Raw genomic sequence first — 288,358 nt, 5'->3', positions numbered from 1 at the left:
CCATGAAATCTTGTTTAAAAACAATTTATGGCACAGACGTCATCTTGTGTCTGACTGCGAAGAGATGATTGAAAGCATGCCCTGGCATCGCATTTGAGTACATGCCATCACTATATCACAGGGCTATGGAAATACAAGAATAACACTGGACAAAATAAACAAAAAGTACACTTTATATGGTACGGTTAATAGAAAGAGCCAGCAATTCACTTTAAGGCTGAAGTTAATTTTCCATTTCTGACATATTGATTTTAATCTGTGTTTTTTTTTTATTAACCGGAGGGAACTTGTCAAAAAACACCAAATTATTTGGAAAACATAAGACTACAACACCAGAGTACTTCTTCATTCCCTAGCTAGTAACCCCCATATTTCCTATCCTTCATAAACTTCTATATTTAACCCAAGACAGCTAACAATCAAAAAAGCCTCACAGTCCTGGGGCTATGCTGTGTGTGCTGGGGCTGGCCAGACAAAGACCTGGAGAGTTATTCCCTTTCGCAGGAGGGAGAGGAGACCAGTGCCAAGGGTTTATTGAAGGAGCATACCAAGCAAATAGGACAGGAGGAAGAAGCACAACTCTGCCCCCCCCCAGCCAAGCAGGTGTCAGCCAGGAGCATAAAGAGGCATTCACTCTGGACCTGGCCTCCCTCTCGCACTACACGGGCAGTCACATCACAGAAACCTTTGCCTACAGCACTGACAGAGATTCATCTCCCCAGTAAGATACTGTACTTTAATCAATCATACTACAGAGACAGCAGAGTGTGGTGTTACTGTAGGTTATTTACTCATCCAAATATGCATGCAAGTTGAGGCAATGTAATAATCGACATGATTTTGCTCCTAGGTCAGACATGTACAATATTATTGGAGTAGATGGCCAGCTAGATAGACACTGGCTCATAGTAATAGGTGGCTTTTCTTTGTATCATTTTCAAGGATGAACCTCTTTAGGCGAGATCCCCCTTATAACCGCCAAGGGCTAAAGCACTTGCTCGATGCAGGACTCATTCCAAATCCAATCGTATTTGTAACATGCACCGAATACAACAGGTGTAGACCTTACCGTGAAACGCTTACTTACAAGCCCTAAACCAACAATGCAGTTCAAGAAATAGAGTTGAGAAAATATTTACTAAATAAACTAAAGTCAAAAAATAAAATATCAAAAAGTAACATAACAACGAGGCTATATACAGGGGTACCGGTACCGAGTCAATGTGCTGCACAAATTTCCATTACACATTCTATGAAGCCTCTCTAAAATAGTTGCTGTTTGGCACTACCATTTTCCCAGGAATGGACTTACCATTAAGCAATAGCTACAGAAGTATACAAAAAATGATGATACAGAGTTAGATTCACGTCAGTGTAGGATTCACACAGGCTATTCAGCACAGTATCCAGCAATGAGAAAGTAAGCTAAATAAATGGAGTCTATACAAAACGTAGCATAAGTTGCAAAGCAAGATGCAATGCAGTGCAGTGATCCTTTAAGAACAACAAAAACGACAGCTTACATTTGAACACCACCGCAGAAGATTCAGGTATCTTCCCAATTAAGTAGCATAGTTGTGTTTGGGGGTAACTTGAAAAGAACTATGGCCTATCACTCACAGCCCACACTCTCCCAATGCATTGTGGAAAAGTGAGCAAAGAAATCTACTATATTTAGAGCCAAAACAAGTATAAATAACATCCTGGCATTTAAGCCATATTCCATTTTCTAAATGTTGCATACTATTAAACATTCTATTTTCGCACACTGAGAATGCATCATTGCATTGTTTCCCACTATTGATTGATTTCGGTAAAGCATCCCCATTACTAATTGATCAGCTGACCACAAGGGTGCGTTCTCAGCCCTCCACTGTACTCCCTGTTCACCCATGACTGCGTGGCAATGCATGCTTCCAACTCAATCATCAAGTTTGCAGACACTAATACAGTGGCAGGCCTGATTACCAACAACGACGAGACGGCCTACATGGAGGAGGTGAGGGCCCTCAGTGTGGTGTCAGGAAAATAACCGTCGCTCAACATCAACAAAACAAAGGAGATGACCGTGGACTACAGGAAACAGAGGGAGCACACTCCCCCATCCACAGGACAGTAGTGGAGAAGATGGATTGTTCCTCGGCGTACACATTACGGACAAAATGAAATGGTCCACCTACACAGACAGCGTGGTGAAGGCGCAACAGAGCTTCTTCAACCTCAGGAGGCTGAAGTACTTTGGCTTGTCATCTAAAACACTCACCAACTTTTACAGATGCACAATCGAGAGCATCCGGTCGGGCTGCATCAACCCCCGGTACGGCAACTGCACCGCCCGCAACCGCAGGGCTCTCCAGAGGGCAATGTAGTCTGCACGACCCATCACCAGGGGCAAACTACCTGCCCTCCAGGACACCTACAGCACCCGATGTCACAGGAAGGCCCAAAATACAGACACGACAACCACCCGAGCCACTGCCTGTTCACCCCGCTATCATCCAGAAGGCGAGGTCAGTACAGGTGCATCAAAGCTGGGACCGAGAGACTGAAAAACAGCTTCTATCTCAAGGCCATCAGACTGTTTTTAAGCAGCCATCACTAATAGAGTGGCTGCTGCCAATATACAGACTCAAATCTCTTGTAACTTTTATAAATGTAATAAATGGATTTAATAAAAGGTATCACTAGTCACTTTAAATAAAGGCACTTTAATGTTTACATATCCTACATTACTCATCTCCTGTATATACTGTATTCTATACCATCTACTGCATCTTGCCTATGCCGCACGCCATCGCTCATCCATATATTTATATGTACATATTCTAGTCATCCCTTTACATTTGTGTTTATACGGTAGTTGTGAATTTGTTAGATATTACTGCATAGTCAGAACTAGAAGCACAAGTATTTCACTACACTCACATATGCTAACCATGTACGTGATCAATAAAATGTATTAACTGTCACCTTCCCCATTCAACATTCACAGTACTTCAACATAGCTGTCGCCAAGTAGGCCACGCATGGGAGATCACACTGAGCATTAGGGTTCTCTTTTCTATCTCAATTAGAACTTCCTCACAGCCCAGGCTGAAAGACCATTCTAACGCGAATCAAGTACTCTCATTATTACCCGGACACTGAGATGCAGCCATAACGTTCCCACTGAACAGCATATAGCCTAACAAAATCAAAACAGAGTAAATAGAATATTTAGAAAATCAGGGATGATACAAGACAGCTGCATCAATGGAATAAATATTAATAGAATCACCTTGACAAAGTGGAACATAGAAGGCCTATGTGGGATGAGATATCGTCGGGTCAGAAATGGCAGCTGAACACTGACAGATGCCTTGACAGGAGCTAGGCATTGTTTTGTCAAATCTAGCAGACTTAGGATCCATGGTAGCCAAGACTCCAGGATATTGTCACTCACTGCTAGATATATGGCAAACAACAAAAACAATAATTTTGCTGATGGGTCCTTTGAGGCATTATTAATGTAGCACATGTTTATCTATTAAATAAATAGACAGCACTCGAGTTGAACCAATAACATCCATCCATTGTTGGTTGCATACGAGTGCTCTAATCCATGTGTAGAACTTGTGACAAACACAAACTATTATTTCCATGCATTGAGTAGTGACGTTGCACATAGTGGGTCCGAAATGATTGACACCCTTGATAAAGATGAGCAATAATGACTGTATAAAATATTTCAAACACTGAGCTACATTCAACGCAAAAAAAAAGAAAAGGGGATTATATTATCCAAATTGCTCAGATATTGTTTAACAAAAAAATAAACAAATCTAATAAAGTTAGGGGTCAAAATTGACACCTAAATATTTGTTTAAGTAGTCAAAAGTTCCGTATTTGGTTTCCTAGCACGCAATGACTACATCCAGCTTGTGACTCCACAAACATGTTGGATGCATTTGCAGTTCGTTTCGGTTGCGTTTCAGAATTAAGCAATGGCCCCAAGACATGCTAACCTCCCATGTTATTGGAAATGGAGGGAGGTTAGAATGTCTTGGTGCCATTGCTTAATTTGAGCCAGATCCTGCACCTCTCTGTTTTGGACTGCTTTGTTCCGGCACCCATTTGGTACCTCAAGTCATGAACAATTATTTGAACTTTTCACAGAATAGATCAAAGTTCATTAGAGTTGCCTCAACATTTTTTTTTGTAAGTGCAGAATTAACAAAAGGTAAAAAAGTAGATTTTCAGCCCGAGCCTAAGTTGATTTGCGTTGGGCCAGCCTGGGTTTATGGTCTGCGCAACATTGTAACCTGTTGGAGACCAAAGCGTGTCTGTGTGAGAAACGTGCCAGTATCTCACATAACTAGAATGAGATTCACTTTCTATGATCGCTCTCTGCTCTGATAGACATGAGCCTGCAACTCATCTCGCCAGTGTTGCACTTCATTTATTTCCTGATAAAATGATGGCCGCGCGAAGGGTTCTGAAGGAACAGAAGCACCCCTTATGAATTGAAATAAAGCGCATTCTGAAAATATTTAGACCCCTTGACTTTTTCCACATTGTTACATTACAGGCTATTCTAAAATTGATATTTTTTTTTTATTCCCCCCAATCAATCTACACACAATACCCCATAATGGCAAAGCAAAAACAGGTTTAGACACTTTTGCAAAAGTATTACAATTAAAAACATTTACATAAGTATTCATATGCTTTACTCTGTACTTTTTTGAAGCACCTATGGCAACAATTAGACTTGAGTCTTCTTGGGTATGTCACTACAAGCTTGGCACATCTGTATTTGGGGAGTTTCTCCCATTCTTCTCTGCAGATCTGTCAAGCGCTGTCAGGTTGGATGGGGGGGCGTCAATTGCATAGCTATTTTCAGGTCTCTCCAGAGATGTTCGATTGGGTTGAAGTCCGGGCTCTGACTGGCCCACTCAAGGACATTCAGAGACATGTCCCGAAGCCACTCTTGCGTTGTCTTGGCTGTGTACTTCGGGTCGTTGTCCTGTTGGAAGTTAAACCTTTCTCCCAGTCTGAGGTCCTGAGCAGCTTTTCATCAAGGATCTCCCTATACTTTGCTCCGTTCATCTTTCCCTCGATCCTGACTAGTCTCCCAGTTCCTGCCGCTGAAAAACATCCCCACAGCATGATGCTACCACCCCCATGCTTCACCCCCATGCTTCACCGTAGGGATGGTGCCAGGTTTCCTCAGACCAGAGTCTTGTTTCTCATGGTCAGAGTCCTTTAGTTACAAGCGGGCTGTCATGTGCCTTTTACTGAGGAGTGGCTTCCGTCTGGCCACTCTACCATAAAGACCTAATTGGTGGAGTGCTGCAGAGATGGGTGTCCTTCTGGAATGCTCTCCCATCTCCACATAGGAACTCAGGAGCTCTGTCAGAGTGACCATCAGGTTCTCGGTAACCTCCCTGACCAAGGTCCTTGGTTCTCCCACTGATTGCTCAGTTTACTCAGGCGGCCAGCTCTAGGATGAGTCTCGCTGGTTCAAAACTTCATCCATTTAAGAATGATGGACGGCACCATGTTCTTGGGGACCTTCAATGCTGTAGACATTTTTGGGTACCCTTCCCCAGATCTGTGCCTCGACACAATCCTGTCTCGCAGCTCGACAGACAATTCCTTCGACCTCATGGCTTGGTTTTTGCTCTGACATGCTCTGTCAACTGTGAGACCTTACATAGACAGGTGTGTGCCTTTCCAAATCATCTCAAATCAATTGAATTTACCACAGGTGGACTACAATTAAGTTGTAGAACCATCAAGGATGATCAATGGAAACAAGATGCACCTGAGCTCAATTTCGAGTCTCATAGCAAAGGGACTGAATAATAACGTAAATAAAGTATCTTATTTTTAATAAATGTGCTCACATTTCTAAAGAACTATTTTTAAATTGGGTATTGTGTGTAGATTGATGAGGAAATGTGTTATTTAATACATTTTAGAATAAGGGTGTAACAAAAAATTTGGAAAAAGGTAAGGGGTCTGAATACTTTCCAAATGCACCATACATTTGCAAAACACCACAAGAAGGCTTATAATTTATCCACAAAGGATCAATAGCTTATTTTTTAAAATAGCCTAGTTGTGGATTGTAGCCCAATAACAAGGAATAGCCTACAGTCGGGAATGTGCAGCAAATCTGTCAATGAAAAAACAGCACTAAGACAAACAGGCCTTTCACAATATTTCAAATACAATCGAGAGAAAACACAGGTTGGAAAGCAAATGGCTCCTGCTGAAAATAGAACACTATGCTGTAGGCTACCAAAATATTTGATAAACTTCTAAATATTGTTTTACAAAAGAGAGAAAGGCTTTTGGCATGAGCTCATCAGCCATCACCATCGAGCATCATTGGGTGAGCCAGTTAAACTGTAAAGCATTTTTTTAGGACTATAATTTTGTTATAATGTAGCCTTCAATATCTGTTTCCACACATCGGCTATTGATGGAGTACAGACAAGGTCATTTCTATTCATCTCAGATTTTCAGTTTCTGTGTTAAAGTAGCCTGCCATTTTGATCATTTGTGCAGTATTAAAAAAGATTCAGACAAAGTCTCTAGTCATGTAAAATGAAGTAAAATTGCATGAAACACATTCATAAAAAGGCCACATTTTTCCCAGAACCTAGGCTACAAAAAAATAAAAAGTGCCTCTACTCTACTGCTCTATGACACTAGCAAATGCGATGACATGTTAAACACTGTTTGGGGGTTTGATCTTAGGCCCTCTAACATTCTCAATCATTATTCATGATTCAAAATGATCTGTAATTATGGTAGCATCCACATTACGATAGAAGTGTTTAGGAACATTTATTACAATAAAAAATAAAATTACAACACATGATATCATTCATTTCTATTGGGCACAAAATCTGAAACAACCAAAACAAACTGCAAATGCATACAAAAAGTTAGTAGAGTCACAAGCTTGATGTAGTCATTGTGTGCTAAGAATATAGGACAAAATACTAAACTTGCAAATGCTTTATTTATAAAACATATTCCGGGGTATAAATCATTTTGAAGCCTACCATTGATTTGTTTTTGATCTTGTTAAAAGAAAATCTATTTCTCTGAGCTATTGTATTCGTATAAAACAATGTCCCCATTTGTTTTAGCATATAATGTAGCTCAGTATTTGAATTATTTATTTTATATCATTATTACTCATCTTTATTAACGGTGTCAATTTCAGACTCCACTGTATATAAATCTGAGAATCTGAATTTTTTTTAAATGCCACTGAGAGCAACAGCTCTCCAGAGCACGACCTTGTGATTGACTGCAGAAGCTATTTATATTCATTCATACAACACTGCATGGCCAATAAATGTCTATTCCATCCAACTGAATCGCTTTTCTCTACAGCAGTAATATCAACAGAATTGAACACATCAAATGCCTCTGTGGCAATACGCATGCATTTCATTATATTAGACCTATCAATGTTCATAAAGGGTGTTCAGGCCTCAAGAGGAGAGCCACATAAGAGGGAATCAACCCCCTCACAAATAATTCGAGCAGCAACTCGCAAGTGCCCCCTTTTCCATACTGGGTAATTACAAGAGAAGAAATTAGACACCGTGGATACCCACTCACTCACTCACTCAATAAGGAAAAACAAAAGCAGAGGGAAATGATTGACAGTTCAATCCACAGCAGCAAAAAATAAATTAAATAACACATTAATGTGTTACATCTTGGAAAAACTGAGGTCCTAAGGCATCTCAAAAATATCATGGCAGGTGTCCTATGTGGCGAATATGACATATCCTGCTGCTCATCTTTCATAAAGTCAATACCAACATCATGCCATAAAATATGTTATTGTTAAATAAGATGATTGATTACGCCTATCAACTTTACATTATTATCCATCTAATAAATATTCAAAGTTTACCACCACATTTGTTACTATAAATAAAGTCACTTCGCTGTATTTTGCATTGTCAAAGGTTAGCATAAATACATTATTATTATTTAGAATTATTGCAAAGATGGAACAGGCAACTGCCAAAATAAAGTTAACATGAGTAAATACGGGAAACAAAGTATATTGAAAGCAGGTGCTTCCACACAGGTGTGGTTCATGAATGAATTGATATCCCACGCTTAGGGTCACCTTTAAAAATGCCTAGTCGCCCATTATTTTGGCTACCATGGTTAAAGAGATCAGTGATAATTTCACTAATTGGTCTTTTGACCAATTAGATCAGCTCTGATAAATGTGTGATTAGTCAAAAGAGCAATTAGTGGAAAAAGATCTGAATTCAGCTGCCCGTGTAAACGCAGCCAAATGAGCAATGGGGATTTAAAGGTTGTGCATCTGTCACCAGCTCAACGCTTATGGGAGATTCTGGAGCAGGGCCCGAGATACCATCAACAAAACAAATAGTTATGCAATTTGTCGTGGTAGAATGGTGACCCCATCCCGCCAATAGAGTTCCAAACACTTGTAGAATATATGCCAAGGCGCATTGAAGCTGTTCTGGCGACTCGTGGTGGCCCAACGCCCTATTAAGACACTATGTTTGCAGTTACCTGTAGGTAGTCTATTGTTGGTGCCACGGGCAGACTGAGGCACTTAACTTTTCCACAATAGATGACTTGTGTGCTCTTATATATGCAGAATCATGAGGCAGTGAACTACATATCTTTTTTTGTAGGTTATATTCATTAAACATACGACATGGGTTTGCATGATATATGAAACAGAACTGTCACTCAAGGGGACAAAGCTGTAGCCAACGTTACTCTATTGCAATCTATAGATGTCGTTAGGCTACTCATAATTTGTTCATCGAATGTATTTTACATAAAATATAAATTTTACTAGTCTACAATTGAGTGCCATCAAATTACACCAACTCAGTAAAAAAAAAAAAACACTGGCACACAAATCCTTCCATGACCATTGCAAAGCGTTTGCGTAGCCTACGACTACGTAGGAATAATAATTGTTTGTTCGGCTGATAAAATGAAAATACTCGTATCAAATTGACGTTTTCTATTTAACCAAAAATCATTATAGCACATTGATACGTTACATTGTAACGGCTCTTACCTTCTCGCTTCCACTGGAGTTTAGGGATAACACGCAGGAGCAGGGTAAACTTAGCGATGCAATCACCAGATGGTTCCTCGCGTTGATGAAATCACCTGACACTTCTATTCTTCTTCTCCGTCTTTGAATTGCACCTCAAATAACGTCGACAACACTTAATATACATTTATAACCAATCCGAATAATGATTTCTTCCCTTTTCAATATTATTTGTAGCAAACGAGAGGGCTACAGTTATTCTCGTACGGTGCCCGAGAATAATACTGTGTAGTCAGTGATTTGCTTAGCCAATACTTATTTGCTCAATATCTGGAGGGTAAGAGGGAACAAATCAACATAACCTGTGGTGAAATGTTTCCTTCCTTTAAAAAAAAATCTGTCCATTATTTATTTAATAGGAATTAAGACGAGTTAGTCTATTGGTAAATAGCCTGTCCCCCTCTCCATTTAAAGCCCGAAACAAAAATCAATGTGAAAAGTCGCAAACTTTCAATATCCTAGCGTAGCAAATGGTATACCTTTGATTGCAATAATTGCCTGGCAAAACTGATATTCTATCAAATAACAAACAGCGTCAGTACAACAAAACTATCAGAACAAACGTCAATTGAATCCCGCCCCTATCGCGGGGCCTTCGAGGAAATATTTATTTTGATTGGGTGAACGTACTTAGTATCTCCAACGTGGTTGGTTTAAAATCCGTCTATCTTTGTCATGTCAGCGGTAAATTCAAATATGCGGCCATTTATACTAAGCTTCCTACTTTGACCAAATGAACTCACCTGAACATGATCAAATTCAGAATGTGTATGTATGAAGGTAGGCCTTGGCTACCATAGACATCCGATGTTGTAGGCTATATTAAGTAAACACACGACATGGAACAAAGTCGAGTTCGCTAGAGGCGTGTATGGATGGTTTAGGCCTATGCTCAGCTCCTCATGGGGGATGGTCCTATAACAGCATGACAACACATTGACCACCATAGTCCCTGTGCCCAAGAACACAAAGGTAACCTGCCTAAATGACTATAGACCCATAGCACTCACATCTGTAGCCATGAAGTGCTTTGAAAGGCTGGTCATGGATCACATCAACACCATCATCCCAGAAACCCTAGACCCACAACCGTTTGCATACCGCTCTATCACATCCACAGATTATGCAATACCTATTGCACTCCACACTGCCCTTTCCCACCTGGACAAAAGGAACACCTACATGAGAAGGCTGTTCATTGACTGCAGCTCAGCGTTCAACGCTATAGTGCCCTCCAAGCTCATCACTAAGCTAAGGATCCTGTGACTGAACACCTCCCTCTGTCAATGGATCCTGGACCCCCAGGTGGTGGGGATAGGCAACAACACATCTGCCACGCTGACCCTCAACATGGGGGCCCATCAGGGGTGCGTTCTCAGTCCACTAATGTACTCGCTGTTCACCCACGACTGCGTGGCCGTGCACGACTCAAACCCCATAATTAAGTTTTGAGACAACACGACGGTGGTAGGCCAGATCACCAACGACGATGAGACAGCCTATAGGGAAGTAGTGAGAGACCTGGCAGTGTGGTCTCAGGACAACAACCTCTCCCGGAAAGCTGGCAAGACAAAGGAGTATATTGTGGACTACAGGAAACGGAGGGCCAAGCACGCCCCAATTCACAGAGACTGGGCTGTATTAGAGCGCGTTGAGCTTCAAGTTCCTCTGTGTCCACATCACTAAGGACCTATCACAGTCCAAACACACCAACACAGTCATGAAGAGGGCACAACACCTCTTCCCCCTCAGGAGGGTGAAAAGATTTTGGCATTGGCCCTCAGTTCCTTAAGAAGTTCCACAGCTGCACCATTGAGAGCATCTTGACTGGCTGCATCATCACTTGGTATGGCAACTGCTCGGCATTTGACCGCAAGGCACTATAGAGGGTAGTGCGTATGGCCCAGTACATCACTGGGGCTGAGCTTCCTGCCATCCAGGACCTCTATACCAGGTCGTATCAGAGGAAGGCCCCCAAAAAATGCACTTTTACCCCTACCCACATGTACATACTGTATTACCTCAACTACCTCGTACCCCTGCACATTGACTCGGTACTGGTACTCCTTGTATATAACCTTTTTTGTTGTTACTATTCCCTTTTTTTGGTGGAAATATTTGTCTTATTTTTTAACTTTGCACTGTTGGGAATGGGCTCGTAAGTATGCATTTCACTGTAAAGTCTACACATGTTGTATTAGGCACATGTAACCAATAACATTTGCTTTGATCTCAGTAAGTCCTACTCAGTTATGACTCTGAAACATCCTACAGTAGGCCTAGGTCTAACAGTGCTTTCAAGAATTCACAAAACTATGACAAAAACAATGACAATACTTTTAAAGGAGGGTGGTTTCAATTAACTGCTTGGCCCCCAAAGCCTCTCCAAACACATGGAACCTTCTCAGTAGCCTATAATCAATCAACCATGCACCATTTATTCTCTAACAGACTGCATGGTTCTCGACAGAGCACCTACTGACCTTCATCTTGTGTACAAAGCTCTTATTTGCAGACAGGGCTTTGGTTTGCGGTGACACTGATGGTTTCTTATACCGTGTTCAAAACAACTGGGAACTATGAAAAATACAAGGTCAAATCACGACGTCAGTGACGTTCAGGTCGGAAAGTCGGAGCTCTAGAAAGAGGCCTGAGTTCCTGAGTTGGATGATCCAGTCAGAGCTAGTTTTTTCCCAATTTCCCAGTGGTTTTGAACGCACTGAAGTCGGAAGTCAGAGATTTCAGAGCTTTCAATGGCTTCTATGGTTGTGGCTAGATGGAGTACAGCTATGGACAGAAGTTACTTTACGTAGCAGGTTAGGAGAATTAGGTTAAGGTTAGGAAAAGGGTTCGAGTTATCTCAAATTCTACAGTTGTCCCCGATGCAACTAGATGGTGCTGTACCCCATATTTACATTTACATTTAAGTCATTTAGCAGACGCTCTTATCCAGAGCGACTTACAAATTGGTGCATTCACCTAATGACATCCAGTGGAACAGCCACTTTACAATAGTGCATCTACATCTTTTAAGGGGGGGGGGGGGGGCAGAAGGATTGCTTTATCCTATCCTAGGTATTCCTTGAAGAGGTGGGGTTTCAGGTGTCTCCGGAAGGTGGTGATTGACTCCGCTGTCCTGGCGTCGTGAGGGAGTTTGTTCCACCATTGGGGTGCCAGAGCAGCGAACAGTTTTGACTGGGCTGAGCGGGAACTGTACTTCCTCAGTGGTAGGGAGGCGAGCAGGCCAGAGGTGGATGAACGCAGTGCCCTTGTTTGGGTGTAGGGCCTGATCAGAGCCTGAAGGTACTGAGGTGCCGTTCCCCTCACAGCTCCGTAGGCAAGCACCATGGTCTTGTAGCGGATGCGAGCTTCAACTGGAAGCCAGTGGAGAGAGCGGAGGAGCGGGGTGACGTGAGAGAACTTGGGAAGGTTGAACACCAGACGGGCTGCGGCGTTCTGGATGAGTTGTAGGGGTTTGATGGCACAGGCAGGGAGCCCAGCCAACAGCGAGTTGCAGTAATCCAGACGGGAGATGACAAGTGCCTGGATTAGGACCTGTGCCGCTTCCTGTGTGAGGCAGGGTCGTACTCTGCGGATGTTGTAGAGCATGAACCTACAGGAACGGGCCACCGCCTTGATGTTAGTTGAGAACGACAGGGTGTTGTCCAGGATCACGCCAAGGTTCTTAGCGCTCTGGGAGGAGGACACAATGGAGTTGTCAACCGTGATGGCGAGATCATGGAACGGGCAGTCCTTCCCCGGGAGGAAGAGCAGCTCCGTCTTGCCGAGGTTCAGCTTGAGGTGGTGATCCGTCATCCACACTGATATGTCTGCCAGACATGCAGAGATGCGATTCGCCACCTGGTCATCAGAAGGGGGAAAGGAGAAGATTAGTTGTGTGTCGTCTGCATAGCAATGATAGGAAAGACCATGTGAGGTTATGACAGAGCCAAGTGACTTGGTGTATAGCGAGAATAGGAGAGGGCCTAGAACAGAGCCCTGGGGGACACCAGTGGTGAGAGCGCGTGGTGAGGAGACAGATTCTCGCCACGCCACCTGGTAGGAGCGACCTGTCAGGTAGGACGCAATCCAAGCGTGGGCCGCGCCGGAGATGCCCAGCTCGGAGAGGGTGGAGAGGAGGATCTGATGGTTCACAGTATCGAAGGCAGCCGATAGGTCTAGAAGGATGAGAGCAGAGGAAAGAGAGTTAGCTTTAGCAGTGCGGAGCGCCTCCGTGATACAGAGAAGAGCAGTCTCAGTTGAGTGACTAGTCTTGAAACCTGACTGATTTGGATCAAGAAGGTCATTCTGAGAGAGATAGCAGGAGAGCTGGCCAAGGACGGCACGTTCAAGAGTTTTGGAGAGAAAAGAAAGAAGGGATACTGGTCTGTAGTTGTTGACATCGGAGGGATCGAGTGTAGGTTTTTTCAGAAGGGGTGCAACTCTCGCTCTCTTGAAGACGGAAGGGACGTAGCCAGCGGTCAGGGATGAGTTGATGAGCGAGGTGAGGTAAGGGAGAAGGTCTCCGGAAATGGTCTGGAGAAGAGAGGAGGGGATAGGGTCAAGCGGGCAGGTTGTTGGGCGGCCGGCCGTCACAAGACGCGAGATTTCATCTGGAGAGAGGGGAGAGAAAGAGGTCAAAGCACAGGGTAGGGCAGTGTGAGCAGAACCAGCGGTGGCGTTTGACTTAGCAAACGAGGATCGGATGTCGTCGACCTTCTTTTCAAAATGGTTGACGAAGTCGTCTGCAGAGAGGGAGGAGGGGGGGGGGGAGGGGGAGGAGGATTCAGGAGGGAGGAGAAGGTGGCAAAGAGCTTCCTAGGGTTAGAGGCAGATGCTTGGAATTTAGAGTGGTAGAAAGTGGCTTTAGCAGCAGAGACAGAAGAGGAAAATGTAGAGAGGAGGGAGTGAAAGGATGCCAGGTCCGCAGGGAGGCGAGTTTTCCTCCATTTCCGCTCGGCTGCCCGGAGCCCTGTTCTGTGAGCTCGCAATGAGTCGTCGAGCCACGGAGCGGGAGGGGAGGACCGAGCCGGCCTGGAGGATAGGGGACATAGAGAGTCAAAGGATGCAGAAAGGGAGGAGAGGAGGGTTGAGGAGGCAGAATCAGGAGATAGGTTGGAGAAGGTTTGGGCAGAGGGAAGAGATGATAGGATGGAAGAGGAGAGAGTAGCGGGGGAGAGAGAGCGAAGGTTGGGACGGCGCGATACCATCCGAGTAGGGGCAGTGTGGGAAGTGTTGGACGAGAGCGAGAGGGAAAAGGATACAAGGTAGTGGTCGGAGACTTGGAGGGGAGTTGCAATGAGGTTAGTGGAAGAACAGCATCTAGTAAAGATGAGGTCAAGCGTATTGCCTGCCTTGTGAGTAGGGGGGGAAGGTGAGAGGGTGAGGTCAAAAGAGGAGAGGAGTGGAAAGAAGGAGGCAGAGAGGAATGAGTCAAAGGTAGACATGGGGAGGTTAAAGTCACCCAGAACTGTGAGAGGTGAGCCGTCCTCAGGAAAGGAGCTTATCAAGGCATCAAGCTCATTGATGAACTCTCCAAGGGAACCTGGAGGGCGATAAATGATAAGGATGTTAAGCTTGAAAGGGCTGGTAACTGTGACAGCATGGAATTCAAAGGAGGCGATAGACAGATGGGTAAGGGGAGAAAGAGAGAATGACCACTTGGGAGAGATGAGGATCCCGGTGCCACCACCCCGCTGACCAGAAGCTCTCGGGGTGTGCGAGAACACGTGGGCAGACGAAGAGAGAGCAGTAGGAGTAGCAGTGTTATCTGTGGTGAGCCATGTTTCCGTCAGTGCCAAGAAGTCGAGGGACTGGAGGGACGCATAGGCTGAGATGAGCTCTGCCTTGTTGGCCGCGGATCGGCAGTTCCAGAGGCTACCGGAGACCTGGAACTCCACGTGGGTCGTGCGGGCTGGGACCACCAGGTTAGGGTGGGCGCGGCCACGCGGTGTGAGGCGTTTGTATGGTCTGTGCAGAGAGGAGAGAACAGGGATAGACAGACACATATTTGACAGGCTACAGAAGAGGCTACGCTAAAGCAAAGGAGATTAGAATGACAAGTGGGCTACACGTCTCGAATGTTCAGAAAGTTAAGCTTACGTAGCAAAAAATCAATAAAATTACAAATCTTATTGACTAAAATGATATAGTACTGCTGGCTGGTGAAGTAGCCTGGCTAGCAGTAGCTGCGTTGTTGAAAGTGAAGCTGGCTAGGTGACCTCGACAGTTTCTCTAAATTTCTCTAAACTACACAATTATCATGGATACAAGGACAGCAAAGACAACTAGCTAACACTACGCTAATCAAGTCGTTCCGTTGTAATGTAAGTTTCTACAGTGCTGCTATTCGGTAGAAGTTGGCTAGCTAGCAGTGTTAGCTAGCAGTGTTGGCTAGGTAGGAGGACAGCAGCGCGGCAGGCGAAACTAGCTGGCTAGCTAACCGATAATTACTCAAAGTTACACAATTATCTTAGATACAAAGCTAGCAAAGAAAACTATGTAGCTAGCTAACACTACACAAAACAAGTCGTTCCGTTGTATTGTAATCGTTTCTACAATGCTCTTCGGTGGCAAGCTGGCTAGCTAGCAGTGTTGGCTACGTTGCGTTAATTTCGAACGAAAATAGCTCGCTAGCGAACCTCAATAACGACGCAATTATGTTTGATAAAAGACGGCTATGTAGCTAGCTAAGATCAAACAAATCAAACCGTTGTACTGTAATGAAAATGAAAATCAGACCGTTGTACTATAATGAAATGTAATGAAAAGTTATACTACTATTCGGTAGACGGTGGACGTTTGCTAGCTGCTGGCAGATAGCAGTGGACAACGAGACGACGAAATACGATAATTACGCAGTTATCTTTGATACACAGACGGCTATGTAGCGGCTATGTAGCTAGTTAAGAAGAAATTGCTAAGGTTGGACAAATTAAGTCGTTGTACTATAATGAAATGTAATGAAAAGTTATAGAAGTTATACTACCTGCAGAGCTACAACTGAGCTAAGAGGGAGGCTGGCACACAACTGTAGAAGCCATCAGTTCCTGGGAAACCATCCTTATCACCACAGGTGTGCTTTTATACCAGAGATGAAGAGGAAGCGAGACATCCCACTAGCTAATTTTTTCTGTTTCATTGGACATTTACATCAGAGGAGGCTGGTGCGGGGAGCTATTGGAGGACGGGCTCAATGTAATGGCTGGAAGGGAATTGATGGAACAGTATCAAACCATTATTATGACATGTAAACATCTTAATCTGCGTTCTAGTGGTGTATTTGATCTGCACGTGTGCCAGCCTCCCTCTTATGCAGAGTGAAGTGAGTTTGGAAAAACTGAAAGTATGCATCTTAGAAATAGTTTTCACGTCCAAACTGTATATGTCCGTACTCAAATAGGCTTAGCAAAAATAACACGTGGTAGAAAGTTTATTTTGTCTGGTGATTTTATACATTTATTTGAGTCTCATCAGGTAGCTTGATTTCAGATGTGTCCATCTAAAACAGGATTTTTAGGTAAACTGATTTCTTGTAAAGCATTTAAACGTTTTAAATTAACTATTAAATTCATTTGACTATCCACCCAAGTTTTCAAGATATATAACTTTTGAAATACAGCATCATATGATGCAAAATACATCATATGGGGCTGATTTCTGACAAGCAACACATTTTGGGACTATGTCAACAATGGACTAATGAAACAAATGCCAAAATATAGTTTTTGGGTGCAGTTTACCTTTACTTTTAAGTAAACAGGAACTGGCCAATTTTTTCTCCAAATGTAAACGACTGCGTGAACTCTTAATTTATCCATTATCTTTGTTTATACCTTTTTACATGTTTCCCACTAATTGTGTCCCCATAGGTAACACTGACCAAAACGACTAAATTGTACCTACCCAGTTACACATGCATTGCCAAAAAATACTAATATCAACTAATTGAAATGGTCTATCAACTAATCGAAATGATAAAACTGACATTAACTTTCCAAATTATGATATGAGAAATCTGCACATTCTCCTCGGGGTTATGCCACGTTCACATCTTGGCGGAGTGCTGAGGGAATGCAAAAACCATTGACCAATGCCGATATGAATTGACAGCCGAAACCGCGGCAATGTTTGTTGCCATTTTCAGTGGTGCGTGACTTCAGATCGTTAAAAACACCTGGGTGGTCAGAACTCGGATGCTCGGATTTCCGACTGCAGTGTGTTCAAACAACTGGGAATGTACGAGGTCAAATTATGACGTCAGCGAAATTCAGGTCGGAAAGTCGGGGCTCTAGAAAGAGGCCCGAGTTCCCGAGTTGGATGACCATTCAAAACGATTATGCCCAGTCGGAGTTCGTATTTTTCCCAGTTCCCAGTTTGTTTGAACGTGGCATTAGCGAGATAACGTAACCTAACGTCGCCTACAGGTGTGATCGGGGACTTCGATTGGAGAAGTTGTTTCTGCCTGTCTTCATACTGTACAAACAAATACTAGTTGGATGAGCGTTCAAGTGCATTTTCCCCATTGATTTTACACGTTTTTCCCGTCATATTTACATGTTCCCGACATGACATGAACGCAACATTAGTATCGGCGAATCACAGTGTGTGTTGCTCGATGGTCGCCATCAGAGTGGTTGCACCCGATTTACGCCCGGGCCATTCTGGAACCATCCACGGGGCGAGCGGAGTTCTCATTCGTCCAGTGACATTGAACTGAAAGTTCCGGTCTAGCCTACTGCCAAACTAAATCAAATGCACCCTACACATGCGAATACGTTTTTTTATTTTTTATTAGCCAACGGAATGAATTGATCTTCAGAAGCAAGTGTAACAGTGAGTACATTTTACTTTACTCAAAGTAGTTAACCAGGCAGGTTAATTGTAATATATTCTTATTTTGTATTGTGTTGCATAACAGGCCGGTAGCAAAGAGTTGTCACTTGCCTGTTTTGTCCTTGTTGTGACAGCTATCTACTGCAAGACTGCTGCTTTTAGCTAGCTGGCTAGTTTGCTAACTCGCTGCAATCTGTGTTTGATCAAAGTTGTTGACTAAAGGTAACATTATAAGCAAGAGGCTATAATGGGCATTTTGTTGTCTTGGTTCTCAGATTGGACATTTTTGCTCACTATTGCTATAGCTAGCTAGCGTTAGATTTCTAATCATTGTAACGTTAGTCAGCTAGCTTAACCAGAGATATTAGAGAAAGGATTGGTTTAACAAGCTAACCTTAATGTTGTTTTCAACTAGAAATAATAAGTTACTTGCTAGCTATGTGTTTTGCTTCTCTAGGCCACTTCATAATAAATAACTATTAGTTGAAGCAGGTGTAGTGCTGGGTAGGAACAAAAGCCTACACACACTTTAGTGGTCACCGGGTGCTGACCTCATGTGACAGAGTTTTTTTTTTAAGAATTTGCTGATCAGGGCTTGACATTAACTTTTTGAGCTATTGAAAAAAAAATTTTTTTTTAACTTGTCCAAAAGCTCAAGTCACTTGTTGTTGTCCCCCCCCCAAAATTTTTTTTTCATATATATATATATGTGTGTGTGTGTGTAGTCCAAACTCAATTTTTACATCATTGTGTGATGCAAGGAGTTACTTTACAAAATAAAATGCATCACTATCTTTCATTCCCATAGATAATCAGACACAAATGTAGGCTACACTCTTCCTATGTCTCAAAATACAACTCTGGAGGATGGTTGGCCACCCTTGGGGGTGGATTTAATGTGTAGAACTTTCCAACAGGAATCTGTTAAAAAAAAACGTAGTAAATAACAAGGTTGCCAACAAACAACGCATACAAAGTTGTATAGCGGCAGAACAAGATACCGGGTAGGGAGTGGGCTATTTAATTATGTTTTATACTCAATACGTTTATTCTGAAAATGTCTGTCCTCACTCTGGTAGCCTATAGACAAACATTAAGAATAAGTGGGCCTCCCGAGTGGTGCAGTGGTCTAGCTGTGCCACTAGAGATCCTGGTTCGAGTCCAGGCTCTGGCGCAGCCAGCTGGATGTACTTGTCCAATCTCGCTCTAGAGACTCCTGTGGCAGGCCGGGCACAGTGCACGCTGACACGGTTGCCAGGTGTATAGTGTTTCATCTGACACATTGGTGCAGCTGGCTTCCAGGTTAAGTGGGCATTGTGTCAAGAAGCAGTGCGGCTTGGCTGTGTTTCGGAGGACGCACGGCTCTCGACCTTCGCCTCTCCCGAGTCCGTACGGGAGTTGCAGTGACGGGACAAGACTGCAACTACCAATTGGATACCATGAAATTGGGAGAAAAAGGGATACAAATAAATAAATAAGCTACGTGGTGAGTTGATGCCTATTCGGCAGCTAGTAAGCTAGGTGAATTGATCAGACTACTTTGTATGCGTTGTTTGTTGGCTAACTTGTACTTTACAAAGTTGTTGGAACGTTACACAAATTATACCCACCCCACCTATAAAATATTGCAACATTACAATTAGCCTACAACCAAATCATTTTTTGTGTCTTTATTAAATAATTCCCTCCCAGGGCTCTAAATTAAGGGCGTCCTCTCATTATTATGAAAAATTTGTATATGGTTTAAAACGGACTCTGGGACAACAGATCCAAAATTCATACAATCACTGCACATATTAGATTTTTTTTTAAATCAATGAGGCTGATGCAACAGATCACACCGTTTAGCTTATAATGTTGATCAAGTTTTATTTCTTCGTATTATAAGCTCAACAATGCGCAATGTTTCCAAAATGAATTTAGGAGAAAACAACACTTCTCAAAAGCGCACTGCACGCACAAGCTGTTTAATGTGACAGAGATTCAAATATATTTTAGAAATTTAGAAAGAGGGAGAACTAAAGATGCCGTGACTAACATGAGTTACTAGTATGATTAGAATTATGCCTTTGGCTGCTGGACAATAAAATAATGTTGTTTTGAAAACCAATAGAATATGAGGAAAATGCTTGTTTCAATGGCATATTAAGTGTTTATAAAATAATTCCCTCAACATTTCTATGGCCCGTATTTTGGCTAGGCTACTTTAAATCACAGTAAGACATGCTAAATAAAATGTCCAGGTTTTAAACAAATACGTTTTTACGGTTAAATATATAGTTAAATGCTGACCATCGCCGCTCAAATTCAAGGTGGGTGATGTGCGGTGCACAACAGGCAGTGTTCTTCACACTCCGGTCTTGTGACCATGAACAAACCGTGCCTCAAGGATGTTGACAGAATCAAGCCTTTAGACTTTACTGTTAATTCTCCCATTATATTCGTCAAACATAACTGGTGTTTAGCCTATATTTATGTAATTAAAAGTCTCATTAAAGTTTGGCTACATTTTTATGGTACCTCCCACATGTCAGCACGGTTTGGACATGAGGCTGTATGCATATCGCCTACGCTTTGACACCTTTTTATTCATGTAGGCCTACATGAAAAAAATATTTAAATATTATTCCAAAGTTTGCCTCTGATGCAATTCTGATCGGAGTAATTGTTTGATATTGTGATTTATTTTTTACTTTTTCAGGACAAGTGTTAGGTCAAAGTCCATTGTTTCGCATCATTTGACCTATCCAATCACTTCTCTATCAGATTACAATAAAGTGTGTGGACACAAATGTGGGCTTGTCAACAATATTGCTGTCCTGTATTGAATATTTCAGGATTAGCCTACCACTTGGAGGAGGTTAGGAGTTTAGCATACATGTAGCTACAGAATTGTTAGCTTGTGTAAAAATATGGCAGTCATTTTTCAACTAACCTTTACGTAGCGAGAACATTACTACCGCTCAACTTGGAAGTTACCAGTGTCTTCTCATCTCCCATCGCTAGTTGCAAGAGGAATGTAAGAATTTAGAAAATGCTCCATTAATTAAATGAAATACATTTTTTGCTCCATGAGGTAATCCAACAGAGTGTACGCCGCCATATTGTCTATTTCAGATCTTCCTCATTGCTCAGGTCAGGTTGGTGTTGGAGCGAAAATGTATTTAATTTATTAACCGAGCATTTTCTTATTCTTCCGTTCCACCTGCAACTAGTGATGGTATACAAAGACACCGGTAGCTTGTTGAGAGGAAGTAACGTTCTTGTTATGTAAAGGTGTAAAGCTGTAACGGATATGGAACATTCTCATATCATGTGACGTTTCTGTAGCTAGGGCTTGGCACAGCTGTGGCAGGTGAAATTGCTTCCTGCACAATCCTGTATGATATTTAGTTTGTCTCCTTTGTAAATTGAACCTAGGCCATGCCACAGTGTTGAGTAGTCTTGTCACACATAAGAAGTCAATTGCAGCAATTCCCCCTCGCACCTTTTCTCACTTTACTGCTTTTCTCACTATACTATAATTTTCTTCCAGCTCTTGTCAACATGTCCAAGTTTTGAAATTGACCGTGCCCAGTGTAAGAGAGCGTCCCCCACCCCTAACACCCACATGTGTATCATCTTCTTCAAGTTCGACCCTCGGCCTGCATCCAAAAATGCCTACAGGTAAGGACTCTTCTCCTTGCCTCTCTTTAAGTGATAGTGCCCTAGAAGCCGGTGTTTGGAGGATATATTGGCACGGGTGTTGTTAGGCCCGAAACGAAGTTGAGGGTTACAAACATATTCAAATTATGATTGACAAATTTTCATGAACTTTATTTTGATGAATTTATTTATACTATTTCATCCTTCCACAAGATATAGTCCCGACACAAATCTAGGGTTGGTACCCAAGCCGGCTGGTCGTTCGTTCTATTGGTTCGGTTGCCAGAGACGCGACCCAGTTGTTTGTTTTAAATGTTCCATTGCCATACTGGCTGACAAAGTTTTTATCCCTTGCTTGCTAACTAGCCAACTCCAGCTAACTTAGTCACGTCAAACAGTGCAGACTGATTAACAACAAAGTAGCTGCATTTACATTTGTTTAAGCTGCTTTCAAGTGACATTTATTTGGATACATCCATAACAAGGAGCTAATGAGGCACGATTTCGCCTGGCATAGAAAATGTGCTCTCTCGCTAGGACACTGTTGTTCAGAGGAGTTAGCCAACACAACTTCAAACTGAAGCTTGAAAGATTGCAAACTAGCTGCACTTTGTTTCGTTTAACTTTTTTTCAATTGACATTTCTATGTATATATCCATAAAATTATGCCAGCTGATTCACGATTTCGACTGGCTGAGAAATGCCTGCCGGAGAAGAAGGCAGACGTTTTACGGTCCCCCAGCCGATTTGTGTTTTTTTGTTGTTGTTTATTTGCATTGTTTGTGACTTATTTTTTAAACTTATTTTGTACATAATGTTGCCGCTACCGTCTCTTATGACCGAAAATAACTTCTAGACGTCAGGACTGCTATTACTCACCACGGACTAGCAGAATTATATATATTTTTCTTTCATTACTCTGATGAGCCCGACGCAAAGGATATACTGCTTCCTCGGGAACAGGTCCTGATACCCGTGATCTGCGTGAAGAGGAGGCCATTCTGCCTCCTGATAATTCGTAGGCAATCAAATAAACCCGCACTTCCGTCCATTCTGCTAGCAAACATGCAGTCTTTGGAGAATAAAATTGACGAGTTCCGCGGAAGATTAAGCTACCAACAGGACTTTAAAAACTGTAAAATGTTATGCTTCACGGAGTCGTGGCTGAACAACGACAATATCAACATACAGTTGGCTGTTTACACGATGTACCGGCAGGATAGAACAGCGGCGTCTGGTATGACAAGGGGCGGTGGACTATGTATTTTTGTAAATGACAGCTGGTGCACGATATCTAAGGAAGTCTCGAGCTATTGCTCGCCTGAGGTAGAGTATCTCATGATAAGCTGTAGACCACACTACCTACCAAGAATTTTCATCTTTATTCTTCGTAGCTATTTACATACCACCGCACTGGCACTAACACAGCATTGAATGAGCTGTATTCCGCCATAAGCAAACAAGAAAACGCTCATCGAGGCGGCGCTCCTAGTAGCTGGGGACTTTTATGCAGGGAAACTTAAATCCATTTACCAAAATTCTATCAGCATGTTAAATGTGCAACCAGAGGAAAAATAAATTTGGACCACCTATACTCCACACACAGAGACTCATTCAAAGCTCTCTCTCGCCCTCCATTTGGCAAATCTGACCATAATTCTATCCTGATTCCAAAAGGCACTACAGAGGGTAGTGCGTATGGCCCAGTACGTCACCGGGGCCAAGTTTCCTGCCATCCAGGACCTCTATACCAGGCGGTGTCAGAGGAAGGCCGGAAAAATTGTCCACGACTCCAGCCACCCTAGTCAGACTGTTCTCTCTAATACTGCACAGCAAGCGGTACCTGAGTGCCAAGTCTAGGTCCTAGAGGCTTCTAAACAATTTCTACCCCCAAGCCATAAGACTCCTGAACATCTAGTCAAATGGCTACCCAGACTATTTGCAGTGCCCCCCCCCCCCCCCCACTCACTCCCTTTTTACACCACTGCTACCCTCTTTTGTCATCTATGCATAGTCACTTTAATAACTCTACCTACATGTACATACTACCTAAACTAACCTGTGACCCCGCACACTGACTCTGTATCGGTACCGCCCTGTATATAGTATCAATATTGTTATTTTACTGCTGCTCTTTAATTACTTCTTATCTCTTATTCTTGTCCATATATATTTTTTAAATGCATTGTTGGTTAGGGGCTAGTAAGTAAGCATTTCACTGTAAGGTCTACACCTGTTGTATTCGGCGAATGTGACTAATAAAATTTGATTTGTTTTTGATTTGATTCCTCTCTCTCGTCCCCTACACATTCATTACTATGGGACAGTTGGAGATCGAATTTGAATACTGAAACAATGTTGCAAGCGTCAGAGACAGACAGTAAGGTTTATACAAATCTCCGCTGTTGAAAACTAAATGTTAGTCTAAAAGAAATGGGTGATAGTGTCTCGATGCTTTTTATAGTGGAGATCAAGTTTATAAATTGCCTGGCTGGGCTGATGAGACAGTGGATTGCTCAGTCAGATGGAACAGAGTAGATAGGCATTTTAACATCATAGATTTAGCCGGTGGTAACTTGTGGAATAGTCACCAGCTGGAATGCGCTTTTAACCAACCAGCATTCAGGATTAGACCCACCCGTTGTATAAATTACCACACTTTTTTTCATATAGCCTAGTCTGGACTGCTCTCATTTTAGGTCATAACTTTAGGCCTATATTCAGACGGTGGTTTAAAAAGATGTACACCTCCAGATATTGAGCTCAAATTGAATTTAAAAAAGGAATCGTAGCGTTGAGTTAGATGCAGGGGACATTCTTCCCATCTCTTGATACACCCCCCCCCCCCCCCCCCCCCAATTATTATTATTATTATACCCTGCTCCCTCGAAGATGCGTTAGGCTAGTGCTGAAGTGTAGCATCTCCAATCTGATGTAGCACCCAAAGCAGAGAAGCGATGATAAGAACCCTAGAGAATCTGTGGTGCTGTTTCACTGGAGGTCTTCAAAGCTAGCCTGAATCCAAATTGAATTGCTCCGTTTCACTTCCCAATTTCAATGAAACGGAACAATTCAGAGCCTTCCATGTGGGTCTAAAAGCTCTGCGGAACACCATCTAGGGCTACCATCGGCTAACCTTTACTACAGTCACTGCTGATTTATCTCAGTGAATGTCCTTGAAGGCCAGTGGTGAGGAGCAGTCAATGCAATTTAAAGGCCTGTTTCTAATAATCCCTTGGGATCTGTGGAGCTCTCTCTACCTGGCCAGGGTCTATCTCTGCCTTTGCCTTAGGCTAGGGCAATCTCCCAGAGGCAATCGCAGTGGAGGTGTGTTAACAATGACTCACTTTGGACCCACAGGATACGTGTAACTTATAGGCCTCGTATCCTTGTGGTTGAATTAGTGCATGTAGGCCTAGGTTATGTCAGTGAGGGGAATGGCAAAATAATGCAAGAATGCTAAATTCCTCTTGAGTAACTGGTTTTCTCCCATGCACCCAATGCCCATAACATACCTGCCTGACAACAATGTTCTTTTTTGACTTCCAATTAGGCCTATCTATTGCGTCACCATCATGATTAGTACTTTCCCTTGCGATATAGGAGTATGACTATCATGGATGGGAGGTATCTTGCTGAAATATTACCTTAGCATTCCCATTGACTTTGTCTCAAACGTATACCATTTTTTGTAAGTAAGGAATAATTGACATGAATAAATTGTGTAATCATTCTCTACAATTGCACTCTGCATGGCTGTACCCTGTTGGTTTTCTTGTTGTTTCTTTCCTAGTGATTCCCATAGGCTCAGATGGATAAACCGATGGATGCTCTGCTCTCTCCTGTGTAAAATCATTAGTGCTTGCTTTGTTTCGGGGACAGTGTCGTAGACTCCTGGGCCACACGTGTCACCGCAACCGGCTTTGCATCATTAGCCTTTGAGGCACAGAGGTTGACCCCGATTAGGTCAATTTGTTCTTAAAGAATCCACCTCCCTCTGAACAAGATTCATGGGAGACGCTGTCTGCCGTGAAGGCCCAGAAGAAAGGATACAATTATTACGTATGTCATTATAGTTCAGTGACTCATTTCTGTTCCGTACTCGTACTCCGCGAATAAATGCCTCTCTGTGGAACTATTTAATCCTCATCGCTTTGACCGGTGACCCTGTCATGGCAACTAATACGTCTCAGGTAGTTGGCTTTGACGAGGGACGTAGTGGAAAACAAACATGCGTGGTGCATGTTCTGTGTGTCTAATGAATGCATATCATTATCTGGGAACAGTGTGTATACCTGACTGGATATTGCTGTTATCTCAGGTTAGATACTGTTACAACCAGGGCTCTAAAGTGTGGTCAATTGGGTCACATATGTGACAAAATATTTTTCTGTGTGACCTGCAGTTATAATTTGTGAGCACCAGTGACAACATTTATTTTTAGAATAATTGTTGTAATGACAAGGCTTTGCTGTGCTGTTGTTTCCTGAGCGTAGATTGATTAGTGTCATGCTTGCACCATTGCTAGTGTTTATTTCTAGCACAAACAGTTCAAAAGATCTGACCAATATTAACCAGCGTAATGTTTTTATCTTCCTGTTGAGGATTGGGTTGCCGCATTTTACATTCCTAAACTATGTTGTGGGCCGTTCTAAATCTTTTCGCGGGCCTTTAACCATTTTGTTTTACACTTTGTTCAGTCATGTTTTTTTTTACCTCATTAGCTAGTTGTCTACACAAACGTTACGCTCTTGAAGAGACATTGTACATTTTTCAATGTAATGCATGTTAGTAGGAAAATAGTGCTTTAACATAATGTCGAAACCTAATTAATATTTCACAAATAACTTATTTAAATGTTTTTGTTATTTGTATCAACATTTTTGCTTTTTATAATTAACAAATGTATTTACAGGGTTCTAATATTAATTTCTAGGGGACATTTTTCCCAATGATTGAGACCACTTCGCTCTTGGAAACTTTCAACAGTTTACATGCTGACTAGACCGGTCAGCATGTAACGCGATCAGGACAAGCAGGTTGAAATATGAACCAACTATATTGGGGTACTGGAGCATCAAGTCTAGGACCATAAGGTTTCTTAACAGCTTATACCCCCAAGCCATAAAACTGCTGAACAGCTAACGAAATGGTTACCCGGACTATTTGCATTGTACTCCCCCCCCCCCCACCCACCCCTACCCTTTTGTTTTACGCTGCTGCTACTTGCTGTTTATATTATCTATGCATGGTCACTTTACTCCTACCTACATGTACATATTACCTCAACTAATCTGTACCCCCGCACATAGACTCGGTACTGGTACCCCCTGTACATTGCATCGTTATAGTTATTTTATTGTTGCTCTTTTTTTACTTCAGTTTATTTTTAAAATATTTTTTCTTTAAATCTTAATTTTCTTAACTGCATTGTTGGTTAAGGGCTTGTAAGTAAGCATTTCACGGTAAGGTCTACACCTGTTGTATTCGGCACATGTGATTACTAAAATTTGTTAATTTTGGAGTATTGGCTAGACCAATGATGTACCAAAGACAATCTTATTTTTTTTGTTTTTCTGCCATGCATAATATGCAGTGGGCTATGTATTGTATAACGACACAATCCCCCCAAAATTATATGGGCTAAGGCTCATATATAGGCCTATGCATGAGCTCTAATATGCTTATCGGTGTTTCACGTGCAACATTTGAAATGCTTTGAATTAATCATCACCTTAGAAAGCGCTGTCCATTTCATTGTTTGGCTTTGAAACAACATCCAGTTTCAAGCCATTGTTGAACTTCTTTCTTCAAATTGGTCATCACAGTGAGGTCAAAAAGTGTAGCCTAACTGTGAGTTTTAAAAGCATGATACTGTTTTGATCATGTGATTTTCAATTGAATTTGTATTGATGTCAGAGTGGTTAGAGGGACAATAGAGCCCCGAGTACCAGGCCATTAACAACCTGATGGTGGTTAGGGTACTACCAATACATGTCCAGAGGGCGTAAGAGATTACCGTGACTCAATGGTCACGTGGAATGTGAATGCGATGTGACGGTAATACAGTCACCACAACAGCCCTAGGTATGAATACTTTGAGGGCTCTAATCGAGAGAAGAAAAGAAAAAAAGACAAAGTTAAACACCATTGCTACCAATGCAATTTTAATTTAGAGCCCTGGTTACAACTGTAGGTTATATTATAGGCCAACACATGTTGTATAAATACATTGACCCTACATTGTCTCGTAGAGCCAGAACAAAATAAGTCAAGAGAGACTAAGTTTCACAGGGAACTTAATGGTGTTCCCTGTGACATTCAATATAGGCTACTACTACAAACCTCATCACTTAGGGCCCACAGGTCCCACTGCGAGCCCACCTCTCTCCCAACGCCACAGATCTACGCTGCAGTTGCATATTCGTATAGGGCAGCCAAACTGGGAGGAACAACCCCACAATCGTGTGTGGTGGTGTGTGTGTGTGCATGTGCGTTCGCGCTGGGCTAGCTGATGATTCATTGGACAGTAGCTGAACATTAATGTGAAGTCACTAAGTCATGCACTGTTGCCTTGCTAAAGAAGTGACAGTTGTGCAGTGCTAGTGAAAAGTCGCCAGAGATTAATGTCAAATGCAGCATTAGCTACAGCAGTGATAGTGTGTCAGTGTGATGAGTGGCACATTAAGGCCCATTTGTTATGGGATAACTACTGAAAATTGCAGTAGGTGGGGGTGGTGCTGGCACTGTGTAAGGCCTAGGTTTCACTTTCAGTTAAATGCTCATGTTTAACTTGTGAGCCTCATACCAATCTTTTTCATATAGGCTAGTATAGCCCATGGAACAGTTCCTGTTCACTGAGCTCCTTCCTCCAATGTGTGCTGTCTGACAGGTCTTCTTTTTTAAGACTATTTTCTTTTGATCCTATGGATCCTCATCAAAGGATGTCCTTTCCTTCCCCATCTTCAATATCTTGTTCTCTCTGTTGGAGACACCGTGGGGCGAGCAGCATAGCAGTGGGGATTAAAACACCAGTTCTAACTGCTCGAGTCACTGGCGTCGGCAAACAATTCAAGACCAATTCATTCTCATAATGAGCTAATGTCTATCCAGTCTGTGGAATGGGGAGATGGTCAACTGAGCTGAGTGTGTAAGAGAGCTGATATGGGGGAGAGGAGGGGTGGGGGATCATGTCATTCCTGCTCCCCTTTTGTGTGAGAAATGTACATGGATAGTCTACAATCCTGGCTGAATGTGAGGAGGGATTACTTAAGCCGAAGAATTGGCCTTAACATTAACGTCATTGTCCAAACGTTGGTCTGATTGATTGAGCATTGAAAACTGTGGCCAGACTTGTCGTAATATTTAACGTTGTCGAAATGTTAGTCTGATTTAAGAGAGCTGCCATTGGAGCTGATTTTGGCTTTAGAGGGCTGTCGGGAGAAAGCTGCACATTTATTCTGTCTCCATCCGCTGCACTGGATCAATCTGAAACGTGCACCTCCCCTGGCCTTTAGAAGCCTCAGCCTCTCTCTGACATGGCCCTTTTGGAACTCTGAAGGATGAGAAAATTTGTTTTTTTGCCAGCTGTTGTATTATGGATTTGATGTGATGTTTGCAGTGGGGCGGGGTCTGAAAAAGCCCATCTCTTGTGATCTGTCTATGCACACTGTGCAGCAGTCCAAGCTGGGTGGAGAAAGTCGGCAGGGGTTGTAATGTTATTGCGTTAAGGTAATCAAGTTACATGGAGAGGCAGAGGTATGGTGTGCGTACCAAATTAACCCTATTTCCTATATAGTGCACTACTTTTGACCAGTACCCATGGGCTCTGGTCAAAAGTAGTGCACTATATAGGGAATAGGCTGCCATTTGGGACACACACACGGTGTTGGATAGTGACAGCACATCAGCTTTCTCCTGCTGTTGCAGCTGATGGGGACCGGGGTGCGGTGCCAAACCTTGCCGTACCCGGAGGGGAGGAATAGTGCACACACAGACAATTAGGGAACATGCAACCTCAGTCAGGAGCTCAGCTCAGTCAGGTCTGCAGCAAGGCACTGCACAGCTCTTTATTTTCTCTGTCACACCTCAGGCGTCCGCATGCTTCCCAGCCGAAACAGTTCAGTGTATATATAGAGGTCCTGCATATATTATGACACTCTGTCATTTTTGGGGGAGGGGGGGTTTGTTTTGGACTTCGGTGAGGGTTTTTTCAGCTGTTGGGCACACTTAATTTTTTTCTTATTTTAATTATTTTCAAGTGACAGTCTTTTAAGGGAGTATGCGAGAACACTCGTTTGGCTAGCCAAGTTCGGCTAGGCGCCAGCCTAACTGGAGCATGCTGACGCCTTGATTCACTCATTGGTGCAGAATGCAGCCTGGCAAATGAGCACAGGTTATTTGGGATCTTATTCCGTTTATAATGCACTACTTTTGACCAGAGTGCTATGGGCCCTGGTATAAAGTAGTGAGCTATATATAGGGTGCGATTTGGGCCGCTGAAGACACAGCCAGGGCTCAGTCTCTTCGATATAAGGAGATGCGACCCAAAACATAATAATATGTCAAGATGGATACCACCACTAGGTTATGGCGCTAAAGTACATTACCTTAAGTGGTCTACCATGGTCTCCCTCATAACTCTAGTCCTCTCTCTTTCTCTTTTTCCCTCAGGCTAATTTTGGCTGCAAACAGAGATGAGTTCTACAACAGACCAACCAAAGCTGCAGACTTTTGGGCGAGCAACAGCGAAATCCTCAGCGGTAAGTATCTGCACTTGACGTTGAAGTGGCAGAACCACACTGTGGGGCGACAGAGATCATTTTGGAGAGGAGTCCCTTCTGTTTCCCCTCTGTCTTTCTCTGAGAGCCTTTTATTTCGCCGCAACCCATTTCATTTCAACTCGGCTAGAATGCATTCATGAGCCAGATATTGGTTTCCATGTCAAGAGACAAATAAAATGTGATTTGATCACCTTGGTCTAAACGTTCTCTCCCAGACTCACGGATAGATAGTTTGGAGCCTAGCATAAGGTAACCAGTCCATCCAGTATGCATAATAATACAGTCATCTCTTAACGGTGATTCATATAATTTGTTTAATTTTGGAGTATTGGCTAGACCAATTATGTACCAAAGACAATCTTATCTTTTTTGTTTTTCTGCCATGCATAATATGCAGTAGGCTATGTATTGTATAACGACACAATCCCCCCAAAATTATATGGGCTTAGGCTCATCTATAGGCCTATGCATGAGCTCTAATATGCTTATGGATGTTTCACGTGCAACATTTGAAATGCTTTGAATTAATCATCCCCTTTAGAAAGCGCTGTCCATTTCATTGTTTGGCTTTGAAACAACATCCAGTTTCAACCCATTGTTGAACTTCTTTCTTCAAATTGGTCATCACAGTGAGGTCAAAAGGTGTAGCCTAACTGAGTTTTAAAAGCATGATACTGTTTTGATGATGTGATTTTCAATTGTATTTGTATTGATGTCAGAGTGGTTAGAGGGACAGTAGAGCCCCGAGTACCAGGCCATTAACAACCTGATGGTGGTTAGGGTACTACCAATACATGTCCAGAGGGCGTAAGAGATTACCGTGACTCAATGGTCACGTGGAATTTGACTGCGGTCATGACTGCCGATGTGACGGTAATACTTTTTGAGAGGAATTTGATGCACTGAGTGTCCCAGTCATTCCATTTTTTCATTATTAAGAGCATAGAGCATTGACTGAGAAAAACAAAATGCATTCCTGAGTGTTCAGGCTGTTTAAAAAGTGAACCGGGTGTAAGGCTAAGAAGTGTGATTACAATAAGCTTCCTGTCATAGAGCATTGCTTCTCCTCTGTTTCTGAGTGATTCCTTTCATTTCCTCTCCCTCTCACAGCAGACTAGGAAGTTGTTTTGTTCAACAGCCTCTTTATAGTATTTCTGAGTCAACTATTTATAAAATAAAAAAATAAAATAAATCATTACACAGGCTTGAGTAGCAGCCATTCAACTGATGGCTGATTCTATGTGGTGTGGCAGAAATGAATGAGTGTGGCCAGCGAGGCTCTTATCTGGTGTGTGGGTGGAGGGACGCTGGTTGGCCTCTGGTTGAAGGTGATGGATTATGTTGATGTTCGTTTGAGTGAGTCCACACACGTCAATCTCAGCCTGATCTTACAGCTAAACAATGTGTTGATGTTTTATTGCCAATTTATTCATCTTTGCCTCACAGGGAGAGCAGAGCTGAGGACTTTTGAAACCTTTTTCAAGGACAGCACACCCATAGTAGCACTGACTGTCATCATGTTTGTCTGCTCTACCATCACCCTGGGAGAATAAGCTCTGGGATTCCAGCAGCTCCATCTCTACCTGTCCCCATTGGCTTCAGGCCTTGGCTGGGTTTCCCTGCAGCGGAGTACCTCTCCTCTGTTCCCTGGCTGTCTCAGTGCGCCTGTATTAATGAGGTGGAAGTGTAGGCTTACCATCTTGCCTCTGCACATGCTTCCCTTAGTTACCCCCACTCTCATAGAAACACACACAGCCTATCTCAGTGTTTAAGTGACAGTTTAGGTCAAGATGAACCCCCTGTATCGCATGGCCCTTTGCCTCTAGAAGTTTATTCAACTTTTTGTACAGTATAAGTATTAACATCTTGTTATTCATTCTTCAGTGGGTTCATTTCTTCCAAGTGCAAAATGGTAAGTGACTAGCAAGTCACACTGGTTGTAATAAAGTGATCTATATATCTCTTAACGCTCAACTGCTTGTCGTATTCCCTATGAGTCGTGTAAGTAAGGGCATTGCTTCACTCCGCGTCCAGACAAACAGAATGTATGAGTAGAATTAATCTATTCAGCGTTTTCAGAGTTCCGTGCTCTACATGGTAATGAGGCTCCCATGATGATGAATGCAAGGCAGAGAGGCCTGTCTGTTTCTCAGAAACCCACTGCTAAGCCTTAACTGCAGAAAGTACAGAATCGCCTCTTCCTTTAATGTTTTGGTTTTTATGCACTTCTTGTCAGGAGTAAAACTAGGCAGTCAGCGATGGCTTGGAGGAGGGTGAAACATTTGTTCTTTGTGCTTCTTCTAGAATGAATAGATTTATTATAAGCAAACTCTTGTTTTGAGTGTTGACTGGCAGCATTATTTTCAGCAATACATGATTGTCATTGTTGATTCACAGTGAATATACACTGCTCAAAAAAATAACGGGAACATTTAAACAACACAATGTAACCAAGTCAATCACACTTCTGTGAAATCAAACTGTCCACTTAGGAAGCAACACTGATTGACAATACATTTAACATGCTGTTGTGCAAATGGAATAGACAAACGGTGGAAATTATAGGCAATTAGTAAGACACCTCCAAAAAAGGAATGGTTCTGCAGGTGGTGACCACACACCACTTCTCAGTTCCTATGCTTCCTGGCTGATGTTTTGGTCACTTTTGAATGCTGGCGGTGCTTTCACTCTAGTGGTAGCATGAGACGGAGTCTACAACCCACGCAAGTGGCTCAGGTAGTGCAGTTCATCCAGGATGGCACATCAATGCGCGCTGTGGCAAAAAGGTTTGTTATGTCTGTCAGCGTAGTGTCCAGAGCATGGAGGCGCTACCAGTAGACAGGCCAGTACATCAGGAGATGTGGAGGCGGCCGTAGGAGGGCAACAACCCAGCAGCAGGACCGCTACCTCCGCCTTTGTGCAAGGAGGTACACTGCCAGAGCCCTTCAAAATGACCTCCAGCAGGCCACAAATGACCTCCAGCATGTGTCTGCTCAACTCACCACTTGTATCTACACCAGCCCAGGACCTCCAAATCCGTATTCTTTACCTGTGGGATCGTGTGAGACCAGTCACCCGGACAGCTGATGCAACTGAGGAGTATTTCTGTCTGTAATAAAAGCTCTTTTGAGAAAAAAAAAAACATTTTGATTGGCTGGCTTCCACCCATGGCTGCGCCCCTGCCCAGTCATATGAAATCCATAGATTAGGGCCTAATTTATTTATTTCAATTGACTGTTTTCCTTATATGAACTGTAACTCAGTAAAATTGTTGAAATTATTGCATGTTGCGTTTTATTTTTGTCCTGTATAGCATTCAATCTCACTGGTTGGTTAGGCCTACACATGTTGTTCTATTTTCAGACAGAGGTGTTACAATGGGAAGAAAATTCATGTAGGTGATTTGTGATGGACATGGAGTGTGATGTAATTGTTGTGTGTTGTCAGGGCTGGACCTGGAGGAGGGGAAGGAAGGAGGGTCATGGCTGGGGATCAACAAGAGGGGCAAACTGGCTGCACTGACCAATTACCTGGAGGGAAGGCCCAATCCAGACGCACAAGGAAGAGGTGAGGACCAACTTGGACGAGAATATACCCACTGAGCAGCCCGATATGTACATTTTTAGGAGGCAGTGTATTAATATTCAGTGCATTCAGAAAGTGTTCAGACCACTTCCCTTCTTCCCCATTGTATAACCTTACAGCATTGTTCTAAAATTAATACAATTGATTATTTTCCTCACTAATCTACACACAATACCCCATAACAACAAAGCGAAAACAGGTTTCGGAATTTTTGCAAATGTATTAAATAAATAGCAGAAATACCTTATTTATGTAAGTATTCAGACCCTTTGCTATGAGACTTGAAATTGAGCTCAGGTGCATCCGGTTTCCATTGATCATCCTTGATGTTTCTACAACTTGATTGGAGTACACCTGTGGTAAATTCAATTGATTGGACATTATTTGGAAAGGCACACACCTGTCTATATAGGTCCCGCAGTTGACAGTGCATGTCAGAGCAAAAACCAAGCCATGTGCTCAAACGAATTGTCTGTAGATTGTGTCGAGGCCCAGATCTGGGGAAGAGTACCAAAAAATGTCTGCAGTATTGAAGGTCCCCAAGAGCACAGTGGCCGCCATCATTCTTAAATGGAAGAAGTTTGGAACCACCAAGACTCTTCCTAGAGCTGGCCGCCCGGGCAAACTGAGCAATCAGGGGAGAAGGGCCTTGGTCAGGGAGGTGACTAAGAACCCGATGGTCACTCTGACAGAGCTCCAGAGTTCCTCTGTGGAATGGGAGAACCTTTCCGAAGGACAACCCGTTTCTGAATGTCCTTGAGTGGCCCAGTCAGACCTTGGGCTTGAATCCAGTCAAACATATCTCTGGAGAGACCTGAAAATAGCTGTGCGGTGATGCTCCCCATCCAACCTGACAGAGCTCAAGAGGATCTGCAGAGAAGAATGGGAGAAACTCCCCAAATACAGGTGTGCTAAGCTTGTAGCGTCATATCCAAGAAGACTTGAGGCTGTAATTGCTGCCAAAGGTGCGTCAACAAAGTACTGAGTAAAGGGTCTGAATACTTATGTAAATGTGATATTTCAGTTTTTTATTTGTAATAAAATTGTAAAAATATCTAAACCTGTTTTTGCTTTGTCATTATGGGGTATTGTGTGTAGATTGAAAGAAAAGCAATTCAATCAATTTTAGAATAAGACTAACGTAACATGTGGAAAAACATCAAGGGGTCTGAATACTTTCTGATTGCACTGTAGTGTTAATATTTAATTCCTCAAAAAGCCTTGTTCCTAGAAAGCCGCAGCTAACTTGGAGCTGGAATGGTCGAATGGATGGAAATGAACCGCTTTTTGAAGGATTCATTCACTAGCAATAGCGCCACAGTAAATGAATAGTAGTGTCAGCCAGCCTCCCTCGCCTCCTCTGTTTGCACGCTACAGTGGCTCTCCACAGTCGTTCTGTATCAGAGCTGTCTACTGCCGATGCTCAGCCCCACAAGGGAAACACCTCCTTGTGTAATAGCAGTTTTCAAATTGTTTTATTTTCTTCAAGGCCACATTTCAGGCTTTTTCCTGACACACTTCATTACTGTAGTGCAGGTCCCCCATCTCGGGTAGTAGCCTGTCCTCCTAACCGCTAACTCGCAGTGCTACGTAACATGGACACTATCTCGAATGTCACTCAGTCCAAGACCTATGTTACATATTTTACCTCAAAAATCCTCCACGTAACTGCGTCACAATTTGCTCAATTTATTTTTATTTAACCTTTATTTAACCAAGTTAGTCTTGTTTTCAAAAGAGACCTGGACCAATAAGCGGTGTTGTGTCGATCATATTGGATAGTATAACTAAATGTGTTTGTGGTTACAAAACCAAATAGCCAGCCAACTGATAAATCTACTCTTGCCATGTCCAGGGGGCCTGCCTAACTGGTCTGTAACCTCTCTGAAAGTGTCCATTTAGTGTGAATGTAAGAATAATGTTGGTTCTATGTGTTGTAGGGTTCCTGGTGTCCAATTTCCTGACAGATCAGAGCCAGGACAGCTACTCCTACCTGAAGAGGGTGTCATCTGAGGGACATCTCTACAATGGCTTCAACCTCCTCACCGCTGAGTTCAAGTGAGTCAAGAGTTTGGGCAAACTGATCAGGAGAGGTGTTCTGGGTTTGATGGAGCTCTGAGCAAAACAAAAGACCATGGGATGGGTTGATTTAATATTTTTGGTGAGGTTTGGCCTTACTACTCAATACACACCTTCTGCATTGTTTTTATTTCGTTAAGTGTGCTTGCTGGAAAAAAAGCACAACTTTATTAACTGTTTACAGTTATTATTATTCCGCTGGAACCTTTAGCGCCAAAACCGTTAAAGCCACCGACTCCAAAACAACTTTTAAATGTGAAGACTACCACTGGTCAGTGTGCTTGAAAAAAAAACTTTCTGATACTACTGATACTTTTCACACTACAACCATATTTGCATAAATCCCAATGCATTTCATTGGCCGTAGACTTGAATGGTAAAACTATGCAGTGAACTAGTCTTCAACCGTTTAAGCGAGAAACGCTATGCAAACGTCGGAACTCGCAGGCCAGTCTGGAATAGGTTGCTTGTATACAGCTTTTTGATACCATGTATACTTGTTGAACTATAACCGTTTTAAATGTGCATAAAAGCTCCATAGGCTTGAATAGATTCGCAACTGCTCTTGAACCATTTAAACCTACAAACACCAAACCAACTTTGACATGAACAGACTGACACAACATAGATTCCTTGTCAAAAGATTGTTGATGGTATTTCCGGCAATGGCAAAGCTCTAACAAGACTCGTCTGCTTAGTGTCATTGAACTTTTTACATTTGACACTTTTTAGGTATCTTGATGGTTTACCCGTTCGTCGAAAATGTAATATGTCTCTTTTATCGCCAAAACAAAAGATGCCCAAGCTTTAGCAGACGAGGTGTAGAAATGTGCCCCCCACCCCTTCGGCCTCGGAGGATGCTAGCTCGGACGAAACACCATGATGATTCAGAATGGAGATGGACAAGGGTATAACAAAAATTGTAGAGACACTTTCTGAACGCATAATCAAAATGTATTTGCTGTTTAATCAACTCCATGAAGACCAGAAAGTCACAAAGAGACGACTGACAAAGTTAGAAAAAGACCACGCTGCAATTCTGGACGTCCGCGAGTACGTGGATCAAAAGCACAAGAAGTTGGAAGACGGCATTTCGAAACTTGAGGAGAAATTAGATTCTCACAAATGTCCAAAGGTGCTCAAATTTTAGATTGCAAGGTTTCCCGGAGGCTGTGGAGGGAATAAATGCCATCTCTTTTCTACGGGAATGGATTCCCAAAATCCTGGATCTACCCCCTTCTCTGCTGCCTGAGCAAAGGCAGAGCTCAAGAATGGAGGTGCTGTAATCAGGATGATGTTGATTAAAAAAAAACTAAATTGCCCCTATTCCTATTTCATATTTGAGGGATGATGGTCATCAACTGGTAAAAGTTTTCATTTATTCATCATAGCTTGATGTCTTTTTTCCTGGGGTGCTTGGGTGCGTTTTTGGTCATCACTTTTGCAGCTGCGCGACACAGGTTTCGGGGCACCTTGGGGAATGCCGATTGGTTGACATTTGAGTGTACTGGTAGGCGTGGCTGAGGGTGACCATGAACGCGTCCTGTTTTTTCCAGAGACATGCTCAAATGGGGCTAAATAGTCCTGTCTTTTTTTATTGCCGATGTTTGTTGCTTTGATTCCCACTTTATTTTGTCTCAACTGACATCATTTTCATGTTACGAGGATCCATGCACTATACGTATAATTGAGATTGAACCTAATTTGGGTGATGCTAACAGCAGGTACATCTATTTTAAAGACTAGTGTCTAATGGGTATGGGGTTTTTAACTTTCAGTTCGGGAGGAGGTTGTGTTTGTGGTTGGGAGTTTGGAGTTTGCCAAAAGGCACCTAAAGGACTCTGATGTGGAGAAACAAGATTCTCTGGTCTGATGAAACCAAGAATGAACTCTTTGGCCTGAATGCCAAATGTCATGTCTTGAGGAAACCTGGTACCATCCCTATGGTGAATCATGTTGGTGGCAGCCTCCTGCTGTGGGGATTTTCTTTCAGCGGCAGGGACTGGGAGACTAGTCAGGATCGAGGGAAAGTTGAACGGTGCAAAGTACAGAGATCCTTGAAGAAGACATGCTCGAAAGCGCTCAGGACCTCAGCCTAAGGTGAAGGTTCACCTTCCAACAGGACAACGACCCTAAGCACACAGCCAAGACAACGCAGGAGTCTTTTCGGGCAAGTCTCTGAATGTCCTTGAGTGGCCCAGCCAGAGCCCGAACTTGAACCTTATCGAACATCTCTGGAGAGAACTGAAAATAGCTGTGCGGAGACGCTCCCCCATCCAACCTGACAGAGCTTAAGAGGATCTGCAGAGAAAAATGGGACAAACTCCCCAAATATAGATGTGCCAAGCTTGAAGCGTCATACCCAAGAAGACTCAAGGCTGTAATCGCTGCCAATTTTGCTTCAACAAAGTACTGAGTAAAGGGTTTGAATACTTTTGTAAATGTGTATTTCAGGTTATTTTTAATACATTTGCAAAAATTTCTAATTACCTGTTTTTCCTTTGTCATTATGGAGTATTGTGTGTGTGAGGGGGGGGGGGGACAACAATCAATGTCAGAATAAGGCTGTAATGTAACAAAATGTGGAAAAAGTCAATGGGTCTGAATACTTTCCGAGTGCACTGTATAAGGCTCAAGTAGATTTGTTGGAGAAAAAATGTGAGATCTGGAAAATGAACATAGTATAACATTTGACGACTCAACTCAACAAAAATTTGACTCAAAGCGATTGGAATATAACAACCTGACGACCTATAAAGCAGGAAACACATTTAGGAGAACAAAACAAACCTACTATGAACATGGTGATAAATAAGTAAAGTTGCTTGCTTGGCAGATAAGGCGAGAGGAAGCTAGTAGAGTTATTAGCTCTATTAAGATGTCCAACAACAGTTGTTCAGGGTCCTGAGGCAATTCATCTACTCTTTAGAGAGTTTAATGAAACGCTGTCCAATTCTGAAAGGGATATCCCTGCCACAATGCATGAGTTTTTGAACAAACTCAATTGACAAGCTTTAACTGATGAGGATCGAAAGGGTTTTGGAGAAAGAGATTACATCTGAAGAAATTAGGGAATCCATTTTCAACACTGCTGGGAGAAAATCGCCAGGGTTAGACGGATTTCCTGTTGAACTCTATAGAACATTTTTATCCAAACGAATTCATCCTCTTTGCAATATATTTATTAATGCCATAGAGACAGATAAGATACACTTGAACAAGCACTGACCAATATCTTTATTGAACACTGCATATAAAATTGTTGCTGAACTCATAGCTCTTAGACTAGATAAAGTTCTTCCTGACTTGGTTGATATGGACCAAACCGGGCTTAGTAAGAAACCGCTCTTCTCCTGATTTAATATTAGAATATGATTTAACATAATGCATTATGTAGAGAATGACCAGGAATCTGTAGTGGTGGCTTAATAAGATGCGGAAAAAGCTTTTGACCGCATAGAATGGAACTACTTGTTTAAAGTTTTACGGAGGATGAATATTGGACCTAAAGTATGTCGGTCTGATTTAGATTACTGTACAAATGTACGGTAGCTCAGATCCTGACTAATGGAAATGTATATGGCACCTTTTCAGGATATAAAATAAACCTATCAAATAGTCTAATCATGCCTTAACCGAACATTTATGCAGAACCTGATTTTTAGACCAGCCGTTTTCTTGGAGACGCCAGAAAATGACAGGTCTGGGATTGCAAATTCCTTCTGAAATGAATAAGACCCGTCAACTGAACTATATTCCACTTCTCAGAAAGGTTGGGGAAGAGTTGGATAGATGGCTGGATTTACCAATTGCTCTTATTGTGTTGGTTAATTGTGTAATTATTCTACCTTTTTATAACCTTGGCCTTTCCTATTACCAATATTTTTTTCTTTTCTTCAAACAACTTAATAGGAAGGTCTCTTCATTTCAGTCGAAAGGGAGACCTCCCAGAGTGAAACTCAAAACGTTTTATTCAATCTACACTCAGAAGGAGTGCTTACTCTATCTGACTTCCATTTGTGTTTCTGTTCAAGGCTGTGTGGGTGGGTATGGCAAGATACAACAACAAGTTCACCCTGTTGGAGACAGACAGAGGAAGTGAAGTGTCTTTCCCCTGTTTCATTGGCATCTATACCTTATATTAGCCCACCTAAAGCTTTGATGGGTCTCACAAACGACTTTAATTAAAAACACTAAATATGGAAGTCTGTAAACAGAAGGGCGTATGTATATCTATATATAACAAACATCTTTCTATAATAATTATCCCCATCTTACACAAAGCCCTCAGATGGTATTACAATTTCTTGGTGAAACAAAGGAATTAAAACATTTGGTCATCTGTATAGAGAAGGTGAACTATTATCCTTCCAACAACTGGCATCTCACTTGTAGTTACAGTGCATTCGAAAAGTATTGAGAACCCTTGACTTTTTTCAAGTTTTGATACATTACAGCCTTACACTAAAATGGTTTAAATCGTTTTTTTGCTCATCTACACACAATACGCGATAATGATCGAGTAAAAAACAGGTTTTGGACATTTTTGCAAATTTGAAATAAACTGAAATCAAATTTACATAAGTCCTTCAGGCCCTTTTACGCAGTACTTTGTGGAAGCACCTTTGGCAGTGATTTAAAGCCTTGTGTCTTCTTGGGTATGACACTACAAGCTTGGCACACCTGTGTTTGGGGAGTTTCTCCCATTCTTCTCTGTAGATCCTGTCTGTCAGGTTGGATGGGGAACGTCACTGCACAGCTATTTTCAGGTCTCTCCAGAGATGTTTGATCGGGTTCAAGTCCGGGCTCTGGCTAGGTCCCTCACTTGTCCCGAAGCCACTCCTGCATTGTCTTGGCTGTGTGCTTCGGGTCGTTGTCCTGTTGGAAGGTGAACCTTGGTCCCGGTCTGAGGTCCTGAGCGCTCTGGAGCAGGTTTTCATCAAGGGTCTCTCTGTACTTTGCTCCATTCAACTTTCCCTCAATCCCGACTAGTCTCCCAGTCCCTGCTGCTGAAAAACAACCCCACAGCATGATGCTGCCACCACCATGCTTCACCGTAGGGATGGTGCCAGGTTCCCTCAATCTTGGTTTCATCAGACCAGAGAATCTTGTTTCTCATGGTCAGAGTCCTTTAGTTACAAGCGGGCTGTTATGTGCCTTTTACTGAGGAGTGGCTTCCGTCTGGCCACTCTACCATAAAGACCTGATTGGTGGAGTGCTGCAGAGATGGTTGTCCTTCTGGAAGGTTCCCCCATCTCCACAGAGGAACTGTAGAGCTCTGTCAGAGTGACCATCGGGTTCGGGTTCACCTCCCTGACCAAGACCCTTCTCCCCCAATTGCTCAGTTTGCCCGGGCGACCAGCTCTAGGAAGAGTCTTGGCGGTTCCAAACTTCGTCCATTTAAGAATGACGGAGGCCACTGTGTTCTTGGGGACCTTCAATGCTTTTTGGTACCCTTTCCTTGATCTGTGTCTTGACACAATCCTGTCTCGGACCTCTATGGACAATTCTTCAATGCTGCAGAAATTTGTTGGTACCCTTCTCCATAATCTGTGCCTCGACACAATCCGGCCTTGCAGCTCTACGGATAATTCCTTCGACCTCATGGCTTGGTTTTTGCTCTGACATGCACTGTCAACTGTGGTACTAATATAGACAGATGTGTGCCTTTCTAAATCAGGTCCAATCAATTGAATTTACCATAGCTGGACTCCAATCAAATTGTAGAAACATATCAAGGATGATCAATGGAAACAGGATGCACCGAGCTCAATTTCGAGTCTCATAGCAAAGGGTCTGAATACTTATGTAAATAAGGTAATTATGTTTTGATTTTTAATACATTTGGGAAAATAATCAACCTGTTTTGGCTTTGTCATTCTGGGGTATTGTGGTGTGTGTGTATTGATGAGGGGGGAAAAATAATTTAATCAATTTTAGAATAAGACTGTAATCTAATAAAATATCAAGGGGGCTGAGTACTTTCCAAATACAATGTATATACTTGAAGACAACTACACTAACTAGGTCTAGTCCAGGATATAGCTAGGTCCACACTTTGTAGCTCTGGTCCAGGGCGTACCTAGTAGCTAGCTCTGGTTCAAATACGCAAACATTCTAGGTGGACTAATACTTCAAACTTCGCCATTGTTAGCCAATACAGAGAGCCAGGAGATGCTCTCAACCAATTATCTCCCACAACTCAACCAATCATCTCCCACAATACTTTCCCCTTAGCCCTCCCCTGCGTTCTAGCACACCACAAGCACAGAGCCATGCCTCCCATAGAATTCAATGGTCCCTCCCACCAGTGGCGGTTCTTGCTTGTATGGCTCCCTGGGCGAACCTCCATTCTGCGCTAACTAAGTTTTATTCAGACATTTGGAACAACACAAAGAAATAATCATAACATGTAAAAAATATATACAAAAATGAGACTTATAAATATCAAAATAAAGTATAAAAGACAAATGGAAACAAATGTGTTGATTTGGCACTCGAGCGTCAATACATTACCATCCCATAACACTGTCAACCAAGAGTCAAGACTAAACCAATTCACCTTGGTGGTGTGCAGACTGGTTTTATATTATTCTTAACGATTTCACACAAACCAGGAAAAAATGCAACAACATGTCTGTGAAAATATATATTCACAGTATTATGAATGAATTGTGGTTCTATTTTGTATTATTTCGTAGTGTGACTGATTTTACTAATTGCATTAGTACTGCACGAAGTTAGAGGTGCTCTATTTGATAGATTCCCCCGCTCCCCCTACCTCGGGCTTCCAGTGGGGACATTCAAGACATGCCCACCCAGCTGCAAATCAACCCCTAGTCCAAGGCACATGTAGTTCTCAGAGGATTTTCTACCAAGCCTTTAAGGTTTAGCTATTTCTATATTCCATATTCCTCTTCAGACCCTAGGGCTAGGGGTCGATTTGACATTGGGCATAAGTGTCTGTTACCATGTGTTCTCTCTGTTCCCGTCTCTTGTTGGACTGACTGATGATGAATCAGGGATGATAGTGCCTTATCTCCAGGGTCCATCAGAGGCATGAGCTACAGCCACCTGTTCTCTCTCTTTCTCTCTGTCCCTGTCTCTCTCCAAACACAAAAGAAACCTTGAATTGAAGAAACCGTCATAAGAATTCTGAGAACACCTGTACATTTTCTTCCTTTACCAGTCAGGCTTGTTAGGGCAAGTCAAAAGCTCTAAGAAGTCTTTGACAAAGGTAACCCAGACAATATTTAATGTCGGGGACTTTTTCCCCTCTCTTTCTGTTTTCTCTCACACTCTGCAGCAGACAGTGTGATTTCATTTGATGGCCTTGCGATGTGGACTGGAGAGCAAAAATTCAAGTGTGTCCCTCTGAAACTAAGACCGCTGTCATGAAGGGGGCTCGATAGACATGCCATCGGCATGGCAACAGGGTTTCAGGTCTCATTTTGGAAGTCTCAGGGGAGTTCATGAACAACTTTTCCCACTTCCTGCCAGGGGAAGCAGGGTTTCGAGGGGTCCTGATCAATATCCTGCTGACGTGACCTAGAGCAGGAACGGCACAGTGCGTGAGCAGATCTCTCGTTTTAATCCTCGTCCTCTTCCGTTGTTTCCAGGTATTGTTCTTTCTCCACATCTACACGTTTCTCTCCCCTCTCTCTACATTGTGTGTATTATAGCAGGTAGAGATCTCCGCGGGTTGTGTTCTGTTGTGTGTTAACAGCAGAGCCTTTCAGGAATGCAAATGGCCTCATTAAGACCAGGAGTTATGTACGTGTTATATGTTCCTGCTGCTGCCACCCCTGCGGCAAGAGACTTAACGAAAGGAGACCTCACTGCCACCAGAAATGTGTGTGTACACACACACACTGTGAGATGTCAGCCGAGAGAGAGCAACAAGTAATATGTGTTTCTTTGATGTATGCTCTGGCCTGGCCAATCATCTGGCTCTGAAATCACTCCATCCCTCTCTGTCTGCCTGGACCCATGGGGCGTCCTGTCGACTCACTACAAGATGTATGGATGCTGACAGATAGGACCCTGCGGTACGCAACGGCATAATAAAAACAGACATTGGATGGCAGCTGCTGTGACTGTAATGTATTTGGTTGTAGACCTTTTTTTTTATATATATAAACAGGCTCATTATAGAGCTATTAGTTTTCCCCCTCTGCACAGTGAAACAACAGTGGTGCGTGTTGGTTAGAGACAACCCAGAGGAAATGCTGTCTGCGGCTGCTCTGTTTCCCAATCGATAATTAAGTCTTGTCTCGTGGATACAGAGGAGGCCCTATATTACAATTAGTGGATTTGTCATCCCATCCTTAACCAACATGATGATTTATGATAGGATGGTGATGTGGGACAAGATGTGTGGAGGCCATTTTAAACATCCTCTGTATTCCTTCCTGTTGTATAATGTACAGGCAACTGCCAAAATAAAGCAAACACTTGAGCAAATGAGGGATACAAATAGTGACGTTGTGGTAAAACAAATCGGTGAGGAAATTCTGACCATATATAAAAATGCCCAGTTGCCAAATTTATTTCGGCCACCAGGGCAAGAAGAAGAGATCTGTGACGTTGAAAGAGGGGTCTCAAAGGAGCACAGGGGGTTTAAGTATTAATATCAAACAAATTAGGTAAATTTTTAATTTTTTTATATTAAGACACTTTATGTTGTTGTTTACTTTATTTTGTCCGTTACTGTATATTAGGGCTGTGACGGTCACAACTTTTGGATGACTGTAATTGGCCAGCCAAATGACCACAGTCTCTGTAATAACCGTTCGAATAGCAATTTTTTTTAATTAATGATTTTGAACATTTTCACCTTTTCTCCGCTCCTGACTGCAAGTAGAACTGGCGTTCCCAGTCGAGTCAATGATGGCATAATGGGTGAACTGGTGGTCATTGTGAGCAAACCAGGAAATGTACCCATCAAAATGGGTTGTGATTGGAGGGAGTAATGTTACGACTGAAAGCAGAGCTGCAAACTCTCACGCATTGGTCTTTAGGACACACACTCGTCTCACGGCACGCCTCTTTTAGCTCACGCATTGGAAACGACTTTTATTTGTCTAATTAGTATACAATACCAGGCAGCCATTGTGAGTGTACCCATGAGTTTACCAGTCAAATTGCCAGGGTTAGGGGTTCCAAGCCCATTCTATTCATTGTTTGCGACAACATCTTGCTTGTGTCAGCAGTAATAGAAAAAGTGTATAATTTGTATGTTACTCATCCAACTGAATAGAACTCTAAATGTCTCGACTTCAAGTTTGGCATGATTTATATTATGCCTTCCCTTAATTACGTTGCTTGTTAAACCAGTATTGCTTTTATTAATAATCCATAGCTCTTTCGATGGGTTTGAATACTTTCAATCCAGTTGACGAATTTGCATGCATACGTTTCCCCTCTGACTGAGCCTTGCCTTGGTCGGAGCTAATGATGTACACTGAGTGTACAAAACAATAGGAACACCTGCTATTTCCATGACATCGACTGACCAGGTGAAGCTATGATCCCTTATTGATGTCACTTGTTAAATCCACTTCAATCAGTGTTGATGAAGTGGAAGATACGGGTTAAATTTAGGTTTTTGAAGCCTTGAGACATTTTTGACAATTGAGACATGGATTGTGTATTTGTGCCATTCAGAGGGTGAATGGGCAAGACAAAATATTTAAGTGACTTTTGAATGGGGTATGGTAGTTGATGCCAGGCACACCGGTTTGAGTATGTCAAGAGCTGCAATACTGCTGGGTATTTCACGCTCAACAGTTTCCAGTGTGTATCAAGAAGGGTTCGCCACCCAAAGGACATCAGCCAACTGGACACAACTGTGGGAATTATTAAAGTCAACTTTGGCCAGCATTCCATGCAACGACAAATTGAGGCTGTTCTGAGGTCAAAAGGAAGTATAACTCAATATTAGGAAGGTGTTCAAATCAATCACCTCTCAATTTGAATCGCAAATGCCCTCAAATGATGTTATCAATGGCAGCCAAGCAGCACTCGGTATTGTCATACACCGAGCCATCTTACTTTTCCTGTGCTTCTTTCAACTTTGATCCAATCTTGTGTACATATTTATTCATACAAGTCTGTGTGGTGGTAGAAGATTATCTGTTTAATCTGTCAACTGTCATCTCAAAACATCCAGCCTCACTGAGCCTTCCTAATACCCAGCAGAACTTATATGTTTAAAGTATACATTCTCACCCACTTTTTAGAAAGTGGGTTGTTCGTGTGGTCTGCAACTGTGGTGTAGCTTTTGGCAGGCTTTTCCTTTTTAAAAAGTGTAGCAGCAACTGGTTTCCGTGGTGAATGGTTTATTTCATTTTGATGAGTAACAGTAATGCATATTCTCTTTTGTCCCCCCCCCCAAAACCAGTATGCTTAACCCAGCTACTACAACAACAATCACAACCGGCAGTTGTAGCAGTAGGCCTTTAGTCCCTGGGCTGATCTCTCTGTCTAGCTCAGTGGTTCCCAAACGTTTTATTGTCCCGTACCCCTTCAAACATTCAACCTCCAGCTGCGTACCCCCTCTAGCACCAGGGTCAGCGCACTCTCAAATGTTGTTTTTTTGCCATCATTGTAAGCCTGCCACACACACCCACTATACGATACATTTATTAAACATAAGAATGAGTGTGAGTTTTTGTCACAACCTGGCTCGTAGGAAGTGACAAAGAGCTCTTATAGGACCAGGGCACAAATAATAATTTTGCTCTTTATTTAACCATCTTACATATAAAACCTTATTTGTTCGTCAAAAATGTTGAATAACTCACCACAGGTTAATGAGAAGGTTGCTCTTGAAAGGATGCACATAACTCTGCAATGTTGGGTTGTATTGGAGAGAGTCTGTCTTATAATTTTCCACACAGTCATTGCCTGTATTTAGTTTTCATGCAAGAGAGGGCCAAGAATCCACTCTCACATAGGTACGTGGTTGCAAAGGGCATCAGTGTCTTAACAGTGTGATTTGCCAAGGAAGGATACTCTGAGCGCAGCCCATTCCAGAAATCTGGCAGTGGCTTCTGATTTAAATTCAATTTTCACAGAACCGCTTGTTGCAATTTTGATGAGGCTCTCTTGTTCAGCTATCGGTAAGTGGACTGGAGGCAGGGCATGAAAGGGATAACGAATCCAGTTGTACTCAGGTGCTTCGCTATATCACATTTGACATTGTCCGTAAGCTTGAGTTCATTTGCACACAAAAAATCATGCAATGATGGAAAGACCTGTGGGTTGTCCTTGTTAATGCAGACAGAGAAGAGCTCCAACTTCTTAATCATAGCCTCAATTTTGTCCCGCACATTGCCTATAGTTGCGGAGAGTCCCTGTAATCCTAGATTCAGATCATTCATGCGAGAAAAAACATCACCCAGATAGGCCAGTCGTGTGAGAAACTCGTCATCATGCAAGCGGTCAGACAAGTGAAAATGATGGTCATTAAAGAGAACTTTAAGCTCATCTCTCAATTAAAATGAACTTGTCAATACCTTGCCCCTTGATAACCAGCGCACTCATGTATGTTGTAAAAGCGTTACATGGTCGCTGCCTATATCATTGCATAGTGCAGAAAATACATGAGAGTTCAGGGGCCTTGCTTTAACAAAGTTAACAATTTTCACTGTAGTGTCCAAAACGTATTCGCAACGATACCTCCCAATCCCACTGATGCTTCTCAATGTTCATCAGCCCAATTTCAACAAACCTGAGGCCACTCAGCACAGCAGCAAGGAGCAAAATAAGGCACTTCTTAAAAGCTTCAGAATAATGGACTGCATTTCATTTATAAACATCTACTATCCTGCTGCATATAGTGATTATCATTCTGGCAGCTAGATCTTCAAAGTGCTGTTTCTAAAGCTTCCCAGAACTTTCTTTTCCTGTTGGTAGTTAACGCTGTCCATTGCTAGCAGCCAACTCCCGTGGTTCCTCATCTCAGCCCAAATCTCCCTGCAGCAGAACTGATGAGGTTATCAGAAATACCTCGGAGTCTGAGATATCCACCTGTTGCCTCCGGAGTAAATTTGATGCCCGCCACAGAATGCAAAAGTAGCCATTGTGCTTCGGGGTGAGACTATTGAGCTTAGGCCTCAATCTATCGAAACAGTATTTCACACAGTGTGTTTGTCTGAGTTGGGACTGAGAGTAATCTACATAGCTCCATCTCTTCCCAGCCCAATGAGCCCATAGCATAATCTGGCCACCTTTCTGCAGGGTTGCAGTTTTATATACTATTTAGGAGAGGGATATCAAACCAGAGTCAACTTCAGGCAGCGAAGTTGAAAATATTGTACCCATGGAAGGAAGCTACAAGGCATTGACATGAACAAAAGCAAAAAGATGGTGGTTTATGTCATTACTGTAGTTACGTTGCAGAAAGTTGAATATATTGTTTGGCTTTAATCATCGAAACATTGATATTAATATTTTTGTATGTTTTATTGAATGTTTAAAGCATGCAATATACTTGCAGTGAAGCCGCTCAACAACTACATCACATTAGTCATCTAACAGACTCCCATCCAGAGCGACACACAGAAGCAACCAGGGTCAACGCCCTGCTCAAGGGCACGTTGACAGATCACCCACAAGGTCAAAAACAGGGACCCGAACCAGCGATCCATCAGCCTCCGGCCCAAGCTCTCAACCGCCAGCCCTCAAAGATACCCCTCCACGGTTCCCCAAGAGCTCCCCTCAACCATCATAGAACCCCCCCCCCCCCCCCAAGAACATTGCTTTTTTTTTTTTTGAATTCCATTCCCACCCCCAAGACCCCCCTCCCCCCCAATGCACAACCAACCAACAAATTATCAAGAGAGACAAAGAAAAACAAAACAACAAGGACGTCAAGGACAACAAAAATCGTAACAGCAAGGCCAACTGAATATGTTTGAGTGCATGTATGACACTATTTACCTGTGTCCATGTATGTTCACATGTGTGCATTTGAATGAGAGTGTGTGTGCATATGCATGTGTACAAACACCTGCATGGCATCAACCTCAGGCAAACCGGCATTAGCTGTAAAAACATTGTCCCTCGGTGTCATTCAAACTTATTTTTTATACTTTTATCTTTGACTGTCATTCTATCCCCCACCCAGCGCCTCCACTCCCACTTGTCTCCAATTCCACATCCCAGCCCCTCACCTATCTCTGCTGGCCACCCTCTTCGGATTTCTACGTATCATATATCTTTCAACTATGCTGTGATGTTTAACATACAATTTCTATCTAATTGAATCCACAGATTGTGAGTTGAAGATAAATACTTTTACTAAGGGTATTAGTATATTAGTAATTGACTGACCCGGTCTCTCCAGATGTACTATTTCTAGGGTCAATTTTAGATCAATGTTATGTATTTTTAGCCATTCCTGAACCTGAGACCAGAAACGGGCTACTAGAGGGCAATACCAAAATAAATGGTCTATTGATTCTGTATCCTCACAAAATCTGCAGAGCTTCAATGATTGTATGCCCCAAATATTCAACATTTTGTTGGTGGCAAGAATTCTATATAATAATTTTAGCTGAAAAGCACGAAGTCTTGAATCTTGTGTCGTTTTATTTACAGTTGAAGTCGGAAGTTTACATACACTTTAGCCAAATACATTTAAACTCAGGTTTTCGCAATTCCTGATATTTAATCCTAGTTAAAATTCCCTGTCTTAGGTCAGTTAGGATCACCACTTAATTTTAAGAATGTGTAATGTTATAATAATAGCAGAGAGAATGATTTATTTTAGCTTTAATTTCTTTCATCACATTCCCAGTGGGTCAGAAGTTTACATACACTCAATTAGTATTTGGTAGCATTGCCTTTAAATTGTTTAACTTGGGTCAAATGTTTCGGGTAGCCTTCCACAAGCTTCCCACAATAAGTTGGGTGAATTTTGGCCCATTCCTCCTGACAGAGCTGGTGTAACTGAGTCAGGTTTTGTAAGCCTCCTTGCTCGCACACGCTTGTTCAGTTCTGCCCACAAATGATCTATATTATTGAGGTCAGGGCTTTGTGATGGACAGTCCTATATCTTGACTTTGTTGTCCTTAAGCCATTCTGCCACAACGTTGGAAGTATGCTTGGGGTCATTGTCCATTTGGAAGACCCATATGTGACCAAGCTTTAACTTCCTAACTGATGTCTTGAGATGTTGCTTCAATATGTCCACATAATTTTCCTTTCTCATGATGCCATCAATTTTGTGAAGTGCACCAGTCCCTCCTGCAGCAAAGCACCTCCACAACATGATGCTGCCACCCCCGTGCTTCACGGTTGGGATGATGTTCTTTGGCTTGCAAGCCTCCCCCTTTTTCCTCCAAACATAACGATGGTCATTATGGCCAAACAGTTCTATTTTTGTTTCATCAGACCAGAGGACATTTCTCCAAAAAGTACGATCTTTGTCCCCATGTGCAGTTGCAAACCATAGTCTGGCTTTTTTATGGTGTTTTTGGAGCAGTGGCTTCTTCGTTGCTGAGCAGCCTTTCTGGTTATGTCGATATAGGACTTGTTTTACTGTGAATATAGACACCTTTGTACCTGTTTCCTTCAGCATCTTCACAAGGTCCTTTGCTGTTGTTCTGGGATTGATTTGCACTTTTCGCACCAAAGTACGTTCACCTCTAGGAGACACAACACGTCTCCTTCCTGAGCGGTATGATGGCTGCGTGGTCCCATGGTGTTTATACTTGCGTACTATTGTTTGTACAGATGAAAGTGGCACCTTCAGGCAATGATGAACCAGACTTGTGGAGGTCTACAATTTTTTTTTCTGAGATCTTGACTGATTTCTTCTAATTTTCCCATGATGTCAAGCAAAGAGGCACTGAGTTTGAAGGTAGGCCTTGAAATACATCCACAGGTACACCTCCAATAGGCTAATTGACATCATTTGAGTCAATCAGAAGCTTCTAAAGCCATGACATAATTTTCTGGAATTTTCCAAGCTGTTTAAAGGCACAGTCAACTTAGTGTGTGTAAACTTCTGTCCCACTAGAATTGTGATACAGTGAATTATAAGTGAAATAATCTGTCTATAAACAATTGTTGGAAAAATGACTTGTGTCATGCACAAAGTAGATGTCCTACCTGACTTGCCAAAACTATAATTGGTTAAAAAGAAATTTGTGGAGTGTTTGAAAAACGTGTTTTAATGACTCCAATCTAAGTGTATGTAAACATCCAACTTCAACTGTATAAACTCATACACCCTGTACCATGGAATCGGTACATCAAAAATCTCTTTCCAACTATTTTGCAATCTGTATGGCACAGCTGTCAATATCCTCCTGGTCCTCAAATGAAACTGGTATACTTTCCTATTTATGCTATTTTTATTTCAGCCGCCAACTTTATATTGGGCAGACAGACCAGTTCCCTGCCTCCTCCAGCTGCCGCCATCTCCATTTTTGGGATAATGCTGTAATCAATTGTTTGTACTCTTGGATTGAGCGGACCTTCCCGTACAATTCTGAGAACTCCATGAAATACATAACTACCATTCTAATTTATAATATGATTTACAAACTAAATACAGGTATTTTTTTCAACCAGCACGATTGTGTTCAGCCATAATATTTGTTATATCTTTTCATGGGGATGAAATTGAAATTCTAGCCAGCTCTGCAATGCTTTTTTCAAAGTTTCTATTTTTTTCAAACAAGCATCATTTTCAATTAATCGAAAATGAGACATGGCAATCTGCACAAAAGGCAAAAAAGGCAATTTTTTAAAAATGGATGAGCTTTTCTTAGTATCTACTTGAGCCATTCAAGGTTCAAATAAAACTTTTTAAAAAGTGAAGCTTTTAGAGAGGTTTAGTGCTTTTATATTTAATAATCTCAACCCACCCAATTCATTATATAGATAGGCACGCTTTATTTTTTTCTGGTTTATCGTCCCAGATAAAGCTAAATATTTTTTGCTCGTATTATTTGAAAAACAAATCATCAGGAGTAGGCACAGACATAAGTGAGTAAACTGAGATGTCAAAGAGTTAATCGGTGTAATTGTCCCATAAATAGTTGCAGGATCTTGTCTATTTTTACAAGTTTCTATTGAAATTCATTGTGGAGGTGCTCATTTATATATTTTGTGATATGAATACCAAGTATGTCTACTTCACCGTCAGCCCATTTTATAGGTAGACTGGAGGGTAATGTATATATTTTTTTTTAAAGATCAATACGTAATATTGTACACTAAACATTTCTGGACTAAAACCTAATTATGATATCTAGATCTTCAATTAAACATTGCAGGGGTCTAGCTTGCGGACTTAATATAAAACTTGAGTCATCCTCATGCATTTTTTTTTTTCGCTATAAATAGCAGACTTGGCTTCTTAGATGTTTCATGATGTACTATTATTTCTATTAGTTGTTGTCGTATATTATCTCCAATGTATCGTTCATGTAAAAACCTGTCTGATCAGGATGGACAATAGCTGGTAAAACCTTTTTAATTCTGAGTGCTATGCATTTTGCATCGCAACATTGAAGTGTAAGAGGCCCTCAGTTTTTTAGACTGGATCTTTATATTTGCCATCTGGGTCTTGTTTTAATAATAGTGATATCAGACCTTCCTGCTGAGTACCTGACGGACTACCATTTCTATAGGAGTAGTTAAAACAAAGTAGCAATGGCACTTCGGGTATATATATAAAAAAAAAAGGCTTGATATACCTCTACTGGTATGCCATCAATCCATGGGGTTTTGATATTCTTTGGTTTGAAGATGGTGTAATGTTCACAAAATTGCATTCATATTGTCATTTTCCCCCAGTGTTTTTACTAACACACTGGCCTACTTAAATTCCTCTGCCCAAGGACATTTACACCGTATGAGAAACAGTAACACCAACAGAGAGAGAACCTTGGCCTATTCTTTTCCCAGCTTAATTGCTTACTGTGGCATAAACAAATGTACTATCTCGGACAGCAGACAGGCAAATTAGCTTGTAATTAATTGTAAGAGATAAACATTTAGCGGACAGCGGAACCCCTTATGTCAGACAAAATTGATTCTGTCAGTCCCTCTGTCCGCGGCTATTTGCAGATGTTATTATCAAACGAGTCTCAATCTCACGACAGGAAAGTAATCTGCTCTCCTCTTATACACTACATGACCAACTGCTCGTCGATCATCTCATTCCAAAATCATGGGCATTAATATGGAGTTGGTCCCCCCCTTTGCTGCTATAACAGCATCTACTCTTCTGGTAAGGCTTTCCACTAGATGTTGGAACATTGCTGCGGGGACTTGCTTCCATTCAGCCACGAGCATTAGTGTGACCGGGCACTGATGCTGGGCGATTAGGTCTGGCTCACAGTCAGCATTCCAATTCATCCCAAAGGTGTTCGATGGGGTTGAGGTCAGGGCTCTGTACAGGCCAGTCAATTTCTTCCACACCGATCTCGACAAACCATTTCTGTATGGACCTCATTTTGTGCACGGGGGCATTGTCATGCTGAAACAGGAAAGGGCCTTCCCCAAACTGTTGCCACGAAGTTCGAAGCACAGAATTGTCTAGAATGTCAATGTATGCTGTAGCATTGACATTTCCTGTCACTGGAAGTAAGTGTCCAACCACGAACCATAAAAAAACAGCCCCAGACCATTATTTATTATTTACAGTTGGCACGGTGCATTGGAGGAAGGTAGCGTTCTCGTGGCATCCAGCAAACCCAGATTTGTCCATTCGACGGCCAGATGGTGAAACGTGATTCATCACTGCAGAGATCGCGTTTCCACAGCTCCAGAGTCCAATAGCAGCGAGCTTTATACCACTCCAGCCGACGCTAGGCATTGCGTATGGTGATCTTAGGCTTGTGTGCGGCTGCTCATCCATGGAAACCCATTTCATGAAGCTCCCGACCAACCCTTCTTGTGCTGAAGTTGCTTCCAGAGGCTGTTTCTAACTCAGTAGTGAGTGTTGCAACTGAGGACAGACGATTTTTACGTGCTTAAGCACTCTGCGGTCGTGTTCTGTGAGCTTATGTGGCTTACCACTTCGCGTCTGAGCCGTTGTTGCTCCTAGACGTTTACACTTCACAATAACAGCACTTAGATGACCGGGGCAGCTCTTATCGGGCAGAAATTTGACGAACTGACTTGTTGGAAAGGTGGCATCCTATGAGAGTACCACATTGAAAGTCGCTGAGCTCTTCAGTAAGGCCATTCTACTGCCAATGTTTGTCTATGGCATGGCTGTGTTCTCAATTATTTTTTATTTTTTTATATACCTGTCAGCAACGAGTGTGGCTGAAATAGCCAAATCCACTAATTTGAAGGGCTGTCCACATACTTTAGTATCTATAGTGTAGCCAGTGGTGTAACGTACCCAATTGTCGTCATACTTGAGTAAAAGTAAGGATGCCTTAAAAGAAAATGACAAAAGTGACCGTCACCCAGTAAATTACTATTTGAGTAAAAGTGCAAAAGTATTTGGTTTTAAATATACCATTAGTATAAATCACTTAAAATTCCTTATAATTAAGCAGCCCAGATGGCACGATTTTCTTGTTTAAAGTTTACAGATAGCCAGGGGCACACTTCAACAGTCAGACATAATTTACAAACAAAGCAATTTTGTGTTTAGTGAGTCTGCCAGATCAGAGGCAATAGGGATGACCAGGGATGTTCTCTTGATAAGTTTGGGAATTGGACTATTTTCCTGGCCTGCTAAGCATTCAAAATGTAACGAGTACTTTTGGGTGTCAGGGAAAATGTTAAAAGTACATTTTATTTTATTTAGGAATGTAGTCAGTGGGGCGATTTTAGCATGTAAATCTTCGTGTGGCAAAAAAAAAGATGCATGCCAGCAAAGCCACAATACATTAATTGCACTATAACAGTGACAAACGGTGCCCACAAACTGTTGGGACAGCTTTATGTAGGCCCTAATAGCAGAGTCCCAACAGCAGTTCCAACACCTTAAACTGCTACACCTGGCTATCATCAGAGTCTTGTCTGGCAGCTAAACAGTTAATTCAGCAACATTTACTGCCTTTTTAAGATACATAGCTGATATGGCTGACTTGTTTAAACAAATGTGGTTTCTTCTGACAATTGAGATGTACACTCTATGGCATAAGGGAAAGACAAGCGTAAAAGAAGCAATCGTCATTTTGATTAAGACAATGACGGACGTTGTCAATATAACTATTTGAAAAGCACTTTTGAAATGTACAGCAACAGAATTCAGAACATGGGCTGTTCTTACAGTATTCTCCCTGTACACCAAGTCAGAACCATAGGATAAATAACAGGGCCATATAAGCAGACAATGAAAGCTCTTACAATTTTTGATGATTACATTTCTCTAATATAGGCTACATGTGCACGTGCACCACCAAATCAGAACAGTTGGCGAAATTAAGAGGGGTAAATGGACCAAATTATTAGGGTGAGGCAGATGGGCTATTAACAGTTTACTACACAACATACACTTAGTATTACTTTCTTAGCTACAGCATACATATCTCCCTGGCATATTACATTTATGCAGCAGCATACAAGACATTTTTGGACTCTCCTTGTTGTGCTGTGCACACTTCCTTCCAAACCACTCATTGTTGAATGTTTATGGCCGATGGGCATCGACACGTTTTATCTAGAATGTCTCTTCCTTATTTATCTTCATATGACAAGGATTTGCCAGTAGATTGTCGACTTGATTCATGATGACTGATAGCTAAGATTTTGAAAGTATGATGTTGACATGATCAGTCCAATCAAAGCTACTGTACATATAGTGTGATTTGACATTTTATCTGTGGCCAATGACCTTGAGCCTTCTTGGATGGGCACGGATAATATAGAGCTGGCGGGATTTTCCATGCATCGGCAGGACAGAGAACCTACTTCTGGTAAGACGAGTGGCGGGGGAGTGTCTATTTGTCAATAACAGCTGGTGCGCATTGTCTAATGTTAAAGAAGTCTTTCTGCTCGCCTAGGTAGAGTACCTTAGGATAAGGCCTCAGCGTTCAACACCATAGTGCCCACGAAGCTCATCACTAAGCTAAGGACCCTGGGACTAAACACCTCCCTCTGCAACTGGATCCTGGACTTCCTGATGGGCTGCCCCCAGGTGGTGAGGGTAGGCAATAATACATTTGCCACGCTGATCCTCAACACTTGTGCCCCTCAGGGGTGTGTGTTCAGTCCCCTCCTGTACTCCCAGTTCACTCATGACTGCACGGCCAAGCACGACTGCAACACCATCATTAAGTTTGCTGATGACACAACAGTGGTAGGCCTGGTTACCGACAACGATGAGACGGCCTATAGGGAGGTCAGAGACCTGGCAGTGTGGTGCCAGGACAACAACCTCTCCCTCAATGTGATCAAGACAAAGGAGCTGATTGTTGACTACAGGAAAAGGCGGGCCGAACAGGGCCCCATTAACATTGATGGGGCTGTAGTGGAGCGGGTCGAGAGTTTCAAGTTCCTTGGTGTCCACATCACCAACAAACTATCATGGTCCAACCACACCAAGACAGCCGTGAAGAGCGCACAACAACACCTTTTCTCCCTCAGGAGACTGAAAAGATTTGGCATGGGTCTTCAGATCCTCAAAAGGTTCTACAGCTGCACCATCGAGAACATCCTGACCGGTTGCATCACCGCCTCATATGGCAACTGCTTGGCCTCCGACCGCCAGGCACTACAGAGGTTAGTGCATACGGCCCATTACATCACTGGGGCCAAGCTTCCTGCCATCCAGGACCTATATACTAGGCGGTGTCAGAGGAAGGCCCTAAAAATTGTCAGACTCCAGTCACCCAAGCCATAGACTGTTCTCCCTGCTACCACACGGCAAGCGGTACCGAAGTGACCAAGACTAGGACCAAAAGGCTCCTTAACAGCTTCTATCCCCGAGCCATAAGACTGCTGAACAATTAATCAAATGGGTACCCAGACTATTTACATTGACACCCCCCCCCCCTTTTTATTTTTTACGTTAATTTATTTGGTAAATTATTTCTTAAGTCTATTTCTTGAACTGCATTGTTGGTTAAGGGCTTGTAAGTAAGCATTTCACGGTAAGGTCTACACCTGTTGTATTTGGCGCATGTGACACAGTTTGATTTGAAATAGTAAAGTACAGGTACCCCAAAAAATATTTAAGTAATACTTTAAAGTATTTTAAATGAAGTACTTTACACCACTGAGTGTAGCTCTATAGATGGAGCCCGCCTCAGGGATAGAGACCCCCCTACATCAAAGTCTTGATGGTTTTCAGAATTTTGACCCTTGCCACTGACTCTACAGATCACAGCCATAGGTATCTGGATCAATTCTAGCTAGACGTTCTCCACCAGGGGACAAGGAGATTTTGTTGCACCTGTCTCCACATTGACTGATGATGCTACTGATGGCTGTCAGAAACTGACAATGCAATTAATTCACTTAAACACTTTCTTTTTTGGGGGGGGGGTCGTGATTCATTCAGTTTCCTGTACTGCATTTGAAAAGACCATAATGTCAGAGAGATGCCAAATGGAAGTAGGATCTCCTTTTAAGTCAGTACCGGGGACCGGAGAGTTAAACAGTGTAAATTTGCATCAGAGTACTATTTTTTTTTCTTACTTTAAATCTATTTACCATTGTTTTATTTGGCATTTCAATTTGCCTTTACAAATGCAGCGGCTCCATTAATCAGGAAATAGCAAACTGTACAAAGCATTGTTCAAGCATGAAACCGCTGATGATTTAGGATGACCCTCACAATTAAACAACTTTAATCGGTCAACAACTTGATTCCCTCTCTCATTGTGTCCAACGCAGGGCCAAAGAAGACACTGTGTGTTACTATGGAAACAGGGGTAGCGCCGAACCCATCCGTCTAAATCCAGGTCTGTTTTTCTTAATGTGGAATTGCTTGTACTATTGTTCTATATCATTGCACCATACAAGCCATGCTGTTGAATTATAAACCTTTATGTATGCAGGATGGGTTTTGACTATGAGACTATACCTCTGTATGTGAGTGCATGTTTTGGGGGATAACATGAACGTTTGGAGCAACCTCTATTCTCTAGCAATGCTGTATGTGTATGCTCCAGCAGGAATCTATGGTTTGAGTAACTCCCTGTTGGAGACCCCATGGAGGAAGCTGCAGCATGGGAAGAGACTGTTTACCAGCGTAGTGAACCAGACACTGCCTTGTGACAGCCTGGTCCATGATCTGCTCAACGTCCTCAACAACGAGGAGCTGTGAGTTCACCACGCACTCGGTATCAATAATAAAATCAATGTGACATGAAACGCTTCATCAATCAATGTACCTGCACACTCATGATGCTGCACACTGTATCAAAACACTTCACATGAAGACACATTCTTGTACACTGTGTGATGCAGGTTGGCATTTATTGGGATGACTCATGTACTGGAGGCAGCTCTACAGGGTAGTCCCTAGCGGGCACACCCACAAACGATGTAAAGCCAATTTTGAGTTTGCAGCTGGTGGAAATCACTCAGCTCTGCCTCCAGGACAAGATTCATGCCAATAAACATCAACCTGCCAGTGCGGACCCCACACTCTGTAGTTTTAGTTTACATTTTAATGCAATCAATGTGACACAGCGTAATATACAGTACCAGTCAAAAGTTAGAACACCTACTCATTCCATATATATATATATATATTTTTTTTACTATTTTCTACATTGTAGAATAATAATGAAGACGTCAACTATGAAATGACACATATGGAATCATGTAGTAGCCCCAAAAAAGTGTTTAATCTTTTAGGTTCTTAGTTGCCACCCTTTGCCTTGACAGCTTTGCACACTCTTGGCATTCTCTCAACCATCTTCATTAAGTAGTCTCCTGGAATGCATTTCAATGAACAGGTGTGCTTTGTTAAAAGTTAATTTGTGGAATTTCTTTCCTTAAAGCGTTTGAGCCAATCAGTTGTGTTGTGACAAGGTAGGGGTGGTATACCGGAGATAGCCCTAGTTGGTAAAATACCAAGTCCATTTTAGGGCAAGAACAGCTCAAATAGCAAAGAGAAACGACAGTCTATTACTTTAAGACATGAAGGTCAGTCAATACAGAACATTTCAAGAACTTTGAAAGTTTCTTCAGTCGCAAAAACCGGACCGCCACAGGAAAGGAAGACCCAGAATTACCTCTGCTGCAGAGGATAAGTTCATTAGTTACCAGCCTCAGAAATTTCAGCCCAAATAAATGCTTCACAGAGTTCAAGTAAGAGACACAACAACTGTTCAAAGGAGGCTGCGTGAATCAGGCCTTCGTGGTCGAATTGCTGCAAAGAAACCACTACTAGAAAGGACAACAATAATAAGAAGAGACTTGCTTGGGACAAGAAACACGAGCAATGGACATTAGACCAGTGGAAATCCGTCCAAATTTGAGTTTCGGTTCCAACCGCCGTGTCTTTGTGAGACGCAGAGTAGTTGAACGGATGATCTCCACATGTGTGGTTTCCACCGTGAAGCATGGAGGAGGTGGTGTGATGGTGCTTTGCTGGTGACGCTGTCTGTGATTTAGAATTAAAGGCACACTTAACCAGCATGGCTACCAAAGCATTCTGCAGCGATACGCCATCCCATCTGGTTTGCGCTTAGTGGGACTATCAGTTGTTTTTCAACAAGTGCTCAGCATATGTGGGAATTCCTTCAAGACTGTTGGAAAAGCATTCCAGGTGAAGCTGGTTGATAGAATGCCAAGAGTGTGCAAAGATGTCAAGGTAAAGGGTGGCTACTTTGAAGAATCTAAAATATATAACATATATTTTGATGTGTTTAACACTTTTTTTGGTTGCTACATGATTCCATATGTGTTATTTCATAGTTTTGATGCCTTAACTATTATTCTACAATGTAAAAAATAAAGAGAAACCCTTAGGTGTGTTTAACTTTTGACTGGTACTGTATATTAAAACATATACCTGCACAGGGCTCGACATTAATGCTTGTCCTCTTGTCTGGAACAAGTTTTTTTTTTTTTAATGACAGACAAGAAGAATATAGATTTGAGTTGTCTAAATGGACAAGTTAAAGAAATCACACAATCAAAATATCAAACAATTATTCCAATCAGAATTGGATCAGAAGCCGACATTGGAATTTATCCACATAATTAAAAAAGCCTACATGTCAATGTGTGTGCTGACATGAGGGAGGCGCCAGAAAATGTAGCCCAACTTTAATGACTTTTAATTACATAAATATAGGCTAAACGCCCATCATGTTTGACATGTATAATGAAGGATAATTATCATTTTAAGGTTTGATTCTGTCATATTTGAGGCACGGTTCGTTCAGCTCAAATGGTCACAAGACCGGAGAGTAAAGCATAGTGCTTGTTGCACACCGCACATCACCCACCTTGAATCTTAGCGGAGGCGGTCACCATATTGAAGCTACTAAATCCTGAACTTAATTGTTTAAAACCTGGACGTTTTATGTCATTTTATGAAGCATATCTTTTTTCTAAGTTGCCTTGACAAAATAAGACCATAGATATCACTATTGCTAGTAACATATTTGAGAGTAACAAACAAGGACATCTAAATGTCTAAATATGCTCACTCATTATGGGTTTGCGAGTACCACACGTGGACATTCAACATGGCTACGTGAGGTACAAATGTGAACACCCAATATGACTTTGAGAAAGTATAGTCCTGCACACATTACATGAATGTGAAATTGAAAAAAATAAGTACACTGCTTTTGCTGGAATCCTGCTCTTTTATCTCAACTTAATTGCAAAGCTTTTAGTCAGTGAACTTTTGCTCTCCAGACAGCGCATACCTTTCTAACAGCTTTGCCAGCTTCACAATGTACATCATGTTCTTTTTTTGTTACTTTCAGTTCAGTAATAACTTTCTATTCAGTGTACAGTTCTTTCCCCCCCCATTCACCTGATAACATTAAAGTTGTGCAAAAGAGTTATACTTTTACAGTTGGTTCCAATCCAAAAGGAGGTTTGAGTAAGAAGTTGAGAACAGTGTATTTTCTATCGATTCAGTACATTTGGAAAGTATTCAGACCCATTCCATTTTTCCACATTTTGTTGCGTTACAGCCTTATTAAAAAAAAAATTATCCTCAATCTACACACAATACCCCATAATAATAAAGGGAAAACTGATTTTTAGTGTTAGCATATTTATAAAAAATGAAAAACATACCTTATTTACATAAGTATTCAGACCCTTTGCTATGATATTTCCATTGATCGTCCTTGAGATGTTTCTACAATTTGAATGGAGTCCACCTGTGGTAAATTCAATTGATTGGACATGATTTGGAAAGGCAAACACGTGTCTATATAAGGTCCCACAGTTAACAGTGCATGTCATAGCAAAAACCAAGTCATGTGGTCAAAGGAATTGTCTGTAGAGCTCCGAGACAGGATTGTGTCGAGGCACAGATCTGGGGAGGGGTACCAAAAAATGTCAGCAGCATTACTATTTTAGTGTATGTAAACTTCTGACCCACTGGGAATGTGATGAAAGAAATAAAAGCTGAAATCATTCTATCTACTATTATTTGGACATTTCACGTTCTTAAAATAAAGTGGTGATCCTAACTGACCTAAGACACTGAATTTTTACGAGGATTAAATGTCAGGAATTGTGAAACTGAGTTTAAATTTAATTGGCTACGGTGTATGTAAACTTCCGACTTCAACTGTAGATACGTATGTGTGTATGTATATGTAATCCATTTTAGAATAAGGCTGTAACTTAACAAAATGTGGAATAAGTCAAGGGATCTGAATACTTTCCGAATGCACTGTACATCCCTGACTCTTTCTGTTACAAAACTCTTAAGTAAAGAAGGTTTGAGTGAGAACGGATTCTTTCTCTATTCTTCAGGAACACCCCTGACCCTGCCCAGGAGAGCCAGGGTGAAGGGTACAGCAGCCCCATGCTACGGGCCCTGTCCTCTGTGTGTGTTCGCTCCCCGCATTACGGCACAAGGTCAGAGTCCTCCCTGTCCCTGACACCAATTAGCTTGGCCAGAGTCAGAGATACAATATAATAGAGTGGCCTATGTGATAAACCTTGCCAATGTCCCACATAGTGTTGTTATTTAATTCTGTGGTCATGGTCTCACCAATTAGCTCTCCCATTTGTCATGCGGGGCCTGTTCTCAGAGGGGAAGGCTGTGCTGGGGAGGTGTGAGAGCAGGGTCATATTCATAGGGTACACGGGAAAACAAAAACTATTGTTTCTTATTTGACAAATCTATTGTCATATTCATTGGTGCACACTGTAGCAAACGGGAAACGTTTTGTGAACGAAAACGAGTTTCTTATTGGACAAATCCAGGTAGTACCTTTTTTGTTTCAGTCCATTTTGCTCTGTTTGGTGCATAATGAATACGCTCCATACATCATACAGCCCCTTGTGCATATAATCTCATCTATAACCAGCCTGCCCTCTGGCCTCCAGTCATGTGATTGGGGAACTCCAGAATCACAATGAATATGACAATAGATTTACCCATATTTGAAATGCACAAGCCACTCTTGTTTCACCCCTCTATTATGTCTGATGTTTTGTCTTGTTTCAGGACCAATACCATTATCCTAATAGACGCATCAGGGAACGTGACCTTCACAGAGCGCACCATGCTCAACTGTGATGTCAGCCAATGGAGCACAAGCGCTTTCCAGTTCAAAATCCAGAACTGAAGACAGCTAAATGGGGCTATATGGGAATCACACTCTGTGCCTTTCTGCATCCAACCTCCTCCCTATCCCTCCTTCTTCCACAGCAAGCTCTGGCTTCACAATAGTGAAATGAAAATGAAGATTGATTTGCCATTTAAAATGGTGGAGGTGGGAGACAGTCAAATTATGGCACTTTTTTTTTTTAGAGAGATTGTTGCACTTTTCATGTAATTGTCTTTGGGAAATACGTTTTAGCTTGATTTAGACATAGGACAGTGTGAATTATTAAAATCGTACATAATGGGTGCTATTCTTATTTTGTTAATTGGATTAAAATATTATTTTGAGGTGTGTGCTTAAGTGTATTGCCAAAGAACACATGTCATTTAATAAGCAAAGTAAATTATTTACATTTAACATTGCATCTATTTTCTCAACACTGGCTTTGTGGCTTAGTCTGCCTTCTACTAGCCAAGTTTGTTTGTATCTTCAGTTGAAGTGTAAAATGCTAACACTCTTAGAAGCAGCAGCAGCCATCAATATCCTTCTAAAATTCTGTAATAAGAATGACCGGTTTGGTTTCCTAAACTCAAGTCTGGTGTTTAACTTTCCTGTGACAGAATTATTAAGGCATATTGCAACAGCCTGCCTTGTAGAATAATAGTTATCATTTTCACAGATTTTGACTTTGCGACCGAGGTTTGCTTGTTAAATAAAACAGAGGAAAGCACTTCAAATGTTTTTCTAAGTGGTAAACAATGTGTTTTTGTTTATTTTCCTGCCTTGTTCCACATACTGCATAGGAGAGGCATTTCACAGCAAGGAAAACAAACTAAAATGATTATTTTTGTCACTCACATCTGCAGTGTTCAGTCTCTGGTTCTTACCCACTTATTCACATTTGTGAGAGTTACGATGGAGAGTGACTGTTACAAATTGTGTTGATGATGTACCGCCTTCCAATGAGGATCCTTCAGTGGTTTTCTAGGTTTTATGTTACTGACATCCGGTATCCATAGAAGTACAGAAACCTGTTATCCACACCACTGGTGTCTTGATATAAATTGTGAATATAGTACTTTTTAATCTGTATTTATAGAACCATTTTCTGTGTTTGCAGAACACGGGAGTTGTTATAGAACTCCAGCAAAAAAACGACTAGCTGCATGTTGCTTATGAGTGCATTTCACACAACTTTTGGATTATAGTTGGATTTTAAGGCTTTTATGGATGTTCTGCTTGATATAATGTTGGTGTCAGCATCACAAATCAACTGCATTGTACTTCAACCAGTAAAATGGCTCTTTGGCTAGCTTTTCCCTACAGCCTATGTGAATGAGCGTTAGCATTGTAGCTAACAATTGCTGCATCCAAAATATTTATTTGCAAAGATCACAACCAAATATTATTTTAGCGATTGTTAAAGCAAGAATCAAAGCATCATTGTAAGCGTATGAGAACCCCAAAGGGTTATTTTGTTTAGAAGTAATAAAACGATAAATCTAGGCTATGCTGAATTTGCGCAGATGGCCGTCAAGAGTAGCGCGCATCTAATTTATGCGTTACGTCAGTGTCGTATACTGGAAAAGGGTCTATTGCAAATGTCATGTATTCTTTCAAGAATAGATCTCATAAGGCAATTTTATTAGACAATCGTACGTTTATTAACGCAATGTCGTGTATGGTTTATCGCTGAATAAACTGTGGCCAGTGCAACGGTTGTCACAGTTCCTATGTTTAAATATTGATTTATATAATTTGCAGAAACTTTTGAATCTTCAGTAAACACGATGGGTATGTCTGAGTGTTGTTCAGAGGCTCTATGCAGATTAGAAACAGCAGGGTTCTAATTTTAGTAGATTATGCAGATAAAATTGCATACAATGTTTCATGTATTATGATTTATCTCGTTTCACTGATCGCTACTTTGCATACAATGTTACTGGTGAAGACAGTGGGTGAAGATGATTGCCACCCAGCGTCAGTATGTGGCCACTGCAATTCGCAACCCAATTGTGCCTACCGTTCTCATTGGTCAACTGTGATATATTCTAATGTTTGATTGGTCGAATTATTCCCGCAGTGAGGCAAAGGGCTGCCTTTGTCGGTTGTTGATTAGTGTGTCCACGTAGAACTAAATGGTGATTGGACTCTTCATCGCTCAATCTTCAAAATGCCGGTATTGGGGGTGGTGTTTCAGAAGAATTCTGCAGCTGTCTGCAAGATGGCGGAACGGGGAAGGGATCTGTCTGGCCTCGTTAAAAGAATAAAATAATTTATGTTTGCTAGCTAAGGGAAGAACATTTTGTAAATGAAATATAGGTGAGTGATCAAATGTGTTCATTGTTTCTGTGTTTAATATTTAGCCCAGTCATTTTGACACCTAATTGTGTAGCTTAACCGCTTAGCTTCAAGTTTGAGCTAAGCTAGCCAGGTAGCTAAAGTTAGCTAGGCTAGTGCGTAGAAGGACAGTACAAATTGCTCGTTTTTTGAAACCGTTCAGTTTCGACGGTGCCCCATATTGCTAACTATTAGCAAAAGTTTTCGCATTAGATGCCTTTGTAGGGTGAATCCAGTTAACGTTAGCATTCTGCAACCAAGTAAGCATTTTTCTTCCACTGCTCGGCCTGTGGTGCTGGCATTAGTAAGCCATCATAAAAATGCTGCATAATGTGCATAGCTACCTTGGCTACATGTTTTTGCACCGCAATGTTGCTCTCTTGGCATCAATTATTGACTGACATGTCTCTGTTTTTCTAGCTCTGACGGAGGATTTGACAGTGGAGGAGTCGCAGTGCCTAGAACCCGAGTAATATAAGCTGAATGCATTGTGATTTCCAATAATTGAGACAGTGATTCTAAAAAGCTGTCTACATTAATGAAAAGAACAATGTAGTCAGCTTAGCATATTCAACACTGGTACATGATCAACACAGGGAAGTTGTTTTGTTCGAAATCTTGTGCAATGTGCTTCTGCATGCATTTGAGCTAAATACATATAAGAACAGGTTGCAAAAACAGCCAGGGTGACCCATAGAGAATTTATTGTATTTAGTGATTCATAAGACAGTCAACATGGAGATAGATGACATATTACCCCCCTTGCCGTTGGAGCCACCTGATGATTTAAACTCGGAGGGCCTTAATGGTAAAGCGCAGCCTCCACCACCTCCCCTGCAAACGTCCAGTGACGCAGAGGAAATGGACGTTAGCTCTGGTGGTGATGGACAGACACACACCCCAGCAGGGGACCAGGACCTGGGGCTCCTCGCCAAGGGCTCCATAACCTTCAGTAATAACCTGTCAGATGAGGCGGAACCCAACGCACTGTGCCCTAGAACAGCCCGCCATGCGCCCCCTGTCACCAAGTTCCTACCAGAGCTTAAGTTACTACAAGACATTAAGATCAGTGTCAGCGTTGTAGATAGCAGCAGGTGCAAAGATAGGAAGGTGCTGTACACAGGGATCGGTCAGGAGGGTGGTGGTGTAGGGGAGACCAGCTCAGAGGGCCTTAATGGTGAGTTGCATGATGCCGATACAGAGCTAGGGGCTGTTGAGGGTAGCTCAGGACTGGGGAACGGGATGGTCTGTGGCAGTGCAGGGAGGAGAGGGGAAGAGGCAGACCTGGAGAACAAAGTGGAATTTGCGGTCTTGGACGAGCTGGAGGACTTCAGTCAGGACTTCCTGGATACAGAGAATGTGGAGCAGGGGGGTTTCAGGTCTGAGGAAATGGTTCAACCAGAGAATGCTGACGAGGAGAACCTGAATTACTCATATGAGGTACGTAACCAAGGGGCCCTGTCTTTGCCTCTGCAGAGCCTTGTCATTGTCCACTCACTGATCTTTTGTGCCTTGTTCACACTGTAGGGCTGACCCGAAACCAAAATGGCTTGGATATTCTTTTCACATCATCCTTTCCAGCACAGTTCCAGCAACTATGGAAGATGCGTAACAACGATACAGATAATGATTTTTGTGTGGAGAACTTACCGATACTGAAATATCTGCCGTAATTAAAACATACTTTTTTTACACTGGGGAAATGAAAAATAGTTATTTTCCACACTGCATTTTTATAAATTGCCATCCAAACCAGCAATTGTCCAAGAAATATGCTTCAAATGTTGATTTCTTACTTTGTGAAATGAATGACGCATCATGAGAATGGCTGCAAGTGTTCAGATAATCATACGTTATAATATTTGGTATCCTATTTATCGGTGGAATTATTGTCCGATTAATAGTGATAAAAAGCCAATATCAACAGATATCGGTGGACCGCAATAATATCATTCAGGCTCTAGTGACGATGTTACCCCAGTATGGTTTGACTCTGTAATGTGAAAAGGGTAATAGTGTATAGTCATTTTTTGGGTGATATCGGAATAAAATGTCAGCTTGTTCATCGTAGTTTTGATTCTTGATGGAAGCAGCAGAAATTCATTATCTTTTCTACTTGAGATTGAGGTTGACATACACTACCGGTCAAGTTTTAGAACACTTACTCATTCAAGGGTTTTTCTTTATTTTTGCTTTTTACTACATTGTAGAGTAATAGTAAAGACATCAAAACTATTAAATAACACATGTAGTAACCAGAAAAGTATATAACAAATCAAAATATGAGGTTCTTCAAATAGCCACCCATTGCCTTGACAGCTTTGCCTACTATTTGCATTCTCTCAACCAGCTTCATGAGGTCGTCACCTGGAATGCGTTTCAATTAACAGGTGTGCCTTGTTAAAAGTTCATTTGTGGAATTTCTTTCCTTAATGTGTTTGAGGCAACCAAGTGTGTTGTGACAAGGTAGGGGTGGTATACAGAAGATAGCCCTATTTGGTAAAATACCAAGTCTATATTAGGGCAAGAACAGCTCAAAAAAGCAACGAGAAACAACAGTCCAACATTACTTTAAGACACGAAGGTCAGTCAATCGGGAACATTTGCAGCCCAAATAAATGCTTCAGAGTTCAAGTAACAGACATTCAACATCAACTATTCAGAGGAGACTGTGAATCAGGCGCTCATGGTCGAATTGCTGCAAAGAAACCACTACTAAAGCACACCAATAAGAAGTAACTTGCTTGGGCCAAGAAACATGAGCATTAGACCGGTGGAAATCTGTCCTTTTGGTCTGATGAGTTGAGATTTTAGATTTTTGTCTCCAACTGCCTTTGTGAGACGTGGTGTGGGTGAACAGATGATCTCAGCATGTGTTTCCCACCGTAAAGCATGTAGGAGGTGGTGTGGGGGTGCTTTGCTGATGACACTTATTTAGAATTCAACACTTAACCAGCATCCCATCTGGTTTGCGCTTAGTGGGACTATCATTTGTTTTTCAACAGGACAATGACCCAACACACCTCCAGTCTGTGTAAAGGCTAGTTTACCAGGAAGTTTACCAGATGACCTAGCCTCCACAATCATCTGACCTCAACCCCAATTGAGATGTTTTGGGATGAGTTGGTCCGCACAATGAAGGAAAAGCAGCAAACAAGTGCTCAGCATATGCGGGAACACCTTCAAGACTGTTGGATAAGCATTCCTCATGAAGCTCGTTGAGAGAAAGCTTTGCACACTCTTGGCAGTCATCAAGGCAAAGGGTGGCTACTTTGAGGAATCTAAAATATATTTTGTTTGTTCAACTTTTTTTTTTGGTTACTACATGATTCCATCTGTTATTTAATAGTTTTGATGTCTTTCACTATTCTACAATGTAGAAAATAGTACAAATAAAAACCCTTGAATGAGAATGTGTTCTTAACTTATGACCGGTAGTGTAGTTGGTATGCTTGGTGTCTTCAAAAGTTCAACCTGATTTGAATCTCCTCTCATCCACTTTGTTTGTTTCCAAAGCTTTTGTTTGTTATGCATGCCAGATATTGGTTGCAAACATGACTTGAAATTCCCTCTTGTGAAAGTGCTGACAAGATGGCGTAGCCCTAACTGAATGGAGAACATGGCAGGTTCGGGCTGCTGCCACCCCTCGATTCTCCCCCACTCGCTCAACCACAGTCTTTTCCAGGAGGACTTCGACAATGATGTAGATGCTCTGCTGGAGGAGGGCATGCCCGTGCCCAAAAAGATGCGCCTGGCAGAGGGGGCTGCTGAGTATGCAGGGGACAGTGACCACGCGTCGGACGGGGAGGGAGGCGTTCAGCCCATGATGACCAAAATTAAAACAGTTCTGAAGAGTGAGTGGTGGATGCCTGGCGCTGATCTGCCTTTGGTAACGGTGTATCTGAGCCTGACACATATTGATGTTATGCGTTCATATCATATCTTATGAATGCATAACATCACGTTTGTGAGAGGACACTGATTGTGTGCGATGTGTAGTCGTGTCTGTCTGCAGACGTTGTCGTATTGTGTGTGGCGCAGGTGTGTGTGTGTGTTTGACGCTGATGTGTAGTGATGAGTGTGTGTTTCCCAGGTCGTGGGCGTCCACCCACTGAGCCACTACCTGACGGATGGATCATGACATTCCATAACTCTGGCATTCCAGTCTACCTGCACAGAGAGACCAGAGTAGTGACCTGGTCCAGACCTTACTTCCTGGGGACCGGGAGCATCAGGGTAAGACGTGGAAGTGATAAGACCGATGGAAACTGTTGTACATTTGAGTCTTTTAGAGGGTTAGTAACATGTCAGGAACCCCATTGTTGTACACTGAATACTGGTGTAATATTTACATTTTTGGTAGGAATGATCAAACTAAAGGAATAAGGATGAATGTCCATTATTTCTCTATTCTCAAACAACGGTAACAACCTACTTCTAACCAAACCCCTTGTGCCACTGCGTACAGAAACACGACCCTCCCACCAGTAGCATCCCCTGCTTGCACTATAGGAAGATGAAGGATCACGAGGAAAGGCAACAGAACGGAGAGGTGACGCCCAACGCTGTGGTGTCTCCTGTGAAGCCTGGGGAAGAGGCAGACTCCCTGGAGAGACCAGACGAGCCTGACTCCACAGCCCAGGAGGACCCTACCACTGTGGCCCTTGGTCTGAGCCTGGGGGATGGAGAGGTGGAGTTGGAGACAGGCCTGGTCACAGAAGGAACCATAGAAAGGTGTCCTGTCCCACACGGCAAGATGCCCCACTCTTATGAGATGGCCCATGGGGCTCTGGGACAGGTCAGGGCCACGGTGGAGGTGTGTAAAGATGAATCCATAGGTAAGGGTCAACACACTCCATGACGAGCAATTGTCTTGCCAGCAGGTAGTAGTTTTGAATGCCACGGCTGATGTATAGTATGTTTAATATCTTGTGAATGTAGGGGATAATAGTGTGTTGGTTGGTATTTCTAAAAAAAAACAGCTATACACGTCAAGTTTGGTTTCTAAAGCAACAATATAACCGATACCTCTCCCTTATTGAAACCCCGACCAGAAATTGAGGAGTTCCGCAGCTACCTGGAGAAGTGCTTTGACTTTGAACAAGTGACCGTGAAGAAGTTCCGTACCTGGGCAGAGCGCAGGCAGTTCAACAGGGACATGAAGAGGAAGCAGGCTGAGTCTGAGAGACCCATTCTGCCTGCCAACCAGAAGCTCATCACTCTGTCTGTATCAGATACCCCCACCAAGAAAGGTACTGGATGCAGAAGAAGAACCATAGGCTACATCTGAATTGGCACCCTATTCCCAAAAGTAGGACACTATTTCGGGAATAGGGTGTCAACTATTTCAGTGTGGAGTATTGAGCTAATCGCATCAACTCTTTCCCTCTTTATTTTTCTTAGAGTTTGTCATTAATCCAAATGGGAAGTCTGAAGTTTGCATCCTACATGAATATATGCAACGTGTCCTAAAGGTCCGACCTGTTTACAACTTTTTTGAATGTGGTAAGTCCCTATTTTTGTCTCTTCTCCCCGTCCATGATGTTGATTTTCAACTAGCTTGTCCAAGTGACCGTTTTTTCTTAGAACAAAACACATCACCAAAGCACTAACCTGAGAAAGGGCCTTTATGCCGTTTGCACCAAATGAATCCTCTTTTTCCATCTCCTCCAGAGAACCCAAGTGAACCCTTTGGCGCCTCCGTCATTATAGACGGAGTGACATATGGCACGGGAACTGCAAGCAGTAAAAAACTTGCCAAGAATAAAGCTGGTACAGTACTTTCGTCTCATATCACTCTTTGAATTTCTATCCTCTTAAGCAGCTGCAAAGGCTGTCTGTGAACTATAAATAAAAAATAATCAGAAACAGGTTATTTACTGATGTCTCCCCTGTAGCTCGAGCCACACTGGAGATCCTCATCCCTGACTTTGTAAAGCAGACATCTGAGGAGAAGCTTGTAGAAGGGGATGAACTGGAGGTATCCGCCTGCCAATCATTGGAAAGGCCCTTAATTAAATCAATATCTTCTTTTTGTGTTTGGTCTGATAACATGTCTCTTTTATAACATTGTACTTTACTAGCTAGTTGATCATTTGGCTGAATACTAATGTCCATTCATGTGTTCTTGTTTCCTGCAGTATTTTAATCATATCAGTATTGAAGATTCTCGGGTGTACGAACTGACCAATAAAGCAGGCTTACTCTCGCCATATCAGATTCTACACGAGTGCCTTAAGAGGTAAGACTCAAGACATGAGGTGTAAGCATAATCAAAATGCCTAGTTCTGATTAATCTGTTAACCTTGAAATTCAACTCTCTTGTGCCCTGTAGAAACCATGGAATGGGTGACACCAGCATCAAGTTTGAGGTGATCCCAGGGAAGAACCAGAAGAGTGAATATGTGATGACGTGTGGCAAGCACACTGTGCGTGGATGGTGTAAGTTACCCCCACACTGACCCTCCAGTCACCACAGCAAGTCCCAGACCTAACATGCTCCATGCCGCTCTGTGTTAATGTAGTGTAAAAGCTTTGTTTTTTGTCAGAGCCATATATAGAGAATTCAGAATACTTTTACTCTGAACACCATGTTTGCGCCTTTGGGTATCTACACTATATATGGGTAAGAATTTCCCTGCTCAAAGCCGAGCTGTGTTAATGCAGTGTAAATCTAGTTAGCATTACTAATGGCTGCTGCTCTGTATGTATATGTCCTGTTTTCCAGGCAAGAATAAGCGTGTGGGGAAGCAGCTGGCGTCGCAGAAGATCCTACAGATGCTGCACCCCCACGTAAAGAACTGGGGGTCACTGCTCCGCATGTACGGCAGAGAGAGCAGTAAGATGGTGAAGAAGGTAGGTACTACCTGTACACCTCATATACTGTACCTCAGCACAGATGCTCCTCTGCTGTTGGAGGCCCATAGGTCAGTTGGGGTCATATAGACTTTAGCTCATCTGAAGAAAAACTGATTTGATGGCATATGCTGCTTCGCTTTCAACCAGATGTGTGTCTCTCATTTCCATAAACTGATGGCTTTTTTATTTTTTCGCAGGAAAATTCAGACAAGAGTGTGATTGAACTTCAACAGTATGCCAAAAAGAACAGGCCAAATCTTCACATCCTGAACAAACTGCAAGAGGAGATGAAGAAACTGGCTAAGGAGAGGGTAAGTGTTACCTGTAGAGTGTAGGAGCTCCTATTTAGATTCTGGGTCTCTGGTGTAACCTCTGCATTTGGCGTCATCAGGGAGTTTTCTTACTGAAGTGTTCTACGTCTGTCTGATAACCCTGTCAGGTTCCAAAGCTGCACTGACTCCGGTGTTGGACATTGAAGTACCTAGACAGGGAGATCTCTCCCGCTTTCTGACACTCCTGCAATTCTTCTGGTCTTTGCTCCATTTGCGTTACCTCTGCACTGTCGTGTTACTCATATTTCGTATGGTTGCTCCAATTGTACCTTATTTCAGGCGCTGTCATAAATCATGTTTGTATGCAAGTGTGGCCTGGATTATTATCTTGAATTATGTTTTATCGAGGTAAATTCCTCAGTTCGGTGCAGCAGTTCAAACTGTTAGGACAATTTCTGCGGTGTATTCATTAGGCACCAAGTGGTAGAGAATTGACAAAAAGGACTACCTGAATTTGTCCAATTCGAAATACACTGAACCAAAATATATAAACGCAACATGTAAAGTGTTGGTTTGATGAGCTGAAATAAGATCCCTGAAATGTTCCATACGCACAAAAATCTTTTCTCTCATTTTGTGCACAAATTTGTTTACATCCCTTTTAGTGAGCATTTCCACTTTGCCGAGATTATCCATCCACCTGGCAGGTTTAGCATATCAAGAAGCTTATTAAACTGCATGATCATTACACAGTTGCACCTTGTGCTGGGGACAATAAAAGGCCACTCTTAAAGTTGGTTTGCCTATGCCAATGTTGTGAACAGTGTCCCTTGGTGGCGTTGGGGTTATTGAATGTGCAGGCATAAGCTACGGGCAACGAATACAATTGCATTTTATCAATGGTAATTTGAATGCACCGAGATACTGTGAAGAGATCGAGGCCCATTGTCGTGCCATTCTTCCTTCACCTCGTGTTTCAGCATGATAATGCACGGCCCCGTGTCGCAAGGGTCTGTACACAATTCCTGGAAGCTGAAAATGTCCCAGTTCTTCCATGGACTGCATACTCACCAGACATGTCACCCATTTAACATGTTTGGGATGCTCTGGATTGACGTGTACGACAGCGTGTTCCAGTTCCCGCCAACATCCAGCAACTTCGCACAGCCATTGAAGAGGAGTGGGACAACATTCCACAGGCCACAATCAACAGCCTGATCAACTCTATGCGAAGGAGATGTGTTGCTCTGCATGAGGCAAATGGTGGTCACACCAGATACTGATTGGCTTTCTGATCCACGGCCATATCTGTATTCCCAGTCATGTGAAATCCATAGATTAGGGCCTAATGAATGTATTTCAATTGACTGATTTTCTTACAGTATATAAACTGTAATTCAGTTAACCTTTGAAGTTGTTGCATATATATTTGTTCAGTGTAAATTTATTTTTTTCTGGTGCAAAACATTTCGCTACGGTGTGCCCTAATAAATACAACCCTGCTGTCTTTGTTGTGCTTCAGGCGGAAACCAGGAAAAAGCCCAAGATGACCATAATGGAGTCAGCCCAGCCTGGCAGTCAGCCGCTCTGTACTGTTGACGTCTAGGAACTATCACTGCAACCAACCTAACATGGCACTGACCAATGGTAGCCATAGTCACTGTCAGATAAAAAGTCGCGCCATCAATCTATCATCCAATTATGCATCATTGTGAAAGGGCAATACAACACATTTATGTTATAAAGGTGGTCATCTTAGCACTGTTTCTCCAAGCTGTTTGTTATTTGACCCCCCCCCCCCCCCAGGTGTTTATGGTTCATTGTTAGTGGCTCGGGTAAGAATAGGACAAATGCACTAACAGACAGACTGACAGTAGAGTGAGCACCATCTACCTCTTGATGCAATCTCTACGCAGCAGCGCTTCTATAAATTGAACCACAGGGGTTGCAGACAGACCGGTTGAGATGACTTGACATGTATCTATGAACCACAGCAATTTCTGTCAGCCTGTTTACTGTGTAGTAAAGACTGCTGAAAATCACTAGCCCCCCCCCCCCTGTTTTATAGTTGCGATTTAATTTCTAATACACTCCATACTTTTCAGACACACTGAACATTTCAGCAGGTTTCCTTGTATGCTTAAAGCATAGCCTATTCAAAGGGATTCGTTTGCAGTCTCTGCTTTTGCTATTCTGGTACGTTGTGGAAAACCAATTTATATGCTGTTGTAATTTGGATATTGTTGATGTGTATGATTTGGATGGTGATTAGGGTTTTTGAGTACGCTTCGTCTGAAGAATGGCAAGCTTACGTTTTCATTTGCACGTGAAACATTTACCTGTTAAGAGAAGGAAAAAATGCAGTTTTCTGCACAACTCCAGTGAGTCCAGTCATACTTCTTGTTACATGCTCATGTTCTTAGTATGAGAAATGTATTTTGAATTTATTATGGAATAGACATTAAGAGGGACTAATAATTTGAATTGCCTTTGTGTTCTGGATATACAGGATGAAACATATCAATGGACAGCTAAGGCTGGTCTGTCTAGCTAAGATCTTGTTTCCACGTTAGCACTGCAGACAACAAGCACAAGGGCTTGAAGTACTGTAGTCATTGAGGAGATATACAAGATAAAGTTGTTACATATAAGGCGGCCTATACTTTTGGACTTTTCTTTCTGTAATTAGGTGTTAGCCGCTTCATACTTTTTTTTAGACTAATTAAAGCAAAACAATACAACATGCAGACTCTTACTATTTAGCCACTCATTTAAGGACCCATATACAGATGGGAGAACAATTGGCTACATGTTGCCTTAGTTGACCCATTCCATGAAGGGTTCCCATCCCAGAGAACTCACAGGGCCAAAGTCCCCCTTCAAGGGAAATGGATTGACCAAGCCCCTCCTGATACAGCATTTGTTTAGCCAGTTAAGATGTGTCATAACGCGACAAGACATTAATATTGATGTTCTGGAAGAATTGCCTTTAGCATGTACAGATTAATTAAGAATTGTTTTAATGGGTTGGTTGTCTCTAACAAGGTTTGTTTGCCATCATTGTGTGTGTTCTGATCAATCACGTTTTCAAGCATTGTGTAGGATAACTGCAATCCTCTGCATAAGGCAATCTACGGAAATTAAGTCGGCACACTTTACCTCGAACAAAATACGATCATGTCATTATAATTACATCCGATAGCTAAAGAAGCAGTGTGAACCAAAGCTTAAATACAGTCTTATGCATTTTTATAGAATACTGTAGGTTGCTGCATACAATACGTAAATATATATATTACACACACATGAAAGGTTAAAGATGCAATACCTGCTGGAACAAAATATAAACTGATGTGCATTCATTGTGTGAACTATTTGGTTTGTGCGCTTTTCCTGAATGTTTAATGCATCTGATCAGAATTCACCATTGTACATGGGCACAATGCTTTTGTATTGAATGACCCCCGCCCACCTCATATGTGCGTATTCTGTCTTGCCAAGTGTTAGTGTGTAAAGAAAATATGCCTTTTACACTTTTTAGAGTTGTAACAAGTTGTTTGCTAGAGATATTGCTGCCTAGAAAATGAAGTATGTAACAGCGACTTGGGATTGCTGACTTTCAGTGAAATTGGTTTATGCAAATAAAATTGTCATGACTTATGCTGGCTCCTGCTTGAAATGACCCCTGCATGTATTAGTGTCCCCAAATTAACCAGAGCTTGTTTGTGGGGGGTCTTTTTATTTTGTAATTCATACATGCATCAAGACGTCAACCAAGGAGCTATTAAACTGAAATTCACTTTTATCCTGCCCCAAATTGGACTATAAGATATCTACAGAGAACCCACATTAAATAAAAAGCCTTGAGTCAAGTATTCACTCTTATGGCAAGCATAACAACTCACATAGTACGTTGCATGGACTCAATGTGTGCAATAAGTGTTTTGTGTGATTTTGAATGACTACCTTCTCTACCCCACACAATTATCTGTAAGGTTTCAGTGGAGCAGTGAATTTCAAAAAGATTCAACCGCAAAGGGGACCTATTGGTAGATGTGTACGTTTTTAAAAAGCATACATTAAATATCCCTTTGGATGGTGTATTGATACAGGCATTCTTCGTAACTCAGTTGCTGGAGAGGAAGGAAACCGTTCAGGGATTTCACCATGGGAGACAAATTCACCTTTCAGCGGGACAATTACCTAAAACAAGGGCTAATCTACATTGGAGTTTCTTACCAAGATGACATTGAATGTTCCTGGGTGGTCTAGTTAGTTTTCACTTAAATCTGCGGCAAGACTTAAATAGCTGTCAAGCAATGATCAACAACCAACTTGACAGAGCTTGAAGAATTTTCTAAAGAATGTTGTAAGACAAAGCTCGTAAGACTTACCCAGAAAGACCCACAGCTGTAAACGTTGGCAAAGGTGATTCTAACATGTATTGACTCGGGGTTGAATACTTATCTAATCAAAAGTTCCCCCCCCCCCCCCCCCCCTCCCAGAGTATTTTGTGTAGATTGTTGACAGAAAATGACAAATCCAATTTAATCCCACTTGTTAACAAAATGTGGGGAAATGCATTGGTGCCTGGCGACTGGTGCACCTTGACCAATCTGATTATGCCTCTTACCATTGATCTTTGCATTGACCTTGGCGTCCTTCACTGTTTCCTGAAACATCTATCCCAATCACTTTCCTCACCCTCTGCAGGAAACAGAAAGACAGTGTCAACAGAGTAAATGACTTTTCCTTTGTCACACATTACCAGACAGATTAATCCATACAGTTGCTGTAATCAGGGTTGTGGTCGATACCATTTAAATTTCAGTTTACTTCCTGAATTGAAATTTAATTCAACACCAACCCTGCTTGATATGTACAGTTAAGTCGGAAGTTTACATACACTTAGGTTGGAGTCATTAAAACTTGTTTTTCAACCACTCCACAAATGTCTTGTTAACAAACTATAGTTTTGGCAAATCGGTTAGGACAGCTACTTTGTGCATGACAAGTAATTTTTTCAACAATTGTTTATAGACAAATTATTTCACTTATAATTCACTGTATCACAATTCCAGTGGGTCAGAAGTTTACACACACTAAGTTGACTGTGCCTTTAAACAGCTTGGAAAATTCCAGAAAATTGTCATGGCTTTAGAAGCTTCTGATATTCTAATTGACATAATTTGAGTCAATTGGAGGTGTACCTGTGGATGTATTTCAAGACCTACCTTCAAACTCAGTGCCTCTTTGCTTGACATCATGGGAAAATCAAAAGAAATCAGCCAAGACCTCAGAAAAAAATAAATGTTGACCTCCAGAAGTCTGGTTCATCCTTGGGAGCAATTTCCAAACGCCTGAAGGTACCACATTCATCTGTACAAACAATAGTATGCAAGTATAAACACTATAGGACCACGCAGCCGTCATAACTCTTAGGAAGGACACGCGTTCTGTCTCCTAGAGATGAACGTACTTTGGTTTCGAAAAGTGCAAATCAATCCCAGAACAACAGCAAAGGTCCTTGTGAAGATGCTGGAGAAAACAGGTACAAAAGCATCTATATCCACAGTAAAACGAGTCCTACATCGACATACCCTGAAAGGCTGCTCAGCAAGGAAGAAGCTACTGCTCCTAAACAGCCATAAAAAAGCCAGACTACGGTTTGCATATGGGGACAAAGATTGTACTTTTTGGAGAAATGTCCTCTGGTCTGATGAAACAAAAATAGAACTGTTTGGCCATAATGACCATTGTTATGTTTGGAGGAAAAAGGGGGATGCTTGCAAGCTGAAGAACACCATCCCAACTGTGAGAGGGAGGGGGCAGCATCATGTTGTAGGGGTAGGAGGGACTGCAGGAGAGACTGACCTCTGACCTCAATCCTATAGAAAATTTGTGAGCAGAACTGAAAGAGCGTGTGCAAGCAAGGAGGCCTACAAACCTGACTCAGTTGCACCAGCTCTGTCAGGAGGAATGGGCCAAAATCCACCCAACTTATTGTGGGAAGCTTGTGGAAGGCTACCCGAAACGTTTGACCCAAGTTAAACAATTTAAAGGCAATGCTACCAAATACTAATTGAGTGCGTGTAAACTTCTGACCCACTGGGAATGTGATTTTCACATTCTTAATATAAAGTGGTGATCCTAAGACAGGGAATTTTTACTAGGATTAAATGTCAGGAATTGTGAAAAACTCAATTTAAATGTATTTGGCTAAGGTGTATGTAAACTTCCGACTTCAACTGTATGTATGATGCCATGAGTCTTTATTTAAAAGTTAAAAACACATTCTCCCTGCAGCTCTCAATAGCACGGTTTCCCAAACTCAGCCCCCCCAGCAATACACAGCTGATTCAAATAATCAAAGCTTGATAATGAGTTGGTTATTTAAATCAGCTGTGTATTGTTAGGACAAAAACCAAAACATGCAGGACCGAGTTTGGGAAACCCTGCTCTATAGTACCTTATCCAGAGAGATGCCAATGGTTCCTGCTCCGCAGCATGCATACAGCACAGTGCTGTCCTTGTCCAGCTAGGCCCATTCTCCTACAGCTGAGTACAGCACCTCTGCTGCCCCTGTGTTCACCTGCTCAGTGACATATTATACAGCTATAAACTAGAGTAATGCCGTACTTCAGAGACACTAACTTGGATGAGATGCTCTTAAAATGGCTGAGGAAATACAACTTCCTGGAGCTCAATATAATAATGCCAAATGGACTGAAGATGGTGGGTAAAAAGGATGAAGAGTCTACAGCTATGATACATGACATGGGATACTCACCTGGAAAAAATAATAAGGGGGTATCCTGAACTCCAGGCCAAGAAGCTCCTCATGAATACACTCCTCTCCAGCTACCAGCTCACATGGCAAGTCCTCTGGGTTAGGGGATTGCCTTCGTGAACCGAACATTATCTGTCAATCACAACATTCCCATGTGCATTATTGCACCGTTAACTTGTTGTTTTTCTGATGATCTTACCTTTGTCTCGCTGACACAAAGTACAGAGCAGTTACATCACTCTGTCATCCTCGTGAAATACTCTTTCACAGAGGCTCTTCTGGGTATTTGATTTCTGCAGAGTAGAAAAAGGCAAGAGAATCCCTAATAAACAGTTAAATGACTGACAGGATTTGAAAGGAGTCACTACACCTTTTCACATTGTTCAGTTATAGAATCATGCGATAAACACAAGCTTGGGCTATGGTACAGAAATGTACACATTTATGCGTTCTAATCTAAGAATCACTACCATCTGTATTACTTTAGTATGAACCACTTTGAAACCTGGTTTGTGCACCTGCGGGTTAAAGAACACCACCGCCACGGCCTGCTTGGTCCTTGTTGTGGTCCGCACTGTTTGCGACTTCCAATGGACCTCGTATGCCTCAGGCCTATACACGGAGTATGGGGTTGTCCTGTGTAGATAAACAAATAGCATATGATGGGTCAAAAGAAGTAAGAATTGGCTATATACAGCACAAACTGATTTGAGACCACCCGGCAACTGTATTGCTGTGTGCATCTATATTTTGTATTCCTTCTGGTTGCATGCTAAAACCAGTTTGTAGGTCAAATAGCGTATTGGGCAGATCCGATGCCGTGGACAGAATCTTTCACTGAGATGTGACAATGTGTCCTGTGATCAGGGAGGGATCAGTGCGGGACAGAGATGAGGCCTCCCTCTTAGTAAGATGTCTTTAATACCTAATACATTTTTGGAACTCGCAGACCACTCTCTTGGCCTTAGAGGCGACGTGGATGCAGTCTGAGGGTCCCACCACGGCACAGGATCCCCCTTTGTATTTCCCCAGTCTGAAGCATATGCTCTTATCATCTTCTCCATTCGCTCCAATACCAATGACGAACTCACACTTGTTCCTGTATTCAGTCTGCATGATAAGAGTAGGGGAAACAGGATTAGGGTCAAAGTTGTGCCTACCCAGACAGGGAGTGCAGTCAGTGCATGTATTTTGTTAAGACACTAGGTTGTCAAACCCCTTGTTGGTAGCTGAGAGACTCACTCATTCAATAGGATGACCAAAATGTCAGAGTGCATCTGGATTTAATTTCAGCTTCTTGATGTGGTTACAGAAAACCTGTACAGACTGCAACTGCAAAGGTTCATCCCAGGTTGCCAGGTCAGGCAACCACATATAGGCCTAACAGCCTGGGGGTTTCAAAACAACAGCACTCAGAGAGAGGTTCTATAGGAATTTCTAAAGAGCAATTCTACAGTAGGCATTGCACCTGAGATGGACATGGGTGAATGTCTTCCAGAGGGCAACTTCTTCTGAACAAACAGCCAGAGCAGCATCGCTTTGTTGGTGTTGCCCATTTATCTGAACAGAAAAGGGAGGACATAAAAACAACATGATGTACAGTCAGTTTTCCTTTGTTTGGTTTGAGTTACACACTTTTCCTCTTTATCAATTGTTAGTAAAGACATACTCAAATAAAGACATCCAATTGTTCTGTTCATTAGACCAAAGGAAGGACACATTTTACACATACATTATTTCCGCACTGCTTTAGGTATGCACCAAAGAAACCTGAAGCTCTCACAGACCTTACAGAGTTGTTACAGTTAGTGTAGCAAAGTGGCTGTCAAGCAGATTTAGCAAAGCACATTTTTAAAAGCAGGAACTTAATTTAGTACTGAAAAGAAAAATTTACCGACGACATGACTACACATAAAAGCAAACAACCAAGTCACCTTCACTTTTTTCTCTGATGAAGAACATTTGTTTTACGGGCTGCCGTATTGTGGGACACGTACTAATATGAACTTCGACATATACATTGCTCAAAAAAATAAAGGGAACACTTAAACAACACAATGTAACTCCAAGTCAATCACATTTCTGTGAAATCAAACTGTCCACTTAGGAAGCAACACTGATTGACAATAAATTTCACATGCTGTTGTGCAAATGGAATAGACAACAGGTGGAAATTATAGGCAATTAGCAAGACACCCCCAATAAAGGAGTGGTTCTGCAGGTGGTGACCACAGACCACTTCTCAGTTCCTATGCTTCCTGGCTGATGTTTTGGTCACTTTTGAATGCTGGCGGTGCTTTCACTCTAGTGGTAGCATGAGACGGAGTCTACAACCCACACAAGTGGCTCAGGTAGTGCAGCTCATCCAGGATGGCACATCAATGCGAGCTGTGGCAAGAAGGTTTGCTGTGTCTGTCAGCGTAGTGTCCAGAGCATGGAGGCGCTACCAGGAGACAGGCCAGTACATCAGGAGACGTGGAGGAGGCCGTAGGAGGGCAACAACCCAGCAGCAGGACCGCTACCTCCGCCTTTGTGCAAGGAGGAGCAGGAGGAGCACTGCCAGAGCCCTGCAAATGACCTCCAGCAGGCCACAAATGTGCATGTGTCTGCTCAAACGGTCAGAAACAGACTCCATGAGGGTGGTATGAGGGCCCGACGTCCACAGGTGGGGGTTGTGCTTACAGCCCAACACCGTGCAGGACGTTTGGCATTTGCCAGAGAACACCAAGATTGGCAAATTCGCCACTGGCGCCCTGTGCTCTTCACAGATGAAAGCAGGTTCAGACTGAGCACGTGACAGACGTGACAGAGTCTGGAGACGCCGTGGAGAACGTTCTGCTGCCTGCAACATCCTCCAGCATGACCGGTTTGGCGGTGGGTCAGTCATGGTGTGGGGTGGCATTTCTTTGGGGGGCCGCACAGCCCTCCATGTGCTCGCCAGAGGTAGCCTGACTGCCATTCGGTACCGAGATGAGATCCTCAGACCCCTTGTGAGACTATATGCTGGTGCGGTTGACCCTGGGTTCCTCCTAATGCAAGACAATGCTAGACCTCATGTGGCTGGAGTGTGTCAGCAGTTCCTGCAAGAGGAAGGCATTGATGCTATGGACTGGCCCGCCCTTTCCCCAGACCTGAATCCAATTGAGCACATCTGGTACATCATGTCTCGCTCCATCCACCAACGCCACGTTGCACCACAGACTGTCCAGGAGTTGGCGGATGTTTTAGTCCAGGTCTGGGAGGAGATCCCTCAGGAGACCATCCGCCACCTCATCAGGAGCATGCCGAGGTTGTTGTAGGGAGGTCATACAGGCACGTGGAGGCCACACACACTACTGAGCCTCATTTTGACTTGTTTTAAGGACATTACATCAAAGTTGGATCAGCCTGTAGTGTGGTTTTCCACTTTCATTTTGAGTGTGACTCCAAATCCAGACCTCCATGGGTTGATAAATTTGATTTCCATTGATAATTTTTGTGTGATTTTGTTGCCAGTACATTCAACTATGTAAAGAAAAAATTATTTAATAAGAATATTTCATTCATTCAGATCTAGGATGTGTTATTTTAGTGTTCCCTTTATTTTTTGGAGCAGTGTATATATACACATCACTGGATACTTCAACTGAAAATATAGAAGATGCATGTTCTCCATGATTCCTGTTAATTGTGTAATAGTAGGGTGATAATTCTATAAAAATAAAATATTTTTTCTGACACAGGAAGTGAGGAAGCTGCTAGATCCACAAAAAAAGTTAATGGGTTGTTGTTGGAGTTGTCAGGTTGTTTCTAGCTAGTTACCTATCTATCCAATGTTTTAACCACACATGCCACTTTTGAGATATGTAGCAACATTTCACAGTTAACGTTACCATTTTACAACACAGAATGAAATGTCTGCAGTACTCGAGTGTATTGCAATGCAAGTAAATTACCATATTTAATAAAGAAAACAATAATACACCGAGTGTATTCATGTTTCGTAAAATAATAACACACATACCATTATGATATTTGTAGATCATTTAATACACTTTAAAGCCCTTTAAAATAGTGTCGAAGGGGAGGGGGGGGTGATGGGATGGAGGAAACGCAAATGGGACATTTCGACGCGCGAAATCTATAGCACGAAGAGAGAGGAACTCAAGGCGAACGGAGAGTTTGGTTTTGAATCAATCAAACTGAATTCCGTAATCTACAAACATCTACATTAACATGGCAGATCCGAAGGTAAGTTTATGAGTTTTGAACATATTTATGTGACGTGCATTTAATTAAATGTACATTTAATTTAAATTGTGATGTTTTGATTGGCATTCTCAAAGTTTATCTTGCTAGGGTTGTGCCCGGGAAGATAATACCGGCTAGGGATGCTGATTTTTAACAACCTCGTTAAACATCAGTATTGAAGGTCTAAAGTGTAAATTGGTCTCAAAACAATTACTTACTGGCAATGGGCAATCAGTTATACCTTTGTTGTATGTGTCAGAAAAGTGGGTAACTTGATACTTTTGCCGCCCTTTAGATCTACTCCAAAGCTAACTGGCTGGCTAACTAGCCAACTAGCCATCTAGTTAGCTAGCTAACAGAACAATGATCTAAATATTTGATTATGTCTGTGGTATAATCGTGCAACCACTACTTTCAAAATGATCTTTTAAACCCAATATGTATTTGGTTGAGACATCCATGTACAATATTTGGCTTTCAACCTAACTGTATGTTATCCCGACAGTAACGTTAATTGTTAGCCAGCTAACTAACACGTTAGCTAACAGAAGCCAGTTAACTAGCTAGTTAACGTAGCATCTTTTTAAATGGCAATATTGTGGAAGTGTCCTGAGCTTACAATGTTTGTTTGCATTTTATTTAAGAGTGGATAATTGCATATAACTAGCTATATGTCAATGACACGGTGGCTAAACCTATTTTCCATCTCTAGTTAACTAACTTGCTAGCTTGGTACTTTTCTGAATGGCCTAGCTAACGTTAGCTGGCTGGCTTGCTAACACCAGGCCGAAATGAATGTCAACTTTCTCAGTGCGTGTTTACCATTTAGATAGTTGGAAAATAAGTGAACATTGACATGCTGTCTGAGTTATGGCACTGTTAGCTGTATAATCAAGCAGATGACTTCATTAGCTAACGTAACAAGACAACGATTGAAATTACTTGCTAGCCTTGTACGGAGACATGTTGCTAGCCATACAGTTACGTTACTCGGAACGCATGGAGCCTCGCGCCCCTTTCATACATTTTGTTCAGGCAGCTAACGTTAATTAATTAATCTTAAAGCACTATCTAGCAAGATGGCTTGCTGATATTTGTGTCATGGTAGTTTTTTGGTAGCTGACTGCAAATTTGTCTAACTCTATTGTACGAACAGAACTAACGTCAATTATTAGTTTAAATTGGGCCTAGTTGTCCAGCTAACATAAAAGTTATTGTTTTGTGATTTATTGTCCACTTGCTTCACTTTTCTCTTCCTCTCCTCTTGAGCGGCGTTTTTATGTAATGTTAGGCCATATTACCATGTTCTGTAGTAAGTATGAGGCCTTTTATAAACCCATCCAGCAGCAAAGATGCTTAGCTCAGCACCACTAAGTTCAGTTGCCACAGCAAATTGCACACAAAAGATAACCTCGAAGCCTGATCTCTCAAATCCCTCTATTCACCTCCCTCTGCAGTTAGTTGTTGGAGTCTACTGTTTTTACAGTCTAATACATTGACTTGTAAAGTACATTTCACTAACTTGAAACGAGATGGCAATCCAGGGGAAACTAAGAGTCTACTGGGAGGGGGGTTGTACTAAGCTATATGGAATTGCTTTTTAGAAGGTCATACCAAAGATAATTTTGCTATTTGATTTTTCAATATTAAGTGTTTTTGAAGTATCAAACAATATTTGATGAAGAAAATGTATTTGGACTGCTATTATCCCATATAAACGCATTGAATAACAGTCCCCAAAAAATGGCCTAAAAGAAGTTTGTTCTGAAAGTGTCTATCCTATATCTGAGAGCTACAGTACAAGAAAGATCAGTAAACATTTTATTATTATTTTTTACATTTATTTAATTTGTCACTTAACAGGGTTCCCAAGTGGCGCGGCGGTCTAAGGCATTGTATCTAAGTGCTAAAGGTGTCACTACAAACCCTGGTTCGATTCCAGGCTGTATCACAACCCGTCGTGATTGGGAGTCCCATAGGGCGGCGCACAATTGGCCCAGCGTCATCTGGGTTATCGTTTGGCCGGAGTAGGCCGTCATTGTAAATAAGAATTTGTTCTTAACTGACTTGCCTAGTAAAATAAAGGTTCAATAAAAATATACTGAAATCAATTTTTCCGGCTGGTACCGGGGGACCTTCAAAAGTGTCTTGTCAGGCCTGTGGGCATCCTAGAGCTTAACAACAGACATGTTCGTGGGAGTCTCACCTTTACACAGAGGGGTCATGTTAGTGTGTAGCCCAAACTGTTTTCGGACGATACAGACAGAAGTTGCCAGATCAGCTGTACCGACTTCAGTCCCAGGGTCGTAGAGCAAAACTGAGAACGTCATCGTGAGAGTCATCTTTCCGTAGAGGTGTCATAACAGTTTGTAGGCTAAATTGTTCGGACGCTACAGACAATTTTGTGAGAAGACTGATTTTTCGGGATGTCTCATTGTCTGACAAACACTGCTCTTTCACCACTAATGTGGAAGGGTTACATAGGCGGTTGTGGTGGATTGAGATGCATCCGATGCAAAAATATATCTTATGTTTCTGGCCTTTTTTGTTATTATGCTAATTATATTTCAGCCGGGGGCGCAGACGTCTACCTTAGGGGGTTAACGTGTGTGTAAATCTTGTTTCATAGGAAACACCAGAAGAGCAGGAGACCACAACAGACAATGCAGAAGAATCAAACCACGATCCCCATTATGAGCCCATCGTGTCTCTTCCAGAGCAGGATGTGAAGACGCTAGAGGAGGACGAGGAGGAACTGTTCAAAATGTAAGTTGATGCTGAAAGCCTTGAATAGCCTAAATCATTGTGCAATACTTAATTTGTAATTAATTTGGGGCCGAATCTTTATATCGAACTTAACTTCTAAATTAGTTGAATTTTCACTTAGCCATGCACTGTCAATGGGAGACTTAAGTAACTTGTTTTACTAAATTGGAAGTGAGGATTCGCCTCAAGTGTTATGAAACCATCCAGCCCTCTCAGGGCTCTACAGTGTGGAACATTTTACTCTCCTATGCTCCTAAATAGTTTGCTGTGTGACCTGGAATTGTAATGTAGGAGCCCCAATGCACCTAGGAGAAATTATTACCTCAAATGTTTTTCGTGTTACTCTTAAATTTCTTTGTGTGTCTAAATTTTTCAACTTAGGCACACACATGCTCCTTGTTTACAAAAGGTTGGCATAGAGCCATGCCTCTGTCACCCATGTATTGTCACTGATTCCATCCACAGCTTCATCATTCTACCCATATTGTCTCTCCCCTCAGGCGTGCGAAGCTCTACCGTTTTGCGTCTGAGAACGACCCACCAGAGTGGAAGGAGCGCGGCACAGGCGACGTCAAGCTCCTGAAACACAAAGAGAAGGGTACCATCCGCCTATTGATGAGGAGAGACCGGACTTTGAAGATCTGCGCCAATCACAACAGTGAGTCACGGAAGACTCCCTGTCTCAACCAGTAGTGTTTATCACTGCTGTCTAGCGTGTGTGTGTTGGACTGAAACCTTTCCGTTAACCCATGCATGTTGCCTGTCCACCGTATTACCAAAACAAGTCATTGTATAGATGGGACTCTGAGTCGGAGGCCTAATTCCTTTTCATCTTCTGCTCTTTCAGTTTTTCCTGTGATGGAGCTGAAGCCCAACGCTGGCAGCGACAGAGCCTGGGTATGGAACACACTCGCCGACTTCGCTGATGAGCATCCCAAACCTGAACTCCTGGCAATACGTTTCCTCAATGCAGAAAGTGAGCGTGACAACACGTCTATTTTAGTCACTGCGTTTAGCTTTTAACAATTCAGTCTGCTTTCTCATGCAAAAAAGTGTGGCTGGGGTTTAAAATAACTTCTGTCATTTTCAGACGCTCAGAAATTTAAGGTGAAGTTCGATGAATGCAAGGAGGAAGTCAGAAAATCTCAAGATGGATCAGGTTGGTGTACAATTCTTTTTTTCCCACATTCTTTCAGTCAGTATGCAGACAATACTCTGTTCTCTGTTGCTCACTCCAGCCCAGAACTTTTTATGTCTGCTAAATTAACATGCAGAATGTAACAACTCGCTGGCCTACTGTTAGGCTAATGTTGGTATGTTCTGGCACACTTAGAATTGTTTTTTCTGTAATATTAATTACAAAGAACAACCATTGTTGAGCAGGTCACATGTTAATCACTGCCCAGTAGATTAACCTTGCGTAATGTATCGGTGGAACGAGAAGTCTTGCGAAACACTCAAACTGGAATATTCTTAGTCATTGAAATGGCAGACATCCCCAATGCCCTAAAACATGCTCTTAAATCAAGAGGACTGTTACTGTGCACTGTTGATGTGTAGCCACTGTGCTCCTACATCTGCATTGCTTGCTCTTTGATGGTTTCAGGCTGGGTTTCTGTATAAGCACTTTGTGACATCTGCTGATGTAAAAAGGGCTTTCTAAATACGTTTGGTGTGGAGCCTCATCTTGGCCACCGTGACACCACACTGACAAAGAGTTCATGTCTCATCTTTCTGTACTTCTCTGCAGGAGGAAACGTTGACCGTGCAAACAAAGTGGCAGAGAAACTGGAGGCACTATCTGTAAAGGACGACAAGACCAAGGCACCCGAGGAAAAGAAAGAGGAAAAAGCAGAAGAGAAGAAATGAATCCAAGAACTTGCTTTACTGATCTTCAACTTGTCATTTCCCTCTTTTTCTACAATAGACTCTAAAGAAACTGAATTTGGACTCTTGCATATTGATTTATTTAGTTTTTTTTTAATGATTTGTTTGCCTCGAGAGATCGCAAGACCTTGGTGCCACTCTAAAAAAAAGTATCCATTCATTAAAATGTGCCCCTCCCCACCCGCCCTCTTGTTTCCATCATGGAAAACAAGTTGTCTGTACTGCTCATCTGTGTCAACTTGACATACTGTGAAATGAGGCTTGTGATATTGGTAATTCCCACATTGGGTAAGTCTTTCTTTGTTTTTCTGAATGAAGCAAAGTTGGTTTTATAGGGAATAGGACTGCTTGTAAGTGCCACACCTATAATGGGAACAGGCAGAGAGGAGCTGTAATGTCTTGGTATGCATCTCAATATGGAGGCTTCCTCTCCTTTGTCTTTACTGATCTGAATAGAGACAAGGTGGAACCCCTAATATTTCTCACATTTATTACCACAGGTGTACACTTTACAGTGGAATGCTTACTGCCCTTTGCAACGATGCAGAGAGACACATAGCAACCCGAGAGGAATAGAATACACAGAATGAAGCTCTATACAGGGAGTACCAGATCAATGTGCAGGGGTATGATATATTTGAGGTAGTTATGTACATAAAGGCAGGGGAATGTGGTGGATGCTTACCAGGCAGAAGTTTGCTTTCACCTAATCTGCTGTGAGGTTCAGATGAAGGAGAGGAAATTAATGGAGAAAGACACTTTGGACCATTGAGACGTAGCCATAACGTGTTTAACATCGGGTGCATTTTGTGGACTGTAGTCCTTGGATCAGTTATTGACTCGTATCTAAGATGTTCTACTGCAGATTTGATACACATAATTCATCAAATCACAAAGGTGTTTTTTGTTTCATTTTTAGTTGTGGAAGACCGATCACACCAAATCAAAATGTAAGACGATGGTTCATCAGACTTTGGTATAGGCTACAGTACTTCCTGGCTTGGGTTCTCTTCCCGGTGGCTCAAGTCTGTTTTAGGTCATAATACATTCCTTCAAACTGAAACTAAAGCATGTAGAAAATGTATAGTGCAAGAGTAATGATGCGGTATCAGGTGTGCTCACCATCCTAACCTGTACCCACTGAGTTGACCCTGCCCCTTAGGTGCATCGACGTGCCAGTGCATCTGTAAATACATGTACAGGATGGAATGTTGCTTTTCATTTGCACTCAAATGGTTTGAGATGTTTCCTCCACCTTCCAATAAAAGCTCTCAACGACCCTTTTGTCTGTCTATGTTGCAAAGGGTGAGGAATTGCTAAGTGGAAAGAGCAGTAGAGCCAGTCTGGTATGAAAAGTCAAGGCTATCTCAGGCTGCCTTGCAAGATGGTGAGGGTTGAAAGTTTGATACATCTAATGGTACACATTCAGTAAAATATATTAAAATGTTCATCAGTTGGTTACATTTGTTTGATAATCAATGCTTATTCACCAACCTTTCAAGTTCCTCACTGTATCAGTACTGTTGTGACTCGTGAAATGCATTCTAATACATTCCAACTGATGGTGCTGTTGCAGAGAAGGAATATTATTGATTTTACAAAGAACTGACATGTCATTGAACAAATACGTCCATTTTGATCATCATGTGTCCCTGAAACGAATCAACATCAATATACTGAAAAAAATATATAAATGCTACATTTAAAATCATTTTGCTGAGTTACTGTTCATATATGCAAATCAGTCAATTTATATAAATTAACTAGCCCCTAATCTGGATTTCACTGGGCTGGGGCCTGGGCCCACCCACTTGGGAGAAAGGCCCATCCTATCAGAATGAGTTTATTTCAGACAGAAATAATCCAGTTTCATCAGCTGTCTTGATGGCTGGTCTCAGACCATCCCGCAGGTGAAGAAGCTGGATGTGGAGGTCCTGGGCTGGCGTGGTTACACGTGGTCTGCGGTTGTGAGGCCGGTTGGACGTACTGCCAAATTCTCTGAAATGACGGAGGTGGCTTATGGTAGAGAAATTAACATTCAATTCTCTGGCAACAGCTTTGGTGGACATTCCTGCAATCAGTATGCCAATTGCATGCTCCCTCAAAATTTGAGACATCTGTGGCATTGTGTTATGTGATAAAACTGCACATTTTAGAGTGGCCTTTTATTGTCCCCATCACAAGGTGTACCTGTGTAATGATCATGTGGTTTAATCAGCTTCTTGATATGCCACACCTGTCAGGTGGGTGGATTATCTTGGCAAAGGAGAAACACTCACTAACAAGGATGTAAACACATTTGTGCACCACATTTGAGAGAAATAAGCTTTTTGTGCATATGGAACATTTCTGGGCTAATTTATTTCGGCTCATGAAACATGGGACCAACACTTTACATATAATTTTTCAGTATGGTTCATCCTTAGGCTTGACAACATTTTTTAAATTCTAATTCTGTCAAGTGGCAAATATTTCCTTTTAACAAAAATAATTATTAAGCATTTACAGGTAACTGCTAAAATAATGGAAACAAGTAAATTAGGGATACAAAGTATTGAAACGTAACAAAATGTGGAAAAAGTCAAGGGGGTCTGAATACTTTCCGAATGCACCTTACATCTTTCATTTTTCTATTCATATAACAAATGTAAAAAAAAAAAATGCTACATCTGATTATGATAAGCAAGACAAACAACAACAGGTATTCTGCACTAGTCCATATTATTCAGGTGAGGTGACTTGTGTAACGGATGTGAAATGGCTAGCTAGTTAGCGGGTGCGCGCTAGTAGCATTTCAATCAGTTACGTCACTTGCTCTGAGACTTAAGTAGTGTTGCCCCTTGCTTTGCAAGGGCCGGGGCTTTTGTGGAGCGATGGGTAACGACGCTTCATGGGTGACTGTTGATGTGTGCAAAGGGTCCCTGGTTCGCGCCCGTGTCGGGGCGAGGGGACGACGTAAAGTTACTACTGTTACACTTGGTGTAATGTTCATCAGACAAAACACAGGAAAAATTTATAAAATGTCAGTCATCCAAAGGAAGATTAATAATCACTTTCGTCATAAGTGTGTGCTTGAGGGGGATGATTCAAGTATGTATAAACAATGTTGGGTCACCTGCAAGAACCACAGGTGAATTTGAGTTAAATATTTTTATTCCCATAAAACAAGTGATCATCTCAAGATTAAATTGAAACTATTATGAGACAAGTGACCCAATATGTACATTCAACTTAAAATATGTATGGCATAGTAACCTAACTAGCTGCCATTGCCACGTTTAATATATTACAATCAGGGTCTGCTATGGGGTCAGACCAGTTGTTATTAATGTGTAACCTCATATTTTAAGCTTGTGGTCTGCAATTGCACTGATAATATGATAAGATGGAGAATTGGAATGGCATGTGTCACAAACAAGAGCCTAAAATAACATTCCCTGGCACGGGGTATTCTCTTCTGTACTGTCTTCAATGCAAAAAAAAAGAATACTTTTTGCACACACTGTACATAGATTTTTCTGTTGTGTTATTGACTGTACGTTTGTTTAACCCATGTGTAACTCTGTGTTGTTTGTGTCGCACTGCTTTGCTTTATCTTGGACAGGTAAACAAATAAAAATGCGAGGGTCACATCTGCCTGTGTACTCTGTCTGTGATATATTAAAATGTAGCACAAATCTAGCATTTGGGGGCCCTAAGCGAGATCTACATTTTAGTGGCCCCTTCTTTTTAAGCTGCTGCTTATGTGGATTGTGCCTAGAAACAGCACTGTGTGTACAATATATACATGCATTTATTACAGTATATGTAGAATTATGGTACTTTAAGTAAAGTGAGTATCTTGATAAATAGGTACAATTATTTTGGCTTTAAAAATATGTTATTAAAAAGGACTCTACCATCCATAAGTGGGACCATTCAGTCACAAGCATGTTTGGACTTTTTAATGGCAACCTGCAACCTGGCTATCTGTTCTATTCAATCTCAATCAATTCCATCAGATGTATTTGTGCAGTAAACATCATTGTCCTCTTGAAAGGCCACAATGGCAATATAATTGATTAGTTGTGTAGCTGCAAGCAAATAGAATACTTTTCATCCATGTACAGTGTCTTCGGAAAGTATTCAGACCCCTTGACTTTTTCAAAATTATGTTACGTTACAGCCTTATTCTAAAATTGATTAAATAAATAACAAATCCACAGCAATCTACACACAATACCCCATAATGACAAAACAAAAGCAGATTTTAAGACATTTTTACAAATGCATCAAAAATAAAAAACAGAAATACCTTATTTACACAAGTATTCGGACCCTTCGATATGAGACTCGAAATTGAGCTCAGGTGCATCCTGTTTCCATTGATCATCCTTGAGGTGCTTCTACAACTTCATTGGAGTTCACACCTGTTTATATAATGTCCCACAGTTGACAATGCATGTCATAGCAAAAACCAAGTCATGAGGCCGAAGGAATTGTCCATAGAGGTCCGAGACAGGATTGTGTCAAGACACAGATCAAGGAAAGGGTACCAAAAAGCATTGAAGGTCCCCAAGAACACAGTGGCCTCCATCATTCTTAAATGGAAAACGTTTGGAACCACCAAGACTCTTCCTAGAGCTGGCTGCCCGGCCAAACTGAGCAATCGGGGGAGAAGGACCTTGGTCAGGGAGGTGACCAAGAATCCGATGATCACTCTGACAGAGCTCTACAATTCCTCTGTGGAGATGGGAGAACCTTCCAGAAGGACAACCATCTCTTCAGCACTCCACCAATCAGGCCTTTATGGTAGAGCGGCAAGACGGAAGCCACTCTTCTGTAAAAGGCACATGACAGCCCGCTTGGAGTTTACCAAAATGCACCAAAAGACTCTCAGACAATTCTCTGGTCTGATGAAACCAAGATTGAACTCTTTGGTCTGAATGCCAAGCATCACGTCTGGAGGAAACCTGGCACCATCCCTATGGTCAAGCATGGTGGTGGCAGCCTCCTGCTGTGGGGATGTTTTTCAGCAGCAGGGACTGGGAGACTAGTCAGGATCAAGGCAAAGATGAACGGAGCAAAGTACAGGGAGATCCTTGATGAAAACCTGCTCCAGAGAGCTCAGGACCTCAGACTGGGGTGAAGGTTCACCTTCCAATAGGACAACGAACCTAAGCTCATAGCCATGACAATGCAGGAGTGGGTTCGGGACAAGTCTCTGAATGTCCTTGAGTGGGCCAGTCAGAGCCCGGACTTCAACCCAATCGAACATCTCTGGAGAGACCTGAAAATAGCTATGCAATCGACGCTCCCCATCCAACCTGACAAAGCTTGACAGGATCTGCAGAGAAGAATGGGAGAAACTCCCCAAATACAGGTGTGCCAAGCTTGTAGCGATATACTCAAGTCGAGGCTGTAATCGCTGCCAAAGGTGCTTCAACAAGTACTGAGTAAAGGGTCTAAATACTTATGTAAATGTAATATTTCCGTTTTTCTAAAAAACTGTTTATGCTATGTCATTATGGGGTAGTGTGTGTAGTTTGATGATGAAACAAAACAATTTAATCCAATTTAGAGTAAGGCTGTCACTTAACAAAATGTGGAAAAAGTCAAGGGGTCTGAATACTTTCTGAATGCACTGTCTATTCTGTCATTAACACAGAACGGGCAAATGTCCAGGTTACATTTTTCACCTCATGTTCAGACAGCCTTTTACAAACAAGAAAAGAAAGATGCAAAACACTACACTGAACAAAAATATAAACGCAACATGCAACAATTTCAAAGATTTACCTGAGTTACAGTTCATATAAGGAAATCAGTCAATTGAAATAAATAAATTAGGCCCAAATCTACAGATTTCACATGACTGGGAATACAGATATGCATATATTGGTAACAGATACCTTTTAAAAAAGGTAGGGGCATGGATCAGAAAACCAGTCAGTATCTGGCGTGACCACCATTTGCCTCATGCAGCGCGAAACATCTGCTTCACATAGAGTTGACCTGGCTGTTGATTGTGGCCTGTGGAATGTTGTCCCACTCCTCTTCAATGGCTGTGCGAAGTTGCTCTATATTGGCGGGAACTGGAACATGTTGTCGTACACGTCAATCCAGAGCATCCCACACATGCTCAATGGGTGACATGTCTGGTGAGTATGCACGCCATGGAAGAACTGGGACATTTTCAGCATTCAGGAATTGTGTACAGATCCTTGCGTCATGGGGCTGTGCATTGTCATGCTGAAACATGAGGTGATGGCGGCGGATGAATGGCACGACAATGGGCCTCAGGATCTTGTCCCAGTATCTGTGCATTCAAATTGCCATCGATAAAATGCAATTGTGTTCGTTGTCCGTAGCTCATGCCTGCCCAGTTGTGAGGCTGGTTGGACGTACTGCCAAATTCTTTAAAACGACGTTGGAGGTGGCTTATGGGAGAGAAATTAACATAAAATTATCTGGCAACAGGTCTGGTGGACATTCCTGCTGTCAGCATGCCAATTGCACCCTCCCTCAAAACTTGAGATATCTGTGGCATTGTGTTGTGTGACAAAACTGCACATTTTATAATGGCCTTTTATTATTCCCATCACAAGGTGCACCTGTGTAATGATCATGCGGTTTAATCAGCGTCTTGATATGCCAAACCTGTCAGGTGGATGGATTATCTTGAGCTCCCGAGTGCCACAGTGGTCCAAGGCTATGCATCTCAGTGCAAGAGGTGTCACTACAGTCCCTGGTTCAAAACCAGTCTGTATCACATCCAGCTGTGATTGGGAGTCCTTAATGGTGGTGCACAATAGGCCCAGTGTCGTCCGGGGTGGGCCGTCATTGTAAATAAGAATTTGTTCTTAACTGACTTGCCTACTTAAATAAAGGATTACAAAAATCTTGGCAAAGTGGAAATGCTCGCTAACAGGGTTGTAAACAAATTTGTGTATGGAACATTTCTGAGATCTTTTATTTCAGCTCATGAAACATTGGACCAACACTTTACATGTTGCGTTTATCTTTTTTTTCAGTGTACAGTGATTTTTTTTATGAACAAAAATAATAGACCAAATATATCTTATTTCCTTCAGTGAACAAAAAAAAAACAGTCCCATAGTTTTATGTATGACTTTCTGTACGTCTTACGTAATACAATTGTTTTGCTGTACCAAACAGCTGCTGAAAGATGGATTTCTTGTCTTCAGTCTGAAACCTGTTGATGTTCTGGACAGACAGACTGACAGTCAGGATTACCCTGAGCGTTAACAGAGTCAGGGTAAGTAGCCACTTTTTAACCAACATCTGCTTCCTATGGCTTTCATTGCTTCATCATACAGTTTCATCAATAACTTTTTTTACATTGCAAAATACAACAAACTAGTATACCCCCTTCTCTGTATGCCTAATGCTATTTATTATTCACTTAAGTTATAAATTATCAACACAAAAATCCACTCAAATACAAACATCCATTCCAAGCTTGAGCATCTGTATAAAAAGCAAGATGTTGCAAACGTTTTCGAAAGGTTGGGTATATATATAAAAAATTAAATAATAATAATTTTGAAAAACAATGGTGAGTTTTCTTTATTTTATAACACAGCTGAAGAATTCTTTGATTTTCAAGGTTTTTTCACACTTGATTTGAATCATAACAAAACACAATTATACATGGCATTAACATAACTTATTATGGGTAGACCTATTTTACAAAAAACTACTAAGTCACAAAAGTCATAAATTGCCTGTCAGATGTTTTGGCTGTGCATGGCTGACTGCCAAGCTGGTGGGATTTGTACTGAATATGGAGAGGACTGTTTTGACTGGGTGTTCAGAACTGATCACAGACAACAGCCAACACTGTAATATTCAGTAGCACAGGCTTTTGTGTATGTGCTTAGCACTGGTCTGTGTCGGGGGTCACTCTAACATAACATTCAAACTAATAAATAGGATGTTGGACTACATGAACAGTGCATTGGGAAAGTATTTTTCCCTCATCAATCTACACACAATACCCCATAACAACAAAGCAAAAACAGGTTTTTAGAATTTTTTGCTAATTAAAAAAAAAGAAAAAAACTGAAATATTACATTTACGTAAGTATTCAGACCCTTTACTCAGTACTTTGTTGAAGCACCTTTGGCAGCGAATACAGCCTCGAGTCTTCTTGGGGATGATGGAACAAGCTTGGCACACCTGTATTTGGGGTGTTTCTCCCATTCCTCTCTGCATATCCTCTCAAGCTCTGTGTTGTCTTGGTTGTGTACTTAGGGTCGTTCTCCTGTTGGAAGACGAACCTTCACCCCGGTCTGAGGTCCTGTGCGCTCTAGAGCAGGATCTCATCAAGGATCTCGCTGTACTTTGCTCCGTTCATCTTTCCCTCGATCCTGACTAGTCTCCCAGTCCCTGCCGCTGAAAAACGTCCCCACAGCATGATGCTGCCACCACTATGCTTCACCGTAGTAATGGTACCAGGTTTCCTCCAGACGTGACGCTTGGCATTCAGGCCAAAGAGTTCAATTTTGGTTTCATCAGACCAGATAATCTTGTTTCTCATGGTCTGAGAGTCTTTAGGTGCCTTTTGGCAAACTTCAAGTGGACTGCCATATGCCTTTTACTGAGGATTAGCTTCCGTTTGGCCACTCTACCATAAAGGTCTGATTGGTGGAGTGCTGCAGAGATGGTTGTCCTTCTGGAAGGTTCTCCCATCTCCACAGAGGAACTCTGGAGCTCTGTCAGAGCTTTTTTATTCATCTATCTGACCAAGGGCCTTCTCCCCCGTTTGCTCAGTTTGGCCAGGCTGCCAGCCCTATGAAGAGTCTTGGTGGTTCCAAACTTCTTCCATTTAAGAATGATGGAGGCCATTGTGCTCTTGGGGACCTTCAATTCAGCTGAAATGTTTTGGTACACTTCCCCAGATCTGTGCCTCGAGACAATCCTGTCTTGCAGCTCTACGGATAATTCCTTCAACCTCAAGGCTTGGTTTTTGCTTTGGTTTTCACCGTCAACTGTGGGACCTTATATAGACGGGTGTGTGCCTTTTCAAATCATGTCCAATCAAGTGAATTTACCACAGGTGGATTCCAATCAAGTTGTAGAAACATTTTAAGGATGATCAATGGAAACAGGATGCACTTGAGCTCAATTTCGAGTCTCATAGCAAAGGGTCTGAATACTTATGTAAATAAGGTATTTCTGTTTTTTATTTTATTTGAAATGTGCTAACATTTCTAAAAACCTGTTTTCGCTTTGCCATTATGGGGTATTGTGTGTAGACTGATGAGGGAACACATTTATTTTAATCAATTTTAGAATAAGGCTGTAACGTAACAAAATGTGGAAAAGTCAAGGTGTCTGAATACTTTCCGAATGCACTGTATGTTGCTGATAACGTACAGACTGTAGCTTATGGTATACTGTATAGGTAAATACTGGATCTCAGCTAGAGTTTAGATTAATATGCTCCTGTACTGTAAGCCCTAAAACACCTCCTCAAAACTCAGAGGATAAATGTAGAGTTGGAGACATTCAAGACCTGTGTCTCTGAGTGCAACACGGCACCATTGTGTTGTCTTTGGCTCAGAACAGTCAGCCTATTAAAGATTGTATTGATCTAAAACGCACTGGTTTAATGTAATCTTCTCTCTGTTCCGCTCAGTAATGGCCAACATGGTGTTGATGGACCAGACAGACATGGTCATTTGGACAGGATATGTGAAGCACTTTGAATGCCTAAGAGGGATGCTGTATGCTTGAATCCAATGGGGTGCTGCTATATGCATGACTTATTGGTTTGGAGATGGCTATCCATACCACGGCTATTTTAAAGAATGTGACTGAACAAAGATGTGTGACATCAATTGTATGAGTTTGTGTGTCTGGCTGTTAACATCTTGTGGTCTGTGTGGGTGTGTAGTGAGTGTGATGATGACACATAATTAAGCAATAAGGCCCGTGGGGGTGTGGTATACGGCCAATATACCACGGCTAAGGGCGGTACGGCTAAGGGCTGTTCGTATGCACAACGCAACGCAGAGTGCCTGGATACAACCCTTAGCTGTGGTATATTGGCCATTTACCACAAACCCCCAAGGTGCCTTATTGCTATTATAAACTGGTTATCAACGTAATTAGAACAGTAAAAATAAATGTTTTGTCAAATCAGCCAGTCAGCATTCAGGGCTCGATCCACCCAATTTATAACAGCAGATAGACCTCAACTGAGAGACGCCGTAAACAATACATTTAAGATCTGTCTGTCTGATTCAGACTGTTCAGTGATAACCAACACAACAAGCCACAGAATTCAACAACACAACACTCTGTACAAACATCAGCCCTCTTTCGGTTGAAGTTGCTCTTTTCCCACAACACACACTGATCAAGATCCACTCCTCCAGTACACACACAGAGACCGGGGCTGGCCCGGAATGAGCAGAAGTCCTCTGATTGGACAATAATTCCCAATGAGGAAGTGCTCTGCGCCCCTGATTGGTTAATGTCGAATTAAAAAAGGTAAAAGGAATAAGAGAAGCCTCTCTAGCGCGGTCGTGGATGTTGTTGCCATTGGAGGTGGTTGCCATGACAATGCTGCCTTCTCCTTTAAGGTTTGGCGCCCCGGGCCCCAGCCCTCTCACACAGATATCTCATAGGTGGTGCCACCCACCCCGGTCACCTTTTTGACATTACTGTGGCGGCTAGGGCTGAGAGGGTTGCCCTGGGCACTGGAGCTGTTGGGCCCTAGATGGCAGTCCGTTTGCCCATTCACGTTACTTTGCATCATGGCCTCTCTGAATGGGTAGAGAAAAACAAGAGAGGGCATAGTTATTTGAAGTGAGAACTAACTTTGCTTTCTTCTTCTTCCATCTTCTTCCATCTTAATACATGCACATGGATTATAAAACACAGAAAGTGTGTATTGTTCTTGCATGCATGTTCTGGTGGTGTTAGTAGTTGGTGTTGGATGGAAATGACCATGACACTAGTTTGAGTAATGAAACACATGCCAGTGTACCCGCTGGTACTAGCGTAAATCACCATGAGTGTTGTATTCATGACCCCCAAATCTGTATGAAATGTTATGAAATAAGAGCTAAGGTGGGTTGGGTTCAAGCGCGGTTGAGTGGTGCGGTGGACCTCGCAGGGCATGGAGTGGCGACACAGCTACATTTGTGTGGAAGAAAGAGAGTTCTACATTATTATTATGAAATGATTTCTATGGAAGCTGTGCCGTTTCTGCGTTTATGTGTGTCTTTTGTTTCGGTTTTACTCCGTTACCAAACTCTTCCCTTTGGAAATTAGTTTTTAAAAAGAAGTGGGAAGGAAATAGACTGATAGGAAATAGACTGTGTATGAATTGTGGTGTCTTTTCCTGTTAAATAAAATATTATAAAAAAAGAAATAAGGGGTAAACCAATAGGGTGTTGTTAGTGATATTGTAGGTTTGTATGGAGTTTCTGTAGGTGGTGAAAACATGCATAGAGAGACGTAAATATTAATGTTGCCCTCCCAGATGGAAGAGATGGGACAGGAGGGAAATAAGCATGCAAACAGAAGGAAATGAGAGTGGGGTAATGGAACTTTATTTATCCGAAAGACAGATCATTTAGAAAAATACAAAAGTGGACTCCTATTGAAGGCAAAACATTTAAATCCAGTGACATACACAGTACTTCATTTGGATAAAAGGGTATAATATCTCAAAGATACTGTATGTACACAGCACAGGAGGCTGCTGAGGGGATGATAATAATAATAATAATAATAATAACAATAATAATAATAACCACAGGAGGTTGGTGGCACCTTAATTGGCTAGAACGGCTCATAATAATGGCTGGAACGGAGCAAATGGAATGGCATCAAACACCTGGAAACTATGTGTTTGATGTATTTGATACCATTCCATCTACTCCGTTCCAGTCATTACCACGAGCCCGTTCTCCCCAATTAACGTGCCACCAACCTCCTGTGGTATACAGAAGATACATGTTAACACCTAGCCGTAGCTCTCTGAGGCTCATTACTCAGAGAGCTAGGAGGGGGGGGGGGGGGGACTAGAGCCCATACACTGCTAGTTTCTGCCCAGTCAGCCAGCAGGGCTTCCTGTGGAGACTGAGGTCTGTACCCAGCCCCATTTCATGCACCCCAGGAGACGTTAGGAGGATGTTAGGATTCATACCTTGGGCCACCCAGGCGGGGTGAATCTGTCCTCTCCAGGGCATGGATAAAGGAGAGTTTCTGGTGGGTGTAGGAGGGGGATTGGGGCATGGCGGGGGAGTGGTGGGGCTGGTGGGCTGGGGAGCGGTAGGAGGGCTCAGTGTGCAAGGAGCTAGAGGAAGTCCTGGGGGCACGTACCAGAGAGGAGCCACCAGAGGTGCGCAGCACGGGGGTCCGTGGCCCGTAGCTCACCAACCCCATCAGGTTGTCCCTGGAACCTCCATAGGCCGGGGGTGTGGGGCCTTTGGAGCTAGGGCCCCGGGGCCCATCTGGGTAGCAGGCGCTAGGAGGCAGGCCGTAACCTCCAGGGCTGTCAAACATGCCTGAGTCCTGAGCCTGATTATAGGCCTGGGAGTGTCCCCCGTGGTGCAGCAGCAGCTTCTCCTTCTCCTCCATCTCCTTACGCTCCTGGATGGATGCCATGATGGTTTTGGAGAGGTTGTCGTAGCGCACCGGGGACGGGTCCCGGCCCTGGGGGGACTGCGTGCTCATGCTCATCCCTATCCCCCTGGAGCCCAACATGGGGCTGAAGCTAGGGGGGACCTGCTGCCTCTGGCTCTGCAGTTCAGGCCCCCCCACATGGCACATTTTGGTTGGCAGGTAGGGTGTGTGGAAGCCCATAGAGGGCAAACCGGGGTGGGCCATGCACTCTGCCTCTGCGGCTGGGGAAATGCTGGGGTTGAGCAGGCTGTCGTAGGAGAGGCTGCCGTTGCGGTTGGACAGTGTGTTGGGGGAGAAGACGCTCTTGTACGGGGTGGAGGTGACGGTCTCGGGCTGCAGGGTAGGCAGCTGGCCCTTGTCCCTGCGCTGGTGGGCCTGCTTCAGGCTGAGGGAGCGGGAGTTGATGAGGTAGGAGTCCAGCTGCAGTGGGGAGGACTGGAAGGTGCGGTGGAGAGGGGCATTGTGGTAGTCAGGCAGGTCCAGGTTGGGCTCTGAGCGGTAGTCAACGTGGCAACGGCCCTCCTCCAAGATGGCTGACGCCTTACGGTGGTCATCTGGCATTACAATCTGACAAGACAAAACAACACAGAAGTAGCGAGAAATATGACTGGACTATTATTTTGACTAGCCATATTATAATAAAATGTTTTTTATTGCAAATCGTTACAGGCTGTCAACTTCATATGCAGTCACATTCGCAACTGTGCAGGAATACAGTAAAATACTGGGTAAAGTCTGTTTGCGATTACTATCAAATTCAGTAATTTAGTCTGACCGTCTCCCCTGCCGAGTTGTAGTGGACTTTAGGGATGGTGCCGAACGAGGGCCGGTACTTGTACATGGCCGGGGTGGAGGGGTGGGTCTTGCCAGTTAGGGAACGATCTGGAGGGGGAGGACAGAGAGGACAATGTTACTGTGTGAGAGAGAGCCAAACAGTCATCAGATCCCAGCACAACAATCAGCTTGTTGTCTGTTAAAATGATGTAAGTGTAGCGTGGTTCGTTCTGCGTTGTGTAATTCTTAATGAAGACGCTGCCACAACTGATGGTCTGCTCGTTGAAATCTTTTTATTTGCCCTGCACACGAAGAGACAACACACACGTTACCCTTGGTGCAGTCACAGCTATCCGGCACCTTGCTAGCCGAGGGTCAGGCAAAAGAGCGCCAAAAGGAATTAACAGGTGCTGCGTGCACACTCGCTGCACAACAGCATATACAAGTAAAACTATACAGAACATAATTCTGACAAAATAAAAGACATACCTGCACACGAAGAGACAACACACACGTTACCCTTGGTGCAGTCACAGCTATCCGGCACCTGCGCGAGCACATGTACACTCACTCAACCACTGTCACAAGTACTTAGAAGTTACAACAGATACCCCAGTCAGTGAGCTCTGTGAAACTTGTTAACATAAATTCCTACACTGTCCACACTATAACAAACGTATGGTTGCAAAACAGTACATTGTATAACCTTATGACGGTTTTATATTAAACAGTTTCGGAGCCAAGGACAACATACCTTGCTAGCCGAGGGTCAGGCAAAAGAGAATGATAAAGTGGTATGGGGATACAGATAACCCGCGATGGGCCAAACCAAAATATACAAAACTTTTACAATCACTTGTATGTACAATATTGGTATGAAAAAGTGTTTGTACACCAAATAAAAACATTAGCTATGCAGCTGTAATTAAATAAAAAAATACACTGAATTATTATTATTATTACCAGATTATTACCATCCCCTCTTGACCTGGCCTATTTGAATTGGTCCTTGTGTGCAATTTGGTGCGTAATCTAGGGGAACAACATCACACTGCTACATTCACCCCCACTGTTTTACACTAGATTATAGACCCAAAACAAAACACATTACCTCAAAGGTAACAAAGCAAAGAAAGAAAAAAAATTCACACCCACAGGGCGACAGAGTAACCCAGTGTAGTCCCTTAATTCTAGACCCACAAATGGTCGATCAGCTGAAAAGCTATCCCGCGAAGGATTAGGAAAAATAAGGGGTAGCTAATCCCTTATTCAACCGTATACGAAAAATGCCATATACATTTTATGCCGATGGGCTACACACAAAGTTACATGAATTGTCAAATATATTAGACAAACCCACAAATCATTCTAAGACATGCTTAGATTTCCTACATTCCTACAAAAGAAAAGGTAGGCAATATCCTACCGTCACTGAGAAAACAAGAACTGTTTCATTTCCTGTGTAGACATAGTTTGGATTAACCTATCCACTGGCTTAATAAGTCTACCCAGTCTAGTCCGAACACCCTCACCCACAAACCTAGCAGGAATGTCACAGACAGCACTAACCCTGCTCAGAGGTCTAACCTCAGGATGGGGAGTACTACAGATCCGCATCTCCGGAGCCAGCACACTTTCAGTTACCGACTCAACACTAGTAGTGTCAGACGACTGATCAGAATCCTGGTAGATTGTCACAGACCACACTGACGAAGCATCTTCAACCAAGGTAACATCATCCACACTCAATGGAGTTTCGCAATCAGAACTCTTGTAGGCTTCGGGGATATCTCTCTGGTCCACTTCTGCTGAGCACACCTCACTTAAGGGGACTTCATACGGTTGTTCCACCTCACTTCCATCAGCCGGGACTTCACCATCCTCTTGGAGTATCCTCCCAGAAGACTCAGGAAGGCCTGCTACCCAGTGGACAGTCCTGGCGTCACTCCCATCCATTTGGCTGGACATTGCAGACATCTCAGAGATCACGTCACCACTCGATAGAGATCCGTGACCCTCAGGTTCCTCCCACGAAGGTAAAGGCAGAAAGTTGACTGGCATAATCAGGTTCCTATGCACAGTTTTGATGCGTCCAGTGGTAGGGTGTTGGATACGATATGTGTTCAGTGAGCTGTTCTTTGCAACCACTATGTACACCACACTCTCCCAGCGATCAGCCAGTTTCTTCTTGCCCCTCTCCCCCTTGTTAGCAAGTAGAACTCTATCTCCCTTCTGCACCGAGTGACCCTTAGACCGTCTGTTGTAGACCTCGGCTTGTCTCTTTTGTTGCTTACTGGCATGCTGCTGGGCCAATGTCATGGCCTCTCTCAGATCCTCACCCAGAGACTGGACATACTTATCCACATCTACTGTGTCCCCATCCAACAGCACACTTTCAAACATAACATCTACCGGCAACCTAGGGGTGCGTCCGAACATCAAGAAGAAGGGTGGAAACCCAGTAGTCTCATGAACAGTGCAGTTATAGGAGAATGTCAATGTGTTCAACATCTGAGGCCATTTAGCCTTAGACCTAGCTGGCAGAGCTCTAATCATCCCACCCAGTGTGCGATTCAGACGTTCTGCTTGACCGTTACCCATGGGATGATAAGGTGTGGTGTGGGACTTTTCAACACCAGATAACTGAAGTAATTCTGCAATAAGTAAACTCTCGAAGTTTGCACCCCTGTCAGAATGGATGCAATCAGCGAACCCATAAATGCAGAAGAAATTATTCCAGAGAACACGAGCAACAGTCTTAGCAGACTGGTTTGGACATGGATACGCACAGGCCAGCTTAGTAAAGTGATCAGTCACTACTAACACATCAATAGACTTGTTGTTTGAATCTTCGGCAGTCCAGAAATCAATACACACAAGTTCTAAAGGTGCCGTTGTCACAATGGAGACAAGTGGGGCTCTTGCTTCAGGCTCAGGTGCTTTACTCAACACACATCTCTTACAGTGGGCCACATATTCCTTGACATCCTTCTCCATAGATTCCCAGTAAAACCGCTGTCTCGTGAGCCACAATGTGCGCTGCTGACCCTGATGACCAGCATCATCATGAACTCCCTTCAACACAAGGCCTCTCAAAGACACAGGTACGACATACTGGAATATTTTCTTCTTACTCACTGGGTGTTTTGAGACACGATACAGAATCCCTAATCGCGTGGTGAGTTTCCCCCACTGTCTTAGAGTATAAACTGTTTCTTTAGCTTCAAAGACTCGCTCTCTCCTAGATGGGCGCCGGCCTCTATCTACAAAGAACATTACTCTGCTGATGATAGGATCCAGTGACTGGTTATCATACAGCTCCTTGTGTGTAAGGACAGGTAAAGGGCTCTGACCCATGGACATCAACTTCTCAAGGTGCTGCACATGTGAAACGGACCTCACTGTGGCACCATCATCCCATCGGCGATGGGCTTGGAGGACAGCAGACACCTCTTCACAGGAAACCAACCCACTGACATTGTCTCCAGCTCTACTCAACTCACTCCCAGGAGCCATAGACGTTCCACAGCCAGCCTCGGGCTGCTCACAGGAGAGACGGAACATGTCTTGTACATCATCCAGTCGAAGACCTCTGGCTTCCTCCAGCAGGACATCATATGGAATTCTTGTCAGTCGGTGCAGAACTTTGGGGCGGACAAATGGCTCTCTGCTCAAAGCATCAGCAACGACATTCTTGGGCCCTGGTATGTACTGGATATCAAAATCAAAAGGTGCCAGCTTTGCAACCCATCTCTGCTCACATGCATCAAGTCTCGGCTTTGTAAGAATATATTTGAGTGGATTGTTGTCGGTCCACACCGTAAACTTATGCCCTCGCAGCCAATGGCTGAACTTATCATGAATGGCCCATTTCATGGCTAGAAATTCCAGCCGGTGAGCAGGATACTTGGATTGTGCATGATTAAGAGATTTACTAGCAAAAGCTATTGGCCTGGCTATGGCCTTCCCATCTTGCACTTGGGATAGTACCGCTCCCAAACCACTAGTAGATGCATCAACAGAAAGCAAAAATGGCTGAGAAAAATCTGGATGAGCCAGCAGTGCCTGGTCAACTAGTGCTGCTTTCAAAGCTTCAAAAGCGAGTTGACACTCGGCAGTCCAGTCTGCAGCAGTGAGCCTGCGAGAGGGACCAGGCCTCTTTCTGCCCTTGCCTCTCCTAGGCTTCTTCTGACCTGTAGTCAGCTGAAACAATGGCCTAGCAACCATGGAACAATTCTCAATGTAGTGTTGATAGTATACTACCATACCAAGGAAAGAACGGATTTTGCTAGGAGACGGAGTGACACCATCAGCTTCCATCATCTCACTCTCAGTCACATTCAAAATGGTTTGAATCTTAGCAGGATCAGTGGCTACGCCCTCCTGAGAAATGATGTGGCCCAAAAACTTAACAGACCTCCTCAAAAACTTGCACTTAGACGGAGACAGTTTAAGATTGTGCTCCTGCAACCGCTGGAAAACCATCTCAAGTCTCTGCAGACTCTCTTCCTCCGTCTTAGCAAAAACCATCAGATCATCCAAATAGCAAAGGAGACTTAGAAAGTTTTGGTCCCCAAAGATGGTCAGCATCATTCTCATAAACGTAGCCGGGCTGTTGCAAAGGCCCTGAGGTAAACGATTGTACTCGTGCAGACCTAAAGGAGAGGAAAAGGCAGTGTATTTCTTATCCTCTTCATGCAGTGGCACATTGTAGTACCCTGATGTCAAGTCCATTGTGCTGAAGAAGGCATTACCTCCCAGCGCCGCCAGTACATCAGCCTGATGAGGCAGGGGATGAGCATCCTTCACTGTGCGGGCGTTTAACCACCTAAAGTCAGTACATAGACGCAAGTCCCCATTCTTTTTCCATACCAGCACCAATGGTGAGGCATACTCGCTGCTGGATTTTTTGACGATTTCCTTTTCCTCCATATCATCTAGTGTTTCCCTGAGTTTTTGGTAATCAGCTGGAGAAAGCCTACGATAAGGTAATCGAAATGGGCGGTCATCAGTCAGCCGTATGCGATGGCAGAACTCTTTTGCCTCTCCACAATCCAGGCTATGTCTAGAGAACACCGTGTCATACTTCTCAATTAAACCGACAAGTTTGTCTTTCCAGAACTGTGAGACTGGACACTCCTCAACCGACAGGCCTTGAAGTCCAAGATTGCTCAGTGTACTGTTTCCATTAACTACACTGCCATCAACTGAACTCTTGGCTGTAAGACTGCCATGTGAGCTGTCACATTGTGCTTTTGCCACGTTCTGGTAAGCAGCTTTCTGCTTGACATCATCAAAATCCTCCAATGCAATACAAGGGTACACATCTGCCACTTTAGCATTTCGTCTCAGGGTAACTGGCGAAGTTGTTGGATTCACAATCTTCACAGGGAGCCATCCATCCCCCCACAGAGGCGTAACTACTCTCCCTACTAGTATGTGTCGATTCACACAACGAGACGTGCTGGGTTCGACAACAACAGTACTGCCCACAGAGAGTTTTGTCTTTGGGGGTAAGCGGCCCCACACAAGATGCTCACTCATGGGTTGGAGCGTTACTGCCCTCTTCAACTTAATGGTGCCCACTTTATCTGGGATGGAGTCTCCTCTCCATCTCTCCAGATTTGATAGGAGACGCAGGAACTGGCTGTCCTCACACTGTCCAGAGGGACCTGGCGTACCCACCACCTGCCAGTAGCTGTCATTTGATTTGAACTGTCTAATCAGAGACTTCAACACGTTAGTGCCAACAATGAGTTCATCAACCTGCCCATCTACAATCAGCACTGGGACTACATAACTGAAGCCATAAAGCTGTAGTTTCAAGTCACACATGCCCACTGGGCTAGTTTGCGTCCCACCACAACCCACCAGTATGATGTCTGAAGGAGCTAGAAAGTTCCCCTCTACCACTCCTGCCTCCCTCAACCGAGGTACAATATCTGCGCGCAGAGTAGTAGCCATGGACCCACTATCTAACATCCCCTTCAGCTCAACTTTATCCTGTACTAGCACGGTGGTGTAAAACAAACTGTCATTCTGAGAAATTCTCATTGTGTTCTGAAAAATTACTGTGTTGTTCTTGGGTACTGACTCACAAAAATAAGAATAAACAGATTGGATATCATCATCAGTGGAGGAAAAATTAGACTGCCTCACATTGCCCTCCTCAGAATGGAGACTTTCTAGTTTTCCTGAGACCTGCCAGTCTGCCCACATACAGGGCTCTTTCGCTTCCCAGTCTCACTACAGTCAAAGCTCATGTGGCCAGGAGAGAAGCACTTGAAACACAGCTGGTGCATCTGACAGTGAGCTTTGGTCCAGTGATTAGTGCTTCCACAGACAGCGCACTCACGCTCACGTTTGGGGAACTGTTTACGGGGCCCTCTGTTCACAGACTGAGTATTGCTGACAAGAGCCTTCTCTAGCATACTCAAAACCTTCTCTAATGTCCCACCCTCAGATACAGATTGGGCCTGTTCTGGTTCACGGCCACATCGAGAAAAAGATGACACATTAGGTCTGCTCTCAGGATCCACTTCCTCCTGGGGGGAGTCGAAGACAGCAGCCACCTGCTGTGAAAGTTGTGTTCTACATGCTTTACGCTCCCTTAACAGTTCATCCAAACGATCCTGTACCTCACTGGCTGTCCAGTCACGAAGGGGTTTGCATTTGAACACTTGGGCCAACTCTTTATCAGGACAGTTACGTACAAACATGACTGCCAACTCTGAGCACTGATTGGGCAAGGTTCTACCCTCACTTACAAGGTACTGTTCAGCTGCTTCTGCAGCTTTGTTAAGCCTAATCCAGAAATCTAGTGGACCCTCATTAGCATATGGTCTCATTGAATAGAAGTCAGCTAATGGCATACCTGAGTAGACAGTATCCCCAAAGTGTTGCTTGAGAACACTGAACACTGCCTTAACATCTGTGACAACAGGGTTGTTACGCATCCAGACTTTGGTCACATCCCGTGCCCTCCCCATGAGCCTAGACATCACCTCCCCAACATTCTCAGACCCAGTGTAACCCCTCTTCTCTAGGTAGACTCCCATTAGCTCCTCCCACTCCAGGACAGAGTACTTATCTGAGCCATCACCCCTGAAGAAAGGTGGAGCACTAACCTCTGACTTCACAACCAGATTCAGCTTGGACGCATCAATTAAAGTTGACCCACATTGTTGAGGCAGGGGAAACTGCTGGGATTGGTCAGGGGAATGGGCAGGAGAAAGACTTGAAGCCCCAGGCTGCAGTAAACTCGCTCTGATAGATTCTCCTATCTCTGAACCAATCTGCTTAATAAGGTCACTAAGCTGACTCGGTGTCCCATTATTACTGAGGACTGGGGACAATGGTACATCAAGAGACAGAGGTGGGATACCCTGGTCAGGTGGAGTAAACAGCCTACCCCTCCCAGTGCTTGTAAACTCAGGACTAGCAGCCACTCTACTCCCAGGAGCTGACTGTACCAATGGTGTAAATGCATGGACACCCCTCCCTCTACCCACACTAACCACACCAAAATCGCCAGCATAACTCATCTTATGGACTTGAGAGTCTTCCATGGCTCAATAGAGAACTAAACTACAATGTAATTTACTGCATACAAATACAAAAAAAAATGCAATAAACAAATTCCCTCAAAACATGCAAATAAACGCCAATACAATTATCTAGTGAATATGCTACATTCACCTTCACTATTTACAGTATACATTCACTTATAGCAAACCATCAACAAGTGCGCATGCGCGGGTCGCGCATCTCCTCCACATGCACAGCTCCGGTGGTCAGCTTGAGCTAACCAGTCGGCAGGTCGCGGCACCAGTTTGTAGCGTGGTTCGTTCTGCGTTGTGTAATTCTTAATGAAGACGCTGCCACAACTGATGGTCTGCTCGTTGAAATCTTTTTATTTGCCCTGCACACGAAGAGACAACACACACGTTACCCTTGGTGCAGTCACAGCTATCCGGCACCTTGCTAGCCGAGGGTCAGGCAAAAGAGCGCCAAAAGGAATTAACAGGTGCTGCGTGCACACTCGCTGCACAACAGCATATACAAGTAAAACTATACAGAACATAATTCTGACAAAATAAAAGACATACCTGCACACGAAGAGACAACACACACGTTACCCTTGGTGCAGTCACAGCTATCCGGCACCTGCGCGAGCACATGTACACTCACTCAACCACTGTCACAAGTACTTAGAAGTTACAACAGATACCCCAGTCAGTGAGCTCTGTGAAACTTGTTAACATAAATTCCTACACTGTCCACACTATAACAAACGTATGGTTGCAAAACAGTACATTGTATAACCTTATGACGGTTTTATATTAAACAGTTTCGGAGCCAAGGACAACATACCTTGCTAGCCGAGGGTCAGGCAAAAGAGAATGATAAAGTGGTATGGGGATACAGATAACCCGCGATGGGCCAAACCAAAATATACAAAACTTTTACAATCACTTGTATGTACAATATTGGTATGAAAAAGTGTTTGTACACCAAATAAAAACATTAGCTATGCAGCTGTAATTAAATAAAAAAATACACTGAATTATTATTATTATTACCAGATTATTAACATCCCCTCTTGACCTGGCCTATTTGAATTGGTCCTTGTGTGCAATTTGGTGCGTAATCTAGGGGAACAACATCACACTGCTACATAAGCATCCAAATGTATGGTGTTAGAATTGATAGTGCTGTCATCACCAGAGCCTTTCACGGCTCATTATGCTGTGAAAGTCTTTCCCTCAATTCAAGCTAGGATCTTGGAAAGGCAAACTGACGAAATAATAGACTTTCAGCAACTAACAATATACAGACAAAAATCGTTAGAAAACCTCCTTGCATTGAAATCCTTGCTTTTATTTTTTCAGCACAACAGACAGCTGATATGTCCTACCAATGTTTTCAGGTATATCTTGTGGCTCCGGCAGTGATTTTGTCATTGCAAATAATGCAGTAACATAAAACACCACCAAGTGGCAGCAGAGCTACAGTGAGGGGAAAAAACAAACAGGAAGGTCCATACAATGAAACATGACATTCACTGAGTGTACAAAACATAATATCGGGTTGCGGAATGGCACGCATACACAATCCATTTCTCAAAGCTTAAAAATCCTTCTTTAACCCGTCTCCTCCCCTTCATCTACACTGATTGAGGTGGATTTAACAAGTGACATAAATAAGGAGATCATAGCTTTCACCTAGATTCACCTGGTCAGTCTCTGTCATGGAAAGAGCAGGTGTTCCTAACGTTTTGGACACTCAGTGCTGATGTAGCCTTACTACATACCATTGCAGTGCATGGAAAAAAAACTGCAGTGTACAGTATGTCATGTTTTGTAGCATGTTGTACTACAGTACCCACAATGCTCTGTAACTATATCCGGTTTATCTTACTAGATGTGTTCAAATAAAATCAAATAAAATGTTATTTGTCACATGCGCTGAATACAACAGGTGTAATACACCTTACTGTGAAATGCTTACTTACTAGCCCTTAACCAACAATGCAGTTCAAGAAATAGAGTTAAGAAAATATTTTCGAAATAAACTAAAGTAAAAAATAAAATAAAAAGTCATACTTAAAAAAAAAAAGTTGTAATAATAAAAAAAGATTAAAAAAGTGAGTAGCAGCAGTGTAAAAACAAAGGGGTGGGGGGGTCAATGTAAATAGTCCGGGTGGCCATTTGATTAATTGTTCAGCAGTCTTATAGCTTAGGGGTAGAAGCTGTTAAGGAGCCTTTTGGACCTAGACTTGGCGCTTCGGTACCGCTTGCCGTGCGGTAGCAGAGAGAAAAGTCTATGACTTGGGTGACTGGAGTCTTTGACAATTTTTTGGGCCTTCCTCTGACACCGTCTAGAATATAGGTCCTGGATGGCAGGAAGCTTGGCCCCAGTGATGTATTGGGCAGTACGCACTACCCTCTATAGCGCCTTACGGTCAGATGCTGAGCAGTTGCCATACCAGGCGGTGATGCAACCGGTCAGGATGTTCTCGATGGTGCAGCTGTAGAACCTTTTGAGGATCTGGGGACCCATGCCAAATCTTTTCAGTCTTCTGAGGGGAAAAAGGTGTTGTCGTGCCCTCTTCACGACTGTCTTGGTGTGCTTGGACCATGATTAGGTGTGGACACCAAGGAACTTGAAACTCTCAACCTGCTCCACTACAGCCCCGTCGATGTGAATGGGGGCCTGTTCGACCCGGCTTTTCCTGTAGTCCACAATCGTCTCCTTTGTCGTTCTCACATTGAGGGAGAGGTTGTTGTTCCTAAAGCTAACACTGTGGTGTCCCATCTCCTTTTTAATTGAACCTTTATTGAACCTTTATTTAACCTTTATTTAACTAGTCAAGTCGGTTAAGAACAAATCCTTATACAATGGTAACAGAAGCAAGAGGCAAAACTGTCAAACCTTTACTATAGCCCACTCTCAATAGCTTGTTCCCTTAAAAGGTTGATTTAGCACAAAAAAGGCAGTCATTCATATGGACAGGGTCCTACAGATAAATATTCATATTCTTTTCACCTTCTTCTACGGCAGAATTCCACCTAGAATACAGTAACATCGAGAGGGAGTGATTCATGCTGTAATTATCTCCTCACATTACCCTGAACCCATTTCACCCCCCCTTCCCCCCACACTCACAGTCTGGAGCAGATTCACTGAACCAGGCCCGCTCACAACAAATTACACCTAAATTCTCCTCGCTGATGAAGAGCCAGAGTCCTGCCACACTGGAGTTCATTCATCAAGCCCAACTATCTATATAAGTCATCACTCTAGCACTCAAATGAGATGGAGCACTTTTAAGGGGCCAGAGAGAGCCGTTTGGTTCAAAACACCAGAGAGAGAAAGGAAAGAAGGGGAAAGAGAGAAAGCGAGAGAGAGAGGGGGATAGAGAGAGAGAGATACACACAGAAAAAGAGAAAGAGAGGAATGTGATGATTTTGCATAGAGTGCTCATTACGGGCTACTTGCCTTCGCTGGATGTCAGCTGGCTCTTCAGCTGGTTGTAGCGGTCTGCTTTGGGGGGCAGCGGGGGCTGGGTGTCTAGGCCTTTGTCATCCAAGGCCAGGCCATCCAGACTGATCTTGGACTGGAGAGGGGAGAGGACGAAGGGACAAGGGGTTTAATGTGGTCTTGAAAGTCAACAGCAGGTGGAGGAACAGAATGGAGAATAGGTCTAGGGATAGGACTGGGGACAGGGCAGGGTACAGGACAGGGAATAAGGCTAGGAATTAAGTAAAGGCACTGACTAGGAATAGTTCAGTTGAAGAGGACTGGAAAGATGTCTAGGGGAAAGATGGAGAATAGCACTGGGAATAAAACTGTGGATAGAACAGGGCATAAGACTGTTGTGTCTACTGAATGTACTGAATCTTACTTTAGACCGGAGGATACTGGTGTGGATCCCGTTGTCGCTGACCTTGATGCTGATCTGCCTGTCAGAGATGTCTGGTCTGATGAAGGGGGGCTGGATGGAGACAGGGGGCCTCTTCCTGGGGTCCACACCTGTGTACCTGTATAGAGGAGAGGAGAGACAAGAGTTGACTTATCATATGAGAGTTATGTGACAATGACAGAATATGGCAAGACAGCACAAACAGATCTGGGACTCAGGCTATACGGGGGTATTGGGTGCGGCTTCGATGACTGATGACGATTAGAACAAAACTGGTTCATCCCCACCCGGGTATCGTCTCTCTGCGGCTATCTACACTGTTCATTTTAGCAGTGTAATATCTCCCAAAAGGTATTTTTAATCTGGCTGCTGAATATGCGAATATGCGAAAGCGTGTTTGTGCCGTGCTTGATTTCCCCTTCACTGTTGTTCTACAAAGTGATTCAATTCTCCAAGCCATCTGCCTTCCCCCAGGGGTAGCTGGCTTCATCCAGGCAGAACAGAACACACCACACACACACACACACATACGCATACGTACAAAAGCACGTACAAGCGTCTCACTTTGGACATTGTCGCAGTTCTAGCTCAGCAGTCCACTCAGAATGATTACAGCAAAATTGGTACCGTAGCATCCCCCTGGTCGACTTTTTAATGGTCAGTCTGTCCAGCTTCCACCACCACCCACACCCCCTTCACGTAGGAATCCATGTCCTCCTTACCTGGGCACCAAGGGAGCACACAGGACATACTTGATGTTGCCACAGCAACCCTGCGTGAAGGGATTTACTCCTCCGCGGAACTTGCCCGTCACCTGAGGAACAGAATGAGTTGTTAGAGTGAGAGGAAGAGGAGACCCAAGGCCAGAACACACACACACACACACACACACACACACACACACACACACACACACACACACACACACACACACACACACACACACACACACACACACACACACACACACACACACACACACACACACACACACACACACACACCTAGAACTAGCTAGCGGATTTGAGTTGGCAAGTGAAGATGCAATGCTGATATTTTGTCCTGTACGATACATGATATAATGTACTGTATGTGAGTGTGTGTCTGTGTCTCCGTAAGTTGCTCTTGGGCGGGCCCCCTCTCACCTGTTCGTTAGTGGTGCGACCTCTGGCGACAAGGACCATATGGAAGCCTGTCAGGCCCATGACTGGAATGAAGAAGAGCCCTGCTATACACATCACCACCAGACTGGGCACACTCGGTCAAGGCATGCACAACATTTTCTGGACCCATTTTAGCAGCTGCAAACCAACCAGCACTGCCAACAATGGCTGCCACTGAGCCATTCAGACAACCCTTTTAGAGGAACAGGCATTTCTGTACACAACAATCAAACATTTTCATACTCCACCAGCGGGGATGTGATCTTCTGTCAAACCATACAAAATGAGGGGTTCCAGTCTAGTGGTCCATTTTAAATGCTTAGACACACTTTTCCCCAGGCCCTTCAGAACAGAACACAAAAGGCACTAGTTTTGTTATGGGTGAAATAAGACCCGGCTGGCGGCAGTGTGGAAGGATACGTGATGGTAGTGTGCAGCGTGCCCAGCCGCTCCATGTGGTGCAGCACGAACAGTAGGCCGAAGGAGAACACGCCGACCATGTGGATGCTTAGCGACAGCAGGAACAGGAAGAAGTAACGGTAGTTCCTGCGTCCGATGCAGTTGTTCACCCAGGGGCAGTGGTGGTCAAAGTCCTGAGGAGGGACAGAGATATGGATGGGTGTTACACGATGGTCATAGGGCAGAGTGGAGATGAACAAGATCAGACTCTATACTACATGATAAAGCTCTTCAGTGCATTCAAACACTCAACAGAGATGGTTCGATCAGTTCCATCACCTCTGATTGCAAGTCAGATTTCTGAGGTCAGGGATTTTTTACGAAAATCTAATTTAGCTGACTTTGATGTCGTTTTTGGTTGCAGTTGAGTATCTACTGAAGAACACAGCATCGGTGGAAGTGGAAGAAGTGGAAGAAGTTTGGCTGACATATAGTAGGCTACCTCATAACCTTCAGTTCAAAGTCAGATTTGACCCCTTTCATGGAGTGTTAGGCTGTACATGAAAGCGCGAGGCAGAGCCACATCAGTAGGTTACTGGGGGAAGCGACACAGCTGGAGAATGCGACTTCAAATGGGGGAAAAAGTTCTGAAACCAATAGTCTATATTACCGAATACTGCTTGGATATGGTGTAAAACATGATGGAAATCCAATAATGAATAATATTGTTCACAGACAGTTGATTTAAAGGTCTTATCTGTGAAAACATACCAGTCAGTTGAAGTGGTCACAAATAGCAACAAGGCTAACACCACATTGTACTGTGAACAGCTGATTACTGGGCGTTTGAGTGCGTGTGGCTTACCTCCACGCAGTTGTCACACACGCTGCAGTGGGAGCAGCGGGGCGGTCTGTAGAAGTGACAGGTGGCACACCACTTCATCCGGACCTGAATTCCCTTGATCTCCACGTTCTTGTAGAGAGGCGCCCGGAAATCATCGTCCTTGTCCTCGTCCTCCTCCGCTGTGCCGCAGGGAGAACGCACACATCATTAGCAGGAAAGTACACACACACACACACACACACACACACACACACACACACACACACACACACACACACACACACACACACACACACACACACACACACACACACACACACACACACACATAAATCTGATTTATATGATTCCATTTGACAGGGGCAACAGGAGGTAGACTTAAATAAGCTAGCTCCCATGGTTAGCTGTCTGTACAAATGTACATTTTATAGACACAATGCACTTTGTAGCCCACACCTTTGGCATTTAAACAAGGTAGTAAACAGTAATGTTTAAAGCCCAGGAGGCTGGCATTCAGAGAATGACTAAAAATCCCATTCACAACACAACGCTGGTCATTGCACCGCTACGGTCGTTCGGGAAAAGTACCTTTCCACAGGTTTAGTGGATCTATGCACAACTAGTAACTTTAGGCTCAGTGTAATATTTATATTTCTATGTGGATTGTATTGCTCTGGAGAGAGACGGAAAATAACATGTGATGTCTTTCAGTTCATCAAAGAGCCCATTCAACCTTTTACGTTTTAGATGTAAAAGGTAACTGACTGAGAAACTGAATGAAAACATCTCCCCTGCAGGCTGCTCTTTCAAAAACAATCCCCAGCAGACAGATTCATGAGAGGCTTTGTCATCCAATACACAATATAAGGCTTTATATTTCAAGGCTTTATATTCCAGAATAATATCAGCCTTTATATTTGAACTTGGTAGCCACATTCGCTGTACCAGTCAAAAGTTTAGACACACCTACTCATTCAATGGTTTTTCTTTGTTTTTACTATTTTCTACATTGTAGAATAGTAGTGAAGACATCAAAACTATGAAATAACACATATGGAATTATGTAGTAACCAAAAAAGTGTTAAACAAATATATTTTATATTTGAAATTCTTCAAAGTAGATACCCTTTGCCTTGATGACAGCTTTGCACACTCTTGGCATTCTCTCAACCAGCTTCACCTGGAATGCTTTTCCAACAGTCTTGAAGGAGTTCCCACATATGATGAGCACGTGTTGGCTGCTTTTCCTTCACTCTGCGGTCCAACTCATCCCAAACCATCTCAATTGGGGTTGAGGCCGGGTGATTGTGGAGGCCAGGTCATCTGATGCAGCACTCCATCACTCTCCGTCTTGGTCAAATAGAACTTACACAGCCTGGAGGTGTGTTGGGTCATTGTACTGTTGAAAAACAAATGATAGTCCCACTAAGCACAAACCAGATGGGATGGCGTATCGCTGCAGAATGCTGTGGTAGCCATGCTGGTTCAGTGTGCCTTGAATTCTAATTCTAAATCACTGACAGTGTCACCAGCCAAGCACCCCCACATCATCACATCTCTTCCTCCATGCTTCACGGTGGGAACCACACATGCGTAGATCATCTGTTCACTTACTCTGCGTCTCACAAAGACACGGCGGTTGGACTAAAAATCTCCAATTTGGACCCATCAGATCAAAGGACAGATTTTCACCAGTCTAATGTCCATTGCTCGTGTTTCTTGGCCCAAGCAAGTCTCTTCTTCTTGGGCCTCCTGGGTGGGGCAGTGGTCTAGGGCACTGCATCGCAGTGCTAGCTGCGCCACCAGAGTCTCTCGGTTCGCGCCCAGGCTCTGTCGCAGCCGGCCGCGACCGGGAGGTCCGTGGGGCGACGCACAATTGGCCTAGCGTTGTCCGGGTTAGGGAGGGTTTGGCCGGTAGGGATATCCTTGTCTCATCGCGCTCCAGCGACTCCTGTGGCGGGCCGGGCGCAGTGCGCGCTAACCAAGGGAGCCAGGTGCACGGTGTTTCCTCCGACACATTGGTGCGGCTGGCTTCCGGGTTGGAGGCGCGCTGTGTTAAGAAGCAGTGCGGCTTGGTTGGGTTGTGTTTCGGAGGACGCATGGCTTTCGACCTTCGTCTCTCCCGAGCCCGTACGGGAGTTGTAGCGATGAGACAAGACAGAAATTACTAGCGATTGGATACTACGAAAATTGGGGAGAAAAGGGGATACAATTTTTTTTTTTTAAGTCTCTTCTTCTTTCTGGTGTCCTTTAGTTTATTTATTTTATTTTTATTTCACCTTTATTTAACCAGGTAGGCTAGTTGAGAACAAGTTCTCATTTGCAACTGCGACCTGGCCAAGATAAAGCATAGCAGTGTGAACAGACAACAACACAGAGTTACACATGGAGTAAACAATAAACAAGTCAATAACATGGTAGAAAAAAAAGAGAATCTATATACAATGTGTGCAAAAGGCATGAGGTAGGCAATAAATCGAGTAATTACAATTTAGCAGATTAACACTGGAGTGATAAATCATCAGATGATCATGTGCAAGAAGAGATACTGGTGTGCAAAAGAGCAGAAAAGTAAATAAATAAAAGCAGTATGGGGGGTGAGGTAGGTAAATTGGGTGGGTGGTTTACAGATGGACTATGTACAGCTGCAGCGATCGGTTAGCTGCTCGGATAGCAGATTTTTAAAGTTGTTGAGGGAGATAAAAGTCTCCAACTTCAGAGATTTTTGCAATTCGTTCCAGTCGCAGGCAGCAGAGAACTGGAAGGAAAGGCGTCCAAATGAGGTTTTGGCTTTAGGGATGATCAGTGAGATACACCTGCTGGAGCGCGTGCTACGGGTGGGTGTAGCCATCGTGACCAGTGAACTGAGATAAGGCGGCACTTTACCTAATGGTAAACTTTAGTAATGGTTTCTTTGCAGAAATTCGACCATGAAGGCCTGATTCATGCAGTATCCTCCTCTGAACAATTGATGTTGAGTGTCTGTTACTTGAACTCTGTGAAGCATTTATTTGGGCTGCAATTTCTGAGCTGCAGTTAACTCTAATGAACTTATCCTCTGCAGCAGAGGTAACTCTGGGTATTCCTTTCCTGTGGCGGTCCTCATGAGAGCCAGTTTCATCATAGCAATTGATGCTTTTTGTGGCTGCACTTGAAGAAACTTTCAAAGTTCTTGAAATGCTCCGGATTGACTGACCTTCATGACCTCCAATTTGTAAGTCGCTCTGGATAAGAGCGTCTGCTAAATGACTTAAATGTAAATGTAATGTCATGAGGTAATGATGGACTGTTGTTTCTCTTTGCTTATTTGAGCGGTCCTTGACATAATATTGATTGGTCTTTTACCAAATACCAAATACCAAATTTTACCAAATAATCTTCTGTATACCACCCTTACCTTGTCACAACAAAACTGATTGGCTCAAACACATTAAGAAGGAAAGAAACTCCACAAATTAACTTTTAACAAGACACACCTGTTATCTGAAATGCAGTCCAGGTGACTACCTCATGAAGCTGGTTGAGAGAATGCCAAGAGTGTGCAAAGCTGTCATCAAGGAAAAGGGTGGATACTTTGAAGAATCTCCAATATAAAATATATTTAGATTTGTTTAACACTTTTTTGGTTACTACATGATTCCATATGTGTTATTTCATAGTTTTGATGTCTTCCCTATTAATCTACAATGTAGAAAATAGTAAAAATAAAGAAAAGCCCAGGAATGAGTAGGTGTGTCCAAACTTTGGACTGGTACTGTACGTCATACATGATTCACACCAATTAAAGAGAAGGTCACATCGCTCCTAGAAGCAGGAATTTAACTGCAGTTTGTGGAGGCAGAAGGAGTACAATTATCCATGTGGCCACAGGCATCTTACTATAGTGGGCATACGTTTCTCTCTATAACACTCGATCTCTCTCTATAAAACTACTGCTGCTCGCCCCTCCATCTCCATAACAACCACAGTGAGGAGAGACCAGAAGGACACTGTCACTTCAGGGACATAAACAGTAACCTGCCTGTGCCATATGTGCCCTAGTAATTGTTACCTGTTTATGAGGGGAAGAGAATTTCTTAAAGACACGTGCTTATCATTTTACAATCACATTACAACCATCAGGTGTAAATGGACCGCATTCAACGATCATTACTAAACATAGGGGCCAGGCTGTCCTCCAGGAGAACGCATTGGGGACATATAATGTGCCACAGTGCAGATTCTACAGTGAACGACACACACACAGTGTTTCCCTTCCTTTACTGTTATTAACAGCTGACTGACATCAAGTACTGGCAGTCATTTTCCTAAGACGGCAGCGGGTATCTTTAGCCTCGACCAGGGCTTGGTCGCTCAGTCACAGGCCTGTATGTAATGCACAGCCTGGTGCAGAGAGGGCACAGTTATTTTCTCCAACAGGTTGTCTTTTTAAGCTAATGGGTACTGAGAAAACAGATATGAGCAAGAGAGAGAAAAAGAGAGAGAAAAAGAGAGAGAGAAAAAGAGAGAGAGAGAGAAAAAGAGAGAGAGAAAAAGAGACCCATTTATCTCTTACAGACCAATACTGTCAGTGGTAAGGGCACTGACCTCTGGGGAAGACTCCAGGGTCCATGAAGGTAGCCATGCTGAAGTTTGCCAGCACAAAGAGGAAGACGACGCCATTGTAGAGAGGCACAGCGGGGGAGATCGCCTTGGTCAACCAGGGGCACCTGCAGAGGAGAGAGAGAGAGGACAGCCGTTAGGATCCTCCACTCATAGTTCATTCATTATTGACGTACCAAACATGTATGCACACTTGGATGCGCACATATGCACACACACACACACACACACACACACACACACACACACACACACACACACACACACACACACACACACACACACACACACACACACACACACACACACACACACACACACACACACACACACACACACACACACACAAATATATTGTCAAATACCGATACATACTGATAGAGGCATGTAATCAGCCTTTGAAATTAGGGATGGAGGGAGGGGATGCAAATAGGTGACTGCTGCACACCCCTCCCCCTCCTTACCCACCCCATCACCTCTACCACACACACCACCTCACAGAGCCTCACCCACACACAGTCAGCAGTGCAAGCAAGATTTTCAGCATCTTTAATCCCACGCAAATGGGAAAACAGCAAGCCTTGCAAAAAGGCGGACATGGTGTAAAGCTGGAATTGCTTCTTCGCCTCTCGAGATTCAGAAATAATAGCAATGGCATCATCAGCTATGCATGGGACAAATCAGATCTCCTCTCAGCCTCAGCTATGTCAATGAGAGATGATTACACATGAGGACAGGACGATACTGGAGTCCAGAGCTGCGCTATATTACAATGTCTAACATTTCCTGGAATTAGAGAGGAAGTTGCAGACAAATAGACTGGACAGGGAGAAAGACAGACAGTTGGCAGAGGTAGTGTGTTGTTGTTGTGGATGGTACACACAACCTAACATGCTACCTCACTACATCAGGCTCCAAGGTTTTCCAGAAATCATGTTTGAAAGATTGCTGGAATCAGGGGGGAATTAACAGAAAATCTCAGAATCCCCATTACTGGGATTTATGGAAAACCTAGTCCAGGACTAAAACCGAATCACTTAGACATTTTGTGTGTCAAGCTTGACTTTATCCACAGGCTTATTCATCATCACGTACTGGGAAATATGCACAGATACCTGCAACAATGCTGCTTTCAAGAATACCAATTAAGTTTTTTAGCACTGCTCTCATCTTCAATGGATATGTGGGCTGAAATGTCAAGACATTTTATTGACCCAGGAAAGGTCTCTATGCCTCGTCGTTTCTGCAGGGTCTCCCTCTAGAGGCCCACCTGAGCCACAATGCAGAGCCGGTTAACTGTAGTCAGCCATAGACAGAAAGTAAGAAAGAAAGACTGGGTTTTCTGTGGCTGTAAATGAGTGAGTGGTGTTAGTGTACACAAAATGAATAAATTAAATGTCTCCTGGGGGAGGCAGCGGTTTCGAGGAAGCACCCCTCTTCGATCATGCCCGCTCGATCAGCGTTACTGCTTTACACACACAGTGCACAGACACTGTATGTACACATGCGGACACACACACACCAGACACACACACACACACACAGGTACACACAGCAACAAATTCCTGGTATCTGTTCATGGCGATGATCCTCTTTCCTTCCTTGCCTCTCCCTCCCCCCTATGCTCTGTTCAATTATTCAGAGTGGAGGCTGTACTGTAGGTAGGAGAACGGGCTGCTGTGCTAGCAGGCCTGGGGGAGCATGGCCACAGTCACAGTGAGCTCCAGCGCCCAGCGCCCAGCCTCAGCTCTGGGGGAGGGCCAGTCAGCCAGCAACAGGGACCAGAATTACCACCTGTATCAGTGCCCATATGTAGGTAATATCTTCCCACAGCTGCTGTGAGTGTGGTAAAGCAAAGCTATACCATGTGGGGAACACCAAGGAGGGCAGTATAGGGAGAGAGGGAGAGAAAGTCGTATAGGAGTACAGTCCACTGGTCGACCCCTGCCTTGCTTTAACCTAATAATAATAATAATAATAATAATGATTATACATACAGCCTAGAGCTTTACAGTGGTTTAATGTGTGTGACCCAGCTTGGCCTTTGACATAACCCATCGGCAATGGTGTGTGTGTATGTGTGTGTGTGTGTGTGTGTGTGTGTGTGTGTGTGTGTGTGTGTGTGTGTGTGTGTGTGTGTGTGTGTGTGTGTGTGTGTGTGTGTGTGTGTGTGTGTGTGTGTGTGTGTGTGTGTGTGTGTGTGTGTGTGTAAGCACCCGTGTGTGTGAGAGAGTGACCCAGCTCGACATTTAACCCCCGTCCCCCCGTCTGCTATAGAGAAACTAACCGTGGCGGTCCGAGTCAAACACTGTCACAGGGTGAGACAGTACAGCTGTGGCCGGCTGGCTAGCTGGCTGGATGGCCCATGCAGATGCAACCAAGAGTGAAACAATCCAGAGCTTTGTCTGTCAGTGAACTGCGTGAGGATAGAACACAAACAGCAGCCAGGGATGCAGGGGAAAAGATAGGTTAGTCAGCCCCACCAATACTAATGATCTCTCCTCTCACATGACAACACCATACAGTACTTAGCCTACTCACTTCTAACAACATGGGTTCAGTTGGGTGGTAACAGAACATAGATTGACTAAGTTCTACCAAAGTAACTTGGGAGACATAGTCTGGAAGACGTTAGTTTAGCTTCAAATAAATGATCAGGGAAAAGCAACACATTTTAGCAGCTATTCCCCCACCAATAAAATCTCTGGACTATGAATGATGTGTTTTGCCCACAGTGATAATAACAAGGAGAGAGCCAAACCAAGCACAACCATTTCAGCTGAAAGAGCATTTTAAGAGCCCAGGAGCAGACCACACAGTGGGTGGAAAATGTGATTCAGAGACATTTGTTAATTAAGTGGCAACAACGCCAATCACAAGTCTGCTTTACAGTAAACGTAGGCACAATGCTAAAAATAAAGTAACAAATTACACAAGTTGTCAAAAGTTTAAATGAAGTTTTCCCTGCATTGGCGAATAACTGAATCTATTTTACCTTTAACAGGGAGTCCCACTGACACCAATGTCTCTTTGGGCCCTGCATCTTACAATTACACAACAAATTACACATAGGCAATACACCAGAAAGCAATACAAACAGAATACAAAAATACTAAACACACTCATGAAAAAGAATCCCATTCCTCAAAGAGGTCTTCAAATCAACACTGAACTGCCCGAAAGGCACCAATGCATCCAGGTGTAGGGAACTCTGAAGATTGTTCCGTACATGGGTTGCAAAACCAGTCACCCATGATAAAACTAAGTGCACTATGGTAAACTGCATCCAAGGGCTTTAATGAAGTGGCAGCTGCATTCATGTAGATGATGTTGCCATAGTCTAGTACCGAAAGCAGTGTTGGGGAAGCTACTCTGAAAATATAGTTTAAAAAGTTACCAATTACATCATACTGGAAGAAGTTAATAAGTTATCATTTTGTCAATTTGAAATGTCAGACAACAAATTGCTAGGTCAGATAACTTTGGAGTCCTACTTTTACAGAATGTGTACTTTAGCTTATTAAACACAAAAACTATGTTTCAAGTGAGCATTATGCAGGTCTGACGCTCGAAAAAGAATGGAAATGATTGCCTACTTCATCCATATTTGATTTGATTTTTGCTAAGAAAAGTAGTGTTTAGTTCCAGTAGTTAGATACACCACTACATTGAAAAGAAAACAAGTGAAAACACTACCTAGTGTCACGTTCCTGACCTGTTTTCCTTTTTCTTGTATTTATTTAGTTGGTCAGGGCGTGAGTTGGGTGGGTTTGTCTATGTTTGATTTTCTATGTTGGGATGTTTGTGTTCGGCCGGGTATGATTCTCAATCAGAGACAGCTGTCAATCGTTGTCCCTGATTGAGAATCATACTTAGGCAGCCTGGGTTTCACTTGTGTTTTGTGGGTGTTTGTTTCCGTGTCTGTGTTTGTTGCACCACACGGTACTGTATCGGTTTATGCACTTGGTTTATTTGTTTTGTAATTCAGTATTCAGTTTTGTTTTAATAAATCATTATGAACCTTAACCATTCTGCGTATTGGTCCGATCCGTCTTGCCTCTCCTCGTCCGAGGAGGAGGAAGAATATGACGATAGCCGTTACACCTAGATTATAATTTAGTTCAACTACCACCAAACTACTGCAAAACGTAGTTCAATTATAACTTGAACTACATGTATTTCACTATTCCCCAACACTGACCGGAAGGAACGTGGACTGAATGATCTGCTTTCTACTATTTAGTGAGCGGCATGACTTATTTCTATAGAAGCCCATTTTTATTCTCAACTTCTTAGTTAACTTTTTAAAAAGACAGAAATCATTAGTCATTTACAGTCAACCTTGAGGTTTACTCTAATATGGTTAGATGAACTCTTATAGCATTAAATCATTAGTCAGGCTAGAAGCCCACTGCACACTGCTGGTGCCAAAAGTGTTCTAATGTAATGAGTCTGGCTCTAGAACCTGCTCACGTAATTTCAACATCTAGCTTGGTTTTAGGTCATCTGTATATGAAGTGTACAAACAATGATCAAGGGATGAGCACCACACCACACACTCTAGATTCCATCTGCACATATTGGTTTAAATGTGGGAATTCTGACAGCAAGCCATTGCTACATTCAAAGAAAGGCCTGATTCCTCAGAGACCTGCCCATTGTGAGTGTTAATGTACCTCCCAGATCCCCTCTTAAGCCTCACCTTGCTCCAGGAGGGGAACAAGGCCCCTATTGAGGTTTACCAAAGGACACAGTGACATCATCATAAACCTCACTCAGTGTCAGCTTAGGGTCAATATAGATATTCACATTATAGAATCCCCCTACCTCAGCTCAGGGACATATATCACATAATATAACCTAATTTCACTGGCAGACTCCAGTTGATGTTTGTCAGTATCGTTCTTGCCTATTAAGATGGAGACTTTACAATTATAAAATCCTGTCTACTGCAAACTGCAATGTCACCCACCTTTCTAACTGCAATGGAAAACCTGAAAGTCAAAAGTTCTGAGATCTTAGAGTAGTAATTAGCATAAGTACTACAAAAACAACACAAATTCTCATTTATTTATTCACTTTGATGGGTGGTGGCGTGATGCCTGATGGGATTAGTTTGTTGTATGGTAGTCAAGCTCTCTAATGTTCCGTTCAGGCACTACGATATAGATTGGATTCTAGCAAGACATCTATCCCCCACATCCCACAACCATTTGACTACACAAATCTGGTAGTCAGTTCATTTCCATGCTTTAGATTTGAGCGGAAAGCTGCCGGTTTTGAAGCTGCTCTTATCTGCTGGAGTGGTTCTGGGAGGGGGAAATGTATAAGCGCAACGTCTGAAAAACCATCAAAAGGGAACAGCGTGTCAACCTGGAGTGCTTTCTGCATCCTTTCACCTGAAATAGAAACAGAAACAGCGGCAGCCAGGTATGACTTGCTTCCTCATCCCAACCAAACACTGAGGAGGAAACGTTAGACATCTTAACTACATGACTGGCTCTATTGTGACTAGATTTACAAGAAAACTATAATCAAATCACAAAATAATCCTTTGAAAATGTAAATCTAGTTACATCCCCTGCCCATTGTTAGTGAAGGCATTTGAGGGTGGCACCACTCTTGCCTTGGGCAGAGAGAGAAGCGCTGGTGGGGTTATTGCAGGGCTCCACTCTCCAGTTCACTAATTCATCATTTGCAGAGTATGCTGGTCCATTGAGGACACAGAGATGTCTGTCTGTCTGTGGGATTTTTGTGGGATTGTTCTCTCATTAATTAAAGTGTTAGTTAGGGTCGTCCCAGTGGGCCGCAGATGGACACCCTGTGTTCCTCCAGACTGCCCACTGCCCACTTATGTCCTGGGATGGCCAGGCTCAGGCCTCACCACCCTACAATGCCAACCCAGAGGCATAGCCACCCTACCAACCCACAGGGTTAGTGCCTGCTCTGAAAGTGCCAGTGCCATTCATCAATAACATTGCTATAGACCAGGTTCATGTCCAGTGGGGATAAAACTATTTGAAACGGTGAGGTACGACCTGAGCGTGGGGTTGTTCAATTTCAAGGTGTGCAGCACAGCACTGATTTTCATATTTGAATCTTTCTCCTCTAATCAGGAACAGATTCAGACCTGAGCGATCAGATGATTGGACTGACTCTCAGGCCAATAACAAAAATGACCCCTGAATACCCCGGCTACCATAACCTCCTGCAATCTCAATCCCAGCTCTTTCAAATCATCAAATCTCTCCTTTTCATCCTCTTTTCATTTCTCTCGTCTCCACCAACAGATCTTTTCCCATCCAGAGAGAGGGAGAGAGAGTCAGAGACAGAGAGCGAGAGCTTTCGCCTTATTGAAGTCATTTTTTACTAGTAATCAAACTCCCACTAACTCTCAGTGCTTAGATAACTGAAGTTTGTATTTGCCCTATAACTGTGGCCCCCTGAGAGCTCGACTCTGCGTCTATAATGGATGCACACTTCTGAGACACACCAGTCTGTGCTCACACACTTCATTAGTATTCCCCACCTACACCAGCGGCTTGGCTGTCAATGGAGACAGCATAGATGTTAAAACAGCCTTTAATATAAATGGGTGACAACGGGTCAGACAAGAAGCAATTCTGCTGATGGGGAGGCGAGGAGATGAGGCCAGGAGCGGAGTTTGTTTACTTGTAAGTTAGCTAGATACTTGAAGCTCATTATTATGCTTGAAATGGCTTTCAGATGAATATAAATGAATGGAAATGGAGCCATTTGAGATCCTCTGGCCGATTAAACTTCCACTTCAGCCATGTATACTAATGACGGGAGCGAGAGAAAGAGAAAGAAAGAGAGAAAGGGAAAGATAAAAAGAAAGAGTGAGAGGAGTGAGAGCGAGAAGGAGTGAGAGAGATAAAGCGAGAGAGCAAGTGAGAGAGAGAAAGAGAGCAATAGAGAGAGCAAACGAGTGAGAAAGAGAGCCTTGGGTAAAGGCTGCTGTTGCTCTATGACTAAGAAGCTAAAATGAGGAAACCTGTGCTGCTGCCGCAGAGAGCACATTGTATTCCAATGTAAAATAAAAATAAATCACATTTACATTGAGACTAAATAAAATGCTTTGCACTGTTGCTTTTTATGCCCTATATTTGAATATTCATAAGCACCTTTTCATCAACTCTAAAGAAAAACTATTAAGGAATAAGAATTAAGGAAAGAAAATGTAATACTGTGACTTGAGGATATTCAAACTCAAGTGATTCAGTAATGGAATCTTAATAAGCATTTGTGTGGTAAACTGTTATGTGATAACACTAGGGATGGGTATCTCTAGATACACTGGCGTGCGAAAGTATTCTCCCCCGCTCATATTTTTCCTATTTGTTGCCTTACAACCTGGAATTAAAATAGATTTTTTTGATTTACACAACATGCCTACCACTTTGAAGATGAAAAATATTTTTTATTGTGAAACAAACAAGAAACAAGACAAAAAAACTGAAAACTTGAGCGTGCATAACTATTCACCCCCCCAAAGTCAATACTTTGTAGAGCCACCTTTTGCAGCAATTACAGCTGCATGTCTCTTGGGGTATGTCTCTATAAGCTTGGCACATCTTGCCACTGGGATTTTTGCTCATTCTTCAAGGCAAAACTGCTCCAGCTCCTTCAAGTTGGATGGGTCCCGCTGGTGTACAGCAATCTTTAAGTCATACCACTGATTCTCAATTGGATTGAGGTCTGGGCTTTGATTAGGCCATTCCAAGACATTTAAATGTTTCCCCTTAAACCACTCAAGTGTTGCTTTAGCAGTATGCTTAGGGTCATTGTCCTGCTGGAAGGTGAACCTCCGTCCCAGTCTCAAATCTCTAAAAGACAAAATGGTTTCCCTCAAGGATTTCCCTGTATTTAGCGCCATCCATCATTCCTTCAATTCTGACCAGTTTCCTAGTCCCTGCCGATGAAAAACATGGTGTCCTCGGGGTGATGAGAGGTGTTGGGGTTGCGTCAGACATAACGTTTTCCTTAATGCCAAAAAAGCTACATTTTAGTCCCATCTGACCAGAATACCTTCTTCCATATGTTTGGGGAGTCTCCCACATGCCTTTTGGCGAACACCAAACGTGTTTGCTTATTTTTTTCTTTAAGCAATGGCTTTTTTTCTGGCCACTCTTCCATAAAGCCCAGCTCTGTGGAGTGTACGGCTTAAAGTGGTCCTATGGACAGATACTCCAATCTTCGCTGTTGTCACGCCCTGGCCTTAGTATTCTTTGTTTTCTTTATTATTTTAGTTAGGTCAGGGTGTGACATGGGTATTTATGTGGGTTTTGTAGTGTCCAGGGTGATTGTAAGGTTTAGGGGGTTTATTTAGAGTAGTTGGGTTTATGTTTAGTATAGTTGTCTAGCTGTGTCTATGTGGTGTGTAGTTGTCTAGGAAAGTCTATGGTTGCCTGAATGGGTTCCCAATTAGAGACAGCTGGTTTCTGTTGTCTCTGATTGGGAGCCATATTTAAGGTAGCCATAGGCTTTAGTTTGTTGTGGGGAATTGTCTATGTTGAACGTTTGTAGCATGGGTGTGTGCACTACGTTTATAGCTTCACGTTTGTTATTTTGGTAGTTAGTAAGTGTTTTTGTTTCGTTTTGCCTTCTTCTATAATAAAAGAAGATGGCTTATTTTCCACATGCTGCGTTTTGGTCCGTCTCTCCTCCACACGATCGTGACAGCTGTGGAGCTTTGCAGCTCCTACAGGGTTATCTTTGGTCTCTTTGTTGCCTCTCTGATTAATTTCCTCCTTGTCTGGTTTGTGAGTTTTGGCGGGTGGCCCTCTCTTGGCAGGTTTGTTGTGGTGCCATATTCTTTCTATTTTTTAATAATGGATTTAATGATGCTCCGTGGGATGTTCAAAGTTTCATATATTTTTATATAACCCAACCCTGATCTGTACTTCTCCACAACTTTGTCCCTGACCTGTTTAGAGAGCTCCTTGGTCTTCATGGTGCCGCTTGCTTGGTGGTGCCCCTTGCTTAGTGGTGTTGCAGACTCTGGGGCCTTTCAGAACAGGTGTATATGTACTGAGATCATGTGACACTTAGATTACACACAGGTGGACTTTATTTAACTAATTATGTGACTTCTGAAGGTAATTGGTTGCACCAGATCTTAATTAGGGGCTTCATAGCAAAGGGGGTGAAGACATATGCACGCACCACTTTTCAGTTAAATGTTTTTACATTTTTTGAAACAAGTAATTTTTTTCATTTCACTTTTGTTTTGTGTATGTCCATTACATGAAATCCAAATGAAAATCTATTTAAATTACAGGTTGTAATGCTACAAAATATGAAAAACAACAAGGGAGATGAATACTTTTGCAAGGCACTGTAACACGCACATGGGGTGTCATTGTTGGCACTTCAGCTTGATGCAGTTTATAGGGAACATGTTTGCCTTTTCCACAGTGGATGACCTCCTCAACTGTGTGTGTGTGCCTGTATTTGTGTAGGCCTGCTGGGCATGATGAGCATAATGCTAACACTCAGAGGTGGGTGACAGGGCCACACACACCGCGCGGCACAGTGGTCCAATGGGTCTCCACGTCTATAAAGACTGAGTCAGGATGAGTAGGTTGTAAAGCAGCACCAGTATGGGGGAGGATGAGGAGGGTGAAGACAGCACCTTACCTCTGAGCCCCCTACCTACTTCCCTTAATCTTCTCAGCTTCCCCCAGCCAGCCCACAGCCCAATAAGCACCACAAGTGGACTCAGACACAACCAGTCTAGGAGTTACTCACCCCGCATGCACGCATGCACACACACACAGACAGACATTAAGCTAAGGACTCTGGGAATAAACACTGGGACTAAACACTGGGACTAAACACCTCCCTCTGCAACTGGATCCTGGACTTCCTGACGGGCCACCCCCAGGTGGTAAGAGTAGGCAACAACACGTCTGCCACGCTGATCAATAACACTGGGGCCCCTCAGGGGTGTCTACTCAGTCCCCTCCTGTATTCACTGTTCACCCACGACTGCGTGGCCAAACACGACTCCAACACCATCATTCAATTTGCTGACGACACAACAGTGGTAGGCCTGATCACCGACAACGATGAGACGGCCTATAGGGTGGTCAGAGAATTGGCAGTGTGGTGCCAGGATAACAACCTCTCCCTCTATGTGAGCAAATGAAGGAGCTGATCATGGGCTATAGGAAAAGGCGGGCCGAACAGGCCCCCATTAACATCGACGGGGCTGTAGTGGAGCGGGTTTGAGAGTTTCAAGTTCCTTGGTGTCCACATCACCAACGAACTATCACGGTCCAAAACACACCAAGACAGCTGTGAAGAGGGCACGACAAAACCTTTTCCCCCTCAGGAGACTGAAAAGATTTGGCATGGGTCCTCAGATCCTCAAAAGGTTCTACAGCTGCACCATTGTGAGCATTCTGACTGGTTGCATCACCGCCTGGTATGGTAACTGCTCAGCATATGATCATAAGGCGCTACAGAGGGTAGTGCGAACGGCTCAGTACATCACTGGGGCCAAGCTTCCTGCCATCCAAGACCTATATAATAGGCGATGTCAGAGAAAAGCCCATAACACTTCAGTCACCCAAGTAATAGACTATTTTATTTGGTACTGCACGGCAAACAGTACCGGAGGGCCAAGTCTAGTACCAAAAGGCTCCTCAACAGCTTCTACCCCCAAGCCATAAGACTGCTGAACAATTCATAAATTCGCCACCGGACAATTACATTTTTTGTTTGTTTGTTTGTTTGTTACCTATCCGTAGTCACTTCGCCCCCACCTACATGTACAGATTACCTGAACTATCCTGTACTCCCGCACACTGACTCGGTACCGGTGCTCCATGTTTTTAGCCTCGTTATTGTTATTGTTATTGTGATACTTTTAATTATTACTTTTTATTTTAGTCTACTTGGTAAATATTTTCTTCTTCTTGAACTGCACTGTTGGTTAAGGGCTTGTAAGTAAGCATTTCACGCATGTGACAAATAAAGTTTGATTTGATTTGCTTTTGACACGCGCGTACACACACACACCCTTCATGTAGAGAGACATTCCACTGATCCTCCTCTGTAAGACGCCTGTTTCCTTGATGAAATGAAATACACATCCACCTGTATGTAATAAACATGACAATCAATGTCCCTTCTCTTGATGAAAACCATATTCCATTGCCCTGAAGCTAACACACATGCCCATGTTAGACTGCATCTGGTCTAATCTACCTTAGAGGGAATGACCAATGAGGGCATCTGAGGCATGTCCTGTATTTGACCATGGCAACAAGCTGTGTCCCAAATGGCACCCCATGGGCCCTGCACGATATAGGGAAAAGGGTGCAAGGGCCCCGGTCAAAAGTAGTGCACTATCTAGGGAATAGGGTGCCAGTTGGGACGAACACCAAGAAAACCAGAGGTCAATTGGAATAAAGTGAGAGCTTAAGCAGAAGTCACTGTGGCTTAGCTCTGGCTGGTAAATATGTGGAAGTATTTAGACCACAGTAGCAAGGTCAAATAGTCTCACTGCCCTCCCTGCCACAAGTGTGCTGTAACCCCATCTGGGCAGAATGCACCATGGGGGATTCTGCAAATATAGAGACCACCAGCCACACAATTTGGTCCTCTCTCTCGCAATTTGCCTGGCTGACAAATAGGGTGTGAGCCATGCCTGTTGTACATATTTGCGTAGCAGAAGTTGGCTTACCTAGCTTCACATTCCTCACCACTCTTATTCTAAACCCAGACTGCAGGCAGTTGATGGGCCTGCTGCATGTATGGGCCACTGTCAGACCCCTGAGAGTTATATCTGACTAAACCAATGTCCAGATTCCATCAATCTTATCTCTTCACCTTACTCCGAGGCCATCATTTAAATAAAAAAAGTGGAACAAATGAAAACGAATGGCAGAATTCAAGTTGAACCTGTCCTAAGGCTGCCATGTGTACTGGGTCTTTTCCACGTCAAAGTTCTCTTATCTAGTCATCCGGTGCTCAACAAAGTTCCAGAATAGTTTCACTTTCATTAAAATATAATTTTCTGCTGCTTCCATACTCCTACTACTGGGTTGGGTGTGCTGTGCTCTGCAATACTGAGTTCTCCAACCCAGTAGCAGGAGCAGGGAAGCAACTAGAAATTATATTTCAGTGAAAGTGAAACGATTGACTGCTACTCTGTGATGCTGTGACCTTTGGCCCAATGCACCGCCCCCCCTCCTAATGCCACTCTTATCCCTCTAACTCCCCGCCTCCTCTCACACAATCATGACTGTTATGGATTTTATCTCCCATTGACATCTGCGAGCCATTCCGTGCAAGCGAACAAGGTCAGACCAATTCTCCAGCCACATCCTGCAGGAAACTGAGATTGAGCAGGACAGGACTGCCCCTGCAGTATACACTCTCCCATCTCTCATACTGGCCGCTAGCAGTCTGTAGTATACTTAAATACTGTGTTTATGTAGTACAACTGTAGAACAGAGGAGATCAGAATGATCTGTCTCCCTATGATAGGGACAGCATGAGGGAGATGTTAATCAGTGTCTTTCATGCACAAACAAACCACAGTTATGATGAAATCAAATCAAAGTTTATTGGTCGAGTACACAGATTTTGATCGCAAATGCAGCGAAATGCTTGTGTTTCTAGCTCCAACAGTGCAACAATACCTAGCAATTCCAAACAATACACACATAATCTAAAAAGTAAAAATAAATAAATAAAGACATCTCAGAACGAGCAATGTCAGAGTCTGAAATATATATACATTACACGACCAAAAGTATGTGGATACCTGTCGAACATCTCATTCAAAATCATGGGCATTAATGTGGATTTGGTCCCCCCTTCGATGCTATAACAGCCTCCACTCTTCTGGCAAGGCTTTCCACTAGATGTTGGAACATCAATTAGCCTTTTAAAATGATAAACTTGGATTAGCTAACACAACGTGCCATTGGAACACAGAAGTGATGGTTGCTGATAATGGGCCTCTGTAGGCCTATGTAGATATTCCATAGAAAAATCTGCCGATTCCAGCTACAATAGTCATTTACAACATTAACAATGTCTACACTGTATTTCTGATCAATTTGATGTTATTTTAATGGACAAACAATTTGCTTTTCTTTCAAAAACAAGGACATTTCTAAGTGACCTCAAACTTTTGAATGGTAGTATACGCTGCTCCTACTGTTCATTTTCTGCCACTTTATTCCTAGTTATATGTACATATCTACCTAAATTACCTCATACCCCTGCACATCGACTCAGTGCTGCTACCCCTTGTACATAGCCAAGTTACCGTTACTCATTGTGTACTTATTAACACGTGTTTTACTTTTCTATTATTTCTCTATTTTCTTTCTCTCTGCATTGTTGGAAAGGGCCCATTAGTAAGCCTTTCAATGGAAGTCTACACCTGTTGATTACAAAGAATGTGACGAATAACATTTGATTTGATTTAATGAACTGTTCATCAATCAGCTTAATGTATACAAAAGAGGCCGTGGCCTGCTAGCAGGAGCAGCGGCAGACTAACGAAAACACAGGGTGGGGGTTGACACTGTCAGACAGACGAGTGAAGGGTCTACTCTAACGGTAAAAATCACCCATGTTCACTCTTCATCTCTCTCATTTCTCAAGACAGACAGACTTAATCACTCACTCAGAAAAGAAGAGCTCCACTCAGAGGAAGCAGAACCCTGGTCTGCAGATGATACGAGGTAACTGATGGCTGATTCTTTGGCGAGATGAAGGCGTGAACGTTGCGAGGAAGGGCCAAGCTTTAGGACACAGCTCAATGCAATGTAGCTGCAGAGTGAGAGAGAGAGGGATGGAGGAATACACATCCACATTGAGTCACACCTTAAGCTCAGCCAAGCCAAGTGCTCAATACTGGTTTAATATAGGCCTACTCTACAGGATGTATATATTTTTTAAAGGGGGGGTTTATCTTTATTAGATCTTCGTTAGATCTTTATTCCTTTCTAGTGGATTTATCGTGATTTGATATAACAGCGAGGATTACCATATTTCAAAAGACATTTAATGGGAGATGCAAATTTTGCCCAGGAATATGGAATGCAGCCTATGGTATAATTTTAAGTGTTTAACTATATGAAGCTAATAACACCATAATTTCCAGACCTCGTTCTAAACCCCCACCATGTGCCTAGTTAAATAAAGCTTAATTCAAAAAAGTAAAAACGTGGAAGAGATTTAAACCACTAATACCCTCATCGCTCGACCACACTCCCACAATGAAACACTAGATGATGTTCTGACGGTCTCACTACAGCCCTGTAGCGCTGGCCCAATAACCAAACCTAGCCCCTGCCCCCTATCCACATGCCTGGGTTGGGCTGGAGGGAGTGGGCGAGAGATAAAAGAGCCTCCATCCATGGTGGTGTTTTTGTCTTACTTATAAACACATTATACTATGCTATTATATTCAGTTATGTTATGTAGAATACTGTCATTATGTGACCTTGCAGACATTGATTCAGTTTTGATCTAACTTTATTCAAACGTGCACCATTATCCTGAGTAGCCTGTTCTCTACTCGTGGAGAATGCGCAGAACGTGATACGCACAGTTGCAGAAGCTTCACTCAGAAAGAGGCGGAAACAGTCACTCCGAAGGAAGAAATTACTGCTAGAACCTCCGCCCACCAACCCCAGGCCATTCCGTGTTGGCTCTTCATCCATCATGAGTCCTGAGCTAAGGCAGGTGCATTCCCTAACCCTCCCCAAGAGAGACAGACAGTCTCTCTCTCTCTCTCAAGACACACACACATCCAGCCCTGGGGAAGATTACACATGCACACAGACACACAGCGAGAAGGATGGGAGGTATCAAAAGAGATTGGGGATAGCAGCTCTCTGATTTTCTCTGATCATTTTCCTCCACTCTCGTTCCTCTCCACACATATACAGACCTTATTTGCTGAGTACGTGTTACATGCCATTGAAGTAAGGGCCACATTGGGGAACAAAGCAGTCCTTTGACAGAGCGAGCTGCAACAAGACACATCAATGAATCCATTTAGCAATTAAGCCTGGCAGTGTTGGTATGGGAGAGCTCCCAGGACTGCAATGTTCCCTGTTTCCTCAATGGAAATGCAGAGGATAGGAGAAGGGGTTTGTTTGGTGGGAAACAAAAGGGGTGTGTCAATAAACAGAGCTGGCACAGGATGTTCTCTCTCTGTAGTCCAGAACCACACTCAGTTACACTGAGAAATGAAATGACAACACAGATATGACTGCATATTCATAGCGAAAGGGAAAACATTTTTTTTATCAAGGGAGCCCAATTGAAACCAGGGTCTCATTTTCAATGGTGCCCTGATACCATAAAGTAAAATATAAAACACATATAACTTGATACAATAACAAGTAAATTACATTAGAACATCACTAACATTACAGTCCTCATAAACACGTTTGATAGTGAAGTGCTTCAATATGTGACATTTTTTAAGTGTCAATGCGTTAAGTACTGAGTTGCATGTATTGAGTGCATCATCTCTGTCAGAGAGATGGGGGGTGGTGCCCTTGACCATCCAGGGTACCAACAGGACAGAGCTGGATGGGTGGAGTTGACACTCATCTCTCCTACCTGGCCTGGGTCAAGTTCCTGACCAAGCCCCTAAAGAGCCTATCCACTATAGCTCTGTTAATAGGGCCTATATCTGCAAGGCCACATAAACAGTACCAGTCAAAAGTGTGCAAAGCTGTCATCAAGGCAAAGGGTGGCTACTTTCAAGAATCTAACATTTTAAATCTATTTTGATTTGTTTAAACACTTTTTTGGTTACTACATTATTCCATATGTGTTATCTCATAGTTTTGATGTATTCACTTATATTCTACAATGTAGAAAATAGTCCAAATAAAGAAAAACCCTTGAATGAGTAGGTGTGTCCATGCTTTTGACTGGTACTGTATAAACGTGCCGTGTCTGTCTGTTGAAACGTAAGAGGAATGGATTGCACAGAGGAGCATAAATACATGGCGGTGGTGGTGGCAAGAGGAGAAGACATGATACAGCGTTAGCAGTCAGTCCCTACCTCTACTCATTGGCTCTAACCCTTTAAGGTTTGCAGATCTGAACATTCTGGAAAGGTAAAAGCAGGGTAATTGTGGATCTTCAACCATATTGCTTACAACTTACAGACTGCAAACAGTGAAGGGTTAGGGCCAAGAGGAAGTGGTAGGCAGGGAATTGGCAATTACTGGCTGTTTAGTATGGGAGTCAAAGAATGGACTGGCCATGCTTGCCTTTAAAAGCCTGGTTCCTGATTAAAAGGATTACTGTGGATGCCTCTAGATGAAAGACCTGCTTGGGTTTGATAAACACTTGGGTTTTACCATCTGGCCTGCGATTGCCTGCGAGGTGACTTTATTATTCCTCAGACAGGCCAGAGAATAGTGACTCCTAAGGAAATTGTGGAGCAATATGTAGCTAAGGGCCAAGGCTAAGATGCTTAGGGGCCCACCACCACTCTCCAATTCACAATGGCACCCTTTTCCCGATGTAAGGCTCTGGTCAAAACTAGTGCACTGTATAGGGAATAGAGTGCCATTTAGGATGCACCCCGGGAGCTCTGAGGAGAAAGCCCAGCTGTGCTGCAGGATAAACAGTGATGTCAGTTAACAGCAAATTCAATCAGAGGGCCACTGTGCCCGTCAACCAAGCTTTTTACTACAACAAAATCTATGCCTTTAGGAACCAGATCCCTTTATTAAACCGTTGAGTGATGCCTGGGCATGAATACTGCTGAATGTCTGAATGTAATTCAAATGAATGTGCTTGAGTATGTGACAGTGCATCAGAATGAAGACTGATGATCTTCATCAAGATGGCTCTGTGCTTCTCCTTAGAGAGTCAAGTTCCCTGTCATATTCACATGAGAGGAGAATGCATAAATGAATGAATAGACAAGTCAGGAATATGGCAAATGCACAGTTTCATTCCATTGCCCAGCAGTATGGCATATACACCACATGGCAAAAGTACACTACCGTTCAAAAGTTTGGGCTACCTTAGAAATGTCCTGGCAGCTTCATTAATAAATAGTACTCGCATCAACGTCAACAGTGAAGAGGCGACTCCGGGATGCTGGCCTTCTAGGCAGAGTTGTAAAGAAAAAGCCATATCTCAGACAGGCCAATAAAAAGAAAAGATTAAGATGGGCAAAAGAACACAGACACTGGACAGAGGAACTCTGCCTAGAAGGCCAGCAGTCTGGAGATCTTCAGTTTCTTGGCAATTTCTCACATGGAATAGCCTTCATTTCTCAGAACAAGAATAGACTGGCAGGTTTCAGAAGAAAGTTCTTTGTTTCTGGCCATTTTGTGCCTGTAATCGAACCCACAAATGTTGATGCTCCAGATACTCAACTAGTCTAAAGAAGGTCAGTTTCATTGCTACTTTAATCAGAACAACAGTTTTCAGCTGTGCTAACAAAAGTGCAAAAGATTTTCTAATGATCAGTTAGCCTTTTAAATTATAAACTTGGATTAGCTAACACAACGTGCCATTGGAACACAGGAGTGATGGTTGCTGATAATGTCCCTCTGTGCGCCTATGTAGATATTCCATTTAAAAGAATCTGCCGTGTCCAGCTACAATAGTCATTTACAACATTAACAATGTCTACACTGTATTTCTGATCAATTGGATGTTATTTTAATGGATCAAAAATGTGCTTTTCTTTCAAAAACAAGGACATTTCTAAGTGACCCCAAACTTTTGAACGGTAGTGTATGTGGACACCTGCTCGTCAAACATCTCGTTCCAAAATCATGGGCAATAATATGGAGTTGGTCCCCCCTTTGCTGCTATAATAGCCTTCACTCTTCTGGGAGGGCTTTCCACTAGATGTTGGAACATTGCTATGGGGACTTGCTTCCATTCAGCCACAAGAGCATTAGTGAGGCCCATTAGTCCTCCTCCACCAAACTTCACAGTTTACACTAAGCATTCGGGCAGGGAGCGTTCTCCTGGCATCCGCCAAAACCAGATTCGTCCCTCGGACTGCCAGATGGTGAAATGTGATTCATCACTCCATGGCGGCGAGCTTTACACCAATCCAGCCGACGCTTGGCATTGCACATAGAGATCTTAGGCTTGTCAGTCATGGAAAGCCATTTCATGAAGCTCCCGAAGAACAGTTCTTGTGCTGACGTTGCTTCCAGAGGCAGTTTGGAACTCGGTAGTGAGTGTTGCAACTGAGGACAGATGATTTTTACGCACTACGCGCTTCAGCACTTGACGGTCCCATTCTGTGAGCTTGTGTGGCCTACCACTTCGCAGCTGAGCTTTTGTTGCTCCTAGACTTTTCCACTTCACAATAACAGCACATACAGTTGACCAGGTGGGGGAGATATTATTGAAAAATGTATTGGTCCATTATCTTTCATACATACTTTCTATTCGGTTTTAGTCGTTTAAGTTTACACTGGAAACGTTTTATATCCCAAAATGTGATTAACAAAAAATAAATACAGTACCAGTCAAAAGCTTGGACACACCTACTCATTCAAGGGTTTTTCTTTATTTTTTACTATTTTCTACATCGTAGAATAATACTCAAGACATCAAAACGATGAAATAACACATATGGAATCATGTAGTAAGCAAAATGTATTTTGTATATTTGAGATTCTTATAAGTAGCCACCCTTTGCCTTGACGATGGCATTGCACACTCTTGGCATTCTCTCAAACAGTTTCAATAGGTAGTCACCTGGAATGCATTTCAATTAACAGGTGTTCATTTGTTGTTAAAAGTTAAATAGTGGAATTTCTTTCCTTCTTAATACGTTTGAGCCAATCAGTTATATTGTGACAAGGTAGAGTTGGAATACAGAAGATAGCCCTATTTGGTAAAAGACCAAGTCCATATTATGGCAAGAACAGCTCAAATAAGCAAAGAGAAACAACAGTCCATCATTACTTTAAGACATGAAGGTCAGTCAATCCAGAAAATTTCAATAACTTTTAAAGTTTCTATAAGTGCAGTAACGACTTTGATGAGGCCGATGTGAAGGATATACTGCTTCCTCGGGAACAGGCCCCGATCCCCGTGATCTGCGTGAAGACGAGGCAGAGAAAGAGGGGCTGAAGGGCGGGCTGCCTTCTGAGAATTCGTAGGCGATCGAATAAACTCGCGCTTCCCTCCATTCTGCTAGCACACGTGCAATCCTTGGAGAACAAAATTGACGAGTTACGCGGCAGATTAAACTACCAACAGGACTTTAAAAACTGTAACATCTTATGCTTCACAGAGTCGTGGCTGAATGACGACAATATCAACATACAGTTGGCTGGTTATACGATGTACCGGCAGGATAGAACAGCGGTGTCTGGTAAGACAAGGGGCGGCGGACTATGTATTTTTGTAAATAACAGCTGGTGCACGATATCTAAGGAAGTCTCGAGCTATTGCTCGCCTGAGGTAGAGTATCTCATGATAAGCTGTAGACCACACTACCTACCAAGAGAGTTTTCATCTGTAGTCTTCGTAGCTGTTTACATACGACCACACTGGCACTAACACAGCATTGAATGAGCTGTATTCCGCCATAAGCAAACAAGAAAACGCTCACCCAGAAAAAGAACTCTGGACCACCTATACTCTACACACAAAGATGCATACAAAGCTCTCCTTTACATTCCATTTTGCAAATCTGACCATAATTCTATACTCCTGATTCCTGCTTACAAGCAAAAATCAAAGCAGGAAGCACCAGTGACTAGATAAATAAAAAAGTGGTCAGATGAAGAAAATTCTAAGCTACAGGACTGTTTTGCGAGCACATTCTGGAATATGTTCCGGGATTCCTCTGATGGCATTGAGGAGTACAGCACATCAGTCATTGGTTTCATCAATGTGCATCGATGACGTCGTCCCCACAGAGACCGTACGTACATACCCCAACCAGAAGCCATGGATTACAGGCAGCATCCGCACTGAGCTAAAGGCTAGAGCTGCCGCATTCAAGGAGCGGAACTCTAATCCGGAAGCTTATAAGAAATCCCGCTATGCCGTCCAATGAACCATCAAACAGGCAAAGCCTCAATACAGGACTAAGATCGAATCGTACTACACCGGCTCTGACGCTCGTCGGATGTGGCAGGGCTTGCAAAGTAACACGAGCCAACGAGACGAGCTAAACTACTTCTATGCTCGCTTCGAGGCAAATAACACTGAAACATGCATGAGAGCACCAGCTGTTCTGGAAGACTGTGAGATCAATCTCTCCGCAGCTGATGTGAGTAAGACCTTTAAAAAGGTCAACATTCACAAGGCCACAGGGCCAGACGGATTACCAGGACGTGTACTGCGAGCATGTGCTGACCAACGGGTAAGTGTCTTAACTGACATTTTCAACCTCTCCCTGTCCGAGTCTGTAGTACCAACATGTTTTAAGCAGACAACCATAGGGCCTGTGCCCAAGAACACTAAGGTAACCTGCCTAAATGACTACCACCCCGTAGTACCCATGTCTGTAGCCATGAGGAGCTTTGAAAGGATGGTCATGGCTCACATCAACACCATCATCCCAGAAACCCTAGACCCACTCCAAGTTGCATACCGCCCCAACAGATCCACAGATGATGCAATCTCTATTGCACTCCACATTGCCCTTTCCCACCTAGACAAAAGAAACACCTATGTGAGAATGCTATTCATTGACTAAAGCTCAGCGTTCAACACCATAGTGCCCTCAAAGCTCATCAACAAGCTAAGGATCCTGGGACTAAACACCTCCCTCTGCAACTGGATCCTGGACTTCTTGATGGGCCGCCCCCAGGTGGTAAGGGTAGGTAACAACACATCCGCCATGCTGATCCTTAACATGGGGGCCCCTCAGGGGTGCGTGTTCAGGCCCCCCCTGAACTCCCAGTTCAATCATGACTACTAAGCACGACTGCAACACCATCATTAAATTTGCCGATGTCACAACAGTGGTAGGCCTGATCACCAACAATGACAAGACAGCTTATAGGGAGGAGGTCAGAGACCTGGCCTTGTGGTGCCAGGACAACAACAGGATCCCTCAACGTGATCAAGACAAAGGAGAAGATTGTGGACTACAGGAAAAAGAGGACTGAGCATGCCCCCATTCTCATCGACGGGCTGCAGTGGAGTAGGTTGAGAGCTTCAAGTTCCTCTGTGTCCACAGCACCAAACTATCATGGTCCAAACACACCAAGACAGTCGTGAAGAGGGCACGACAAAACCTATTTCCCCTCAAGAGACTGAGAAGATTTGGCATGGGTCCTCAGATCCTCAAAAGGTTCTACAGCTGCACCATCGAGAGCATCCTGACTGGTTGCATCACTGCCTGGTATGGCAACTGCTCGGCCTCCAACCACAAGGCACTACAGAGGGTAGTGCGAACGGCCCAGTACATCACTGGGGCCATGCTTCCTGCCATCCAGGACCTCTATATCAGACGGTGTCAGAGGAAGGCCCTAAAAACTATCAAAGACTCCAGCCACCCTAGTCATAGACTATTCTCTCTGCTACCGCACGACAACGGTACCGGAGCGCCAAGTCTAGGTCCAAGCGTCTTCTAAACAGCTTCTCCCCCCAAGACATAAGACTCCTGAACATTTAGTGAAATAGCTACCCAGACTATTTGCATTGCCCCCCTCCCTACACCACTGCTACTCTCTGTTGTCATCAATGCATAGTCACTTTAACAACTCTGCCTACATGTTCATACTACCTCAACTAACCCGTGACCCCGCACATTAACTCTGTATCAATACCCTCCAGTATATACAGTTGAAGTCGGAAGTTTACATACACTTAGTTTGGAGGCATTCAAACTCGTTTTTCAACCACTCCACAAATTTCTTGTTAACAAACTATAGTTTTGGCAAGTCGGTTAGGACATCTACTTTGAGCATGACACAATTCTTTTTCCAACAAATGTTTACAGACAGATTATTTCACTTATAATTCACTGTATCAAAATTCCAGTGGGTCAGAAGTTTACATACACTAAGTTGACTGTGCCTTTAAACAGCTTGGAAAATTCCAGAAAATTATCTCATTGCTTTAGAAGCTTCTGATAGGCTAATTGACATCATTTGAGTCAAATGGAGGTGCACCTGTGGATGTATTTCAAGGACTACCTTCAAACTCAATGCCTCTTTGCTTGACATCATAGGAAAATCAAAAGAAATCAGCCAAGATCTCAGAAAAAAAATTGTAGACTCCCACAAGTCTGGTTCATCCTTGGGACCAATTTCCAAATGCCTGAAGGTACCACATTCATCTGTTCAAACAATAGTACGCAAGTATAAACACAATGGGACCACGCAGCCGTCATACCGCTCAGGAAGGAGACACGTTCTGTCTCCTAGAGATGAACGTACTTTGGTGCGAAAAGTGCAAATCCATCCCAGAACAACAGCAAAGGACCTTGTGAAGATGCTGGAGGAAACAGGTACAAAGTATCTATATCCACAGTAAAATGAGTCCTATATCGACATAACCTGAAAGGCCGTTCAGCAAGGAAGAAGCCACTGCTCCGAAACCGCCATAAAAAAGCCAGACTACGGTTTGCAACTGCACATGGGGACAAAGATCGTACTTTTTGGAGAAATATCCTCTGGTCTGATGAAACAAAAATAGAACTGTTTGGCCATAATGACCATCGTTATGTTTGGAGGAAAAAGGGGGAGCCTTGCAAGCCGAAGAACACCATCCCAACCGTGAAGCACGGGGGTGGCAGCATCATGTTGTGGGGGATGCTTTGCTGCAGGAGGGACTGGTGCACTTCACAAAATAGATGGCATCACGAGGAAGGAAAATGATGTGGATATATTGAAGCAACATCTCAAGACATCAGTCAGGAAGTTAAAGCTTGGTCGCAAATGGGTCTTCCAATGGACAATGACCCCAAGCATACTTCCAAAGTTGTGGCAAAATGGCTTAAGGACAACAAAGTCAAGGTATTGGAGTGGCCATCACAAAGCCCTGACCTCAATCCCATAGAAAATGTGCGGGCAGAACTGAAAAAGCGTGTGCGAACAAGGAGTCCTACAAACCTGACTCAGTTACACCAGCTCTGTCAGGAGGAATGGGCAAAATTCACCCAACTTATTCCGGGACGCTTGTGGAAGGCTACCCGAAACGTTTGACCCAAGTTAAACAATTTAAAGGCAACGCTACCGAATACTAATTGAGTGTATGTAAACTTCTGACCCACTGGGAATGTGATGAAAGAAATAAAAGCTGAAATAAATCATTCTCTCTTCTATTATTCTGACATTTCACATTCTTAAAATAAAGTGGTGATCCTAACTGACCTAAGACAGGGAATTTTTACTAGGATTAAATGTCAGGAATTTTGAAAAACTGAGTTTAAATGTATTTGGCTAAGGTGTATGTAAACTTCCGACTTCAACTGTAGTCTCGCTATTGTTATTTTACTGTTGCTCTTTAATTACTTGTTACTTTTATCTCTTATTCTTATCCGTATTTTTTGAGACTGCATTGTTGGTTAGGGACTCGTAAGTAAGTATTTCACTGTTGTATTTGGCGCATGTGACTAATAAAATTTGATTTGATTTTAAAAACCATCAATCTCCATGATGAAACTGGCTCTCATGAGTACCGCCACAGGAAAGGAAGACCTAGAGTTACCTCTGCTGCAGATGATAAGTTCATTATAGTTACCAGCCTCAGAAATTGCTGCAAAGAAACCACTACTAAAGGACACCAAAAAGAAGAAGAGACTTGCTAGGGCCAAGGAAATCTGTCCTTTGGTCTGATGAGTCCAAATTGGAGATGTTTGGACTCTGTCGTGTCTGTTTGAGACGCAGAGTAGCTGAACGGATGATCTACACATATGTGACTCACACAGTGAAGCATGGAGGAAGAGGTGTGATGGTGTGGGGGTGCTGTGCTGTGCTGGTGACACTGTCAGTGATTTATTTAGAATTCAAGGCACACTTAACCAGCATGGCTACCACAGCATTCTGCAGCAATACGCCATCCCATCTGGTTTGTGCTTAGTGGGACTATCATTTGTTTTTCAACAGGACAATGACCCAACACACCTCCATTCTGTGTAGGGGCTATTTGACCAAGACGGAGAGTGATGAAGTGCTGCATCTGATGACCTGGCCTCCACAATCACCTGACCTCAACCCAATTGAGATGGTTTGGGATGAGTTGGACCGCAGAGTGAAGGAAAAGTAGCCAACAAATGCTCAGCATACTGTATGTGGGAAATCCTTCAAGACTGTTGGAAAAGCATTCCAGGTGAAGCTGGAATGCCAAGAGTGTGCAAAACTGTCATCAAGGCAAAGGGTGGCTACTTTGAAGAATCTCAAATATAAAATGCATTTTGATTTGTTTAACACTTTTTTGGTTACAACATGATTCCATATGTTTATTTCATAGTGTTGATGTATACAATGTATTCACTATTATTCTATCATGTAGAAAATAATAAAAAATAAAGAAAAACCCTTGAATGAGTAGGTGTGTCCATACTTTGAACTGGTACCGTATATATTGCTTTATTTTATTTTTTGGGCAATGTCATCCCGCGACCCAACTGGACCCCTGCCGCGACCCACAAGTAGATCTCAACCCACAGTTTGTGAACCGCTGGCATATGTCATTTCTTATTTCCCCCTCACAGCAGAGGGTTACAGTGGCTATTTGCCCTTGATGAGAGGTTTGAGAGTCCATGTATTTATTTGCCATGGTTGATGCACTAAGATGTACTACGTGGCCATTAACTGAAGGTTAATGAGAGTAAACAGCAATTGTTGCCATTTAGCTGGAGGACCACTTAGCATGAAAGCAGTGTGAGTGTGTGTTGGAAAAGACAAGCTATAAATATACTTACTGACCCAATTATGGTCTGGTAAAGACAGCAGTGATTTGATTATTGTTACAGAGCCTCCAAATATTCCCCAAAGCAGCAGGGTGTAGTCTGAAACACTCTGACAACAATATGGCTAGTAGAGGGGTGTGTTAAGCCAAGGACAAAGACTATTTAAAGGATACATTTTCTTTTTACAAGCAAATCACTATATTTGATGTAAATGGCATGTTATAGAAGGGTCCAGACACCTTTTTTTGTGATTTCACTTGTCTTTGAGAAACTTACCCCAAACAGCAAATCACTTCCTCATCCTCAATTGTGTAGTATGGGGGCCCTGACTAAACATGAACAAAAGTTCCAAAAACACCCAAATATATCCTTTTAGAAACGGCAAAGCTCTGAGTAAAGTGATGCAGGTCTTTAGATGTTGTACACATGAAATTGTGTCATTCCGAACTTTATGAAATTGTGTCATTCTGAACATTATACGCAATGTTATTTTCCATTTTGTTTTGACTCGAGCAAAACCTGTAGAATGGACAGAGAGGCAACTGACAAAATAGCCCAACAGCTTCCTGTTGATCCCACATTAACAGGCGCTTCTATTTAAAGGATGAAATCCTCTCCAATTCACTCCTGGAATCCCACACCTACCTGTCTCACTCACTACATGCTATACATGTTGCAGCCAGGCCAGAGAAACAATGGCCTTGATATTCCAGGGTTGATTTAGGGTTAGTGGAAAACACCACACAAGCCCCCCGCCGACCCAGTAGGGGAAATCACTTAAGAAACTGTTGCAGCTCTCTCACCACCACCATACAAAACAAACGCCTGTTCTTTCAGTACACGCGTCACGTTAAAGTACAATGGTGATTAGTCTTAGCGCTTCGAGTGACCTCTGGTTTAAGTGGACATGCCTGAATCGGCTTAGAGTGCACAGCACCAGGTTAAGTATGTACTGTGGATATCCAAAGGCAAGAATGGCTGAGTGTTGACACTGACATTCATCAAAGGCAGAAGTACAGAACACTATGTCAGTATTCAGCATTTCTCCCACTCCCTACCATTACCATCTTAACCATGAAAAATGTCCATCCTGCATTATGGTGGCAAGGCTGGTCTTTTCCCATCTGTGTCACCCTCCATTCAGCTTTTCACTGATCCTTACACTGTGAGTGTGGACAATCAAGATTGCCATGGGTCATTGGACTTTTGAGACAAATGAACAGTCATCTTGCTATAGCTCCATTATAGGTTTTGTGAAAATGGAATTTCTTGTTTGTGTCACATATTGTGAAGAAATGTCTCAATGTATATGTAAACGTTATGATGTAAAATGCTTTTGCTACATTATGAGGGAAAACATGCAATTTGCATATGAATTGCAATACTACATAAGCTCATCAAGTGTGCTGATTGCAACTACTGTACAGTACAGTACCATGCAGTGGAGTTAACAGGAGAGAGAGACAGCTTTGTCAGGATTACCTGAACTCAAAGGGAGGCTTTATCAGCCTTATCAGCACTGTCTGTACTTCTACTCTACTTTGTAAGAAAGAAACCAGGAGCGTGTTCCAAATGGCATCCTATTCCCTTTATAGTGCACTACTTTTGACCAAAGCTCTGGTCAAAAGTAGTGCGGTATTTAGGGAATAGGATGCCCTTTGGGATGGACATTATGAGAAAGAAAAGTTATGTTCTGCACTGCTGGGGACTCAGAGTGCTAAGGCTGCTAGTGGAGAGATTTCCTCTTATTCTCGTTTGAGGATGAGGAAACGTCTCAGGCAGGTTCACTAAGAGTGCTAAGGTAAGAGAGAGATGGGGGGGGGGGGGGGGAGATAGAGACAACGTTTACTTTGGGTGTTCCTCTGTTTTATTTTGCCTTTAGGGCTCATGATGAAAAACAGAGAGCTACCGACGCCAACAGAACGCACCAGCACCTGGCAGCACAGCCACTGAGTGACAGGACAATATGGCGTGTAGGTTGGGGCTTTCAGCTTTGACAACCACATGAAGGATTAATTATCCTACCCTTCAAGTGGAGGGTTAGGGTAGTCATGGTAATATTATAGTAAAGGGAAACTTTACTGGGTGCCAGCCAGGGAGAGTTTTAGCGCTTCACTAATTACTATTTTTCCCCAGGCAACACACCAATTTGTCTCCATTTCAACACCACCATGTTTCTCCACTCCATCATATTAGGGGAATGGATAGAACGGCTCTGGGTGCAATTTAAAAAAAACTAAACTGCTGAAAACAATTTCTTACAAGAATGAGAGTGTGGTCCTGATGCGACCTAGAAAATAAATGTGCTTGGCGTAATCCCTTTTCTCTCCTCAGTGTCAGACTGCAGGGAGGACACACAGCGATAAATTATATTTCAACAGTCTCAATTGGTTATGTCATTACCATTGAGAATAAGGTTAACAGCTTCCTCGGGGCTAGTCTGGAGAGTGTGCCATTTTTCCAAGCAGAATGACGACCTTTCAAATTATGAATTTCTTACATACTGCCTGTGTGGTCTTGTCTTTTGTCACGAGCACAATGAGACAGGCATGGGTCACATCAGCTCAACATCTCTCCCAAAAGGTGAGAGGAGCCCAAAGTAAGAGCTCCATCTATGGCTTTCTTAAATGCTGTACATGTTCTACTTCTTTCAACTCAGTCTGCTCCGACATTAACATCAGGATACTCAAAGTGTAAGTACAAATCGTAGCCAATGGATAAACAACCTTGTCCATGATTCTTTAAGCTAGCTGAAGGTTTCCCCATTTTGACTGAAATAGTGCGGAAAACAGACACCTTTTAATAAATAGCATTTTGGAAGAAAACTACGAGTTTACAGTCAACAGCAGGTTGGCATTGATGTCTCTGAGGGGATCCCTTTGAGGCCATGCAGACATTTTATGGGTCTGGGTTCTTATGACTTACCCAGTGATCCAAAAGACTGTTGATGAGAGTGAGATTCAGGCTGTAATGCTACTGTACCCTCTTAGAGCACAGCTGGCAAACAAACACTCAATACTCAGTCCTGAATCACTTTGACACAAACCCTGTAAATGAGTGTCTCCACTGAGACACAGACAGACAGATGGGCAATGATGATGGAACAGAGATGTCTGGCGACATCAGTGAAGTGATCGTCTACCAAGGGAGGAAGACACAGGAGGGTCTGTCATTTCATATGAGGAGAAGTAAGTGGATTTCACATCGACCATCAGATGGGCAGTATCAATGCCATGCACGGAGTGATGGTCTCATAACCACACACAAACCAATGAAGGAAAATAGTAACACAAGAGGAATAAAATACACACGAATGGACCTATATACAGGGAGTACCATTACCAGATCAATGCGCAGGTATTTCAGGTAGATGTGTACATGAAGGCAGGGTAAAGTGACTAGACTTCAGGATATATACTAATAATAATAAGAATAAAGAACAGAGTAGCAGCAGCATATGATGAGTGTTAAAGTGTCTGTGTGTGTGTGCGTGTATGTGTTGGTATGCATGTATATACTGCATAGTATGTGTGCTTGTGTTGTTGGTATGCGTGTTATGTGTGTGTGTGTGTGTGTGTGTGTGTGTGTGTGTGTGTGTGTGTGTGTGTGTGTGTGTGTGTGTGTGTGTGTGTGTGTGTGTGTGTGTGTGTGTGTGTGTGTGTGTGTGTGTGTGTGTGAGTGTGTGTGTGTGTATGCTTATGTAGTGTATGTGAATGTGTGTGGGTTTTGTGTGGAGTGGGGGTGTGTTTATAGTGTGTACATATAGTATTGCGAGTGTGCATAGAGTCAGTGCAAGGTAGGGTCAGTGCAGATAGTCCGGGTAACCATTAATTAACTATTTAGCAGTCTTATGACTTGGGGGTAGAAGCTGTCTTGGAGCCTGTTGGTCCAAGAGACGATATTCCGGTACTGTTTGCAGGACGTTAGCAGAGTGAACAGTCTATAGCTTGGGTGGCTGGAGTCTTCTGCAATGTTTCTGATATCAACTGATATAAAAGTCCTGGATGGCAGAGAGCTCGGCCCCATTGTGTACTGCCTTAGTCAAAATATCCTATAGGATTACAATTTTTCCAATAGAATCATATAGGATTCTCACAATCCTATATGATTTTGTGTCACCTGTATCAGAATCCTATTGGACTACTTTTTTTCCTTTTGGAAATCAAAAGTAATCTGATTAGTCTTGTAGGATTTTGTCACCCCAATCAGAACCCTATTGGAATGTTTTCTTCTAAATTGAACCCAATAAATTATAGTTTGTTCCAGTACAATATAACAACATTAATTACAAAATGTTCATTGATCGGGAACAACAGTTCTATACTAAATTTGTGTTTTAGTCACCTTTATGAAAAGCTATCCCTTTAAGAGGGACTGATTACATAACAGCTAGGGCAGGATTCAGCTCCACCTGTGGCTGTGCAGAGAATCTTTGGTTTCCTAACATTATTATTCTAACTGTTTTATCCTTCACTGTGCGTGAATGCAAGAACTGTGAATACAGTATTTGTTTCTTTATGTATCCTGACAAAGTTGTCAATGATTTAGTCATATTTTCATAATTGTGCAGAATTTTATGCCCTCGTTTTTATGCTAGCTAAGAAACTGCTGTTAGCCACATTTTGACTGTCAGCTGACTAGCTAGCTAGCTAAGTTGTAGCCATTTTTTAAATCTCCTTTTTTGTCACTGTATTGTTATACAGATGAGAAATGTTTATATTGTTTGTTATTGCTAAATATACTATATGTGCCTTATTATAGGCAAGTCAAACTCGTTTTCATGATTTCTGGTAGATCATGGATTCATCCAATTCAGTTGTTATAACCTAATTAAGTAAAAAAAACTACTGGAAATGAATGTTGAAAGTTCCATTTATTTTCCTAAAACAAGTTGACAATTATGCTGTCGCCGCTTCTTGTTGACAATAACTTTTGATAAATAGCCCAATGTCAAAACACCATTTTGAAGTGTCCAAATCAATAATCATTCAATAAACAGTTTATGATATATTGAAAACCTAAACCTAAAACGTACTACCTAGACATACATGTGCCACAATAGTAATAATATTACTTTTATTTTTTTAATAAGTTCCAGGTTTCCTTATTTCCCCTTTTGTTCCTGCTCGTTGTGAGTGTTTAGAATACATGCTATTGGTGTTGGATTAGGGTTGGCTGTTATTTGAGTTATAGTTTGACTCTCAAATGTATGTCTTGGTGTGAGGCCAGTGACTTTTATAGACAGTGCCCTGAATTTTCCCTGACATTTGAGTTTGAAAAGGATAGTCCTAAAACCGCTGGAGTGTATGACAAAGTCAACGGTACAAAACCAATGATATTGATCTGTTTTAAGAAATCGATTTTGTGTCATTGTTATTCAAATAAACGTTTACACTAATAGCAGTAATCTGAGGTAAAAAAAGGATGTGTAATTACCCTCAATTTGATGCAGTGAAAACATGATGTTGTGTAATGTAGTAACATATACTGTCCACATACAGGAAATCTAATATGTAGCTTAATTGGACAGCTAAATATGGCACAGAAACCTGAACATTTATGTTAAACTGCAATCAAGATTAATCAAGACCAGTAAACTGAGGAACAGTCTCTCTCCCGTCTCTCTCCGGAGCACAATCTCCATCTCTTTGCCTACTCATACCAGTGATAATTCCCTGAGGTTCTCAACCTCTTCAACACACCACCACAATATGGAAGTGATTAAATCCTATTAGATTTTGGTACCAGTCCTTTGGACTCCTATGGGATTCTATCCTATAGAATGCTATCTTATATGATCCTTTGGATTCCAATACAAGAACCCAATAGAAAAATCCTATTAGATTTTGGTACCAGTCCTTTTGGACTCCTATGGGATTCTATCCTATAGGATTTTGTCCTATAGGATCCTACAAGATTCCAATTCAAGAATCCAATAGAAAAATCCTAGCAGATTTTGAAACTCTTCTGGGATTTTATACTATAGAATACAATCCTATAGGATCTTACAGGATTCCAATCCAACAGAAAAATAATGCTTTGTGGTCGAGGGTGGTGCATTTGCCATACCAAGCGGTGATGCAGCCAATCAAGATGCTCTCGATGGTGAAGCTGTAAAATGTTTTGAGGATCCAAGGGGCCATGCAAAATCTTTTCAGCCTCCTGAGGGAGAAGAGGCGCTTTCGTACCCTCTTCACAACTGTGCGGGTGTGTGTGGACCATGTTAAGTCCTTAGTGATGTGGACGCCACACACACACACACACACACACACACACACACACACACACACACACACACACACACACACACACACACACACACACACACACACACACACACACACACACACACACACACACACACACACAGGGCTTCAATAGCACATACTGTAGATCAAGACACTGTTCAAGAACTCACAATAGCAATCAAACAAGCATATTTCTATCAACATGTTATTGACCACCCTCCTCATTCAGTATTGTCAGTAAGCTAAAGCGTGAATAAACTCTCCCAAGGCTGCATGAATTGAGGAAATAACCTCTGACAGTGGGAGGAGAGGGATGCAACATTTACATTTAACACTATCTCATATCCCATAACAAAAAGTATTGTATAGCAATGGTGAAACATGTATGTCAAAATATAAAAAACTGTTTAGAGCAGGGATACTCAAGTACTATTTGAGAAGGTCCGGTCACACAAATTTCCTAGGTGGCAAAGGTCCAGATAGATAGTAATTTATCAGCGTACTAACAAACCACCTTGCAACCTATGCGACCTCAAACTGTTCACACCCCTCTTGTTGGTGGATAGAAAATTTAGCAGTTTTAAAGCTAATTTCCCACAATTCTACACATTTTACATGCGGCAGATTTTTTGTTGTTGTTGTTTCAAAGCTAATTTCCTACAATTGTACAACATTTTCAATGTCTTATGTGTGTTTATATAATACCAGGGGTCGAAGCCCGACAGAGTTCCCCCCCCAATTTTTTGTAATATATATTTCTTTGTAGTTGGATCCAGCCTTTGGTCCGCCAGTTGAGTATAGGGGATCTAGAGAATAGCTAGGCTGGTTTGTGTTTCACCAAAGACTGTGTGGCACTAGCCCATGTAACAGTATAACTTTACGGCGTCCCCTCGCCCCGACACGGGCGCGAACCAGGGACCCTCTGCACACATCAACAACGGTCGCCCACGAAGCATCGTTACCCATCGCTCCACAAAGGCCACGGCCCTTGCAGAGCAAGGGGAAACCCTACTTAAGTCTCAGAGCAAGTGACGTAACTGATTGAAATGCTACTAGCGCGTACCCGCTAACTAGCTAGCCATTCATTTCACATCCGTTACACTCACCCCCCTTTCAACCTCCTCCTTTTCCGCAGCAACCAGTGATCCGGGTCACGGCACCAATGTAACAGTATAACTTTACGGCGTCCCCTCGCCCCGACACGGGCGCGAACCAGGGACCCTCTGCACACATCAACAACGGTCGCCCACGAAGCATCGTTACCCATCGCTCCACAAAGGCCACGGCCCTTGCAGAGCAAGGGGAAACCCTACTTAAGTCTCAGAGCAAGTGACGTAACTGATTGAAATGCTACTAGCGCGTACCCGCTAACTAACTAGCCATTCCTTTCACATCCGTTACACCCAGTTGAAGTTCACCCTCAGATGAGCCAACACAATGAGTCTCCGAGTTACGGAACAGTGGTATTATTTGTATATACAGAGAATGGCCCCTCCAGGCACCCTTACCTCTCACAGGTGCTTGATGGGAGGAACTGAACTGGCCGTGGGATTGGCCCGGCCTCACCACACTCTGGTTCTGAGAATCCAACACCAATAGCATGTATTCTAAGCACTCACAATGAGCAGGAACAAAAAGGGAAATAAGGAGAACTGGAACTGTTCAGTGTGCCGTTTTGTCTTTTAAAATGTAGACTTAACATGAACAAAGCTGAATCTACTCATGGTGACTTGTTGAAGCTGAAACACATGAGTCTGTCTGTCCTCCCCATGAACACAGCTGGACGCAACAGGACACAGAGGGCAAGTTACTGATCCTCCAAAGACATCAGCCAGCCAAAACCTCCACTCCACACCGGACTTGGCAGCTAACGCAGGTTACAGCAAAGGGAGGCAGATAGGAGGAATGATGTTTTTTTCCCTTTTCCTCCTCCGTGCATGTTTAATCTGACTACTACCACCATCCTGCTGGCTGGCAGACCATCTGAAAAGTATCTATGCTGGTTAAAATGTTAAATGAATCAATAATCCTGAATTTGAAATATCGCTTCACCTGTGTGAAGCTGAGTCACACAGATTTCTGCACGGACAGCCGACCGAAGGGGAGGATGAAGCTGGAATGCTTAACTTCTCTGTGGTATTACAGCATTCGTTATGACTTGACGACATCACACAAAATATGGCTTTTGCCAAAGTAATGTTGCTATTTATTGGATAGAGAAATGACTAAGAGATTCAATTTTCATTCTCATTTAAGATGATGGCTGCCTGCCAGCTAGAGCATGGAAGGAGAGTTGGGTGCTAGGCAGGCAGTCAGATTTCCCAGTCATTCTGTCTGAAAGAGGCAGAACTTCATGATTAAGGCCCAGCTTGGAAATAAATCTGCTTCATCTGCTTCCACAAGCTGGCCGTGCCTCAACCTGGCCCAGCCTGACTGGAAATAACTTCAGGCACATTGGCAGATAACTAAACTGATTGAATGTCGCTCGGGGTAACAGCATCAGCTAAATGACTAACATGTCATGTAAATGTCCCCCTTTCAGCCCAGGTGCAATTAGTGCATTCGTTTTCTTGTTTATCGTCCCTGTGATGTTCTCCTGTGTTCAGCTGTTTGTTGACAGTGCCTAGGAGTGTACTAGAAGGCTCATTCTGTACATCTACACCGCTGGGGAAATGGAGAGTGTTAATTGTTCCACTGTAATACGCCCTCTCCACTCCTAAACATTAATCATAAAACAAGAGGGAGGACAACATGCAGGTGCCCAACATCGAATATTAGGGCTGGGATTTGCCAGGGACCTCACGATACGATATTATCACTGTACTTAGGTGCCGATACTGTATGTATAGTGCGATTCGATACTGTGATTTTATTGCGTTTCGATGTTCCAAACATATTGCTCACCATATCCCTTCTGCAGAGGGTCAAGAGAAAGCCATGAGAAAACAAGTTTTGGTCAGTCACGGAAAGAAAAGTGTTGAAAACAAATTGTCTCCTTGTTTTAAAAAAATACTGGAGTTTTTGTGCAGCTACAGCCAATTAGCGAAAAATAATGTTGCGATATTGCCAAAACGATACAATTCATCCCTCATCACTATAAAATATGCATGAGGGCAATTTGTTACTCAGTAAAACTGATACAGATAAGCAAGGTTGCGTCCCAAATGGCATCCTATTTCCTTATTTAGTGCACTACTTTTGACTAGGGCCTAAAGCTTCAAACAAGAGGCTTGGATATTGGATGAGTGGTTAGGGAAACTTAAGCAGCATATCCTCAGGGCGTTGGTTTGGAAACCCCCTGGAGGGATGCAACTTGCTCACCAGTCCGTGTCAGAAAACCAGACTAACTAGGGAGGAGAGTTTACACTGTTAACGCATGTTAACGAGAGTTCTCATGAAACCACTCTGAGACAGACTGGGTATTTTAATAAGCCACAATGGCATCCCTCTTTCAGGCAGTCCACCAAGATCCTCCAGAGGCCAGCATATGACCTGCATATTAAAATACAACTCTCTTTGAGTGATACATAAAAACGTATGCTAACAGTTCATGAGTCAGAGAGTATCTAGGCTGTTTTTGTACATCTGCACCTTTTCATCACACAGTCACAGCAGAGCCTGTAGCCATTTCGGTTGAGCCTCGCCCCTCCCTCCAGGTTTGGATTTCAGTCATAAGTGAATGAAGCTCTATTGAACGAGGGACAGGGCCATCTGTTTGCTGCCTGCTTCGGCCCACAGTGGAAACTATTACCGGCCACCAGTAGGTAAGAGAGAGAGAGAGAGCAGTTGGGCTGGGTTAGCACCAGCATGGGAGACCAGGCCTGTATTACCATCACCAGCACCAGTAGCAGCCCTTCAAAACATATAGCCATCTGCATTTCTCACACAGTATAATGAATCCAGTGTTAAGGTGCAGGGAATCAATTTATGGTATTAGCAGTATTAGCACAGTGCTTATGACAACATGAGCTGTGCAGGTAATGAATAGCTTCATGGCTCCAGTGATATCATTTGAGTAAGAGCAGAACAGGCAGCTAGGGTTTTCACTGAGGGTTTTGGCAAAGCACACGAAAATATGCTCCGCCTGTTATATACTCCGTAGGAGTATATAACTGAACCTTTGTCCTCATTGGACATACTGGGAGAATTTCATGTGAAATGTCTGACTGTTCTTGAATGAAATATCTCTGACTTTTTGCAAAAGTATAATTTAGTTAACGGTAAAAAATCTGTTTAATTTAAGTTTATTGAAGGACACTCTGGAGGCTAGTGGATAACAATTTCTCCATTTCTTGTCTTCAGCCTCTCATTCTCTATGCAACCAGATGTGCTGTGAGCTACATTTCAGGAAAGGGAAGGATGTTTATAGAGACCTTTCTCTTTGGTAATAAAAATCTATCCAGGGAGCTGTTATTTTTCACGACGCACCCCAACACCATCACACAACCTCCTCCATGCTTCACGGTGGGAACCACACATGCGAAGATCATCCATTCACCTACTCTGCATCTCACAAAGACAAGGCGTTTGGAACCAAAATCTCAATATCTCCAATTTGGACTCATCAGACCAAAGGACATATTTCCACCGGTCTAATGTTCATTGCTTGTGTTTCTTGGCCCAAGCAAGTCTCTTCTTATTGGTGTCCTTTAGTAGTGGTTTCTTTGCAGCAATTCGACCATGACGGCCTGATTCACGCAGTCTCCTATGAACAGTGGATGTTGAGATGTGTCTGTTACTTGAACTCTGAAGCATTTATTTGGGCTGTCATTTATGATGCTGGTAACTCTAATGAACTTATCCTCTGCAGCAGAGGTAACTCTGGGTATTCCTTTCCTGTGGTGGTCCTTATGAAAGCCAGTTTTATCATAGCTCTTGATGGTTTTCCACAAGTTAACTTTAAAAAAAAAAATATATTTTTTTAAATAAATTTTATCCCATTTTCTCCCCAATTTTCGTGGTATCCAATCGTTAGTAATTACTATCTTGTCTCATCGCTACAACTCTCATACGGGCTCGGGAGAGACGAAGGTCGAAAGCCATGTGTCCTCCGAAGCACAACCCAACCAAGCCGCACTGCTTCTTAACACAGCGCGCCTCCAACCCGGAAGCCAGCCGCACCAATGTGTCGGAGGAAACACCGTGTACCTGGCCCCCTTGGTTAGTGTGCACTGAGACAAGGATATCCCTACCGGCCAAACCCTCCCTAACCCTAACAATTTTTCTTGGGTCACTATAACTATATCTATTTTGCCAATTGGATTGGTCCCCTCTACCACACGGAACCCCACTAATCCACCGTCGGAAACGCACGAGGTGGCTAAAAACAGACCTCCATCCTATGCTAGCTTGCTACCGATGGCCCGGCTAGCTGTCTGAATCGCCGTGACCCCAACCAACCTCACTACTCACTGGACCCTTATGATCACTTGACTAAGCATGTCTATCCTTAATGTCAATATGCCTTGTCCATTGCTGTTCTGGTTAGTGTTTATTGGCTTATGTCACTGTAGAGCCTCTAGCCCTGCTCATTATACCTTATCCAACCTTTCAGTTCCACCACCCACACATGCGATGACATCACCTGGTTTCAATTATGTTTCTAGAGACAATATCTCTCTCATCATCACTCAATACCTAGGTTTACCTCCACTGTATTCACATCCTACCATACCTTTGTCTGTACATTATACCTTGAAGCTATTTTATCGCCCCCAGAAACCTCCTTTTACTCTCTGTTCCGGACGTTCTAGACGACCAATTCTCATAGCTTTTAGCCGTACCCTTATCCTACTCCTCCTCTGTTCCTCTGGTGATGTAGAGGTGAATCCAGACCCTGCAGTGCCAAGCTCCACTCCTATTCCCCAGGCGCTCTCTTTTTATGACTTCTGTAACCGTAATAGCCTTGGTTTCATGCATGTTAACATTAGAAGCCTCCTCCCTAAGTTTGTTTTATTCACTGCTTTAGCACACTCTGCCAACCCGGATGTTCTAGCCGTGTCTGAATCCTGGCTTAGGAAGACCACCAAAAATTCTGAAATCTCCATTCCTAACTACAACATTTTCAGACAAGATAGAACGGCCAAAGGGGGCGGTGTTGCAATCTACTGCAAAGATAGCCTGCAGAGTTCTGTCCTACTATCCAGGTCTGTACCAAGCAATTTGAACTTCTACTTTTAAAAATCCACCTCTCTAAAAACAAGTCTCTCACCGTTGCCGCCTGCTATAGACCACCCTCTGCCCCCAGCTGTGCTCTGGACACCATATGTGAACTGATTGCCCCCCATCTATCTTCAGAGCTCGTGCTGCTAGGCGACCTGGAACATGCTTAACACCCCAGCCATCCTACAATCTAAGCTTGATGCCCTCAATCTCACACAAATGATCAATGAACTTACCAGGTACCACCCCAAAGCCGTAAACACGGGCACCCTCATAGATATCATCCTAACCAACTTGCCCTCTAAATACACCTCTGCTGTTTTCAACCAAAACCCAACACAAAACAGGCTACCTAAATATGGTTCCCAATCAGAGACAATGACTAACACCTGCCTCTGATTGGGAACCATATTTAGGTAGCCTGTTTTGTGTTGGGTTTTTGTGGGTGGTTGTCTTCTGTCTTTGTGTCTATGCACCAGATAGGACTGTTTCGGTTTTTCACATTTATTGTTTTGTAGTTTGTAGTGTTCACGTTTTTGTCATTATTAAAACATGATAAAAACTAACCACGCTGCGCTTTGGTCCGATCCCTGAAATCTGCCGTTACAGAACCACCAACCAAGGACCAAGCAGCGTGGTAAAGGACAGAAGCAGCAGCGGCAAAAGACACAGGATTCATGGACTTGGGAGGAGATTCTGGACGGCAAAGGACCCTGGACTCAGCCAGGGGAATATCGCTGTCCCAGGGCGGAGTTGGGGGGGAACACGGGGAGTGTGGCTAAGCCAGGTAGGAGACCTGAGCCAACTCCCCGTGCTTCCCGTGGAGAGCGTCATACTGGTCAGGCACCGTGTTATGCGTTGGAGCGCATGGTGTCCACAGTACGCGTGCTTAGCCCGGTGCGGTACATTCCAGCTCCTCGTATCGGCCGGGCTAAAGTGGGCATCGAGCCAGGTGCCATGAAGCCGGCTCAACGCATCTGGTTTCCAGTTCGTCTCCTTGGGCCGGTGTACATGGCACCAGCCCTACGCATGGTGTCCCCGGTTCGCCACATTGGCCTGGCTACGGGGATCATTCAACCAGGTAGGGTTAGGCAGGCTCGGTGCTCAAGAGCTCCAGTACGCCTTCACGGTCCGGTCCATCCAGTACCACCAGTGCCAACACCACGCACCAGGCTTCCTGTGCTTCTCCAGAGTCCAGTACGCCCTGTTCCTGCTCCCCGCACTCGTCCAGTGGTGTGTGTACCCAGTCCGGTACCACCAGTTCCGGCACCACGCACCAAGCCTACTGTGCGTCTCCAGAGCCCTATACGTCCTGTTCCTGCTCCCCGCACTAGCCTTGAGGTGCATGTTCCCAGGCCGGTACCACCAGTTCCGGCACCACGCACCAGGCCTACAGTGCGCCTCGGCACGCCTGAGCCGCCCGTCTGTCCAGAGCCAGCCAGAGCTGCTCATCTGTCCTGAGTCGCCAGAGCCGCCCGTCTGTCCTGAGCCGCCAGAGCCGCCAGTCTATCCTGAGCCGCAAGAGCAGCCAGTCTGTCCTGAGCCGCAAGAGCCGCCAGTCTGTCCAGAGCCGCAAGAGCCGCCAGTCTGTCCTGAGCCGCAGGAGCCGCCAGTCTGTCCTGAGCCGCAAGAGCCGCCAGTCTGTCAGGAGCCGCCAGAGCCGCCAGTCAGCCAGGAGCCGCCAGAGCCGCCAGCCAGCCAGGAGCCGCCAGAGCTTCCCCTCAGTCCTGAGCTGCCCCTCAGTCCGGAGCTGCCCCTCAGTCCGGAGCTACCCCTCAGTCCGGAGCTACCCCTCAGTCCGGAGCTGCCCCTCAGTCCAGTGGGGCCATTTAGGTTGGTCGCCGTTCCTAGGAGGCCACGGAAGCGGTTATTGACTATGGTGGAGTGGGGGCCACGTCCAGCGCCAGATCCGCCACCGCAGACAGATGCCCACCCAGACCCTCCCCGATAGGTTCAGGTTTTGCGGCCGGAGTCCGCACCGTGGGGGGGGGGGGGGGGTACTGTCATATTTCTGACCTTATTTCCTTTATTTTCCTTTGTTTTGTCTTTAGTTAGTATGGTCAGGGCGTGAGTTGGGGTGGGCAGTCTATGTTCTGTATTTCTATGTTTAGGTTTGTCATTTGGCCTGATATGGTTCTCAATCAGAGGCAGGTGTTTTTCATTGTCTCTGATTGGGAACCATATTTAGGTAGCCTGTTTTCACTGTTGGTTTGTGGGTGTTTGTTTCCTGTGTCAGTGTTCGTGCCACACGGGACTGTTTCGGTTAGGTTACTTTGTTATTATCTATTGTGTCTTGTTCAGTTGATTATATTAAAACATGGACACTTACAAACAGTATGTTTGTTTTACTCCATGTGTAACTCTGTGTTGTTGTATGTGTCAAGCTGCTTTGCTTTATCTTGGTCGCAATTGTAAATGAGAACTTGTTCTCAACTTGCCTGCCTGGTTAAATAAAGGTGAAATAAATAAAATGAAAATAAAAAAATGTACTCTGCCAAAACAGTGCACAGTTAGTCTCTCACACTTCTAGATAACTTGAAACAGTCTAACCAAGTCTTGTGTCTAGAAGCCTCCTAGGCTAGATAGTGCTAGATAATGGCTGGTGTGCGACTGTGGCAAAGTTGGTTTGACATTGGATAGCCTATCTCTGGGGCTAGTTAAGGACCGTCAATAAATTATACAATGTAAATAGGACAATATTATCATGTTGCACATATTTTGTCTCTTTCAATGTTTTTAATATTTGTATATGAATTTATAAACATTTTAGTTGATTTGAGGTTATGTCAATGAAATTTTGTATTTTTATATTGTCCCATGTACATTGTGTAATTTACTGATGGTCCCCAACTAGCCCCACAGGGATATCGAATGTCAAACCAAATTGAGCATGGGCATTACAATGCCAGCTGTGGGCAGGATTGAAATAAACCCAAGGAAAACTGTTAAAGTACCCTGCATTCCGTTTTGGACGAGTCTAACTTTATGACCAAAATTATCCTATTTACAGTACATTTTGACACAAGAATAAATGTTTCTGACTCATATCGATACCATAGTTGCTCTTTAAATATTTAGTGCTGTCCCTCCTCTTAGTGTTGGGGAGAGAAAGGGGCAAAATGCTTTTAACAGAATCTGCAAGATGATTCCAGTGCAGCTCAGAAAAGCAGGTCTCAGAGAGAGAGAGCATGTTCTATTTTAGACTCCCTGACACGGCCATTAAACAACATGTAACTCACATCTCAGCCAAGACCCTCTATGCCCTCCCATTTGGCTTGTCTTTAGTGTGGTGTGTTTCTTCCTCCATCTGTCTCTCCTGTCCCTTTGGCCCTGTAATGTCCTCCCAGTGCACCAGGGCACCATTTCTCTCTCTTCCTCTCCAATTCAATTCAAGGGGCTTTATTGGGATGGGACACATATGTTAACATTGGCAAAGCAAGTGAAGTAGATAAGTGAAATAAACAATAAAAAGGAATGATGGAAATAGAAGGGCCAATGAGGAAAGCCTAAAGTTTGGGCAGAGACACCAGCTGCAGTCCCCAGCCACCTAGTCAGCTGTTTCTCCTGGAATTCAAAAGCTGCTCTGTCGCCTGGCAACAACTATTTATGGAATCCATTTAAATGTCGTCTTCAATTTCATACAAACTTCTCTTGTCATTCAATTTCAAACATCAATTAAGCCAATCGCAGCAAACAATTAATCAATTCATTCCTATTGTCTGATCATTTATAATAATCGCACTCTGATACAATTGAACCATAATTGAAACCTGGGTGGCTCAAATATGGTCTCGACACAGCGCGTTGTACCATTCTGGGTATGAATCATCAATCACTGTACTGTTCTTTTTTTTAATCTCTGAAACTCAGCATCACTGACAAAACCAGACAAGATCCTTATCACTGACAAAAAATCCTATGTTTCTTAAATGCTTCTAACTAGTGAGTGACGTATGGTCTATGTTGGCAAAGCCAAACTGCAGGCATAGGATGTACTAAATGCCATTCTCAGCCAGTGAAGTGCATAATAAACTGTGCTACTAGGGCATCATGCTGGCCTTGGAACCAAGCCAGCCAGAGGGCTACAATTAACCGGTGACTTCAGCTTGTAATATGTGAAAATGGAATCCGTTAATCATGAGGAAAGACAGAAGAAGAGAGGAACAAAAGAGCACACTGGTAAGAACGGACTGTTTCTGTGGTTAGTTATTAAAAGAGATACACACAAACACTCTCAAGCACACACATACACGCACACACACACAAAACATGGCAGAGTTTTCCATGGTTTTAGTTAGTAGACCTTTAATATACAGTCCCATAGGCTTTCACTCTGCTTCCTCCATACTAATCCCATTCTCAGTTAAGGGGGTCACCCTATGGACCAGCTGCCTGGCCAGCCAATCAGTGGAGAGACAACACAAAATGGAGGGAGAGAGAAGCACAATCACTGGGCTCAATAATACACTATATATACAAAAGTATGTGGACACCCATTCAAACTACTACTTTAGCCACATCCGTTGCTGACAGGTGTAGAAAATTGAGCACACAGCCATGTAATCTCCATAGACAAACATTGGCAGTAGAATGGCCTTACCGAAAAGGTCAGTGACTTTCAACGTGGCACCGTCATAAGATGCCACCTTTCCAACAAGTCAGTTCGTCAAATTTCTGCCCTGCTAGAGCAGATCCGGTCAAGTGCAAGTGCTATTATTGTGAAGTGGAAACATCTAGGAGCGACAACGGCTCAGCTGAGAAGTGGCAGACCACACAAGCTCACAGAATGGGACCGCCAAGTGCTGAAGCACGTATAGCGTAAAAATTGTCTATCCTCCTTTGCAACACTAAACTAACTAAACTGCCTCTGGAAGCAACGCCAGTACAATAACTGTTCGTCGGGAGCTTCTTGAAATGGGTTTCCATGGCCGAGCAGCCGCACATAAGCCTGAGATCACCATTCGCAATGCCAAGCGTCTGCTGGAGTGGTGTAAAGCTCACCGCCATTGGACTCCGAAGCAGTGGAAACATTCTCTGGAGTGATCTGGACGTGATCTGGACCATCTGGACGTCTGACAGACAAATCTGTGTTTGGCGGATGCCAGGAGAACGCTACCTGCCCCAATGCACATTGCCAACTGCAAATTTTGGTGGAGGAGGAATAATGGTCTGGGGCTGTTTTTCATGGTTCAGGCTAGGCCCCTTAGTTCCAGTGAAGGGAAATCTTAACGCTACAGCACAAAATTACATTCTAGACGATTCTGTGCTTTATACTTTGTGGTAACAGTTTGGGGAAGCCCTTTCCTGTTTCAACATTACAATGCCCCGTGCACAAAGCAAGATCTATAAAGAAATGATTTGTCAAGATCAGTGTGGAAGTACTTGACTGGCCTGCACAGAGCCCTGACCTCAACCCCATTGAACACCTTTGGGATGAATTGGAACGCCGACTGCGAGCCAAGCCTAATCGCCCAACATCAGTGCCCGACCTCACTAATGCTCTTGTGGCTGAATAGAAGAAAGTCCCCGCAGCAATGTTCCTGCATCTAGTGGAAAGCCTTCCCAGAAGAGTGGCGGCTGTTATAGCAGCAAAGGGGGACCAACTCCATATTAACGCCCGTGATTTTGGAATGAGACGTTTGACGAGCAGGTGTCCACATACTTATGGTCATGTCGTGTATGTGGAGCTCTCGCTCTACAGTTTGAATTGATGTGTAGCTGCACAGCCCCAACACCCAGGGATTACCCAGAGAAAACTAGGCCTTTAGTTCACAGTCACCTTGCAATGACTTCACTGTTCACTCCCATTTATAGCACCGAGAGGTCACACTAATACTCATTTATACACACATTCAGTCACACTCACCCAACAACAATGATGACAATATTAAAACTTTACCTTGGCCTAACCCATCATTGTGTGTGTGGACTGTTGGAGTTCAATTTGTGTTGTAAACCTGCTGGGCATGTGTATGTTTGGGCAGTTTTTTTCTTGCGTCTCACAGAGAGAGTGAGGAAGAAAGAACGGTACCCTAAACCTTTGTGTTGAAACGGCTGAGTTTGAAGTTCACACTGCAGCTGAATGGACAGATGGCGGTGTGTGTCTTGTCTTCACACTGCTGACACAAGCTTTCGCTCTGTCTCAATGCTCACCTCGGTCCCTCAGGGCCTACCTAGTAAAATAGGCCTGACATGGCCTTTAACCAGCACCACCATTCAATGCATTACTCTATTTCTAGACTGGTGACAGGTAAGATAATTGCTTGCAGTGCATTTTTTCCCAGCGTTACTTCACAAATGTTTGCAATTTAATGGATAAAAGCCATGTGGCTAAAATCCAACACTAGCAGACGTGATGTGGTGGTGTTCTACAATGGTCCCTGATGGGAAATACAACCTGCATCTTAGGTGCCGTCATGCACACATTACACACTCCAGGACAATACAGCCCCGGGCGAGATCGGAAGAGCAACTCTTCAGTATGTTCATACAATTCTACAAGCTTGTTAAAAAGTGCACAACTTTGTCTTCACAAACAGAAGAAACCCATCATGTCTTCGGTGGATGATATTGACTTGTAAAGCTAGGAGTTTAAGAGGAGGGCTTTAGTTTTTGTTCTTTTGTTGTTCAAGTATTTCAAGCTGAAAATCACATCACAGGCAGACAGTCACTTTTTGAAAACATCATAACTCCCATGTGGGGAGTGAATGCTAGAGTCTTCTGTTGTGGTATCACCAAGTCTTCTGCAACACAACACCACGTATTTGAGTGAAGTCTGTGTCACACAACAACACCACCCTTTCCACACTCCACACTGCCCTTTCCCATCTGGACAAAAGGAACAACTACGTGAGAATGCTGTTCATTGACTACAGCTCAGCGTTCAACACCATAGTGCCCTCCAAGATCATCCCTAAGCTAAGGACCCTGGGAATAAACACATGCCTCTGTAACTGGATCCTGGACTTCCTGACGGGCCGCCACCAGGGGGTGAGGGTAGGGAACCACACATCCAACCACGCTGACCCTCAATATGGGGGCCCTCAGGGCTGCGTGCTCAGTCCCCTCCTGTACTCCCTGTTCACCCATGACTGCGTGGTCGCGCACGACTCCAACACCATCATTGAATTTGCCGCCGACACGACTGTGGTAGGCCTGATCACCGACGACGATGAGACAACCTACAGGGAGGAGGTCAGAGACCTGGCAGTGTGGTGCCAGGATAACAACCTCTCCCAGAACGTCAGCAAGACAAAGGAGCTGATCATGGACTACAGGAAATGGAGGGCCCAGCACGCCTCCATCCACATGGACAGAGCTGTAGTGGAGCAGGTTGAGAGCTCCTTGGTGTCCACATCACTAAGGAATTAACATGCTCCACACACCAACACAGTCGTGAAGAGGGCACGGCAACACATCTTCCCCCTCAGAAGGCTGAAAAGATTTGGCATGGGCCCTCAGATGCTCAAAAAGTTCTACAGCTGCACCATTAAGAGCATCTTGACTGGCTGCATCACCGCTTGGTACGCAACTGCTTGGCATCCCACCGCAAGTCTCTACAGAGGGTAGTGCGTATGGCCCAGTAAGGCCCTAAAAATTGTCAAAGACTCCAGACATCCAAGTCATAGACTGTTCTCTCTGCTACCGCACAGCAAGCGGTACCGTGGGACCAAGTCTGGAACCAACAGGACCCTGAACAGCTCCTACCGCCAAGCCATAAAACTGCTAAATAGTTCGTCCGGGTAGCTATTGGTTAACTATTTAACTATCTGCATTGACCCATTTTACAATTACTCTTGACTCATCACATATGCTGCAGTTAATGTTTATTATCTATCCCGTTGCCTAGTCACTTTATCCCTGCCTATATCTACCTACTGTATCTCCTCAATTACCTCGTACCACTGCATATCGACTCGGTACTGGTACCCCGTGTACATAGCCAAGTTATCGTTGCTCATTGTGTATTTATTCCTTGTGTTATTATTTTCTGTTTTTCTCTCTGCTTTGTTGAGAAGGGCCCATAAGTAAGCATGTCACTGTTAGTCTACACCTGTTGTTTACGAATGTCATTTATTTCAGAGAGGTTCGCTGCAACACACAACAACACATCACCTATTTTGGTCCCAGACAGACAGGCAGCTGTCTGGGGAACAGAGCAGGGACCGAGAGTCACTCAGAGACTCATTTTACATGCCAGCACACACAATGACATCCCTGGCTTTGGATCAGCCTTACTAAAGACCTTGATTGGTTGATTAGTGACCTCCCTTGCTTTAACACCTCGTTCCAGGCTCAGGGCGTTAAGGGAGCCATTACATGTTAAGTGGCTGTAAAAACATCCTTACCGAAAGATGGTTCAAATCATTTCACCACAAGATGCTCCATTTCATAAGTGATATGTTGAACTCTGATTGTGCTTTTGAAGAAACCACTTCAGCCTGATGGAGGGTGCAGGAAAGGAAACCGAAACGGAAAGCAACAGAGTCAAATCTAGCTTACATATTTTGTGGGCTGTGAGACAGAATGTATGGTTTCAGCAAACCACTGCCTCTCAGTTCTCAGCATAGGTATGCCCTTACCGGTCTCCGGTTCCTCCTCCTGTCACTGTTATTCCAGTGAGAGATCAGAATGAATAGAGGCATAACCAGAGCTGTGTGTATGTGCCGATCCAGGACTGTGTGTATTCATAGCCAGGACTATGCGTGTATTCATAGCCAGGACTGTATGTATTCATAGCCAGGACTGACTGTGCATGTATTCATAGAAAGTGCTGTGTGTGTGTGTGTGTGTGTGTGTGTGTGTGTGTGTGTGTGTGTGTGTGTGTGTGTGTGTGTGTGTGTGTGTGTGTGTGTGTGTGTGTGTGTGTGTGTGTGTGTGTGTGTGTGTGTGTGTGTGTGTGTGTGTGTATGCTCATACGTGTGTGTGTTAACCTGGCAGCACCACAGAAACATATGACGAGCCTTTCCAAAGCAGCCAGAGCTCAGGAGGCTCCTCTTCTCTCCTCTGTATTGTAACATAGGGACCAACCCAGGCCCTGCCATCCATCCTGCCAGCAGCTGTATTATACAGGCTTCATTACATGGGTACTGGCACAATCACAACAGCAGAGCAGCACTAAGACTCTCCACTCCCTCTCATACTCAAATAATTAGAGGAAAAAATAAGACTTACAGCTCTAACGAAGAAACAGGATTGTGATACAGCCTGGAAATCTCCATGGTACTGTAACTCCCTGCGATCTCACAGCTTCTCAAGAGATGCCACTATGATCCATCTAACTACCAGAGACCCATCAGCTGAAGGTAACTAACTCATGCATGTCAACATCAGAAGCCTCCTGCCTAAGTTTGCCTTACTCACCGCTTTAGCACACTCTGCCAACCCTGATGTCCTTGCCGTGTCTGAATCCTGGCTTAGGAAGGCCACCAAAAACTCTGAGATTTCCATACCCAACTATAACACTTTCCGTCAAGATAGAACTGCCAAAGGGGGAGGAGTTGCAATCTACTGCAGAGATAGCCTGCAAAGTTCTGTCATACTTTCCAAGTCTATGCCCAAACAGTTTGAACTTCTAATTTTAAAAATTAATCTCTCCAGAAATAAGTCTCTCACTGTTGCCGCCTGCTACCGACCCCCCTCAGCTCCCAGCTGTGCCCTGGACACCATCTGTGAATTGATCGCTCCCCATCTAGCTTCAGAGTTTGTTCTGTTAGGTGACCTAAACTGGGATATGCTTAACACCCCGGCAGTCCTACAATCTAAGCTTGATGCCCTCAATCTCACACAAATCATCAAGGAACCCACCAGGTACAACCCCAAATCCGTAAACATGGGCACCCTAATAGACATTATCCTGACCAACTTGCCCTCCAAATACACCTCTGCTGTCTTCAATCAAGATCTCAGCGATCACTGCCTCATTGCCTGTATCCGCCACGGGTCCACGGTCAAACGACCACCCCTCATCACTGTCAAACGCTCCCTGAAACACTTCTGCGAGCAGGCCTTTCTAATCGACCTGGCCCGGGTACCCTGGAAGGATATTGACCTCATCCCGTCAGTTGAGGATGCCTGGTCATTCTTTAAAAGTTACTTCCTCACCATATTAGACAAGCATGCTCCGTTCAAAAAATGCAGAACCAAGAACAGATATAGCCCTTGGTTCACTCCAGACCTGACTGCCCTCGACCAGCACAAAAACATCCTGTGGCGAACTGCGATAGCATCGAAGAGCCCCCGTGATATGCAACTGTTCAGGGAAGTCAGGAACCAATACACGCAGTCAGTCAGGAAAGCAAAGGCCAGCTTTTTCAAGCAGAAATTTGCATCCTGTAGCTCTAACTCCAAAAAGTTCTGGGATACTGTAAAGTCCATGGAAAACAAGAGCACCTCCTCCCAGCTGCCCACTGCACTGAGGCTAGATAACACGGTCACCACTGATAAGTCCGTGATAATCGAAAACTTCAACAAACATTTCTCAATGGCTGGCCATGCCTTCCACCTGGCGACTCCAACCTTGGCCAGCAGCCCCGCCCGGCCCGCTGCTACTCGCCCAAGCGTCCCCAGCTTCTCCTTTACTCATATCCAGATAGCAGATGTTCTGAAAGAGCTGGAAAACCTGGACCCATACAAATCAGCTGGGCTTGACAATCTGGACCCCCTATTTCTGAAACTGTCCGCCGCCATTGTCGCACCCACCATTACCAGCCTGTTCAACCTCTCCTTCATATCATCTAAGATCCCCAAGGATTGGAAAGCTGCCGCTGTCATTCCCCTCTTCAAAGGGGGAGACACCCTGGACCCAAACTGTTACAGACCTATATCCATCCTGCCCTGCCTAGCTAAGGTCTTCGAAAGCCAAGTCAAAAAACAGATCACTGACCGTCTCGAATCCCACCGTACCTTCTCCGCTGTGCAATCCGGTTTCCGAGCCGGTCACGGGTGCACCTCAGCCACGCTCAAGGTACTAAACGATATCATAACCGCCATCGATAAAAGACATTACTGTGCAGCCGTCTTCATCGACCTGGCCAAGGCTTTCGACTCTGTCAATCACCATATTCTTATCGGCAGACTCAATAGCCTCGGTTTTTCTAATGACTGCCTTGCCTGGTTCACCAACTACTTTGCAGACAGAGTTCAGTGTGTCAAATCGGAGGGCATGTTGTCCGGTCCTCTGGCAGTCTCTATGGGGGTACCACAGGGTTCAATTCTCGGGCCGACTCTTTTCTCTGTATACATCAATGATGTTGCTCTTGCTGCGGGCGATTCCCTGATCCACCTCTACGCAGACGACACCATTCTGTATACTTCCGGACCTTCCCTGGACACTGTGCTATCTAACCTCCAAATGAGCTTCAATGCCATACAACACTCCTTCCGTGGCCTCCAACTGCTCTTAAATGCTAGTAAAACCAAATGCATGCTTTTCAACCGTTCGCTGCCTGCACCCGCACGCCCGACTAGCATCACCACCCTGGACGGTTCGGACCTAGAATATGTGGACATCTATAAGTACCTAGGTGTCTGGCTAGACTGCAAACTCTCCTTCCAGACTCATATCAAACATCTCCAATCCAAAATCAAATCTAGAGTCGGTTTTCTATTCCGGAACAAAGCCTCCTTCACTCACGCCGCCAAACTTACCCTAGTAAAACTGACTATCCTACTGATCCTCGACTTCGGCGATGTCATCTACAAAATAGCTTCCAATACTCTACTTAGCAAACTGGATGCAGTTTATCACAGTGCCATCCGTTTTGTTACTAAAGCACCTTATACGACCCACCACTGCGACCTGTATGCCCTAGTCGGCTGGCCCTCGCTACATGTTCGTCGTCAGACCCACTGGCTCCAGGTCATCTACAAGGCTATGCTAGGTAAAGTGCCGCCTTATCTCAGTTCACTGGTCACGATGGCTACACCCACCCGTAGCACGCGCTCCAGCAGGTGCATCTCACTGATCATCCCTAAAGCCAAAACCTCATTTGGACGCCTTTCCTTCCAGTTCTCTGCTGCCTGCGACTGGAACGAATTGCAAAAATCTCTGAAGTTGGAGACTTTTATCTCCCTCAACAACTTTAAAAATCTGCTATCCGAGCAGCTAACCGATCGCTGCAGCTGTACATAGTCCATCTGTAAACTACCCACCCAATTTACCTACCTCACCCCCATACTGCTTTTATTTATTTACTTTTCTGCTCTTTTGCACACCAGTATCTCTTCTTGCACATGATCATCTGATGATTTATCACTCCAGTGTTAATCTGCTAAATTGTAATTATTCGATTTATTGCCTACCTCATGCCTTTTGCACACATTGTATATAGATTCTCTTTTTTCTACCATGTTATTGACTTGCTTATTGTTTACTCCATGTGTAACTCTGTGTTGTTGTCTGCTCACACTGCTATGCTTTATCTTGGCCAGGTCGCAGTTGCAAATGAGAACTTGTTCTCAACTAGCCTACCTGGTTAAATAAAGGTGAAATAAAATAAAAAATAAATAAATAAAAAAGTAGACCGCAGGAAGAGTAGCTGCCACTTTTGCAAAAGCTAATGGGGAACCAAATAAAATCCTAAATCCTAAGAGATTCACATGCAGTACACCAGTTTCAATGGCCACTAACATATTGTAAAGTAGCTGCAATATGACACAGCTTAGCTATGTCAGTAAGATTTGAGTCAAGCCTGTAAGCATGCCGTGTCAAGCATGCATTTTCCAGTCAAATGTGTATGCACTCTGTAGTAGACCTGAGCACACTGTCATTTGTAGCATTTACAAAGTACTCGTGTTACTTATTAACTCCTAACGAAATCTTGCTTCGCTGATGCACATGACTTCATCTAAACTCAGGGATTCATTTTGCTTCAGTCCCCTAATAGCATCAAAGTGATCCATCTGGCTGGGACAGACAGAGCACCCCGAGCCCCTTGCCAGCGCGCCTGTCAGAGGAAGAGCTGAGTCAGAGAGAAGAGTGTTGTGTTGTGCTCCGTCTGCAGTGAGAGATAGCAGCAGCACACCCGCCATGCACAGGTGTCATCCGACGAGTCCCTTTCCCACACTAAGCCCTGCTCCATCTGTCTCATTCATAGCCAGTGGAGCTGGGAGCAGGGCCGTAGGAGCAGGTTGAGGCTAGGGGGCGAGCCCCAAATGGCACCCTGTTCCTTATGTAGTGCACTACTTTTGACCAGGGACCATGGGGAGCAATTTGGGATACAACCTAGGAGTCAGTGTGTCGAGGGACACCAGGTGTTCACACCGTATGCACCGACAACGCAGTGGGAATACTTCATGAGAGCACGGCAACAACTTCCTGACCTCACCTGGTGGTAGATACTGTACTGTAGGGGTAGGCTACCCACTGTCATTCATACTCAATTCAATTGATACTTTTCTTGAACCCAATCTGCCATAAAGTCTATACAAAAATGTCCTAACATTGACATAACAGTTGTTGTTTACATTCATGTTAAGGTCATTGGGGTTAACTGGCTTTACACACCGTCTTCACTACTTAAACTGGTTGGGTAAACTAGTTGGTTAACAATGTACCTTGCCAGTTAGCTAGCGGACCTAAACAATGGTTCATGTCAGGATAATGTTCATGCAATAAGGTGGCGTCAGCTGTCATGAATGTTTATGGCTCCCGTTGTCATTGTCACGACTCCGTTATAATTCACGACCTTATGACAAAGCGGTGAAGAAAAGTGTAACAAAACATTGGGACAACAGCTGAGAGTTACGTGTTTGCAGACCTCTTATAGGCGAAGTGAACATTCACTTGTCTTCTGAACAAAGTATGGTAGGAAGGCATTTAAGTGGAGAGAGAGAGAGTAGTCAGAACTGTTTACACAGATCTGGCCAGGGTCAGTGAGGCGAGCTCTTGAGTTTGTACACAGCAGTGACGTGCAGTCCGGATAGACAAGATAGACAATGTTTACCCTGTGATAATCTAATTAAAAAAAGCTGTTATGAAAAGCCCCCCGCCCCAAAATATATATATCAGGGTTGCAAACTATTCGGATGAAATGTGTCTATATATTGGTCTTTTAGTGCCAACTATTGGCTGTACCTGTGGATGCTACATCGGTCAATGTCTAAGCTGAGTTGAGCAGTGTATCATTTTGTCAGATGATATGAAATATGCCGCCATTGGAGGCTATTGCTTCTGTATCTTTGCTATATTGGTATTTACATTTGGTTAAAAAAAACGTGTCCATTTTCAGTTAATAGTTGTTGGAGCCATCTGTTGTATGGTGAACTTGGGCTTTATCAAGGAATATTTGTAAGTAAATCTGGCTTTCATAATAGCCAGTGCCTACCCAGCCACCAACCTCACCATACGTCACTGGTAAACAGAGAGATGATAAAAATATCCTCTGGATGTGGTGTGGAAATCAATTCTGGCTACCAGCCAGCTTAGTGAGCAACTACTGCTACTGGTACTGCTAGCCAGCCAGCCTGCCTCTCGTAACCTTGCAGTGTGTTAAAGCCACAATCTGACATTTCAACAGTCTGACCCTGCCACACCATTCATGGAAATGACCTTAAATGACCATTTGCATAATGCTACACATGTTTTAAGACCGGTACAAGAATGTTCTAGGGCAGTGCGGGGACTCAGGGGAGGGTAGAAACTGTATTGTCAGAGGGAAACAATAACTCTGGTGTGTAAGTGTAGGTGTGAGTGAGAGTGAGAGAGAAATGCAGAGAATGAGAGAGAGGGAAACAGAGACGGAGAGTGAGAGAAACAGAGAGAGGGATGGAAAGTTGGGCACGGCTTGAAGCGGTTGGTCGGACCTGACTGAGTGGCCGATTTACATCTGCCAGGCGGCCTTTTAGCTCTATTAAACGTTTCAATGAGAGAGCGGCCATGCACAAGTTATGAGGAGAGTAAAAATAGGCTTCCCTCAGTCACCACTTAGCCCGGCAATCTGGAGGGCAGCTTATGAATGAACCGAGAAGGTGTTTGAATGGCAGCCCTTGTCACTGGCTCACTGAGCCCTAATAGGCGTCACAGAAGGGTTTCCATAAGCCCTGGGTTCAAAACTATAGCTTGGCTTGATTGAGCTTGTCTGGCGAAATTGAACCAATAGAATAGTTGCAAAACGTCACCCATATGGCACCCCAAGCAGACTAAAGCAAACAGTAAAATCCTTTGAAAGATTTGAAAGAGTATTTGAACCCAGGCTTGGTTTCCACAGAAGACTGGGGACTATTGAGTAGGTACTAAACATGCTTATCTGCTGGATCAGGGGTCTGGATATAGGGCAGATAAAGACATAACATAGCAGCTCCTTTGTTCCACATTAACACACCTGTGTTGGTCTGGGGGCCGTTTACAGGCCTGCTGGGTTGTGCTCTCTAACAACATCCTTAGACCTGCCTTGTTAACTGCTGCTTTACTCTGTAGTCTAACCAAACGTTCTGACATGGCATAAGGGTGTGTGTTGAGGCAGGGAGGTTAGCTGTTGTTGGATTAGGAGAGCAGCCAGAGACCGCTCTCTCACATTTAACTTAATAAGATGAGCTCATGTGGGGTCCCTGATCAGCATGAAGACAAATGGCTCAGGCTCTAGCTTGGAGGGGTGAAGTGGCTCCTCGGGGCCAAGGGGAATGTCACGGACAAGTGCGGCCTGCCCATCTTTGTGCCCTCCGACATTCCTCTTTCGTTCTTCCCTCACTACCTCCCTCCGTCCCTCCCTCCTTTGAAACCACCAACAGACAACTCAAAGGCAGATTGAGATCTGGATGGGAGCATTGCACACTGAGTCTGAAATATCTTGTCCAATATCTTGTCCATACAAAATGTACAGGAGATAGTCAACAGGTTATTAATTTATTCAGAACACCAGACACTATAACAGGAAGTTCCCCAACTGAGTCAATTCAATTTCTCAGCCTACTGCCTTACTTGAATATGAACAGAAGAGGTGGTATTATTATAAGAGATGTTAGAGGCTGATCCAGTGAGTATTCAGGAGCGGATGACGATGCAGTTTTCACAGTTAAGTCCCCAACTGTCTATCAAAACGCAATTAGCTCACACCTCGTGTATAATCTATGAGGCGGCCGATCAATATCTGCATTCATTCTGACTGAGCTTCATTAGGTGCACCACAAGGCATCCCCCCCAGACAGACAGACAGGGGCATGAAGAATTTCAGCAGCAAAAGGCAGATTCCCGTCCTGACATTCCTCTCATGCAGGCTAGCTATCCCCTCAAGGCTGCAAACACCATAAAGCAGGGAAGAAAGGCCCTCCATTTTAACACCGAGCTGCCTGGGAGGCAGAGTGGATTCATAACACTGCTGGTGTGTGACTGCTCTGTCTAACCCGTAGGCTAACTCACACTGTGTTCCCACCCTTCGAGCAAAGCAGCAGCCATTATAGCACTAATGACAACACAGTTTACTTGTGCTGAAAAGGTCACAGAGGAAGTATTGTACTTTCCCTACAGCCACGGCTGATATTACTCCTGCATCTGTTTAATCGTTTCATTAAAGCATTTAAATCTCATTAGAGATTTTTTTTTTTAAATAATACAAATTATTAAGACACTTGTCATACCTGTGTCACTTAAAATGCCACGATCATATATGATTCATTAGCCTACATGTTCAATATTATAAAACGAAAAAAAGACGTAGTTACAGCTATGGGTATGGAAATGTTATTTATCTATGTCATTGTGTGAGTCTTTTTGCCACCTCTCACAACAGCACAGCACACCGCCTTGAGAACTGTGCCAAGGTGCTGTAATGCCGTGCCAAGCAAGGAGGTGGATGTGAGGTCAGGACGGAGGGGACACAGGGCCCAGTGGAGCAGGTCAGTTACCTGGACAAGTAAGCAAAGCTCCAGTAGCTGAATCACTCCACCACTCTGAGGGATCACAGTGCCTCTAATCCAGTGTAACTCAACCTTTTTTGAAATGCTCATGTCCTGCTTATGAATGTGTTATGTATGATTTATGAATGCCTTATAAAGTCCTTATGTAGGTACTCTTCAAATTAAATGTTACCCCTTCTTTATACCTGGGAAGCAAAATTGCTCCTGTTCCAAGGCCTGACAAGCTATTGTCCTTTCTTCTTGGAGGACCACTTACATAAAACTAGCAGGTTGAGAGAGAGTGCTAATCCACAGAGCCAGGTTAGGGGGCCTTGCCTCGTCTACTGTCCCCAGCTGCCAGCAGACAACTCAGCTGGAGGTCCTGTCATGCCAGCGGTCTCCTGTACCCACATCTCCCGGTCTCCCATACCGGGAAAGGGAGATCTGCTTAGATGGAGTCCCACCTGCCCACTAGACACATCAACACAACCCCTTATGTAAATAAGGTATTTCTGTTTTTTTTTACTTGTTATAAATTTGTAAACATTTCTAAAAACCTATATTTGCTTTGTCATTATGGGATATTGTGTATAGATTGATAAGGGAAAAAATGTATTTAATCAATTTTAGAATAAGGCTGTAACGTAAAAAAAATGTGGAAAAAGTCAAGGGTTCTGAATAGTTTCCGAATACACCGTACATTTAAGGATTTATAACAGTACCTGGTGGGTTCTAGGAATCATTTAGTTCCTTATTGGTTAATGTCTCTGGAGGACTACTGTGCTGACTGAAGTCTCTCCAAGACACCACATCATTACCTCTGTCAATCACTTAAGCCCAAGTTAAGCTTAAGCTAATTGCTCAGCTGCTTCGTCTAGCAGCTAGCATGAACTAGTACATAAATCAGCAAAGCCAATGGCTATGTCCGGAATGGCACCTTATTTCCTATATAGTGCACTACTTTTGACCAGAGATCTATGGGAACTGGTCAAAAAAAGCACACTAGGAAGTAAGGTGTTATTTCAGACACAGCAAGTGTCTTTCCATCAGGTCCCCGCGTGGAGGAGTTAGGGCTGGTTCAGGAAGTGTTTTATTTTCATCAGAGGCAGCCGCAATGCAGTAGCAACAACTCCTGACCCGAGACACACAGAAACGTTAAATACTGCCGAGCCATCCGTAAAAACATCAAACCATCAAACACGACAGCTAGGCAACTCTGCCCTGAATACAAAAGTACGATCAAACGCTAAAGAAGGCGTAACCTAGGCCTCATTTTAAAACATTCTGCACACATTCTCAGCTGCGCATTCTAAAATCTGTGATAACCTGGGTATTAGCGAATAGCGCTGAAATATGCTGAGGGATGGGGGACAGCAGAAAAGCCTAGTCGGAGATAAGCAGCACAACCCTAGATGATTTCATTACCGAGGAGGAAGAGAGAGATTGTCAAGGGGAGGATAAACCCAGAGGTAACTATCTGAGAGGCTTTGAACTGCTGAACACTTGCCAGAGGAATCCAATCTCTGAGAAGAATTGCCCTGTCATGAAACGGAATACAGTACTTCAAATGCAGGAGGTGTTTTAACATGAAGTTACAAAAGCACTAAAGAAGAAACCACAAAATGATTTCCGTCCTGAAAAAGGCACAGCTAAGACCTAACCTCTTTCTTTTACACCGAAGCATCAGGGAAAGCCAGAGGGAACAAATTGTTTCTTCCCTCTCAAACACAATGTACAATGCTTCTATTTAGATGGAGAATCCATTTGAGAGGAGAGAGAGTAGTACTTACTACTCATCCTATCTGAAGTGCTCCAGCAGGCAGCACAATGATAGTAGGGCTGGTCCAAAATAGAAACCTATTCCCTATTTTGTACACACTACTTTTGACCAGGTTCCATAGAGCTCTGGTAAAAAGTAGTGCACTATATAGGGAATAGGGTGCCATTCGGGATGTGACCTACATACCCGCAGCCTCTCGTCCCAGCCAAGATAAACTCAACATGACTGTAGCGTCCCTCTGATTCATTCAGACCATGCTAGCTGGATATCTCATGGAGATTACAAGTCAATTCCAGGAGAGGCTCTGCTCACTCTGAGGAATGCGAGCTGACACTAACCGACACTAACCGACACACAATGCACTGACACGGTATGAGATGAAGACAGGGCTTCTCTTGCATACTTGCAGAATGTTTACTACAATAACCTATTTGACATACGCATGTGGTGTGGTCTCACTTTCTACTAAGTGGTATGACATGTATGTATTAAATGTGCAATTACACAAACCACAGGTATCAGAAGTACTACACTGCAACTACACTGTAATTATGCTGTACATGCCCGTGTAAATGCTTTAAGTGTCATATGTATAATGTAAAGGGACAGGGTAAAGCAGATTGTTTTAGGCATGTGTGAAAGAGAGCAGGAGAGCGAGCCTGATATAGAAATATAGACGATGAAAGGCAGTGAGAGAGACACTGAACAAATATTGACCATCCACTTGAATGTCTACTCAGTCCATGGGTAAGCGCTGCTTTCGATGCAAACTCACAGCCATGGCAGTGGTTTAACACAGCACAGCACTGCAGCTGCACTCAATGAAACACATGCATGCAGGCATTCCCAAGGTATCTTGATCTTCATCTACACTCCTTCCTTCTAAATCCTGAACACCTCTCTGAGACGTATGGTTGCAAGGGGCATTGAGAGAAGAGGATCCATAGCACCCTCAGCCCCAGTGAATAAAGTTGTGATTCATACTGGATACACTGGCCTGCCATACCCTCCCCTCTCGTTGTGGGCTATTTACACTGAGACCCAGTGCTGTGTTAGGGGGTTAGTGGGGGTGTGGATGATGGTTCGTTTGGATGGTGATCGTTCGATGGGAACAATTCTATGCTAAAACCATTCTACACTAAAATCATTCTGTTTAAAACCGTTCTATGAGACCAGCTGGCTTTGGCAGACTCACTAATTGACACAGCGTTTAAATCAGGACTTTCGAAAATTACCCTACTGCTGAGAATGCACATGGGGAACAAGCCACAGATGGGCAGGGACAAATAACACTTGCTGGCTGTGGCCCCGTGGCTGCCTTTTCTGTTCGCCTACAATGATCACAGTCACAGAATTAGCATCGAAACCAACCATGATGACCAAGACAGCGATACAAGCATTCTATTAATTCAGTGGCTAACTTAGCTCCCATCCCTCAGTATGGTAGCCTACAGTCTGGACTTTGTAGTGCAGCTGGTGTGTCAGGATACAGACTGACAGACACCATTCACAGCCCCCTACACCACAGGGCTGACAAAATAGGAAGTGGAGGCAGACTCTGCCACTTGCAAAACTGACAGACAAGTTCCAGCACAGCACAGCCCATCCCCATGCCCTGGCCAGATGTGTTATTTTAGTGAGGTCACACAGAGAGAGAAGTAGCAGGACAAACAGAAAACATCCTTGGTCTAGATGAGATAAAACAGAACTGATAGACTCCTCTCTAGACCATTCCGCCCATCCTGAAAACACAAAGCAGGGCAGATATCTGCAGACTTCCAAACACACACTATCAGAAAGCCCCTGCATCAACTAGATAATAATTAATGGCTAGAATAAACCGAGCCTTAACACATTAATGAGTAAATAGTTATTACTAACCAAGTAGGCATGTCGTCAGTGAGTCAATAATGGTAGATGAGATGGAGTATGAGTACTATCATTTCATACAGGAACTGACACAAATGCAGTAAAAATTTAAAAAAATACTAGCTCACAACATAATTTCCTGTTCTTTCTGTTGAGAAGTGTCACAGTTTCGGAATAACGGCTCCCTGCCATGGGTTGTGCTGGGATACAATTCAGATTCTAGAGAATTCTACACAGCTTCACCCAGCTAAGGAAAACATTTCCCCCAGAAGGAAATACATGGCTAAGCATTGTCTGGACATTTTACCACGAGGGGAGTTTAATGAAAAAAAGTTTTAGACTAAAGTTTCTGTAAAATCGGCTGGCCAACGACCTCTCACAAAACTTCCTCTATTAAAAACACAACTTTAGTATTTCTATTAATCATGACTGACACTGGAGTTTAAATAAAAATAACATTTTGTATGCTGTAATTAGGGGTTAATACAGTATCATTCAGGCTCTAAAAACCATTAGAACTGCTGTCAAATTAGATAGAGATTATAGTCCCACTTGGCAGGCGACACCACTCAACATGCAGCCCACTAGCCGTTTTCAGCTTAAACTGAGGAGAATCAATTTGGTCACCAATTACAGTGTACTGCAGTATTATAAGCATTGTCTGGTCACCAAAGACTTTGCATAAGAGTCAACTACTGTAAATTGAGTCCAGATGATAGTAAACTGTTACTGAATTCACTGAAAATAATATTCCTGTTATCATAGGGTTAGATAATAAATAAACCCAGCAAAAAACCACAAGGTATTTTCAGGTAAGAATAATGAGTGCTCCTTCAACTCAGGTCTTCACAGTCAAATCATGCATTTGCATGGGGCTCTCGCATTGCACCCAGTCTATTCAAACTAAGTCAGGTAGGAAACAAATAGATGAATGCAGACTGCTGTTTCAGCACTCATTCACTGCAGACTATAGCAGCCCAAATGAAACACTATTCCCTATGTACTGCAATACTTTTGACCAGGGCACGTAGGGCCCATAGGGCTCACTATAGGGAATGGGATGTCATTTGGGACACAGACGTAGTGTAATCTTTTCCAGTGTCTTCTGCTGTCAGCTGGGTGTGCTTCCGTTCTAAAGCCGGCCACAGAGAATGATGAATACTGACGAGTCACACAGAGAGTGATGAATACTGATGAGTCATACAGCGAGTGGTAAATACTGACGAGTCACACAGAGAGTGGTAAATATTGACGAGTCACGCAGAGAGTGGTAAATACTGACGAGTCACACAGAGAGTGATGAATACTGACGAGTCACACAGAGAGTGATGAATACTGACGAGTCACACAGAAAGAGCTACACGTCTTACTTATCTCACGAGGAGACTACGGAAGCCACATTAAGGGCACAGAGAACCAGCGTGTCAATGAGAAGCATTTAAAGAATCTATTAAATAAAGATCCAATATCATAAACATTTGATCACATGGATTCTCTATCCCATTAGCCTGACCCGCAGGTTCCTCATAATCTCCTGGTAATAATAAGGTTCGACCCCTGTTCGCACTAGGCAGAGAGACAAAACAGGGAGAGAATGAGAATTCCTTCCACAGGAGCACTTTAAAACGAAATCCTCCAAGCAGGTTTGCACATTGCAAGGGCATCTTTCACTCTGCAAAAAAAAAGCTTCAAAATAATAACAGGTCCTTTAAACGATCATCAATGGCGCTAATATATCTATTCTGTGAGTGTGTATGGAGTGGACAGACAACATCTCAATCTCAGTGTAGGTAATATTAGGCAGGTCATTTCTTGTGCATTTTAATACAGAATGTACACTCGATATTTGATCTTTCCATTCGTCAACCGTCTAAGGTCTGTCTGGCTAAAGCTATGGGAAAGTATAAGAGCTCCTCAGTACTACTACAAAGGCCAAGTCTAAAGCTAAACAGAAAGCCTGGAGTGGAGAGGCTGGCCCTTGGATCTCTGGCTTCAAAGCCTCATGACCACTCACATTTATGTCACTCTGCTCGTTACAGATGAGTGAGCACCGCAACTCTTATTGATGTGCCCATCTCTGGGGCCTTCAAACGATGGACTTGCATGAAAATGGCCAAAGATATGAAAAGGCAACACGCCCATAACACCCCACTCGATCGGCCTATCCATCTCTTTCTCCCTGTGTGCGTCTATGGCTCTCTGGAGTAGTCTTGAGATGTAGGCTACACTCCTCTAACTACACACGTCTCCTTTTCTAACTCGGAGGCAGACGCAGCTGGACTCCAGGTCTTCTTTCTGTCTCTGTCAAACGGCCCCTCTAGCACGAGGTGTCAGAGGCAGAGCTCTGTTTCAACTTATTCCCGGTCAGTGATGGCCTCCCCCCCTGCCAAAACGGAGAAGAGAGGGGGGGGAACAGGGTGGAGACGCCCAGGGAGAGAGAGCGGCTGAAGGTCTAAATCATTCCCACATGTTCTCAGGAGGAGTAGTTTCCACCACCAGCCTCCCTCACTGGGGTGGAAGGTGGGCAGTAGGGGGGGGGGGGGGAGCAGACACCATGTACTCCCAGTCCCAAGCACCTCACTTCCCATTCTGCAAACATTGCTACATTGAGCTGCTCTGACTACATACAGGTGGTTCCATTTAGCCAAGCCATGGCATCACAGGGTACAATTTATTTTTGGCAAGCCAAGCTCAGAAAAAGTTTTACGGCAAATTGAAAGACATTTAAGAAAAGTTCTGAGGTAGGAATAAGTTTCAAACTTCGAAGGCAGAAAATCGCTCTCCCTAGACTCGAGACGCATAAAGGATTATGACAAAATAAAATAACCCCCCTAGAAATGGAACAGAAGCAAATCAGTGAGCCATCAAATCATTTCAAAGTCCAATAAGGCTCAGATCAAAACCTATTCAACAGTTCAAAACAATAACAATTCAGATAAAATGAAAATCTAAAATGATACACGTAAAGCTCTGCTGCTATCCAATCAACAACAGTTATACATCCCAGTGCTGTCAAACCAAAGCACTTTGTCAGACACAGGATTACAGAACCTTTTCCCTCATTACACCCCCTTACACACAGCCAACCACATAAACGGTCCATTTCAAAGGCCTGCCTGCCACAGCTAATATGAATCATAAATTGCATTTTAATAACAACCTGTGCATGGCCGTGGTTATTGTTGTGGAGGGCAGGCTGTGCGTTGGTATGAGGCTGTGGTTTTCCAGGCAGGAAGAGGCTGCTTTGTTCACTCAGGATGCCAGACAAAACCAGGGAAGCATGATCTTAACCTAGTTGTGAGGGAGTGACAGAAGGCTAGGATGGAATCAGATTAGATGACCCAGGCTTTTATTTGCCCGCCTCATTCACTTGTCAATATCAATGTAGGGTGAAGACGTAAGGCATGCTTGTCCGTGTGGCCGGTTGGGTCCAGTGATGCGGTATGAAGAAGTGGCTGGTCCAACACATTTATCTGAGGGGAATCAACAGCTGGACAAGCCATGGTTATGAAGGAGAGGACAGGGATCTGATTTATAGCTGTACCCTGCCATGGCAGATAATGACTGAAATATTACCCTCCTTGTAAGAGAGTGTAAAGGCGCCCGCATGCTGCCCAGACGAAACAGCTTGGAAGAGTTTATGCATATATTATGAAGACATTTTGTGATGTTTTTTTTGTTTGTGACTTTGGTAAGTCTATTTTACGGTTGTTCAGGCACACAACCTTTTTTCTTGAGGCAAGCTGAAGTCTGTAGCCGAAGTCTACGCCTCTTAGTCTGTGATTGGTCAACAGTAGGGATTCTTCAGTAAAGTCTTTGTTGTCATTCACTGAGAGACGACTCGTTTTCATGCACATTTTGTCATTTAGAAATACTGCACCAAACATCTTAGTTAGATGTAAAATTGCGTGACTAAGATCTCCACGGCAAAAACGGCAAAATCAATAACATGTTTCTTGAGTTATCTTAGATTAATTCAGATCAATATCTCTAAATGGACAAACAGTACTATTGCCGTTTTTTTCTCATTTTTCAAGCTAAAGTATTTTAAAGGCGTATGCGAGCACATTGGGTTCGCCTAGCCGACTTTGGCTATCTGTCCGGCCGGACTGAAGCATGCTGATGCCTTAAGAGAAGGTGAGGCAGGAAGACAGGGGGAGGCTGGGGGATAACTCCATTATGGGTTAATAAAAATGTTAACAGTGTCATTTGGGATTCCCTTGGTGAGCGTTCCTTTTTATTATATCAAAACTTCGGGCCTGAATTATACATTTGATCTCATTACTGTCACTTAGCCTGCGGCAAAAAATATAGGAGCAATGAAAGCCAGATTTAAACGTATCCATCGTGGAGTGTGAATGTGTAAACCCCCATCGGGGAGACAGAGTTAGTCACCACACTGTCTATTGTTTGAAATAAGTATTTGGCGTTTTGTTGTACTGGTGCCATTTCTCTACCTTCAACAGGCTTTCAGTGTTCTTTGTGTTTGTCAGTTTCACTACAGACCCAAACAAAACAACACAGTACACAATAATCTACCCTAGATGGTATCAAATAAAATATACAGTGCCTTCAGAAAGTATTCACAGCCCTTGACTTTTTTCACATTTTGTTGTGTTACAAAATGGGATTAAAATGTATTTAATTGTAATTTTATGTTAGCGATCTACACACAATAATCTGTAATGTCAGTGGAAGAAAAATTATAACATTTGTAAAGAAAATCATGAAAAATTAAACACTAATATACAGTATCCTGATTAGATAAGTACTCAACCCCTGAGTCAATACATGTTAGAATCACCTTAGGTAGTGAGTACAGCTGTGAGTTTTTCTGGGTAAGTCTCTAAGAGCTTTCCACACTTAGATTGTTCAACATTTGCCGATTATTCTTTTCACAATTCTTCAGGCTCTGTCAGATTGGCTGTGGATCATTGCTAGACAACCATTTTCAGGTCTTGTCATAGATTTTCAAGCAGATTTAAGTCAAAACTGTAACTTTGTCACATTCACTATCTTCCTGGTAAGCAACTTCAGTGTAGATTTGGCCAGGTTACTGTCCTGCTGAAAGGCGAATTCATCTCTGGTGGAAAGCAGACTGAACCTGAAAAACTCCCCCAGTCCTCAACAATTACAAGCATACTCATAACATGATACAGCCACCACTATGCTTGGAAATATAGAGAGTTGTACTCAGTAATGTGTTGTATTGGATTTGCCCCAAACATAACACTTTGTATTCAGGACAATTTTTTGGCAGTATTACTTTAGTGCCTTGTTTCAAACAGAATGCATGATTGGGAATATTTTTGATTGTGCACAGGCTTCCTTTTCACTCTGTTAATTAGGTTAGTATTGTGGAGTAACTACAATGCTGTTGAGCCATCCTCAGTTTTCTCCTACCACAGCCATTAAACTGTTTTATGACAGCCAGTAACTGTTTTAAAGTCACGATTGGCCTCATGGTGAAATCCCTGAGCGGTTTCCTTCCACTCCAGCAACCGAGTTAGGAACGACGCCTGTACTTAGTAGTGACTGGGTGTATAGATGCACCATTTAAAAGGGTAATTAATAACTTTACTATGCTCAAAGAGACATTCAATGTCTGTTTTTCTACCAATAGGTGCCCTTCTTTGCAAAGCATTGGAAAACTTCCCTGGTCTTTGTGGTTGAATCTGTGTTTGAAATTCACTGCTCGACTGAGGGACCTTACAGATCATTTTATGTGTGGGGTACCTGGAGTCATTCAAAAAACACTATTATTGCACGCAGATTGAGTCCATGCAACTTATTATGTGACTTGTTAAGCACATTTTTTACTCCTGAATTTATCTAGGCTTGCCATAACAAAGGGGTTGGATGCTTATTCACTCAAGACATTTTTCATTTTTTATTAATTTGTAAACATTCCGAAAAACATGATTCCACTTTGACATTATGGGGTGTTCTCTGGCCAGTGACCAAAAAACCTAAATGGGATCAATTCTAAATGCAGGCTGTAACACAACAAAATGTGTCAAGGGGTATGAATAGTTTTTGAAGCCACTGTACATTAAATTAAGTTACAGGCCTACCTCATTGAAACTTTGTTCAAAACGATTTAAAAGAAAATATCAGCAGTTGAATCTGGGACTCAAGATACCACCGTCATCCTTTTGTGTTGAATTGAATCCCTCAATTATGGTCAGTGGAGTCCATACACAACCCATACATAGCAAATGTATGTCAGTGTAACCCATACATAGCATTAAAGCATATATTACCCATACATAGCATTAAACCACACATTACTAATACATAGTATTAAACCATACATTACTCATACACAGAATTAAACCATACATTCCTCATACATAGCATTAAACCATACATTACTCATACATAGCATTACACCATATATTAACGATACATAGCAAGTGTATGTCAGTGTAACCATACATACTATTAAACCATACATTAACCATATAGAACATGGGAAAGTGGAAACAGAACAGATCTACAGTAGATAGATTGCGGAGGGGAATGGTCAGTGTTACAGGGGTTATGTAAACCTTTACCTAGAATGGAACTCTATGGTTTCTGTGTATGCTGCCAAATGGGATGAGTGTATTCAGCCCCAAGACATTTGATAATGAGGAATTACAGTTCATCCTATCTTACAAGAGGCTACATTATGTTCAACATTATATAGTTTGGTTTCATGATTAATATTCAATTTCAAGATTTAGATTTGGTCCCTAAGCCATCAAGCAACTAGACTTTTCCTTTCAAAGTACAGACATGTTGTAGCCTACAGACATGTTTATAAGTTCCTGGTACATTTTTAACTGTAATAGAAAGAAATAGTGTAGTGCAAAAGAGTGGGGTTGAAGTCTCAAATAAACTACCATGCAGTCATAAGATCCACAAGGGAGCCTACACTCATGATAAATAATGCAGTACACACAATTAAAACAATTATTTGACATTTTATTGAAAGGGAAGGGAGTAGTCATCCCTTCCTTGTTCATGATGTTATACAGTACATAACTGCAAGGAGCCCTTTGAGAGTGACACCAGCACAACCCTGCAACCAAGTGAATGAATCTACAAGATCTCTCCTTGACCTAAAGTAGCTGCTCATATTATTATTATTTTTAAACATAGCATTCCCAGTCCTGCTAAATGCCTTATCCTCAGTAATACCAAAAGCTCCATTTGTCCCCCTGAAAACCAGCGATCAGACAGTTGTGCAGCGATTTTTATGAATCACTTTAGGCTGTGAATGCCTATTTTGGTCTTGTTGTTTTCAGTGAGATAATCAGCATCTATCCTCTATATGACACAGAAAACTAAAGCGTTCCCTATCCTATCCTTGACGTTGGTTCAATTATTTGAATTTCATTTCGTTCGTTGTTCCTTCTTCTGTGAACTCAATGCACACATTGCACAGTTTCTCTAGAAATAAATCAGATTCGGCCTGAATTGTGCGATGTATTAGGGATTTGTAGTTTCCAACAGGCATATGCTCTACATAGTTTAGCGCATAAAACATTGTAATTACCTACAATGACCATAATCCATTGCCCATCTACTTATCCGGTCTGTGTTTCTTTTATGCCTGCTACTGAAGAGAGAAGAATGAGCAATCGTGAGCGTCGCTAGGTATCTCTACCTGAAAATACATGATCTAAGTGATTGATAGTTGGTATTCAGCAGTCATAAAAGTATGCCTTATTAAAGATGTAGAACTACAAAAGTGTGATTTTTGTCAGACAACATAGGCAGCAGCTCAATAGAGATGCGATGATGACTTGGAATTAAATAATAAAGTCATCAAATAAAACTAATGTAATATACACAACAACTGAAAGATGTTATTAAAGTAAAGTAATGTGAATAAATGATGTTTAATAAGTGATAAGCAGTAATGGGCAGTCACTACCATCATGGGTATTAATTGTTTATTCTGTGTTACAAGCATTCAACCCACATAATTTATAGTGTATTTAATGTTACAAAAATGATCAAAACCAACATCGAAAACTGATTATTTTTCAAATAAAAAGTACTAATTGCTCAGTACTACCCATCAGACAAGGGTCCAGGTGTCATCGGCAGAAATATACCAAACCTATTATCTCATTATCTTTATCTCTGCATGAAGAAGGAGAGCTCTGAATAGTCCATAATACCCCTCTTTTCACAATGCAGGCAGAAGCATTTACAAACTAAGTAGGGTGGTGACAGGATAGAATCGCTGTAGGGGAGGGAAGGAGGGAGGGAGAGAATCTGAACTACTGATATCCTAATATAGAGGATCGAACATTGGAATCGACACAAACAACATGATCATAGCGATTTAGCAAACCAGACAGACAACCTTAATGGCATAACCTAATCAGATTTATATCCACCATATCAAACAAACACTTCTGATATCACCATTATCAAATATCACTATGTCAATACTATATCACCTATATCAAAACAATCAATGTAGATTAACAAATGATTAAACTAACATCAAATTCACAGAGCCCTTACAATCAAACACATTAGCAAAGGGAAGTGGGGATTGGAGGGTGACTAGGCTCTCATGGTATCTAACACACAGTACTGAAAGGCACCAATGAATAAGATAGCATCAGTGATACAGAACCACCAACTAAAGAGAGGACAGCAGCAGCTGCATAATCACACCCAATGTGTGTCCCAAATGGCACACTATTCCCCAGTGCACTACTTTTGACCAGGGCCTACAGGGTTCTAGTCGAAAGTAGTGCACTATGTATGAAAAAAAAAGAGGGCCATTTGGGACGTCGCCACAGTCCGGATGTGGATTAAGATCAATGGGGGATGCACATTTAATTACTCTCCTAAAAGTTCAATTAATGTGGTAGAGAAGAGATTACCACAACGTTTTAAAACACCACAGCCAGAGGGCACATCGAGCCCTGGATGCTAGGCATTAATCCATTCCTCACCACTACCACACCATCATGTTGGGGTGAGTAAATATGAGATTAACGATACCCCCCGTCCACTCTATTATATCCTAAAACATTGTTATACACATGAAAAGAACTGTGAGACATTAGCCAATCTTTTCTGCAATGTCCAAACTAGCATACTGGTTAGAATGAAGCAATGAATTGTGCATTCTACGTGGTGTGCTAGTATGGACATCGGAACGAACATAGCCCCTGATTGCACCTACCATCAGAACAATAGTGGTTCAAGAGGAAAAGCCTACTGCACCGAGCGTCTCATTTAAATGAACATGTTGTAAATGAGGAAACAGATGTGGAAGTTTAAGATTAGATTTCTCTCTGTCCACTTTGCTCCGGCTCCCATGCCAAGCTGTGCGTACATGAATCTCTGGGAGATAGTTTGGCTCTAAACACAAACAGCAACCTCTTCTGTAATTTATTGCCATAACAACTGCCGCATAGTCAATTGATAGTTTCCAGAAATCCTTCTCACCCCTTCTTAAATGTGGGATATTGGTATTGACAGGAAATGATAACAGTAAGCCTCTGCATTTTTCTCAATGGCAGGTAGCAAATGTATAGAGCATGTGGAAAGCCTTCACAAAGTGCTTGTTTGTTTACATCAGCAAACAGTCCAATGTTATACCACCTCTTGTTTCTGCAGAAACACCAGAAGCTGGACCTGTGTAGAGGTATCAGGGGACCTTGGTCACATGGCATTATGAGCCTTACGTGAATGAGTGAATGATATTGTGGTCGTGAAGGACAGACATACTGTAAATCCACTGACAGAGACGCCAGGCACAGCAGTAACAGTAACACTGTGCCAGCACTGAGCTGGCACTCATACTATTCACACAGTGCCTCTTCCTCCATGCCTGATATGACATTAGTGTGGAGACCTGGCAATCACTTGGTCCACAATGACTCACATAGGTTGCTGTCTCACAGCTCTCTAAACACAGCACATGTGTGGCTTCATCTATTGGATCTACTGTGGTGTGTTTTGTTGTGTTGGGGTGCATTGTGGAATGTTGTGGTGCATTGTGGAATGTTGTGGTGCATTGAGGAGCATTGTGGTGCATTGAGGAGCATTGTGGTGTATTGAGGAGCATTGTGGTGTATTGAGGAGCATTGTGGTGTATTGAGGAGCATTGTGGTGTATTGTGTAGCATATGTTCCCCCCATCAATGTTAGAGCGGATATGCACAGTAATTCTACCCCAGGGGGTTCCATTATACACAACCCAATCCTATGGACGTTTAGCTGCATGTGGAATCAAAGAGCAGAGGAACGGGGTAAAATCCTAATCCTTACCCTCTCTACCCATCTGTTGGGGGTCAATGTTTGGCCCATCTATCTAGCCCTGACCACAGCTTGACTGGAACCCCTGCTGCAATAGAGAAGCTGGGCAGTAAAACCAAGAGGTCTGGAAGATTGGAGAGGGACCTGAGACTAGCTTCCTGCTGCCCTGTATCAGCTACTGTGGTACCAAAGCACACAAGCACATCAGGACTACACCATTAGACTACCACTTTGTCTTACTATGTGTCTATGCAAAGCCTCTTACAGCCAGGGAGGAACCCATTTAGAACTGGAGTGGTTGTTGACGCTACAATCCAGATAGCTGGGCAACAGGGAAAGCCAACTTCATGTTTCCTTTGATCGAAACCATTAACCCCCAGTACAAAAGCCATGCTACACACTCAGACTTCCTCTAGTCTATACTGTCCTGAATAGCTCAGTCTGGGCAAAGTTTGCAAACATTTTGTAACAATGTGCGCTGAGAGTTTGGAAGCAAGTACAGGAAGTGAGTTTTTAATAAATAAACAGCACAGAAAACAAGGAACACACTGACATGAAAACAGAGTCAATAACACCGGAGGAAAGAACCAAGGAGAGTGACAGATATAGGGAAGGTAATCAAGGAGTTGATGGAGTCCAGGTGAGTGTCATGAGGCGCTGGTGTGCTTGACGATGGTGACAGGTGTGCATAATAATCAGCAGCCTGGGGACCTAGAGGCCGGAGAGGGAGTATACGTGACACATTTACACTTTGTGTTGCTGTTGTTTGGGTTGCTGTTGTTGTTTTTTTAAAGAGAGATGATTTTTGATTTGTCTGTTAATAATTACATGCACAAGTTTCCTCCGACACATTGGTGCGGCTGGCTTCCGGGTTGGAGGCGCGCTGTGCGGCTTGGTTGGGTTGTGTTTCGGAGGACGCATGGCTTTCTCCCGAGTCCGTATGGGAGTTGTAGCGATGAGACAAGATTGGATACCACGAAAATTGGGGAGAAAAAGGGGTAAAACATTTTTAAAAAATTTAAAAATTTAAATTTAAATTTAAAAAAAGAACAAATTCTTATTTTCAATGACAGCCTAGTAACTGCCTTGTTCTGGGAAAGAACGACAGATTTTTACCTTGTCAGCTCGGGGATTCGATCTTGCAACCTTTCGGTTACTAGTCCAACACTCCAACCTGCCGCCCCAGGTAGCCTAGCTCCTCCTATGATCTAACAATATAATGCTTATCTTTATCAAAAATATTCTGATCGAAAAATAACGAATTAGCCTCCTTCTGCACACCTACATTGTATATCTCTATAGCAGATGCAGTAGCCTATCTGACAAGAGTAAAGAAATAGATGTTGGTGTCGTAGCATGCCACCGGCATATCTCTATCTCTCCCACTCTCTCTGGGGCTACGCTTATAGCCTCTCTTCCTTTACGTGTGTTTAAATATGAATATCATACAGTGGCCTAAGCCTATAGGCCTATCCATTCATGCAATGCCCTAATGCATTTAGTGCTCAAATCTCTGACAGCTGAACCATGAGATCATACCAGTTCAGTCAAACCACTAGTCCCCATAAGCAAATAGACTCTTAAGTGCAGATTCAAATGTACAGCAGGCCTAGGCTGTACTTGAAAGTTTACAATCAGATTGCCTGCCTATATGTCAATAAATGATGCACTTGAAAGTAGATCACAGGGTCAATCAGGAATGCAATAAATAACCATATGTAAAAAAAAAAAACGAATCTGGGTGGAAAAAATAACCTTCAGAAAAACATCACTCGCTGTAAACCACACACATTTCCATAATGAAGGTGCAGTGGTAGAGCTCTAACCACTAAAATCTTCAGAGCGCACATATGCACTTGCCCGTTATACATGAAGCACTTTGATGTAGGAACCGAGGGCGAATCAGCATTTCTAATCAATATTGGACACACCCATATTCAAAGTAGCCTATCAGTTGCAACGATATAACAATTCACCGCTGTGTTACTTGTTTGCTGTGCCTGAAGAACTAAAGACGGGGCAACTAACTGGCAAGTATGGCGGCCTACGGCTACACAGTAACCTATAGCCGCTATCTGCCTACCTCCTAGACTACTTCAAGCTTGAGTTGGCTGTCCAACTATAAAGTTTATTCTAGAAAAAAATGCATTTGGAAAACAAATATAAAGTAAATGTAATATAGAAGTTTCTGCCATAATGCTTCGACACACCCAGCCTAACAAGACTACCAAAACGAGTCGAAGATCAATAATAGCTGTAGGCTATGCAGTGCACAGTCCACATTTATAAAACCATTCATAATAGCATAAAGATCCGACCCGGAAAAGCGGTCTAAAATCCTGCAACAAAAACTTCTAACAGCAATAGTCATTGGTTACCACCATATCGTCGGACCTATGCTACTGATCCGAATAGGAAACTCTTTATTGTGTGTAAGGCATTACCAGAAGGATAGCCTATAAGACTTACTAAACAATTAAAACTTACGTAAAAACGAAGAATAAGGTGGTGGATCCCACAAGAAGAGTGGCAGCAGTAGATACCGGGATGTATTTGGTGGGTTTAAATCTCTTTCCAACGCTGTTGGGCATTCTGTAATTTCCACATTCCTCAATTATTTATTCCAATTGGAGATAGGTTACATATGTCAAGATCCAGTCTGCAATATCTATAATGAACGATTCAGCCAATCCGTATTTACTACTGTTAAACGCACACAGATCCAAATATAGACAGGCAGAAAATACAGCGCTCCAAAAGCTTGGAAATCCACTACTTTTCTGCTAGCAGCACTAACGATGTCACTTTACTATGGTAATGAGGAAACCTTCAAAAATAAAAGTCCGCATTTCAACATATTGCAAGGTGGATAACTTGGGATGCCCCTGGATGCCACCCAAGTCTAAAATATATATAAAAAAAAAAAGGCTATTATACAATGAGATTGTAGTAACATAATCCAATGTTTCCGTTCCAGTTGCATTTATGATTAGTGAGGAGCATACCCAGAGAGCAATAGAGCAGTTACCAAATACAGTATAGAGTAAAGAAAGGGATATGTGTGGCAGCAACATAGTACCTGTACAAATGAATGATAGTGATAGGTCCATAGCACTGCTACATTGCTGCATCCAGGGAGCACTTTGCTGCCTGAAGAGTTGAATCGTGTTTTAGCTGACAGATACAAAAATAATTTTAACCTCTGTATGCAAATAAACAAAATCATCCACTGGATTTCATCGACCCACTTCTATCTTGTCTTCAATGGGTAGACGAGTATTTGAGACAAAGTTTGAAAATAGTGAAAGGAGAGGCTACTCCATAACATCTATAACATCTAGTGTACTCCATAACATCTAGTGTGTCATACCAGTATGTAAAAGTAATTTAATGCAACAAGCTGGTCAACTCTGTAGACAAGAGTACAGTAAGAAGGAATACAGGTACCGGATGGGCATGAATTCCACAAATCTTGCTGACATTTGTGACATTGTTGATGTTTGCATTGTTCTTGGTAGCAGACATAATTCCACATTAGTAAGCAGCTCTATTAACAAAATCAAGAAACTAACACAAACATTAGACCTAAAAACTGACCCAGGATATCCATTGATGAGCACCATTTGCTGATGAATTTGAAGGTGATATACAGTGAACGCCAAAAGTATTGGGACAGTGACAAATGTGTTACTATTTTGGCTCTGTACTCCAAGCACATTGAGGTGATACAATGACTAAGAGATTTAAAGTGCAGACTTATTTTGAGTGTATTTTCATCCATATCAGGTGAACCGTTCTTGTACATAGTCCCCGCATTTTAGGGGACCAAAAGTATTGGGACAAATTCACTTATTTCTGAAGTAAAAAGTGAAGTATTTGGTTATAATGTTTCTAAACACTTCTACAGTAATGCGGATTCTACCATGATTATGGATAATCCTGAATTAATCGTGAATAATGAATATAATACCCTCCTCAACAGCAAAAAAATGCTAACCTCCCCTGTTATTGTAATGGTGAGGGGTATGTTTGCGTGTCTAACTTTCTCACATATTCATGATTCATTCAGGATTATCTGTAATCATAGTAGCATCCACATTCATGTAGAATTGTTTAGAAACATATTCTATTCTTATTTACAGTAAAAGTGACTCCAAAATGACACAATACATGATTTACCATTCATTTTTATTGGGCACAAAACAATCTGAAACACAACCAAAACACAAAGCAAATGCATTCAACAAATTTGTAGTCACAAGCTTGCTGTAGTCGTGGCGTGCTATGAATATGGGACCCAAAACTTGTTACTACTTTAATACTGAAGTGAATTTGTCCCAATACGTTTGGTCCCCTAAAACGGGGGGACTATGTACAAAAAGTGCTGTAATTTCTCAACGGTTCACCCGATATAGATGAAAAGACCCTCAAATTAAAGCTGACAGTCTGCACTTTTACCGCAGTCATCATATAATTTCAAGTCAAAACAAAAAATGTGTCACTGTCCCAATACTTCTGGAGTTCACTGTCCAGTATATAGTGAAAAAGTAAACTCTCCTTTCTTTGAATGCTTTGACAAAATACGGAAACAAACCTTTGAACGCATTGATAGAGCACAATGCACTGAGAGAAACCTGTACTGTTCATAAAAACTGTTAGACAAGCCTTTTTTAAACTTTTTTCTGGTAATTCCTATTGGGTCTATTTTGGTCTAATTCCTATTTGGTCTGACTTACTCACACGAGATTTAAAGAGATTTTCATCAACGTATATAAAAGTACTGCTAAACAAGAAAAACACAGATATCAGTGAGGAAACCTTCAAAAATACAAAACATTTGTATTCAGGGGATAAATAACGGGATGTATAGTTAAAATACATACTTTGTACATAGCCTACCAAAGAGACACACTTTACAGTGCCTTCAGAAAGTATTCATACCCCTTGACTTTCCCCCACATTTTGTTGTCTTACAGCTTGAATTTAAAATAGATTGAGGTTGTGTGTCACTGGCCTACACACACAATACCCCATAATGGCAAAGAAAATAAAAGAAAAAAATAGTTTTTTTCTTTTTTCGAAATGTTTACAAATGAATAAAAAATTAAAAGCTGAAATGTCTTGAGTCAATAAGTATTCGGCCCCTTTGTTATGGCAAGCCTAAATAAGTGAATAGTAAAAATGTACTTAACACGTCACATAATAAATTGTATGGACTCACTCTGTGTGCAATAATAGTGTTTAACATGATTTTGAACGACTACCTCATCTCTGTACCCCACACATACAATTATCTGTAACGTCCCTCAAAAACAAGGTTTTCCAGTGCCTAGCAAAGGGCACCTATTGGTAGATGGGCAAAAACATTGAATATCCCTTTGAGCATGATTAAGTTATTAATTACACTTTGGATGGTGTATCAAGACACCCAGGCACAACAAATATACAGGTGTCCTTCCTAACTCAGTTGCCGAGAGGAAGGAAACCGCTCATGGATTTTACCATGAGGCCAATGGTGACTTTAAAAGAGTTTAATGGCTGTGATAGGAGAAAACTGAGGATGGATCAACAACATTTTATTTTCTCCACAATACTAACCTAAATGACAGAGTGAAAAGGAGGAAGCCTGTACAGATTACAAATATTCCAAAACATGCATCCTGTTTGCATTAAGGCACTAAAGTAAAACTGCAACAAATGTGGCAAAGAAATGAACTTTATGTCCTGAATACAAAGAGTTATGTTTGGAGCAAATCCAACACAACACATCACGAAGTACCACTCTTCATATTTTTAAGAATGGTGGTGGCTGCATCATGTTATGCGTATACTTGTAATCGCAAAGGACCACAGAATTTTGGGGGGATAATAATAAATGGAATAGCGCTAAGCACAGGCAAAATCCTAGAGGAAACCAGGTTCAATCTAACAGACATGGGGAGACAAATTTACCTTTCAGCAGGACAATAACCTAAAACACAAGGGAAAATAAACCCTGGAGTTGCTTGCCAAGACAACATTGAATGTTCCTGAGTGGCCTAGTTATAATTTTGACTTAAAAAAATCGGCATTAAAATCTATGGCAAGACTTGACAATGGCTGTCTAGCAATGATCAACAACCAATTTGACAGAGCTTGAAGAATTTTCAAAAGAATAATGTGCAAATATTGTACAATTCAGGTGTGCAAAGTGCCTAGAGACTTACCCAGAAAGACTCACAGCTGTAATTGCTGCCAAAGGTGATTCTAACATGTGTTAACTCAAGGATGTGAATACTTATGTGAATGAGATATTTCTGTATTTCATTTTCAATAAATTTGCAAAAATGTCTAAAAACATGTTTTCCCTTTGTCATTGTGGAGTAGTGTGCTGTAGATGTCACGTAAGAAAGAAAAGAAAAGCAAGAAAACCAAAAATGCCACACAAACAGGAGGAACTAGCAGAATCACTGACCAACAACCAAAACGAAACAGGTGGGGTTTTAGGAGGGTCTCTAAAAAAAACTTTCACATGCCTCCTGATATCAATTCTAAAATGTTTTCTCTGAACAATAAGATAAAGAAGGGTAATGTGACACAAGGGTTCAGTGAACCTTTCATTCTTGATACACTACAATCTATGCTGCATCTTCACGTTGTAAAAAAATATTTTGGAAATATAGACCCACACTCATCACAAAGTGTACTCGCAAAGTAAATAACTTTGCTATTCATTACAGACAGCAGTGCAGCATCCAGTGAGCAGTTTCCTGCCTGAAGAGTTGAATCATGTTTTAGCTGAGATACACACATAATTTTTGTCTTTGTATCCAAATAAACAAAATGATCCACTGGATTTTGTCGACCCACTTCTTTCTTGCTTAGATATGCTAGCGATAAAATCTTTGGCTAATGCTATGCACGAAGATAGCTGTGAAACTTGTCAAACCAACAGAATCCACAATGATCCAAACTTCACATCAATGTTTAGCGTTCCACTTCCAGACATAAAAGGGGCACTTGACATTCTTTTCAAGAAAATTATTTTGAAGTGAGAAGCACACGAAGTAAGTTACATGTGCAGCAGTAGCCTACTCAGTACAAAAACTATTTGGAACAGCACTCCAGATATGGTTGTACTTTATGTTTCTTGTGTGAGGTCAAAAGTCTATAACATATTAAGCAGTGACAACAAGTGGTTTAATGACAGAATAATTGACGGGTACAATGATCTGGTGAAGTTACATCTGAAGCAACAAATTGTGTTAATATGCCCGGCGTAATTTTGAGAGTCAGCGACTACAGAGTCTGTTTTGTGACAGCAAAGAGGTTATGCAAAATGAGCCTAGAACGGCCCATAACTGGTGGGGTTTTAATGCCGCGTTCAAAACAACTTGGAATTAGGAAAAATACGAGGTCAAATCATGACGACAGTGATCTTGGATGACCATTCAAATCGATTTTTCCCAGTCGGAGTTTGTTTTTTCCGAGTTCCCAGTAGTTTTGAATCCACTGAAGTCAAAAGTCTGAGATTTCCAAGTTCCCAGTTCCAAGTTCCCAGTTGTTTTGAATGCAGCATAAGCATGTGATAGTGCCTGTGAATTTAGTCACATTGGACAGTTATAGGCATAGATATGCAACATAAAGTTAGTAGTAGTAATTGCTTTAATTTAAATCTGAATATTATGGATTCCTTAAGCCAGTATGAAAAAGAATTTGAGGATACACTACTTCCAATTCAGAAAATACCTGGCATTACAGTATCTGGCAATGCGTGGGATTGTGGTGGATGTGACACTAAACTATGAATTTTCTTATCGGTGCCCTCATTTTAGAAAACAGTCAGACGGTAATAGTAGTGGTGTTTATGTGTGCTTGTTCTCTAACACAGTTTTATTAGAGCGCAATGTGAATACTCTTTGCCACGATGGCAAGCGAGACTATGTTTTACATTAGTTATTGGAGGGGAAATTACTTAGTTGAAAGATGTTAAGGTTTTAAGATGAAGAATACAGCAGAGTGTTTCTTGTAATGCATTTAAAACTGTACAGAAAATGCCTTTGCAGACATTGAGAGATAATCATCACAATATAACTTGTAAATAATCTTGTCTCTGTTATTGTTTTTTGAAAACTAGTTATGCCTATGCCTACTGTACCTGGACGGCAGGTAGCCTAGCGGTTAAGAGCATTGTGGCAGTAACCGAAAGGTTGCTGGTTTGAATCTCTGCGCTGACTAGGTGAAAAATCTGCCAATGTGCCCTTGAGCAAGGCACTTAACCCCGATTGCCCCTGTAAGTCGCTCTGGATAAGAGCATCTGCTAAATGACTCAAATGTAAAATTCATTCACTGTATACTGCTAACCTGTTAGATATTACTTCTAAATAATTGTCTTCATTGCCGTTCTGAAAGCATTACATTTTCATTTTGACTAAAAAGTTTGCCTTATGTGTTCGAGTATGTATAGTGCTGTTGGGTATTTAGACCTCAGTCCCCCATGAAATAACACCATACTGTATATAGATTCTACAGACCCTGAGTAATCCCAACCCCACTTTGACATCGGCACACAGAACAGTTTTTCTCTATAAGCCACTATGTAATGCATATGCAGCGATTTGCATTGTGGCCAATAGAATGGGTGTAGTAAAAGGCCAGCAACACTCCGTATTATTCAGTGCCCCATGAAATGACACCATACAGTATATATATTCTACAGACCCTACTGAGTACTCCCAACACCACTTTTAAGTCAACACAGAGTAATTATTTCTCTGTAAGCCTATATGTAAATTAATAGGCCTACGGTGTATTGCATTGGGACCACTGGAATGGGTGGAGTAAAACGTGCTGCTGGGTATGTAGACCTCAGTCTGCCAAGAAATAACACCATACACTCAGTGGCCAGTTTGTTTATTAGGTACACCCCCCATTCACGAAAATGGTTCACTCCTACAGACAGTGAGTCACTTGGCCATGGCTTGCTATATAAAGCAAGCAGACAGGCATTGAGGCATTCAGTTACTGTTCGATTGAATGTTAGAATGGGCAAAAACGAGTGACCGAATAACTTTGAGCGGGGTATGATCATCGGTGCGAGGCACGCCAGTTCCAGTATCTTAGAAACGGCCGGCATCCTTGGCTTTTCACGCACGACAGTGTCTAGAGTTTACCGACAGTGGTGTGACAAACAAAAAACATCCAGGCAGCAGCAGTCCTGTGGGCGAAAACAGCTCATTGATGAGAGTGGTGTGCAAAATGGCATCTCAGAATGCACAACTCATCGATCCTTGTCACGGATGGGCTATTGCAGCAGACGACTACACTGGGTTCCACTCCTATCAGCTAAAAACAAGACGAAGCGGTTCCAATGGGCACGCGATCACCAACACTGGACAATTGAGGAGTGGAAAACATTGCCAGGTCCAACGAATCCCGGTTCCTGTTGCGCCATGCCGATGGCAGAGTCAGAATTTGGCGTAACCAGCATGAGTCCCTGGCCCCATCCTGCCTGGTGTCAATGGTACAGGCTGGTGGTGTAATGGTGTGGAGAATGTTTTCTTGGCACACATTAGGTCCCTTGATACCAATTGAGCAACGTTTCCATGCCCTGAAGCATTCAGGCTGTTCTGGTACTAGATGGGTTTGTACAATAAACTGGCCACTGAGTGTATATAGATTCTGCAGACCCTACTGAGTACTCCCAATCCACGTTTACATCGGCACATAGTCGTTTTTTTTCTCTATAAGCCAATATGTAATTAATATGCAGTGTATTGCATTGCAGTGAATGGGGTGGGTGGAGTAATGATTCACCAGCATTCTTTATTAAACCCGTTGCCCAGCATAATAGACCAATTTAAGTTTGTAGACTCTATTGAGTAATTCCAATTACTTATATTTTATTAAAAGTGTATTTATTTTCCCTTAGACTATACATTGGCCGTGTTCGAGAGGATCAAAATCGTAATTTATCATGGGTAAATTGTGACTGACTGACTGATCTACAAATAATAATGAGACGTTATTTATGATAGAAGGTGATTTGTAGACCAGTCAGTCGGCAGTTGCCTGCAATGTCAGCTGCAATGTTGAACAAGCCCAATAGCTTTCAATATATACAGTATTGGTGTAAACTTTCTAAAGAAATGCTGGTATAAATAATACAATATTAAAAATAAAAGTACGTCAAATTATCAAATTTTTAAAAAAAGATGGTTGCAATGCTGTGAAAAACAGTTGTACTGTACTGATATGCAAAAACAAAATCGATATTTCAAAAGTTTAGCATGTCTTTGTAGGGGGACTCTTATTTTGAAGAAAACAAATCCGAATCGTGATGTGTCAGCATAATATCCTGCTGCCAGGAGAACGGTAATTGGAAATCCCACTAGCCCGCGAGTGAGGACAGAGAACCGCTTGAAAGGTGGAGCCTATAGCCTGCTTAAGACAGGCAGTCCAATTCTCCTGATATTTTGTGAAGAGATCTGATGTGATTGGTCAAAAGTGCAGGGGTATTCAACCGGTGGTCCACGGAGGTAATGCAGGGGGTCCACAAAATGTTTTTTTTTAAATTATGCATGTCGCTAGCAACAACAGAATAAACACATTTTGAATTACATACCTATAGTAGAAAATGGGATCATATTTTCTTTCTAATGATGTCAAGTGCATTTCTCAACTCCATATTAAGCTAATTAAACTCATTGAAGCCCATTACACTCACTGGAGTGTCTGACATAGGCTTTGAACAAGCACCAGTGAATAGGCTACCAGTGTGGCAAGTAGTAAGCTTTCTTAACCGGGACATTATTTTTTGACAACACATGGCTAACCAGCTGCTCTTAGCGAAAACGTGTTTAGAGTTACCTTTCTAGCTAATAGGCTATGTTATAGTTTACACTTCCTCTTCCAATTATAATGTGGGGAGGTCAAAATAATGAAAAACTATCTCCCAAATCTATTCATTTTAAAATGTTGATTACTTATCCTTTCCATTATCAGTGACCTAATGATAAGACAAGACGTGAAAAAAGTATTTTAGCTAACGTATGATTGCGGTCCCGGGGGCTTCCATTTTGCCTGAGAGTGGTTCCCTGAGGGGGTCGCTTGGCAAGAAAACGTTGAAGACCCCTGAATTAGTGAAAAAAGAGATCAGAATTGGGCTGCCTGTGTAAACGCCGCCATAAACAAAGACGTGTGGTGCTAAGGTTACAGCCAGGGACCACACGTTTATCTCAAACTATATTTTTAGGCATTATTTACATTGAATTAAAAAATGCTTGAATAAATGGATTTATAGCCTACATTTTATTTTGTTTGCACATTGAAAAAAAGTCACTCATTTGTTTTGAGTCACTCATCATTTGTCCATCATTTTCTCACTCACACATAATATGCACATACATTTATACTGACTACACACCCGCACACCCACTCACATGCAAGCTGCTACTACTCTGCTTATCTTATATCCTGTTGCCTAGTCACCTTACATATCTTAATCTACCTCCATCACTCCAGTATCCCTGCACATGTAAATACGGTATTAGAACTGACTTTTAAAATATTTGCTGTATATAGTATGCTTACTTATTGTGTATTTCATATTTCTTATTCTTATTTCTCATGTTTTTTTCTAGTAATACATTGTTATTAATTATTGCATTGTTGGTCTATGAGTTTGTAAGAAAGGCCTTTCACTGTACTTGTGCATGTGACATTTAATCTTGAAACTTGAATGCATTTTTTTGTTACAAATATCATAGTCAGTTTTACTTGGGCCCTACTGTGAAAGTAGGCTACAGAGGCTGCCTTTATTTTTTTTCCCCTCTAATTGGTCTTTACTGTTTCAGACCTGATCTGATTGGTCAAAATATCAGTCAGTGAAAAAAAGATCAGAATTGGGCTGCCTGTGTAAAGGCAGCCTCTGCCCCCCCAAAAAAAATATTCATTACATGACAATAATAATCTCCACCATCTCTGTCCGATTTCCCGTCTTCTGAAGTTTTCATCCTTTTTTAAAACTGTGAGCTCCCTCTAGTGATGCATTATTTGTTCGTTTTGTCCCGCGACATTCGCGTATCGTAATATCTTCGCTAGCTGTTTTTTTTTGGCTCCAGCGAGACACCGTAGGCCCAAGCCCTGTGTGTTTTCCTTTTGGTTTATCTTCAAGCTTGCTAACTAAGTGATTCCAAATAGCTTCATAATCTTGACTGGAGTTATTTTTAGCTGGCGATTAAAGTGTCGTTGGAGGGTATTCGCTGTGTCCCTGTACCTAGAAAGTGTGTAAATCCACTGACCAGAGGCGGGACCTAGCTAGGTCTGGATTAGCCGCTCTTCGAGACCGCTGGATGCTAAATTTCCTAAATATCTCTCTACACATTGGGCGTCATTAGCAATTTAGCCCGCTACCTAGCGAACACAAATTGCACATAATCGCTAGGTTTTTACATCATGTCATATCGGAGGACAATCAAACTCGTGTGTGGATTCGCTGGCGGATCAGCGGTGCTGGTTGTGGCGGCTGCCGCAGCTGAATCCCGTGGCTATTTCGGTGATACGCAAGGAGAGCGATCAGGTCAGTGGAGTCGGTTCAATATTCTCCAAGCTGCACAGCCAGCGACATGGTCAACGGGGAACCACACGGTTGCATCTACTGGACATGCCTGGGACTTCAACTGGGATAAGTATGCCTGCTTTATTAGCTAAATCTGATGCAGACTACTGTAAGACATAAGAGTGGTCTGATGGGATGTGGGTCAAGTAGTTTAGTCTACGCTGAGTGTGATTGATTCATATTTGCAGCCAGCAACATGTTGACAGACTGACAGATGACTTCTCTGGGCACAACACACACAACAGATTTGTTCCCTCTGTACTGTACTAGGCGGGACCCGTCCCCACTGTTTACAAATGGGAAGAAGAAGGAGAACACCAGTGAAGACCCAAGCTCAGAGCAGGAGAATGGCAAACCCAAAGCCACACGCAACATCCTTTTCATCAGGCACTCCCAGTACAACCTGAGTGGGAGTGGAGACCATGAGAGAATCCTCACCCCTTTAGGTTCTGTACCCTGTCCTGCTGTGTATTCATGTTGCTTAAAGCATGACACATAGACCTAGTTCTCCACTCTCCAGCTCAACAGTTGCGTTTTAGTGGATAAGAAGAGCATATTCAGCAGCACTCGTTAGAGGTGGTGAAAGTGGTACGCAAGTACAATCTGCTCATTTATGGGACTATGTGTTGGTGTTCTGCAGGTCGGGAGCAGGCTGAGTTTACTGGCCAGCGGTTGGCTGCCCTGGGGCTGAAGTATGACATCATGGTCTACTCCACTATGGCCAGGGCCACCGAGACGGCCAACATCATCAGCAAGTACCTCCCAGGTCAGACCCCTAGACAGGCAGACTTTACAGCTGAGCCATATGCCAGAGTCTATACAATATTCAGAGACATGCTTGTCTGGTTCCACAAGACTAACCAGTGCTGTACAGCCTCAATCTAACTCTCCTGATTCAACTTTAGAATCACGTTTTGACTTCAGAACATGGATTGGTTGTATCGGTAGACCATGTGGTTAAATCAGGTGTGTTTGTGTAGAGCTGGAGAAAAAGCGTGCACTCTCCTGCTATTCATGGTGCAGATATTTACAGTGACCTTGACTTTTTCCACATTTGTTCTTACAGGCTGAAATTAAAATGGATTCAATTGAGATTTTGTGTCACTGGCCTACACACAGTACCCCATAATGCCAAAGTGTAATTATGTGTTTTGACATTTTTACAAATTAATAAAGAGCTGAAATGCCTTGAGTCAGTAAGTATTCAACCCCTTTGTTTTGGCAAGGCTGAATACGTTTACGAGTAAAAATGTGCTTAACAAGTCACATACTAAATTGCATGGACTCTGTGCAATAATAGTGTTTAACATTATTTTTGGATGACTATCTCATCTCTGTACCCCACATATACAGTTATCTGTAAGGTCCCTCAGTCAAGCTTTTAAATGTATGTAGTTCTGTCCTTGAGCTGTTTTTGTCTATTAATGTTCTGAATTGTTTCGTGTTTGGTGTGGACCCCAGGAAGAGTATCTCTGGCTTTCACAACAGCTAATGGGGATCCTAATAAAATACCAAAGCAGTGAATTTCAAACACAGATTCAACCACAAAAACCAGGGAGGATTCCAATGCCTCGCAAAGAAGGGCACCTGGCAGACATTGAATATCCATTTGAACATGGTGAAGGTATTTCATTATACTTTGGATGGTGTATCAATACACCCAGTCACAAGAAAGATACAGGCATCCTTCTTCACTGTTGCCTGACAGGAAGGAAACCGCTCAGGGATTTCACCATGATCCCAATGGTGACTAAGACAGTTAGAGTTTAATGGCTGTGATAGGAGAAAACTGAGGATGACATTGTATACTAACCTAATTGACAGAGTAAAAAGAAGGAACCCTGTGCAGAATAAAACTATTCCAAAACATGCATCCTGTTTGCAACAAGGCACTAAAGTAATAGTGCAAAAAAAATGTGGCAACGCAATTAACTTCGTGTTATGTTTGGGGCACATCCAATACAACATATTACAGAGTACCACTCCATATTTTCAAGCATAGTGGTGGCGGCATCATGTTATGATTGTAATCGTTAAGGACTGGGGAGTTTTTCAGGATGAAAAAGAAGCGGAATGGAGTTAAACACAGGCAAAATCCTAAAGGGAAACTTGGCTCAGTCTGCTTCCCAGCAGACACTGGGAGATTAATTAACCTTTCAGCAGGACAATAACCTAAAACCCAAGGCCAAATCTACATTGAAGTTGCTTACCAAGAAGACAGTGAATAAGGCTGAGTTACATTTTTGACTTAAATCTGCTTGAAAATATATGGCAAGACCTGAAAATGGTTGTCTAGCAATGATCCACAACCAATCTGACAGAGCTTGAATAATTTTGAAAAGAATAATGGGCAAATATTGCACAATCCAAGTGTGGAAAGCTCTTAGAGACTTACCCAGAAAGACTCACAGTTGTAATCGCTTCCAAAGGTGATTCTTACGTGTATTGACTCAGGGTTGAATATTTATCTAATCAGGATACTGTATATTAGTGTTTTATTTTTTTAAATTTCCCCCGCAAATGTTATTATTTTTCTACCACTGACATTTAGAGTATTTTGTGTAGATCGTTGACAAAAATGACTATTAAAACCATTTTAATCCCACTTTGTAACACAACAAAATGTGGAAAAAGTCAAGGTGTGTGAACACTTCCTGAAGGCACTGTACGTCACCTGATACCAAGGTTCTACCTCGGATAACAGCTTCAAAAGCTTTGATCTCAGATTTTCAGATGTAAAAATTGTAATTAAGCATCATAGATAAGCATTTCACTACTCACCACTAACTAACTCCTCTTCTGATCTGTTTTTGATTTAGGGGTAGAGCTGGTGAGCTGTGATTTGCTGAGAGAAGGAGCACCTATCGAACCTGTGCCTCCTGTTAACCACTGGAAGCCTGACGCTGTGGTGAGACGCCCATTCCTCTGTCATATTACTTCCTGTTTAGTTTCACTTATTAGTTACTGCTGTCTGCATCATTCAATACATAATTCAATGCAATGTATTCCAATGAGAGGTCAGAGGTCATCTCAAACCCTCGTCTGACACCACCACTGTGGACCTCTACCGCTCTACAGCAGTACCACGAGGACGGGGCCCGGATCGAGGCTGCCTTCCGTCGCTACATCCACCGCGCTGACCCCAAGCAGAAGGAGGACAGCTACGAGATCATCGTCTGTCATGCCAATGTCATCCGCTATTTCGTGTGCAGGTGTGTTGGTCTCCCCAGGCAAGCTGGATTAAAGCCTCATTCAACAAGATGATGCCAATCTACATTACTTTGTCTAGCAATTTCATTGTCTTGCTGATGGATGTCTTTTGCATTTCATGACTATAATGATGTGCTTTTCAACATCACATGATATATGTGAATATTTGTTTAGAAAAATAGACCAGCTCTCATTTGGGTGGTTTGGTGGATCTTACAGGCTCTATCCCTCCCTCTGTGTCTCAGGGCTCTGCAGTTTCCCCCAGAGGGCTGGCTGAGGATGGGCCTGAACAATGGCAGCATCACCTGGCTCACTGTGCGCCCCAGCGGCAGAGTGGCACTGAGGACACTGGGAGACTCAGGGTTCATGCCCCCAGACAAACTCACACGGACCTGAGAAATGTTCCACCTACAGTATTCACTCGTTCTCTCCCGGAGAGCTTTAGATCTCGGTCACAGGGTGAACTGAATGGCTCTTGATTTCTCTTTAAGTGTCTTGAAAGTTACTTTTGGTGTTATTTTTGTAGCTTCAACATGCAATGATATACTTTTATGTGGTGTTTTATGATCAACTCCTGTGCCATCGTTTGCCAACTACAGTGCAAAAGGGGAGTATACAGTATGAACTGTTGCTGTAGCCAATCACTGAACTCCAAAAGCTGATGGGATGACTGCCAGTGCCCACTCATTATGAATGTAAAGGGTATAAGAGTTGAGGGACTGAAGGATTTTAAAACCAAACACATTCTAAATTTGTATGGCATATTTACTGTAATGCTGTAAATGCTTATCATGCTCAGCCCTTTTGTATTTGGATCAAGGCTTCCTCTGAGGTTTAGATTGTTGTTGTATTAAGTAGAAACATGCAATAAAGGAGACATGGTAATGTAAATGTTTTGTGTTCCTCAGTACACCAAATAAGTACTCGTACAGTCTTAAAATAGGGTTAGCTCAAGCTGAGACATTGTCTCAAGACTTAACAGAAAATCCAATGTTGGCACTACAAAGCTTGAAAATTACACAATGTCATTTGTTAGAGGACAAGAGCGCCACCACCATTTCAGGCAGTAACAATGTTAGAAAGTGCTCAAATGACAATTCAAAGGCGAGGAAACTTGTATTTATTAGTCGAATGCAAATGAAAATATCTGGACATACAGAAGAGGGGAAAATTTGCGATGAAGTGAAACTTTTTTATGCCTTTAAAATAAAGCACAGAATGCCAAAGCACAATAAGCATGTTTAAGTATTTAGGTGCAATTTGCAGAACACCACATTCATAAAACAGAATCTAATCTGTCACCTGTAAGCACAACAGACAATACAATCCTCTCCATGAAATAGTTTGTGCCTTTGATCAAAATTTAAATTCACATTCAATATTACTCACGTCTCTCATACTGACCCAGACTGACAATATATAGTAAGGGTGATTTCTATTGAATTTGGATTGATAGCTGTTAACTTCTAGATTAGCTTTGCTGGCTGGAAAACCATACATTTTACAGCAGTTTGTAAATTGACTATTTTAACAGTGATAGCAATCTTCCTAGAGTTTGGCTATTGCAGGTTCTTGCACATTCATATTCAGTCAGCCATTGATTATACATTAGTAAACATGTCTCTGTTGCTCTACAGTAACCTGTTATGTGCAGCTTGGTATTTTTCAGACACATTTAGCAAAGCCAAGAAGCGTTCAAGAAGTTCAGCTTTTGTGTGAGACTGACGGTCGTTAGAGAAGTGTCAAGACAACACAGAAATGACCAAAATGCACAAAGAAACATTGGTACCTGGAAAATGAAAACATTTCAATTTATTAAATAACAAAATAAAAACATGGGAAAACTCAGCGTATGATCATTTTCCCCATGTTTGCATTGCAGTCTTTTGCTGTGCTAGCTCCAGTAGGATGGTGGTTGCTATGCTGTTGTGTGTCAGGATGCATACATTTTGATCAAACTGGACAGGATGTGCCTAATTCTGATTGGAGACTGACTGGTCCATCGTTTCTGACAATTAAGGCAATTCCTGAACTGAGAACAAAATCACTGGCAGTTGGTTTAATACACACAATAAAAAGTTGGTTTTGTGCTAATGACTGACATACCAAAAATAACTACAATTATTTACTTTTTAAAAACATATTTTCAGTTAGTGAATCCTATCGAGGATTATAGTCTGAGGTTTAACAAACATCTACTCAATCTTTTGGGGAGTGCAGCTGTATTCAAAGTACACTGAGCTATGATACAGGTGTTTCACACTATGAATAAAATGAATGTCTAGTCAACAGTCATACGGTATGTAGTACAGACTGAAGGAAACCTGTTTCTTTTTTAAAAAGTCTGAGTATGTCACAACCCAACATACTGAGAATCTCATATGTATGCAATATATAGTAATACCATACATCATTAACATTAATACAAATCTTCAAGACACTTGTGCATATTTTGTTAGGTACGTGGTTTTGGGCTCTGGCATATTTCACCACCGTGGTGGCAGAGTTGTAGCCTATCGTTTCTGGCCGGGGGGGTGTTAGGGGTCGTTGATGTGCCTGAGGCGGATGCGCTGGATGTAGCTGGCGTGTGCAGGGCTGTAGCGGCTGGTGCTGGTGAAGTCCGGAGAGCCTGTGTGCCGGGCGGGACTGAAGCGGCCACCGGCAGGGGACAAAAGGCTGCTGACAGGAGAGCCGTGTGTGAGGGGAGAGGCCCGATGTACCCTGGAGCTGCTTTTTACCCCCACAGGGCTGGGCCAGCTGAAAGACAAACAGAAACAAAGCCATAATTAGAGTCTGCGTTTATTACTTACATGTGATAGCAACTTACATTTTAAGCACTTGTCAATGTGTTTCCATATTTACAAGACAACTTGCAGGCAATGACAACTGTTCATGGGGGCATTTTTTTGTTGTTGCTGTGAAGAATCGTCAAACCAACCTTTGCATGTCTGAAGAGGTGTATGTCTGCATTGTACTTTTCCATTTCTGAATGCTGGGGAACTTTGAGAGGTCAATGTCTATGACTTCTATTGCGGACAGAACCTCTCTGTCCAACTTAGTTGGTGAATCCCTGAAAGACAAAACGAGAGAGACAAGTTGAAAGTGTTGACAAATTTAATTTCTGTTGTTTGCTAATGTCCTTAACTAAAAACCTCAGAACCGTCACCCTAATCCCCATCACTTGCCCTTCAATGAAAAGTCCCCTTCTGATGCGAGGTGGGGTCCGTGCTAGGAACTCATGGGAGTTGTCCAGAGATGTATAGGAGCTGGATGATCCGGAGCTGCTCAGATCCCTCCCCCCGTGATCCCACGACTTAGATCTGGCGCAGAGCGTGCGCCCCGACACCGTCCCTGGCCCCCTAGTCCTCTGGCCCAGAGCCTCCAAGCTCTCCTCAGCCGTAAAGTACTCCTCCGAGCTGCCGCTTCCACCACTGGCCCGGTCTTCCACCTCTCCCTCCCTCACACGCCTCTCCCTGTCCCCAGGCTCCAAGCTACAGCCCCTCTCAAACAAATAGTCCTCGTTGCTGTTACCCTCCAGTGTGAGGTGGCCCACCCCAGATGCCAGTTCATCCCGGGAGAGTCCATCCCTGTGTCCCCCGCTACTCCTCCGTTCCCTGTACCTGGTAAGGCCGTTCAGCCCGTCCTGCAGGGACATCCTCTCAAACTCCACCATCAGGTTGGTGATAGGTGACAGCAGACGGGAGGGGGACGAGGAGGTGCGGGGGGACCCCTTGTCCCCGTTGTGAGTCCTCTCTGCCCCCGTGGAGGGACAAAGGCCGTTGTTGCAGACGGGCGAGAGGAGGCTCTCTGACACAGAGGAGCACAGAAGGTGTCGTTCGGCGGCTGTCTCGATGAGGTCATCGGCGCCGTGGTGGGACACGGGCAGGATGTGGAACTCATGGAGGCCCAGCCCACCCACAGCGCCCGCAAGACCGTCCTTAGAACACGCTGAGGTGATACTGGTGAGCGCCGCATTCTGACGGTTCTTTATCTCCTCCAGGCTGACGTCATCACCCTCATCCAGGAAGGCCCCCACCGAGATGGAGTTGCAGAACTTCTTGGGCTTCCCTGTGAATGGCAGAGGGGAGGGACAAAATGTTTATGTTAAGCTACAAGAAATACATTTACTGGTCAATCTAAAATAGTACAGGAACATCAATTCAAGACTGTGACGGCAGCATCTCATCTTTCGCCTTTCTCAAACTTGATCATTGGAATTCAATACCACAGCTATACAGTTTATCAATAGCAACTGGTGAGGGTAACGTTACCCGGGGAAGGTGTTCTGAAGCGGTTGCTGGTTACGTTCTCCCCTGCCACTTCGTGTGCACGCTGACTGAAGTCCTTCTTGTTGAGGTACTCCTCCAGCTTACGGAGGCCGTCTGCAGACGACAGGTCGGTGAAACTATCCAGGAAGTCCCAGTACTCAGCCCAGGGGTGGCCCAGCTCCCTGGCAAGGTCTCTGTAAGGGAAAACACAACACACTACTGTTGGAGAAGCATGCGTACATTGTAGTGGGTGTAAAAATGTATTCTTCCCTTTTCTAAGATATTCAAATGTCAAAGTGACTGCACTGGTAAAGTAACAGAGACACAGTAGAACATAGTTGTTGAACTTGTGGACTTTCCAGATGTACCTGCCCACTCGCTCTGCTCCACGGTCAGGGTCGGACTTCAGGATGTGCTGGAAGTACCCTGCCCTGTCTCTGGGGGGCGTCTTCCACACCCGACGGAACTCATCTGCCTGCAAGGAAGACACTAATTAGAAGTTACATACATCCTGTGTTTCTACAACAGCTTCCCACATGAAAATAGAAAAGAAAGAAATGAAGTGTGAAAATAAGAGAAGAAGAATGTGCGGTGAAAGGAGATAATGCGATAATGACCTTAGATGGGCTGAGTGGGCCAGCGAATGCCCTGACTGCCATCACCGGATCCATGGGACTTCGTGTGAGCCTGGGAGCCAGCGAATGAGGAAGAGTTTCTGATGGCTCAGGTGACCAGGGAGCACCAATGACAGGCTGGGATGAGTTGTCTATGGCCCTCAGTAGGCGTATATAACAGCGATCTGTGACAGAAGGGAAGGTGTTATTGGGTAAATAGGGAAGTATAGGAAAACATAAGTCCTGTGATTGGGAGGCAGTGAACTTACCTTCCAAATAGTCACATATCTTCTGTTTCACCTCTTGGGTTTTGTTTTTTCTTTCACAAATAACCTGTCAGGGATACAGAAGAATTTCATGAAAATCAAGTAGTCATGTGGACCAATCAGCAGTCGGTAGCTAGTTGTTAAAAAAAATCTATATTTCTGGAGCAACTCACATCAGATGGCTTCTGGTCGTACTTGTTTTTGCAGTTTTTATCTGTATCAGGATGTGAACACAGGACATTCACCACTTCTGGACACCCGAACTTACAGGCAAAGTGGAGTGGTGTCTCAAAGCCCTGGGACACACAACCAAAGTTACACACACACACACAGCAAGAACATTGGCACTTCAATCCAAAACACACAAGTCGGTTACAGTTAAACCTAAACATACAGTTGGCAATAGCCATGCACTCAAAAAGTAGTTTCATAGAGCTTACATCATTTGTCGATTTTTTTACTATTTCATTTGCACAAACGGCCGGCTAATTCAGTGTTATACCTACAGTTTGACCTACAAGGCGGTGGGTAATATACTTATGGAGAGAGCCAGTGGTGTAGTGGATGGTATACGCAAGTATACCCACTTTCTTTTAGAGGCCATTGCGCATACTAACTTCTTATTCCCAACGCTGTGTATCAAAGTAGTGGAGTGGAGGTATACGCCGTACTAATTAATAAGGCTGATGGAGCAGATCAGAATGTTTAGCTTAAAAATGGTAGCAAACTATTATTTCGTCCCATTTTAAGCGTAGCAATGTGCACACGGCGGTAGGCCTGCGAGAAAACACCAGTCTAAAATGCGACACCGCACATTAGAGCGGTTTCATGGACAGAGACGGAAATATCCGTTAAGAGATTTAGAAAGAGGGGAGATCTAAAAGATTAAACTACTGTATCACATGTTGCTAATTCGACTAGGATAATGCCTGTTGCTGCTAGACAATGAAAGAAAGTTGATTTGAAAACCAATAGAACAGAAGAGCACATATGAGAAAGTCTTTATAAAATAATAATTTCTATGGTGGAATTTTGGCTATAGGCTACTTTGAAGCAAGGTAAGACATGCCCCATAATATGAAGTAAAACGTCCAGGTTTCAAAAAACAAAAATCAGGTACAGGACAAATATATTGATAATGATAATGATAGACCTAACTATCTTCTGGTAGATGGAAAGGCTTTCCCAAAAACCTTCTCTATTAAATGTTAACTACGAAGTAACCTATGTCCACTTGGCAGAATGATATGACTATTTGAATCAATCCAGTGGCCATTTGTTTTCACAAACTCCATCTCATGTGTGCTACAGAAACACCGCTAACCACAGAAAACAGTGCCAGTTGCCTACGCAGCTGAATTAAAGGGTCGGCCTAACTACACACAAAACCCCCCGAAATGTCTTTTCGCAGACCTCAAAAGTGGTCTCCTAACGTGGTTTAAGCATTGTCCTGGACTATTTCAAAAAGTATGACAATGAGAGCGGAAATCTGGAAAAAAAGGGGAATATCAGAAACCTGTGAATTTCTGACCCGGTTTCAATAGTAGGCATACTATTACCCTACTTGCACAGTACAGCTTGGATTGGCCTGACTGTGAAAGACCAATATGGGATTCAGTGGGTATGTCACGGTCAATAACATTTTCACACAGGGCGCCTGTCCTTCGCGGGTGGACCGTTCGTAAGTATACTCACAGCTTTGTCTGGGGTGTTGAGGTAAAGGTCCACGATGTAGCGGATGCGTTTCTGCATCATGGCCTCCAGGTCATCAGGGTACATGAGCCTCATGAATTCCGGGTTCTCCAGCGTGTCCAGCAGGAGCTGGGCGATCCCTGGCTCGTTCTCCTTGGCTGCCACGTGCATCACGTTGTACCTGCATCCCTCCTGGGAACACACGGAGGAATGAATTTAGTGTGTGGAGAACTTTTAGGATGAATTATTCTGCTAAAAAAGAAAAACGCTTGATTTCATCCACATATATCATTACAGTATATTAATCTGGTGCAGTAGTATAGGCTATATTAAAAAGGTGGCGCACATCCACTAAAGATTATTGTTCCACCCCGACTCGCCTGCACTACGGTGGGGTTGTCTCCAGAGCCGATGAGATAGCGTGGGTTGCTCCAGACCAGCTCACTGAAGGCCACCTCATCCCCCTTCTCCACAGCTTTCCTCAGCTTGGCTGTCAGGTCCTGGCAGCGAGGGCTTTTGAAGCTGTTGGCCCTCTCCCTGTTGATGGCGTCTACCTCCACGACAGGGATGTTGTCTAATGCGACAGAACCGAGAGGTGGAGACAGCGGAATGCGATAAACAGCTTACTCGTTTCAAACTTGGACGTGTGTCCAAGAAATGAAACGCTATCCAAATACCCTTGAAAAGCACTGACTTGGTGTATTTGTCTAGGAATGTACAAATAAGTACTGAGCTAATGTCTTTTTTTTGTGAGGAGAGAATAATTGTCCTCAGCACAACACTCACCCTTGCAGAAGACCAGGCCTGGTATGACAGGGGAGACACAGGGGGCACATTTACTGGGAGAGGGGTAGTAGTCACAGATCCCTTTGGCAAATTTCTCAGCATCCTCTTGATTGGAGAAGGCTTTAAAGCGAGCTCCTACCCTCATCTTCTTCACAGCCTGAAGAGCCTCCTTCTTATCCCCATACACATGGGACCTCTCTGAACCAGGAAGAACAAATAAACATTGAAATGTACGTTTAGATCGCTCCGGATGTCTACCTACAAATAGAAACATTCCAGAATTGGATTTAGAACAGGTCCTGGTCAGATATTATGCCATCACAAGCAAAGCAGCTCAAAGTCTTACTACTGCTAGAAATTGTAGTCGCCATGCTGATCCAGAATGCCATTTAAGGTGACAGATGTTCTGTGTGTCTCAACCACTGACTTCAAGTCAAAACAAAAATAAACCCTGAACAGCATGATGTCATGGACAACATAAAATGTTTGAATTGGACATTGACTGTGGTGTGACAGCATGCGGGGTCAACTTCATTATTGGATCAACATAGCTAGCCTGCCAACAGTTCTCTACCTTTGCATTTCTGTGTGAAAATAAATAATTACATAAACTTTTGACTGATTAACAGGCCAAAGTAAATTGCAGGTTTGGGTGATACCTCAAAAAGAAATTGAAAAAAAATACACATGGATTTCTCCCCCCCCCTACAATTTTATTCATAGGTCCTTTGGAGGAAGGATTGTTGACATACGTTTGAATCTTAAAGCATAATAATTATGCTTCCAGATACAAATACACTGCTCAAAAAAATGAAGGGTACACTTAAACAACACAATGTAACTCCAAGTCAATCACACTTCTGTGAAATCAAACTGTCCACTTAGGAAGCAACACTGATTGACAATACATTTCACATGCTGTTGTGCAAATGGAATAGACAAAAGGTGGAAATTATAGGCAATTAGCAAGACACCCCGAATAAAGGAGTGGTTCTGCAGGTGGTGACCACAGACCATTTCTCAGTTCCTATGCTTCCTGACTGATGTTTTGGTCACTTTTGAATGCTGGCGGTGCTTTCACTCTAGTGGTAGCATGAGACGGAGTCTACAACCCACACAAGTGGCTCAGGTAGTGCAGCTCATCCAGGATGGCACATCAATGCGAGCTGTGGCAAGAAGGTTTGCTGTGTCTGTCAGCGTAGTGTCCAGAGCATGGAGGCGCTACCAGGAGACAGGCCAGTACATCAGGAGATGTGGAGGCGGCCGTAGGAGGGCAACAACCCAGCAGCAGGACCGCTACCTCCGACTTTGTGCAAGGAGGAGCACTGCCAGAGCCCTGCAAAATGACCCCCAGCAGGCCACAAATGTGCATGTGTCTGCTCAAACAGTCAGAAACAGACTCCATGAGGGGGGTATGAGGGCCCGACGTCCACAGGTGGGGGTTGTGCTTTACAGCCCAACACCGTGCAGGATGTTTGGCATTTGCCAGAGAACACCAAGATTGGCAAATTCGCCACTGGCGCCCTGTGCTCTTCACAGATGAAAGCAGGTTCACACGCACATGTGACAGACGTGACAGAGTCTGGAAACGCCGTGGAGAACGTTCTGCTGCCTGCAACATCCTCCAGCAAGACCGGTTTGGCGGTGGGTCAGTCATGGTGTGGGTGTGGCATTTCTTTGGGGGGCCGCACAGCCCTCCATGGGCTCGCCAGAAGTAGCCTGACTGCCATTAGGTACCGAGATGAGATCCTCAGACCCCTTGTGAGACCATATGCTGGTGCGGTTGGCCCTGGGTTCCTCCTAATGCAAGACAATGCTAGACCTCATGTGGCTGGAGTGTGTCAGCAGTTCCTGCAAGAGGAAGGCATTGATGCTATGGACTGGCCCGCCCGTTCCCCAGACCTGAATCCAATTGAGCACATCTGGGACATCATGTCTCGCTCCATCCACCAACGCCACATTGCACCACAGACTGTCCAGGAGTTGGCAGATGCTTTAGTCCAGGTCTGGGAGGAGATCCCTCAGGAGACCATCCGCCACCTCATCAGGAGCATGCCCAGGCGTTGTAGGGAGGTCATACAGGCACGTGGAGGCCACACACACTACTGAGCCTCATTTTGACTTGTTTTAAGGACATTACATCAAAGTTGGATCAGCCTGTAGTGTGGTTTTCCACTTTAATTTTGAGTGTGACTCCAAATCCAGACCTCCATGGGTTGATAAATTTCTTTTCCATTGATCATTTTTTGTGATTTTGTTGTCAGCACATTCAACTATGTAAAGAAAAAAGTATTTAATAAGAATATTTCATTCATTCAGATCTAGGATATGTTATTTTAGTGTTCCCTTTATTTTTTTGAGCAGTGTATATGACATATACCCTATATATACAAAAGTATGTGGACACCCCTTCAAATGAGTGGATTTGGCTATTTCAGCCACACCTGTTGCTGACAGGTGTAGAAAATAGAGCACACAACCATGCAATCTCCATTGACAAACATTGGCCTTACTGAAGAGCTCAGTGACTTTCAACGTAGCACTGTCATAGGATACCACCTCTCCAACTAGTCAGTTCGTCAAATTTCTGCCCTGCTAGAGCTTCCCCGGTCAACTGTAAGTACTGTTATTATGAAGTGGAAACGTCTAGGAGCAATAACGACTCAGCCGCAAAGTGGTAGGCAACACAAGCTCACAGAACGGACCACCAAGTGCTGAAACGTGTAAAAATAGTCTATCCACGGTTGCAACACTCACTACAGAGTTCTAAACTGCCTCTGGATGCAACATCAGCACAAGAACTGTTCGCCGGGAGCTTCCTGAAATGGGTTTCCATGGCTGAGCAGCCACACACACAAGCCTAAGAACACCATGCACAATGCCAAGCGTTGGCTGGAGTGGTGTAAAGCTCGCTGCCATTGGACTCTGTAGCAGGGCTGCCCAATTCCTCTCCTAATCAGGGAATAATTCAGACCTGGGACACCAGGTGAGCACAATTAACTACCAGGTAGAAACAAAAACAAAAGTGTTCTGCCCTCCAGGACCAGAATTTCTGTAGAGTATATTATGTTAAACAATATATACAAAAAGTAAGCAAATAAAATGTTATATTTTAAATATGCATGTTTATAATTTTCAATATTGATCAATTAACGGCAGATTTTTTTTTTTTATTGAAATAAAAGTACTACTCATAGCAGAGCAAGTGGTACAGCTTCATACAGTGCATTCTGAAAGTATTCAGACCCCTTGACCTTTTCACCTTTTATTACGTTAGTCTTATTCTAAAATGAATGAAATTAAGAAAAAAAAATCCTCAACCTATACACAATACCCCATAATAACAAAGCGAAAACACGTTTAGAAATTTTAGCAAATTTATTACAAATAAAAAACAGATATCTTATTTACATAAGTATTCAGACCCTTTGCTATGAGCCTCGAAATTGAGCTAAGGTGCATCCTGTTTCCATTGATCATCCTTGAGATGTTTGATTGGAGTCCACCTGTGGTAATTTCAATTGATTGAACATGATTTGGAAAGGCACACACTGGTCTATATAAGATCCCACAGTTGACAGTGCATGTCAGAGCAAAAACCAAGCCATGAGGTTGAAGGAATTGTCCATAGAGCGCTGAGACAGGATTGTGTCGAGGCAGAGATAAGGGGAAGGGTACCAAAAAATGTCTGCAGCATTGAAGGTCCCCAAGAACACAGTGGCCTTCATCATTCTTAAATAGAAGAAGTTTGGAACCACCAAGGCACTTCCTAGAGCTGGCCGCCTGGCCAAACTGAGCAATCGGAGGAGAGGTGCCTTGGTCAGGGAGGTGACAAGAACCTGATGGTCACTCTGACAGAACTCTAGTTCCTCTGTGGAGATGGGAGAACCTTCCAGACAGACAGTGATCTCTGCAGCACTACACCAATCAGGCCTTTATGGTAGAGTGGAAACTCCTCAGTAAAAAGGCATATGACAGCCCACTTGGAGTTTGCCAAAACGGCACCTAAAAGGACTGACCATGAGAAACAAGATTCTCTTATCTGATGAAATCAAGATTGAACTCTTTGGCCTGAATGCCAAGCGTCACGTCTGGAGGAAACCTGGCACCATCCCTATGGTGAAGCACGGTGATGGCAGCATCATGCTGTGGGGATGTTTTTCAGTGGCATGGACTGGGAGACTAGTCAGGATCGAGGGAAAGATGAACGAAGCAAAGTACAGAAAGAGCATTGATGAAAGCCTGCTCCAGAGCGCTCAGGACCTCAGACTGGGGCGAAGGTTCACCTTCCAACAGGACAACAAACCTAAGCACAGCCAAGACAATGCAGGAGTGGCTTCGGGACAAGTCTCAATGTCCTTGAGTGGCCCAACCAGAGCAGACTTGAACCCGATCTAACATCTCTGGAGAGACCTGAAAATAGCTGTGCAGCGACTCTCCCCATCCAACCTGACAGAGCTTGAGAGAATCTGCAGAGAAGGAGAGAAACTCCCCAAATACAGGTGTGCCAAGCTTGTAGCATCATACCCAAGAAGACTCGAAGCTGTAATCACTGCCAAAGGTGTGTAGATTGAGGGGGGAAAAAACAATGTATTCCATTTTAGAAGACTAACGTAACAAAATGTGGAAAAAGTCAAGGGGTCTGAATACTTTCAGAATGGACTGTATGACAGTTTGCTTTGTAGCACATATAGATGAAATAATATGGAGTCTAAAAGGGGGCCAAAATGTCAAATATTCGAATTTAAATTAATTATTTGTCAATTATGCTTTAAGATACAAATGTAGAATATAAGTCAACAATCTGTGTCTTACCATTTGTAGCCAAGACATCATCCCACAACGGACACACTCCATAGAAGAACGTTGGTGACATTTGTGCTGTCTTTGAAGGAGTCTCTGCTTTAGACTGAGAGCCAGGGTCTTCCACACCAATATTACAAGGGATCCTTGACTTTACTGTCAGGCCAAGTTCCTCTTCCTCTGGGGGATTGAGCCCCATTCCGTAACCAAAGTCCACCTCATCAGTGACAACCTTAAGAGAGTCAGTGCCAGTGGGTGCTGATGTTGTGGCACATGATGGCACCGGTTTGGCCTGCCCTGCTGCACTGGCGGCCATTGCACTGCTGCCTGGGCCTGTGGTGGTGGCATTACTGCTACGGTCCGTGTCTGTGGCGCTGCTGCTGCCCTCGGCTTCTGTCAAGACGCGGGCTAACTTCCTCTCGAAGATAGCACGAGTGGTGGCCGTGATTGGGCCGCACTTGAGGTCGGCCCTGGTGAATTCCTCTCGCAGCTCGTCTGCACTCAGCCCTCTCAGCCTGCTCAGAACCGCCTCCATGCTTCAGCTAGGCTATCTGCATTGGGGAGGGAGGGATTTGATAGTCAAACTGCTGTGTAATGATAGTGACACTGACAGTATAATACAATACAATTATTAATGTGCATATGGCTACTTTTTAATCTTTGCATGGTTAGGAAATATGTTTAAAATGTATTTAGGAAGAATTAAAAACACTGAACAGACCCCCTATTGAGCTTATTTATAACAAATCCACCCCATTCACCCCGATCCATACTAGACAGCCCTTAAATACGGCTCTGCCATTAAAAGCCAAAGAGGTATAGCTGTAACTGCTCAAAGCCTAGAACAAATTATTTATCTTGGATATGAAAAAACCCTAAAACAAACCTTAACCCCACTGCAGCCCGCCTACGTGACGCTTGGTTTTTAAGCAGCTTCCCAAACATGCAAGCCATAATGAACGGAACGGGCGATTCGAAATATTTGCACAGGGGGCAAAGCTCTGATCAAAATCTATGAATAAAGTCTTTAGCGTTAGATATTTTTTAAAATCAACGATTTCAGAGGAGGCGTGGGAATATTTAGAATGTTAATCGATTCAAACGCATGGTGTCACGCCCAAGTGCCATTCCTGTTGTCTACTTTCGTGCATTAACAATTTGATATCTCATGTCTTCATGGTAATTTTACCGATACAAATCTATTTTAACTCAGACTTGATTACATCAGACGACACATGTACATCCCTACTTACCAGACATCACCTTAATTTATTTTCGTTCATGATCTGAAATGTATTTCAATATTTAGCAAAGACAAACTGTTGAAATAGACAATGCTCAAGACCGTCTGGAATCGTGTCATTGTTTACAAGACATTGTACGCATGCTCACTTCCAAGGCAGGGCTCATGCCAGTGAGGGGGTTCGATTATTCCGTCCCGGGGTACACCGGCTATGGCCCGTCACTTCATCGGGCAAAAACGGGGAGGGAGGAGAGCCCTTCTCAAATCGAAAAGTAATATGGGCAGCTTGGTCATCATTCATAAACATAGAACATCTCTTTTCCATAAAATAAATGTTAGGATTTTCAAATAGTTTATTTGTTAGGCAGATAAAGCGTTTTAATCAAAAGCAAATGTGCATGTGAAAAAATAATCCTACTCGCATTACTACACGTGCTTAGTTAAGTCTATTTTGTTTTGAGCCGACTTGGCCGTCGCACAGAGCCGGCCACCTGGCTCAAGCCCGGGAGGCAGCACGGATCCAAATTGAATGGAATACACTTTCAGCCGGTGCAAAACACTCCTACACGATTAATTGCTGGCTAGTTAAACCGGAAGTTTAGCCTAAAAACTAGCTAGCCAGCAACACACTTCACATATATAATATTGGTAACTTTTGGCTAGTCGAAGAAAAGTATACCCCCACAACATTAAAATCAATTTGATCCTTCCGAAAAACACTTCCAGGAAGCTACCCGTGTATAGGCAGACATACGCTAGTTAATGTACAACCAACAACAATTAGCTAGCTGGTTAGCTGTGACAACTGTAAATTGAGTAAACAAGTTGGATAACACAATGATATTTTGATAACGCAAAGACTGGTAAATTTTGACTTGGAAACGTCACTTATTTCACATTATTTGAAATGACAACATAATCAACGTTAGCATGCACACCTCCTTGCTCTCCTCCTGCCAAGTCCTGTCCTCACCACGACGGTTTCAAAATGTGATGATAAAGGACCCGGGTTTTGACTAACATAATGCTTGCTCGAAATTGAGCCTGTACTCTGAAGTGAGCCATGCTAGCCAGTCAGACAGTCATAATCTATCACTGGTGTAAAGTAAATACTTTAAAGTACTAACGTTACTTAAGTAGTTTCTTGGGGGTATCTGTATTTTACTATTTATATTTTTGACTACTTTTACATCAATACATTCCTTAAGAAAATATTGTACTTCTTACTACATACATTTTCCTTGACTCCCAAAAGTAGTCGTTACATTTTGAATGCTTAGCAGGACAGGAAAATAGTCAAATTCATGCACTTATCAACAGAACATCCCTGGTCATCCCTACTGCCTCTGATCTGGCAGACTCACTAAACACACATGCTTCGTTTGTAAATTATTTCTCAATGTTGGAGCGTGCCCATGGCTTCCGGAAGAAAAAAAAATGTTAGCATCTGGTTTTCTTAATATAAGGAATTTGAAATGATTTTTACTTTTGATACTTAAATATAATTTAAACCTAGTACTTTGACTTTTACTTGAGTCATTTTCTATTAAGGTGTCTTTTACTCAAGTATTACAGTCGGGTACTTTTTCCACCACTGTAATCTATCAAATTATATACTATTAACAAATTGAATATGTATCTCCAAATATAAAAGATAGCTATGGAAAAGCCAGTTTGGAAAAAATGATGAAGCATGGGATCAATTAATTAAAGGTAATCTAATCAATTATAAGTCCTACAGCCAACCCATCTATCAAATGGCAGTGTATGAAATAAGAAAATGGATGAGCATTGACGAATAGTTCAACCTTATGAGAAATACAACTGTATTTTTAACATTTTATATATTTGAATTAATCTGCTTAGCAGTTCTATGCAAATATTTGCAGATTAAAAGATTGAACAGCAAATACAGCAAGGTTTATTTAGAGAACTAGTATCCCAGCTCCATGTACCAACAGATGTTATGTATTCAAATATGCAGATAACAGTAAAAGGTAGCTTAGAATATAGTCAATGTTATCAGTTACCAGTCAACTGAACATAGCTTTCCCTTCAACTATAGGTTGTCCCTTTGAAAATACCCATGTTATCACAGTGTGGTTAAAAATATTCTATTCACTTTGACTGGTATGATACAGGTTGTCTGGAATTGAGTATACCAGCATATAAAACATCAGTCACATCACAACTGCATGTGCTGTAGGTTATGGTGCCCATTGCTGTGTCTTCATTTGGACTTTTAACAATTGTTAGTTTGAAAAAAAAAAATGCTTTGATTTACAGGTTGCATATAACATTTTATCATTCTCAAATGTTTTTTTTTGCTCATTACACTATTACACAATGATCAAGTCATTACATTATAGGAATACGTAGAGAAAAAAAGTATATTCTTATATTAATCTCTGCAAGGAACAATCAGTTTCCCTTGACAGTAAACCAACCTCAAAGGAATTAAACAAGCAATTAAGGGGTGGACTTTTTCAGTAAATACGAAACCATAGTAACAACAAAAATGAATACATCTCACTCAAAGAAGTAACATTTTGCGTAAAAGTTATCTTACACCTTCCCCTCAGTCAGTTACAGGAAGCCCTCATGATTTGTGCAACATCGGTTGAGACTACCCAAGTATTTAACCATAAACAATTCAGTTTGGATTTGCACACACACTTTCAATAGGAATAATGATACTTTCATTCATAACATTTAGTCCTTCAAAAAATATTCCTTATTAAGGCTTTGCAAAACACATTACTACAGTCGAAATCAGACAACAAACAACTTCATACACAGTTAAGAAGGATTCCACACAGTTGCAGAGCCCACAGTGATATGTCCATAGAAAGCTTTATATATATATAAAAAAAGAGAACACTGATTTTTCAACAAGAAGCAATTAAAAAACAAATAGATTGATGTTAATGACATTAAAATGTGAGGCGTACTAAAAGGAGAATGATGGGGATTCATCAATCAGCCCAAAAGCCATAGGGGCATTTGACCAGATGACTCTCTACATCCCAAATCAACCCCTAGCCTACACCCTCTATACACTTGTGTAGACCTGAGAGGATTGAATGTGTGTAGTTACTGTTTCACAGTAACCATCCAGGCTGTATCATAAACAGGCCACGATTGGAAGTCACTTGGGCGCGCACAATTGGCTCAGCGTCGTCCGGGTTTGGACGGTGTAGGCCGTCATTGTAAATAAGAATTTGTTCTTAACTGACTTGCCTAGTTAAATAAATGTTCAATAATTTTAAAAATACATTCATCCAATCATTTCAGATCTTCAGGAGTGTCTAAGTGGGGAGATTAGGGATTGATTTGGAATTCATGTTTACGGACCGGCTCTCATTCACAGGCAGAGAAAAACAGTTCAGAGGGGTCTGTAGTATGTGTTACTAACAATATAGCTTATAACAACAATGGCAGACACTTTATGCAGGCTTTAAACTGTCTCACTTATCTAACTGGAGCATGAGAAAGTACCAGTATGCGCAAACAAACCTCTACCATAATTAAACTGGGGTAAGGGTCAGTTGCCATGGCAAATTTTGATTGTTTGAGAGACAGAAGAGAATATGCCTTACATGGGGTCAATGACTTCAAATCAGAAGACCGGAGGAATCCCCTAACAGAGGAGTTGTCAATGTTATTTAAGATTCAATATTGTAATTCCTGAATAGTAAATAAATAAATATGACAGCCAGAACAGAAGTATAGACAGGGAAAGTCCAAATAAAGAGTAAAGCTATGGTATAAGTACACATTACTTTACACAAGCATTGTCTGTGCTAATGGGATAATAATGCCAAATGTTGGCAGCAATTGATAGGAAATGGGGGGGTAAAAAGGTAGGGAGGTAAAAAATAAGTGGCCTTGTGGATAAAACTCCACTCTGTCTGCCTGAAAAGGTGTTGCATTACAATGGCTATGTCTCCTCCTCCGCTCCTCCTCCTCTGTTACTGTCCACATGGTTTAGATGGGTGGATGTTGCGGAGTCATTGTCCAGCGGCACCCCCAGTCGAGCCAGTTCTTCCTCTGCGTTAGTCCATGACGTCATGGACTCGTGCACGGTGACTGTGTGCTCCTCCATCTGCTTCTGAAGGCTGTCCATCTCATGCCTGCAGGAAACACACAATCACTTTAGTGTACTGGCATCGGATTCCTATTACATCATTATAATACACCATCCACATGTGAGATAAATATGTTTTGAGAGTAAACGATTTCCTTCTGGTTATCGTGAGCTACAATAGCATATTTTCCCCACAGGTTTTCCACTCCCAGAAGGTAAGGAAGACATGGTGGTATTTTCTTACTTGAGCTGGCGCAGACAGTTGTGCAGGTTATTGAGGGGCTCCTTGTTGATGGAGGCAGTGGGCTTGAGCAGTTCATCCAGCAGGGAGGCAGGCACAGGGCAGTCTGGGATCTTCACCGGGGTCACTGGGTTCGATGGGTTTGATGGCTCCATCCTCTGCTGTTCAATCAGGAAAGGAACACATCAGCACATAAAGGAAGCCTGCATTCTGTGTGATATATGTTCTCTAGTGTGTTTATTAGGAAATAACTTCATACCCCTTCATCAAACCAGAACAAAACATAGTGCATTCGGAAAGTATTCAGACGCCTTGACTTTTCACATATTTTGTTACGTCACAGCCTTATTCTAAAATGTATTAAATAGTCCCCCCCCCCCTCATCTACACACAATTGCCCATAATGACTAAGCAAAAACAAGTTTAGACATTTTTGCAAATTTATTAAAAAATATATATATATAAAAAATATCACATTTACATAAGTATTCAGACCCTTTACTTAGTACTTTGTTGAAGCACCTTTGGCAGGGATTACAGCCTTGAGTCTTCTTGGGCATGACACTACAAGCTTGGCACACCTGTATTTGGGGAGTGTTTCCCATTCTTCTCTGCAGATCCTCTCAAGCTCTGTCAGGTTGAATGCGGAGTGTCTCTGCACAGCTATTTTCAGGTCTCTTCAGGGATGTTCGATCAGGTTCAAGTCCGGGCTCTGGCTGGGCCACTCAAGGACATTCAGAGACATGTCCCGAAGCCACTCCTGCGTTGTCTTGGCTGTGTGCTTAGGGTCGTTGTCCTGTTGGAAGGTGAACCTTCGCCCCAGTCTGAGGTCCTGAGCACTCTGGATCAAGGATCTCTTTGTACTTTGCACTGTTCATCTTTCTCTCGATCCTGACTAGTCTCCCAGTCCCTCCCACTGAAAAACATTTCCCCACCCTGATGCTGCCACCAGGGATAGTGCCAGGTTTCCTCCAGACGCTTGGCATTCAGGCCAAAGATTTAAATCTGATTCATGGGGTACTGCAGAGATGGTTGTCCGTCTGGAAGGTTCTCCCATCTCCACAGAGGAACTCTGGAGCTTTGTCAGAGGGACCATTGGGTTCTTGGTCCCTCCCTGACCAAGGCCCCTTCTTCCCCAATTGCTCAGTTTGGCCGGGCGGCCAGCTCTAGGAAGAGCCTTGGTGGTTCCAAACTTCTTCCATTTAAGAATGATGGAGGCCACTGTGTTTTTGGGGACCTTCAATGCTGCAGACATTTCTTGGTACCCTTCCCCAGATCTGTGCCTCGACACAATCCTGTCTCTGAGCTCTATGGACAATTCCTTCAACCTCATGGCTTGGTTTTTGATCTGACATGCACTGTCAACTGTGGGACCTTATAGACAGGTGTGTGCCTTTCCAAATTATGTCCAATCAATTGAATTTACCACAGATGGACTCCCAAGTTGTAGAAACATCTTAAGGATGATCAATGGAAACAGGATGCACCTGAGCTCAATTGAGTCTCATAGCAAAGGATCTGAATACTTACGTAAATAAGGATTTTTATTTTATTTTGTTTTTTACATTTGCTAAAATTTAAAAAAACTTGTTTTCGTTTGTCAAGGGATCTGCATACTTCCGAATGCACTGTATACCATGTTACACTTGGATATCCACCGCCTTCTCAAAGCCATTGGATGAGCTGTATATTCTACCAAACACGCCAATATTGAAATACCATCCCTACTGATATAAACATGTAAATACAAAAGTGCACCTCAGTCTCAGCCAGGTAGGTCTCAATTTGACACAACACCAATATTAAAAAGCCATAACATCTGACAAAAAAATGGCCTCTTCTTCCTCAGGTAGCTTACCTTCCGGAGGCGGTTCTGTTTGAGGTCCAGTTTGAGCTGCTGGTTCTGCAGCAGGACAGTCTTCATGCTGTTCCTCAGCTCCCCCACCTTGGCCTGCAGCATGAACTTATCTTTCCTGGTGCTGCTGAGCTCCTCCTGCACAGACTCCAGCTCCACCTTAATGCCCTAGAATGCAGAGCAAGGCAAAGTTAGGCACAAAATTGCAACACAATGGACAATGATAGAGTGATGCATCTGTGGTTTACAGTCTGGATGTTAGCAAAGTGTGCAGTGGAGCTAGCCAGCTACAATTGAAGTCGGAAGTTTACATACACTGTAGCCAAATACATTTAAACTCAGTATTTCTTTTTACAATTCCTGACATTTAATCCTTGTAAAAATTCTCTGTCTTAGGTCAGTTAGGATCGCCACTTTATTTTAAGAATGTGAAATGTCAGAATAATAGTAGAAAGAATGATTTATTTCATCTTTTATTTCTTTCATCACATTCCCAGTGGGTCAGAAGTTTACATATATTCAATTAGTATTTGGTAGCATTGCCTTTAAATTGTTTAACTTGGGTCAAACGTTTCAGGTAGCCTTCCACAAGCTTCCAACAATAAGTTGGGTGAATTTTGACCCATTCCTCCTGACAGAGTTGGTGTAACTGAGTCAGGTTTGTAGGCCTCCTTGCTCGCACACGCTTTTTCAGTTCTGCCCACACATTTTCTATGGGATTGAGGTCAGGGCTTTGTGATGGCCACTCCAATACCTTGACTTTGTTGTCCTTAAGCCATTCTGCCACAACGTTGGAAGTATGCGTGGGGTCATTGTCCATTTGGAAGACCCATTTGCGACCAAGCTTTAACTTCCTGACTGATGTCTTGAGATATTGCTTCAATATATCCAAATAATTTCTTCCCCCATGAGGCCATCTATTTTGTGAAGTGTACCAGTCCCTCATGAAGCAAAGCACCCCCACAACATGATGCTGCCACCCCCGTGCTTCACGGTTGGGATGGTGTTCTTCGGCTTGCAAGCCTCCCCCTTTTTCCTCCAAACATAACGATGGTCATTATGGCCAAACAGTTCTATTTTTCTTTCATCAGACCAGAGGACATTTCTCCAAAAAGTATGATCTTTGTCCCCATGCTCAGTTGCAAACCGTAGTCTGGCTTTTTTATGGCGGTTTTAGAGCAGTGGCTTCTTCCTTGCTGAGTGGACTTTCAGGTTATGTCGATATAGGACTCGTTTTACTGTGGATATAGATGTTTTGTACCTGTTTCCTCCAGCATCTTCACAAGGTCCTTTGCTGTTGTTCTGGGATTGATTTGCACTTTTCGCACCAAAGTACGTTCATCTCTAGGAGACAGAACGCGTCTCCTTCCTGAGCGGTATGACGGCTGCGTGGTCCCATGGTGTTTATACTTGCGTACTATTGTTTGTACAGATGAACGTGGTACCTTCAGGCATTTGGAAATTGCTCCCAAGGATGAACCAAACTTGTGGAGGTCTACAATACTTTTTCTGAGGTCTTGGCTGATTTCTTTTGATTTTTCCATGTCAAGCAAAGAGGCACTGAGTTTGAAGGTAGGCCTTGAAATACATCCACAGGTACACCTCCAATTGACTCAAATAATGTCAATTAGAATATCAGAAGCTTCTAAAGCCATGACATAATTTTCTGGAATGTTCCAAGCTGTTTAAAGGCACAGTCAACTTGGTGTATGTTAACTTCTTACCCATTGGAATTGTAATACAGTATAAGTGAAATAGTTTGTCTGTAAACAATTGTTGGAAAAATTACTTGCGTTATGCACAAAGTAGATGTCCTAACCGACTTGCCAAAACTATAGTTTGTTAACAAGAAATTTGTGGAGTGGTTGAAAAACGAGTTTTAATGACTCCAACCTAAGTGTATGTAAACTTCAACTGTATGTCATCACTACCCTGTTGGGTGTGCGTGCATGTTCCCATCTAGCCGGCTACCTCCTGGTTACTCAACCCTGCACCTTAGAGGCTGCTGACCTATGTACATAGACATGGAATCACTGGTCACTTTAAATGGAACACTAGTCACTTTAATAATGTTTACATACTGCTTTACACCTTTCATATGTATATACTGTATTTTAGTCAATGCCACAGACATTGCGCATCCTAATATTGATATATATAAAAAAAAAATCTCCCCAATTTCATGATATCCAATTGGTAGTTTGTCTCGTCCCATCGCTGCAACTCCTGTACGGACTCAAGAGAGGCGAAGGTCGAGAGCCATACATCCTCCGAAACACAACCCAGCCGCACCAATGTTTTGGAGGAAACACTGTACAGCTGGTGTCAGCGTGGATGCGCCCGGCCGCCACAAGGAGTCGCGAGGACGCAATGGGACAAAGACTTCCCAGCCGGCCAAACCCTCCCCTAACCCGGACGACGCTGGGCCAATTGTGCGCCACCTCATAGGTCTCCCGGTCGCAGCCGCCTGCGACACAGCCCGGGATCGAACCCGGATCTGTAGTGACGCCTCTAGTACTGCAATGCAGTGCCTTAGACCACTGCGCCACTCTGGAACTTAATTCCATTCTTTTACTTTTAGATTTGCGTGTATTGTTGTGAATTGTTAGATACTACTGCACTGTTGGAGCTAGGAACACAAGCATTTCGCTACACCTGCAATAACATCTGCTAAATATGTGTATGAGACCAATACAATCTGATTTGATCTGTGTGTGTGTACCTGTAGAGCTGTCTGCAGGCTGTCCAGCTCCCTCTGGCTGCACTGCTCCACCATCTCCAGCTGCTGTCTCTGGGCCTCGATTTCCCTCTGCCTCTGCTCCACTTCCCACTTCAAATCCTCCACCTAGGGGAGAGAACACAGCCAAGAGTCATTGACCAATGTCACTTTCAACAAACTACTTCCCCATTCAGTCCTGGGTTGTGTTCAGTAGGGCACACTGTAGCAAAAGAAAAGTGTGTTCTTATTGGAAAAGTTCTAATTTTTTTCTCCCTACTGAACACGACCATGGTTGTGCCTATTGTATAGCGTGGTGTGGCATAGCTAGTTACCTCCTGGTTGGTTAGAGGCTGCTTGCTGAACTGCTCATCCAGCTGTTTCTGGAGGATCTGGAGCTGGGAGTGGGCCTCTGACAGCTCCTCCTGGAACCTGGAGACCTCCTGAGAGTGTTTTTCATCCTGAGCCCTATGGAGGGGAAGGAAATTATATTAGGGTAAGACAATGTTAAAATAAAGGGGACACATTAGATCAAAAGAAAACAATTATGTTGAGTTAGATGGGGTTATTCCCTAAAATACAAGGACAGAGCATTCCCTAACGATTCCATCGACTCATAGGGTAATCAAAATCTTCTCTATCTGTTAAACACAGCATCATTGCAGGTCTTATTCACTAAACTATAAAGTGCACATTTAGACCCACTGCAGTTTGTGTGCCTCGCTGTGCAGGGATTTGACCAGCTCCTCTTTGGCCTGCAGGTCCTTCTTGATCTCACACAGCTCCAGCATGGCTGCCCGGTAGTGCCGCCTGTTGTGGGCAGCCTCCGCCTTGGCTGCTGCCACCTAGTGCACAACACACATTTACAGTCTGTCTCCAGTCCATTACAGTATGTTACAATGTGTTAATGACAATACAAGACTATGTTGTGGCTGGGCCAGTTTGTCTCCTTCATGGAGGGTTGTATGTGTATGTAATGTGTTAATGACAACAGATTATGACTGTTGGGTTGGGAGTCTTTACCTGCTCTTTCAGGTCCTTGACTTTGGTCTTTTCCTTCTCCAAGGCGACCTGTAGAGTCTGGACCAGCTGGTTCATCTGCTGGTCTTCCTCCTCTTTGCGTTTTAGTACGGCTTGCACCTGTGGATAAGGGCAAGGAGGAGAATAGAATAAAACAAAATTTTCTGTTAGCTTTTTAATGAAAAGGGGCAACCATCAATGGTGTTATCGTATGGGTTTAGTCATTTAATTGATCAGTGATAGTAGTAACTGAGAATGTAACATTGAAGCCTTTTACCTGGAGGTTGAGCTGGACCAGGTCTGCCTCTCTCTTGGCTAGGGCGGTCTCCAGAATATTGGAATGTTCCCGCAGTGCATTGTGGGACTGCCCTAGTCCTGTCAACTTCCCTTTCTCATGTTCCAGCTCCAGGGACAGCTTCTTGTTGGCGTCTTCCAGCCTCCTAATCCGCCTTTTGAAGCATCGTGCCTCCTGCAGCTGTGGATGACAAAGATATACGATTTTACAATCAAACTTTTGAGAAGCACTTATACCATTGGCTGCGAGTAATTTTCAAAGGGGTTGGGATAGCATAGCAAAACACACATTTCCACAGACATTCATTGACAAAAAGTAATCGCTACAAGAAAATATTTTACCTAAAAAATACATTACAACTTTTACATTTCCTGGAACGTTCTCCAGCAAAATGGTGAACAAATTAAGATCCTACATTGTAGGTAAGACAACCACTCACCTCATCCTCAAGCTCCATTACTTTCTCCTGGTACTCCTCCAGCTCAGTGCTGGTGAGGGAAATTACCTCCTGAAGCTCTTTCTCCAGCATGGCCTTGCTGTGGCTCATAGCCTGGAGCTCACTCTGCAGAACCTCAATTTTATCCTGGAACAAGTATAGGTTTAGGCTATAGAAATATCACCACAGCTAAAGATGTGCTTAAATCTTATATTATGACTATTGCCACATGATATGATCAGAAACAAACTCTGGACCCTAGTTCCTAGTTAAGTCATTTGATCAGGAAAAACACTGGGCCCTTATCAGGGTAGTACTATATGTACCTGCAGGGCCTGGTTGTTGCCTCCATCTGAGACCTGGGCCTTGACTTTGACCAGCTCTGCCTCTGTGGTCTCCTTGTCTGCCAGGGCTTCCTGGAGCCTACGACTCAGGATGCCCACTGCGTTCTCATAGGCCTTGTGCTTGGCCTTCATCTCCTTCTGCGCGCTGGTCAAATCGGTCCCCAGCCGCTTCATTCTCACCTTCTGCTCTGAGATGGCCCTGAGAGAGTAAAACAAGACAATTAGACACATCAACAGTAGTGCACATCTAAGAAATCTGACTAAAATAGATTGAGAGAGATATTTATTCCCGTTCATATAAACTCAGCAAAAAAAGAAACGTCCCTGATTCAGGACCCTGTCTTCCAAAGATAATTCGTAAAATTCCAAATAACTTCACAGATCTTCATTGTAAAGGGTTTAAACACTGTTTCCCATGCTTGTTCAATGAACCATAAACAATTAATGAACATGCACCTGTGGTACGGTCGTTAAGACACTAACAGCTTACAGACGGTAGGCAATTAAGGTCATAGTTATGAAAACTTGGGACACTAAAGAGGCCTTTCGACTAACTCTGAAAAACACCAAAAGAAAGATGCCCAGGGTCCCTGCTCATCTGCGTGAACGTGGCTTTGGCATGCTGTAAGGAAGCATGAGGACTGCAGATGTGGCCAGGGCAATAAATGGCAATGTCCGTACTGTGAGACTCCTAAGACAGTGCTACAGGGAGACAGGACGGACAGCTGATCGTTCTCGCAGTGGCAGACCATGTGTAACAACACCTGCACAGGATCGGTACATCCGAACATCACACCTGCGGGACAGGTACAGGATGGCAACAACATCCTGTGCTCAGACTGTCCGCAATAGGCTGAGAGAGGCTGGACTGAGAGCTTGTAGGCCTATTGTGAGGCAGGTATTCACCAGACATCACCGGCAACAACGCCTCCTATGGGCACAAACCCACCGTCGCTGGACCAGACAGTACTGGCAAAAAAGTGCTCTTCACTGACGAGTCGCGGTTTTGTCTCACCAGGGGTGATGGTCGGATTCGCGTTTATCATCGAAGGAATGAGCGTTACACCGAGGCCTGTACTCTGGAGCGGAATCGATTTGGAGGTGGAGGGTCCGTCATGATCTGGGTGTGTCACAGCATCATCGGACTGAGCTTGTATTCATTGCAGGAAATCTCAATGCTGTGTGACATCCTCCTCCCTCATGTGGTACCCTTCCTGCAGGCTCATCCTGACATGACCCTCCAGCATGACAATGCCACCAGCCATACTGCTTGTTCTGTGCGTGATTGTGTTCTGCCATGGCCAGCGAAGAGCCCGGATCTCAATCCCATTGAGCACGTCTGGGACCTGTTGGATTGGAGGGTGAGGGCCATTCCCCCCAGAAATGTCCGGGAACTTGCAGGTGCCTTGGTGGAAGAGTGGGGTAACATCTCACAGCAAGAACAGGCAAATATGGTGCAGTCCATGAGGAGGAGATGCACTGCAGTACTTAGTATCTGGTGTGGCCACCAGCTGCATTGACTGTTACTTTTGATTTTGACCACTCATTTGACACATTATTCAATTTCTGTTAGTACATGTCTGTGGAACTTATTCAGTTTATGTCTCAGTTGTTGAATCTTGTTATGTTCATACATGTTAAGTTTGCTGAAAATAAACGCAGTTGACAGTGAAAGGACGTTTCTTTTTTAGCCGAGTTTACTGATACCATTTATAGAGATTCATAATGAATCTTGTTGGGCCATTACTATGGTAACCAGGCTAGTTCCAGAAGTCAGTCTGCCTTTAGAAATGTTGTGACTCACTTCTTGGCTTCCGACTGCATCTGCTCCACCTGTTTCTTCAGGCCCTCATTCTCCTCCGTCACTGCTGCTAGCTGACTCTGGTCAAACTGCAGGGACTGTGGAGGGACATCAAAAGCACACTGATTATTATCAAATGCCTATCAAAGATAGCCAGATAAGGCAATGGGATATGTAATGCAAGTATTGTCATGGAAGTAATGCAAAGAAAACCTTTACAAAGTCCTAGAAAAAAAACTAAAACTTCTAGGGAGGCATTCTGTACCTGGATCTGTGTCTCCAGCTGATCCCTCTCGGTCTGCACGGACTGCAGGTGGTTCTCCAGGCTGTTCATCTGCTGCGAGACCCGGACCACCTCCTTCTGCAGCCGGCTCTGCTCCAGCTCAGCCTTCTGCTTCTGCCCCTGGGCCTCCAGCAGCTCCTGCTTCAGCCCCTTCACCTCCGACACCAGACGCTTCTTAGTCGACTTCAGCTCGCTGATCAGCTGCTCCTTGGAGCCGGCGTCCCGCCGATAGGCCTCCACCATAACCTGATGGGTGGGGAACAGGAAGAGGTGTGAAGAGATGAATCCTGTGTGTGAATGTGTGTGTGTGTGTGTGTGTGTAAACAATCCTCCCAAAGCCAAACAAACAAGTACCTTTTGCTGCATGAACTGCTCTTTCAATTTCTGAGCTTGTTTCTTCAGGGTGCCGTTTTCCTGCTGCAGAGTTTCAATCTAAAAAGAAAAAGGAGAAGGTGTTAACATTCTAAGCTCAAACATGGTTGCTCAACAGCCACAGTAGGGTTGTGTGTGATGGGACCCATTGGCTCGACGGCGGTTTGTTTCTCACCTGTGAGGCTTTGACCTGGACCTCCTGTCTGAGCTGATCCAGGAGGTACGAGGACACCAGCACCTCCTCCCCCAACCTCTCGGCCCCCTCGTCCAGCTGACTTTTGTCAGCCCTGGCAGCCTGGAGGGCCACCTCCAGCACAATCTTCTCATTCTGTAGATACTGGATGTTCTCGTCTTTGGTGTTGGTCTCTGTCTGCAGCTCTGCCAGAGTGGCCTCTAGCTCTAGGTAGCGGGCCTCTAGCTGGTTGATGGACTGTTCTTTGGTGTGAAGGCTCTCCTGAGTGGCTGTCAGCTGTCTCATCAGCTCTAGGTGGTCTTTCTGGAGGGCCTCCAGCTGCAGGTCCTTCTGCGATAGGGTCAACTTCATCTGTGGGGGACGCAGAGAGGGGTTACATTAGGCAACTGTTGCTGCAAAATAGCAAACCAGTGAGCGGACATTCCGTTTTCCTCAAAGTATTGGACCTTGTTTTTGTCTAGCTCCTGATATTATTTTGGATGTGCGTAAAAGCCCCACCTTTCATTGATATTAGACCACTGCCCCAGACTATCAAATACCATTCATTTGAACAATACAAAGGTTGTCATAAGTGTTTTCATAAACCCACAATTAGTTCTTTACCTGCTCTAGTTCCCTCTCCAGAGAGCTGGCTGTGTTGGCCAGTTTGTGTAAGTGCTCTCGCTCCTCCTCAAACTCGTCTAGCTTGTGCTGGAGGTCGTCCTCCACCATGTTCTTGGCATCCTGGATCTGCTGGTAGGCAGCCTCCTGGGTCATCATGTCAGTCTACGGCCAAAGGAAGGACAGAGGTCAGATCACACACTGCTTAATAACCTCAAATCTAACTTCTCATATTTTCTTTTGCCAGTAAATCTTAGATTATTTTTCAGTAAAATGTTTAATAATCACATAACACAATATAACTAACACCAATCACATAACATGTCATATTTCCTCATTTCCAAGGAGACAGACCTCAATACTCTGCAGCTGTACGGCGATGCGCTCCTTCTCTTTGATGGAGCGATGCTGCGTTTCTGTCAGCTGGTGGGACAGAGTCACATTCTCTAGCTTTAGGTGCTCCATGACACCAATCTGGGTCATCTGCCCAGCCTGGGGGAAAAAAACATGTCAACTCAGTCAAACAGCATATCAACTCCGTACCACATCAATTTCATAACACGTCAACTCTGCAACACATCAATTCAGTAGAAGGAGGAGCCCTTGCCACAGATAGACTTACCTGCATGTTGGCCACTTCACCCTGGAGCCGGACCCTAGCCTCCTGTGCCAGCGCTAGCTGCTGCTGGTACCATTGGCGGACCTGCTGCAGTGAGTCAATCTCGGCCTGGGAGGTCTTCAGCCGGCTCTGCAAGGTGCTGCGCTCTAGTTGGATCTGCTGGAGCTGAGTCTGGAGTCCACCCATCTGCTGACGCAACTCTTGGACTGCAGAAGGACAACACCAAAACAAATCATTCACAAAGCGTTTTGTACTTAGCACGGTAACAAGTGACGCATCGAATTTCATTAGTATTATTGTGTGGAGCATGTTGTGAGGAGATGATAGTTTTAAAAGCGTGATGCCAAAACTGGGCTCTCCATCCATCCAATTTACCAGCGTTGTCCCTGGAGGTCACGTTCTGCTGCATCTCCTCCACTTTCCCCATGAGCCTCTGGTACTGCTCCTCGGCCACCTGCAAGTCCTTGGCCAGTGATGAAAGGCCGGCGTTCTTGCGCTCTAGGTTGCCCTGCAGCTCCAACATGGCCCTCTCCAGCTGGGAGCAGCTCTGGCGCAGGGTGGAGACCTCCTTGTTGAGGGAGCTCTGTTTCTCCTGGCTGGCCTGGGCCTGCTCCACCTGGTCCCGCAGCTGGGCGTTGACTGTAGCCAGCTGGGCCTGGAGCTCAGTCTTCTCTTTCAGAGCCTGGAGGAGAGGGAGGAATTGTAGGGTGCTAGCTTAGCTATTCTAGTGACGGTAAGTCTGAACATGTAAGGAGTGTTAATTACCTTAGTTGATCCTATGTTTAAAGTGTTAGCCATTGAAGACAGTGAAATCCTTACTACATTTTAGTTATACCTGGTTGGCCTCAGAAGACAGAGACTCTAGCTGACCCTCCAGTCTCATCTTCTCCTTCAGAACCTGGAGCATTTCGTCATGTCCCATCACAGAGCTCTCTAATGACACACTGCAGGAAACAAGCAATTAAACAATATAAGCATAAATCTTGCAAGTGCAATTGACTGGGGCCTTCTAGAACAATCCATGGTAAATTATGATTGGAAAAGTAAGCAAACATAAACCAGTGTACATGCGGATTCGATGTATAACAGCAATGATCTAAAGTAGACTAGTGTTCCTGCTTATTTCCTGTCTGCAACCGCAATGTGCTTATGTTATTCACTAGCACAACACCAGTCAGTTTGTGTTGCTATGTGTCATTACAGAAGTGCTGTGCTGATGATGGTGTGGCCTACCTGCTGGAGAAGCTGTCCCTGCGGCTGCGTGGTTCTCCGGTGCCCTCTCTGTCCTGCTCCAACTCCAGAAGGTGCTGCTCATCACTGGCAGCCTGCAGAACCTCTTGCAGTGAGGGGAAGTTTCCCATAGCCTCTGGGGCAATCTCCCTACCCTCCACTGTGTAGTTCCCGCCCCTTTGCCTGCCCACTGCTGCGGCCAGCATGCCGTAGGTCCCAGTGCCCCTGGTGGAGGTGGACACGCTGCTGTAGGTCGAGCTGTCGCTGTCGTTCCCATCCCCACCGGGCCTCGACCCCGTCCCTGACTCGCTGCCGGCGTCCACCTCCGAGATGTCCTGGAAAGACATTGACGACCCCAGCGGGGCCTCCGAAGAGGTCGTCTCCATGGAGCTGACCTCTGACCTCATGCTGCCCTCTGACAGGGTGGACACAGAGCTCAAGTTGGACCCCAAGGAGCCCATGGAGGAGTCTGCAGAAGTTCTGACCCCACCTCCACCACTACTGCCCCCTGCTGGCTCGGGAGTCTTGTAGTCGGCCAGGGAGTGGATCTTGCCGGGGCGGGCTGACCGTGACTTCCTCTCCTTGGCTGGGGGGATGCCCAGGCTGCCCAGCTTTGGGCCCCGTGGGACGCTGGTCCGCAGGAAGGAGTACTCTGTGGTCATGGAGGTGGTGTTGGCCCGGGGGAGAGCCTCTGGGTGCATCATGAGGTCTGGGTCCAGAGTGCTGAATCCAGTGCGGCTCTTTAAGGTAGAGCGGTGGGACTGGATGAGGAGAGAGGGTAGCATGAGCAGAGGATGTAGTCTACTTCAGACCAGTGTTTCCCCTAGCTTGTTTTCCCCTAGCTTGTTTTCTTGTATGGACACAAAGAAGCAACATTCAGGGCTGCAAACATCAGACCCTTCAACTGAAACTAACAGAAGATAATTTTTATACTATACTGTAGGTAGTGGATAGCAACAAAACTAGGCAAGAAGGCCTGCCATGCCAAAATAATGCTAGGGGAAACACTTCTGCTTCAATTCTACTCTGTAAAGCTTGCAACTGACAGCTTTATCCGGATTAATGTCTGACTGGTGACTGACGCGGTTCACACACACACACACACACACACTCACCGTCTCCTTGTGCCTCTGCACCCTGTACTGTTTGAGCTGCTCCTCCAGGCGTCGCCGAGCATCATGGCGAATCTTCTCCTCATTCTCCATCTCCAATGATTGCTCTTTGACAGCTACAGGAAGAGCAAGTTTAACACAAGAAATAGAAGGGCCTAACTGCACCACCATACAACACAGAATATACTAACAATAACTTAGACATTGTCATACAAGCATACAATACACTTTAGAAGGAAACCACAACTATGTGTGCTACAACTACTTTGTCGCTCAGTTTAGAGACCTTTTTATGTAAGAAATGAGAGTGCTTGTATGACATTGTTTTCCATCCACCATGGTTAGTTACCACCAAGTGAAACTGCATGTAACCTAGTACTTACAAAGCCAAATGAGTAAGACTCAAATCAATCCCATATATTAGCCAGTCGCTTAGTTATTACATTAATGTTAGTAAAATGTGACACACAAAATAGTTTAGTATCCAAACGTATTTTGTTTTTTTTAGCTTTTTTGGTTAGTTAGTTAGTTAGTTTGCAGACAGTTGGTGATATGCCTGATTGATGATGCTCTGTCTGCAATGGCCAGGTGTGCTGAAGACCAACCAACAGGTGTCAAATCAGTGCAACTTAGAAGTTAGCATGAGGACTTCCGGATTGCAGCATCACTTAGAGCAGAGTGCACCATGAACGGAACAAAACCAAGAATGTGACACTCTAAACGAGTTTATGTATGTGACACTGTAAACATTCTATGTGGGAGTGGTTAGCCTGGTGGCTCACAGTAAACAAAAAGCTCTTCAGGCAAAATGAGACATATTCTGTAATAGAACCAATAAACTTAAAATACTTTGCATATCATGGTACCTGTAAGCCTAGTCCATCATCCAAAACAACATTCACCACAGACCACAAGTAAAGGATTAGTTCAAATACAGCCACTACCAAGAGAAGCACCAAGACCCAAATCAAGCAATTAAATGACCACTGGCATTGCACAAAGTAAGCAGGCTCAAACCACCAAACAGATACTCTCTCGATCTAGCTATTTTATGGGAGTGTAGTAAGCACAGGCAAGGGAATTAAATTAGGGTATGGAGGTAGGCCTAAGTCAACAAGTCAACCTCTGAAGCAACATCCCAGAGCAAAAGGGGGGGGGGGGGCACTCACTGCAAGAACAGGTTACAGTATGCTTACACAATTCAGTCTCCTGCATAGGCATACTCAGTCTGAGCGACTGCAATGCGTCGCCCTTGTGAACAGGGCCCTCAGCACTAGTTCCCTCAGACTTCTCTAGCATGGGTGGTGGGAAAGCAGCCACACCTTGGGATGGCTCTTTGGACTGGGGGCTGACGGTGGGGCTGGTGCCTTGAGCAGCAGGGGGCGACGGAGGCAGCAGGGGGCCATTTGGACGGCCGTCCCCTCCAGCGCCTGGGTCCGGGCCCTGTGCCACTTGTTCTCCATTAGGCACCACGTCTGCTTTGAAAGATCCTGCAACAAGGGAGTGGGGTGAGTTGGGGGTTGACAGTGGAGTGTGTCACTATAGTAGGTCATTTACGGCATCCATCCAGTTTGTATTTCACCACACAATGAGAGAGGATTGTGACATACTTGAAATTAAAAAAAGGAAAGGACTTGGAGGCAAGGCTCCTTTGCATGACAAAGTCTATTGTGGCTTTCACAGGAAACCGGTCAAACAAGCTTTGTTGTCAAGCCAGACTAGCGCTATAGGAACTGAAAGTGGCAGTTTGATATTCATTTTACATGTGTCAAGATAGCCAAACAATTTTTATTGAAGGTGAGATGTGTAGGAATAACGACAGCATGCAAATAAGCCTTAGTGCAGTTGAGGTGACTGCGAAGTGACAGTGGATTGTAGATGAGTTATGAGGCTCAGATCTCTGTCCAGACAGTACTGCAATTCCCCATGCAAGTACAAAAAGAGATGTAGCAGGGAGGGGCAGATGGCCTGAGGCGGCAAAGCGATGGCAGGTCGCACACAAGCATGTCATGCATAGTTGGGAAAGAATACTGGTAGAAGACAGAGGAATTGCCTCCATATAAGGAGCTCCTATTACAGCAGATTCCCTTCAACAACAACGTTTTCACAATTATGTCCTGTGAAAATAATACAAGCATTCAGTTATGCTTTCCTATTAACTTAAGAAATGAATTGTTCTCCTACAATTAACTGGTTGAGGAAGAACACACTCCATTGTTTGATGATGAGAGTGGATGGAATCATTAAATCAGTCAGAATTAGGTCAGAGTCAGGTTGCCTAGAATTCCTATATATATTTTAAAAAACTAAAGCTAATAAAATCCTATCATTTGAGGGACAGGCTAGGGTATTAACTAATTAACTACCACTTACCATTAACAACATCCCTCGATGTTGTCGGCTTCTCCTGCCCGCCTTTCTTCAGTAGCTGAGCATCATTCTCCACAGGATCAGCACCATCCTCTTTGGACTGCGGTATCAGGTCTAGTTGATGGTTTTCTCCATTGGTTGTCTCCATCTCAGCAACGGCTGCTTTGTGGTTTACAATTTACATACAGAATCAAATGATGTTACACTGGAGCCCATGGAAGAGAGACGCTATAATCCTTTCAAAACATTTTCTTCCCGTTTGTCCAGTTGAAAAGGTTGAATACAATTCATGCGTCCAAGAAAGGACAACCCAAAACAATGGTCTCCCCTGAAAATGAAAGGTTTAGTTAGTTAATATTTAAGTAGTATGAGCATCATAACGTATTTAGTCTGATCAAAGAAAGAGTAATCTAAATGCAAATTAGCCGTCATCTGAAAGGATTTGCCACGCTGATGGCGTAGCGTGGATGTAGCGAAAAAAAAAAAAAGTGGGCGTGGTCTGCAATAATAACATTGCAAATGTATTGATATAGTACATTATTTACAATAGATTTGGTCAAATGTTCTGACCAACTGGGAGATTGTGGTTGGGAGGAACAACTCCACTAACTGCAATAGCTAAAGCTGTCTAGCTAACTAACGTTAAGTGGATTGAGTTACTAAATATAGCTAACGTTAGGCCTTTGAATATTGTAAGTAACAAATGTGTCTGTTATGAAGATGGCTGGGCTTTACAAACGACATGCATTTCACTACACCCGCAATAACATCTGCTAAACGTGTATGCGACCAATACATTTGATTGGAATCAGTAACAAGCAAGGTAGCTAAGTTAGTTGTCTTTACCAACCTGTCAAGCAAAAACAGCCTACGTTTGCAAGTTAGCTAGTTAGTTAACACATCAGTACCATAACGTTACTTTAGTTATACAAATATTTGCATTAACTGTGTGTTGTCATCCTGCGAGGTTTATGGGGCTAGAATTATTCTAGTATGTCCCGATTTTCACACCGGTACAAGTTGTGTAATTTATATATCAACGCACAACGTGAAATTGTGAAAAGGTTTAATAAATAACCATAATATATATATATATATATATATATATATATATAATAGATAAAAATTGACATGACAATGGTTGAAATGCACGGAAAATGTTTACAAGCCAACCTTTTTCAGACGACTTTTCGTTCTGCTTCTACGTGGCTAAATGGATGCCATTTAGGATACTTGACATCAGGATACATAACATCGTCTAGTAAACACTAATTAAATAATTCTCTCTTTGAGAATTATATATTAATTATTGTTATTTTTCTCTACCTAATAATGTATACATTATAAGCCTATGCTTGGAAATGAGCTAGATTTAAAGGTAAAAATGCCAGACCAGTTGCTGGCCGAACAGTAATAATGAACGGACACCAATGACGTTTTGTCTCGCGCTGGGCGTTGTGGGTGTAAGAGCCCGCCCCTTTGTAATGAATAGAAAAAACATGTACTCCCTCTGGCGGTCGTGGAGTAAAACTGCGCCCTTTTTATCAGACATTTTTTCTAGTTTTGTCAAACTGTAACAAAATGTTGTTGGGAAAAACGTTTATTTAATTCTGTATCCCCATAATATATAAAGGTTACAGTGTGTATTACCATGCGGATGTTTTACTGTCATTATGATGTCTCTCTATGCAAAATAGGGTGTGATTAGATAATGCCTTGTCATTAAAGATGGGGATTGTTTCTAACTACTCAGCACTCAACTGAAGACAAATTACACTGATCAAAGTTCTAATCAGTTGCTTATACCATGTGGCAAGAAAAGATCAGTAGATTTAAGGTGTCATGAATATCAATGATTACACAGCTAGTGACAAATACACATATGCATTGCCTATTATTCTATCCATTTGCAAAAATATCTCTCCAATGACATGAATAGAAGTCTATTTTAGTGTAGTTAGGAATACAGTCTACAACACATTTTCAGCGTTGAATAGGTACTGATTACTGAATTTGATTACTGACTGTCTAATGATCTCAGATAGGAGATAAATGTGGCAATTGAGAAGGAACAGTCAGAGAGGAGCTTGAACCAGCAACCCTTCAGTGTAGTACAAGCACATTTTCACCTGTGCCATAAAGGTCCAGACCTCTTGGCAGAGGTAGCAATACTCTGAATAGGGAGGCTGCATAAGGATTCCTCTGGCCTGCACATGTAGTCAACAAGAAATGTGCCGAATCTTGTTTCACCACAAGACTGTCCCATATACTCGCTGACATGCTTATGAGTGAGCATGCTCATGGAACAGTTGTGTCCCGTCATTCAGGGTGAGCCCCACCGGTTTAGCTAAAGAAAATATATGTTATTTTTTGTTGATGCCGGTTTTGCATGTTATTTTTGCATTAATACGTGTGTCAAATATCAGTTCGCAAACAATGTACATTTAAAAAAATAATCATTAAGTTAATAAAGCCGCATACAAACATGGTCTGGCATGCATCTACATGTTGTTGTTGAGTTTTTCCCCACCAAGATTGACATGCTAAAATCGCCACTGTCAAGGAATGATTAATTAACATTGACGGGGCAGACAACAGACGCTATTTTCTCCTAATTTGCCCTTAACGCTGTTAAAGTCAGACAAACAATATGATTAACGGTTTAGTGAGTATTTTGTTCTATAGGTCTACAGCACCGTTAATCAGCATGCTTATGAATATCAGCTAATCTTATTGACTCCATATAGAGTTTACACAAAAGGATTCTCAACTCTGCATAAGTCAAGTAATTTATGCTACATATACTACATAGCCTTCCTATATGATGGTATATTGCCTCTGCCAAGAAGCATGGGCTTTTATGGCACAGGTGGTAGTGGATTTGCCCTGTAACCAGAGGTCCCTGGTTCAGCCTTGCTCCGCTACAGCTTTCCCCTCTCAATTTGCTAGAAATTAATTCATAAAGTCACTATACCCACACCTACACTGGCTCAAGCTCACTCTTTGCCCTGTGTTTCGATGCCCCCCCTATTGCTTCATTGGTGGCATCAGTGCAAGAGTAGGTTTCACATGTTCACATTGGGTTTGTGCTCCGGACACTTCTAGAGAAAAGGGGGGAATAGTGTAGCCTGTTTGAAAGTACTACTACCCGTCTGTCAAGATGCCTGGGCTTTTATGGCACAGGTGGCAGAGCTCTGCTCCTCTTAAATCACTACATAACCATAAAGTTACTCCAAAATCAATGGTCTGCAGCTGACCAACTCCAAGGAAATGTAGGTCACTGTTTCTAATCCCACAGCTGGTGCATTGGAAGCTATGTTCGTCAAAAATGATTGTTGACAAATAAGACTGACTGCCAAATTGTGGGCGCTTCAGTACAACCCCCTGTGATTTCTGTATGCGGGTCCACGAAGGATGAAAGCGCGCTCCCGAGAGTTCAGGTGAATGGAGAGTGGGAGCGAGAGCGGGTCACGGTTCAGTGTGCGTAGGAGAAAAGGACGAAATAAGGAAAATGAACTGCAACAGCTCGTTCTGGGCACATGTGTTCTTGACAGCGTATCTACTATGGGTCACGGGATGTGTTGCACAGAAAGTAAGTAATACATGGCTGCTCTTTGTTTACAGTCTCATTTGCCTCATGAAAAAGCGCAATCAATCGTTTCACCCGTCAGCGGGCTTCTAGTGACTGGCAGAAAACTTGTAAGCAAGAATGAAACACGTTACCTTGTTGTGTAGTTGGTACCCACACTGGAAAATACATAATATAGCCTTTCCAGGGTCATTTGTCATTATGGTGAACGTACATGATGTAATGCACTGTAAACGTGTTGTAGTAGAATAGACCAGTGAATACAGCACCCGTGCATACAGGGCTCACGTACAGAAGTTTGAGTATAGTTTTACATAATCTTTATTGTATTATAAAAAATTAAAAAATCTAATACCATTATACTTTTAATAAATAATCTATAATCTCATCGAAAGTTACAAAAAAGTTTATTGACATGCATTTCAGTAGGAAGCTTCCAATTCTAATAATCCCAAATTCAAAGTCATGCTGGGTTGTAACTGGTAAATAAGCCATTATTTTATGGGATCTTCCATTGCTCATGTTGTCAATGAATGCATAATTGCAGATATGAGCTTTTCACAACTGTAAGACATTGCAAATATACATCAATATTAGGTTATAGCCACGTGTTTGAACTGAACATATTGAGTAATGACGAACTTTGGGATATCTCAGGGCTTAATGCCCTCTTCTATCCCTATTGTCCATGTATCTGTCTGGTGAAGGTCAGGTTTGTCAAGATACAAGAGGGAGGAGGTTGTGGAATTCTTATTTTTTTTTTCCTAAACTTGATTTGGTTAAAACAAACTTTAATGGATTTAAACATATAAAGAAGTAAAGTAAAACAATTATAATAATAAAATAGAGGAGGGGTTTGGAATAGGATACGAACCCGGTTTTGGGTTGGGGGAAGGGGGAAATAAAAAATAGGTCGTAGGGGATGGAAACTTGTTCTTCAGGATACTGGGAGGGGAGTAATGGTTTGTAATATTTGAATAGTGGGATGAATGGTTATTTTTGATGTTGTTTGTGTCTCCATTGAGTTGTGTGGAAGAAAAAAATAAAAATCTACTTACAGCGAAATAAAAACGTCCGTTTAGGTTGTTAAAATGTCAGCTTCTATTGCAGTGGCCCACCATCCTGGACAGATGAGTTTAAAAGGGTAAAGTTATTTAAATAGCTCGGGTAAAATCCAGGCTTTAAACTGTTGAGATATCAGCGGGAGTAAAAGTGGATAAAATCACAATAAAATGCATAAATGATCCACTCTAAAAGGGTATTAAAAGTGATAAATATGCGCAATATTTAATTAGCACGGAAAGGGAGTTGCTAAATAAAAATCTGGGCGGGTCAGTTTGTTCCTCCCGAATCATGGGCTTCAGAGATGGATTGCCCACCGACCTGAGGTTTCAGAGATTCTGGTTGTTGCAGGGGTGATTGCAGGGTACAGTGAAAATCTTAGGCTTTGAGCTCCAACATACTGGACCAGTGAAATAAAATATTGAAAACGGTAAAAACAATATAAATAGACATAGCACTATATACATAATAACAGCTGATGGATATTTATTATGAATAAATAAATGTCCATTGGGATGTATGCAGAGTAAAGACTGTTGAGGGGGTGGGTTAGAATGACCATAACCTCTAGGGTGAGCAGCAGGCTGATCATTGAGTGAAATAGAAAACAAAGAGTGATAATATACATATTAACAACTGCAATAGTGATGAATGCTATTGGGGTGGGGGCAGAGTAAAGTCTGTTGGGGGGTGAAATGCCCAACAGAAAGGGGGGGGGGGGGTTAACAGGAGAGAGCATGTCGATAAGGGGAGTAGAAGGGGTGGGTGGAGCAACAGAAGAAATAATGTCCATAAGGGGAGTAGCAGGCAAGATAAGTGAGAGTTGAGGATGTCCATGAGGGAGAGTAGTGGGGGAATGTCCATAGGGGGAATAGGAGGGGGGAGCAGGTAGCTGACTAGTGGTGGCTAATCAGCAGCCTGGTGGTCTGAAGGTAGAAACTATTGGCTCTCAGTTTTTGCCATGATGCTCCTGTACTGCCCGCGTCTGAGTGATTAAAACGGGGAGAAAAGTTCATGGCTTGGGTGGCTGAGGTCCCTGATGATCTTCTTGGCCTTCCTGCGACACCTGGTGTTTTAGGTGTCCAGTGTTTTCCCAATGGTTTTCCCAAAGGCTGCATAGCCTGAAGAGCCTTGCGATCCGCGGTGGTGGAGTTGCCGTACCAGGCTGTGATGCAGTCCGACAGTATGCTCTCGATGGTTCTCCTGTAGAACACTGTGAGGGCACTCAGGGTAAAACTGAACATCTTCTTGAACATCCGTGACAATCCTTGGTAAAGCTACATTGACAACCATGGGGAGAAACACGTCCTCAACGTTACTGTACCTTAGTAGAGGTTAACGGCAATGGTATGCCATAGTCAGACAGAGAGAGCAGAGAGCAGGGCATGTTCACCTCCTGTTCCTCTCTCTGTCTGTCCCAAATTGCCTATAAAGGGCTCTGGTCAAAAGTAGTGCACTACGTAGGGAATAAGGTGCCATTTGGAACACATTGCCGGCTCACTCTCTCACTTTGTGGTGAAAACAACCCAAGCTGCCTGCCTGCTTGCCTGCCTTAGTCCACTGACATGGACTTCATCTCTTCATTCTTCAACCATAGCTCTCATGAATCACCCTGTACATACTGTAGAATAGTGACACCTTACCCCTGCTCTCTGCAAGTAGCTACACAACACACAGCAGTTTGTCTGAGAGAGGGGGTTCTTAGTATAGTGGTATTTAAGTGTAACCCAACCGGCCCTTACAATTCATTGTCGGAGTGTTACATGGCACTGGATTGCATGGTGTGATCAGTGCCCCCCCCCCCCCCCCCCCCCCCCCCCCCCCCCCTCTGGTTATTGGGTTTCCACATCCACACTATGGTGGGGTTTGGAGGTATAACTCACCTGAAACGTGTTCAGCTGGTTGTGCAGCAGAGATGATGGTGCAGCAGTCCAGGTGACACTCTACTTAGGGTTTATTCTCAATTGAGTGTAATTTACAAACTAGGAAGAAACCTGCTAGCCTCGTACAACCAGACTGATCTCGCAAGATTACATAAATTATGCGCCACACTGATCCACTTTATTTATTTGGCCCCCCTTTTATATGCAAATTGTTGGACATAAAAGACTGTAAAAAAAAACACCAGCAAACCAACTCCAACGTGATTTTAATTTAGTAAATCTATTCCAAATCTATTCCAAACTATTCCAAAACATAATATAGAGAGATATATGTGATCGTTTTAGTCAAATAATATATCTGTTTGGGCTTCTTGTTGTCAATTTGCAGTCTACAAATTATTTGTAATTTTGTTCCTGCCCCCTCACCATCCACTCAATAAAAAATGGTCCCGTGGCTGAATCTAGTGGATTATCCATGCTGTAGGCATTCTTAGTCATAACTGCTCTCCTCTTCTGAGTGTTCTGTATGTGAACAACAGACACTACAGTATTGACTTACTGCACATGTACTTATGCTATTTATCTGGGGAAAAGGAAGCTATTGATCTGCCCCTGTGCTGTAAATAAAATAGAAGGCAGACATGACCTAGTGAATCCATAACATGACCATGTTATAAGTAGTGTCTATGGGCCATGCTAATGTGGTATTTAATTATGTTCAGTTGTTAGCATTTGGGAAAGACCCCCCTAATCTGTTCAGTGGTTACAGGTGATTAACAGAGTCTGGCAGAAGGCGTTCTTTTTAATGACCAAATCCTTCCTGACAACTTTGGCAGCAGAGTCAGATTGCAGTACTATAAAATAACTCTCCCACTTCCTGTGTATTCTGGTGCTGTAGCCTACTGTCTCCACTATGAGTTGAATGTCACACGGTCATTGTATGTCTATGGCAATGTCTGGTGTCATTTCCATAAAAGGCTTACCTGTCTCATTGCAGAGTTCTCCTTTGGGCCATGTTAGAAGAAATATTAGCTACGACCACACACTACTATAACACTAGGAAGGAGAATCGATAAGGCTGCGAACTGTCAAGACTCGTCTCCAGCTACAATGACTGAGTGAGGGTGAGCAGCAGAATTCTTAGAACTGAACAACGAAAGCCCTTAGTATATTGAATTGTCAGTGTCCCCAGCTTTAGTTTCTGTGTGCATAGGGTGCTCACTATCTTTGCAATTATCTGCCTGAGGGGGCACTCTAAATGATGTCTTTGTCCTTTTGTCCTCTTTTGTATTAAGTTGATTTTTGGAATAGCGTAAACAAGCTTGGTATTCATTTCATCCAACCCCAAAAGGAAGGGTCCAACTCTGATAAATCCACCACCCTAACATCTACAAAAATGAGTGCATGTTTGACATTATAAGATACTGCAATCATTTCATTGGTTATTGTCATGTTGATTAAAATAGGGAACAACCTAAAAATAGAACCACTGAGCAATTCATCGCCTAGCTAAATGTTTAAATTCCGTAAAGAGACTAGATCATACTGTAAACACATATTGGTCAGACATTGAGGTTGGCATGGTGGTAAATAACCTATACTGTTACTTTAAATAAGATGAATGGGCCAGGCGGAGAGAGCTGCCCTGCCCTGCTAGCTGGTCTGGCTGTGTGTGTTGTTGTCATCCTGCATGGTGGGGCTACTCGCTCAGCTGCTGAGAGATTAATTACTTAGGATGCATCCATTCGCTGCCTGGGTCACATTCCAAATCTGGAAATGATTTCTCCTAATTGGTCCAAACCACCATGGTGACAGATAACACTGACTGACTGCATTTCGCCCACATGCTTTACTTTCTAGGCTAGGCATACTTAGTTAATGACTGTTACCTCCTTCCATCCAGAGAGGAAGAAAAATCCAGGGAAACTGTTAATTGGTGTGTGCACCGCAAATCTGGAACCCCTCCATCCAACAGCCCGCCCACCCAACCACATATCTATGTGGAGTTGGAGGGTCCACCACCACCACAATGCTGAGCATTCCACTGTCTCATGCAGAGCAGAGACTGGTCTTGATGAAGGTTTGTAAAGGTCCATATTTTGTGCGGTGAAGACTATGCTCTGAGGTCACTGGGGGCAGCTTCAGTTAGAGCCCAATCAGGAAGCTAACCGGTTGTTTGTAAATTCACCCTGAGTGAATGAGGGCACGGGATAACCGCATGCACACACACCATACTTATTGTATAAGTCGTGGGCTTGTGTATCAGTGCCTTTTCACAGCTGTGGACAAACAACAGTGGGTGCAAGGACATCCTTTCATCTCTTAAAAAATACACTATATGTACAAAAGTATGTGGACACCCATTCAAATGATTGGATTTGGCTATTTCAGCCACACTCGTTGCTGACAGGTGTGTAAAATCGAGCACACAGCCATGCAATCTCCATGGACAAACATTGGCAGTAGAATGGCCTTACTGAAGAGCTCAGTGACTTTCAACATGGCACCGTCATAGGATACCACCTTTCCAACAAGTCAGTTCGTCAAATTTCTGCCCTGCTAGAGCTGCCCCGGTCAACTGTAAGTGCTGTTGTTGTGAAGTGGAAACGTCTAGGAGCAACAACGGTCAGCCACGAAGTGGTAGGCCACACAAGATCACAGAACAGGAACGCCGAGTGTGTAAGAATTGTCTGTCCTCGGTTGCAACACTCACTACCTTAGTTCCAAACTGTCTCTGGAAGCAACGTCAACACAGGATCTGTTTGTCGGGAGCTTCATGGAATGGGTTTCCATGGCTGAGCAGCCGCACACAAGCCTAAGATCACCATGCGCCAATGCCAAGCGTTGGCTGGAGTGGTGTAAAGCTTGCTGCCATTGGACTCTGGAGCATTGGAAACATGTTCTCTGGGTTTGGCGGATGCCTGGAGAACACTACCTGCCCCAATCTATAGTGCAAACTGTAAAGTTTGGTGGAGGTGGAATAATGGTCTGGGGCTGTTTTTCATGGTTCGGGCTAGGCCCCTTAGTTCCAGTGAAGGGAAATCTTAATGCTACAGAATACAATGATATTCTAGACAATTCGGTGCTTCCAACTTTGTGGCAACAGTTTGGGGATCTCGTAGAAAGTCTTCCCAGAAGAGTGGAGGTTGTTATAGCGGGAAAGGGGGGACAAACTCCCTATTAATGCCCATGAATTTGTAATGAGATGTTTGACGAGCAGGTGTCCACATCATTTTGGTCACGTAGTGTAGCTCTTCTAGCTTCTATGACACACAGATCTAGTATGCTCCATTGGAGAAATGACCCTACAGTCTTTGATCTAGACTTCTGTCAGTGTCTGACCTGACCAGCAACAGTGGCTAAATTATTGGACCGAGACAGCGCAACAGAAGAGCTGCTGAGTTCTGGGCTATACACATCATCTGGGGGTTGACACGGCTGAAGCGTTAGCCTTTTGGGGCAGTGTCACTTTTCCACTCCCAGTAAATAGCGCCTCTGGGAGTCCCTGCCCCCTTTTGAGGGGCCCGTCTGGCTGTTTATGAGCCAGGCAGAGGTTGTTTGTGCATGTGAAGGAGTGAGGGATGGGAAGTTGGGCGTCAGTGTTTTGCAAGATTTTAGCTGGGCGTTTCATCATATTAGTTGTATACTCACTAACCTGTTGCTAAGGTTCAATTAGGCAATAGTAGATTTCTCTAAGCTCTTCAGTTCAGTTTTATTTGTCACATGCACAAGTACAGTGAAATGCTTAAAGGGCAACTCCACCACTTTTCAACCTCATGTTCATTATCTCCAGCACAATACCAGTGTCTACATATGTACGTTTTACCCGATGACGTCATCAAAAGTTAAAACGTTTTATAAACCGTGATTTTTCAAACACTGAGATTCGCTGTGGCTAGAAACTAGTTGCAGGTTTTGAAAATCACTTTTTTTTAGGACTGTAATTCAAGTCTTTTAACAACAGATCATAAGCGCTTTGTTTTCAGATATGTAGACACTGGTTTTGCACTGGTGATAATGAATATGAGGTTGAAAAGTGGCGGAATTGCCCTTTAACTTGCAAGCCCTACTCAACAGTGCAGTATTCAATTTCAAATAAAACACGGGAAAAAAAGAGAGGAAGCTATATACAGGGCCTGTGTCAGTACCAAATTCACGAAGGAACAAATGGGATGCTCGAGGGGAGGAATTCCTGCAGATGCTGGAACGCCCCAAATTCCGGGCTGCAGTTGCACACTATTGAAAAGAAACCTTGCCAAAGATCAAAATGAACTAAAATGTTGTCATAATATATGCACGCACTGTTCCGAACAGTGATGTATGGGAAGCATGCGAACGCCTTCAGTGTGTGTGTGTGTACGAGGGCCAGTGTAGGCGTGATAGACATGTATACATGTATACATGGCTGAAAAGTGACTGGTGGCAGGATTATATAAGTACTTATGTTAATATACTAATGGTAATACATGTAGACAGGAGTGATAGTGACCAGTAGCAGGATAAATAGAGACAGTAGATACTATTGGTAATCAATGAACAGAAGCATAGTGGTAGTAATAAATCAAATGAATAATCATTTTAGCAGCAGCATAGGTGTGAGGGGGAGCAGTATTTGTTAGCCATTTAACAGTCTTATGGCCAGGGGCTAGAAGCTGTTTAGGAGTCTGTTGGTCTAAGCCTGGATGCACTGGTACCACCTGCCGGACGGGAGCATGGAGGAGAGTCCATGATTCTCTGATCGACCTCTACGCAGAGGATACCATTCTGTATACTTCTGGCCCTTCTTTGGACACTGTGTTAACTAACCTCCAGACGAGCTTCAATGCCATAGTCTCCTTCCGTGGCCTCCAACTGCTCTTGAATGAAAGTAAAACTAAATGCTCTTCCTCCGATCGCTACCAGCACCTGCCCGCCCGTCCTGCATCACTACTCTGGACGGTTCTGACTTAGAATCTGTGGACATCTAAAAATATCTAGGTGTCTGGTTAGACTGTAAACTCTCCTTCCAGACTCACATTAAGCATCTCCAATCCAAAATTAAATCTAGAATCGGCTTCCTATTTCGCAACAAAGCATCCTTCACTCATGCTGCCAAACATACTCTCGTAAAACTGACTATCCTGCCGGTCCTTGACTTCGGCGATGCCATTTACAAAATAGCCTCCAACACTCTACTCAGCAAATTGGATGCAGTCTATCACAGTGCCATCCATTTTGTCACCAAAGCCCCATATACTACCCACCACTGTGACCTGTACGCTCTCGTTGGCTGGCCCTCGCTTCATATTCATCGCCAAACCCACTGGCTCCAGGTCATCTATATGTCTTTGCTAGGTAAAGCCCCGCCTTATCTCAGCTCACTGGTCACCATAGCAGCACCCACCCGTAGCACGCGCTCCAGCAGGTATATTTCACTGGTCATCCCCAAAGCCAATTCCTCTATTGGCCGCATTTCCTTCCAGTTCTCTGCTGCGAATGACTGGAACGAATTGCAAAAATCACTGAAGCTGGAGACTCATATCTCCCTCACTAACTTTAAGCACCAGCTCACAGATCACTGCACCTGTACATAGCCCATCTGTAAATAGCCCATCCAACTACCCCATCCCCATACTGTTATTTTTTTTGCTCCTTTGCACCCCAGTGTCTCTACTTGCACATTCATCTTCTGCACATCTATCACTTCAGTGTTTAATTGCTAAATTGTAATTATTTCGCCACTATGACCTATTTATTGCCTTGCCTCCCTTATCTTACCTCATTTGCACACACTGTATATCGATTTTTTTACATTTATTATTGTGTTATTGACTATGTTTGTTTATTCCATGTGTAACTTTGTGTTGTTGTTTGTGTTGCACTGCTTTGCTTTATCTTGGTCAGGTCGCAGTAAATGAGTACTTGCTCTCAACTAGCCTACCTGGTTAAATAAAGGTGAAATAAAAATATTAAAACATCTCGGTTGGCCAGTCTTTGGCAATTCTTCAGCCCTTTTTCAGGCAGTAGTTAGGGAGTTTTATTTCATTTTTAAGACATTGTGTTTCAAGTTTATATTCCAAGCAGCAAAACAGTATACAGTGTGTTTCTTTTAGAAGGCTTTTGTATTAAGTTCAAACTACATTTTTGGTAATTAGCATTTTAGTTCCAACATAGGATTCAAGTTCCTTAACAACATAATTATGGTAAACCTCAAAATAATGACAGTGCTTAATTTGACATTCCACTGCACAAGTAATTTCAATCAATTATTTGCTTGGGTGCTTTACTTTTGTACAAGGATAGTCTAGTCATCTCCGTATAGCACAACTGGGGCACGATGACCGACGAGCAGGGCCTTATGTAAACTTTCTGCCTGCTCCTACTTATTAGCTTCACTTCATTAAAATGTTATCTCCCATCCCACCGTGAAGTGGTGCAACCAAACGGCACTGTGGCCCATTGTGTCCCATGAGAAAAGGTTTCCTCGAATAATGACCGCCTTGGCTGCCAGTGGAGAGGAGAGGCCTGCGTCTGTGATGTAACAGAACTGGGATGTTTGGCATTATAAGAATGTCCCATTTCCATTAAACACTGTGGCACTTTGGAGACCATTCATGTGTAGACTACCTTGTGCATCACATCACAGTGAGGGTGGCAGACCTCCAGATAGCCAGCCCAGTCCTACTGTGGCCAGGGCCATGGAGATGACACAGTCTCTGATCCTCTCTCCCTCCTTGACACAGTTCTCTCTCTCTGATGGGGGATGGATATGTAGCCCACAAACTGAATAGAAAGATCATGCATAAAGAAAATTGGATTTGGTCACTTTTTTTGGTCACAGAGACACACACACACACACACACACACACACACACACACACACACACACACACACACACACACACACACACACACACACACACACACACACACACACACACACACACACACACACACACACACACACACACACACACATACACACACACCCCCTCCCTCCCCCCCATGTTGTCAAGCTGTTCCCTTCATTCTATAGTGTATTGCACAACACCGTTGAGCAAAACCGAAAATCGGCTTACTCTCTGCAACCTCTCGGGAATGGCATTTGACCAGTTCAAATGTCATCTGTGTAATTACGTGTTGTGGTTGTGGCATTCACGACATGAGTTCCTAGTAGGTCTAAGGCCATTTTGTTGTTTGTACCTTACTATGATGTAATGCTTTCATGCTAAACTGCATTCTGAGAAAGGAAAGGCCATCATACAACACTCTTAGAACTAGGTGGGCATCAAAGTACTGACTGTACCATGACGTTTGTAATTTCTCACTGTTACATCAGCATCCATCACTATCAGATTGTATTTACCGACATCCGGTTTGGGGCGAGCGGTCGCATTTGCATTCGCTCTGCAGGTAGTATAACTTTTATAACTTTTCATTACATTTCATTATAGTACAACGATTTAATTTGTCCAACCTTAGCAATTTCTTCTTAACTAGCTACATAGCCGTCTGTGTATCAAAGATAACTGCGTAATTATCGTATTTCGTCGTCTCGTTGTCCACTGCTATCTGCCCAGCAGCTAGCAAACGTCCACCGTCTACCGAATAGTAGTATAACTTTTCATTACATTTCATTATAGTACAACGGTCTGATTTTCATTTTCATTACAGTACAACGGTTTGATTTGTTTGATCTTAGCTAGCTACATAGCCGTCTTTTATCAAACATAATTGCGTCGTTATTGAGGTTCGCTAGCGAGCTATTTTCGTTCGAAATTAACGCAACGTAGCCATCACTGCTAGCTAGCCAGCTTGCCACCGAAGAGCATTGTAGAAACGATTACAATACAACGGAACGACTTGTTTTGTGTAGTGTTAGCTAGCTACATAGTTTTCTTTGCTAGCTTTGTATCTAAGATAATTGTGTAACTTTGAGTAATTATCGGTTAGCTAGCCAGCTAGTTTCGCCTGCCGCGCTGCTGTCCTCCTACCTAGCCAACACTGCTAGCTAACACTGCTAGCTAGCCAACTTCTACCGAATAGCAGCACTGTAGAAACTTACATTACAACGGAACGACTTGATTAGCGTAGTGTTAGCTAGTTGTCTTTGCTGTCCTTGTATCCATGATAATTGTGTAGTTTAGAGAAATTTAGAGAAACTGTCGAGGTCACCTAGCCAGCTTCACTTTCAACAACGCAGCTACTGCTAGCCAGGCTACTTCACCAGCCAGCAGTACTATATCATTTTAGTCAATAAGATTTGTAATTTTATTGATTTTTTGCTACGTAAGCTTAACTTTCTGAACATTCGAGACGTGTAGCCCACTTGTCATTCTAATCTCCTTTGCTTTAGCGTAGCCTCTTCTGTAGCCTGCCAAATATGTGTCTGTCTATCCCTGTTCTCTCCTCTCTGCACAGACCATACAAACGCCTCACACCGCGTGGCCGCGCCCACCCTAACCTGGTGGTCCCAGCCCGCACGACCCACGTGGAGTTCCAGGTCTCCGGTAGCCTCTGGAACTGCCGATCCGCGGCCAACAAGGCAGAGCTCATCTCAGCCTATGCCTCCCTCCAGTCCCTCGACTTCTTGGCACTGACGGAAACATGGCTCACCACAGATAACACTGCTACTCCTACTGCTCTCTCTTCGTCTGCCCACGTGTTCTCGCACACCCCGAGAGCTTCTGGTCAGCGGGGTGGTGGCACCGGGATCCTCATCTCTCCCAAGTGGTCATTCTCTCTTTCTCCCCTTACCCATCTGTCTATCGCCTCCTTTGAATTCCATGCTGTCACAGTTACCAGCCCTTTCAAGCTTAACATCCTTATCATTTATCGCCCTCCAGGTTCCCTTGGAGAGTTCATCAATGAGCTTGATGCCTTGATAAGCTCCTTTCCTGAGGACGGCTCACCTCTCACAGTTCTGGGTGACTTTAACCTCCCCATGTCTACCTTTGACTCATTCCTCTCTGCCTCCTTCTTTCCACTCCTCTCCTCTTTTGACCTCACCCTCTCACCTTCCCCCCCTACTCACAAGGCAGGCAATACGCTTGACCTCATCTTTACTAGATGCTGTTCTTCCACTAACCTCATTGCAACTCCCCTCCAAGTCTCCGACCACTACCTTGTATCCTTTTCCCTCTCGCTCTCGTCCAACACTTCCCACACTGCCCCTACTCGGATGGTATCGCGCCGTCCCAACCTTCGCTCTCTCTCCCCCGCTACTCTCTCCTCTTCCATCCTATCATCTCTTCCCTCTGCCCAAACCTTCTCCAACCTATCTCCTGATTCTGCCTCCTCAACCCTCCTCTCCTCCCTTTCTGCATCCTTTGACTCTCTATGTCCCCTATCCTCCAGGCCGGCTCGGTCCTCCCCTCCCGCTCCGTGGCTCGACGACTCATTGCGAGCTCACAGAACAGGGCTCCGGGCAGCCGAGCGGAAATGGAGGAAAACTCGCCTCCCTGCGGACCTGGCATCCTTTCACTCCCTCCTCTCTACATTTTCCTCTTCTGTCTCTGCTGCTAAAGCCACTTTCTACCACTCTAAATTCCAAGCATCTGCCTCTAACCCTAGGAAGCTCTTTGCCACCTTCTCCTCCCTCCTGAATCCTCCTCCCCCTCCCCCCCCCCTCCTCCCTCTCTGCAGACGACTTCGTCAACCATTTTGAAAAGAAGGTCGACGACATCCGATCCTCGTTTGCTAAGTCAAACGACACCGCTGGTTCTGCTCACACTGCCCTACCCTGTGCTTTGACCTCTTTCTCTCCCCTCTCTCCAGATGAAATCTCGCGTCTTGTGACGGCCGGCCGCCCAACAACCTGCCCGCTTGACCCTATCCCCTCCTCTCTTCTCCAGACCATTTCCGGAGACCTTCTCCCTTACCTCACCTCGCTCATCAACTCATCCCTGACCGCTGGCTACGTCCCTTCCGTCTTCAAGAGAGCGAGAGTTGCACCCCTTCTGAAAAAACCTACACTCGATCCCTCCGATGTCAACAACTACAGACCAGTATCCCTTCTTTCTTTTCTCTCCAAAACTCTTGAACGTGCCGTCCTTGGCCAGCTCTCCTGCTATCTCTCTCAGAATGACCTTCTTGATCCAAATCAGTCAGGTTTCAAGACTAGTCACTCAACTGAGACTGCTCTTCTCTGTATCACGGAGGCGCTCCGCACTGCTAAAGCTAACTCTCTTTCCTCTGCTCTCATCCTTCTAGACCTATCGGCTGCCTTCGATACTGTGAACCATCAGATCCTCCTCTCCACCCTCTCCGAGTTGGGCATCTCCGGCGCGGCCCACGCTTGGATTGCGTCCTACCTGACAGGTCGCTCCTACCAGGTGGCGTGGCGAGAATCTGTCTCCTCACCACGCGCTCTCACCACTGGTGTCCCCCAGGGCTCTGTTCTAGGCCCTCTCCTATTCTCGCTATACACCAAGTCACTTGGCTCTGTCATAACCTCACATGGTCTCTCCTATCATTGCTATGCAGACGACACACAACTAATCTTCTCCTTTCCCCCTTCTGATGACCAGGTGGCGAATCGCATCTCTGCATGTCTGGCAGACATATCAGTGTGGATGACGGATCACCACCTCAAGCTGAACCTCGGCAAGACGGAGCTGCTCTTCCTCCCGGGGAAGGACTGCCCGTTCCATGATCTCGCCATCACGGTTGACAACTCCATTGTGTCCTCCTCCCAGAGCGCTAAGAACCTTGGCGTGATCCTGGACAACACCCTGTCGTTCTCAACTAACATCAAGGCGGTGGCCCGTTCCTGTAGGTTCATGCTCTACAACATCCGCAGAGTACGACCCTGCCTCACACAGGAAGCGGCGCAGGTCCTAATCCAGGCACTTGTCATCTCCCGTCTGGATTACTGCAACTCGCTGTTGGCTGGGCTCCCTGCCTGTGCCATCAAACCCCTACAACTCATCCAGAACGCCGCAGCCCGTCTGGTGTTCAACCTTCCCAAGTTCTCTCACGTCACCCCGCTCCTCCGCTCTCTCCACTGGCTTCCAGTTGAAGCTCGCATCCGCTACAAGACCATGGTGCTTGCCTACGGAGCTGTGAGGGGAACGGCACCTCAGTACCTTCAGGCTCTGATCAGGCCCTACACCCAAACAAGGGCACTGCGTTCATCCACCTCTGGCCTGCTCGCCTCCCTACCACTGAGGAAGTACAGTTCCCGCTCAGCCCAATCAAAACTGTTCGCTGCTCTGGCACCCCAATGGTGGAACAAACTCCCTCACGACGCCAGGACAGCGGAGTCAATCACCACCTTCCGGAGACACCTGAAACCCCACCTCTTCAAGGAATACCTAGGATAGGATAAAGCAATCCTTCTGCCCCCCCCCCCCCCCTTAAAAGATGTAGATGCACTATTGTAAAGTGGCTGTTCCACTGGATGTCATTAGGTGAATGCACCAATTTGTAAGTCGCTCTGGATAAGAGCGTCTGCTAAATGACTTAAATGTAAATGTAAATTTACAAATGGGCAATTACACATTATTAACAGAAGGATGGCGAGATGCAGATTTTTCACTTTAAACGTGTGCCAAAGAAAAACAATTGATTGCAGTTAAACAAACCATACAGATCTATGCACAAGGACTACTTTTAACAATTGCGACTGAACATTTCACAAGAACACATTTACAGAACAGTGCAGGTGTAAAGTTTGGTAACTAGGTGAAAATCTCTGTGACCACGTTTTTCCAAAAACTGTTAAATATCTACTCCAAATTCAAAGATGTCTGCAGAAAGAATAGGGTGTCAGCTATGATATGAAACCTTGAGATTGAAAAAATCAATTTGGTTATTGAACTACAGTAAGTGAAGTGGATTAACACCCGGTAACAGAATGATGGTAACAGAATGACATCATGGGCCCCTGATCTGTACTATAGAGAAATGCATAATTAGAAATGTCATTCTCTTCATGGTGATGTATCCTGAATAGATACACAAAGGTAGACATTTTTTTATATCCTCCTTTGCATGTTTGGGTATTATTCTATACACTGCTATTATTCTGAGCTCCGCCCCAAAATAAGACCACATTTGGTTGGTCAGGACCTAACCAAATCTGTACCAGTTTGAACTGTACAGCACAGTAGAGTACAGTAGAGTTCAGTGTATTATAGTATAGTTCAGTAAATTATACTGTACTCTACTTTAATGTGCTCTTCTGTATTGTACTGTGCTGTACTAAACTGTACTATATTGTACTGACCTATACTCTGTTTCTTTACTGTATTGTACTGTGCTATACTTTACTATACTGTGCTATCCAAACATGTGAAAAAGTATATGTTTGGTTCAGATTTGGACTGACCAAACTTCAACTACTTTTCAACGTTCATGGACATCCGGTGTCAGTCGGTGTTCAGTGGGTGAGAGGGCTGGTTATAGTAAATGGAAAGAGGAGGGCTCATGGGAAGGTGGCAGTAAGAGCCTGGAGAGGAGACATTAACTGGAGAGGGACAAGGGAGACAAACAAAATGAGGAATGGTGAACAATGGGAAGTTCTTGACTTAAAAAAATAATAATTATTATACAGTATAATTGGGAAAGTATTCAGACCCCTTGATTTTTCCACATTTTGTTACGTTACAGCCTTATTCTACAATTGATTAAATCGTTTTTTTCTCATCAATCTACACACAATACCCCATGATGACAAAGGAAAAACAGGGTTTTACAAATGTTTGCTAATTTATTAAAAATCAACTGAAATATGACATTTACATAAGTATTCAGACCCTTTACTCAGTACTTTGTTGAAGCACCTTCGGCAGCGATTACAGCATCGAGTCTTCTTGGGTATGACGCTACAAGCTTGGCACACCTGTATTTGGGGAGATTCTCCCGTTCCTCTGCAGATCCTCTCAAAATCTGTCGGGTTGGATGGGGAGCGTTGCTGCACAGCTATTTTCAGGTCTCTCCAGAGATGTTAGATCGGGTTCAAGTCTGCTTGGGCCAGTTAAGGACATTCAAACACTTGTCCCGAAGCTACTCCTGCGTTGTCTTGGCAGTGTGCTTTGGGTCTTTGTCCTGTTGGAAGGTGAACCTTCGCCACAGTCTGAGGTCCTGAGCGCTCTGGAGCAGGTTTTCATCAAGGATCTCTCTGTACTTTGCTCCGTTCGTCCTTGCCTCGACCCTGACTAGTCTCCCAGTCCCTGCCGCTGAATAACATCCCCACAGCATGATGCTGCCACCACCATGCTTCACCATAGGGATGGTGCCAGGTTTCCTCCAGATGTGACGCTTGGCATTCAGACCAAAGAGTTCAATCTGAAACAGAGAATGTTGTTTCTCATGGTCAGAGTCCTTTAGGTGCCTTTTGGCAAACTCCAAGCTGGCTGTCATGTGCCTTTTACTGAAGGGTGGCTTTTGTCTGGCCACTACCATAAAGACCTGATTGGTGGAGGGCTGCAGAGATGGTTGTCCTTCTGGAAGGTTCTCCCATCTCCACCGAGGAACTCTAGAGCTCTGTCAGTGACCTTCGGGTTCTTGGTCACCTCCCTGACCAATGCCCTTCTCCCCCAATGGCTCAGTTTGGCTGGGCGGACAGCTCTAGGAAGAGCCTTGGTGATTCCAAACTTCTTCCATTTAAGAACGATGGAGCCCACTGTGTTCTTAGGGACCTTCAATGCTGCAGAAATGTTTTGGTATCCTTCCCCAGATCTGTGCCTCGACACAATCCTGTCGCGGAGCTCTAAGAACAATTCATTCGACCTCTTGGCTTGGTTTTTGCTCTGACATGCACTGTCAACTGTGGGACCTTATATAGACAGGTGTGTGCCTTTTCAAATCATGTCCAGTCAATTGAATTTACCACAGGTGGACTCCAGTCAAGTTGTCGAAACATCTTAAGGATGATCAATGGAAACACTGTATCTGAGCTCAATTTTGAGTCTCAAAGGGTCTGAATACTCATGTAAATTAGGTATTTATATTCTTTATACATTTGCAAACATTTCTAAAAACCTGTTTTTGCTTTGTCATTATGTGGTATTGTGTGTGTGTGTGTGTGTATTGCTGAGAAAAAAATATGTATTTAATCCATTTTAGAATAAGGCTGTAACGTAACAAAATGTGGAAAAAGTCAAGGGGTCTGAATACTTTCCGAAGGCACTGAGCCAACAAGTGCTCAGCATATATGGGAACTCCTTTAAGACTGTTGGAAAAGCATTCCAGGTGAAGCTGGTTAAGAGAATGCCAAGAGTGTGCAAACCTGTCATCAAGGCAAAGGGTGGCTACTTTGAAGAATCTCAAAACACTTTTTTGGTTACGGCATGATTCCACATGTGTTATTTCGTAGTTTTGATGTCTTCAGTATTATTCTACAACGTATAACTTTTTTTTTAAATAAAGGAAAACCCTGGAATTAGTATGTCCAAAATTTGACAGGTTCTGCATATATGCCTTAATTAAGAACTACAGACTCTTAGCTTTCATTTGACACCAAATGCTCCTATGAACTTCACGTTAATGCTCATGGAGCTTTTTACATGGAAATTCCCCAATGCATAAATTATAATACATTTATGTTATTTGTTGCCCAAACATGACAATCGGTGTACTGTGTTCACAGCAATAACATTTGTTTACAACCTAAGTTCATTTTAAATTTTTTAACAGAAGCTGACCAGTGGAATCAAAATAGCCCCATAACATCAAATATCCAACACCATATTTTACAATAGGTATGGGGTTCGTTCTGCTTATACATTCTCATGTTAATGCCAAACCCACTACTGTTGTGTGTATGTCATGTCATCTGACCAAAGCACTGATTCCAATCCAAGTGGCAATGCAGTTTAGCAAACTTCTTGCCTGGCTACCCAAACTCTTTGCTCTAGCCAAATGCTAAGCTACGCATAATGAGTCTGGATCGGAGTACCTCCTCAACAATTTCTAGAATGGAAATCCAATACACACCGACTTTTCTGTCATTGGTTTTGATACTCTGATTGGGACTTTGTTTTGTACAACACCCCTCATTTTGACGTCACCACAAACAACTTCAATGATGGCCTGAGTTTTGACTTCTGAGTTTGACTTCTGAGGTCTAAGTTTTGACTAGGCCATTCCAATACATTTAAATGTTTCCCCTTAAACCACTCGAGTGTTGCTTTAGCAGTATGCTTAGGGTCATTGTCGTGCTGGAAGGTGAACCTCCGTCCCAGTCTCAAATCTCTGGAAGACTCAAACAGGTTTCCCTCAAGGATTTCCCTGTATTTAGCGCCATCCATCATTTCTTCAATTCTGACCAGTTTCCAAGTCCCTGCCGATTGGAAAAACATCCCCACAGTATGATGCTGCTCATCGGGGTGATGAGAGGTGTTGGGTTTGCACCAGACATAGTGTTTTCCTTGATGGCCAAAAATCTCAATTTTAGTCTCATCTGACCAGAGTACCTTCTTCCATATGTTTGGGGAGTCTCCCACATGCCTTTTGGCGAACACCAAACGTGTTTGCGTATTTTTTTCTTTAAGCAATGGCTTTTTTCTGGCCACTCTTCCATAAAGCCCAGCTCTGTGAAGTGTACGGCTTAAAGTGGTCCTATGGACAGATATTCCAATCTCCCCTGTTGAGCTTTGCAGCTCCTTCAGGGTTATCTTTGGCTTCTTTGTTGCCTCTCTGATTAATGCCCTCATTGCCTGGTCCGTGAGTTTTGGTCGGCAGCCCTCTCTTGGCAGGTTTGTTGTTGTGCCATATTCTTTCCATTTTTTAAATAATGAATTTAATGGTGCTCCGTGGGATGTTCAAAGTTTCGAATATTTTTTTATAACCCAACCCTGATCTGTACTTCTCCACAACTTTGTCCCTGTCCTGTTTAGAGAGCTCCTTGGTCTTCATGGTGTCGCTTGCTTGGTGGTGCCTCTTGCTTAATGGTGTTGCAGACTTTGGGGCCTTTCAGAACAGGTGTGTGTATGTATATATATGGCTAAGGTGTATATGGCTAAGGTGTATGTATATATATATATATATATATATATATATATATATATATATATATATATATATATATATATATATACACTGCTCAAAAAAATAAAGGGAACACTTAAATAACACAATGTAACTCCAAGTCAATCACACTTCTGTGAAATCAAACTGTCCACTTAGGAAGCAACACTGATTGACAATACATTTCACATGCTGTTGTGCAAATGGAATAGACAAAAGGTGGAAATTATAGGCAATTAGCAAGACACCCCCCAAAACAGGAGTGATTCTGCAGGTGGTGACCACAGACCACTTCTCAGTTCCTATGCTTCCTGGCTGATGTTTTGGTCACTTTTGAATGCTGGCGGTGCTCTCACTCTAGTGGTAGCATGAGACGGAGTCTACAACCCACACAAGTGGCTCAAGTAGTGCAGTTCATCCAGGATGGCACATCAATGCGAACTGTGGCAAAAAGGTTTGCTGTGTCTGTCAGCGTAGTGTCCAGAGCATGCAGGCGCTACCAGGAGACAGGCCAGTACATCAGGAGACGTGGAGGAGGCCGTAGGAGGGCAACAACCCAGCAGCAGGACCGCTACCTCCGCCTTTGTGCAAGGAGGTGCACTGCCAGCGCCCTGCAAAATGACCTCCAGCAGGCCACAAATGTGCATCAGAGAGAGTACATCAGTTCTGTATGTGAATCCATGATATCAATGACGGATAAATCAGATTATCTTGAGGGACAATCAAGGCGGAACAACATGGGTGTGGACAGAATTGAAGAATCTCCACATGAGACCTGGAAGGAGTCTGATGACAAAGTGAGGGAAATGATCTCGGAGAAAATGAAGATGAACCACAGGAAGATTGAGGTGGAGCGCGCCCACAGGACTGGAAAACCCGGCCCAAGTGACAGGCCGAGGCCGATCAGTGGTCAAGTTCCTGAGGTTCAAGGACAAGGTAGCTGTTCTGGAAAGAGCCAAGAACTTGAGAGGAAAATGTATCTTCCTCAACAAGGACTATCCTGAAGCTGTGCGCCAGAAGAGGAAAGCCATGAAAGCTGCCACAGCAAGTGGGGACATTGCTTACATCCACTAAGACAATAACACCTTACAGACGGTAGGCAATTAAGGTCACAATTCTGAAAACTTAGGACACTAAAGATGCCTTTCTACTGACTCTGAAAAACACCAAAAGAAATATGCCCAGGGTCCTTGCTCATCTGCGTGAACGTTCCTTAGGCATGCTGCAAGGAGGCATGAGGACTGCAGATGTGGCCAGGGCAATAAACTTCTGACCCACTGGGAATGTGATGAAAGAAATAAAAGCTGAAATAAATCATTCTCTCTACTATTATTCTGACATTTCACATTCTTAAAATTAAGTGGTGATCCTAACTGACCTAAAACAGGGAATATTTACTAGGATTAAATGTCAGGAATTGTGAAAAACGGAGTTTAAATGTATTTGGCTAAGGTGTATGTAAACTTCCGACTTCAACTGTATATCTCTCTCTCTCTCTCTCTCTCTCTCTCTCTCTCTCTCTCTCTCTCTCTCTCTCTCTCTCTCTCTCTCTCTCTCTCTCTCTCTCTCTCTCTCTCTCTCTCTCTCTCTCTCTCTCTCTCTCTCTCTCTCTCTCTCTATATATATATATATATATATATATATATACAGTTGAAGTCAGAAGTTTACATACACCTCTTGCCACTGTATATATATTAGCCAGTTCTGAGACTCACTTAGATAATTCATTTGTTGATACAGCAGTAGCAATACAAGGATATAATATATATAGAAGAAACAGGAATGCTTATGGGGAAGTGTTGCTGTATATATTCAGAGCCATATTTGTTTATTTTATTTAACCTTTATTTAGCAAGGCAAGTCAGTTAAGAACAAATTATTATTTACAATGACGGCCTGCCCATATCCCTGTAATGCTTAGAGAAGATCTTATGTCAAGTGTTATTGAAGTGTTGTGGTTCCAGGTTCACCTGGCACATCTAAAGCATTTTAGTTTGGGGTGTTGCTATAGGCCACCAAGTGCTACCAGTCAGTATCTAAATAATGTGTGAAATGCTTGATAATGTCTACTTTCCACTTTCTTGGGGACCTGAATATTGACTAGTTTTCATCAAGCTGTCCACTCAAGTGGAAGCTTCTCAACGTAACCAGTGCCTGTAATCTGGTGCTGATGTATTAATCAACCTACCAGGGTGTTTACAAACACTACAGGAACAAGATCATCCACATGTATTGATCACGTTTACTAATACTGAAGAACTTTGCTCTTAAGCTGTATCTGTACACATTGGATGCAGTGATCACAATATAGTGGCTTTATCCAGTAAAGCCAAAGTTCCAAAAGCTGGGCCTAAAATAGTATATAAGAGATCATACAAAATATTTTGCTGTGACTCTTATGTGAATGATGTTTAAAAAAATTGTTGCTCTGGTGTGATTAATAAGGAGCATCCAGGCACTGCACCTGATGAATTTATGGTAAATATTTGGTAAACATGCACCTGTTAAGAAACTGACTGTTAGAACTGTTAAGGCTCCATGGATTGATGAGGAATTGAAAAACTGTATGGTTGAAAGAGATGGGGCAAAAGGAGTGGCTAATAAGTCTGGCTGCAATTCTGACTGGCTGAATTACTGGAAATTGAAAAAGTTTGTGATTAAACTCAACAAAAAGAAGAACTGTATCCTGAAGCCAAGATCAATGATCTAAAGAGTGATGGAATTTTGTTTTGGAGTACTTCAAATTACATTATGGGCAGAAAGACTAATTCAACTCCCATCTTTCATCAAATCAAATGGCTTATTCATCACAAACATTTGATGTTGCCAATTATTTTAATGATTACTTCATTGGCAAAGTTGGCAGGCTTAGTCAGGAAATGCCAACAACGAACAGTAATCCATCATACTCATGTATAAACAAACTAATAATGAAAGAAAAGTATTGCAAGTTAGAATTTTGTATAGTTATTGTGGGAAAGATGAGAAAATTATTGTTGTCGATCAATAATGACCAACCTCCTGGCATTGACAACTTAGATGGAAATCTACTGAGGATGGTAGCTGACTATAGCCACTCCTATCGGTCATATCTTTAATCTGAGCCTAGAGGAAAGTTTTTGTCTTCAGGTCTGGAGGGAAGCCAAAGTCATTCCGCTACCCAAGAGTAGTAAAGCGGCCTTTACTGGTTCTAACAGCAGGCCTATCAGCTTGCTGCCAGCTCTTAGCAAACTGTGTTTGACCAAATACAATGCTACTTCTCTGTAAACAAATTAACAACAGACTTTCAGCATGTTTATGGAGAAGGGCGCTCAACATGTACTGCAAGGACACAAATGACTGATGATTGGTTGAAAGAACTTGATAATAAGAAGATTGTGGGAGCTGTACTGTTAGATTTCAGTGTAGCCTTTTGATATTATTTACCATTATCTGTTGTTGAGAACTTATGTGTTATGACTTTTCAACCTCGGAACTGAATCCACAATATGGCAATCTATCTAATATAACTCAGAAGGTTTTCTTTAATGGAAGCTTCTCTAATGTCAAACATGTAACGTGTGGTGTAACGCAGGGCAGCTCTCTAGGCCCTCTACTATTTTCTATTTTTACCAATGCCCTGTCACTGCCATTTAAAAAAAAATATGTGTGTCCATGTATGCGGATGATTCAACCATATACGCATCACAATCACAGTTAGGAAGTTACTGAAACCCTTATCAAATAGTTGCAGTCTGTTTTGGAATGGGTGGCCAGTAATAAACTGGTCCTGAACATCTCTAAATCTAACAGCATTGTATTTCATACAAATCATTCCCTAAGTTCTAGACCTTGGTGTTACCTTAGATTGTAAACTGTCATGGTGAAAACATATAGATTCAATGGTTGTAAAGATGGGTTTGTCCATAATAAAGAGATGCTCTGCTTTTTGACACCACACTCCACAAAGCAAGTCCTGCAGGCACTAGTTTTATCTTATCTTGATTATTGTCCAGTCATATGGTCAAGTGCTGCAAATATAGACCTAGTTAAGCTGCAGCTTGTCTAGGACAGAGCGGCACATCTTGCTCTTCATTGTAATCAGAGGGTTTATAAAAACTATGCATGTCAGTCTCTCTTGGCTAAGAGTTGAGGAAAGACTGACTGCGTCACTTCTTGTTTTTATAAGAAACATGAATGTGTTGTAAATTCTAAATTGTTTGCATTGTCAACATACACACAGCACTTACACACACACTTACCCCACCTGACATGCCACCAGCGGTCTTTTCACAGTCGGTTTGAATTGAAGAGGGCAGTCCATAAGCGCAGACGAAGGCTATCAAGGATCTGGAAGATTTCTGTATGGTGGAATGGTCTAAGATCCCTCCCAATGTGTTCTCCAACTCATTTTAGAAAACTGCTCAGGGCCGTTATCCTTGCGAGGTGAGCTATTGAAAACAGGGGTGTCAATAATCTACCTTTTTGGGGTAAACAAATATTGCTTGTTAAACAAAATCTCTTCCTCGAAGCAATTGTATTGTATAAAATAATATAATTTCTCCTTTTTTTTGCATACAATGTAGCTCAGTATTTTAATTTATTTTTTCGGTAGTTTTTGCTCATTATCAATGGTGTCAATGGCGGTAGGTCTGAAATGGATGACACAGAATACATTGGCTATGATGGTCAAGTGATCAACACTATCACACCTCTGGGGTGATGTCAGCAATTACATTTATTCAATATTTTCATTGCATTCATGTGCTTTGAAAACTCCTGTTTCATCACTGTACAGAACACACACAGATATGTATGCCCATACTGCTCTTCTTCTCTCTGACCTGGCTGTGAGGATGCCAACTGTATCAGCAATAGAGAGGCCTTTGAGTTGCACCTTTGATTTGCAGTCAGAAGAAGGTTGGGTGAGGGAGGTACTGGGGCCAGACCTAGCAACAGCCCCTTTTATACAGTCATGATTGCAAAGTACATCTAGATTTGGCTTGTTAAAATAAACTGTCTGAAGGAATGCCTTTGATTAATGCACTCATATGAAGAGAGATGAGATGGTCCATGTAGCAGCAATCAAAGTGCCTGTCTGGCGTTGGTCGACCGCAGTGGTGCTGGTGCTCCTTTTACACGCACACACACACACACACACACACACACACACACACACACACACACGCACGCACGCGCGCGCGCGCGCACGCACGCACGCACGCACGCACGCACGCACACACACACACACGCACACACCATGTCTAGAGTGCATTTTAAATGTGTTCCCAGCCTGCCCAGCCAGAGTACAAGTGTTGCCTGAAGGTAGGTTGGTTTGTTACCTGTCTGGTGGTGCTGGTTGAGCCCCAGGTGGGTCTTTGCTCTGTTCCCACAGTCCAGAACCTGAACCGAGAAGAAATCTCATAAACACACCACCCCCCCCACAAAGGTCTGGACCTGAGCTCTGTGGCCCAGTGGCCCCAGCAAACACATCTGCCTCTGCTTAGCTAGGCTGAGGTTCCCCTCAATCGTCCACCCCTCACACCTGGGAAGCATTACAGCCAGCTCAGCGTGTTTGAAGAAATACCCTCCCCAGAGTTACCCAAGCACAGGCATGCAAGGCACCGCCACCGCTTTGATATACTGGCTGGCAGAGCAGGAGGGTTGAGTAGTTCAGGTCTGGATGCTTTTTGTTCTTTTGAGGCATTCTGAATTCCGCTCAACTGGGTTATTTGTTTAAAAGACAGACGTCATTTGTATTTCCAAGTTCTACACAAAAAAAGTCACAGATTTTCTGTAAGTTTGACAAGTGCTAGTATGTGTCGATCATTAGAGATGCTAGCATTTTAACGTACACTCACGTCCCCCTTACCAAGCCCCTGTATATTGTGATTGCAGGTCTACTTTGACTGTGGAGCGAAGGTGGATGTGGTGGATGTCCAAGGCCTCATCCTGTCTCCTGGTTTCCCCTATAACTACTCCTCAGGGAGCCACTGTGTCTGGCAGTTCTTTGTGCCCGTCGGCCACCAGCTCATACTGGAGATATTTGACTTTGACGTGTTCGATAGTCACGACTCCGCCGCCCAGTACGCTGCCATCTCTGACTTGGAAGAGGTCGATGCTAATGATGGGGCGACTATCCCAACTGGGGGTCCCATCACTGATAAAGATGCCACTGTATCTCAGGCTCAGAGTGTCACAGCGACAGCCTCCCGGTCCTCCTCCCAAAACGACAAAGTCATGCAGGTGGTGGTGCAAGAGCAGTCCACCAAGATGGAGATAGCCAAAGTCTCCAACTCTGCTAAAAGGTCCACCTCTGATGCCACCTCTGACCGTGCCTCCCCACAGCCCCTCTCAGACCTCCTCCTACCAGGGGCCCATGCACCAGGAGAGAAGGCAATGAACTCAATCACCTCTCCTCTCCTCAGAGGCAACCCTGACCTGAACCCTAACCCCAGAGCATCAGCCCCAGACCAAGTCCTGGCTGTGGTTGTAGACGAGGCCACCACTCGGACCCCTCTGCTCCTCACAGACACGGACACAGAGTCAGCGAGCCCTGAGACCCAGCAGTCTGTGGTGGACGCATGCCCCCACGACGTCCTTTACATCTCGGACCTCCTCACCTTTTCCTCGCGTTTCTGCGGCTCCAACCGGCCTTCCAGCAGCCAGCTGGTGTTTGGCTCCAGCCAGGAGATGGTAGAGGTCATCATGGAGTTGATCACCACCACCCACTGGGGCCGCGGCTTCGCCCTGCTCTTTTACTACCACAACCGGACAGAACCGGGTGGAGATGACCCCCGGCATGCCTACGTCCCTGCCGGGGCCAGCAAAATAGACACTCTGCTGGCCGCCATGAGTGGAGCAGCCTTCTTTGCCATGGTGCTCACCAGCGCTCTGTGTATTATATTCAGGTATGTAAAAGCATGCAGAGAAAGTTATTGTGATATGATAGCCCTTAGTCACACACATGTTGTGCTATAAATAGGTTTCCCTGACTCCCTGAGATCAAACCAGCGCTTGAGAGAATTGTGCCAGAACATCCTTTTGTCCTACACGCCTTGTGATGGCTTTCCCTATTGACTCCCAGAGACATACTGTTCTCAAACATAAACAAACAAGACAGTGCACAATGGAAATGATTGTCCCTTTATGAGCCTTGTGGGTCACCTGTGCAACATCTTCAGGTACAGTAAAGCAAGGCATGCAGAAAGAATGGAGTCATAAAGATACCTTTGTCAGACATGTTTTATGAATACATTTAAATATGTATTCACATAATATAAATACATTTCCCTGTCAACCTAACATAAACAAGACCGTGCACATTCTGCACAATGGGAAAAATTGTCCTTTTATTTTGTTGTCACCCAAGGAAACTGGCACAGTGCTTTTCCTTTGAGAGAGCGCAACCGTTGGGTCTTTGATGTTGGCCAGTGTGACAAAGTTTCCTCCCATGAATGAGATGGTAGCCATGAATGGGATAGTCTGCCAGTCAGTCCTCCTCCAGCACACAGTGTGGTGCTGCTGCAGTGGATGGGCTGGCTGTTGACTCAGCTGGAGGCCTTGGTCGGTCCCTGACTTGATCCAGTGAAAGGCAGGGTTCGACTGTAGCTGCCCTTATGTGCTGCATTGTCACCATTACAGAGAGAGAGCGCGTGAGCAAGAGAGGGCCGTTCGAGGTGCAGCACCTGGCATCGATTCCAACGGACAAAGAGAAACGCAGCCATACAAAAGCGAGCGGAGGCAAAACGAGGAGAGCGGAGAAAGGACCTCATACTGCTGTGCTATGAGCCTCTGTCCCGTCGAAGTGCCATTGTAGTTTTATATAGAACAAGAGCAACATATTAAATGTCGGATTTTACAGGTTGTTCCCTCGGTCAATCCCGTGAGGAGACAACATTAGTGCATGTGTCAGTTTTCGCAGGGTGTAATGTCATTTATGCCAGGTAACTAAATGAGCATCACTGTTTAATCTACTGTCCTGATTCCCATCTAGTTCCCCCCAGGAAGGTTCAAATTCCCGTAAAGATAAACCCCCTTGCAGCCCCCATGCATGTCGGAGAGAAGTTAAAGGTGTATTAGTCTCGTCCTGGGGCCATGTTTTTAATTGTGCCAAAAATTGATACACAAAAGCATTTAGATCTGTTATTGAGCAGAATCAGTTTAAGTCAACACTTTCACTGTTATTTTGACATTATCCAGTGAAAATTCCCTTATTGGTATGTCTTTATACTGATGCCTTTATAGTGAGACCACCCCAGATAGTGTAGTTTATGGCATTACATGGGTTTAGCTACTAGAGCCGTCCTTGAGAGAAACAACCGAGGGCAAGTTTAGGCTGTTTGCATGTAGTGAGTCAGCGAGCCAGACTCTGATTATGTTTGGAAGAAAAACTTCAGTGAAGGCAATCTAATCTGTTCCAGTTTCTAATTGTGGGAGAATGTTCATTTTGTACATTTTTGGTCAAATTTGGAGAGCAGTTGCTCAAAATAAGTCAAGCTTTCACAAATAGCATGAAAGAGAATGTCGCCAAAAGTCAAGAAAGTAAACAACATACATAAAAGAAAGTATGCTAATGGGTTTCAAAGATATGTTAAACAGTCAAACACAACTGAAATGTTTGGGATCTCTTTTGTTTTCCAGACCTAAACTATGTCCGAAAAGAGCCAGCTCCTGCTCATCCAACAACTCTGAGGTAAACGGATAAAGACCCCTGTCTGTCTGACTGTCCAGACATTCCTTTGTAAGCTAGCTTCTGACTGGGATCAGGGAACATTTCCTTCATATCCTCTAGACCAGGGATGGGCAACTTTGATGGGGGTTGGTGCCACAAAAAAAACTGAGAAAAAATGTCCTGCAATTCTACACATTTTGCCATGGGGCAGAGAGAAAAATGTGCAGTTCTACAGCTAATTTCCTGCAATTAAGAAAAAATCAATAGGGTGGAGAGAAATGTTTGCAGTTTTTAATATTATATCTGAGTGAGAGTCACTAACAAATTCAATGGGGGCCTCCTTGGTTGGTAATTCGACCAGGATTACAAAGTTTAGATAGCTGACATGGGCTGAGTGATTATACAATGCATTCGGAAAGTAGCCAGACCCCTTGACTTTTTCCACATTTGTTAAGTTACAGCCTTATTTTAAAATGTATTAAACATTTCTTTTCTCATCACAATACCCCATAATGACAAAGCAAAAATAGGTTTTTAAACATTTCTGCAAATGTAAAAAATAAATATATTGAAATATCACATTAACATAAGTGTTCAGACCCTTTACTCAGTACTTTGTTAAAGCACCTTTGGCAGCGATTACAGCCTTGAGTCTTCTTGGGTACGACGCTGCAAGCTTGGTACACTTGTATTTGGGGAGTTTCTCCCATTCTTCTCTGCTGATCCTCTCAAGTTCTGTCAGGTTGGATGGGGAGTGTCGCTGCACAGCTATTTTCAGGTCTCTCCAGAGATATTCGTTCGGGTTCAAGTAAGGGCTTTGGCTGGTCCACTCAAGGACATTCAGAGACTTGTCCCAGAGCCACTCCTGTGTTGTCTTGACTGTGTGCTTAAGGTTTTTGTCCTGTTGGAAGGTGAACCTTTGCCCAGTCTGAGGTACTGAGCGCTCTGGAGCAGGTTTTCCTCGAGGAACTTTCTGTGCTTTGTTCTTTCTGTTCATCTTTTCCTCCATCCTGACTAGTCTCCCAGTCGCTGCTGCTGAAAAACATCCCCACAGCATGATGCTGCCACCACCATGCTTCACCATAAGGATGGTGCCAGGTTTCCTCCAGACACGACGCTTGGCATTCAGTCCAAAGAGTTCAATCTTGGTTTCATCAGACCAGAGAATCTTGTTTCTCATGGTTTGAGAGTCCTTTATGTGCCTTTTGGCACACTCCAAACAGGCTGTCATGTCCTTTTACAGAGGAGTGGCTTCCGTCTGGCCACTCTACCATAAAGACCTGATTGGTGGAGTGCTGCAGAGATGGTTGTCCTTCTGGAAAGTTCTCTCATCTCCACAGAAAAACTCTGGAGCTCTGTCAGTGACCTTCAGGTTCTTGGTCACCTCCCTGACCAAGGCCCTTCTCCCCCGATTGCTCAGTTTGGCTGGGCGGCCAGCTCTAGGAAGATTGTTGGTGGTTCCAGACTTCTTCCATTTAAAAATGATCTAGGCCACTGTGTTCTTGGGGACCTTTAATGGTGCAGAAATGTTTTGGTACCCTTCCCGAGATCTGTGCCTCGACAAAATCCTGTCTCGGAGCTCTACGGGCAATTCCTTCGACCTCATGGCTTGTTTTTTGCTCTGACATGCACTGTCAACTGTGAGACCTTATATAGACAGGTGTGTTCCTTTCCAAATCATGTCCAATCAATTCAATTTACCAAACGTGGACTCCAATCAAGTTGTAGAAACATCAAGGAGGGTCAATGGAAACAGGATGCACCTGAGCTCAATTTCGAGTCTCATAGCAAAGGGTCTGAATACTTATGTAAATATGGTATTTGTTTTTTATTTTTCAAATCGTCAAACATTTCTATAAACCTGTTTTTGCTTTCTTATTATGGGGTATTGTGTGTAGATTGATAAGGGAAACAAATAATTTAATCCGTTTTAGAATAAGGCTGTAACTTAACAAAATGTGGAAAAGGGGAAGGGGTCTGAATACTTTACGAATGCACTGTATATACTGAACAAAAATATATAAACGTAACATGCAACAATTTCAAAGATTTTACTTTAAGATTTCATATAAGGAAACCAGTCAATTGGAAGAAATTCATTTGGCCCTAATCTATGGATTTCACAGGACTGGGCACCAGGCCCAGCCAATCAGAATGAGTTTTTCACCACAAAAGGGCTTTATTACAGACAGAAATACTCCTCAGCACCCCGACCCACTCCCCCGTCAGACGATCCCGTAGGTGAAGAAGCCGGATGTGGAGGTCCTGAGCTAGTGTGGTTACGTGTGGTTACACGTGGTCTGTGGTTGTGAGACCGGTTGGACGTACTGACAAATTCTCTAAAATGACATTGGAGGTGGCTTATGGTCGAGAAATTAACATTCAAATATCTGGAAACAGATCTGGTGGACATTCCTGCAATCAGCATGCCAATTGCACACTCCCTCAACTTGAGACATCCGTGGCATTGTGTTGCATGACAAAACTGCACATTTTAGTGACCTTTTATTGTCCCCAGCACAAGGTACACCTGAGTAATGATCATGCTGTTTAATCAGCTTCTTGATATGTCACACCTGTCAGGTGGATGGATTATTTTGACAAAGGATAAAATGCTCACCAACAGGGATGTAAACATATTTGTGCACAACATTTGAGAGAAGTAAGCTTTTTGTGCATATGGAACATTTCTGGGATCTTTTATTTCAGCCCATGAAACATGGGAACAGCACTTTACATGTTGCGTTTCTATTTTTGTTGTGTGTTTTATTTATATATATATAATACAAAAATGTAACTGCACCTTGGGGCGGGGGGGGGGGGGGGGGGGGTGGAGGGGAAATTGATCCACAGGCCTACAAAAGGGGGGCCATGCAGCCCGCCAGTTGCCAATTCCTGCTCTAGACTACAGACACGGGAGCAAAAACAAATACACTACACTGGCCTGGTGCTCTTGTTGTCCAAATTCTCCCATGCAGGGCAAGCAGCCCCAGAGGTAGACAGGTTCACTGAAGGTCAGACTGACTGACTCCCCTGTAAAGCAGAACTGGACAAGTTACACTTCCCTATTTTCTAGTCATGAGATGAATTTGTAATTGAGTTGGCAAAATGTGTCCATCTTGGATTGAATTTTAGAAAGAAGCAAAACAATCCTACACAAGTTCTGGACACTTTAAGTATCTTATTGCCACTCGATCATTATACTGACTGGGTATCAAAACATTTTATTAATTGACAAGAACAACTTCAGTTCATATGGCTGTATTTCATAGTGTTGTGCAGCCCTACTCCGTTGGTGTATGTGGAGTGGCAGGCATGTGTAGTAGTACTTGCTGACTCTAAACTGTACTGACTGCTGTAGGTGCAGGAGGGAGTGCAGAACTCTGGAGCTGATGTCCGTGAGCTGCAGCTGGTGGCTCCTAATCAGCCCGGCCTGGAGGTCCCTTGCCCTGCAGAGAACGACAACAACAACCACTCTCTCAGTCTCACACACAGAGGTGGGTATGCGCAAGCGGGCAGGCTCACATGCACACGTGCGCACACACACACACAGACAAAACACACACACTCCATCTACTTTCTCTCTCCCTCTAACACTCCCCTGTTTTTCCCTCTCTGCTTGTGCTCCAGCCGCCTAGCCTAGCCTAGTCCAGTCAATCCCCCTCGCGCCCCCTCTCTCTCCATGATCGAGGGGTACCTCTGGGGTGTTTGGTCTGGTTCCAACCTGGCTGACAATGACTTTATCTGCCCCTAAACTGAATTTACATGATCAGCGTAAATGAGACACTTATTTCATTACCCTCTGAAACTATGACAGAAAAAAGGTACGCCGGGTCTGACTATCAGATCTCCAACACACAGTAATAGAGCTGCCAGGATTCTACCACATACTGAATTATCTCATGGTGTCATGGCCATAGAACGGCTCTAATCGGGTGTAAAACATACATCCCGCGAGGGGGTCCAATCCGGCCCGTGGCTGGTTTAAAAAAACAAACAAAAAATATTTTTTTTTGAGGTGGGGGGGAAAACAAACTCGATATACTTAAAAACTACTATAACCAAATCAAAATTCTGGAGAAATTTTAATGGACCTACATTCATACAGTGTCTTGACTGTGTCCGCCTTGCTAATAATCACCTAAATGTAAGCTAGACAGTCGGGGAGCATCGAAAATGCCAAAATCTATGGATGGAGGACATATTTTTTTCAAAATTTGACAGCGAGGAAATATTTTAAAAAATGTCAGTGCGTCCCTCCAAACCTTGTTGAATACTGAATGCGGACCCCGGGGCAAAATGATTTTGACACCTGAATGATAGCTCAAAATATGTCAAACAAAAACTTCTGAAGTAATGTCTAATACAGGTGCATAGAAGAAACGTTGTGTAGTAAAATTCACCAACACAGCTCATAATATGTGAAATCATTAAGGTATTCTGTGTGCTCAGTAGCTGCAAATACAGTATTTAATCAATAACCTATATGAAAGGAAGTTGGCTGCAACATTGTACTGTCCACGTAGTATCTTCCTGGAGTCATTTGAGTGTATTTCTTCTCTTATAAAAAATGATCAGATTGTGTGGGAATATGCAAGGCCAGCTTGTAGTGGATGTAGCTGAGTGAATGGGAGGTGCAGCATTTAGAAGTCTCAACGGAAAAATTGCTTTAGTTTTGGAGTAACACTGGGTTTATCCCAGAACAATCCAAATTCTCGCTCATTGTAGCTGATCCCACAGAGAGATTTACAGGTCGTGACATTTAACCTATATAACAGCGTGGGAGCATTGGGAACACCATGTTTCTCCTCTCGCTGAGTTCAACCATGTCACTATGAGTTAACAGGAATATGAGTGGACAAGTACAGTGGCTTCACAGTGTACTGGGTGCACAGTGCAGTAATTTACAGTAGCCTATGGAGACTAATCTGTAACATTCCATTTCAAGTGCTCTTTTAGGGACAAGCAGTGTAAATTATCATAAGCTAAGGTGCAATACATCTGACTTTTGTGCCTTCAATGTAGCAATGTTTTAATTGTAGGCTATCACCATTACAAGTAAGTGATTAATAAAACCACTTTCCCATTTCTTTCCCAGGTTCACCAGGCAGTGTTGGTGGTGATATGTCCCAGCATGCTGAAGTGGACCTCTCATCCAATGGTCTCACGGAATTGGACTTGGGGACAGATGAGGTGTTTATCATTTCGTCTGTGCCTAGTCCAAGCTGCAGACTGCCGTTCTCGGCCCACACGGTAAGGAGCGAGGCAAGGCAGGCGAGGACCCACAGTGGTGCCAAGGCAGTAGAGGGAACGCAGGCTAGGAACCATGGTGGTGCTTTTTTAAAGGGTGACAACCAGGCAGTAGCAGGGAACCCAGGCTAGGATCCATGGTGGTGCCCTCTTCTAGGGGTGACACCCAGGCAGTAGAGAGAACCCAGGCTAGGACCCACTCTAGGGGTGGGTGACACCAATGCAGAAGGCTACATCCTGCCAAGTATTTTTCCTTGAATCTGCAACCCTCTGCTGGTAATAGCTATGAACCTCACCGCCTGGTGGTCGAGGTGTCAGGGTATAGAAACACAGTGGCAGGAGATTGGCGGTAGGATACGGTTTGACACAGCATTTTTGATTGTGCTCTATTGGAATAAGAGTTGGCATAAGGCAGGCCTGGCAGCTATTAGGAAGCTGGCGTGCTTTCCTGCAGCCTAGCCTAATGGATGTATTATCTGAGAAGCCAGTTTCCCAGCTCCAATTCTCTCTCTCTGTGTGTAAGTGTGTGTGTGTTCATGCGCATTTGCGCGCTGTGGTGCGTTGCTGTGTGTGTGGTCTGTATGTGTACATGTTAATTTGCCTTTTTTGTGCAGATTGTGTGTATGTACATATTTGTTCAGACTGATGATTGGAAGGACTCGCACAGGAAATCCGTCCAGAGCCTTATCCGTTTATGTAACTAGCTAGATGGAACTCCTGTTAATTTCTCGTGAAAAAACGACATGAACATAAATGGTACCTTAGATCGGTCATGACACAACGGGATGTGTGAGATCATGAGCAGCATTAGTTCCAGTGCTTGTGTTTTTCGTCACTGGTTATTTGGACAAATCACAATTGCACAAGTTTTATCATCTTTAGAATTTCAGAAGGAGAGGGGACATTTGTCCTATAAACTTGCACTTAACTCGTAAAGAGAGATGGTGAAGCTCTTCATTCTGGTTCCTCGTTCTCTCTCTCCTCTTAACGCGTATGGACCCAGAACTTAATCGAGCAATTAAACAGGACTTTAGTTCTGGGTTAACCAAGATTACGCTTGTGTAAAATATTTTAATTGAGTGTATTTTGCAGGTGAGTAGTTTGCATGCGCCATGACAGTCAACGTTAGCAATACAAGCTAACACCCACTGACTGGCTGTGGCTAAAATGAGCCCAACTATCTGCGTTTGCACTGTGTCTAACTCTGTCATGTTTCCGAGGAGATTATTTTTCACGCTCAATTCCCGACGCATTTTAAGCCCGGCGTACACAAACTCGTGATTTGTTGGGAGAGTTGTGTGTCTGAAGAGCACCCTCCCCGAAATGGCCAAGAAAATCTGACATGATCCCCAGACCTAGTGCTATTGCCCTAGGTCTAGGATTTCTGAGACTAGGTGTGGGTGGTAATACGGGGCTCTGTTTCACATCTGGGGCGGCTTATCCTCCACCTTTTTGCCCAAACTGCAACAAGTTGCCATTGTGTGGGGGGCTTTTGTGGTGAGCAGGGCACTTCATTTAAAACCTTCCTAATTCTTGTCTAGACTAAGCGAGCTGTGAGTGATTCTGTATAAGGATTATCTGGTTCTTTCTGAGAGGAGCAACCGCTAACCCCCCCAAAACCTTACCACAAACCTTCCCCCTATCCTGATTAACTTGCTGAATAAAGAGGGGGGATATGTGACTAATGTGCCCTTCACCCCTGACCTACCATTCCTATTAGTGAGACACCTACTGTATAGCCCTAGGCCCGCATTCACAAATACTCTGAGTAGGTCCTACCTGTCCATATAATTGTATTCATTATGATCTAAAAGGCTAAACTAATCCTATAATCAGCAGTCATATCTGAGAAGCTTTGTGAATATGGTTCCAGGAATCACTGACTGCAACCACTACCAGGCAAGCAGCACTTGTTTTGGATTACATGTCTGATTACATGGTTTGCTTGCTGCCCTTTTAGGTCAACGGCAATTGGAGGAGCAGTTCAGCACTTGAATATAATGCGACCTCTGATACAAGCAAGCTATTTTATTAGTGATCATTTCTTGTGAATGAGTCACATTCTGATGCCACTGGTGGAGAAAACTCCATTGACGACTTAAGTCAGTTAAATACACATTGTATTTAAGCAGTGTTTTTCCCATGGTCAAATAAATTATAGAATAATCACAGGTAGATGCTTTCAGTCTCCAGAATAAGAAGTGTGTGTGTTCTATGGCACTAAATTGTAAACTAAGACGCAGTGTAAACATTGCTACAGTGGGTTCGAGAGGTTCTACTCTTTCAGATGCTTCCAGTTTTCCAACCAAGAAGTCTGTTTGTTTACAAACTACTGTAGGCCTACTCCACATGCACACAAATATACTGCATGCCAGGTTCGATTGAATTCCTTATGATTTGGTTGTTGTCTCTCTCCCCTCTCGGCAGCGGGAGAGGTTCCTGAGGCACAGTGACACCGGCCCTGGCCCTGTAACTGACTGGCCCTCTCCAGACCCGGCTGCCTCCCCCACAGAGACCCGGGCTGCCCAGGATGGCAGTGCCAGCTGTGCCCGGCCCCGGGCCTGGAGTGTCCGTACCTTCCAGGATTTCCTCCCTCCACTGCCCCAGTTACACAAGAAGTGGTGCAGTTGGAACTCCACCAGTCCCTTCACTAAGCTGGTGGACAGCGTTAGTAGCTATTATGTTATTGGTTATTCAGCAGTACTGTTGAATAATAGTTCAACCATCATATACTATATTTCTTTACGTTTACATCTTGGTTATTTAGCAGATGCTCTTACCCAGAGCGACTTACATTACTGTATGCTTGTAAGTGAATTATTATTTTTTTGCACATTTTTCATTACTCCGATGCATAATAAATAAACCATGAATGTTGGGTTGCACTGCAGAGGGATATGTGTTGACTAGATGTTGTTCCCCCAGGCACCATCCAGCTTTGTGTCAAACTGCCGTGGGGAGAACAGCAGGAAGGTGTTTTCCGACCCCCAGTTGGAGGCCCAGAACGACAGTAACGCCTCTGACTCCTCCATGAGTAACGCCTCGTACCCCTTCACTCAGCTAGCCCAGCGCCGCCTCAACTCCACGAGCAACCTTCGGCGCTCCCGCTTCACCGGGCCCTGCTTTGGCCTGCTCTCTGGGTCCAGCCCCTCAAACAGCACCAAGGCCCCCGGGGGCAAACACCTCCAGGCTTCTCCGTCCGAGCCCATTAACAACCCCGTTGGGCATTGTGTGATTTCCCGCGATTTCCCAGCGGAGAGCGACCACGTCAGTGTCCCTGTGTTTGCCATCTGTGAGGAGGAGGACCGTCAGCCCCTGGTCCTGGCTGAGCACCTGGGCCAGTCCCCCATGCTGAACGGACTGAGCCGGGGGCCGTACGAGGGGAAGGAGCCCGCCAGTGGAGGCCCCAACCCTGGCCCCCAGAGCCCAGCCAACGGCCCCCTCCTCCAGAGGGGGAGGCCATGGGGGAGTCAGGCCTCAGGAGGGACCAGTCCTTACCCTCTCCCCTCTGACTCACCCACTGCCGCCTACACCACCGAGTCAAAGTCTGCCTTCGTGCAAAGCACAGCCAATCATATCCAGATGCCTTCCCTCAGCCAATCAACAGTGCCATGCAGTGTGACAGGCAAGGAGATGTGACCAGTGACAGTCCAGCATCCAGCCCATGTGACAGGAGAGTGGACAGACAGAGCATGGAATCCTGGGTTGGCCGAGCAAAGCAATAATTAACTACTTTTAGTTCCACTTTTGTCAAATGCAAAACTTATCTTTTTGATTACCTAAATCAACTTTTTATATGAAATTTCTACATTCTAAAAGTCAGTTGCTTCATGGTGACAAATTGGATGTTTTCATACTAGTAACCACAATATATTTTTTTATCAAGTTAAAACCGCTTCATCAATATATGCTGTATACCACACCAAGGCTTTTTCAGCTTCGGTATAATTTGTTTAAAAAATGAAACTTGAAATAATATTGAATATGGATGTTAACAAACTTGCTAGTAATTTCCAAGTGCACTTCATTTCACAACTCATCTGAGCACTTTTGTACCAGTTAATCGTTTTGATTCTTTAAAATCAAATTATTCAACATAAGCACTTTCAACTCAATATCTCACTCATGCTTGTGGATTTTGTGCTGCATTGTGCCAACTCCTGCCTTTTGTCCAACAACCATGGGCCTCGAAGCATTGAATTATAATAGCACCACAAAGCTTCACGGGGACTGTATACTACTGCTCTGTGCCCTCTAGTGTTAAAATGATATAGATCACACACATTATATTAACCTCAATGCTACAACAATGTATACAAAATGTATTCCATAGGCTGATGCTGGGATATAAAAGGGAATTGATCATTGTAAAAAAGAAAAAAAAACGGACAAATGCCGTAACTAACATTCAATAGAAGTAAGCATATGACTAGCTATAAAGATAAATGTTGCAATTTGTAACCTAGAAAATAAATAGGGTTGGTGGGAATTTGTGCAAAGAACTTTTAATAAAAGGTTGTTATCTACATGAATTGCTGCTTCAGTTCTTGATCATTTGATGTCAGCAGAAAGTAATAAGTAGCAAGTCATGCATCTTACATCCGTTTTACCTCGTTTCTACCAGCATGTCACGTGCAACCTGAGGGGGAGAAAAAACCTCAAGACCACCTTTACTCCACACACAGAGATGCATACAAAGCTCTCCCCCGCACTCTATTTGTCAAAGCTGACCATAATTCTATCCTCCCGATTCCTGCTTACAAGCAAAAACTAAAGCAGGAAGTACCAGTGACTCAATCAATACGGAAGTGGTCGGATGACGCAGATGCTACAGGACTGTTTTGCTAGCACAGACTGGAATGCGTTCCGGGATTCATCAAATGCCATTGAGGAGTATACCACCTCAGTCATCGGCTTCATCAATAAGTGCATCGACGACGTCGTCCACACAGGAACTGTATGTACAACCAGAAGCCATGGATTACAGGCAACAACCGCATCGAGCTAAAGGCTAGAGCTGCCGCTTTCAAGTAGCGGGACACTAATCCGGACGCTTATAAGAAATCCCACTATGCCCTCAGACGAACCATCAAACAAGCAAAGCATCAATACAGGGTTAAGATTGAATCCTACTACACCGGCTCTGACGCTTGTCGGATGTGGCAAAACTATTGCGGACTACAAAGGGAAATCCAAAACGCAAGCTGCCCAGTGACGCAAGCCTACCAGATGAGCTAAATACCTTTTATGCTCGCTTCGAGGCAAGCAACACTGAAACATGCATGAGAGCACCAGCTGTTCTGGACGACTGTGTTATAACGCTCTCTGTAGCTGATGTGAGCAAGACCTTTAAACAGGTCAACATTCACAAAGCCGAGGGGCCAGATGGATTACCAGGACGTATACTCAAAGCATGCGTGGACCAACTGGCAAGTGTCTTCAAGTGTCTGAAATGTTCAACCTCTCCCTGATCGAATCTGTAATACCTACATGTTTCAAGCAGACCATCATAGTCCCTGTGCCCAAGGAAGCGAAGGTAACCTGCCTAAATGATTACTGTCAGTAGCCATGAAGTGCTTTGAAAGGCTGGTCATGGCTCACATCAACAGCATCCTCCCAGATACCCTAGACCCACTCCAATTAGCATACCACCCCAACAGATCCACAGATGACGCAATCTCAATCGCACTCCACACTGCCCTTTCCCACCTGGACAAAAGGAACACCTATGTGAGAATGTTGTTCATTGACTACATCTCAGCGTTCAATACCATAGTGCCCACAAAGCTCATCACTAAGCTAAGGACCCTGGGACTAAACACCCTCTGCAATTGGATCCTAGACTTCCTGATGGGCCGCCCACAGATGGTAAGGGTAGGCAACAACACGTATGCCATGCTGATGCTCAACACGGGGTCCCCTCCTGAACTCCCTGTTCACCCACGACTCCAAAACCATTATTAAGTTTGCTGACGACACAGTGGTGAGCCTGATCACCGACAACGATGAGACAGCCTATAGGGAGGAGGTCAGAGATCTGGCAGTGTGGTGCCAGGACGACAACCTCCCCCTCAATGTGAGCAAGACAAAGGAGATGATCGTGGACTACAGGAAAAGGCGGGCCGAACAGGCCCCCATTAACATCGACAGGCTGTAGTGGAGCGGGTTGAGAGTTAAGTTCCTTGGTGTTCACATCACCAACGAACTATCATGGTCCAACCACACCAAGACAGTCGTGAAGAGGGAACGACAACACCTTTCCCCTTTCAGGAGACTGAAAAGATCTGGCATGGGTCCCCAGATCCTCAAAAAGTTCTACAGTTGTACCATCGAGAGCATCCTGACCGGTTAGATCAGCGCCTGGTATGGCAACTGCTCAGCATATGATCATAAGGCGCTACAGAGGGTAGTGCGAACGGCCCAGTACATCACTGGGGCCAAGCTTCCTGCAATCCAGGACCTATATAATAAGCGGTGTCAGAGGAAAGCCCATGAAATTGTCAAAGACTCCAGTCACCCAAGTCATAGACACTTTTCTCTGCTACCGCACAGCAAGCGGTACCGGAGTGCCAAATCTAGGTCCAAAAGGCTCCTTAACAGCTTCTACTCCCAAGCCATAAGCCTGCTTAACAATTAATCAAGTGGCCACCAGACTATTTACATTGACACACCCCATTCGTTTTTTTTTTACACTGCTGCTACTCACTGTTTTCTATGCATTGTCAGTTCACCCCTACCTACATGTACCAATTACCTCAACTGTCATTCTAACTGGCATATTTTAACATGACTAACAACAACATTTTATCAGCCATCTTCCTCAAACGAAGGGATGATGACGCAATCGGAGGAATCTGATTTCATTGGTCCTCAACTCTCTGCTCCTTGTTGGCAGGGGTAATAAATGGCAAGTGTACTAATTTGGTAATAAAAAAGTTTTCATTTAGAAAAGTGCTACCACACCCGCATCCCCTTTACTTCCCGTGGCTCTGGACGTATGTTGTATAGGGCTCAGGTCTATGGACGTATGTAGTATAGGACTCAGATATATATATATTTTAAAGCAACTTTCACGCCTGAGGGCCAGAGTTGTGTTCCCCTGCATTAAACGTAACTATTGAATCCATTCAGCGATAGAAATTGAAAGACAATGTTTGTGGAGACGGCATTCATGGTAAACACTGCATATGTTGACGCAATAGGAAATTACCTTTACATTTCAATCGTGCTATAGCACTCCACTTCTGTGATACAGATTGAATCAAGCCTAGAGTGTTGCTCTACATGCCTATTCAATCAGTCCTCCACTTCTTAGAATCTATTAAACAAAGTACAGACGGGTTTGTTCTGAATGTCTTCGTGGGGAATTTCATGAGGTAGAATGAAACTTACCTCGGCCAGCCCTTTTTTACTTACTAACTGGTCATACTGTTAGTACAGATCAGCTTGGTCCAGACACCATCACAAAGTGAGTAAATATTTGCCCTAGAATACATAGTTTCTCTCAGAATGCAAAGCACCCCCCCCCAAAGCCTCCTTAACACCAATTCCGGATCGGCGGTTTGCACTGTTGTTGGCTTAGGGTGCCCAGATCCTCCTGTTAGAAATAATTAAGGTTCAGCTCTGCTGTGGGGAGGGATCGGCTGGCTGGGGAAGGTTGTGCTGAGCTAGGGCCTGAGCCTCTCAGGAATGCCACAGTGTGAACCCACAACAGGGAAACCACGACTTAAGACCACAAATTAAGACATGAGCTAAGGGCCTCTGGCAGAAAGCACGCCCATTATTTGTCCCCCTTTATCTCCACCCCAAAAAACATGGGTGCGGGTGTGTAAATATTGCCACTAAACAGTCATTACAATGAAGGTATATCGTTAGGTTACATACAGTGCATTCGGAAAGTATTCAGACCCCTTGAATTTTCACATTGTTACATTACAGCCTTATTCTAAAACTGATTAAATAGTTCCCCCCCCCCCCCTTCAACCTACATATAATACCCCATAATGACGTAGCAAAAACAGGTTTTTAGAAATGTTTGCAAATTTATTACAAATAAACTGAAATTACATTTACAGAAGTATTTAGACCCTTTACTCAGTACTTTGTTGAAGCACCTTCTGGCAGCGAACACATTCTTGAGTCTTCTTGGGTATGACTCTACAAGCTTGGCACACCTGTATTGGGGGAGTTTCTCCCATTCTTCTCTGCAGATCCTCTCAAGCTCTGTCAGGTTTGATAGGGAGCATTGCTGCACAGCTATTTTCAGATGTTCGATCGGGTTCAAGTCCGGGCCACTCAAGGACATTGAGACTTGCCCCGAAGCCACCCCTGCGTTGTCTTGGCTGTGCGCTTAGGGTCGCTGTCGTGTTGGAAGGTGCTCCGTTGATTATTTCCCTCGATCCTGACTAGTCTCCCAGTCGCTGCTGCGGAAAAACATCCCCATGCTTCATCGTAGGGATGGTGCCAGGTTTCCTCGTGACGTGACGCTTGGCATTCAGGCCAAAGAGTTCAATCTTGGTTTAATCAGACCAGAGAATCTCGTTTCTCATGGTCTGAAAGTCCTTCAGGTGCCTTTTGGCAAACTCCAAGTGGGCTGTCATGTGCCTTTTACTGAGGAGTGGCTAGCATCTACCATAAAGGCCTGATTGGTGGAGTGCTGCAGAGATGGGAGAATCTTCCAGAAGGACAACCATCTCCACAGAGTAACTCTGGAGTTCTGTCAGAGTGACCATCGGGAACTTGGTCACCTGCCTCCCTGACCAAGGCTCTTCTCCCCCGATTGCTCAGTTTGGCCGGGCGGCCAGCTCTAGGAAGAGTCTTGGTGGTTCCAAACTTATTCCATTTAAGAACGATAGAGGCCACTGTTCTTGTGGACCTTCAATGCTGCAGATGTTCTTTGGCACCCTTTCCCAGATCTGTGCCTCAGAACTCTACAGACAATTCCTTCAACCTCATGCCTCGGTTTTTTCTCTGACATGCACTGTCAACTGTGGGACCTTTATAAAGACAGGTGTGTGCCTTTCCAAAATCATGTCCATTCAATTGAATTTACCACAGGTGGACTCCAAGTTGTAGAAACATCTCTTGGATGATGAATGGAAAACAGGATGCACCTGAGCTTAATCAGTCTAAGTTTTTTAAATGTTAAACAGTTTTTGCTTTGTCATTGAGGTATTGTGTGTAGATTGAGGGGGGGGGGGAATCATTTTAGAATAAGGCTAATATAACATGTGGAAAGTCAAGGGGTCTGAATACTTTCCAAATGCACTGTAGGTAGAGTTACAGCACCAATCCCGAGTTTCACACACATTGATTGCACGAGGATGTTTCTCAACGGATGCCGTAATAGAGAATAAAAGACCCGAGTTGTATTCTCCACCTTTTCTGCAGTGCTTATTGCAGTTCAGCTTGGGGCTGGGATTCAAACAAACACAAAGGACCAGTAAACTGTGATAGACTAAGATAATATCTGCTTGAGCAGACAGACATCTGTGGCCTTTACAGCTAATTTAATCTCCTTGAATGTTTGGGAAATTGCCTTCAATCTATCGCTGTGCACAGGTCATTAATCTGTGTTTGAATCCCTACATAATTGTAATCGTGTGACATCAAAAGAACAGTTGGGTGCCGATTGCGGGTTATGGGCATTGCAGCTTTTAAAAAGGCAATTTCCGATTGAGCCGACATATGCAGCGTTTACCGTTAATGGGATCTCCGCGAACATTGCTTTTAAAACCCGCAATGCCTATAACCCACAATCAGATTGAATCCCAGCCTAAATGTTCAAATGAGTGATTCAAATTGTTCAATGTTGTAATTTAATGTCACAATTTACAAAAATCTATTTTTACAATTGATATTAAAGAAATCTATTGGATCAAAGTGAATAACCTCTTCATTTCATGCAAAGTAAATTTTTTCACTTTAAATTGCATCAGAACGTAATGAGTTGCATACCCCCAACCCTCCCCCCAAAATGCTGTACCCTACTTCACTACTAACAACTTATTTTTCAATATATAAAGGGCACATTAAGTAAATAGTATATCAGGCCATTCTTGCTAGCCTAAAAGGTCTGCAGACACTGGGCCGATTTGACTTTCATATGATTGGTCACTCATTTACAAAAGATAATGGTAAGAGACAAGTGAGTACTGTGTAAATACAACACTTTCAATTCTAACTTGGTGAGAGTGTTTTCACTGCCAGACAAGAATGCCACAACAAACGGCAATGTAGTATTTCCTCAAAACAGGAAATTTGCACCAATTTAGGTTTAACTGACGAGGTCTGACCAAACCATGGCATTTGTTCCTCCGTTTCTCCAAAACAATAAACACAGCACAAAAAAAAAAAAAAAAAAAAAACTCTGATAAACAAATACATAATGCTCCAAGGTTACACTTCAATACGGCAACATATGTTGAAAAACATGTCCTCATCGTATGAACTAGAATACAAAGCAGAATACTGTCAAGTTTAACATATTAATTCCTGAAAACGTTGGGGGGGGGGGGGGGGGTTCTGCAAAATTGGGCTTGCAAAACAATACAGAATAGTATTCCTTACTAACAAGTATGATACACCCAGTATGAGCAAGTTGTTGGCTTAAATCAACATGTTTAGCCAACACCACTAACCTAACATAATGCAAAAAAGGAGGAACAATTATAACCCCCCCAAACCCTCTAGTCTAGCAAACCATTGTGCATTCTAACAAAAAAAACTGCATTGGCCGTTAGTACTAGTTCAGAGCTGAGAAAGCTTCTAATACACTACTTTAAAAAAAATAGTTTAAATAAGAAAATCTGCTTTACGTTGTTTATCCCCAGCAAAGCATATAACTGAACACCCCTGCCTTTCCCAGCCTCAGATAAAACAACATTTCAACACATAACCCTCATTATCCCCGCCTGAAGAACTGAAATCCTATACAACTAACTATCCCATGGATTTTCACTCAGCCCTATTATGCTTAGCTTGTACATGGCTTTTTGCCCTTGTTGGGAAATCCAAAGAAACCCAGCAGAAATCCCCTTCTCAAAACTAAGTATAACCTCCCTTTTTCCAATAAACACAAATTGCATTGTCTTTCCAGTTAACAGTCTTATTAACATGTGGGAGCTGTCTGAATTCAAAATGGTGCCACTGAATATCTTTGTCATCCATTCAGTGGCAAGAAAAAGTATGTGAACCCTTTGGAATAACCTGGATTTCTGCATAAATTGGTCATCAAATTGGATCTGATCTTCATCTAAGTCTCAATAGACAAACAGTGTGCTTAAACTAATAACACACAAATTGTATTTTTCTTGTCTATATTGAATACATCATTTAAACATTTACAGTGTAGGCTGGAAAAAGTATGTGAATCCCAAGGCTAATGACTTCTCCAAAATCTAATTGGAGTCCGCTAACCTTGGAGTCCAATCAATGACACGAGATTGGAGATGTTGGTTGGCGCTGCCTTGCCCTATTAAAACACTCACAATTTGAGTTTGTTATTCACAAGAAGAATTGCCTGATGTGAACCATGCCTCGAACAAAAGACATCTCAGAAGACCTAAGATTAAGAATGGTTGACTTGCATAAAGCTGGAAAGGGTTACAAATGTATCTCTAAAAGCCTTGATGTTCATCAGTCCATAGTAAGACAAATTATCTATAAAATGGAGAAAGTTCAGCACTGTTGCTACTCTCCCTAGGAGTGGCCATCCTGCAAAGATGATTGAGCATTCTGCGCTGTGCTCTTGCAATGAGGTTAAGAAGAATCCTAGTGTCAGCTAAAGACTTACAGAAATCTCTGGAACATGCTAACTTCTGTTGACGAGTCTACGATATGTAAAACACTAAACAAGAATAGTGTTCATGGGAGGACACCACGGAAGAAGCCACTGCTGTCCAAACAAAACAAAAAAAACATTGCTGCACGTCTGAAGTTTGCCAAAGTGCACTTGGATGTTCCACAGCGCTACTGGCAAAATATTCTGTGGACAGATGAAACTGAAGTGGAGTTGTTTGGAACACAACACTATGTGAGGAGAAAGGCACAGCACACCAACATCAAAACCTCATACCCACTGTAAAGTAGGGTGGAGGGAGCATCATGGTTTGGGGTTGCTTTGCTGCCTCAAGGCCTGGACAGCTTGCTATCATTGGCGAAAAAATTCATTCCCAAGTTCATCAAGACATTTTGCTGGAGAATATTAGGCTATTGGGTGATGCAACAGGACAACGACCCAAAACACAGAAGTAAATTAACAACAATGGCTTCAAAAGAAGAAAATACACCTTCTGGAGTGGCCCAGTCAGAGTCCTGACCTCAACCCGATTGAGATGCTGTGGCATGACCTCAAGAGAGCAGTTCACACCAGACATCCCAAGAATATTGCTGAACTGAAACAGTTTTGCAAAGAGGAATGGTCCAATATTCCTCCTGACCGTTGTGCAGGTCTGATCCGCAACTACAGAAAACGTTAGGTTGAGGTTATTGCTGCCAAAGGAGGGTCAACCAGTTATTAATCCAAGGGTTGGAATACTTTTCCCACCCTGCACTGTGAATGTTTACACGGTGTGTTCAATAAAGACAATGTATAATTGCTTGTGTGTTAGTTTAAGCAGACTGCGTTTGTCTATTGTTGTGACCTAGATAAAGATCAGACCAATTTATGCAGAAATCCAGGTATTTACAAGGGTTCACATACTTTCTCTTGTGTGTGTGTGTGTGAGATATAAAAACCACAAGAAGCCTCAATGTCTATATATGCATAGAAGTCTTTAGACAACATAGCTGTGATTCTCCCTAGTAGGTTTGGGGGAAGGTTCCAACATATGAATACTATTTAGAACACCATTTGCTGCTGTATTTTCACAAAAGTAGGAAGCTCTAGATTCTAATTAAAATACAGAATTCTCCAAGATATCTAAAGCACTACACCACAAGTTGAGAGAAACTAAATCAATTCATCCTTTTTTTGGTGCCAACTACTCAGGCACACGGAAATAGAAAGTGTCAACAGCTTACTAATATCAATATATGCCTTCAAAGCTACCGTCACAAAAGATGCCACTTCATCCTGTGTGTAACAGTACACGTATTGCCAACTGTTCTCAGTGTATTTTTTAAAAATTGTATCCCTCAAACTAGTCATATGATCATGTACCCAAAAGGTCATGATACTGCAATGAAGGGTGACGATCATATTCCCCATAAGATATTAGTCCATAGTATTATCACTCACCCTTACTATGCCTATAAGACTGGGCTAATCATTACCTAGCCAGTCTTATCAAAAAGAGTTTGATTGTAATTTCTGCATTTAATCAAATAGAAAGTCTATAGAGTCTGTGAGAGAACTACAAGTTACTACTAAGAGACAATTTTCCTCAGGGCAAAGAGCTGCTTAATAAGGGAGGGAGGAAAAAAAAGGACCACTTTGTATAGAGACAGAGAGTAATACAGGAGATCCTTGGAAGTCAGTCTTTGCTCCAGTGATTGGAGAGGAAGTCACCCACAAGGCTCTTCAGCTCTTGAAACGCGTCTGCTCACATATGTGGTTGAATTTCCTGCAACGAGGTGAAAAGGAAACAATACAAATGTGTCACATCATGAACCAGAGCTGCTGTGAAGAAGTGATTGCAGCTTTCCTCTACTAGCAGGTGTTATTGGCCAAGCTGATACAACAGTGCCCTCTGCTGGTAAAATACATGTACAGCCACATTGAATCCTCTAACAGAGACCACACAACTATACACACAGGATCAGTGAAAAGTTTAGACACACCTGCTCATTCCAAGGTTCTTACATTTTTACGATTTTCTACATTGTAGAATAATAGTGAAGACATCAGAACTATGAAATAACACATACGGAAAAATGTAGTAACCCCCCAAAAAGTGTTAAATCAAAATATATTTTATATTTGAGATTCTTCAAAAGTAGCCACCCTTTGCCTTGAAAGCTTTGCACACTCATGGCATTCTCTCAACCAGTTTCACGAGGAATGCTTTTCCAACAGTCTTGAGGGAGTTCCCACATTTGCGGAGCATTTGTTGGCTGCTTTTCCTTCACTCCGCGGTCCAACTCATCCCAAACCATCTCAATTGGGTTGAGTTAGGGTGATTGTGGAGGCCAGGTCATCTGAGGATGCACTCCATTTATTTGGGGTGAAAGGCTGGTAACTCTAATGAACTTATCCTCTGCAGCAGAGGTGACTCTGGGTCTTCCTTTCCTGTGGTGGTCCTCATGAGAGCCAGTTTCATAGCGCTTGAAGATTTTTGCGACTGCACTTGAAGAAACTTTCAAAGTTCTTGAAATTTTCCGGATTGACTGACCTTCATGTCTTAAAATAACGGACTGTCATTCCTCTTTGCTTATTTGAGCTGTTCCTGCCATAATATGGACTTGGTCTTTTACGAAATAAGGCTTCTGTATACCACCCTTACCTTGTCACAACACAACTGATTGGCTCAAAACGCATCAAGGAAAGAAATTTCACAAATTAACAAAGCACACCTGTTCATTTAAAGGCATTCCAGGTGACTACCTCATGAGCTAGTTGAGAGAATGCCAAGCGTGTGCAAAGCTGTCATGAAGGCAAAGGGTACTAGTTTGAAGAATCTCAAATATAAAATATACTTTGATTTGTTTAAAACTTTTGGTTACTACATGATTCCATAAGTGTTATTTCATAGTTTTGATGTCTTCACTATTATTCTATAATGTAGAAAATAGTAACAAAAATATATAATTTAAAAGTAGGTGTGTCCAAACTATTGACTGGTACTGTGTGTGTGTGTGTGTGTGTGTGTGTGTGTGTGTGTGTGTGTACGCATATTTAAGCTTGGACTGTGGAGACCTATTCAGAAGATAATGGCCACATGTAACTTACGTGGCGTGGTGTGCCTTTACTTGAGTCCGGCAGTTGCGACCCCAATAACAGTCAGGCCGAGACGTCACAGCAGCTGTGGGAAAGAATATCAAACAAATAAAGCTTCATTCATAATTTGGATATGCTAGTTCATTACCATCTCGCAGTCTACAGCCGTTAGAGGCTGTGTTGTTGTGGGCAGTGCTCTCTCACCTGGGAGCTCCGAGACAGGGATGTTCTGTCTGTATTTGTAGG

At 43.3% G+C, this 288,358-nt stretch overlaps 10 protein-coding genes and 1 non-coding gene across 33 annotated transcripts in view; 6 read left to right on the top strand and 5 right to left on the bottom strand.

Annotated features, from left to right (window-relative positions):
- Window positions 1–9,687, bottom strand: part of LOC129853467 (splicing regulator ARVCF-like) — a 233,760-nt gene extending 224,073 nt beyond the window's left edge. For 9 of the 12 annotated variants that reach the window (XM_055919538.1, XM_055919543.1, XM_055919544.1 and 6 more), the window contains exon 1: window positions 9,092–9,686. The gene's annotated coding sequence lies outside the window, so the exon portion shown is untranslated. Of the gene's footprint in view, window positions 1–9,091 lie in introns of all 12 variants that reach the window. The other 3 variants (XM_055919546.1, XM_055919540.1, XM_055919548.1) reach the window with 2 other exon arrangements.
- An 8,133-nt stretch (window positions 9,688–17,820) lies between these two features.
- On the top strand, window positions 17,821–63,604 carry tango2 (transport and golgi organization 2 homolog (Drosophila)). Of its 3 annotated transcripts, none has more exons than XM_055919537.1 (9): window positions 17,821–17,965; window positions 21,501–21,631; window positions 30,284–30,372; window positions 33,841–33,960; window positions 35,919–36,036; window positions 57,880–57,947; window positions 58,161–58,308; window positions 61,948–62,052; window positions 62,648–63,604. In XM_055919537.1, exons 2-9 carry the CDS (start codon window positions 21,576–21,578, stop codon window positions 62,766–62,768), a joined length of 825 nt encoding a protein of 274 aa, XP_055775512.1. In that variant the 5' UTR covers window positions 17,821–17,965; window positions 21,501–21,575; the 3' UTR covers window positions 62,769–63,604. The 3 variants fall into 3 exon arrangements, with proteins under 3 accessions (XP_055775512.1, XP_055775510.1, XP_055775511.1); XM_055919535.1 differs by having other exon boundaries at window positions 58,158–58,308; XM_055919536.1 differs by lacking the exon at window positions 17,821–17,965 and adding an exon at window positions 18,052–18,187 and having other exon boundaries at window positions 58,158–58,308.
- Window positions 63,605–64,943: 1,339 nt separating this feature from the next.
- Window positions 64,944–75,877, top strand: LOC129853465 (microprocessor complex subunit DGCR8-like). 2 transcript variants are annotated; one of them, XM_055919533.1, is made up of 14 exons: window positions 64,944–65,069; window positions 65,508–66,527; window positions 68,773–68,941; window positions 69,181–69,323; window positions 69,556–69,925; window positions 70,142–70,339; window positions 70,491–70,592; window positions 70,761–70,859; window positions 70,985–71,088; window positions 71,228–71,328; window positions 71,422–71,528; window positions 71,815–71,942; window positions 72,143–72,256; window positions 73,740–75,877. In XM_055919533.1, exons 2-14 carry the CDS (start codon window positions 65,823–65,825, stop codon window positions 73,821–73,823), a joined length of 2,424 nt encoding a protein of 807 aa, XP_055775508.1. In that variant the 5' UTR covers window positions 64,944–65,069; window positions 65,508–65,822; the 3' UTR covers window positions 73,824–75,877. The 2 variants fall into 2 exon arrangements, with proteins under 2 accessions (XP_055775508.1, XP_055775509.1); XM_055919534.1 differs by having other exon boundaries at window positions 64,945–65,069; window positions 70,985–71,067.
- A 7,225-nt stretch (window positions 75,878–83,102) lies between these two features.
- On the top strand, window positions 83,103–89,168 carry LOC129853464 (ran-specific GTPase-activating protein-like). The gene is made up of 6 exons (XM_055919531.1): window positions 83,103–83,237; window positions 85,867–86,003; window positions 86,504–86,661; window positions 86,851–86,979; window positions 87,094–87,162; window positions 87,754–89,168. Exons 1-6 carry the CDS (start codon window positions 83,223–83,225, stop codon window positions 87,870–87,872), a joined length of 627 nt encoding a protein of 208 aa, XP_055775506.1. The 5' UTR covers window positions 83,103–83,222; the 3' UTR covers window positions 87,873–89,168.
- On the top strand, window positions 87,207–87,336 carry LOC129854660 (small nucleolar RNA SNORA77). The gene has a single exon (XR_008759365.1). It is a non-coding gene; the product is annotated as a small nucleolar RNA SNORA77 (small nucleolar RNA).
- Window positions 89,169–90,231: 1,063 nt separating the features above from the next.
- On the bottom strand, window positions 90,232–190,584 carry LOC129853463 (palmitoyltransferase ZDHHC8B-like). Of its 2 annotated transcripts, none has more exons than XM_055919529.1 (11): window positions 190,280–190,584; window positions 119,729–119,850; window positions 115,163–115,320; window positions 114,319–114,491; window positions 113,881–113,983; window positions 113,458–113,549; window positions 112,718–112,853; window positions 112,312–112,429; window positions 101,312–101,418; window positions 100,058–101,103; window positions 90,232–98,666 (listed from the first exon to the last, which is right to left on the bottom strand). In XM_055919529.1, the coding sequence occupies exons 1-11, from the start codon at window positions 190,381–190,383 to the stop codon at window positions 98,510–98,512; spliced, it is 2,316 nt and encodes a 771-aa protein (XP_055775504.1). In that variant the 5' UTR covers window positions 190,384–190,584; the 3' UTR covers window positions 90,232–98,509. The 2 variants fall into 2 exon arrangements, with proteins under 2 accessions (XP_055775504.1, XP_055775505.1); XM_055919530.1 differs by having other exon boundaries at window positions 98,547–98,666; window positions 100,234–101,103.
- Window positions 190,585–199,741: 9,157 nt separating this feature from the next.
- LOC129853461 (serine/threonine-protein phosphatase PGAM5, mitochondrial-like) lies at window positions 199,742–204,491 on the top strand. Of its 2 annotated transcripts, none has more exons than XM_055919527.1 (6): window positions 199,742–200,460; window positions 200,661–200,836; window positions 201,031–201,156; window positions 203,210–203,298; window positions 203,406–203,602; window positions 203,846–204,491. In XM_055919527.1, exons 1-6 carry the CDS (start codon window positions 200,228–200,230, stop codon window positions 203,994–203,996), a joined length of 972 nt encoding a protein of 323 aa, XP_055775502.1. In that variant the 5' UTR covers window positions 199,742–200,227; the 3' UTR covers window positions 203,997–204,491. The 2 variants fall into 2 exon arrangements, with proteins under 2 accessions (XP_055775502.1, XP_055775503.1); XM_055919528.1 differs by having other exon boundaries at window positions 199,746–200,460; window positions 203,469–203,602.
- Window positions 204,492–204,697: 206 nt separating this feature from the next.
- Window positions 204,698–218,299, bottom strand: LOC129853460 (ankyrin repeat and LEM domain-containing protein 2-like). 2 transcript variants are annotated; one of them, XM_055919526.1, is made up of 13 exons: window positions 218,211–218,299; window positions 216,042–216,580; window positions 211,227–211,424; window positions 210,821–211,014; window positions 210,444–210,632; window positions 208,922–209,044; window positions 208,752–208,815; window positions 208,486–208,667; window positions 208,237–208,343; window positions 207,872–208,062; window positions 206,786–207,668; window positions 206,539–206,670; window positions 204,698–206,357 (listed from the first exon to the last, which is right to left on the bottom strand). In XM_055919526.1, the coding sequence occupies exons 2-13, from the start codon at window positions 216,562–216,564 to the stop codon at window positions 206,138–206,140; spliced, it is 3,006 nt and encodes a 1,001-aa protein (XP_055775501.1). In that variant the 5' UTR covers window positions 216,565–216,580; window positions 218,211–218,299; the 3' UTR covers window positions 204,698–206,137. The 2 variants fall into 2 exon arrangements, with proteins under 2 accessions (XP_055775501.1, XP_055775500.1); XM_055919525.1 differs by lacking the exon at window positions 218,211–218,299 and adding an exon at window positions 217,283–217,547.
- Window positions 218,300–219,170: 871 nt separating this feature from the next.
- Window positions 219,171–238,276, bottom strand: LOC129853459 (golgin subfamily A member 3-like). 4 transcript variants are annotated; one of them, XM_055919521.1, is made up of 24 exons: window positions 238,020–238,276; window positions 236,850–237,174; window positions 235,673–235,966; window positions 234,480–234,592; window positions 233,368–234,125; window positions 232,970–233,078; window positions 232,510–232,816; window positions 232,138–232,340; window positions 231,870–232,007; window positions 231,519–231,680; window positions 230,898–231,266; window positions 230,705–230,782; window positions 230,333–230,596; window positions 230,071–230,165; window positions 228,249–228,465; window positions 227,926–228,069; window positions 227,469–227,666; window positions 227,195–227,311; window positions 226,877–227,016; window positions 226,507–226,639; window positions 226,178–226,300; window positions 223,459–223,623; window positions 221,604–221,761; window positions 219,171–221,405 (listed from the first exon to the last, which is right to left on the bottom strand). In XM_055919521.1, the coding sequence occupies exons 2-24, from the start codon at window positions 236,992–236,994 to the stop codon at window positions 221,213–221,215; spliced, it is 4,623 nt and encodes a 1,540-aa protein (XP_055775496.1). In that variant the 5' UTR covers window positions 236,995–237,174; window positions 238,020–238,276; the 3' UTR covers window positions 219,171–221,212. The 4 variants fall into 4 exon arrangements, with proteins under 4 accessions (XP_055775496.1, XP_055775498.1, XP_055775499.1 ...); XM_055919523.1 differs by having other exon boundaries at window positions 221,604–221,758; XM_055919524.1 differs by having other exon boundaries at window positions 235,799–235,966.
- Window positions 238,277–240,240: 1,964 nt separating this feature from the next.
- On the top strand, window positions 240,241–277,766 carry LOC129853458 (uncharacterized). The gene is made up of 7 exons (XM_055919520.1): window positions 240,241–240,438; window positions 265,209–266,221; window positions 267,954–268,005; window positions 271,346–271,481; window positions 273,083–273,237; window positions 275,662–275,901; window positions 276,160–277,766. Exons 1-7 carry the CDS (start codon window positions 240,358–240,360, stop codon window positions 276,871–276,873), a joined length of 2,391 nt encoding a protein of 796 aa, XP_055775495.1. The 5' UTR covers window positions 240,241–240,357; the 3' UTR covers window positions 276,874–277,766.
- A 5,345-nt stretch (window positions 277,767–283,111) lies between these two features.
- Window positions 283,112–288,358, bottom strand: part of LOC129853456 (E3 ubiquitin-protein ligase CHFR-like) — a 13,783-nt gene continuing 8,536 nt past the window's right edge. For all 3 annotated transcript variants that reach the window (XM_055919516.1, XM_055919517.1, XM_055919518.1), the window contains exons 16-18: window positions 288,317–288,358; window positions 288,125–288,197; window positions 283,112–286,799 (exon numbers count right to left, since the gene is read on the bottom strand). The exon at window positions 288,317–288,358 is cut by the window's right edge and continues 66 nt beyond it. In XM_055919516.1, coding sequence (XP_055775491.1) covers window positions 286,757–286,799; window positions 288,125–288,197; window positions 288,317–288,358 — 158 coding nt within the window. In that variant the 3' untranslated portion in view covers window positions 283,112–286,756. The remainder of the gene's footprint in view (window positions 286,800–288,124; window positions 288,198–288,316) is intronic.

The sequence above is a fragment of the Salvelinus fontinalis genome, chromosome 4 (assembly GCF_029448725.1).
Source record: "Salvelinus fontinalis isolate EN_2023a chromosome 4, ASM2944872v1, whole genome shotgun sequence".
In the NCBI taxonomy this organism is placed as follows: domain Eukaryota; kingdom Metazoa; phylum Chordata; class Actinopteri; order Salmoniformes; family Salmonidae; genus Salvelinus; species Salvelinus fontinalis.
The sequence above is the reverse complement of the archived record's forward strand: the minus strand, read 5'-3'. Positions and strand labels throughout refer to the sequence as shown.

Bases quoted from the DNA above. Each gene is read 5' to 3' on its own strand.
- LOC129853464 (XM_055919531.1), top strand. The intron at 86,004-86,503 runs GTAAGTTGATGC...CTCTCCCCTCAG, and splicing joins GAGGAGGAACTGTTCAAAAT to GCGTGCGAAGCTCTACCGTT. The intron at 87,163-87,753 runs GTTGGTGTACAA...ACTTCTCTGCAG, and splicing joins AAAATCTCAAGATGGATCAG to GAGGAAACGTTGACCGTGCA.
- LOC129853463 (XM_055919529.1), bottom strand. From the start codon at position 190,383: ATGCCCAACAGCGTTGGAAAGAGATTTAAACCCACCAAATACATCCCG. The intron at 119,851-190,279 runs GTAAGTTTTAAT...TCTCCTCTGCAG, and splicing joins ACCTTATTCTTCGTTTTTAC to GTGCCCCTGGTTGACCAAGG. The intron at 113,550-113,880 runs GTGAGAGGGGGC...TCTGTTCCTCAG, and splicing joins GTCGCACCACTAACGAACAG to GTGACGGGCAAGTTCCGCGG.
- LOC129853460 (XM_055919526.1), bottom strand. From the start codon at position 216,564: ATGGAGGCGGTTCTGAGCAGGCTGAGAGGGCTGAGTGCAGACGAGCTG. The intron at 211,425-216,041 runs GTAAGACACAGA...TTCCTGGTTCAG, and splicing joins TGATGTCTTGGCTACAAATG to AGAGGTCCCATGTGTATGGG. The intron at 210,633-210,820 runs GCGAGTCGGGGT...GTGTGTTCCCAG, and splicing joins ACAACCCCACCGTAGTGCAG to GAGGGATGCAGGTACAACGT.
- tango2 (XM_055919535.1), top strand. From the start codon at position 21,576: ATGTGTATCATCTTCTTCAAGTTCGACCCTCGGCCTGCATCCAAAAAT. The intron at 30,373-33,840 runs GTAAGTATCTGC...GTGTGTTGTCAG, and splicing joins CAACAGCGAAATCCTCAGCG to GGCTGGACCTGGAGGAGGGG. The intron at 62,053-62,647 runs GTCAGAGTCCTC...GTCTTGTTTCAG, and splicing joins TCCCCGCATTACGGCACAAG to GACCAATACCATTATCCTAA.
- LOC129853465 (XM_055919533.1), top strand. From the start codon at position 65,823: ATGGAGATAGATGACATATTACCCCCCTTGCCGTTGGAGCCACCTGAT. The intron at 66,528-68,772 runs GTACGTAACCAA...AGTCTTTTCCAG, and splicing joins ACCTGAATTACTCATATGAG to GAGGACTTCGACAATGATGT. The intron at 70,593-70,760 runs GTAAGTCCCTAT...CATCTCCTCCAG, and splicing joins TTACAACTTTTTTGAATGTG to AGAACCCAAGTGAACCCTTT.
- LOC129853459 (XM_055919521.1), bottom strand. From the start codon at position 236,994: ATGGAGACAACCAATGGAGAAAACCATCAACTAGACCTGATACCGCAG. The intron at 233,079-233,367 runs GTAGGCCACACC...TGTTTCCTGCAG, and splicing joins AGGGACAGCTTCTCCAGCAG to TGTGTCATTAGAGAGCTCTG. The intron at 227,312-227,468 runs GTAAAAGGCTTC...CCTTATCCACAG, and splicing joins TGGTCCAGCTCAACCTCCAG to GTGCAAGCCGTACTAAAACG.
- LOC129853461 (XM_055919527.1), top strand. From the start codon at position 200,228: ATGTCATATCGGAGGACAATCAAACTCGTGTGTGGATTCGCTGGCGGA. The intron at 201,157-203,209 runs GTCAGACCCCTA...TTTTTGATTTAG, and splicing joins CATCAGCAAGTACCTCCCAG to GGGTAGAGCTGGTGAGCTGT. The intron at 203,299-203,405 runs GTGAGACGCCCA...TATTCCAATGAG, and splicing joins ACTGGAAGCCTGACGCTGTG to AGGTCAGAGGTCATCTCAAA.
- LOC129853458 (XM_055919520.1), top strand. From the start codon at position 240,358: ATGAACTGCAACAGCTCGTTCTGGGCACATGTGTTCTTGACAGCGTAT. The intron at 240,439-265,208 runs GTAAGTAATACA...TTGTGATTGCAG, and splicing joins CGGGATGTGTTGCACAGAAA to GTCTACTTTGACTGTGGAGC. The intron at 268,006-271,345 runs GTAAACGGATAA...TGACTGCTGTAG, and splicing joins GCTCATCCAACAACTCTGAG to GTGCAGGAGGGAGTGCAGAA.